General features: G+C 47.3%; 4 protein-coding genes, 4 long non-coding RNA genes, 2 other non-coding genes and 2 pseudogenes across 15 annotated transcripts; 5 read left to right on the top strand and 7 right to left on the bottom strand.

The window, feature by feature from the left end:
• Window positions 1-19211: 19211 nt before the first annotated feature.
• On the bottom strand, window positions 19212-19284 carry TRNAV-AAC. The gene has a single exon. It is a non-coding gene; the product is annotated as a tRNA-Val (tRNA).
• Window positions 19285-54946: 35662 nt separating this feature from the next.
• LOC115643861 lies at window positions 54947-155714 on the bottom strand (annotated as a pseudogene).
• Window positions 77192-79994, top strand: LOC115643867. Its single transcript, XR_003998388.1, has 3 exons — window positions 77192-77334; window positions 79183-79272; window positions 79954-79994. It is a non-coding gene; the product is annotated as an uncharacterized LOC115643867 (long non-coding RNA).
• LOC115643860 lies at window positions 80054-97248 on the top strand (annotated as a pseudogene).
• A 266-nt stretch (window positions 155715-155980) lies between the features above and the next one.
• Window positions 155981-201230, top strand: LOC115643863 (zinc finger protein 436-like). 6 transcript variants are annotated; one of them, XR_003998386.1, is made up of 6 exons: window positions 160395-160678; window positions 163622-163701; window positions 166110-166236; window positions 177010-177123; window positions 196330-196461; window positions 199261-201230. XR_003998386.1 is itself a non-coding variant. In XM_030547861.1 (5 exons), the coding sequence occupies exons 2-5, from the start codon at window positions 163636-163638 to the stop codon at window positions 182041-182043; spliced, it is 444 nt and encodes a 147-aa protein (XP_030403721.1). In that variant the 5' UTR covers window positions 155981-156161; window positions 163622-163635; the 3' UTR covers window positions 182044-182068. The 6 variants fall into 6 exon arrangements, 5 of the variants coding, with proteins under 5 accessions (XP_030403721.1, XP_030403722.1, XP_030403720.1 ...); XM_030547861.1 differs by lacking the exons at window positions 160395-160678; window positions 196330-196461; window positions 199261-201230 and adding exons at window positions 155981-156161; window positions 181907-182068; XM_030547862.1 differs by lacking the exon at window positions 199261-201230 and having other exon boundaries at window positions 196330-196559.
• Window positions 182225-206642, bottom strand: LOC115643871. The gene is made up of 3 exons (XR_003998392.1): window positions 205060-206642; window positions 186244-186387; window positions 182225-182259 (listed from the first exon to the last, which is right to left on the bottom strand). It is a non-coding gene; the product is annotated as an uncharacterized LOC115643871 (long non-coding RNA).
• Window positions 206643-216880: 10238 nt separating this feature from the next.
• Window positions 216881-243437, bottom strand: LOC115643858 (zinc finger protein 250-like). Its single transcript, XM_030547855.1, has 7 exons — window positions 243390-243437; window positions 236285-236364; window positions 220685-220801; window positions 219914-220315; window positions 219326-219661; window positions 218942-219241; window positions 216881-217464 (listed from the first exon to the last, which is right to left on the bottom strand). Exons 1-7 carry the CDS (start codon window positions 243434-243436, stop codon window positions 216881-216883), a joined length of 1866 nt encoding a protein of 621 aa, XP_030403715.1. The 5' UTR covers window position 243437.
• Window positions 243438-243576: 139 nt separating this feature from the next.
• On the top strand, window positions 243577-253514 carry LOC115643865 (zinc finger protein 75D-like). The gene is made up of 3 exons (XM_030547864.1): window positions 243577-243663; window positions 248259-248385; window positions 252115-253514. Exons 1-3 carry the CDS (start codon window positions 243589-243591, stop codon window positions 252228-252230), a joined length of 318 nt encoding a protein of 105 aa, XP_030403724.1. The 5' UTR covers window positions 243577-243588; the 3' UTR covers window positions 252231-253514.
• A 3190-nt stretch (window positions 253515-256704) lies between these two features.
• LOC115643869 lies at window positions 256705-260525 on the bottom strand. The gene is made up of 3 exons (XR_003998390.1): window positions 260426-260525; window positions 259716-259956; window positions 256705-257514 (listed from the first exon to the last, which is right to left on the bottom strand). It is a non-coding gene; the product is annotated as an uncharacterized LOC115643869 (long non-coding RNA).
• A 4831-nt stretch (window positions 260526-265356) lies between these two features.
• On the bottom strand, window positions 265357-265428 carry TRNAG-UCC. The gene has a single exon. It is a non-coding gene; the product is annotated as a tRNA-Gly (tRNA).
• A 7910-nt stretch (window positions 265429-273338) lies between these two features.
• On the bottom strand, window positions 273339-283167 carry LOC115643859 (zinc finger protein 345-like). The gene is made up of 4 exons (XM_030547856.1): window positions 280679-283167; window positions 277618-277691; window positions 276621-276767; window positions 273339-274804 (listed from the first exon to the last, which is right to left on the bottom strand). Exons 2-4 carry the CDS (start codon window positions 277655-277657, stop codon window positions 273435-273437), a joined length of 1557 nt encoding a protein of 518 aa, XP_030403716.1. The 5' UTR covers window positions 277658-277691; window positions 280679-283167; the 3' UTR covers window positions 273339-273434.
• LOC115643870 lies at window positions 277675-280670 on the top strand. The gene is made up of 3 exons (XR_003998391.1): window positions 277675-277759; window positions 277791-278233; window positions 280100-280670. It is a non-coding gene; the product is annotated as an uncharacterized LOC115643870 (long non-coding RNA).
• Window positions 283168-287717: the final 4550 nt, after the last annotated feature.

Below are 287717 nucleotides of genomic sequence, written 5' to 3'. Positions count from 1 at the left end.
GAGGTGGATATTACCGCAACTGAGGTAGAGGCCAAACTTGAACAGCTTAATGGGACAAAATCAGAGGGCCCGGACAATCTCTATCCAAGGATATTAAAGGAACTGGCGGGTGAAATTGCGAGCCCGTTAGCGAGAATTTTTAAGCAACCGATAAACTCGGGGGTTGTGCCGTATGACTGGAGAATTGCTAATGTAGTTCCTATTTTTAAGAAAGGGAATAAAAGTGATCCAGGTAATTATAAGCCTGTTAGCTTGACATCTGTAGTATGTAAGGTCTTGGAAAAAATTTTAAGGGAGAAAGTAGTTAAGGACATAGAGGTCGATGGTAATTGGGACGAATTGCAACATGGATTTACTAAAGGTAGATTGCGCCAAACCAATCTGATCTCCTTCTTTGAGAAGGTGACGGATTACTTAGATAAAGGAAATGCGATAGATCTAATTTACCTTGATTTCAGTAAGGCGTTTGACACGGTTCCACATGGGGAACTGTTAGTTAAATTGGAAAAGATGGGGATGAATATGAAAGTTGTAAGGTGGATAAGGAACTGGTTAAAGGGGAGACTCCAGCGGGTCGTATTGAAGGGTGAACTGTCAGGCTGGAAGGAGGTCACTAGTGGAGTCCCTCAAGGATCGGTTTTGGGACCGATCTTATTTAACCTTTTAATTACTGACCTTGGCACAAAGAACAGGAATGTGCTAATAAAGTTTGCGGATGACACAAAGCTGGGGGGTATTGCTAACAAGGAGAAGGACAGGGATATTATTCAGGAAGATCTGGACCACCTTGTAAACTGGAGTAATAGTAATAGGATGAAATACAATAGTGAAAAGTGCAAGGTCATGCACTTAGGGATTAATAATAAGAATTTTAGATATAAGTTGGGGACGCATCAATTGGAAGAGACAGAGGAGGAGAAGGACCTTGGGGTATTGGTTGATAGCAGGATGACTATGAGCCGCCAATGTGATAGGCTGTTTAAAAAGCAAATGCGATTTTAGGATGCATTAGGCGAGGTATTTTCAGCAAGGATAAGGAGGTGTTAGTACCGTTAGATAAGGCGCTGGTGAGACCCCATCTCGAATATTGTGTGCAGTTCTGGTGTCCCATGTTTAAGAAGGACGGGCTACTAGGATGATCCGAGGAATGGAAAACCTGCCTTATGAAAGGAGACTCAAAGAGCTTGGCTTGTTTAGCCTGGCCAAAAGAAGGCTGCGGGGGGATATGCTTGCTCTATATAAATATATTAGGGGGGTTAACGTTAGGGAGGGAGAGGAATTATTTAAGTTTAGTACTAATGTAGGCACAAGGACGAATGGGTACAAACTGGATATTAGGAAGTTTAGACTTGAAATTAGACGAAGGTTTCTAACCATTAGGAGAGTGAAGTTCTGGAACAGCCTTCCGAGGGAAGTAGTGGGGGCAAAAGACTTATCTGGCTTTAAGACTAAGCTTGATAAGTATATGGAGGGGATGTTATGATAGGATAGTTTAATTTGGGCAATTGATCTTGGATTATCACCAGATAAGTCTGCTCAATGGTCTGCGGGGAGATGTTGGATGGGATGGGAACTGAGATACTGCAGAGAATTCCTTCTTGGGTGCTGGCTGGTGAGTCTTGCCCACATGCTCAGGGTTTAGCTGATTGCCTTATTTGGGGTCAGGAAGGAGTTTTCCTCCAGGGCGGATTGGCGGGGCCCTGCAGGTTTTTCGCCTTCCTCTGCAGCATGGGGCATGGGTCACTTGCTGGTGGATTCTCTACAGCTTGAGGTCTTCAAATCAGTTTTGAGGATTTCAATAACTCAGTCCTGGGTTAGGGGTTGTTATAAAAGTGGATGGGTAGGGTTCTGTGGCCTGCCTTGTGCAGGAGGTCAGACTAGATGATCATATTGGTCCCTTCTGACCTATGAGTCTATGATGCTATAAGTCCCTGAGTCAGGACATGGTGGAGTAGGGCGGTCCCCAGGTCCCTCTACCCCCCACTACACCCACCACTGGATGAAGTCACCACCTGAAGACAAGCTGTCTTGACCCAGGGGACAGATTTCTTCCCCCCCACATCCCCCTGCCTTCTTCCTTACACGGCCACACACCCTGCAACAGCTGGTCCAAGTCCTGCCCCTTCCGCCCCCCCCCAACACACACCTCTACCTAAGGCTCTGGGAGGGAGTTTGAGTGCATGAGGTGCAGGCTCTAGGCTGCAGCAGGGGGTTGGGGTGCAGGGGAGGCAGGGGGCAGGCTGTGGGTGTGACTTTGGGTTCAGGAGGAGGACGAGAGAGATTTCCAGATCTCTAATCTGCCCAGACAGCTGTATTACTGCATCCTGGATAGAGTCACTTGCCTGTGGACAAGATGAGGATCAGACCGAGGAAAACCCAGTTCCTGACTCCATAGCCCTCCTGCTGGGGTGTTGCTCCTATAGGGTCAGTGGCAAAGGGAATTGTCAAAAGTGACTCCTTTGGTTCTGCTTTTTTCTAGACTTTATTACAGGATCGGGGGAGGGAGAAGGGAGATTAAAAATGTCTCTGTGGGCTTAGTCTTGCAGGAGGGGGCAGGTCTACATTGTAATAAACAGATTGAGCATTTTCCCGGCATGACAGAATCTAGGATGTCTGTCTGCAGGGAAAGGGCCTGGGGGAATCATGATGTGAAATGAACTGAAGCCTGTTCTGAAACCTCCACCACTGCCTTTCTCAGTCAAACAGGCTGCAGAATGACGTTCATGTTCCGCTCCAGCTCATCCCATACTTCCATGGTATGGGGAAGAGAAATGGCTGCAGTGGAGCCAGCTCAGGTAGGGATTGGGGGGGGAGGAGCGGTTGGTAAGTTCCTGCTGGAGGAGGAGGATAGCAAATACACCAGAAATGGGAAGGCTTGCAAAGTCTGGTTTTGAGATTGGAGCAGGGAAGGAGATGCACAGGGTGGGGCAAACCTGCTGGGAGTTGTTTAATAAGTGGCTTAGATTCTAGGAACAGACCCATGAGGTTCGGTGGTGGAAATGCCCTAATTTGTTGAACTGAAAATGGGGTTAGGAAAACTGACCAGACTGACAGTGCTGGAGCCCGACCTGAGTCATCAGCGACTGCTGTGAGATATGAAGGGGGTACTCCCAAGTCAGGCTTAGGGAAGCTGCCCAACACTTCATATCCAGCTCCTCACAATGCGGAAGGTGTTGGGCTTCCTACCGTGGAGCTCTCCCTGGACCTTGCTAGGGGCTTCATCTCTTGTATCAGTCAGTGGCTAGTAGGTGTGTGATGGATCTGCTGGGAGAGACAAGGGGCTCTCTCTTTGTCCCTTCAGCCTGATGTTTCCTGGATGCTCTGAGCTGGGTAGGGTGGGACTCTGTTGACTGTGAGGCACCCAGCACTTCCATTTGGCTCCTCTCCCCCACGAACAATGGGGCTGTGAGTGGGGCAGCAAGAACTGGGTGTTGGACTCTTGCTCTTTCGGAGACTGGTGATCTTTGAGGAGGTGACTGTGTAGAACAGCGGGCTCTGCTGGACCCTGATAAGGACACCTCTACAGACAAGCCATGCAGAAGAACTATGAGAGTGTGACCTCGCTGGGTAAGGATTCATGTGCCCTCGGATATTAGAAGGATGTAACAATGCTGGTTCTGGCGGGAACCAATGGAGAGTGCCAGTTCAGGACAAATTGCTTCAAGCAGGGCAATTACAGCCTTTATTCAGAGCTTTACTTTGTAGCAAAGTCCCTCCAGAGGTAAGAAGCAGGATCGAAGACAAGATGGAGATGTAGTCTCTTCCAGGTGTAAGAACCTCTTTGTTCTTACTGTGGAAAATTACAGCAAAATGGAGTCTGGAGTCACATGGGCAAGTCCCTGCATGCCTTGCAGAGTCACAAGGTGTTTCTGCCTTCTCTCAATGGGTCAGTTGTATAGCTGATGGTACTTAATGGGCCATCAAGCAGGCTAGGCAGAGCTAACACCAACTTGTCTGGGATGTCACCCAGAAGCACAACATAAGTGTGAGATACAGACAGTATAGAGCCAATATTCATAACTTTAAATACAAAAATGATATGTGCATACAGATATCATAACCATAACCAGAAAATCATAACCTGGTCTTAGTTACCTCATTTGTTCCCCTTTATATAAGATTTGGTGCCACTACGGGACCTTGGTTGCAACAATGATATATATGGTCCCAATTCTTGTCAATAATGTCAAAAGGGGGGAAATGAAGAGATAAGGTTCATGCCAGTCTCACAATGCCACTTCTGCTCTGCCCTGTTTCTGCATCACACCATCATGCCACTGACGCATACAATACCACTCTACCCTCTCCCCCTACAGAACACTTTGGGAACAGAGCACAGGAGAGGTATTGCACAGTGTCAAATATCTCCTGTTTGCTGAAGAAAACTGGGGGTTAGGTTCAGCATAACCAAAAGAAGGTTCTTACCTCTGGCCTTCCCTTAAACCTTGAGCCTTCTTCACTCAAACCAGAATGTGCTTGGGGTGTAACAAGCAGGCTGCTTGGTCCGGAGTTACCTATCACACAGACATTCAGGGTTTCCTTGAATGTTGGCTGGGGGCATCCAAACAGGGGAGCTCCAGCAGCAGAACATTGAATCTCACCCAGGATTACAGATGACACAACTCCTCACTGCCCTGGATTTCACCCCAGCATGTGAAAATGGCCTAGGTTGGTGGTGAAACTTCCTGAGACATGGAGAGTTTTGCTGCCCCATCACCCTGTGTAATAGCCACAAGCTCTCCTCTCTTCTGGGTCTTTGGATCTATTCCTTAAGTCACATGCCCCCGATTCTTCTTTTTCACATTCTGCTTTTCCAGACTAAATAGAGTCTGTTGCTCCTGAATTATAGCTTCTAATTTCCCAGTGTTCTCCACACCCAGGGATTTTCCTGCTCCCTCCCATTACACTGGACTCACTAGATTCCCTAGTACATAAATTCAACCACAGTAGGTCAGATCAAAGGTCCAGCTAGCCCACTTTCCTGTCTTCTGATAGTGGCCAAAGTCAGATGTCCTAGGGGGAATGAACAGAACAGGCAATCCACCACCTGTCATCCACTCCCAGGTTCTGGCAATCAGTAGCTAGGGACATCATTCCTGCCCATCCTGACTAATGGCTATTCATGGACCTGTCCTCCATGAATTTATCTTGGTTTTTTTTGAACCCTGTTATAGTCTTGGCCTTCAACTTCCTCTGGCAGAGAGTTCAACAGATTGACTGTCCGTTGCATGAATACTTCCTTTGGGTTGTTTTAAGTCTGCAGCCTTTTTCTTTCATTGGGTGACTCCCAGTTCTTATATTAGGAAGAGTAGAAAATAACACTTATTATTTACTTTCTCCACAGCAATTTTGATTTTACAGACTTCTGTCATATCATATTGAGTGCTGCTAGTCAGCCATTCATGAATTACACACAGAACACACTGTTATTTGCATCTTGCACTATCCAGCATGCTACTGAACAACACAAGCACATATTAAATTTTTTATTTCATCAGTGGAAAATGACGTGCACCAGCCTTGTTATCTCAGATGGAATTTCCCCACAGACTTTAATCCAAACACACTGGTGTGACATTCCCCTTCGGTGTTATCTGGACTGGTGATCTGCTATGCCTCCCCAGTCCTGGGCTTTGAGTGCCAGCCTTACTCTGATGTACTGTGAAAACCCTCACTCCTGGGATGTTCACACACAGCCTTTGGCATGTCAGCTTTTCCCAGCTACTGGCACACGAATGACACTAGCCAATATCTCTGATCCCAGACACAACCCTAGGAACCACCAGTGCCCAGTAATGCTCACTGGACAATGCAAGATTATAGAAGTTATAGAAATTTGTCAGTTTAACAAAGAAATTCATGTGTACCAGGCTTGTTGTCCCAAGGGGAGCCTCTAACACTCTTCAAACCAAACACACTGCTTCGGGTAGAACAAACAAAGAGATTTATTAGCTATAAAGAGAGATTAGGTGATTATAAATCAAAGCATAACGAGTCAGATGTGATCAAATGAAATAAAAGCAAAATGCATTCTAATCTCATTTTAACATTTTCAATGTCCTTACAAACTTTGATCCTTCTCATCACAGGTTGGCTGGTTACTTTTCAGTCAGGCTCTCCCCTTTGATCAGCGCTTCAGTCATATGATGGTTGGTAATGTCTGTAGAGAGAAATGGCAGATGTCTCTCCCTTTTATCATGTCCTTTCTTCCCTTGTGGCTTTGCTCCCCACTCCACTCTGCTTCAGAGTCAGGTGAGCATTTCTGAGTCTCTCCCAGCAAGGTTGAGCAATTCTCCTAGTGTGGCCTCATGCAGGAGAGTCTTTGCATTGTAGCTCCCCTGCTGGACAATGGCTGTTGCTGGGTTGACACCCCGCCCGGGCATTGGTTACTTTCCTTGCTGTTGCCTCTGGGGAGCTAATATCAGGCTGATTGGTTGGCAGGGAGTGAATTATTCCTTAACTATTAGCTTATAAGGAGGGCTGCATTTTTTAAATTGCTTTAATTATCTGGGCACTAAAAGTTCCCAGAAGCAGGTAAAGCCAGACCTTACACCAGAGTCTCATTTTTTTGTGGATGAAAATTGTGGGGGTGAAGCAGCTCCTCACGCTCAGGTTCCGGGACATCCTTTTCTGCAAAGAATTCAATTATTTATGTACAGTTTAATTTGTGAAACATGCACCCATTTCTGTTTTTTTTTTAAATGCAGCATACCAATGGGCGAAGGTGATCCACCATGGCGTAAGGGCGCATCCATTTTGATTCTACTGAGTGACCTCTTTTCCCCCATTTTAAGATTCTCTTTTTAAATATTTTGTAATAGTGTGGCAGCCAAGGCCATGTTATTAGCTACCAAATATTCATTTGTTTTTTAACAAAAGGCTGTCATTCATCAGGGAAAAGCAGGGCTGGGGCTGTGAGGGCCTTCTGTTTTAGCAGGGTTAAAGCAGAGTCCTGCTCTTTTCCCCATTCCCTTTTTGTCATCTTTTTATCAGTTTCCACAATGGGTGAATTATTTCAGCATATTTATAGATGTGTGGTCTAAGAAATTTGAATCCTCCTAGCAGTATTCTTAAAGAGTGGGCGTTGGTAGGGGCCAGCATTTCTACTAGTGCCCTTACCTTCCTCTGATCTACCTGTCTCCCATCTTATCCTTTGATTTGACTTCTTTGTGCTACAATTTTTAGACAGTTCATAGAATCATAGACTATTAGGGTTAGAAGGGACCTCAGGAGGTCATCTAGTCCAACCCCCTGCTCCAAGCAGGACCATCCCCAGATTTTTACCCCAGTTCCCTTAATGGCCCCCTCAGGGATTGAACTCACAACCCTGGGTTTAGTAGGCCAATGCTCAAACTCCTGAGCTATCCCTCCCCCCATCTTCCTTTATCAATTAGGTAATTTGCATTAACACAGACACTTTTTGGCTTGCTTTTGGATTTAAAGCCATTAGCAGCTTAGAGACTCTGTCTTAAAAGGGACACAGTCAACTTCCACCAGAGTTTTGATTATTTTTCACTTTTAACTCCTGCTTCTAAAACACACAGTGATCTGAAAAAGAAAACACAACCTATTGTGGGTCCCTCTGGAGCCCTTATAGGATTTTAATTAAGTAGTATGGTATTTTTTTTTGCATTTCTTTTACCCCTTCTACAATATACACTGCACATATTCTGGGGAAAATGCACATTCCTTCCATAGTTTCACTTGTATAACAGTAGCCATATTAATTTTTACCTAAGGTGTAACTGTTTCTTTTCTGCTCACAGTGTTTGTATGTACTCTTATCAAAGCGACAGTTTGATTACACAGAGCTACCATAAGGCTCAGTGTGGGGGCCCTTTTTTTTTTTTTTACTACAGCTCTTATTTGCTATTTTGTTACCAAAAAACAAATCCAGATTTTTTTCCCAATCTGCTGATTTTGACTGTCCTGCTGCAGCCATGACTTTGGTCTTTTGAAGATATTGAACTTATAAAGCATCAAGGTACCTTAAGGGTTAAACGCTAAATATCAAATCAAACACCACTTGTTACTGTGTCTGGCAAAAAGTGTTTCTCCGTTTTGCAACTTTGAATGAAAGATTCAAATGGATTTTAGTGATATTATTTAAAACCAAAACCAATTCATCTTAAACCTGCAAAACAAGAGTTTTACAAACTGGGAGTGTTGCTTTAGGTCCTAAATACTCAACATATTTACACAATATATTTGTGTACATGCTTTTTTTCCTTAACATTGCTTACATTGCTTTAATTTTTGCACAGCTGTACATAGATTACATTTGTATACATTTGGGGGCAGTTAAATTCCAATTGAAACCCCTTGTATTCTTTTAGCGAATTTGACTAAATTGTTCATAGTCAAATTATTTCAATCAGATTTTCTCTTTGCCTGGCTTATTTACAGACATTCCTTTGGAAAAGGGCCCATTTTCCTTGCAGAATGGCTGCAAAGAAATTAAGAGTTCTCTTTCTATAACACTTCTCATTTTTAACATTTTTACAACTTTCAACTGCTTAATTCCCTCCAACCTCTGCAGAGGGAACTTCTCAGTCTCTTTTATATCACTTGCTTATCTCCCCAAATGACACCTTCATCAACTCAGAGTTCACCATTCCAAGTATTGTTCCAAGAATCTGAATTCCCCATGGCCTATACTTACTTTTTTTGCTTTTACCACTCTGCTTCCCAATTTTTTTATTTTTTGCTTACCTGCGTGTCAGGGCCTGACCCTGCTTTCCTTACTGAACCATCCCATTTCATGGACACAGGCTTTGTTCCATTAGCAATTTAGCAAGGTGGATGGGCTCCTCAACCAGCCCCCACTCCTCCTGGTCTCTTTCCTTAATCATTTCTTTTAAAATTGTGAAATCATCACAATATCATTCACAAAAAATATTACACTGCCCAAACTTCTATATCTATTTAAAAGGAGTACTCTCTTGAACAATGTATCAACTTTGAATTGCTTCCTTTTAAACATTTCTTACGCAGGTGCTACCACTATTTGCCCACACTCCTGTATCCTTCAGAGTTTGATCTCACATAGAAAATACTGCCTGAACATAAATTCATTAAAAAAAATATTTTTATAACTTTTCCATGCCCATGCTAGGACTTACAAAACACAAAAGTCTCTACCCACTAAAAAGAACTCTGCCTGACAGAGCAGGAGGGGGAAACGCTAAGCCCTCTACCCTTTGGGCTCTATCCTGCTACGACCGAGGGTATATTCACTTATGCAAATTTTCCCCGACAGCCGGGTAGGAGTGAGGACTCTAACCCTCCCCCTTATGGCCCGGCACTTTTATGACCAGGGGTCAGGTGTGGAAGGTTTGTAGAAATTTTGATGGTGCTCAGAACCTGCCTCCCACCTGCCTAAGGCTTTGGGATGGAGTTTGTGTGGGAGAAGGAGGTCTAGGGTGCAGGCCCTGGGCTAGGCAGGGGATTGGGGTGCAGGACAGGTGAGAGATTGGGCCCTGGAAGGGAGTTTGAGTGGGGGAGGGTGTCAGGGATGCAGACTCTGGGACAGAGTTTGGTTGCTGCCTCTGGGCTGGGACTGGGGGTGCAGGCTCTGGGAGGGAGTTTGGGTGCAGGAGAGGATGTATGGGGAAGGGGTTGGTTTGAAGGCTCGGGGTTGGAGTTTAGATGCTGGGTTCAGGCTCCAGGCTAGAGCAGGGTGTGTGTGTGCAGGAGGGGGTGAGTGGTGCAAGCTCTTGGACAGAGTTTGGGGTCTAGCTTTGCATTGGGGTAGGGGTGTAGGCTCTGGAAGGGAGTTTCGAGGTGTGAGGGAGTGCAGAGGGAGGGAGTGCAGGCTCTGAGAAGAAGTTTGTGGGTAGAGGGGAGGTACTGACTCCTGGGAGGGTGCAATTTCCCAGGGGCTTCTAGGCCAGGCAGGCCGGGAGTCTTCATGTGCTGCTACCCCCAGGCACTACCCCTGCAGCTTTCCATTGGTTGCAGGAGTGCTTGGGTCAGGACACAGACCCACCCTGCCCAGAGGCTGCAGGGAGGGACCACAGCCACTTGGAGTGAGCAAGGAGGAAGCCACTGAGCTCCGCTGCACTGCCAGTGGTGAGTGGGGGCCCCGGGCTGTTTTAAATGGTCCAAAGGATGCATAGGAGGGACCTTGGGGAGAAGGCAGGGCTGAGGCAGAGACCCAGTCCCAAACTTTGCTGGAGCCGGGCACCAGGCCAGGAATATTCCTGGTGCACAGGCTCCATGGGCCCATAGGGCTCACCTCCCTTGCCAAGGGTGGATATACCTAGACAGTTTGTATATATTCTATCCGTATCGTTTTCCCCCACAGACGGGTTGGAGCTAGGACTCTAATCCTCCCCCTATTGCCTGGATCTTCTATGACTGGGAGAGTGCACACTTGAGTGATTGATCACTTTATAGGTATGATATACCTTTCAGCAATATTTAGCAGTGTGTTCAACAGTCCATGTCTTCACCCTTTCACAATTCTCCACCAAAAATGTTATGCTTATAAGAAACACACAGGATCTTTTTCAGGGGAAACGGCAATATGTTGTGTTTATTGAAGATACAACAATTAGTATATGCATTCAGTCACACCACACACAAACACATGGTCCCACCAGTTGATGTTATACTTACCAGTCCAGAGTCCAGATCAATCTAGTGACAAGCAAGATTGATCATCAAAGAATCCTGTGGCACCTTATAGACTAACAGACGTTTTGGAGCATGAGCTTTCGTGGGTGAATACCCACTTCCTCAGATGCATCTGAGGAAGTGGGTATTCACCCACGAAAGCTCATGCTCCAAAACGTCTGTTAGTCTATAAGGTGCCACAGGATTCTTTGCTGCTTTTACAGATCCAGACTAACACGGCTACCCTCTGAAGATTGATCATGGGTATGGAGGAGCCGGGTTCTGTTGGTCATGACACAATACTCTGGGCAAGCCTTGGCAGGACAAACCCAAAGTTTCATGACAAGGCACCCTGTTTTATGTACTGATTTTCCTTCACTGAGACCAATGGGTTTTGCACCGTCGTATTGTAATCAATTGTTTTTGATGAGAGTTTATTTTCTTAAATCGTCCTTTTCATCCGTTATCTTCTTCTTTCATCAAGGCGCTCAGGGAGTTCTCCCATCCTGGTTTTAATCACAGCTGTCTTGTCCCCACTGTCTCATCTTTAGAGTCATCAATCTGTCCCCTCTGACATTTCAATAGGAGTGTGTTGCAGACTTCTGGCACCCTTACATTTGTCTCCAGTTCCTCCCTCATATTTCTGGTTCAGCGATAGCCTTCACACTTACCTCTTAACACACACATTCCTCATTCACACACAAATCAGAATTAATTTACATAGAACATTTTATACAGGAACATCAAATTGCAATGCAAAAGAAAACAATCATGACATTCTTTTACTTATTTTAAAATGCTAAGCCTACAACAAATTGATGAACCTCAAAGGTCTGTTACTTCATTGAAATCAGTCCAGACAAAGATCCTGGCTGATGTATCTCTAACCGATGGCCCATTAGGCCATTCCGTTCTGTTGTTCAGAAAGGATGGCTGGCAGGATGTGATCAGATCATACACCAATACATTTAATACATGCTACATATTTATTCTTTATCCTTCATTCTAAATGATATAACATACAAACATAAAATCCTACTACAACATTTGGGGGAAGAGTTTGAGGGAGTTCAGTTCCTGTTTTTTATTTGACCTCTCTCCAGCACTTGTTTTGGTTGGCCTTCCCCCTTCCATCTCTGTCTCAGGTTTCTTTCTCTATCACTGCAGGTGATGCAATGGCATGTGAGAAAGAAGAGCAGAATTCTCAGCAGGAAAATGTTGAACAAGTGGATAAAGACAGAGCACTATCACAAAGATTGAAAATGAATGTGTCCAGGAGTCATGAACAGGGAAAATCTTGTGAGATTCAGCACAGACCAGAAAGAGAGCAAGGAAACCAGCCAGGAGAGAAAGTGGGTAAACTAATTTTATGACAGGGAACTCAGAAGTAGCTCAAGGAAATCACAACACAGAAAGAAATCCTCAAGGGAAAGAGAAACAATACATGCATTGAGTATGGGAAATACTTACATCACGACTCTGCCCTTACTAAGCATCAGAGAATACACACAGGTAAGAAACCCTATGAATGCAATGAGTGCGGGAAAAGCTTCACTACCAGCTCAGCCCTTTCTGAACATCAGAGAATCCACACGGGGGAGAGACCCTATGAATGCAGCAAGTGTGGGAAAATCTTCACTACCAGATCAGCCCTTTCTGAACATCAGAAAATCCACACTGGTGTGAGACCTATGAATGCAGTGAGTGTGGGAAAACTTTCAATTGCAGCTCAACTCTTATTAGGCACCATAGAATCACAGAATATCAGAGTTGGAATGGACCTCAGGAGGTCATCTAGTCCAATCCCCTGCTCAAAGCATGACCAATCCCCAGATAGATTTTTGCCCCAATCCCTAAATGGCCCCCTCAAGGATTAAACTCACAACCCTGCGTTGAGCAGGCCAATGCTCAAACCACTGAGCTATCCCTCCCCCCAATCCACATGAGAGAGGCCCTATGAATGCAGTGAGTGTGGGAAAACCTTCAATCACAGCTCGCACCTTATTAGGCATCAAAGAATTCACATGGGAGCAAGGTCCTATGAATTCAAATCGATCCCAACCACAGTATGATCATTTGGAGCTTAAATTCCAGGTTCCATCTATTCGTAAAGCCTCTTCTGGCAAGGTGGCTGTTTTTGCCCACAGTATTTGGATGCTAGGGTTGTAAATAAGATAACTGACTATTGAGACAGTGCTGAGTGAAGTATGTTTGAATGGATCAGAAGAGAATAATCAGATGTAACCTGCTCTGGAATTTCATTGACACCTTCATTGTCATGTATTTTATCTCTCTGTGATGGAGGTTTCTATCTTTCCTGAAGGCTGTTTGGTCATCCAATCAGAGATTAGTTCAGTTTGATAGAATGTAGCTCAGATTTACTGGAGAATTTAAGACAAATGACCATTTCCTAAAGTCATCACATCTCACTTCAGCTTTGCTTTTTCCCCACCCCTCCATGATGACATTGAGAAAGTACAAGTGCAGTTCTGTCAACAGGAGAGAACTCTCCAATTTACTGGACAGGCTAACAAACAAATAGCAGTGATTCAAAATCTCCACTTGGAAATGGTGAACAACAACAGATCCCCAGCTAACTGAAGGAGGTGCGTATGAGCACAGTGTAGTTCAATTATTTAAGGCAATATTGTCTTAAATGATCTGGGGAGAGAATTCCATGGTAAGTGATTTTGAAGTAGGCAAAATGCCTGTGTATTTGGTTCCCACATCTTCTGTAACCCAGGCCCCACAGAAGATCTCTCCTAGTTAATCATATATTATGGGAGATGCTGCCCTTCATGACGCAAGATATTGAGGAAATAGAAGTGCAGTTTTTGTTGAATTTATCCTTTGTGGGTGCTAAAAAGGTGTATAAAATGAAATCAGTTTGGGAAATCTAATAGCTGCAGAAAAATAAGTATTTTTGACTAGAATCTCCAGCTCTGGTAACAAACAGAGATTCTGATCCAGGTATGCATCTAGTCCCTTGCCTAGAGCTGTTCCACCAAATTAAAGAAAAGCTGGGCATGTTTTGGGAAGCCATTCCTCACTAACACTGCTGGTTTTTTAAAGGATTCTACTTCCGAGTACTATAAACTTACCCTAACCAAGGCCAAGGATTTGGAAAGAACTTGAAAGAGTACATACTCAGTTCTTGGTTTCCACCCCACCAATGACCCAAGGAAAATTGTTTGCAGAACTCCACTTCCTAGGGCATTGTCACTGAATACAGTTCCAGAGGATACCAGGGTTAGACTGAGAACAATTATCCTTCACTGTTGGGATTCAAAGAGAGAGCGCTTCATAGGACATTCCTTCCCTATGGATCCCAAACCGGCTGTCTGATTGGGTAACAAGGACTTTCAGGCTGTAGAAATGATGGTAACCAACGAGGCAACAACTCTATCAAGCTCCAATTACACACGCATGTTAAGTCCTCATTCTATGGTTTTCTGTCTGACTCTGTGGCTACACCATAAAACTAATGTTGGCAGAGCAGCACGAGTGTAGCTGTGTTGCTGTAGCACTGCTATTACAGATGCTCTAAGCCAATGGCAGAGATCTCTCCTGTCTCACTTTATTATTCCAGCCCCAGCAAGCGGCGGTGGCTATGTTGTCAGGAGAAGCTCTGCTGCTCATGTAGTGCTAGCTACACGGGATTAGGGCTGTGTACCTGCATTGCTCAGCGATGTGGGTGTTTCACACCCCTGAGTAATATTGTTATACCGACAAATGTTGTTAGTGTAGACCGGACAGTTTTCTCTTGTGTTCTATGCATTTACATCACTTGTCCTCTCTCTCCTCCTACTTTGAAAGATTAAAAAGTGTGACAAAAGAGGTATTTTTCTTCATGATGCAAACACGCCCACATAGGAGTCCCCTTCCACCAACACACATGGCAGAAGATCCTGAGATATATGAACTCACAGAAGTTGTTGGGACTTACTTTGGGACAAACCACAATTTGAGCCAAGGTTCAGTTGTTGGCAATGGGGATTAAAAGAAAACTAACCTATATGACAAGAATTTGTGATCTTTGAATATGTTATTGGTACCAATGAAAATGAAATTATAGGTGAAGTTATTGGTTAAAGAGTAAGAGACTAATTGTGTGAGAATCTGAATTATTTTGGAAAACTGAAAGTTGTCTTCTTTTTTGTTTTGTTAGTCATACAGGAAATGATGGCTAATCTTGAAAAGTTAATTTAATTTACCCCCTGTAGCGTAAGGAGTTCTGGTCGAAAACCTCACTCCAAAGGTTGGAGTGGGGGAATGTGTTTGAGAAAGAGTGTATAAGAGAATACTGGCCCAGTATAGATTTTAATATTTTGTGTTTTCAAATAGAAATTATTTTGGTTAGTTTCAAAGTCAATCTCTATTAAAATGAAAGCTACTCGAGGAGATAAATTGTATAAGTTTTTACCCACTTAGACTGTAAGGTCACTGTCTTCCCCATTTCTCTAATTTGCAAAGGAAAGGCATGACATCTGCCATAGGATGTGTCCAGCATGTAGGACAAATCCTTGTCAATTCATTCCCTACTTCCACATATTGAATTGCTTCAAAACAGCAAATCAAGGAAGTCTCCCAAGTTCCAGACTCTCAACCATGGAAAGAGCTGCCCCTGCTCTCCAGGAGTCTGTGTGTTCCACACAGCAACGTACAAACCTCCTCCAAACTGAAGGGGTTCAGACAGTGATGGTAACGCAAATCTTCAGACTATTAATCCAAGTCCCTTCCTTTCTTTAACCCAGGACATGCCAGTCAACTGTTAGCCATGGAGTTATCTTCATCTTAAAATACCTCTCAGTACTTTTAACAGAGGAAATTAAACCCTCTCCCCCAAATGGCTCTCTTGTAAGGAGTTGTACCAAACCTGTCCCTGGAGACTGTCTGGTTTTATACTCTTGGAGCTTTTTCTCTTCAAACCCCTTATTTCAATCTCTGGGCCAACCTCTGCATTTCAGAGTTTAGAATTTACTCTCATCACCCTCGTATAGCACTTTTAATGTGAATTGGGCAAAGCAAGTGTGGGAACCCACATGGCTAATGAAAACCAATGCTCTGGGTGAGCCTGAACTCATGCCTAGAACTGTATTTCCCCCTGCACGAGCCACTATAGGTGTTTCTTAGACAGACTTGGGCTGTAGGTGGTTATGTGTGTCTGTGGTTCACCACTTTGGCTGCTATATGACAAGCTGATGGTTCAAACCCACCAGAAAATAGTGGCATTTTGTTTTTAAACAGTTAGAATCCAGTACATTTTAACAGGCAGAAAATCTCCTCTATTCTGGTCTAGCCCCATTTGACTCCTTCTGCTGGTCTTCTTTCTTCTCCCTCAGTGTCTTTCCTTCCCCACTGGGGACATGCAGAGATGAACCCCAGTCAGTCTGTGTCACAGAGAGTTTGTATCTCCTAAGGAATGTGGGTGAAGGATTCCAGCTGAATTAACTCCACTCACCTGGGTAAGAAACATTTATTTCTTTCAAGCAGATAGTGGGAAATCGGATGTTAATTCAGACCCAGGAAGCAAGGCAGAGGCTTCATGACCTTGATCTCCATGAAGGGAGAGAGGATCCCCAGGAAGGAAGAGAGCTTCCTTTATACTCAAGCTGGAGTCTCCTGGAAGTTGGAAAAGACCCTTGATCACTGAGAATCTCATGTGATCATGTTGTTCTAGAGCAGGTCTCCACAACTCGTAAAGCAGCAAGGGCCATATTATTCCAAAAAAAAAAGCTGAGGGCTGAACCCCTCTGGCCCTGCTGACCCCCACCCCCAGCACCGCTAAGCCCCCCAAATACAACACCCCCCCAGCGCCGTTCTCCCCAGCACCGCCCACCCTGCAGAAATAAACCCTCCTTCTCCAGCGCTCTGCCCAACTGAAACAGTGATATTGAACCTTGATAATATGTTATAGCGGTCCCCTAAGATAGTATAATTAAAGTAAAAGAAAAATGTCTTTTTGCTAGAAGTAGAATAAGATCTTCCCCCAACTTTGCAATCAGTTGCCCTGTTGAATGAATGAGGTAGGCATGGAAGGCAGCACCTCCAGACAGCTGCAATCCTTGGAGAGGGGATGAGAAATAGACCAGATCAGTAGAACATGTCAGCCACTGACTCCTCGCTCACTTCCCCACCCTGCCCCCCACCGCTCGCCTCCTCAGCCCCCTCTCCCTTGCTGTCGGCTCACTTGCCTCCTCGCCCCAGCCACTGCCTGCCTGCTCACCTCCTCAACCCGCCTCCTCGCCCCCCACCTGCTTCTTCAGCCCCCCTCCCTCACCTGCCACTTGCCTACTCATCTCGCCATGGGATGCACAGTAAGCCCACATACTCACTGCCCACGGGCTGCACAGTGAGCCCATGCAGGCCGCATATTGTGCAGGCCTGCTCTAGAGGCTCCAGAGTCCTTAGTGTGGGAAGAGTGTCACTGCACAGTCTGAAATGGAAGGGAGGACTCTGGAAGGGAAGGGAGGAACAGAAAATGGAGGGGAATGAAACAGAGCAAACCACTCTTCTCTCTCCCCTCCCCAAGCCAGCAAGAAATGTTATCAGTGGAGAAACTCCCCACCATGAATGGCAGAGAACATAGAGACATTTGCCTCAAACTGAGCAGTAGGGTGACTAGACAGCAAGTGTGAAAAATCAGGGACTTTCACCAGCTGTATTGGTGGTATAGTGGTGAGTATAGCTGCCTTCCAAGCACTTTACCTGGGTTTGATCCCCAGCCAATGCAGTGATGTGATGTTTCCTTCACCAGGAATCAGTTTAGTTTCAGTTACTTTGTATCAGTTTAGAAAGGGAATGAAAGACTTAATATTCTAAATCCCAGCAGGTTATTAAACACACAGGGGAGGAAAAAGGGGTAAGACAATTAAATGAGCAGTTGGAGTCATCCTGGTATTAGAATGTTCCCTCTCCCTTTTAGACTCAGAACCTTTAAGGTCGGAAGAGACTAGTGTGATCATTTTGTCTAACCTGCTGCACCTTGCAGGCCAAAAGACCCCACCCACCACTCCTGTAATAGACGCGGAAGGAGAGTCAGCTCTGTGCACATTGAGGCCCTCTGCTCCCCTCCCACAATGGGTGTGCAGAGATGTGCCAGTTGCACTAAGGTGGCTCCCTGCCCACTCTACCTCCATCCCTCTGTGCCGCTCCCAGAAGTGGCTGGCATGTCCCAGCATCCGTTGGGGCTGGGGAAGTGTCTCCATGCACTACCCCTGCCCCAAGTACCAACTCCGAAGCTCCCATTGGCCAGGCAGGCAGCAGCCCACAGAGACCCCCCTGGCCCTGCCCACCTAGAAGCTGTTGCTGGAGGGTTGTGTGTACTGGTCACTTTGGGAGCTGCACTGCTCGGGGTAAGCACCATCCATTCCTGCATCCCAAACCCCCCCCAGCGCAGAACCCGCATTCCGCACCCAAATTTCCTCCCAGAGCTTTGCCTGTCTTCCTTTCACCCAGAACCATCCTTCTCCTGGGTTGCAAGTAGCCATCCCTGGGAAGCCAAGAGGCAGGCACAGGATTCTACCTCCCCGCAACCAATCGCGCCTCCCCAGGCTTTGCAGAACTAAGGGTGGCGCTCTACTAACCCCACTTAGCCGCACTGAGGTGCTTAGCTTCTGCCCTGCCTTCCTCAGCTCGACTTTCCTCTTTCGCTCCATTCCTGCCTCACTTCCTCCTTTGGCAAATCACGCAAAGGATGCCAGCAGGAAGAGCCGGCCTCCACAGGCCAACCTCCCAGGGCAGAGGAGACCAAGCCACAAGTCTCCAAAAGGTGACTGGCCCAGATCCTCTAGCTTTCCCTTGCTGATGCCAAGCCTTTTTCTCAGCTCATTTCACCAAACTCTGTCCTGCAGGGGTTGGGGTTATCACAAGTGTTACTCGAAATTGGGCCAGCTGGTAAGCATATAGAGGACTAATGACTCACCAGAGTTTGGCAGAAAGCAGCACATTTATTATACTGACAGCCAAGCTCAAAATAAGAAGGAGGGGAGTGTCACACTCACATTCGCATACTCACACTCCCAGGACTGGCACGGCACTTGAGATGTCAGGATTCTGCAAGGTGAGTGTCCCACAGTGCAGTGATGGACGGTGTGATGAAGGTAAGTCTTCCTGAGGCACAATAAAATGTAACACAGTGAACCACTGGCCAGGCGGTCCAGGCGAAGGGCATTCACTGGAGGTACAAGCTTGTGAGTGCACTCCTGAGCACATGGCCCCTTCCCCTTTTAAGGACCTGCACCTCATGGCCTGCTACTAGAGACGATTTGGCTGCATCAGGTTGGTCACACTCCACCTTGGGCAGTATCCATGCGGTGTCCATGCTCTGGGTGTGTGAGTGCTGCCTAATTAGAGTCCCAGACAGCTTGTCTACCTGGGAGCTCTTCTTCTCTTCAACCAGCCCATTAATCCCACAAGCATTCCAGGAGGGAGGGGGAGAGGGAAAGGGAAAGCCACTTCACAGGCATTCAGAGAGGGAGAGGAGACAAAAGAGGGAGCAGGGGAAGTGCAATAGACTTTTTGAACATAGAAATCACTGCTGCTGCTACAACAGCAGTGACAGGCCAGTAGGAGCTGGGAAAAGGAAGCCATCATGTTTCTGCCTGGTTTCAAACCAGGAGTCTTTTGTGTGTTAACCAAACCTGCTAACCACTACACTACAGAAACTCTGCTGTAGTGTTCTGCCTCTCCCTTCATAAGAACATAAGAATGGCCATATTGGGTCAGACCAAAGGTCCATCCAACCCCACATCCTATCTACCAACAGTGGCCAATGCCAGGTGCCCCAGAGGGACTGAACCTAACTGGTAATGCTCAAGTGATCTCTCTCCTGCCATCCATCTCCACCCTCTTGCAAACAGAGGCTAGGGACACCATTCCTTACCCATCCTGGCCAATAGCCATTAATGGACTTCATCTCCATGAATTTATCTGCAAAAAGAACGAGGAGTACTTCTGGCACCTTAGAGACTAACAAATTTATTTGAGCATAAGATTTTATGGGCTAAAATCCACTTCATTGGATGCATGCAGTGGAAAATACAGTAGAAAGATACATATATACATAGAGAACAGGAAAAAATGAGTGCTGCCATATACACTATAACGAGAGTGATCAGTTAAGGTGAGCTATTATCAGCAGGAGAAAAAAACCTTTTGTAGTGATAATCAGGATGGCCCATTTCCAACAGTTGACAAGAAGAGTCAGTAACAATAGGGGGACTAATAATCATGGGGAAATAGTTTTACTTTGTGTAATGACCCATCCACTCCCAGTCTTTACTCTAGCCTAATTTCATGGTGTCCAGTTTGCAAATTAATTCCAATTCAGCAGTCTCTCATGGGAGTCTGATGTTCAAGGTTTTTTTGTTGTAATATTGCGACTTTTAAGTCTGTAAATGAGTGACCGGGGATATTGAAGTGTTCTCCGACTGGTTTTTGAATGTTATAATTCTTGATGTCTGATTTGTGTCCATTTATTCTTTTATTTAGAGACAGTCCTGTTTGGCCAATGTACATGGCAGAGAGGCATTGCTGGCACATAATGGTATATATCACATTGGTAGATGTGCAGGTGAATGAGCCTCTGATAGTGTGGCTGATGTGATGAGGTCCTATGATGGTGTCCCCTGAATAGACATGTGGACAGAGTTGGCAACGGGCTTTGTTGCAAGGATAGGTTCCTTGGTTAGTGTTTTTGTTGTGTGGTTGCTGAGAAGTATTTGCTTCAGGTTGGGGGTTTGTCTGTAAGTGAGGACTGGCCTGTTTCCCAAGATCTGTGAAAGTGAGGAATCATCCTTCAGAATAGGTTGTAGATCCTTGATGTGCTGGAGAGGTTTTAGATGGGGGCTGAAGGTGATGGCTAGTGGCATTCTGTTCCTTTCTTTGTTGGGCCTGTCCTGTAGTAGGTGACTTCTGGGTACTCTTCTGGCTCTGTCAATCTGTTTCTTCACTTCAGCAGGTGGGTATTGTAGTTGTAAGAATGCTTTATAGAGATCTTGTAGGTGTTTGTCTCTGTCTGAGGGGTTGGAGCAAATGCGGTTGTATCTTAGAGCTTGGCTGTAGACAAAAGATCGTGTGGTGTGGTCTGGGTGAAAGCTGGAGGCATGTAGGTACGTCCTGCAGTCAGTAGGTTTCCAGTATAGGATGATGTTTATGTGACCATAGCTTATTAGCACTGTAGTGTCCAGGAAGTGGATCTCTTGTGTGGACTGGTCCAGGCTGAGGTTGATGGTGGGATGGAAATTGTTGAAATCATGGTGGAATTCCTCAAGGGCTTCTTTTCCATGGGTCCAGATGATGAAGATGTCATCAGTGTAGTGCAAGTTGAGTAGGGGCAACAGAGGACGAGAGCTGAGGAAATGTTGTTCTAAGTCAGCCATAAAAATGTTGGCATACTGTGGGGCCATGAGAGTACCCATAGCAGTGCTGCTGACTTGAAGGTATACAGTGTCCCCAAACGTGAAACAGTTATGGGTGAGGACAAAGTCACAAAGTTCAGCCTCCAGGTTTGCCCTGACATTATTGGGGATACTGTTCCTGAAGGCTTATAGTCCATCTTTATGTGGAATGTTGGTGTAGAGGGCTTCTACCTCCATAGTGGCCAGGGTGGTGTTTTCTGGAAGATCACCAGTGGATTGTAGTTTCCTCAGGAAGTCAGTGGTGTCTCGAAGATAGCTAGGAGTGCTGGTAGCACAGTGCCTGAGGAGGGAATCTACATAGCCAGAAAATCCTGTCATCAGGGTGCCAATGCCTGAGATGATGGGGCATCCAGGATTTCCAGGTTTATGGATCTTGGGTAGCAGATAGAATAACTCTGGTTGGGGTTCTAGACTGTGTTATTGCCCAGGGATGGAGAAACTCGGCCAGCAGCAGGGGATGCAGAACACCGCCCTAGTGCGGGGGTGACAGCGCCTCTGCAATCCTGACATCCCAGACCTTTACACACCTTCCTGGAGCCTCCCAACCACCCTGGGCTGTTGGGACTGTGACCCAATCCTACTGATGAGAAACAGGCCTGCGGGGGAGAAGCTACTGGCTCAGGGTCACACCAAGTGTCAGAAGTATGGATGGGACCCAGTAGTCCTTCTTTCCAGGCTCCTTCAACAGCCACTGCTGCACACTCCCTCCCACAGCTGGCAATTACAAGGAGGCCCTCATGTCCACTCCCCATGGCTTTGAGAGGGAGTGTGCTCCACTGGAGTTACTGTACCAGGGGATTGGGAGTCAGGACTCTTGAGTTCCATTGCTGGGTTTCCTGTTGGTTCCACTGCTGGTTGTTTTCCTTTTCCTGGGGGACTTTGGGTAAGTTGCTCCCCCCTCTAGGACTCTATCCCCAGCTGTCAAATGGGGATTTCATACTTTCCCACTACTGGAAAGTCCTGGAATAATCCCCCAGCAAAAGCTGCTCTGACAGTGCTAAGCAGCATCTGACCATTCAAGGTTGGAGCGCGCTGCCCAGGAAGAGTGTTTGGCTCCGTGGTTTCACTTCAGCTCAGTCTAGAGAGAGGGGCCCAGCCATGGAGTTTGGCTCAAGAAGACCACGTTTCCAATTTGTTAAGGGTGTTTTTAATTCCAATCCTGTGCTCCAAAGTGCTTGGTGTCAGTTGCAAATTTCAGAAGCATGCTCTCCACTCCATTTTCCAAATCATTCATGAAAATATTGAATAGCACTGGACCCCAGACTGATCCCTGCCAGGCCCACTCATTACACCCTCTCCATTGGACAATCAAACATGGAGAAGGGCTCCTGGAGTCTGGGCTTTCAACCAGCTCTGCACCCACATTACACTGATTGTAGCTAGACCGCATTTCCCTCATTTGCTTGTGAGAATGTCCTACGGGACTGTGTCAAAAGCCTTAGTAACGCAAAGATAGATCCCATCTACTGTTTACTCACCTGCCCTAGGCCCGGAAACCTGTCAAAGAAGGAAAGAGGGATTGGTTTGGAATGGTTTTTTCTTGACAAATTCATGCTCACTCCTCCTAAGAACCAAATTATCCTGTAGGTGCTGGTGACAAACTGAGTGTTTAAGAAGTATTGCAGTATGTCTTCAACTATGGAAGTGAGGCTAGCTAGTCTGTAAGTCCCAGAGTTCTATTTGTTCCCCTTTCAAAGATAAGTCCTGTCTTGTTCATGGATGGGAAGATGTTCTTTTTCAGGGATCTCAGACGAGAACTGGATCACAGCACCAGGTTTGTTAAGGCCACAAAAATGGAGGTAGGAACCTCTTCTCTCCTGCTGACAAACAACCTCAGGTACCTAAAAGACAGGGACTCACATCCCTGAGTGGGCTCTAAAAAAAGGCAGTGGTTAAAGAGTTTGGCCCCGACCATTTCTTGTTTCTGCAGACCAGATATTTTAGCAAAATTTAGAATTCCTTGGTGCTAAAAATGTGAAACTCCCCTTTCTCCTTCACAGAGTGCTTTAACGCGCCTTATCTCACTCAGGCTCATGACTGTCCAGAGTTCGAGAACTGTCCTTGTTCCCATTGGACAGATGGGGAGGAGCCTGAGGTACAGAGAAGGAAAGTGACCTTCCCAAGGGCCTACACAGCAAAGCGGGGGCAGAGCCAGAAAGAGAAGCCACCAGTCCTGACTCTTGTTCTAATGGACAACCCCCACCCCCACAGAGGCAGGGATAGAGCCCAGGAATCAAGATGGTGGGGAAATTTCACTGAAACCATTTCTGTCCGAAAATCCCGTTCAGACTAAATCAGTTTGTTTCTCAAAATCAGAACAAGTCAGATGAAAGTTCTTTGCAAAAATATTTTGTTGCAAAGCAAAAGCATCTCCTTTTTGTCACAGTGTGTTAAATTATCTCGTCGCACACAGAGGAGACACTTTGATCTCAAAAATTAGATAAGATGCTTCAGTTTGAGATAAGTAGTTGCTGCTCTTAACAATTTCAAAATAAAAAAAATACAAATCAAATAGACTATTTCAGCTATTCTATTATGTCATAATCTGCTCTGAGTAAACTTGATAGGACACCTCATATTATGCACTACTCCAAGTGACACTCTCCAGTGGATTCCCATCCTCCATGCACTATAAGGAAGGTAAAAGCTGATCATTATTATCCTACTTGAAAGAGAATTGACTTGTCTTAGGTCACACAACCAGTCAGTGGCAGAGTTGGGAATAAGACCCAAGAGCCCTAATTTTCAAACTAACCATCAGATCTTCAATTTCATACATTGAATGACCTGAGTAAAGGGCTCTCAGATCAGCTCCAGACCAACAACAGTGCACAGTAATTATTCAGCAAGTATTTTAGCAGAACTTCAATGTTAGAGAGAATCATGAACTGCTCAGAGACAATTAATGCAGAGAAGCAGCAAAATTCATCAAACATATAACTGGTTATGACTTATTTACTTGGTCTTAAAAAAGAACAAGAAGACTTGAGACATCTCCCTGCCAATAACCCCCTGCTCAGCCAATCACGGTTGAGACTGAGGACAGGAGGTTGAGGGTTCTCACCTGAGACCCCGAAGGATGACCCAAGTCACTGGTGGGGATCACTGCCCGAGCACTATTTCAGCCCCACATTTTTGAGTGGACCTCTCATAGAGGAAGTTGCAGAGCACTCCCCTGTAACACACACACACACCCCACTACCTATCTCCTGGTATTAGGAGGGGAACAGGAGAAAGGACAAAAGAAGCAAGAGAAGAAGAGAAAGGAGAGAGGGAGGGATGGAGGAAAAGGTGAAACAAAAAGGACAAACCCTAATGTACCCAATGATTCTAAGGGACAAAATCCCAGGTGCAGAGTAAAATTCTGCCTCCTTAAGTTCGTGCTTTCCATGCCTAGAATTCAACTGTCACCAGATGGATCTGACGGAACAAGTTTCAAACCTCGAGGAGACTCTTACCTTCTAAACACGGACATTTGTTTTCTAGTAAAATCACTAAAAGGGAAGGAGAAAACTCGAAAGAGGTTCCTCCTGGTGCTCACGTAGGTGAACCCGAATTCTCTCTCAGTCCTCAAAGAGAGATCTGGAGAAGGAGACTTGCTGAAGCAAAGCTACAGGGGTCTCTGAGGTTTCTCTGGGCCCTCACCCCTGTCCTGCCTGGCTGATGTCAGCATCTCTATGTGAGGTCACCACCTCCCCACCACATTTGACCAATAGTCTGAGGTGCTGCAAAAGGCCTTTGTGATGTCACTGCCACATACCTCCTTTGCTGTGCTAATGTCCTGCCCCTGGCCAGGCACTTTGGAGGTTTCAGCTACTCCCTGTGGATCACCCCACTCAAGGAGCGTTCCTTCTAGGAAACAAGCTGGGTAGACAGTAAAACATCAGACGCCGTTCCCAATGCTACACTCAGTTTTTCAGAAATTAGTCGACTTTATAGCCAGAAGAGACCATTAGAGCATCTAATCTGACCCCTGCATATCATAGTAGCTCCTTTTGGGGCAAACACATTCTAGAAAGGCAGCTAGTCTTCATGAAATGATATCAGGAGATGGAGAATCCACCACTTTCCTTGGTAGCTTGTTCCTGTGGTGAATCATCCTCACTGTTGAATATTTGTAGTATGAATTTGTCACTTTTCACCTTCCAGTCTCTGGGTCTTGTTATGCCTTTCTCAGCTAGATTCAAAAGTCCTTTAATACCCAATATTTTCTCTCCTTTAAGGCACTTCAACACTTCAATAAAGTCACCTTTCAATCTTCTTTTGAGAAGCTAAAGAGGTTGAGCTCTTTCAATAGCTCACTAGAAGGCATTTTTCTCCAGCTCTCAGTACATTTGGTGGCTCTTTGCTGCCCCAGCTCCAATTTCACAACATTTTTTTCAAATGAGGACACCAAAACTGGAGGCAGTATTCCAATATCAGTCTCACTGATGCCATATCACCTCCTGTGATGTTATTGACATAATCTGTAACTGTATAGATCACCGTTGGATGTACTCCAGAGACTTGATTTGAACCCTCAGTTTATTCCATCACTGCTACAAGCCTGAACCAAGAACTTTGACATTACTGTATGTGAAGGGTTAGAATCCATGTGCATTTTATATAACAACCTGGTCTATGGATTGTGTTAGCTCTTTTCCAGAACCAAAGTTCAGAGTATGGTCAAGGGACCAGAGGCCTAGCCAATTGTGATCAGCTAAGAGAAAGGTGGGATAAACAGAAAGCCTTGCTTGCTAAGATAGGCCTGGTCAGCAAATTGCCAGGTGTTGGAGCTAAGAACTAAATCATTGTGTCTTATTCAGAGATGCAGACTGAACAAACAATCCCTGTTCCTATTGTGTTAGTCTCTTCTATAGGGAGATGTTCTTCCAACAGATCCAACCTTGAGTTTATGAGAAGTTGTCACATGTCAGTATAAGATATTGCATTCTTTCACCTCCCTTCCCAGGGACCAATGCCTGCCTTAAGACATAAAAAAGACAATCTTTATTGTCATATACTTCCACTTTTTCTTTCCTTTAACCCCTAGGAATATACCTGTTGAACAATCAAAGGAGTTGCTCCATTCCTATGGACCCCAAATCAGAATTCAATATATATTTTTATACTAATAACTTTTCATCAAAGTATTAATTAAATGTTAACTTGCTAACTTGAGACTATGGGTGGAGACATAATGTAACCTGTTAACCATTGGCTAACATGCTTATCTCGTCTTGCTGCAAAACCTATCCCAGTGTGTGGTACTGCCCATCCCATCACTTTCCCCCGCCCATGGAAACTCTATATATTCTATTGTAATTGATTGACAGTATCTCTGAGCCTAATAAGCAAGGTGACACTCTGCCACCGCTGTGTGTAATAAACTCCTATGCTTCACCTCTACACGGTGTTGATTTATGTCCTTCACTGGTGAAGCTAGTAGTTTATAAACCATAATAACTTTACAAGTCGCTGTGTCTGTCTTCAGTATAAGTTACCATCAGTTTATCATAAAAGTCAATAAAAGTTTATAAGTTGTTATATAAGGTTATAGGTAGGTTAAGGTTAGTAAAATATAGTTAATCAATGTATTAGTATTACATATAGAACTGTATTTGTTGGGGGTGGTTACAGTACACGTAACATTGCTGGGCAATCAGTAATAGTAACGTTGCACGTGCTTGTGACTATTTTCAATATTATTTACCTTTTATATGTGCACTTACAGGAATAGGCAGTTAATGCATAATATTACTTGGACTTGTGCTTCTTTCCAGTATAACTTGCCATTTGTATTAATCCTCACTCAGTCCTGGTCTTTCATTCCGTTTTTCTTCTTCTGTCTGTGTTGCCTTTGTAGTCATAAGTCATTAAAACTCTTTCTGGAGGAATAATTAGTAGTTTAGTTTCTCTTTTGCAGACACTACTCAACCTCATTGCATCTGTGTTGGGTGATGGGAAGCTGCGATCACCCAGAGCCCCACTAGGGCCCTGATGTGAGCTGCCCTAGGGCTCTGATGTGTGCTTCCTCCTGCTTTAATCTCCACAGCCACATTCTAGACATGGGCATGGTGACTTCCCTGGGGATCTTGAGAGCTTTAGCCAGCATCTTGGTGGCTCTTTTCTTGCTCACAGCCACTGTCTTGTTCTCATGCCTTGTCTTGGGGGCCCAACTGCTGGTTGAATGTGAAGGAGCCAAAGTGCTGGTGACTTTATCCTGCATCAAGTGGCCTTTGCTCATCAGACTCCTGAACCCCAACTGGATGTGGTTCTTGTTCTTCTGCACAACATAGTTCCTGGAAAAGGGGGATCTGCAAATGTACATTCATATAATCCCTTTGTTTAATTGATGAAAACATAAACTAGACACTTAGAGGACTGGAACTGATTTAAGCTGATGGACAGCTTTGCTAGGTTTTAATGCATTTGGAAGGCGAAATTTTGAGTGTTTACATTCCTTTCAAGCATCCCCGTATAGTGGAGCTCCTGAACATAATGGAGAATGGAAATGAAAATGTTTTCCTTTTTTTAAAAAAAAAGAAAGAAGGTTATAAGATGGGTTTGAACTAAGGTCATTTGATTGGCAGTCAAGTACTTTACCACTGAGCTATACCACCACAACAATAACAGCATGGAATCGTGATGCCCAGGACTTTGAAGGACAGACCTTGCTTCATCAAGCTCCTTTGCCATTCTCAAACCACAGGTGGTTTTAAAAATGGGCTTTGATTAACCTTCTTAAATGTAGTAAACACCACAGCTTGCACACCCACTGATATAGCTTCTCCCACTGACATAGCTGCCACCTCCTGGGGAAGTGTATTAACTACACTGACAAGAAAACTCTCTCCTCTCAGCATAAAGCAGTGGTTCTCAAACTGTGAGTCAGGACCCCAAAGTGGGTCATGACCCTGTTTTAATGGGGCCTCTAGGGCTGGTGTTAGACTTGTTGGGGCCTGAGGCTGAAGCCAAAAGTCTGAGCCCTGCCACCCAGGGCTGGATCCCTCAAACTTTGGTTTTGCCCTTCCCACACTGGGGCAGGGCTCAGGCTTCAGCCTTGGCTTACCTCTCCACCCAGTGTGGAGGGGCTTTGTGTTTGGTCCTCTTTCCTGGGGTTATGTACTAAGTTTTTTTGGCAGAAGGGGGTTTCAGTGAAAGGAAGTTTGAGAAACCCTCGCATACAGCATCTCCATTACTGAGCTGCAGCAGCATAGACCCAATGTTTGAAATGTTGACTTGTCCTTAGCCTCTGAATACATCTCGCCTTGGCTCCTTGTGGCACCTTCAGTGACCAGATACTGAAAGTACAGCCATGGAGACACCACACACCAGCCTTGCCTAGCTGGCAAGAAGCAAACCTCCACAGAAAGATGCTTATGGTTTTCTAGCCCAGCTCCCTAACCCCTCAGCCATAATCACTTAACACAGGGGCTTTTCTATACTCTGGTTCTGTTCTCACTGAAGGGTCATTTCCAATTGTTTGTTCAGACCAGGTTCCCCAACACCCTCACTGCTGTGCAACTCTGTACGTTTGGCAAGAATTCCTGCCCATTTCCCTACTGGCTGGAGCATGATTAGAGTGTGTTTGTGGTTAATGATGTTGCTGTAGATAGTTCGTTTCCTGCCTTGGCAATTCAGACAGTCCCTTTCCCCAACATATCTCCAGCACATCAATAATTACAATAACAGGGGCAGGTTTTCTCTGGGCACAGAGATTTTTCGGAGAGTTCTTGGCTTTCCTCATCCTGGAGTAAACTCAGCTTTTTATTCCATGGTTCATGTTTTATGGAATAACAACAGCATCTTGAAGAAAGAGGAAAGTGAATATCTCACTGTCAGAGCTGAAGGTGGCCACATCCGCTCTGTCTGACCATTGCCATTGCAGGAGAGAAGGTTTCAATGGAATTGAATGTCCTGGCTCAGACTAGAGACACAGAAAGATATTGCTGCTCATTGAACACCAAAGGAAATTGTGTCTCTGTGTGAAACTGAGGGACATGAAATGCCCACAGGGTGATGCAATGCCCTAAGCTAAGGGAGGATGGTGAAGGAATTGGGCTGAGGAATGACTTTGAAGTGGACTCATCTGGGATTGAAATGACGTTTATTTCAGTCAGGTAGTGAGAAATGTGACATTAATTCAGCTACGGGGCTGAGGCTTTCTTAGCTCTTTGTATAACTTGAACTTGATTTCCCAGAAGGGAGAAAGGGAAAGTCTGGGGCTGCCTTTAGTCCTTGGTTGGAGCGGTGTATAAAAAGGCTCCAGAGACGTTCCTGGAAATGGGCGACAGGGGATAGATCACTTGATGGTTACCTGTTCTGTCCATTCCCTCTGGGGCACCTGGCATTGGTCACTGTGGGAGAATAGGATTCTGGGCTGGCTGGACCATTGGTCTGATCCAGTATGGCCTTTCTTATCACCAATAGAGGGCAGTCCCCACCAGCAATATTTATATTTGGTGCACTGAAAAGGCTAACTTTCCAAAGCTGGCCAAAATTATTAGTGAAAGCGTTTTGGAGAAAAACACTAAACAGAACAATGTGAATGAAAATTGGGAGCCATTGTTTGAAGAGCTTGTTAGATGGGGCATAAGCCACATTGCACAATTAGCTTAGCTTGCAATAGCCTTCTACTCAACTTGCGGACATTTCTCCATCTGCAAATGTGGTAACTGTTTTAAAATCTAGATCCCATCAATTACAACATGTCAGGGAAGATTCTAGGCATCAACGATCTGATCATTGGGTTGATGGCGGTAAACAAGACATTTCCATAAGGCTCCCTCTTCCCAAGGGCCACCCTCATCCTCTCTCCCCTTCCTGTTCCCGCATCCTCTGCAAACTTTCGAAGACAGATGCCTCATGATGGCCTTTGCTCGTGGGGATGTTGCCTCTTGGTTAGGGTTTTTGTCCTTGGGGGGGGGGGAGGACACTGCAGGTGGTGGAGGAGCCCAGGACCACTCCGAGGGCAACACTTCCTACCACCCCACTTGTCATAGGTCTCACCCCCACTCTGAACTTTAGAGTACAGATGTGGGGACCTGCATGAACACTTCTAAGCTTAATTACCAGCTTAGATCTGGTATCGCTGCCACCATCCAGAATTCTCAGTGTCTGGATCACTCTCTTTCCCCCTAAAACCTTCCCCTCTCTGAGTAGCCTTGAGAGACTCCTTCACCAATTCCCTGGTGAGTCCAGATCCAATCCCTTGGATCTTAACACAAGGAGAATTTAACCATGCCCCCTTCTTTCCCACACCAATTCTTGGTGAGTCCGGATCCAATCCCCTTGGATCTTAAAACAAGGAAAAATCAACCAGGTTCTTAAAAGGAATGCTTTTAATTAAAGAAAAGAAAGGTAAAAGAAAGGAAAAAAACAACCTCTGGGAGACAGCATATCAGCTAATCTCACAGACAATAACTTGAAAACACAGGATGTTCTCCTGGGCAAAAATCTTAATACACACAAGAATACCCAAATTTGATAATTCCCTTAATTTGCACCAAGACAAGTACAAAAGAAAATAAACATAAACCTATTTATTCCTTTCTAAAACTTACTACTCTGGTAAGAGGCTGGTTCCTTGATCATTGTCACTCCAGCTGAAACTGAAAACTGACTAAACAAAGGAAACTTCCCTCCTTCTTTTTGAAACATCTTGTTTCCCCATTGGTTCCTCTGGTCAGGTGTCAGCTAGGCTAGGTGAACTTCTTAATCCTTTACAGGTAAAAGAGGCATTAACCTTTAGCTATCTGTTTATGACACCGCTATTGTCCAAAGTTCACTGTTTATCACAGGAAGCTCTGAAGGGTGTCAACTCACTGCTTGGCACCTCTTCGCAGCCAGGCGTGGCATGGCAGCTCTATCCTTCTTGGAGTAGCAGCTGCTTCTGTTACACTGACAGATCCAGGTTGGTGACTTAGCAGTGGGTGGGATCAAACCGGGGACCTCTGGAGCTTAGTGCATGGGCCTCTACACCATAAAGTAAAAGACACCTGGCTGTTAGCTAAGGCTGTAAGGAAAACTTGTTTTAGTTCTCCCTCTAAGTGATTTTGGTGTGACTAGCTGGACACACCACCATACCCTGGAGGTGTGTGGGTTACATACTTTCCCTAGCTGAGGAAGCACATCCTGAGCTTCAGAGACTTCCCAGTTGTAATCTTGGACAACCCCTGTAACGATGCCACCTCTGGCAGGACGCTGCTGAGAGCATCAATTCAGGACAAATTGTTTGGGGCAGGGCAGTCACAGCCCGAGGCTGGGTACTATTACAGCATGCGAAACCAGCCATGCAGAGAGGAGTTTGGTTTTACCCCACTGGATAATCAGAAGTCATACAAGCAATTTCCTCAGCTATTCCTGTTCCCTTGTATCACCACCAGCACCACTCTTTATGGGGATGAATGGTTATGAAAACCAATATCCCAGTAAAAGAAAAAAAGTTTTCTCACAGGACCCAGCCCCAGACCCAAGTCAGACGTTACCCATAAATCACGCTGCTGCAAATTCTTTAGCATTGTTGTGGTAAAATCGATCTACGTGTTGTGTTTTCAGTCAGATCAGCCTGAGGCTTTTTATTGGTTACATGCACGCAGGGGAGAACTGTTATGGAAACAGCCTCTCCAAAGCTGCTTACAGACAGCCTTATAAAGCTTAAAACCACAATTGTAATATGCAAGTTACATACATCATTTCCTTATTGTTTTGTTAAAAAAATATTGCATAGTTAATGCTGATTGGAGCAGGAGTAAATTTCTTGTGTGCGGTTACATGTCGACAGTCAGGGATATTATAAAATTGTTTTTCAGTCAGGGACTGTTAGGTACTTTCCACTGTTTCCTCTGTGCCTCCCCTGCATCCTCCCCACCCCCGCTTGGCTTGTCTGGTCGGCCCTGGCAGCTTGACATGAGGCCTGGGCCTAAAGACCTTGGATAACACTGGATTTTGCCTTGCATCTAAAATCTAAAGGTTTATTCATAAGAAGAAAGAAATATAGATGAGAGTTAAAATTGTTAAAGGAATCAATTACATCCAGTAATGGAAAAGTTCTTGATTCAGGCTTGCAGCAGTGATGCAGGAGTGCTGGCAGCCTTTTTGGTGCCCTAGGCGGCGGAAGGTCCCCCCCCCCAAAATACCGCCAACAATCACAATACCGGTCACCACCCCCCAAATGTCAGCATCCTAGGCAATCGCCTAGGTCACCTAATGAGTTGCGTTGGCCCTGCAGTGATTGAATAAACTACAGGTTCAAATCAAGTCTATGGAGTACATCCACAGCTGGGATGGGTTATTTAGTCCTTTGTATAGAGCTTCACTGTGTAGCAAAGTCCTTCTAGAGGTATGAAGCAGGACTGAAGACAGGATGGAGATGAGGCATCAGCCTTTTATAGTCTCTTGCCATGTGGTCTTTGCTTTCTTTGTCCCAAGGACACTCTATACAGCACATAGCATAGAAAAACCTTAGAGTTCTGTCCCTAGGCAGGTCCCTGCATACCTTGCTAAGTCATAAGGCATATATGCTGCCTCTCAATGGGTCGGTTGTATAGCTGATGGTCCTTAATGGGCCATCAAGCAGGCAAGGCAGAACTGACACCAACTTGTTTGGCTGGGGTGTTCCCCAGAAGCATAGCACAAGTTTGAAATACAGACAGCATAGAGCCAATATTCATAATGTCAACTAAAAAAATGACACACATCTAGAGATAACATCATTATAATCAGCCAATCAGAACCTCTCTATAAACCCCTTACATGACAACCTTTCTACAATATTGGTTGCAAATATATAACAGTGGTCACAACAGTGATCTATACAGTTACAGATTATGTCAATAATGTCACAGGAGGTGACACGGCATCAGTGAGACTGATACTGGAATACTGCCTCCAGTTTTGGTGTCCTCATTTGAAAAAAATGTTGTGAAATTGGAGCTGGGGCAGCAAAGAGCCACCAAATGTTCTTAGGGCTGGAGAAAAATGCCTTCTAGTGAGCTATTGAAATAGCTCAACTTGTTTAGCTTCTCAAAAGAAGACTAAAAGTGGACTTCACTGAAGTGTTGAAGTGCCTTAATGGAGAGAAAAGATTGGGCATTAAAGAGCTCTTGAATCTAGCAGAGAAAGGCATAACAAGACCCAATGGCTGGAAGGTGAAAAGAGACAAAGTCATATTACAACAAGGGAACAAATATTCAACCGTGAGGATGTTTCACCACAGGAACAAGCTACCAAGGAAAGTGGTGGATTCTCCATCTCCTGATGTCATTTAATGAAGACTAGATGCCTTTCTGGAATATGTTTGCCCCAAAAGTAGCTATTGTATCATACAGGAGGCCTGTGATATGCAGGGGTCAGGTTTGATGCTCTAATAGTCTCTTCTGGCTATAAAGTCGACTACTTTCTGAAAAACTGAGTGTAGCATTGGGAGCAGCGTCTGATGTTTTGCTGTCTAGCCGGCTTGCTTTCTAGAAGGAACGCTCCTTGAGTGGGGTGATCCACAGGGAGTAGCTCAAACCTCCAAAGTGCCTGGCCAGGGGCAGGACATTAGCACTGCAAGGGAGAGGTGTGGCAGTGACATCACAAAGGCCTTTTGCAGCACCCCAGACTATTGGTCAAAGGCAGTGGGGAAGTGCTGACATCAGCCAGGCAGGACAGGGGCAAGGGGCCAGGGAAACCTCAGAGACTCCTGTGGCTTTGCTTCAAGCAAGTCACCTTCTCCATGTCTCTCTTTGAGGACTGAGAGAGTTTTCTCCTTCTCTTTTAGTGATTTTACTAGAAAACAGCCGCCCCTGTTTAGAAGGTAAGAGCCTCCTCGAGGTTTGAAACCTGTTCAGTCTGATCCATCTGATGACAGTTGAATTCTAGGCATGGAAAACATGAACTTAAGGAGGTAGAATTTTATTCTGCACCTGGGACTTTGTCCCTTAGAATCACTGGGGACACTGGGGCTTGTCCTTTTTGTGTTACCTTTTCCTCCATCCATCCATCCCTCCTTTCTCTTTGTCTCTTACTTCTTTTGTCCTTTCTCCTGTTCCCCTGTCAACACCGGGAGGGGTGTGTGTCTGTCTGTCTGTCTGTCTGTCTGTGTGTTGCAGGGGAGTGCTCTGGAGCTCCCACTGTGGGAGGTCCACCCAAATATGTGGGGCTGAAATACTGCTCAGGCACTGATCCCCATCAGTGACCTGAGCCATCCTTTGGGCTCTCTGGTGAGAACCCTCAGCCTCCCTTCCTCAGTCTCTACCCTGATTGGCTGAGCAGGGGGTTATTGACAGGGAGGAGACTCAGGTCCTTTTTGTTCTCTTTTAAGACCAAGTAAATAAGATATAACCAGTATATATGTTTGATTAATTTTGCTGCTTCTCTGCATTAATTGTCTGAGCAGTTCATGATTCTCTCTAACATTGCAGTTCTCCTGAAATATTTGCTTCATAATTACTGTGCACGGTTGGTCTGGAGCTCATCTGAGAGCACTTTATTCAGGTCCTTCAATGTATGAAATTCAAGATCCGATAGTTAGTTTGAAAATCAGGGCTCTTGGGTCCTATTCCCAACTCTGCCACTGACTGGCTGTGTGACCTAAGATAAGTCAATTCTCCTTCCTCAGCCTTAGCTTCTCCCTCTTTCAAGTAGGGATAATAATGATCCACTCCTACCTACCTCACGGTGGGTGAAGGATAGGGCTCCATTGGAGAGTGTCACTAGGAGTAGTGCATAATATGTGTCCTATCATATTTACTCAGAGCAGATTATGACATAATAGAATAGCTGAAATAGTCTATTTGATTTGTATTTTTTTAATTTTGACATTGTTAAGAGCAGCAACTACTTAGCTCAGACTGAAGCATCTTATCTAATTTTTGAGATATAAGTGTCTCCTCTCTGGGTGCGACGAGACAATTTAATACACTATGACAAACAGGAGACACTTTTGTTTTGAAACAAAATATTTTTGCAAAGAACTTTCATCCCATTTGTTCTGATTTCAAGAAACAAACTAGTTTAGTCTAAATGGGATTTTCAGACGGAAACGGTTTCAATAAAATTTCCCCACCATCTCGATTCCTGGGCCCTCTCCCTGCCTCTGAGGGGCTTTTGTCTGTCAGAACAGGATTCAGGACTGGTGTCTTCTCGTTTTGACTCTGCCACTCCTTGCTGTGTAGGCCCGTGGGTAGGTCACTTCCCTTCTCTGTAGCTCAGGCTCCTCCCCATCTATCCAATGGGAACAGGGATAATTCTCGAACTCTGGGCAGTTGTGAGCCTAAGTGAGATAAGGGGCGTTAAAGCACTCTGTGGGTATGTCTACACTACGGGATTATTCAAATTTTACATAAACTGGTTTTGTAAAACAGATTGTATAAAGTCAAGTGCACGTGGCCACACTAAGCACATTAATTCGGCGGTGTGCATCCATGGTCCAAGGCTAGCTTCAATTTCTGGAGTGTTGCACTGTGGGTAGCTATCCCGTAGCTATCCCATAGTTCCCACAGTATCCCCTGCCCCTTGGAATTCTAGATTGAGATTCCAGTGCCTGATGGGGCAAAAATCATTGTCGCGGGTCGTTCTGGGTACAGCCTCACCCCTCCTTCTGTGAAAGCAGCAGACAACCGTTTCGTGCCTTTTTTCTTGGGTGAACTGTGCAAACGCCATAGCACAGCAAGCATGGACCCTGCTCAGATCAGTACCGCAATCGTGGCCATTGTAAACACCTCACGCATTCTCGTGCAGTCTATGCTGAACTAAGACCTGCAAAGCCAGACGAGGAGGAGGCGGCTATGGCAGAGCGGCAATAAGAATGAGGAGGACATGGACACAGAATTCTCTCAAACCATGGGCCCCTGCGCTTTGGAGATCCTGCTGGTAATGGGACAGGTTCTAGCCATTGAACGCCAATTTTGGGCACGGGAAACAAGCACAGACTGGTGGGACTGCATAGTTTTGCATGTGTGGGACGATTCCCAGTGGCTGCGAAACTTTTGCATGCGTAAGGGCACTTTCATGGAACTTTGTGACTTGCTTTCCCCTGCCCTGAAACACCAGAATATCAAGATGAGAGCAGCCCTCACAGTGCAGAAGCGAGTGGTAATAGCCCTCTGGAAGTTTGCAATGCCAGACAGCTACCGGTCAGTCGAGAATCAATTTGGAGTGGGAAAATCTACTGTGGGGGCTGCTGTGATGCAAGTAGCCAAAGCAATCATTAAGCTGCTGCTACGAAATGTTGTGACTCTGGGAAATGTGCAGGTCATAGTGGCTGGCTTTGCTGCAATGGGATTCCCTAACTGTGTGGGGGAGATAGATGGAACCCATATCCTTATCTTGGCACCGGAGCACCAGGCACCCAGTATGTAAACCGCAAGGGGTACTTTTCAATGGTGCTGCAAGCACTGGTGGATCACAAGGGACGTTTCACCAACATCCACATGGGATGGCCAGGAAGGGTTCATAACGCTCGTGTCTTCAGAAGCACTACTCTGTTTAAAAGGCTGCAGCAAGGGAATTACTTCCCAGACAAGAAAATAACAGTTGGGGATGTTGAAAGGCCTATAGTTATCCTGGGTGACCCAGCCTACCCCTTGATGCCATGGCTCATGAAGCCATACACAGGCAGCCTGGACAGTAGTCAGGAGCTGTTCAAGTGCAGAATGGTGGTAGAATGTGCATTTGGCCATTTAAAGGCGTGCTGGTGCACATTACTGACTTGCTCAGACCTCAGCCAAACCAATGTCCCATTTGTTATTGCTGCTTGCTGTGTGCTCCACAATCTCTGTGAGAGTAAGGAGGAGACCTTTCTGGCGGGGTGGGAGGCTGAGGCAAATCACCTGGCCGCTGATTATGCGCAGCCAGACACCAGGGCGATTAGAAGAGCACACCAGGAAGCGGTGCGCATCAGAGAAGCTTTGAAAATGAGTTTCATCATGGGCCAGGGTACGGTGTGACTGCTGTGTTTGTTTTCCCTTCATGACCCCCCCGCCCGACTTGATTGACTCATTACCTGTAAGCAACCCACCATTCCCCTTCGATTACAGCTTGCTTAAGGAGACAAAGTCACTATAATTTAAAAATCATGTATTCTTTATTAAAAAGTCATTATAAAAAGAGAAAGAGAACTGACAAGGTATCCCGGGTGTGGTTTGGGAGAAGGGTAGGAGGGAAGGAAAAGACCACTAAAAATATTTCAATGTAATGACAGCCTTTTGGTTGGACTGTCCACGGGGGTGGAGTGGGTGGGTGCACGAAGCCTTTTCCTACACATTCTTACACGTCTGGATGAGGAGGACATGGAACATGGTGAGTGGTGAGGGTGGTTACACAGGGGCTGCAGTGGCACTGTGTGACCCTGCTGCTCTTCCTGAAGCTCCACCGGAAGTCAGAGGATATCAGTTTGATCATGCAGCAGCCCCAGCATTGCATCCCACCACTGATCTTCCTGCCTACACCTCTGATCTTTCTGCCGCCACCTCTCATCTCGAGCGTCCCTCATGTTCACTGGCATCTTTCCTGTAATTTGATACCACGTCCTTCCACTCATTCAGATGAGCTCTTTCATTGCGGGTTACTGTCATGATTTCCGAGAATATTTCGTCTCGCGTCTTCTTTTTCCTCCACCTTATCTGAGATAGCCTTCAGGATGCAGTAGGGAGGCTTGAAAATTTTGCAGCTGCATGAGAGAGGGAAAAAAGGGAGAGAAGTATTTTAAAAGATACATTTTACAGAACAATGGTTATACTCTTTCACAGAGAACAAGACTATTCACCTTACATAGCACATGTGATTTCACTACGAAGTCGCATTTTGCATCTTAATATTGAGTTCCTGTGGCTCTGGTGTTACAGATCTCACAGATGCAGGTCCGGGCATCAGAATTCAGCTTGCATGCGGCCATGGTAAGCCATTGTCTTTCAGCTTCTTCAGCCTTCATATACACAGTGCCCTCCTTTCCCAAATACCAAGCAAATCCCGTTCAGTGATGCTTCTTTCCTGTTAACATGCAGCAGCAGAAGCCAGCCCCCCCCCCAATTCTGTGGGATGATCGCTTTACCCCTTCCCCCACCGCATGGCTGGTATCATGGAACATCACTGCTAATCACCCCCTCCCGCCCCCCACCGCGTGGCTGGTAGCAGGGAAGATCTCTGATAGCCAAACATGAAAAAGCTCAGTGGTATTCCCCTCCTCCCCTCCGCCCGCTTGGCTACATGCAAGGAAGGATTTCTTTTAAGCAACACAGGCAAACATCCCATTAGGAATGGCCATCTCTGTCCCCTTACTTAAATTCCTGAATTTCAACCAGGTTACCATGAACGATATCACTCTCCTGAGGATAACACAGTGAGATAAAGAACAGATGTTTCTTGAATGCCAGCAATTACCGGGACCATACGCAGCTATGCTTTGTCATGCAATGATACCCAATTACTTTCTACATGCATGGCATGGTAAAGTGTCCTACCATGGTGGACAGAATAAGGCTGCCTTGCCCAGAAACCTTCTGCAAAGGCTTTCAGAGTACCTCCAGGAGTGCTTCATGGAGATGTCCCTGGAAGATTTCCACTCCATCCCCAGACATGTTAACAAACTTTTCCAATAACTGTACTGGTCGCAAATGCATCCCAAGTCCTCAGGGCAAATAAATCATTAAAAAATGCTTGCTTTTAAACCATGTTTTATATTTACAAAGGTACACTCACCAGAGGTTGCTTCCATGGCTTCGCTGTCTGGGCTACTGGCTTGGGAGGGCTGGGAGGGTAATTCCGTCTGGGTGAGAAAAAGCTCCTGGCTGTTGGGGCTAACGGAGTGCTGTGTGCTCTCTGCAAGCTTGTCCTCCTCTTCCTCCTCGTCATCGTCCCCATTCACAGAATCCTCAGCCATGGCTGAAATTACAACCCCCACCTCGGAATCCACGGACAGGGGTGGGGTACTGGTGGCGCACCTCCCCCCCCGGGATTGCATGCAGCTCAGTGTAGAAGCGGCATGTTTTTGGCCTGGCCCCAGACCTTCCATTTACTTCTTTGGTTTTCTGGTAGGCTTGCCTGAGTTCCTTAACTTTCACTCTGCACTGCACTGAGTCCCTGGTGTGGCCTTTCTCCATCATAGCCTTGGAAATTTTTTCAAATATTTTTTCATTTCGTCTTTTGGAATGGAGTACTGTTAGCACAGAATCCTCTCCCCATACAGCGATCAGATCCAGTACTTCCCTTGCGGTCCATGCTGGAGCTCTTTTTTGAATCTCAGGAGACTGCATTGTTACCTGTTGTGATGTTATGAGTGTAATATAATATCTCAATGAAAGATGACAGGGCCAGAAAGAGTTAATTAACTGACCTGACCCATGGGTGAACCTTAAGGACTGGTTAGGAAGATATGTAAATGAATAGAGCTTTGAAATGCAAGTCTGCATTGTTAGAGGTAGAAGGGGAGGTGTTTGCTCAGGTCTTGTGATGTAAGCAAACAAGTCTTGTCTATTGCTATAGTTTTAATTCAAAGATCAAAAAAGAATATTAACATTTATGCTGATACTTGAGTGAAATAGTATTATTGTCTATGTGTCTCTTTGAAGGTTATGGTAACCTGTATTTGAACTGTTTGATGGATAAATTACCCTGTACTAATTGCCAGGATGTTTGGAAGGAGAGTTAAGCCTATTGTTTTCTCAGGCCGAAAGGCTGCTGGAAATGTATAAGAACCCTCAGACACGATCCTTCTTCATCTCATATCTGCTTTGGGTTTCAAGAGGGGGAAACCTTAAGCCACAAGGATTGAGATCCCCAGTCATTGACTGGAGCCACCCTGAATCTGGAAATTGGACTGCAACCTATGGACTATTTCTAAAAGGACTTTTGGCAACTACAAGCTCACCTCTACTATGTATCTGAACCTCAAGAATTGAATTCAAGTCTGTATGTATATTGATCTTTTAACCAACACTCTCTCTCTTTTCTTTTTTAATAAATTTTAGCTTATTTAATAAGAATTGGCTATAGCGTGTATTTTGGGTAAGATCTAAGTTATAATTGGACCTGGGTATGTGGCTGATCCTTTGGGATTGGAAGAACCTTTTCTTTTATATGATGAAGTAAGATTTTCAGGAATCATCATCATATCTGACAGGTGTGTCTGGATGGAAGCCTGAGGCTGGGCACTTTAAGGGAACTGCGTGGTTCAAACTTCTAACCAGTGAGGTACTACAGAAGCTGTTTTGTGCTGGCTTGGTAAATCTAAGTACTGGAATAACCACCAGCGTTTGAGATTTGTCTGCCCTGTTTTGTTTGCAGTTCACCCTGATTGAGTAACATCAGCTGGCTCCCACGGACAGCACCGTCACACCTGTGCTGATGAGCTCTGTGTGGTTACCTGTGCTGATCAGAGCTCCACGCTGGCCAAACAGGAAATGAAATTCAAAAGTTTGAGGGGCTTTTCCTGTATACCTGGCCAGTGCATACGAATTCAGATTGCTGTCCAGAGCGGTCACAGTGGTGCACTGTGGGATACCGCCCCGAGGCCAATACCTTCGATTTGCGGCCACACTAACCCTAATCTGATATGGTAATACCGATTTTAGTGCTACTCCTCTTGTAGGGGAGGAGTACAGAAACTGGTTTAAAGAGCCCTTTATAGCTATATAAAGGGCCTCGTGTGGACGGGTACAGTGTTAAATCAGTTTAACGCTGCTAAAATCGGTTTAAACGTGTAGTGTAGACCAGGCCTGTAAAGGTGAAAGGGGAGTTTCACGGTGTTTAGCACCAAGGAATTCTAAAGTTTGCTAAAATGTCTAGTCTGTGGAAACAAGAAATGGTTGGGGCCAAACTTTTTAACCACTGCCTTTTTTAAAGCCCATTCCGGGATGTGCGTCCCTGCCTTTAGGTACCTAGGGTTGTTTGCCAGCAGGAGAGAAGAGGTTTCTGCCTCCATTTTTGTGGCCTTAACAAACCTAGTGTTGTGCCCCAGGTCTCATCTGAGATCCCTGAAACAAGATAGGATCTATCTTTAAAAGGAGAACAAAAAGAACCCTGGGACTTACAGACTAGCTAGCCTCACTTCCATAGCTGGAGAGATACTGCAATACATTCTTAAACAATCAGTTTCTCAGCAGCACCTACAGGATAATTTGGTTCTTATGACGAGTGAGCATGGATTTGTCAAGAACAAATCATTCCAAACCAATTGTCATAGATTCATAGACTTTAAGGTCAGAAGGGACCATTATGATCATCTAGTCTGACCTCCTGCACAATGCAAGCCACAGAATCTCACCCATTCACTCCTGTAACAAATCCCTAACATATGTCTGAATTATTTAAGTCTTCAAATTGTGGTTTGAAGACCACAAGCTGCAGAGAATCCTCCACCAAGTGTCCCATGCCCCATAGGAAGGCGAAAAACCTCCACGGCCTCTGCCAATCTGCCCTGGAGGAAAATTCATTTCCAACCCCAAATATGGTGATCAACTAAACCCTGAGCATGTGGGCAAGACTCACCAGCCTGGGCAAGACTCACTAATCCTCTTTCCTTCTTTGGCAGGTTTCTGGGACTAGTGGAGGTGAGTAAACAGTAGATGGGATCTATCTTGGTGTTTCTAAGGCTTTTGACACAGCCCCATAGGACAGTCTCACAAGCAAACAAAGGAAATGCGGTCTAGCTGCAATCAGTGTCATGTGGGTGCAGATCTGGTTGAAAGCCCAGAATCCAAAAGCCCTTCTCCATGTTTGGCTGTCCAACGGAGAGGGTGTACTTAGTGGGTCCGGCAGGGATCAATCCAGGGGCTGGTACTATTCAATAGTTTCATGAATGATTTGGAAAATGGAGTGGAGAGCATGCTTCTAAAATTTACAAATGAGACCAAGCACTTTGGAGCACAGGATTGGACTTCAAAACACCCATAACAAATTGGAGACTTGGTCTTCTTGAGCCAAACTCCATGGCTGGGCCCCTTTCTCTAGACTGGGCTGAAGTGAAACCCCAGAGCCAAACACTCCTCCTCCTGGGCAGTGCGCTCCGACCTTGAATGGTCAGATGCTGCTTAGCACTGTCAGAGCAGCTTTTGCTGGGGCATTCTCCCAGCACTTTCCAGTAGCGGGAAAGTATTAAATCTCCATTTGACTGCTGGGGACAGAGCCCTAGAGGAGGGAGCAACTTACCCAAAGTCCCTCAGGAAAAGGAAAACAACCAGCAGTAGAACCAATAGGAAACCTAGCAATGGAACTCAGGAGTCCTGATTCCCAATTCCCTAGTACAATCACTCCAGCGGAGCACACTCCCTCTCAAAGACAGGGGGAGTGGACATGAAGGCCTCCTTGTAATTGCCAGCTGTGGGAGGGAGTGTGCAATAGTGGTTAGTGAAGGGGCCTAGAAAGAAGGACTGCTGGGTCCCATCTATACTTCTGACACTTGGTGTGACCCTGAGCCAGTAGTTTCCCCTCCCCAGGCCTGTTTCTCATCAGTAGGGTTGGGGTCACAGTCCCAACAGCCCAGGGTGGTTGGGAGGCTCCAGGAAGGTGTGTAAAGGTCTGGGATGTCAGGATCGCAGAGACGCTGTCACCCACGCACTAGGGCGGTGTTCTGCACCCCCTGCTGCTGGCCAAGTTTCTCCATCCCTTGGCAATAAGACAATCTAGAACCCCAGCCAGGGTTATTCTATCTGCTACCCAAGATCCATAAACCTGGAAATCCTGGATGCCCCATTATGACAGGCAATGGCACCCTGACAGCAGGATTGTCTGGCTATGTAGACTCCCTCCTCAGGCAGGCACCAGCACTTCTAGCTATTTTCGAGACACCATTGACTTCCTGAGGAAACTACAATCCATTGGTGATCCTGCAGAAAACACCATCCTGGCCACTATGGCGGCAGAAGCCCTCTGCACCAACATTCCACACAAAGATGGACTACAAGACATCAGGAACAGTATCCCTGATAATGTCAGGGCAAACCTGGAGGCTGAACTTTGTGACTTTGTCCTCACCCATAACTATTTCACATTTGGGGACAATGTGTACCTTCAAGTCAACGGCACTGCTATGGGTACTCACATGGCCCCACAGTATGCCAACATTTGTATGGCTGACTTAGAACGTTTCCTCAGCTCTCATCCCCTAATGTCCCTACTCGACTTGCACTACACTGATGACATCTTCATCATCTGGACCCATGGAAAAGAAGCCCTTGAGGAATTCCACCATGTTCAACAGTTTCCATCCCACCATCAACCTCAGCCCGGACCAGTCCACACAAGAGATCCATTTCCTGGACACTACAGTGCTAATAAGCAATGGTCACATAAATACCCCCTATACTGGAAACCTATTGACTGTTATACTTACCTACATGCCTCAAGCTTTCACCCAGACCACACCACTCGATCCATTGTCTACAGCCAAACTCTAAGATACAACTGCATTTGCTCCAACCCCTCAGACAGAAATACCTACAAGATCTCTATCAAGAATACCCACCTGCTGAAGTGAAGAAACAGACTGACAGAGCCAGAAGAGTACCCAGAAGTCACCTACTACAGGACAGGCCCAACAAAGAAAGGAACAGAATGCCACTAGCCATCACCTTCAGCCCCCAACTAAAACCTCTCCAGCGCATCATCTACAACCTATCCTGAAGGATGACCCATCACTCTCACAGATCTTGGGAGACAGGCCAGTACTCACTTACAGACAGCCCCCCAACTTGAAGCAAATACTTACCTGCAACCACACAACAAAAACACTAACCAAGGAACCTATCCTTGCAACAAAGCCTGTTGCTAGCTCTTTCCACATATCTATTCCACATAGGACCTAATCACATCCGTCACACTATCATTCACCTGAACATCTACCAATGTGATATATGCTATCATGTGCCAGCAATGCCCTTCTGCCATGTACATTGGCCAAACAGGACAGTCTCTACATAAAAGAATAAATGGACACAAATCAGACATCAAGAATTATAACATTCAAAAACCAGTAGGAGAATACTTCAGTCTCCCTGGTCACTCATTTACAGACCTAAAAGCCACAATATAAAAACAAAAAACCTTCAAAAACAGACTCCCATGAGAGACTGCTGAATTGGAATTAATTTGCAAACTGGACGCCATGAAATTAGGCTAGAGTAAAGACTGGGAGTGGATGGGTCATTACACAAAGTAAAACTATTTCCCCATGATTATTTGTCCCCCTACTGTTACTCAAACTTCTTGTCAACTGTTGGAAATGGGCCATCCTGATTATCACTACAAAAGGGTTTTTTCTGCTGCTAACAGCTCACCTTAACTGATCACTCTCGTTATAGTGTATATGGCAACATCCATTTTTTCATGTTCTCTGTGTGTATATATATCTTCCTGCAGTATTTTCCACTGCATGCATCCAATGAAGTGGGTTTTAGCCCAAAAAAGCTTATGCTCAAATAAATTTGTTAGTCTCTAAGGTGCCAGAAGTACTCCTCGTTCTTTTTGCAGATAAATTCATGGAGATGAAGTCCATTAATGGCTATTAGCCAGGATGGGTAAGGAATGGTGTCCCTAGCCTCTGTTTGTCAGAGGGTGGAGATGGATGGCAGGAGAGAGATCACTTGATCATTATCTGTTAGGTTCAGTCCCTCTGGGCACCTGGAATTGGCTACTGTTGGTAGATAGGATGTGGGGTTGGAAGCACCTTTGGTCTGCTCCACTATGGCCCTTCTTATCTTCTTATGAAGGGAGGGGAAGAGCACTGTGACAGAGTTTCTGTAGTGTAGTGGTTATCAGGTTTGCCTAACCTGCAAATGATCCCTGGTTTGTAAACCAGGCAGAAATATGATGGGTTACTTTTCCCAGCTCCTACTGGCCTGTCCCTGCTGTTGTAGGAATAGCAGTGATTTCTATGCTCAACAGGTCTGTTATACTTCCCCTGCTCCCACTTTTGTCTCCTCTCTCTCTCTGAATGCCTGTGAAGTGGCTTTCCCCCTCCTGCTTCCTCCTGGAATGCTTGTGGGTTGAATGCACTGGTTGAAGACAAGGTGTCTGGGACTCTAATTAGGCAGCACTCACACACCTAGAGCATGGACACTGCCCAAGGTGGAGTGTGACCAACCAGATGCAGCAAAGTCATCTCTAGTCACAGGCCATGAGGTGCAGGTCCTTAAAAGGGGAAGAGGCCATGTGCTCAGGAGTGCACTCACAAGCTTGTACCTCCAGTGAATGCCCTTCGTCCGGACCGCCTGGCCAGTGGTTCACTGTGTTGCATTTCATTGTGCCTCAGGAAGACTTATCTTCATCACACCGTCCATTGCAGCGCTGTGGGACACTTACCTTGCAGAATTCTGACATCTCCAGTGATGCACCAGTCCTGGGAGTGTGTGTGTGTGACATCCCCTCCCCCTTTCTTTTGAGCTTAGCTGTCAGTATAATAAATGTGTTGCTTTCTGCGAAACTCTGGTGGGTCATTAGTCCTCCCTACGCTTACTAGCTGGCCCAATTTTGGGTAACACCTGTGATAACCCTAACCACTGCATGACAGAGGGTGATGAAATGAGCTGAGAAAAAGCCTTGGCATCAGCAGGGGAAAGCTAGAGGATCTGGGCCAGTCACCTTTTGGAGACTTGTGGCTTGGTCTCCTCTGCCCTGGGAGGTTGGCCTGTGGAGGTCGGCTCTTCCTACTGGCCTCCTTTCCGTGACTTGCCAAAGGAGGAAGTGAGGCCGGAATGGGACAAAAGAGGAAAGTCGAGCTGAGGCAGGCAGGGCAGAAACTAAGCACCTCAGTGCGGCTAAGTGGGGTTAGTAGAGTGCCATCCTTAGTTCTGCAAAGCCTGGGGAGGTGCGGTTGGCTGCGGGGAGGTAGAATCCTGTGCCTGCCTCTTGGCTTCCCAGGGATGGCTACTTGCAGCCCAGGAGCGGAAGGGCAGGGTTCTGGATGAAAGGAAGACAAGCAAAGCTATGGGAGGAAATTTCGGTGCAGGCTCTATGCTGGGGGAGGGGGTTGGACTGCAGGAGGGGTGGCAATTACCCTGGGCACTGCAGCTTCCAAAGTGACCAGTACACACAGCCCTGCGGCAGCAGCTCCTAGGTGGGCAGGGATAGGGGGTCTCTGTGCACAGCTGCCTGCTGGCACTGACACCCAAGCTCCCATTGGCTACAGTTCCTGGCCAATGGGAGTTGCAGAGTTGGTACTCGGGGCAGGGGCAGCACATGGAGACACTCCCGCTGCCCCAGGGGATGCTGGGACATGCCAGCCACTTCTGAGAGCGACATGGAGGGATGGAGGCAGAGTGGGCAGGGAGCCACCTTAGTGCTGCTGGCACATCTCTGCACACCCATTGGGGGAGGAGATAGAGGGCCTCCATGTGCTGCCTGGGGTAGGGGCAGAGCACAGAGCTGCCTCCCCTCCCGGGTCTATTACAGGAGTGGGTGGGTGGGGTCTTTTGGACTGCAAGGTGTAGCAAGTTGGACTAGATGATGATACTGGTCCCTTCCGACCTTAAAGGCTCTGAGTCAAAAAGGGAGAGGGAAGTAAATGGAAAAATTAAAAAATAAACCAAACATTGTTAACACCAGGATGACTTCACCTGCTCACGGTATAGTCCTGCCCCTTTCTTCCTTAAGTGTGTGTTTAATAACCTGCAGGACATTGATTCTTTTATTCCATTCATAAACTGATATAATGTGACTGAAATTAAATCGATTCCTAGCAGAGAAAATATCACACCACCACATTGACTAGGAATTGAACCCAGATCAACTGCTTGGAAGGCAACTATGCACACCACAATACCACCAACACATCTGGCAAGAGTACCACTTATGCTTGCCCAATGAGGCAAGACCAGAACTGAGGCGTTTTCCTGCCTGTTAAAATGTACTTGAGTCTCATCACTGAAAAAACACCTCCCGCTTCATCTGGGTTTGAACCACCAGCCTTTCAATTAGGCCACCAAAGTTGTTAACCACAGACACAGGTAACTACCTACTTCCCAAGCTTGTCTATGAAGAACCTACAGTGGTACAACTGGCTAGTGAGGGAGCTGCACTGCTGGGGTTATGAATTCAGGCCCAACCCAGAGCATCAGTTTTCATTAGCCATTGAGCTTCCCCCACTTACTTTGTCTAATTCACATAGAAAGTGTCATATGAGGGTGATGAGAGTAAATTCTAAACTCTGAAATGTGGGGGTTGGCCCAGAGATTGGCATAAGGGGTGTGAAGAGAAAAAGCTCTAAGGGTATAAAACCAGACAGTCTCCAGGGGCAGGTACGGTACAATGCCTCAACAGGGAGCCATTTGGGGGAGGGGGTTTCACTTCCTCTGTTAAATGTCCTGAGAGGTATTTTAAGGTAAAGATAACGCCATGGCTAACAGGTGACTAGCATGACCTGGGTTAAAGAAAGAAAGGGACTTAGGTTAATAGTCTGAATATTTGTGTTACCGTCGCTGTCTGACCCCCTCCTTCAGTTCAGAGCAGATTTGTACTTTGCTGTGTGGAACAGAGACTCCTGGAGAGCAGGGGCAGCTGTTTCCACGGCAGAGAGCCTGGCACTTAGGAGACTTTCTTGACTTGCTGTTTTGAAGGAATTCAGTAAAATAATGGTGGAGTTATGATGTCCGGTCCAAAATTTCAGCCCCCTCGGTGCAAAAATGCTATTTTAGAATCTAAAAAAGGAGGCTTCCAGCACTAGGACACCTGACCAGAGAGCTCAGTGCGGGTGGAACAGCTGATGACTCTGAGGGTCCTGCGCTAAATCCACTTTCGGGGGAAGCATTTTGATGTATTTGATGGACAATGAGCACCAGCTACCAAGGGAGAAGCCCTGAGAGCTGCTGCAACTCCAGCTGCTGCTGGGGGTACGGGGCGAGCCCTAGGCGGTCAGCTGCTCCTCCGGCCACCCCAGGAGTGCTGCTGGGGGCCAACTAGCTGCAGCTGCTCCCATTGCCCTCAGAACAACTGGTTGCATTGGCCGCTGCTTGGGTGGCCCTGGAGTCATCTACAGTGGCCACTATAGAAGTCATGGAGGTTGCAGGAAGTCACAGAATAAATCACTGCCACAACCTTCGTGACAGACACGGATCCCTTACAATGAGGCAAAGCCCTCCCTGCTGTGACTGCACTTTCTGGAAGGAAAAAGAACAGAAAGTGAAGAGAGAAGGAAAAAAAGAGACTCCTTGTCACCTCTCTCCCCTGCTCCCTTCCCTTTATATTCTATAATCCCATCTCACTGGGTTCCCTGTGCTGGTGCCATGGGGGTAACATTAGAGTTCTAAGGATTTGGAGAGAGGGGAAGGGGGCTCTTCACTTCTCAACAATTCACACAAATTTGTCTTTGGGATGAAATTTCTCCTGTGGGGCCTCTCAGTCAGAGCTGTACCCCACCCCCTTTAGTGGGGGAGGGAGTAAGAAGAGTTTGGCTTAATTGTGATCTTCTCTTTCCCTAACTGTATTGCAATTTTGCATTTATTTTTATTGTGCCTCCATTTTGTTCATGTCATTTTAATTGTAACAGCAAAGGAACCTGCAAGAGCAAAAACTGACCCCACACTTAATTTTCCCATCATGCGGGAACAGATAAACATTGCACACAGCTGGAATCATAACACTGAAGGCAAGGGGATGGGAGATGCAGGTTTCCAAGTGTTCTGTCTTTCTCAGATGACACATTCCAGCCCCTTGTACATCTCCATCCTGTATGACCTGCTGGACTTTGACACATATATTGTTTCATTCTATTGATAATGTGATTGTAACATGTGACTGAAATTAAATCAATTCCAGACAATGAACCAACAAAAGCCAAAAGCCATTATTACATTGGCTAGGAATTGAACTCAGGTTAATTGCTTAGAAGGGAGCTAAGCTCACCCCTATACCACCAATGCCCCTGTCAGAAACAGATAAGAAAAGTTAATAGCACAGAAGTACTTTATATCTCTTTGACTGTAAAGGGTTAAGAAGTTCAGTAAGCCTGGCTGTCACCTGACCAGAGGACCAATCAGAGGACAGGATACTTTCAAATCTTGAGGGAGGGAGTGTGCGCTGTTAGTTTTGGTTGTTGTTCACTCTGGGGGCTCAGAGGGATCAGATGTGCAACCAGTTTTCTCTCCAATCTCCCTGATACAGTTTCTTATAGATCCAGAATAGCGAGTACGAGGTAGATAAAGCGAGTTAGGCTTATGTTTGTTTTCTTTATTTGCAAATGTGTATTTGGTTGGAAGGAGTTCCAATGTGCATTTGGCTGAAGAGTTCAAATTGGTATTTTGCTGAAAAGATTTTAATTTGTACCTGTATACTTAGGCTGGGAGAGTATTCCCAGTGTCTATAGCTGAAAGACCCTGTACCTATTACATTTTAAATTTACAAAGACTACTGTTACTGTTTTTTCTTTCTTTAATTAAAAGCTTTTCTTGTTTAAGAACCTAATTGTTGTTTTATTCTGGTGAGACCCCAGGGGACTGGGTCTGGATTCACCAGGGAATTGGTGGGGAGAAAGGAGGGAAGGGGGAGAGAGAGGCTAAATTCTCTCTGTGTTAGGATTACTGCCTCTCTCAGGGAGAATCTGGGAGGGGAAGAGAGAAGGAGGGGGGAAGGTGCATTGTCCTTTCTGTTTTGTGATTCAAGGAGTTTGAATCACACAGTGATCTTCCAGGGTAACCCAGGGAGGGGAAGCCTGGGAGAGGCAACGGTGAGGGAAAGGGTTTACTTTCCTTGTGTTAAGATCCAGAGGGTCTGGGTCTTGGGGATCCCCAGGCAAGGTTTTGTGGGGACCAGAGTGTACGAGGCACTGGAATTCCTGGTTGGTGGCAGAGCTACAGGTTCTAAGCTGGTAATTGAGCTTAGAGGAATTCATGCTGGTACCCCATCTCTTAGACACTAAGGTTCAGAGTGGGGAATTGTACCATGACAACCCCACACCCAATCCAGCCCTAGGAGAGGGGAACTGAAGCTCAATTTCAATCATAGAAAAATCTTGCCTGAAAAGGAAGGGCACAGCTTGTTTTAAAGATAAGATTTGTGTTTGTTCCTGGTACATACAGAGGGGCTGGACAGTGCTGTGTCCAGCCCCCAAACTCTGGGAGGATAAGGAACAAATTCAGGCTGCCAGTGACCTGCAGGAGGGAGATAATTTTTTGACTGTGATGGATGCTTTGTCCTAAAGGCCTTTGTCTGCCTCCTTCTCGTGACTGTTTGGCACAGGAATGCAGTCCTGCTCCTGGGTGTCTCCTGTGGAAATAATGTTTCTGTGCAAAACACCAAAGCTTGTAACAGAGGAGAGAAAGGAAATAGCCACACAATGGGACCGGGACATAAGGAATGAAACGCCAAATACTTCTTCCATGTGCATCGACTCTGAACCTTGTTGTTTGTAGTGTTGTTGCATCCATGTTGGTCCCAGGACATGAGAGACAAGGGGGAGGGGGGTCACATAATATCTTTTAAAGACCAAGGAAGGGAGTGTTAGGGCTTGTCTACATCAGAAAGTTGCAGCGCTGGTGAGGGAGTTACAGCGCTGCAACTTAGGAGGTGTACACATCTGCAGGGCACCACCAGCGCTGCAACTCCCTGTTTGCAGCGCTGGCCGTACTCCCGTTTTGTCTCGGGTGTAGAGGATCCAGCGCTGGTGATCCAGCGCTGGTAATCAAGTATAGACACTTACCAGCGCTTTTCTTGACCTCCGTGGAATAAGCAGGTATCCCAGCATACCTGAGGAAGCCTCTGGTAATCAAGCTGGTCTCTTTCCCCGCCTTGCTCTCACGTTCCCCGAACCCCGAGCAAGCAGGTCTCCTTCCCTGAGGTTTGCTGGGTGGTTCCGGGAACGCGAGAGCAAACCGCGGCGAAGCTGGTCTCCTTCCCCGGTTTGCTATCGCGTTTCCCGAACAAGCAGGTCTCCTTCCCTACGGTTTGCAGGGTGGTTCGGGGAAAGCGAGAGCCAACCGCGGCGAAGCTGGTCTCCTTTCCCGGTTTGCTCTCTCGTTCCCCGAACAAGCAGGTCTCCTTCCCTGCGGTTTGCAGGGTGGTTCGGGGAACGCGAGAGCAAACCGCGGCGAAGCTGGTCTCCTTTCCCGGTTTGCTCTCTCGTTCCCCGAACCCCCGATCAAGCAGGTCTCCTTCCCTGCGGTTTGCAGGGTGGTTCGGGGAACGTGAGAGCAAACCGGGAAAGGAGACCAGCTTCGCCGCGGTTGGCTCTCGCGTTCCCCGAACAAGCAGGTCTCCTTCCCTGCGGTTTGCAGGGTGGTTCGGGGAACGCGAGAGCCAACCGCGGCGAAGCTGGTCTCCTTCCCCGGTTTGCTCTCGCGTTCCCCGAACCCCCCTTGAAGCCGCCCAACAGCGCTGCAGTGAGGCCACATCTAACACCACTTGCAGCGCTGGTTGCTGTAAGTGTGGCCACTCTGCAGCGTTGGCCCTATACAGCTGTACTAATACAGCTGTAACAACCAGCGCTGCAAAATTTTAGATGTAGACATGGCCTTATTTACTCCTTCTCAGAATAACACAAGTAGGAGGGTCACCAAATGAAATGAATAGGCTCCAGGTTTGAAATGAACAAAATGAAGTATTTCTTCACACAATGCACAGTTAACCTGTGGAACTCTTTGCAGACGGTGTTGTGAAGGCCAAGACTAGAAGAAGGTTCAAAACTGGACTAGGTAAATTCATGGAGGATAGGTCCACCAATGGCTATTATCTTGCATGGGCAGGGATGGTGTCCCTATCCTCTCTGTGCCAGAAGCTGGGAATGGGTGACAGGGGATGGATCACTAGATTACTTGTTCTGTTCATTCTCTTTGGAGCACCTGGCATTGGGCACTTTCGGAAGACAGGATAGTGGGATAGATGGATCCTTGCTGTCACCTAGTACAGCCGTTCTTATGTTCTAACTTCTGTTTGTGGAAGAGACAAACTTTGGGGCTACACAGAGCTGAAGAAGAGTTCTGGGTTAGCTCCAAAGCTTGTCTCTTTTATCAACAGAGGATGGTCTTCTACAAGCTCTTACCCTCCCCAGTCTTGTCTCTTTTGGACTCTGAAAAGTGTTTTCTCTCAACTCCCTTTGGAGAGAAGTTAAACCGTAACACTGAAGCACTTATTATTGTGATACTAGGATGAAAGGATTATTTAATATTATAAATAAATGAAACTAAACCTGAGCTTCCTGTTTTGAAACTGCTTTTCCCAACTCAGTTCCAAATTCTCTTCTAGAAAGGCCTCCAAGATGCCTGCCCATGCCAGCAGAAGTGGCAAGGAGAAATCTGATGAGGTTCATCAAGGACAAGTGCAGAGTCCTGCACTTAGGATGGAAAAATCCCACGCACTGCTACAGACTAGGGACCAAATGGCTAGGCAGCAGTTCTGCAGAAAAGGACCTCGGAGTTACAGTGGACGAGAAGCTGGATATGAGTCAAGAGTGTGCCCTTGTTGCCAAGAAGGCTAACGGCATTTTGGGTTGTATAAGTAGTGGCAAGGCCAGCAGATCAAGGGATGCGATCGTTCCTCTTGATTCGGCATTGGTGAGGCCTCAGCTGGAGTAGTGTGTCCAGTTTTGGGCCTCACACTACGAGGATGTGGAAAAATTGGAAACAGTCCAGCAGAGGGCAACAAAAATGATTAGGGGGCTGGAGCATATGACCCTAACCCTTACCCAGTCAGTCCTCAGCCTACAGCAGTGCATAGGATTCTTCCATCCTAAGTGTAGGACTCTGCACTTCTCTGTCGAACCCCTCCATATTTCTTTTGGCTCAATCCACCAATTTGTCTAGGTCACTTTGGACTCAATCTCTACCCTCCAGCACTTGGACTCTTTACATGCTTTCACAGATCAAAGAACACGTGTTCCATGATTTCATAGGGCAGAGTTTTAGGGCTATTTTGAGTCAGGGAATTATGCTATAGGGTGTTTTCCCCATGGGGATTTCACAGGTGGGTCAACACAGATGTACAGTGTGACCCTTCTCAGGGTGCTGAGGGCTATGAGTTTCCTTGCTGTCATCTGCCACTAAGAAGAGGGACTTTTGCATTTGGAAGCTGGATGTTAGCGACCAAACTCATCCAGCCTGTAAGGCACTCAAGCAACTTTCTCTGAGCCACAGCGGCCCTGCCAGTTGTCAACAGAGGCACTCTAACCCCTGAGTTCCTTCAGTGTGACCTTCTGGGGTCCAGCCCCGATCACCAGATACTCAGAGAAATCCCAGATCCTCCCTTCCTGAAATACTGGTATATCCCAGGTTACCAGTTTTACTGTAGACCATTGCTCCTGTATCACACACTGCACTTGAGGAGTTATCAAAGAAATGGACATTTAAACAGAATAAAACACAACCTACACTTTTTAGTGGTTAACTTTCTTATCTAAGCAGATTCTCACCTCACACTTCAGTATACTGCAGAGGTCGCTAGTCCCTAGGAGCTGGGGCCCTGCCTTTCACGAAGCACCACTGGCCACTAGGGATCTCCTTGCTGAATGAACTCAGAGTGTTTTTCTCCACTCTCTTATAAACTGAATCAGTCTTCTGTCTTTATGCACAGAAAGGACGATCTACTCACTGTCATATTGTCCTTTCACTTCCACAGGATTTCAATGTCGCTAGTTTGTCTTTGATAGTTTTCCACTGGCTTTTCTGGGTTGGTGCAAAGGTTGACAATTGAGCAATACATTGCATAACTCGCTAAGAAAAGACATGAGACAATTCCTTCCCACATGAATGGGACATCCCCACCAAGACCAATGATTGGGGTGACTCACTTTCATTACGACACCATATGGACATATTTTACCATGTACTTACATTACTCCTTCAATATGACTCATACACATCTCTCACAATGATTAGGAGCATCAATAATTTACAAGCTATTTTCAGCAGAGATCTCACTGATATGCTTCCTGAATAAATATAATAAAATCAGTATTAGGTGTGGCAAGTCTGAAAGATCTGAGACAGGAGTTGCTTATGAATAAGTGAGCCCTTTGCCAACTGGCACCAATGAGCTTTTGTCACAGATGCACTGAGCTACACAGTCACACGCTGCGATAATAGCAAGGCCTAGCTATTCGGTCATTGGTCATCATGTCTTCCTTTATTGGGATGGAAACAAAGAAGTGAGTGACTTCTCTTTCAACTCCAATTCTTTCCAAATCCTTGGTCTTGGTTAGGGTAAATTTATAGTTCTCTGCAGTAGAATCTTTTACAAAACCGCTCAACAATATCAGCAGTGTTAAAAAAGAATGGCTTCCCAAAACATGTCCAGCTTTTCTTTAATTTGGTGGCACAGGTCCAGACAAAGGACTGGATATAGGGCTACATTAGAATCCATTACTTACCAGAGCTGGAGATTCTATTAGAAGATAGCAAGCTTTCTGCAACTATTAGACTGACAACATCGATTTCATTTTATACACATTTTTAGCACCTACACAGGATAAATTCAACTAAACCCTTACTTCTATTTCCTCAACATCTGTGTCATGAAGGGCAGCATCTCCCAAAATATAGGGTAAGTTATGAGAAATCTTCTGTAAGGCCTGGCTTACAAATGCTTTAGGAAAAAAATACATGTGCATTTTACCTACTTCAAAATCACCTAATGTGGAATTCTCTCCCCAGATCATCTAAGACAATATTGTCTTCAACAATTGAACTACACATGATCATATGCACTTCCTCCAGTTAGCTGGGGTTCTGCTGCTGTTCCCTTTTTCTGAGTGGAGATTTAAAATCACTGCTGTTTCTTTGTTAGCATGTGCAGTATATTGGAGAGTTCGCTCCTGTTGACAGAACTGCACTTGAACTTTCTCCATGTCATCATGGAGGGATGGGGGAAAAGCAAAACTGAAGTGAAAAATGATGAGTTTAGTAAATCGTCATTTGTCTTAAATTCTCCAATAAATCTGAGCTACATCCTATCAAACTGAACTAATATCCAACTGGGTGACAAAACAGCCTTCAGGATAGATAGAATACATGACAACGAAAGTGTCAAGTCAAATTCTGGAGCAGGTTACATCTGATTATTCAGAATCGGGACAAGAGATTCTCCCATCACATTCTCCTCTGATTCATTCAAACCTGCTTCACTCAGCACTGTCTCAGTAGTCAGTTATGTTATTGACAACATTTTTACTATCCTAGCATCCAAATAATTCGGCCAGGGGGAGGGGGGTGGGACAGACACCTTGCCAGAAGTGGCTTTACCAACAGATGGAACCTGCAATTTTAACTCCGAATGATCACACTGTGTTTGGGATCCATTTGAATTCCCCTTCCAGGTCTTTGACACTTATCTCCAGTCACAATGACTCTGATTTAGGATTAAAGAAGTGAAAGCATCATCTCCAAGCACAGGCAGCTGAGAACTGTTCCTCACAGGACACTGAGAAGTGGATGGGCAGAATGTGATGAAGATAAACTCTGCATGGCTTAGAAAAAAGGTATCAGTTCTGTAGTGATGGGGAAGGAGGGAATCTCTGAGTCACCCCATCCCCTTCCAGTGTCACAGAGGCTGAAATGACCCCTTTTTCCCCTGTCCCTGCTAATCTTCATTTAAATATAATTTGAAAAGTTCCAAATATAACTGCTCTTCAGCACAACCCAGAGCAACATGAGCTCAACTGGAAATGATACAATCTGTATCATTGTTGACTTTAACAATAACTTTGCAATAGAAGGAATGCTATAAATGTGATGCTCCCTCATTCCGGATAGGAAGGGCACACTTGAAATAGTCATGGGACAATGGAGTTGATAGAAAGGACACATAGAACAACTTCAAAACAGGGTAAATGGCAAGAGGCAAAAATCGGTCACTCATCTGGACAAGATGAGGGATAACGGTGCAGCAAACTGTTCAAACAGCTTTAAAAGTTAGTATGTGGGAATCAGGAAAAATATTCAAGAAAAAAGTATGGACAAGCCCTAGAGATTTTTGTAGTGTTGATCTCCCTTGCAAAGTCTCTGATGGTTAACATAGGCTGAGTGCCAACAGAAGGTATTCCCACACTCACTGCATTCATACGTCCTCTCCTGTGTGGATTCTCTGATGCCTAATAAGGCTTGAGCTGCTATTGAAGGTTTTCCCACACTCACGGCATTCATACGGCCTCTCTCCTGTGTGGATTCTCTGATGCTTAATAAGGGTTGATCTCTGATTGAAGCTTTTCCCACACTCACTGCATTCATAGGGCCTCTCCCCTGTGTGGATTCTCTGATGTTTAGAAAGGTCTGAGCTGGTAGTGAAGCATTTCCCACACTCAAGGCATTTATAGGGCCTCTCCCCTGTGTGGATTCTCTGATGTTGAGAAAGGGCTGAGCTGGTAGTGAAGCGTTTCCCACACTCAAGGCATTTATAGGGCCTCTCACCTGTGTGGATTCTCTGATGTTGAAAAAGGCACAAGCTGCGACCGAACGTTTTCCCACACTCATTGCATTCATAGGGCTTTTCCCCTGTGTGGATTCTCTGATGTTCAGAAAGGGCTGAGCTGACCATGAAACTTTTCCCACACTCATGGCATTCATAAGGCCTCTCCCCTGTGTGGATTCTCAGATGTTCGGAAAGGGCTGAGCTGGTAGTGAAGCTTTTCCCACACTCATGGCATTCATACGGCCTCTCCCCTGTGTGGATTGTCTGATGATTCCTAAGGTGTGAACTGTAACCGAAGGTTTTCCCACACTCACAGCATTCATAGGGTCTCTCCCCTGTGTGGATTCTCTGATGGAGAAAAAGGCCTGATCTTTGAGTAAAGTTTTTCCCACACTCACTGCATTCATAGGCCTTCTCCCCTGTGTGGATTCTCTGATGTTCAGAAAGGGCTGAGCTGTGATTGAAGCTTTTCCCACACTCACTGCATTCATAGGGCCTCTCCCCTGTGTGGATTGTCTGATGCCTAGTAAGGTGTGATCTCTGAGTGAAGCTTTTCCCACACTCACTGCATTCATAGGGTCTCTCCCCTATGTGGATTTTCTGATGATTAGTAAGGTGTGAGCTGCGATTGAAGGTTTTCCCACACTCACTGCATTTATAGGGTCGCTCCCCTGTGTGGATTCTCTGATGATTAATGAGGTGTGATCTGCGAGTGAAGTTTTTCCCACACTCACTGCATTTGTAGGGCCTCTCTCCTGTGTGGAGTTGCTGATGCTTTATAAGGGCCGAGTAGTCACATATGTTTTTTCCACACTCAGTGCATGTATTTTTTCTCTTTCCCATGAGGATTTCCTGCGGGATTGTGGTTTCCTTGAGGTCTTTCTGAGTTCCTCGACATGAAATACATTTACCCACCTTCTCCCCTGACTGGTTTCCCTGCTCTCTTCCTTGTCTGTGCTGAATCTCACGTGATTGTCCCCGCTCGTGACTCCTGGACACATTCCTTTCCAATCTTTGTGATAATGCTCTGTGTTTATCCACTTGCTCAATATTTTCCTGCTGAGAATTCTGCTTCTCTTTCTCACATGCCATTGCATCACCTGCTGTGATAGAGACAGAAACCTCAAACAGGGATGGAAAGAGAAGACCAAACCATAAAAAGTTCAGGGTAGAGGTGAAATAAAAATCAGGAACTGACTCTTCCCCCAAATGTAGTAGCAGGATTTTATGTTTTATCTGATTTAGAATGAAGGATAAAGAATAAGAATGTAGCATGTATTAAATGTATTAGTGCAGGGGACAGCAACCTTTCAGAAGTGCTGTGCTGAATCTTCATTTATGCACTCTAATTTAAGGTTTCACGTGCCAGTAATACATTTTAACATTTTTTAGTAGGTCTCTTTCTATAAGTCTATAATTTAGAACTAAACTATTGTTGTATGTAAAGTAAATAAAGTTTTTAAAATGTTTTAAAAGCTTCATTTAAAATTAAATTAAACTGCGGAGCCCTCCAGGCCAGTGGCCAAGACCTCGGCAGTGATTGGGCCACTGAATATCAGCTCTCGTGCTGCCTTCGGCACACGTGAGATAGGTTGCCTACCCCTGTATCAGTGTATGATCTGATCATATCCTGCCAACTACCCTTTTTGAGTAACAGAAAGGAATGGCCTAATCGGCCAACAGGCAGAGATACATCAGCCAGAATCTGTGTCTGGACTGATTTCAAAGAAGTAACAGATCTTCGAGGGTAACCAATTTGTTGTAGATTTAACATTTTAAAATAAGTAAAAGAATGCCATGATTGTTTTCTTTTGCATTGCAATTTGATGTTCCTGCTCAAAATGTTCTATGTAAATTAATTCTGATTTGTGTGTGAATGAGGAATGTGTGTTTTAAGAGATAAGTGTGAAGGCCATCACTGAACCAGATATACAAGGGAGGAACTGGAGACTGATGCAAAGGCTCCAGAAGGCTGCAACACACCCCTATTGAAATGTCAGAGGAGGGAAAATAGACGACTTTAAAGATGAGATAGGCACCTATCAGTGGGGACAAGACAGCTGTGAACAAAACCAGCCTGGGAGAACTCCCTGAGGAACTTGATGAAAGAACAAGATAAAGGATGAGAAGGACAATTTAAGAAAATAAGCACTCGTCAAACAACGATTACAATACAACTGTGCAAAACTCATTGGTCTCAGTTAAGGAATATCAGTATATAAACAAGGTGCCTTGCCATGAAACTCTGGGTTCGACCTGCCAAGAGCTGCCCGAAGCATCATGTCATGAGCAATAGAACCCGGCTCCTCCCTACCCGTGATCAACCTAGCCGGCCGCTAGATTGATCCGGACTCTGGAGTGGCAACTATAAACATACACTGGTGGGATCATGTGTTTGTGTGTGGTGTGACTGAATGGAAATACTAATTGCTGTACCTTCAATAAATGCAGCATATTGACTTTTCCCCTGAAGATCCCGTGTGCTTCTTATAAGCATAACATTTTTTATGGAAAACTGCAAAAGGGTGAAGACATGGACTGTGGTTGTGGAACATACTGCTAAATATTGCTATGTATAATGTGATCAATCACTCAGGTGTGCACAACCACAGTCGTAGAAGATCCACACAACAGGGGGAGGATTAGAGTCCTAGCTCCGACCCGTCTGTGAGGGAAAACTATACAGATAAAATATATACAAACTGTCTAGATATATATGCCCCAGGCATGGATGGCGAGTCCTATGGGCCCATGGTGCCTGGGCACCAGGAATATTCCTGGCCCAGGGCCTGGCTTCAGCAATGTTTGGGGCTGGGTATCTCTCTCAGCCCCCTTTTCTGCACCTGGGTCCCCTCAATGCATCCTCTGGGCCATTTAAAACAGCCCGGGGCCCCCACTCACCACTGGCAGTGCAGCAGAGTTGAGTGGCTTCCTCCCTGTTCACTCCATGTGTCTGCCGGCTCCTCCCTGAATCCCCTGGGCAGTGGGGGGAGGTTGTGTCCTGACACAAGTGCACCTGCAGCCAATGGGAACCTGTGGGGGCGGTGCCTGGGGGTAGCAACACATGGAGATTCCTGGCCTGCCCTGCTTAGGAACCCCGCTGCACCCCCCAAGAGGTTGTACCCCACCCTTTGACCCTCAAACATCCTCCCAGAGGCTGCACCCCTCCCTCCATCCTCCTCCTACCCCCAGCCTGCACCCAAACTCAGTCCCAGCGTATGCACCCCTTATCCCCTCCTGCACCCCCAGCCCCTGTCCCAGCCTGAAGCCTGCACAAAGAACCCAAACTCCATCACAGAGCCTGCACCCCCACCCCCACCCCCACCCCCTTCCCACACATGTCCTCCTGCCCCTAAACTCCCCCCCAGAGCACCTCACCCCCTCCTACATTCCCATCCCTTGCCCAAGCCTACACCTAAACTCTATTCCAGAAACTCCACCCCCTCCCTATGCACTCCATCCTGTCCACAAACTCCTTCCCAGAGCCTGCACCCCTCACCCCCTTCTGCACCCCAACCCCTGCCCCAGCCTGGAGCCTGCACCCAATATCCAAACTCCAACCCAGTGCCTGCATACCAATCCCCTTCCCACACCCACCCTCTCCCTGCACCCAAACACCCTCCTAGATCCTGCACCCCTCACCCCCTCCTGCACCCTCAGAGCCTGCCCCCAGCACCCAAACTCCATCCCAGAGCCTGCACCCAGTATCCAAACTCCAACCCAGGGCCTGCACACCAATCTCCTTCCCACACACCCCTTTCTCCCTGCACCCAAACACCCTCCTAGATCCTGCACCCCTCACCCCTTCCTGCACCTCCAGAGCCTGCACCCAGCACCCAAACTCCACCCCAGAGCCTGTAGCCTAGACCCCCTCCTCCACCCAAACTCCCTCCCAGAGCCATTGACAGGTGGGGGGTGGAGTCTGGGGGACAGATTCTGCGCACCATCAAAATGTCTACAAACCTGCCACACCTGACCCCCAGTCCTAGAAGTGCTGGGCCGTAAGGGGGAGGGTTAGAGTCCTCACTCCTACCTGTCTGTCAAGAGAAAATTGCATAGGTGAATATACCCTCACTCGTAGCAGGATCGAGCCCAAAGGATAGGGGGTTTAGCGTTTCCCTCTCCTGCTCTGTCAGGCAGAGTCATTTTTAGTGGGTAGAGACTCTTCTGTTTTATAAGTCACAGCATAAGCATGGGCATAGAAAAGTTATAAAGGTAAAATAAATAAAACAATATGTTTAGGCAGTATTTGCTATGTGAGACCCAACTCTGAAGGATATAGAAGTGTGGGCAAACAGTAGTAGCACCTGTGTAAGAAATGGTTTAAAGGACGCAATCCAAAGACAATACTTCATTCAAGAGATTACTCCTTTTAAACAGACTGTGTTCTGTACAGTGGGGCGGCTGCCTCAGTCCACGATAGAAAGGCCTGGAATGGCCAGAAAGGCTGCGCAGACCAGCAGCCAATCAGGAAAGGCCTGTGGAGAGCCAATCAGGGCCAAGGAAGAGGCAGTCAATAAGGACCAGGCTGGGCCCTATATAAAGACTGCCTAATGAAGGAGAAGGGAGTCTCTCCCTGACTAGCAAGGGAGAAGGACTGGCTCCTGAGGTAAGGAGGTAGCACCTTGGACAGAGCAGTGCTGGGCCGGCTTGGAGGAGCAGATGTGGTCAGGCCAGGCTGCAGTCCCTGACTAGAAGGGCCAAGAAGGTGCAAGGGGCCAAAGGGAAAATGGCTCAGGGAAAATAGTTGGAGAAGGAGGGCAGAGAAGCTGCCGCTAGAGGGTCCCTGGGTTGGGACCCAGATTAGCAGGTGGGCCTGGGTCCCCCCCTTCCACTGCACCTGGCTGCAGAGAAGTGTGGCAGAGACAGACTGCAGCATGCCTGAGTGGAGGGGCTAGAATTTGGGGTTGTGGTTTGCCATCAAGGCAGGTGCAAGCCGAAGGACTGTTATCTCCTCCCTGCCCTGGAAGGGGGTGAGACTAGAGAAGTGGGCACTACTGGAGGGCAGTGTCCTGAAGTAGATGCCGCTGAGCAGGTAGCAACACGGGTCCGAATCCAGCAGAGCAGACAACGGGCGAGACACCAAGCACAGAGAGCACTTCATGGCTGGCGAGAGCTAATTCCCAGAATGACCAGCAGGTGGCGACGTGGTGGTGAGTCTCGAGGCTGCTACACTCTGTTAAACTGAACTCTAAAGGCTATAGGAGTTTCGGTAGTGTCGTATTTTTTGTCAATGATATTGTGATGATTTCACAATTTTAAAGGAAATGATTGAAGAAAGGGATCAGAAGGGGTGGGGAATGGTTGAGGAGCCCACACTCCTTGCTAAATTGGTAGTGGAACAAAGCCTGTGTCCATGAAAAGGGACGGTTCAGTGAGGAAAGCAGGGTTGGGCCCTGACAAGCAGGTAGGCAACAAATAAAAAAATTGGAAAGCAGGTTGGAAGCCCGGGGGGGGTATGGTGGCAAAAGGAAAAAAAAAAAAGTATAGGCCATGGGGAATTCAGATCCTTGGAACCATGCTTGGAATGGTGAAATCAGAGTTGATGAAGCTGTCATTTGGGGAAATAAGCAAACCCCAACCCCCTGCTCCTTGTCTCCTCACTACCCCCTCCTTCAACCCCTGCCCCCCAGGAAACCACCCCCTATCTAAGTCTCCCTGTTCCTTGTCCCTGGACTGGACCCTACCCCCTGGGGCAACAGCTGTGGCTAGGAGAACCAGGGCCTTTAATCAACCAGGGGCTCCCAGCTGAAAAGGTGATTGGGAGCCACTGGGAGCTCAGGGGCAAATTAAAGGACCTGGGGCTCCGGTCACCGGGAACCCTGAGCTTTGTGGGTCTGGAGCAGGAATTTAAAGGGCCCAGAGCTCCTGCCACAGAGGGGATCCCTGAGCCCTTTAAATCCTGGCCCCAGCCCTGCCGCCAGAGCCATGGCCGGGATTCAAATGGCTCTGGGCTGCCCGCAGCTGCTAGCAGCCCAGAGCCCTTTAAATCCCCACGTAAGCCGGTGCGGTCCAGCACAGCATACTGGCTCTTGCTGGTACGCCGGACCGGACAGGCTTACTTTTACCTCTGGAGATAAGCAAGTGATTTCAAAGATAGTGAGAAGTTCCCTCTGCAGAGGCTGGAGGGAGTTAAGCAGTTGAATGTTGTAAAAAGTTAAAAAAAGAAAAGTTATAGAAAGAGAACTCTTGGTTTCTTTGCAGCCATTCTGAAGGGAAACTGGGCCCTTTTCCAAAGGAAGGTCAGTAAATAAGCCAGGCAAAGAGACAATCTGACTAAATTGTTCATAGTCAAATGACTTCAAATTTGCTAAAAGAACACAAGGGGTTTCTATTGGAACATAACTTCCCACAAATGTAGTCTATGTACAGCTGTGTAAAAATTAATAGCAGTGTAAGAAAGGTTAAGGGAAAAAAGTGTGTATAAATATATTGTGTAAATATGTGGAGTGTTTAGAACCTAAAGCAACACCTGCGTTCGTAAAATTCTTGTTTTGCAGGATTAAGATGAATTGGTTCTGTTTTTAAATAATACTGCTAAAATCCATTTGAATCTTTCATTCAAAGTTGCAAAATGGAGAAACACTTTTTGCCAGACACAGGTAACTAGTGTTGGGTTTTTTGGTATTTAGCGTTTAACCCTTAAGGTACCTTAATGCTTTAAGATCAATATCTTTATAAAAGACCAAAGTCATGGCTGCAGCAGGGCAGTTAAAACCAGGAGAATGAGGGGAAAAACCTGGATTTAAAAAAAAAAAAAGATAGATATATACACATATAGACACACACACAGAGCATCCCACACTGAGCCTTAGGGTGGCTCTGTGTAATCAAATTGTCGCTTTGATAAGAATATATAAAAACTTTGAGTATAAAAGAAAGTTACATCTTAATTTTTACCTAATATGGCTAATGTTATACAAATTAAACTATGGAAGGAATGTGCATTTTCCCCAGAATATGTGCAGTGTATATTATAGAAGGGGTAAAAGAAATGCAAACACATACCATACCACTTAATTAAAATCCTATTAGGGCTCCAGAGGAAGCCGCAATAGATTGTGTTTTTCTTTTTCAGATCGCTGTGTGTTTTAGAAGCAGGAGTGAAAAGTGAAATCAAAACGCTGATGGAAGTTGACTGTGTGCCTTTTAAGACAGAGTCTCTAAGCAGCTAATGGCTTTAAATCCAAAAGCCAGCCAAAAAGTGTCTGTGTTAATGCAAATTACCTGATAAAGAAAGAAAAGAACTGCCCAAAAACTGCAGCAGAAAGAAGTCAAATCAAAGGACAAGATGGGAGACAGGTAGATCAGAGGAAGGTAATGGCACTCGTAGAAATGCCGGCCCCTACTGATGCCCACTCTTTAAGAATACTGCTAGAAGGAGTCAATTTTCTTAAGACTACATCTATAAATATGCTAAAATAACTCACCCATTGTGGAAACTGATTTAAAAAGACAAAATGGGAATGGGGAAAGAGCAGGACTCTGCTTTAACCCTGCTTAAGCAGAAGGCCCTCACAGCCCCAGCCCTGTGTTTCCCTGATGAACCACAGCCTTTTATTAAAAAAACAAATGAATGTTTGGCAGCTAATAACATGGCCTTGGCTGCCACACTATTACAAATTTTTTAAAAAGGGAACCTTAAAATGGGAGAAAGGGGTCACTCACTAGAATCAAAATGGATACGGCCCTTACGCCATGGTGGATCGCCTTAGCCCATTGGCATGCTGCATTTAAAAAATAAAAACAGAAATGGGTATGTGTATCACAAATTGAACTGCTTATTTAAGCAATGTTTGAATTATTTGCAGAAAAGGACATCCCAGAACCTGAGCATGAGGTGCTGCTTCACCATCAGTTTTAATCCTCTCAGTGTTAGAGGCTGAAATGACACTTTTTTCCCTGCCCCGGCTCCTCTTCATTTACATATTACTGTTCTTCAGCACAACCCAGAGCAACATGAGAACAACTGGCAATGATACAATCTGAATCATTGATAACCCTGACAATAACTTTGCAATAGGAAGAATGCTATAAATGTGATGCTCCCTGGCTCCTGATAGGAAAAGGGCACACTCAAATTACTTATGGGACAATGGAGTTGATAGAAAGGACAAATGGGTCCACCTTAAAACAGGGCAAACTGCAAAAATCGGCCATTAGCTGGGAAAGCTGAGGGATATCAGTGCAGTAAACAGTTCAAACAGCTTTAAAGTTACTATGTGGGAATCAGGAAAATTACTAAAGAAAAAAGTATGGATAAGCCCTAGATCAGGGGTCGGCAATCTTTCAGAAGGGGTGTGCCGAGTCTTCATTTATTCACTCTAATTTAAGGTTTCGTGTGCCGGTCATACATTTTAATGTTTTTTAGAAGGTCCCTCTCTACAAGTCTATATATTATATAACTAAACAAGGTTTTCAAAATGTTTAAGAAGCTTCATTTAAAATTAAATTAAAATGTTGATCTTACACCACCAACCCACTCAGCCCGCTGCTGGTCTGGGGTTCTGTTCACCTAGGCCGGCAGTGGGCTAGTGGGGCCTGCAGCCGGGACCCCAGCTGGGAAGGGTCTGGGAGCCAGAACCCCAGACCGGCAGCGGGCTGTGTGGGGCTGGTGGCTAGGACCCCAGACCGGCAGTGGGCTGAGCGGCTCAGTTCACTGCCGCTCAGGGGTTCCATCCTCCGGCTCCTGCCAGCCGGGATCCCAGCTGCCGGACCCGCTCAGCCCAGTGCCAGTCTGGGGTCCCGGCCCTGCCCACATACAGAGAGTACCTACCTTCTCCCTGGTTCTGGCCCATTCTCTTCCTCTCTCTGCACTGAGCTGAGTTGGAGTGGACCGAGCACAGGGCTGGGGGTGAAGGGTCTGGCCAGGAGCTAAAATGAAGGAAGGGGCTCAGGGTTGGGGCAGGAGGTTTGGGTGTGGAGGCACTTACCTGGTCAGCTCACATGTGGTGTGAGGGGTGCAGGCGGGAATGTGATTGAGAGTGCAGGGGCTCCCGTTTGGTGCTCAGGGTGGGGGTGGGGATGTGCAGGGTGCATGGGATGTTGGGGGGTGGGGGGGCTGGGGATGTGGGAGGTGCAAGAGTCAGGGCAGAGGGCTGAGGGCATGTGAAGGGGGTGCAGATGTCAGGGTAGGGGGGCTGGGTATGTGTGGGGGTGCCAGTCAGGGCTGGGGTCATGGGGGAGGGTGTCAAGGAGTCAGAGGGCTGGGTGGTACAGGGCTCAGGGTAGGGGCCTGTGTCTGTGTGTGTGTGTGGGGGGAATCAGGGCAGAGGGCTGGGTGACTGCACCCCTCCAGAACCCCCAACCGCCTCCCCCGCTCCTTGTCCTGACTACCCCCTCCTGGGACCCCACCCCCTATCTAAGCCTCCCTGCCCCTTATCTCCTGACTGCCCCCCCAGAACCCTACCTCCTACCTATCCCCTGACTTCCCCAACCCTTATCCACACCCAGACAGACCCCCTGGACTCCCGTGCCTATCTAATAGCTCCCCGCCCCCTGAAAGGATCCCCAGAACTCTGGACCCATACAACACCCCCCACCCGCTCCCAGCCTGCCCCAACCCCTCTCCACAGCCCTACCTCCTGGCAGTCCCCTCAGAACTCCCAACTCATCCAACCCCCCCAGCTCCTTGTCCCCTGACCACCCGCTCCAGAGACCCCCACCCCCACCCTAATTGCTCCCCCAGGACCCTCTTTGCTCCCTGTCCCCTGACTGCCCTGACCCATATCCATCCCCCAAACAGACCCCGGGACTCATATGCCCCATCCAACACCCCTGCTCCCTGACTGCCCCCTCCAGAGATCCCCGCCCCTAACCACCCCCTAGTATACCACCATCTCATCCTGCTCCCTGTCCCTTGACTGCCCCCACCCCTCAGCCACCCCCAGCCCCGGAGCCGGCCCTCTTACTATGAGGCTCCTCACTCATCCGGATCCCTGCTGCCACCGCCGCCCCGCGCGCAGTCCTGTTCCGTTCTGCCCCGCCCCTCAGAGCGCTGTGCGCGCGGCAGCAGGGCTCCAGATGAGCGGGGAGCGTCTTTACCTCCCCACGGAGCCAAACGCTGCCCCGCGGGAGCGCGCAGCCCCAACCCCCTAGAGTGCTGCATGGGCATCGGCAGGGCTCTGGGGGAAGGCGGGGGAGCGGCCAGCGGCTTGCTGTGCTAGGCCAGCGCTCCGGTGTGGGACCGTGGACCCTGCAGCTTGCCGCGTCAGCAGGATTGTTAATGGCACGCGGAGTCCCAGCAGGCAGCCACGTGCCATTAAAAATTGGCTTGCGTGCCATCTTTGGCACGCGTGCCATAGGTTGCCGACCCCTGCTCTAATTTAAGGTTTCACATGCCGGTAATACATTTTAATGTTTTTTAGAAGATCTCAGTCTATATATTATATAACTAAACTAGTGTTTTATTGTAAAATAAACAAAGTTTTCAAAATGTTTAAGAAGCTTCATTTAAAATGAAATTAAAATGGTGATATTATGCTGCCGGCCCGCTCAGCCCACTGCTGGTCTGGGGTTCTGTTACCTAGGCTGGCAGCGGGCTGAGCGAGGCCTGCGGCCGGGACCCCGGCTGGCAAGGGTCCGGCAGCAAGAACCCCAGACCAGCAGCAGGCCATGCGGGGCCAACAGCTGGGACCCACAGGGCTGGGGGAAGAGGGCTGGAGTCAGGGCTGGGAGCTGGGTATGGGGGGGGTGGAAGTGTCAGGGCAGAAGGGAGCCTGGGTATGTGTGGGGGTGCCAGAGTCCGGGCTAGACGTGTTGGGGGGTGGGGGGAAATGGAGTCAAGCAGAGGGCTGGGTGTGTATGAGGGAGGTACAGGGCTCAGGGCAGGGGTCTGGGGTGTGTGCGGGCAGAGGGCAGTGTGTTTGTGGGGCGTCAGGACTCAGGGGAGAGGACTGAGTGACTGTCCCCCTAAGAACTCCCAAACCCCCTGCTCCTTGTCTCCTGACTACCCCCTCCTTCAACCCCTGCCCCCCAGGATACCACCCCCTATCTAAGTCTCCCTGTTCCTTGTCCCTGGACTGGACCCTACCTATCCCCTGACTCTTATCCACACCCTCATCCCCAGTCAGACCCCCAGAACTCCCAACTCATCCAACCGCCCCCCAATCCCTGCCTGCCCCAACCCCTCTCCACACCTCTGCCTCCTGACAGGACCCCCAGAACTCCCAATTCATCCAACCCCCCCAACTCCTTGTCCCCTGACCACCCCCTCCAGAGACCCCCCCCCATTCTAACTGTCCCCCCAGGACCCTCCTTGCTCCCAGTCCCCTGACTGCCCTGACCCCTATCCACCCCCACCCCCTGACAGACCATGGGACTCCCATGCCCCATCCAACCCCCTCTGCTCTCTGAGTGCCCCCTCCAGAGACCCCAGCCCATAACCACCCCCCATCCAACCCACCCTGTCCTCTGACTGCCCCCACCCCTTATCCAACGCCCCCAGCCCTGGACCACTTACCATAAGGCTCCACACAGAGCTAGACATGCTGCTCTGCGGGAGCATACAGCCCCGTCCCTCAGCGCTGCGCGCAGTGGCAGCAGAGCTCCAGTTGAGTGGGAAGCGCGTCTGCCTCCCCATGGAGCCAAATGTTGCCCCATGGGAGCATGCAGGGTGGCACAGCTCCAGGGGAGAAGGGAGAGTTTCTGCCTCCCCGCAGAGCCAAACGCTGCCTGCAGAAGCGTGCAGCCCCAACCCACAGAGTGCTGTGTGCGGCGGCAGGGTTCCAGGGGAGGGGAGAAGGCAGAGGAGGGCCTGGAGCTCTGGACCGGAAGCACGGACCCCGCGGCTTGCCGTGACGGGAGAGTGGGGGCATATGCCACCAAGTGTGCACGGCTATGCTTCTGCTCCATGCCCCTGCAGTGGATAGCGGGGGGCAGCGGAGGACAGCGGGCCGGGCAGGCTCCAGCATGCCATTAAAAATTGGCTTGCATGCCATCTTTGGCACGCGTGCCATTGGTTGCCGACCCCTGCCCTAGATATTTTTATGGTTTTGATCTCCCTTGCAGATTCTCTGCTGGCTAACATGGGCTGAGTGCCAAGAGAAGGTTTTCCCACACTCACTGCACTGATAGGGCCTCTTTCCTGTGTGGATTCTGTGATGTTCAGAAAGGGCTGAGCTTTTAGTGAAACATTTTCCACACTCAATGCATTTGTAGGATCTCATCCCTGTGCAGATTCTCTGATGCTTTGTAATGGCTGAATAGTCACGTAAGTTTTCCCCACACTCAGTGAATATATATTTTTTTCTCTTTCCCCTGAGGATTTCCTGCTGTGTTGTGGTTTCCTTGATGTCCTTCTGAGTTCTCTGACAGGAACCATATTTACCCATTTTCTCCCCTGGATGGTTTCCCTGCTCTCTTTCTGATTTGTGCTGAATCTCACAGGTTTGTCCCTGATCATGACTCCTGATTATATTGATTTTTGATTTTTGTGATAATTCTCTGTGTTTATCCACTTGCTCAACATTTTCCTGCTGAGAATTCTGCTCCTCTTTCTCATGTACCATTGCATCACCTACTGTGACAGACAGAAACCTCAAACAGGGATGGAAAAGGGAAGGCCGAACCAAAACAAGTGCTGGAGAGAGGTCAAATAAAAATCAGGAACTAAACTCCTGCAAACTCTTTCCCCAAATTTGGTGGTAGGATTTTGTTTTTATTTTATACAATTTAGAACAAAGGATAAAGAATAATGGAGCATGTATTAAATGTATTGGTGTATGATCTGATCACATCCTGTCAGCCCCCTTTTTGAACAACAGAAAGGAATGGCCTAATGGGTAGAGATATATTAGCCAGAATCTGTGTCTAGACTGATTACAAGGCAGTAACAGACCTTTGAGGATCACCAGTTTGTTGCAGGTTTAGCATTTTAAAACAACTAAAAGAATGCCATGATTGTTTTCTTTTGCATTGCAATTTGATATTCCCGTTCAAAATGTTGTGTGTAAATTAATTCTGTTTTGTGTGTGAATGAGAAATGTAGGTAGCAACATTGTATGCAAATGAGATCTTACAGTATGATATTACTGAAAAAGTTACAATTCTGGAGAACACCCACAGACCAGTTCCTCACAGACAGCAAGGCAAATAGCTGGTCAAATAGCCATTCTCCGGCAGGGGAAACGTGTGAAGACAACATTTACACTCCATCACAGGGACCACTTGAAGCTTGTATTTTCAACAGACAGCCTGTCACCCTGACTCAGCTGAGACTGAAGCTGTCTGAATTAGAAAAAGGTGGGGAAAATGCTTGTCTCTCTCTCTCTCTCTCTCTCCCCCCCGTCCTCTTTTTTCCTCTGCTCATGATAACTCCTGAAGAGCTGAGCTTAGGCAGCAGGGGCGGGTTAGGGTGAGTCCTGGCTGAAAGGAAAATCAGTCTGTCTCAGCATATGGTGAGAAACATTTGCTTTCAAGCCGTTTCAGCTCGTTAACTTAGACACTAGTTTTTAATCTTGTATTTCTTCTGTAACCATTTCTGACTTTTATGCCTCACCACCTTAGTCACTTGAAATCTTTTTCCCAGTAGTTAACAATCTTGGTTTATTGTTTATCTAACCAGTGTGGTTAGATTAAGTGCGCTGGAAACTCTATTTGGGATAACAAAGCTGGTGCATGTCATTTTCCACTGATGAAATGACAGACTTCATATAAGCATGTGTTGTTCAGTAGTGTGCTGGACACTGCAAGATGTGTATTTCTGGGGGAAGTCTGGGACTGGAGAATTTTCTGGGGTTCTCCTGTTGTGCACTGTAATTTGTGAGTCACTGACTAGTAGCACTCAATACTGTGTAGCTGGGAGCAAGTTACATGCTGGAGACTGTGTGGTACCTGCCCAGGAGTGGCTGCTCTCACAGTAAAGTAGGGTAAAAGTCATCCCAGCTTGGTAACTGAGTCACACAGCTGTTCTACACTCCAGATTGCACTGAGGTTAATGTCACAGATATTCAATTTCCAAGAGGCTCCTAAAACACAGAGAAAGTAAATCCCAGAAATCGAAGACTCCAGACACAGGGCAAGAATCCCTGGCACTGCTTCTTGCTGACAGAGAGGTTCAGAGACAGTGAGAGTCCTGGGCAAGCTGAGAACAGTAAGCATGGGCTGGTGGGGTTCAGTGGAGAAAGGGAACAGGAAGGGCAGGGATATCACTAAAGGTAGGATCTCAGCAGTACTAGATATCAGGATAGCACATAGTACAGCCCATTGGAGAACATAATCCCAACTATAAATATAAAATGATGAGGTCTAAATTAGCTGTTTCCACTGAAGAGAGGGATCTTAAAGTAATTGTGCTTAGTTCTCTGAAAACATCCACTCAAGGTGCAGAGGCAATCAAAAAAACCTAGAATGTTAGGAATCATTAAGGAAGAGATAAGACAGAAAAGATATTGCCTTCATGTAAATCCATGGTACAGCCACATCTGGAATACTGCATGGAGATGTGGTCACTCCATCTCAAAAAAGATAAACTGGAATTGGAAAAGGTTCCGAAAAGGGCAAAAAGTGATTAGGGGTATGGAACAGCTTCTGTATGAGGAGAGAATAATAAGTCTGGGACTTTTCAGCTTGGAAAAGAGATAAGGGGGGTATGAGAGAGGTCTATAAAATCATGACTGGTGTGGAGAAAGTAAATAAGGAAGTGTTATTTACTCCTCCTCATAACACAAGGACTAGAAAACATCAAATGAAATTAACAGGCAGCAGGTATAATACAAACAAAAGGAATTATTTCTTCACACAACCTATGTGACTCTTTAACAAAGGATGTTGTGAAGACCAAGACTATAACAGGGTTAAAAAAATATGATAAATTCATGGAGGACAGTTCCATCAATGGCTATTAGCTAGGATGGGCAGGGATGGTGTCCCTAACCTCTGTTTGCCATAAGATGAGAATGAGTGACAGCAGATTAATCACTTGATGATTACCTGTTCATTCCCCCTGGGACACCTGGCATTAGCCACTGTCAGAAGAGGGCACTGGGCTACATGAACCTTTGGTCAGACCCAGTATTCCCATTCTTACGTTCTAGGGAATCTAGTGAGTCCAGTGTAATGGGAGGGAGCAGGAAAATCCCTGGGTGTGGAGAACACTGGGAAATTAGAAGCTATAATTCAGGAGCAACAGGCTCTAGTCTGGAAAAGCAGGAGCAATAGGCTCTAGTCTGGAAAAGCAGAATGTGAAAAATAAGAATCAGGTCATGTGACTTAAGCAATAGAGATGGAAGAGAAGAGAGATTCTGGCTATTACACAGGGTGATAGGAGAGCAAGGCTCTAAATGTCTCAGGAGGTGTCACTACAAACTAAGCCATTTTCACATGCTGGGGTGCAATCCAGAGCAGTGAGGAGTTGTGTCATCTGTAATCCTGGGTGAGATTCAATGCTCTGCTGCTGGCGCTCCCCTGTTTGGATACCCCCAGCCAGCATTCAAAGGATTCACTGAGTGTCTGTGTGCTAAGTAACCCTGAACCGGAAGCCCTGACTCCTGCAGCCTGCTTGTTACACCCAAAGTATATTCTGGTTTGGGTTAAGAAGGTCTGGGGTGGGAAGCTTCTGTTGGTTATGCCAGACCTAACCCCCCGTTTTACTTGAGCAAATAAGAGATATTTAATACTGTGAATACTGCTCCTCTGCTCTGATCCCAAAATGTTCTTCAGCAGGGGAGGGTCTCTGGTAGTGTGTGTGTCACTGGCATATTGGGGTGATGCTGAAACAGGACAGAGGAGAGGTGGCATTGTGGGGCTGGTGGGAACCTTCTCCTCTTTTCCCTTTCCAAGAACCGAGGGGACAGTAAACCTTACCCAGCGAGGACACATTCTCATAGTTCTCCTGCATGACGTCTCTGTAGAGGCTGTCTGAGAGGGGTCCACGAGAGTCCTCTCTTCCCTGGTGAAATACACAGCCACGTCCTCGAAGGTCACCAGCCCCTGTAAGAGTAAGAGCTTAACATTCAGTACCTGCTGCACCACTCACAGCCCCGCTGTTTGTGTGGGAGAGGAGCCAAAAAGAAGCTCTGGGTGGCTCGCAGTCAACAGAATCTCACCCTACCCCACTCAAAGCATTCAGAAAACACCAGGGTGAGGAGATGAAGAGAGCCCCTTGTCTCTCCCAGCAGATCCATCACACACCTACTAGCCACAGACTGATACAGGAGGTGGAGCCACTAGCAGAGTTCAGGAAGAGCTCCCTGGTAGGAAGCCCAACACCCTCCTCATTGTTAGGAGCTGGATATGAAGGGAGGGGAATCTCCCCTAAACCTGACTAGTGGGTGCCCCCTTCATATCTCACAGCAGCCGCTGGTTAGTCAGGTCAGGCCAGGCTCCAGCACTACGAATCTGGTCAGTTTTCCTAGCCCCATGTAGGTGGGTTATTTTCTGTTAAAAAAGTAGGGCATTTCCACCACCGAACCTCATGGGTATGTTCCCAGAATTTAGGCCACTTATTAAACAATTCCCAGCAGGTTTGCCCCTTCTGCTAGGCTAAGCCCACAATCACATTTTTAACCTCCCTCCTCCCATCTCATAACTAGGTCTCTGAACACAAGGCTAGAAAAGAGCAGAACCAAAAGAGTCACTTTCGACGATTCCCTCTAACACTGACCCAAGGCAGCCACACCCCAGCAGGAGGGATATGGAGTCAGAAACTAGGTTTTCCTCTGTCTGAACCTCATCTTGTCCACAGGAAAGTGACTCTACCCAGGGTGCAGAAATACGTCTGTCTGGGCAGGTTAGAGATCTTGAAATCTCTTTCAAAATTCTTCTCTCCCATTGCCCCTTTCAATCTCTTTCTATCTCCTTTTCCCTGTCCCCTCTCCCTGCCCATCTGATAGGAAAGTCCCATTCCTGGGTCGTTTGCTCCTCCATGACTGGATTTGCTCCTGCAATTGCTAATGGGAGGAGAAATGATCGGGGGGGGGGAGCTATTTGTATAAAGTAATTTTAATTCCAGACCCCAGCATTTTCACTTGGTTTCTTCCAGTGACTTGGAGTCTCCGGCTCAGAAGTTAGTATTAACAGGGCCCAGGGCTGCCCTAGGGGGCTAGTACCAGCTGGAGAAAGTCATCCCCTGGTCCAGGCAGAGAAGAAGCTCAAATTAACATCACTTCCCAGGACAGAATTCCCACTGGGGGAGCAGCAGCTGCTAAGCCTGGTCTCCCAGATCACAATGGAGGCTGCAGCATCTGACCCAGGAAGCTGAACCCCAATATCCTGGGCAGAGAGGGACCGGGCATCTGAGCAGCTTCCCTCCTTTAGCTCTCTCGGGAGAGCAGCTAATGAGAGTCCCTCCTCACAGGGAGAACTGCTAATCTCATTTGCCCCCTATCCATTCAGACTCACTCCTTGTCTTTCCATGCAGTGATTCTGGATTATCATGGTCTCAATGAAACCATATTTGAGAAAGACGGAGTCCAGAAAGCTGTGGAAGAGACCATTGTGTGGCAGAGCTAACCCCCGTACCACCTCCCTCATCCACCAGAACTAGGACAAGGAGTTGGGGGGGGGGGGAGCAGGATGGGACACCATGAATTTTCCCAGTGGAACCGGAAGTTCCTGCAGTTTTCAAGAGGAGAGAAAAGCAAAATCTATGATTTCACCTGACAGTGTTTGATAAGTAGACAGAAAGTTATCATGGTGACTGGGCCTGGCCAGGGAACGTCGGGCAGTGCTTTGAGCCAGGATTCTGGCATAAGCTAATCAGAGAGAAGGAGAGTGGTCAGGAGCAGTCCCCAGAGCCCACAAGCAGGGTCCCCAGACACCCCCCCAGCCAGGGGCCCACCAGATATTCCCTGGCGGAGAGCCCCCAGAGTCCCTGGCCAGGGACCCCAGATAACCCGTAAAGCCCCACCGGCCAGGGAATCCCCACCAGACCATGATTGCCAGGTTGGGAATACCAAAGGAATCCCCCCACCAAGAACCCCCAGGAGCCAGGGACCTCCACCCCAATAGGAGACCCCACTGGAAACAGCCCCTCGCAACCCAGCAGGGATTTCCCCACTTCCTGCTTGGACCCTCACCTGACCTCCAGTAGGATCTGCCATGCCATTCACCTGGAGCCCCTCCCCCAGTGGGATCCCCTGATGCTTTTACAGTGGGACCACTCACTCTGCTTGCCTGGCATACCTTGACCGAGTTTCGGGGATCCCAATAGGAGCCAGTGGGGGAAGCCCAGACATAGCCCTTGGCACAGCACTAAGCACCCTGCCCCACCTCCCCAAGAGACATGCACCCCCGCAGTTCTGCAGCTACCAGGCCCCCAGCAATACCCACCTCCAGGACCCATAGCCTCAGGGCTGGGCACATCAGAACCATCCCCCAAAACCCCAAACCTCCAGAACCCACCAACCTGACTAGGGTACCCCCTACCCAGCAACCCAGAGGCCTCCCCCTACCACAATGCCCCTTCAGCTACAACTCCAATCTCCCCACATGGGGAGATGCGCGCGCGCGCACACATACACACACACAAAGCAACAATGTTACCTCACAGTGTCTGATAAGTGGATGGAAAGTTACCACCACCCCCTGTTGGTCAGTCCCACAGGCAGAGGGAGCCCTAGGGGGTGCGTCTTTAAACAGGAGAATGGAAAGCATGGAGGGCTAAAATAGGGAAGAGATTTCCATGCCCTGTCACTAGCAAATAATGGCCACCATGGATCCACCCCAGAGGTGACTACATTTTAGCACTGTGGGAAGAAATCCCTCACAGAGACCATTTGTCATGGGGTTTGGGATACTTCTGGACTCACATTGCTCTCAGAGTGACCCCCTCAACCCATGCCAGCTGGAGAAAATAAAAGGGTCCAGCCAACTTCTGTTACCAGCTGGGAACCACTGATCCCCAAATAGGAGGAGGCCTCTGGATTTGATGGGTATTAAATATGTGTCTGGTCTCTTCCTTCGGCAAAGATCTGAACAGACATAAAGGAGGAAGAAATGATTCTCAAAGCAGAGGGGAAAGATGATCACTGGGCAATTTAACCCTCTGCAACAACCAGGATGGAGAATGACTCAGGGCAACAGGTTTCCTCCAAGGAAGGAGAAGTTGCTGGGATTTAGAGACGTGGGGAACAGTCCCAAACCCAAGAGGATTTTTAATTGCCGTTTGATGATGACACAGAAAGATGAAAAACCTGAGATTTGAGATCAATGCTCAGAAATGAAAGAGAAAGGGTGGAAATCTGAGGGATTTTGGATCCATTTTTATAAATTAGTGAGAGAAAAGTGGAAAAATCAGAGAGATTTTATATCAGTTGTTGATATGAGGTAAAATCAGAGTGTATTTCACATCAGTATTTGATAAATGTACACAGAAAATGGGCAACATTTGGAAAAATTTTGTATCTATATTCAAAAATGTGAGAAGAGTTTTGTTTTGTTTTGTTTTGTTTTAGTATTTTATAGTTAGAGACAAGGAAAAACTCAGGGCATATTCCCTTAGAAATAGACAAGTAGAGAGAAAGTGGGGCAAATGTTAGGGTATTTCATAACAATCTGAGATTTGCAGAAAATACATGTCACAAGCTAAGCAACTGATAACATGAGAGAAAAACACAAAGATCTGAGGGAGTTTTCTATTGCTGTTAAGTAACTAGAAGGAAAAGGGGGATTGTTGGACTGGATTTTATATTACTATCCAATACATATACAGAAAGTGATGAGTCCCCCCTCTGCCAACATTCACATGGGCAGCAGGGAGCCCCTTGAGGAGCTGATTTAAGAGGGAGGGGGAGCTGGAAGGTCCCTGGGTGAGGGAAGGGGGCAGCAGTGGGGGATGGGCAGGTGACTGGAAACTGCTGGCTGGGGGCAACAAGGGGGATTAGGAACCCAGGGTCTGAGAAGTCCCCATGGGGGACACGTGTTCAGCCCTTCCTGCCCTGGCAGAGAACAGGCATCTCCTCCCATCCCCACTCCAGGGCAGCCACGTTCTGGGGAATGACCTAGGGAATCATTTCTCACCTAAAGAAGGACAAATCGCTTCATATAAAATAGGTGGGAAAATCCCCCACATCGGAGAGATTTTAAATGGACATTTCAGAAGTAGAGAGAGAATGGGGGGAATTCAGGAGAGACGAGAGAGCTGATCACTGGAGGGGAAAGGGGTGAATCTCCCCGGATTTTATAGCCCCGTGTGAGACACTGAGCAAGAAACGGGGCAGAACTAGAGAGAATTTGTATCGGGGCGAGAGACAAGTGGCACAAACAGAGACAGGATCCAATTAACTTCCCCCCTTCCCCCGCCCGCCACCCCCCCAGGAATTTCCTAGCTACACAGAGACAGTTTAACCCCTCCCCCCAAGCTCCAGCTTCTCCACCCCGCCGCGCCCGACACTCCACAGGGACCCCCGCCGGGCCCCAGGCTGTGCCCCCCCCCATCCCAGGGGGGCGGGGCGGATCCTGCTGCAGATCCACTGGGGCTGAGGCAGCTTCGAGGCTTCTCCCAGGTTCCCCGGGGCAGAGTCACTTCCCCGCCCGGCCCCAGCGCCCCCCCCGGGGTCTCTCATTCACCGGGGGCTCCTGGCCGGGGCTGGGGCGGGCAGAGCACGGGGCTGCCCAGGGGGCGGGGCCCAGCTGGAGAAAGCCCCTCCCTCCCTGGGGCCGGGCACGGAGGGGTTAATCCCGGCCCTCCCCCGCACAGACCCGAGAAGTAGCAGCTGCTCTGCCGGGCCCGGTTCACACGGAGGCGACAGCGTCTGGTCTGAAGCATGCGCATTAACAGCGGCTGAAACCCACCCTCACCAGGACTGAGACAGTGGAAACAGCCCCCGAGGCAGGCTGGGAGATGTAGTTCCTGACTCTCTCTGGAGCGGAAGTGACGTTCGGCAAGGGGAAAGGACCAGCAGGGGCCGGAGAAAGGTTTGTGCCCTTGGAGCTCTGGGCATGCGCAGATCGCGGCGGGAGAGAGACCTTAATTAACCCTCCTGTGCCCGGGCCGGCCCCTGCTCCCGCTGGAGCCGCCTTAGGGCCGCCCCGGGCTCTGCCAACCCCGCTGCGGAGCTGCAGCCTCCAGGTACCGGAGCGAGCCCTGGAGCCGGGCGGTGACTCTGCCCCAGTGTCCGTGGGGGGGGACGGACCCGGCATGTCGCGGCGCCGGAATCTGCTCCCTGGGGGGGCGGGGCAGCGCCCGCGGGGGGTTCGGAGCTGCTGTCCCCGCAGCAGCCCAGCGCCCCCCGGGCCCGGCCAGGCTCTGCCCTGGGGCCCCGCGGCGGGTCCCGGCGGCCCCGGCCCTATGCCGCTCTGAGCTGCTCTTGCCTATGAGTACCTTCCCCGAAGCTCCCGTTGGCCGCGGTTCCCCCTTCCCGGAGCTTCAGGGGAGGTAAGCACAGGCAACAGCAGCTCACGGAGCTCTCTGGGCCCCCTCTCCCAAGGGCCGCAGTGTCTGGAGTCCCTGTTCAGGGACTCTGGGGGTTGGGTGCCAGGGAATATCTGGTGGGACCCTGGCTGCGGGGTCTGGGTACTGGGAGGGTCTGGGGGGCCTTTGGATGGGGGCTCTGGGGGCTGCTACTAACCATGCTCCTTCTCTCTGATCAGCTTGTGCCAGAATCCTGGCTCCAAGCACTGCCTAGCATTCCCTAGCCACATGCCCTGTCACTGTGATAACTTTCTACCCACTTACATCCACAAACATCTTGAAAACTCCAGGGCCTTTCAGTTTCATTGGGAAAATTTGTGCCCTGAGTCCTTCTCCTAGATCTGGGGGTGAGGGAGGTGGGAAGGGATTTAGCACTGCTACACAATGGTCTCTTCCACAGCATTCTGGACTAATTCTTTCTGAAATCTGGTTTTATTGAGACCATTGTTAATCCAGAGTCACTGTATGGAAAGACAAGGAGTGACTTCAGATGGACAGTGGGCCAAATGAGATCAGCAATTCTCCCTGTGGGGAGGGGCTCTCATTAGCTGCTCTCCCGAGAGAGCTAAAGGAGGGAAGCTGTTCAAATGCTCAGTCTCTCTCTGCTCAGGATATTGGGGTTCAACTCCTGGGTCAGACGCTGCAGCCTCCATTGTGGTCTGGGAGACCAGGCTTAGCAGCTGCTGCTCCCCCAGCAGAGATTCTGTCCTGGGAAGTGATGTTAATTTGAGCTTCTTCTCTGCCTGGACCAGGGGATGACTTTCTCCAGCTGGTACTAGCCCCCTAGGGCATCGCTGGGCCCTATTAATACTAAATTCTGAGCTATGGACTCCAGGTAGCTGAAACACCTCAGACAAAGTGCTGGGGACTGGCAAGAAAGTGACTCTGCATTAACAGCGCCCCCCCCCCCCAATTTCTCCTCCCATTAATAATTGCCAGGAGAAAGTCCATCCGTGGAGTGCTAAGCCCCCAGGAATGGGACTTTCCCAGCCAGAGGGGCAGAGAGACAGGAGAGGGGAAGGAGAGACTGAAAGGGGCAGTGGGAGAAATGAGTCTGGGGAGAGATTTTCAGCTCTCTAGTCCACCCAGACACATGTATTGCTGCATCCCTGGGCAGAATCACTTTCCAATGAACAAGAGAAGGATCAGACAGAGGAAAAGCCAGTTCCTGAGTCCATATTCACCCTGCTAGGGTGTGGCTGCCATGGGGTCAGTGTCCTAGGGAATCCCCCACAGTGACTCCTTTTGGTTCTGCTCTTTTCTAGCCTTGTGTTCAGAGACTTTGTTACGGGGTGAGAGGAGGGAGAAGGAAGGTTAAAAATGTGTCTGTGGGCTTAGCCTGGCAGAAGGGAGCAGGTCTACACTGTAATAAAGAGATCAAGCATTTTCCCAGCATGGCAGAATCTAGGATGTGTCTCTGCTGGGAAAGAGCCTGGGGAAATTCTGCTGTGAAATTAACTAAAGCCTGTTCTGAAACTCCCACAAAGTGCCCATTTCACCCTACAGGGCTGGAGAATGACGTCCATGTTTTGCTCCAGCTCGTCCAATCCTCCCATGACACAGGGAAGAGAAATGGCTGCAGTGGATCCAGCTCAGGTAGGGATTATTTTTTGTAGGGGGGTTGGTGGGTTCCTGTTGGAGGAGAGGGACAGCAAATACACCAGAGATGGGAAGGTTTGTGCAGTCTGGTTTGCAGGAAATTCACAGGGTGGAGAAAGGGAGGACGACAGGGTGTGACAAACCTGCTGGGAGTTGTTTAATAAGGGGCCTAGATTCTAGGAACAGACCCTTGAGGTTCGGCAGAGGAAATGCTCTAGTTTGTGGAGCAGAAAATAACCGAGCTACATGGGGCTGGGAAAACTAACCAGATTTATAATGCTGGAGCCCAACCCGACTAACCAGCAGCTGCTGTGAGATATGAAGGGGGCACCCACTAGTCAGGTTTAGGGGAGATTCTGTTCCCTTCATCTCCAGCTCCTCACAATGAGGAGGGTGTTGGGCTTCCTACCAGGGAGCTCTCCCTGGACCCTGCTAGGGCCTCCCTCTCCTGTATCAGTCTGTGGCTAGTAGGTGTGTGATGGATCTGCTGGGAGAGTGGAGGGCTCTCTCTTCGTCCCTTCAGTCTGGTGTTTCCTGGATGCTCTCAGCAGGGTGAGGTTGGGACTCTGTTGAGTGGGATACACCCAGAGCTTCCCTTTGATTGGTTCCTCTCCCCCACAAATAGTGGGGCTGTGACTGGGGCAGCAGGTACCGAGTGTTGGACTCTTGCTCTTTCAGGGGCCGGTGACCTTCGAGGACGTGGCTGTGTATTTCACCAGGGAAGAGTGGGCTCTGCTGGACCCCACTCAGAGAGCCCTCTACAGAGCCATCATGCAGGAGAACTATGAGAATGTGACCTCACTGGGTAAGAGTTACTGTCCCCTCGGTTCTTGGAAGGGGAGAAAAAGATATCATATTTATGCCAGCTCCACAATGCCATCTCTACTCTGCCCTGTTTCAGCATCACCCCAATATGTCAGTGACACACACTCCCAGAGACCCTCCCCTGCTGCAGAACACTTTGGAGACAGAGCACAGGAGTCATATTTTACAGTGTCAAATATCTCCTGTTTGCTCAAGTAAAACTGAGGGTTAGGTGCAGCATAACCAACAGAAGCTTCCTACCCCTTCCCTTCTCTCAAACAGTGACCCTACTCCACCCAGACCACAATTATGCTTGAGGTGTAATGAGCAGGCTGCTGTAGTCAGAGCTGCTGGTCCAGGATTACTTATCACAGAGACACTCTGTGTGTCCTTGAATGCTGGCTGGGGGTATCCAGAAAAGGAAGCTCAGTGCGGATTTAGCATTAGTGGGGCCCTGTGCTCAACTTCATTTTTAGGGTCCCTCCTTGGGACCCAGCCAAGAAAAATAACATTCTTTCTTACCCCCCCCCCGGCCATTTTTCATTCTTTTTTTCTCCATCCTCCCGCTATAAGTAGTAGGAAGTAAATGAAAATAAAATTAGGTTCCTTGGTTGTTTCTGTAGTCTAATTTATTTTTCCACAGAGCACTTGAAAATCACTGAGGGTCTCGATGCACCACTTAATGATCTTTCCAAATATTGTTTGTAACGTTAGCTAACTATTGTAAAGTGCTTTGGATAAGAGCCCTTTATAAAAAAAACTGTAAAAAACATTGTGATGCGGGGTCAGGCCAGGATTTATGGTGTAGGAGGGGGATCAGGGCTGGGGGTGCAGAATCTGGGAGGCAGTTAGGTTGCAGGAGCAGGCTGGAGGTTGGGATGCAGGATCTGGCCAGGTTTTAGGATGCAGGAGAGGGCTCAGGGTTTGGGCAGATGGTTGGGGGGGTGGAGCGCTTATCTGGGGCAGCTCCCATTTGGTGCGAGGGGTGCAGGTGGGAATGTTGAGGGGGGGTACAGGAGGTCCTATTTGGTGCAAGGGGTGAGGGTGTGGGGGAGTCAGGGCCCTGCCTCCCCACTTCCTGCGATTCACCATGAGTCTCAGCCAGCCAGTAAAACAGAAGGTTTATTAGATGACAGGAACATGGTCTAAAACAGAATTTGTAGGTACAGAGAACAGGACCTCATAGTCAGGTCCATCTTGGGGGACAGGGAGCCAGACCCAGTTCTGGCCTCCCTCCATTTACCAGCCAGCTCCAAACTGAAACTCCCTCCAGCCCTCTTGCCTTTCTCTCTTTTCTGGGCCAGAAGACCACCTGATCTCTTTGTTCTCCAACACCTTTAGTTAGCACCTTGTGGAGGAAGGGCCCAGGCCATCAGTTGCGAGGAGACAGGGTGTCGGCCATTCTCTGTACAGACCTCTGTCCCTCCAAGGCTCTGCAACAATCACATGCTGTTATCCCACCACCTAGACACTTAAGAAATGCATAGGGGAAACTGAGGCACCCACACAGTATTCAGAGAAACCATTAAGAACATTCCCACTTCTCACATCTCTTCCCCTCTTCGAGACCGAACTGAGCAGGGTCACTTTAGCCGGTGACCTGGGGAAGTTGGAACCCACCAACGTTCCCATGGATGCCCCAGCATCTCTCTCATTCCTTGATGGGAGTTACACCAGGCCCTTCCAGTTTCACGCACACATCAGGGATGCTTGATGGCACTTGTAGGCCGCAGGTGGGAAGGTTTATGCGGCCTGTGCCCTTTTGTCACCCCACAACCCCTGGGGTTCAAACTGGGATCGGGTCTTCTCCCACCGCTCCAGTCTGGGGGGCTGTGATTCGGGCTTTCCTGGTTAAGTGCCCCCATATTGACATTGGCCACCCTCTGACCAGGTGACAGCTTGGCATCAGCCCCTTTCATCTGATGCAGCCACATCAAGGCAGAACGGTCAGTATACACAGCGAAGCGCTGCCCAAATAGATATGGCTGCAGCTTTTTAAGGGCCTGCTCCATGGCCAGGCATTTCTTCTCTATGGCCGGACAGTTCTGCTCCCAGGGCAGCAGTTTCTTGCTCAGGTACCCGATGGGGTGTCTCTCCCCCTTAGCATGGGCCTGCATCAGCACCGCGCCCAGCCCTGCATCTGTGGCATCGGTGAACACTGTAAAGGGCTTGACAACGTCCGGGTTTACCAGATTTACCAGGCCCTGGATTAGAGCCTCCTTCAGCACACAGAGAGCCCTCTGGCACTGCTTGGTCCAGACCACCACATCTGTCTTCCACTTCTTACATAGCTCAGTGATGCAGGCAGAGGAGCTAGAGTGGGGTACAAATGCCAGGTGCTCCAGAGGGAGTGAAAAGAACATAATCATCAAGTGATCCATCCCCTGTCGTCCATTCCATAGCTTGACTGTGCACTGTGTGAAGAAATACTTCCTTTTGTTTGTTTTAAGCCTGCTGCCTATTAATTTCACTGGGTGATTCCTACTCCTTGTGTTATGAGAAGGAGTAAATAACACTTCCTTATTTACTTTCTCCATGCCAGTCATGATTTTATAGACCTCTCTCATACCCCCTTCGTCTCTTTTCCAAACTGAAAAGTCCCAGTCTTTTTAATCTCTCCTCATGCGGAAGCTGTTCCATACCCCAATAATTTTTTTGCCTTTTTCTGGACTGTTTCCAATTCCAGTATATCTTTTTTTGAGATGGGGTGATGACATCAGCACGCAGTATTCCAGATGTGGGTGTACCATGGATTTATATTGAGGCAGTATGATATTTTCTGTCTTATTATCTATCTCTTTCTTAATGATTCCCAACATTCTGTTTGCTTTTTGCCTGCCACTGCACATTGAGTGGACGTTTTCAGAGAACTGTCCACAGTAACTCCAAGATCCCTTTCTTGAGTGGAAACAATTAATTTAGAACCCATCATTTTATACGTGTAGTTGGGATTATGTTTTCCAGTGGGCTGCACTATGTGCTATACTGACAAACCCATGCTGCTGAGATCCTGCATTCTGTAATATCCCTGCCCTTCCTGTTCCCTTTCTCCACTGAACCCCACCAGCCCATGCTTCCTGTTCCCAGCTTCCCCAGGAATCTTTGTCTCTGGACCTGTCTGTCAGCAAGAAGCAGTGCCAGGGAGACTTACCCTCTGGAGTCTTCGATTTCTGGGACATAAATTTACTTTCTCTGTGTTTTAGGAACCTCTTTGAAATTGAATATCTGTGACATTAACCACAGTACAATCTGGACTGTTGAACAGCTGTGTCCCTGCAATTTCCCAGACTGGGGTGCATAGGCGGACACGGCACATTTCATTAAGAGTGTGCACCCAGGGAATTCTATTTTTTTTTTAAAGGCAAACATTTATTGAATACTCAGTCATAAGTGTCATTATTTTTATTCATAAAACAAACTAAAGAAACTAAAACTGAACAAAACTTTTATTTTTTTTAAATTAACAATTAACTTTACTTAAAAAATGAGACACAAAATACCAAATTTTTGCTTTAGTGATAACCGGATGTATACAAAGATACAGTCAATTTTCATGATCTTTGTCTTTAACCAGATAATGAGCTAACCCAAATTGACCAAAACAGATTAAGGTCTCTTCATCTTCCTGTCCTAGAGAATGAAACATCACTCACTAGGTGTTATGGATTTAAATTCCTCAATCACATCATTGTAATTAACTGACGAAGCCAATTCTTGTTCGATGTACAAAATCATGAGCGAGTCGAGGTGCTGTGGGAACATTGTACTACTTTGTTTGCTTTTTACATGTGCTAGTTTCAAAAAGGCTCTTTCACATGAACAGCTTGTAACAGGTAAGACTGCAAAGCATTGAATAGATTTCTAAAAGGCCTGGAACATGGAAGACCAATCCAATTCCTTTAGCCAATCAAGCCACTCTCTGGTGGTGTTTGTAGTGCTACCTTTAAGAACAGATCCGTCATAACCCCGAAGCAATCCGACTTCAACTTCCAACTCATCCAAGGACACTTTAAATTTGTTGGCAGTTATTCTCATATCGTCCCTGCCGGTGTCTAAGCTCAGCAGTTTTCCCATTGCAGTCACAATTTTACAAGTGTCCTGTTCAAATTGCTGGTCAATGCCGGTAATCATAGAATCTAGGAGTGGGTAAAATGAAGTTATTCTCTCTCGCTCCTCTTTTGTATCAAAGTGATGCTGGGGCTCAAATATGTCATCAATACGAGTGGACGTTTTTCTCTTCTTAACTGGAGGAATCGATATATCATTCTCTATGCACATTATCACACTGTCATTGAAAATAGATTGAAAATATTCTGGGCCACTTCTTATCACAGCCAAAGAGTTACACAAGATTTTCACCCCTATCATTGCAGTAAGTAAGTTGAGATCTGGAGCTTGAAGAGCCTTACTCACTTTTACCACCATCTGGAGAATAGGGTGCATCATGTGAAGGGCAAAGATGAATTTAGTTCATGGATAAGGCCCCTGGCTTTTATTTTAGTGTCAGCAAGGCGAGTTGTTTCAATAATCTCTTGTAAAGCTTGTAAAATGATGGAGTAGTTTTGTTTTACAGCAGCCACTGCCTCTGCTCTGCATGCCCATCTTGTGTTTGGCAGGGACTTCAAAGTCTTCAACTGGGATCCTACTTCTTGTGAAATCTTCTCCATTACTTCATGTTGTACAGGACTCCCCTCCATAAAGGCATAAGGAGTCTGAATAACGCAAAAAAAATCAAAGACAGTTCTATTTTGTTTACTTGAAGGGTATGCATCTACTAGGACGAGGTTCAAGCAATGCACATAGCAGTGTACCTAGACTATTTCACTGTTTCTTTCTTTACATTTCATTTGAACTCCCACAGTACATCCAGAATAGTAGATGCGCCATTGAAACAGACAGACATTACTGAAGACCAGTCAATTTTAAGAATGCCACAGACGTCATTTAACCGGTCAAAAATAGACTGAGCATCAACTGTTAATAGTCTCTGAACAGGCATAAAATGTTCAACTGGACTATGTTTTTCATTGTCAAAATACCACACCACAATGGACATCTGTTCATGGTGTTCATAGTCTAGTGTCATCGGCAATTATTGAGATCAATTCTCCACTTAGTGAAGACACAATCTTTTGTTGCACAACATTGTCATTTTGTGTCATAAATCATTTTGGATGCAATTACTCAGAGAGGTGACATTTCGAGGAGATTGTTGCACATGCTTTGCCATTACGGGATCGTATTTTTGGAGCATATTGACAAGATTTAGAAATAAACCTTTCTCAAAACTGTCAGTTTTTCATTGTGACTCCTGAATGGTCTCCCACCTTTCGCCAATCACAGAACAATGTCAATCAGTCGCTCCATTACACTTTGGTTATGGCACCGTTCGTCTTGTTTAGACAGATAAGCCTGCTTGCCCTCATCCAACAATACATCAGTAGGTGTCCCTTCATTAAAACTTGACCATGAAGAACAGCTCAATGCATGAGATTTTCGCAGTTGCTGGTTTTTAAAACATTCGTTAGCTGTGTGCCAGTTTCTGAATCCCTTATCAATACGTGCTAGATCAGCATGACCTTTGTTTGCTGCATCATTAGAGGAGAAGAAATGGCAGTAAAAGCAAAATGCTGCGTCCTTTGATGGGCTATATTCTAACCACCTATACTTTTCATACCAATCAGACTGAAAACTTCTTTGTTTATTCCCTATTTTACTTCTAGGAAACATGCTCAATGTAAGCTGATTAGAACACCAGTCTCGATTATCTAGAGGTCCTTATCTATTTTTTAGAATATCACAGACCGGGTCATCAGAGGGAATGTTTGATGGCTTTGAATAGGAGCTATACTAACCTGAACTAAGAGACAAAGTCTGTTTGTGTTGGTCATTACTCAGTTTATTGAACGCACTGGAACTGGTGGCGGCATTATCTTCATGTAAGTTCTTAACCGAGGAGTGTGAGGTGTTTGCACTACTATCAGCACATTCATTGTAATTCAGTTTGTCTGCTTCTTTTCTTATCTTAACAAGAAACCGATCCATATTCTAAAATTAAAAGGGAGTATAATACGATTGAATTGAAACGTAAAGCCACAGGCTTGTTATGATATTTCAGTAGAGTACATGCAACAAAGATGACAAACACTATAGACACTGTGCTGGGCACGCCTGATGCAGCCATTTGTATAGGTCAAAGAATTTTCTAGAATAGTAGTCAGAGGGGTAGGGGAGGACCAATGATAATGCAGCACCGCAGTAGTGGGGACACATGCTGCGATCAAACATTGGCTTTATATAGAGTGTATCATGCGATTAAATTAAAACATAAAGCCACTTTTTTTTTGAGACATTAGGGCAGGGGCGGGCAAACTTTTTGGCCCGAGGGCCACATCAGGGTTGCAAAATTATATAGAGGGCTGGATAGGGAAGGCCCTGCCCCCCATCCACCCCCCTAGCCCCCTGACAGACCCCCAGGACTCCCACGCCCATCCAACATGCCTTCTCCCTGACCGCCCACTCCAGAGACCCTTGCCCCTAACCATCACCTCGGAACCCCACCCCTTATCCAACCAGGGGCAGCAAGTTTGTATGATTTTTGGTGGTGCCCAAGCAGAGCTGTCCCATCCATAGGACGGACCGGGGCAACCACCCTGGACTCTGCAGTTTGGGGGGCCTTGTGCTTTAGGGGGACACGGGATCCAGGGCAGCCTGGGGGTTTAACAAGGGGGCTGGCACCAGTGAGCAACTTGGCCTCTTCCCACCAAACCCCCACCCCTGAGCAATGCTGGGATCTGGTGGAGTGGAGCAGAGGGGCTGGGGCCAGGTCACTTGCTGCTGCCAGTGCCTGGCTCCCCACTATCCCCCCAGGCTGCCCTGGACCCCTTGTCCCCCTGAAGAATGGAATAGAGCTACGCACCACCATGTTGCGTGATGGACACTTGACAAAGTTATTAGACTTAGCGATGGACATTGGGGGAGGTAGGGGGCATTATGTCATTCAGTCATTCAACCTGTAAAATAGCACACTATTTTCCACACTGAAAAAAAAAGTAACCTAGTTAATAATAATAAAATCAACTCATATAATTAATAAAAAATGCATGTATACTGTATATGAGTTTATTATATGAGAAATGAAAATGAGCTTGCTTTGGAATTTTACAAGGCACTTATATCACTTAAACACATTTGGTACCCTGAGTAATGATAACACTTGCAAATCACATAAATAGGGATCTCATGGTCCCCTGCCTTCACCCCATTGCAAAGGCGCAGGTGTTATTGCTGTCTGCCCTAGGGCTGCAGAAAACCCTATGGGCAAAACATATGGAAAGAAGAGGATCAATTTATACAGAGGGCTGAAGGAGGACTCCCATAGTGCATTAATTAACACTCAATAAATACATCAAAATTAAATACATTACGGAGATAAGAACCTGTAATGACAATTTTACTTCATGAGACGCTCCAGAGAAAGAAGATCTAGAGGGAGTAATGGGAGGGAGAATCCCAGGGAGACCAAAGGGGCTGGTAGAGGGAGCAGACAGAGAAGAAGGGTAGAGGCAGAGTGGCTGCAGGGTTAGCCAAGCCTTCTGCATCTCCCCTGTGGGTGGAGACACTGATCTCTTTCACTGTAAGATGGAACAATAGAATGGAATGCCCAGAAGAATGAATGACTTGAGGACAATTTCCTGAGCGACCTATACCCTTGCAGAGTTTTTCTAGCTCTGACATTTACATTTTTACACAGGGTGGTTTGGCTCACAGAAATAAAAATCTGCACATCTTCCATGTGTTTTTGGACCAATGGAAAAAACCAGATACAATTCAAATGACTTTTAAAATTCCCTATGAAACTGAGTTAACAAAACAAATGAGCTTATGAACAACCAAAAAATATACTTTTCAAGTGAAAAACTATAACTGGATATCTTTGCAAAGAAATTGTAAATTTTCTTACAGGAAAACCACTAACTGTCTGGAAAGGAAGAGTAGATTAAATTACTTGCCTCAGTGAAATTAAATATCCAGAGAATTGCTGTGCCTGTGATGATGATGACCGGGTTTTACTCACCTATGGCTCCCCCTCCCCATGCTGTGGAGGCACAGCCAGGGAGGTCTGTATCTGCAAGCATTTGGCTCAGCGTGGAGCCAGACACACTGCCCCAGAGCTCTGCCCTGCATTAGGGTGTGCCTTGGCACACCCTGTGCACATGCCTATGCTGGGGTACATTTTACACTGCTTTACTGTGAGAGCACCCACTCCTGGGCAGGTAACACACAGTCTCCAGCATGTACCTCGCTCCCAGCAACATGGTACTGTGCTGCTAGTTAGCCACTTACAAATTACAGTACCCCACGAGAGAACCGCAGAAAATTCTCTGGTCCCAGACTTTTCCCCCAGAAATGTGCATCTTGCCCTGTCCAGAACGTTACTGAACAACGCAATTTCATGTGAAGTCTGTCCTTTCATCAGTGGAACATGACAGGCACCAGCCTTTTTATCCCAAATGGAGTTTCCAACACACTTTAATCCAAACACACTGATTTGATAAAACAATAAAACAACATTGTTAACTGCTGGGGAAAAAAAGATTTTCACTAACTATGGGTAATGAGGCATAAAAGTCAGAATTGTTTACAAAATAAATGCTAGATAAAACACAAACTAACGTCTAAGCTAACAAGCTAAAATGGATTCAAAGCAAATGTTTCTCTCACATATGCTGAGATGGGCTGGCTTTCCTTTCAGCCAGGACTCCCCCTAACCTGCCCCTGCTGCCCAAGGTCAGTTCTTCAGCAATTGTCATGAGCAGAGGGAAAGGGGAGAGAAAGAGGCTCAAGCATTTTCCTCACCTCTTTTTATAATTCAGTCCTTTATACTAGAAACAACTTCAGTTCTCAACTGAATCATGGTGCCAGGCTGACTGTTGTAGATAGGAACTTCAAGTGGTCCCTGTGATGAAATGTAAATGTGTTCATCACACCTTCCCCCTGCTGGAAAATGGCTATTTGACCAGCTGTTTGCCTTGCTGTTTGCTGAGGAACTTAGAGTTAGGGTTGCAACTTTTTCAGTAATATCATACAGTAAAATCTGATAACTTTACCTACAGTGTTGCTACACATTTTAACAGGAGGATAATATTCAGTAGATTGTCTTTTCAAATGATACCTCACAAGCCATACTGTGATAAATGAAGAAGAGGGAAGGGAGCTCCCTTTTATTAAACGCCCAGCCAGCCAGTTAGCTGTAAAATCCCTGTTGGTGTCTGTTCTCTGCCTGTTTTACCTGTAAAGGGTTAACAAGCCCATAGGTTAAAAAAAAAAAAAGAGTGGACACCTGACCAAAGGAGCCAATGGAAAGGCTAGAACTTTTTGAAATGGGAAGGTAACTTTCACTTTGTCATTCTCCGGAGAAGGCGACACAGAGTAGCAATGCTGTGTATGGCTTGAAGCAGGTATGAAAATTCATCTTGCATACTTAGAAGAAATGATTTGGATAGGGAATGTTTAGACAGACACCATCAGGTTTATTTTTTATGTTGACTTTTGGATCTCCTCTGTGCTATCCCAGATGCTTTTGTTTGCTTGTAAGCTTTCAGCTGAACTCCCAAGAAGGCTATTTTGGGTGCTTACAAAAATTAATTGTTTCTTTTAAGATCTAGCAAAAAGCCTAATTTCCAGATGTATTGTTTTCCTTTTCGATTTTAATCAAATTTACCTCTTTTAAGAACAAGATTGGATTTTTGGTGTCTTAAGAGGTTTGTGTGTGTTGTTTGATTAGCTGGTAGCCAGAGCTGATTTCCTTTGTTTTCTTTCTCAGCTCTTTCCCAGAGGGGAGATGGAAGGGCTTGAGGGCGCCCCAGAGGGAGGAATTCCCAAGTACTCCTTCCTGGGTTCAAGATTTTTTTTTTTTTCATTTGGGTGCTTGCAGCATTTACCAAGCCAAGGTCAGAGGAAAGCTGTAACCTTGGGAGTTTAATACAAGCCTAGAGTGGCACGTATTATTTTTTAGAATACTTGCAGGCCCCACTTTCTGCATGCGGAGTGACAGAGTGGGGATTCAGCCCTGACACATACTGTGTACAAAACTGATCATAATTTTGTAGAAGAGTGAACATAGGGGTACAAACTGACACAGCGTCTGTCTATGTGTGTTCCTAGCAGATATGTGGGTATTTCAGTCCATTAGAATCAGAGTGTTCAGCATGTTCAAAGACATGGGGAGCTGGTCCTGGGAATTCACTGGTTTAAGTGTGACATTGTCTGGAATTGTGAGACCCTTTATATTATTATTATTATTATGTTATTATTAATACCAATATGATAAAATTGCAATGAATTGTGCTAGATGTGCCATGTAAGGTGTCAATGAAAATATCGTGATTTTCCAAGTATGATAATTTTGTTTCTATCTTTGTATCACCTTTGTATTTTGAGTTATAGATATGTAGGGTATATCCCAGACTTGTGCAGTCTTTCTGGGTGACAACCCCAGATATATTGGTATCACTGCTGCCTAGCCTGTTTGATGGCCCATCTAGGGTCATCAGCTGTACTATGAGCACATGGAAAGGACCAAGGGGATACACCTATTAAGTCCACAAGACATGCAGGGGTATGCCTGTATAAGGAGAACGCCAAGGCTTTTCCATGCTATGTGCTGTGAAACTTGTATTTGGGACACAGGAAGTACAAGCCACATGGTAAAAAGGAGTATAAAGGACACCTGCGTCATCTGGATTTTGTCTTCAATCCCTCTTCCTACCTCTGGAAGAACTTCTTTACAAACTGAAGCCTTGAACAAAGAACTGAATGATGTGGGTGTGTTCCAGATGGACTTTCAAGCCAGCAACTCACCAATACTGCTAAGAACCAGATACATACATTTCTGAATGTATCTGACTGCTTTCCCATTTAACAACTTCTTTCTTTCTTTCTTTTATAATAAACTTTTAATTTAGATGCTAAAGCATTGGCTGGAAGGTTGGAATTTTGGGCAATATCCAAATCTATACTGACTTGGTGATGTGGCTGACCTTTGGGGTCAGAAGAACATTTTGTCTATGCACGCAGTGTTTTTAAGTAATCTCTCACTGTACTGGACCTAGGTGCTGATTGGGAGTCAGAGAACTGGAATGCAATAAAGGGGACTGTGTGATTTCTTTTTTCAGCTTCTCAATAACCAGTGTGGGGGACCAGGAGCAGTTTGTGACTGGTCATTGAGTTTAACTTCACTGTTAACCACTAGCTTTTGGAGCATCTGCTCTCCCTTTTTCAGCCTACCCTGACCTTGGCATTTTCAGTGAGGACTGCACCAGGCACACCAGGTCAGACTAAGTACTGAAGATAAATTACTAGAATGTTTTTTATGACCAAGTCTTAAGAAATCCACCGAACTCCTTTGTTTTCTTTCATCTGAGCAGGGTTTCCAGTTTCCAAACCTGATGTGATATCCCAGCTGGAACAAGGAGAAGAGCCATGGGTCCCAGACCTCCAGGGTTCAGAGGAAAGAGAGATCCTGAGAGTTCCCTGCATAGGTGAGGAAACATTAAACCAACTCAGAATCTGTAAGTGCCTGAAGGAAACATCTGGGATCCACTAGAAATCCCTTGGAAGATCTCTCAGTTCATTATTGTCGCTACCAGAGGTCATATCCTCAGGGTAACTATAGCTCATGGCTTCCTGTAGATTCTAATAGACACCAGGCAGTAGCTTCCTCCCTTTCCCATGTGAATTTGGATGGGATGTGAAGGCCGAATTGATCCCCTCCTCTTTCCTGTTTGAGAGAAGAGTTTGGGGGAGTTCAGTTCCTAATTTTTATTTGATGTCTCCTCAGCACTTGTTTTGGTTTGCTGTTCTCATTTCCATCCCTGTTTAAGGTTTCTGTTTCTATCACAGCAGGTGATGCAATGGTATGTGAGAAAGAGGAGCAGAATTCTCAGCAGGAAAATGTTGAGCAAGTGGATAAACACAGAGAATTATCACAAAGATTGGAAAGGAATGTGTGCAGGAGTTATGAGCAGGAAAAATCTTGTGAGATTCAGCACAGACCAGAAAGAAAGCCAGGAAACCAGCTAGGGGAGAAAGGGAACAAATCTATTTCCTGTCGAGGAACTCAGAAGGATTTCAAAGAAAGCACAACAGAGCAGGAAATCCTCAGGAGAAAAAGAAAAAATACATGCACTGAGTGTGGAAAAAACGTATGTGACTACTCAGCCCTTATAAAGCATCAGAGAATTCACACGAAGGAGAGGCCCTATGAATGTAGTGAGTGTGGGAAAACCTTCAATCGCAGCTCGCACCTTATTAATCATCATAGAATCCACACAGGGGAGAGGCCTTATGAATGCAGTGAATGTGGGAAAACCTTCAATCACAGCTAGCACTTTATTAGTCATCAAAAAATCCACACAGGGGAGAGGCCTTATGAATGCAGTGTGTGTGGGAAAACTTTCAATCGCAGTTCGCACCTTAATAGTCACCAGAGAATCCATACAAAGGAAAGGCCCTATGAATGTAGTGAGTGTGGGAAAAACTTCACTAACAACTCAAACCTTAGTAGGCATCAGAGAATACACACAGGGGAAAAGGCCTATGAATGCTGTGAGTGTGGGAAAAGCTTCACTTGCAGATCAGGCCTTTTTGAGCATCACAGAATCCACACTGGGGAGAGGGCCTATGAATGCAGTGAATGTGGGAAAAATTTCACTCACAGATCAGCCCTTTCTAAACATCAGAGAATCCATAGAGGGGAGAGGCCCTATGAATGCAGTGACTGTGGGAAAAGCTTCCATTATAGCTCGCACCTTATTGGGCATCAGAGAATACACACAGGGGAGAGGCCCTATGAATGCAGTGATTGTGGGAAAAACTTCATTCACAGATCTCACCTTATTATGCATCAAAGAATCCACACAGGGGAGAGGCCCTATCAATGCAATGATTGCGGGAAAAGCTTCACTAGCAGCTCAGACCTTTCTAAACATCAGAGAATCCACACAGGGGAGAGGCCCTATCAATGCAGTGAGTGTGGGAAGACCTTCACTAACAGCTCAGCTCTTTCTAACCATCAGAGAATCCACACAGGGCAGAGGCCCTATGAATGCCGTGAATGTGGGAAAACCTTCACTAACAGCTCAGCCCTTTCTAACCATCACAGAATCCACACAGGGGAGAGGCCCTATGAATGCTGTGAGTGTGGGAAAACCTTCAATCAAAGCTCACACCTTATTCGGCATCAAAGAATCCACAGAGGGGAGAGGCCCTACGAATGCAGTGATTGTGGGAAAACCTCTTGGCACTCAACCCATGTTAGCCATCAGAGAATCTGCAAGGGAGGTGAAGATGATGATAACCTTTAGGGCTATGAGTATTTTGTTTTTGTAATACTTTGGCTGATTACCATATAGTAACTTTTAAAGCTGTTTGAACAGTTTGCAGCACCGTTATCCCTCAGCTTGTCCAGATGAGGGGCCCATTTTGGCCTTTTTTCAGTTTGCCCTGTTTTGAGGTGGACCCATTTGTCCTTTCTATCAGCTCCATTGTCCCATAAGTAATTTGAGTGTGCCCTTCCTATCAGGAGACAGTGAGCATCATGTTTATACCATTCCTCCTCTTGCAACATTATTGTTAGAGTCACCAGTGATACAGATTGTGTCACTGCCAGTTTTTCTCACGTTGCTCTAGGTTGTGCTGAAGAGCAGATATATTGGGACCTTTTCGAGTTATATTATTTAAATGAAGAGGAGCAGGGGCAGGAAAAAGTGTCATTTCAGCCTGTGTGTCACTGGAAGGAGATGGAGTGACTCAGAGATTCCTTCTTGCCCCATAACAGCAGAACTGTTACCTTTTTTCTGAGCTATGCAGAGTTTATCTTCATCACATTCTATCCATCCACTTCTCAAAGTGTTATGTGATGAAGTGTTCTTAGTTGCTTAAAGATGATACTTTGACTTCTTTAGTCCTATACTAGAGTCGCTGTGACTGGAGATGAAAGTGTCAAGGGCCTGGAAGGGAAATTCAAATGGATCCCAAATACAATGTGATCATTTTGAATTTAAATCCCATCTATTGGCATAGCCACTTCTAACAAGGTGGTTGTTTTGTCCTCCATTATGGTGATGCTAGGATACTAAAAATTGTGTAAATAACATAATTGACTATTGAGACAGTGCTGAGTAAAGCAGGTTTGAATGGATCAGAGGAGAATGTGTTGGGAGAATCTCTTGTCCTGATTCTGAATAATCAGATGTAACCTGCTCTGGACTTTCACTTGACACTTTCATTGTCATGTTTTCTATCCCTCTGAGATGTGGATTTCTATCTTTCCTAGAGGCTCCTTGGTCACCCAGTTGGATATTAGATCAGTTTGATAGGATGTAGCTCAGATTTTTTTGGAGACTTTAAGATTAATGACCATTTGCTAAAGTCATCATTTTTCACTTCAGTTTTGATTTTCCCCATCCCTCCATGATGACATGGAGAAAGTTCAGATGCAGTTCTGTCAAGAGGAAAGACCTCTCCAATTTACTGGACATGCTAACAAAGAAACAGTGGTGATTTAAAATCTCCACTCAGAAATGGTGAATAACAGCAGAAACCCAACTAAGTGGAGGAAGTGCATATGATCAGAGTGCAGTTCAGTTGTTTAAGTCAGTATTGTCTCAGATGAGCTGGGGAAAATATTCCATGGTAAGCTGTTTTGAACTAGGCAAAATGTCAATGTATTTGGTTCCCAAAGCATTTGTAATCCAGGCCCCATAAAGGTCTCTACTAGCTAGTCCTATGGTATGGGAGATGCTGCCTTTCATGGCACAGATGTTGAGGAAATAGAAGTGTGGGTTTTGTTTAATTTATCCTCTGTAGTTGCTTAAAATGTGTATATCATTAAATCAGTGTTGGAAATCTAATAGCTGCAGAAAAATAGCTCTTTTTGACTAGTAACTCCAGCTCTGGTAACTAACAGAGATTCTGATCCAGGCCTGTATCCAGTCCCGTGACTGGAACTGTGCCACCAAATTAAAGCAAAGCTGGGCATGTTTTGTTAAGCCACTGCTAAGATTTTGAGTGGTTTTGTAAAGGATTCTACTTCAGACAACTGTAAATGTAGCTTAACCAAGGCCAAAGATTTGAAAACAACTGGGCTTTAAAGAATACACACCCAATTCTTGCTTTCCATTCAAGTAAAGCAAGCTGTGGTGACCAATGACCCAAGGAAAATTGTTTGTACTACTCCACTTCCTAGTTCAGTGTCACTGATTACATTTCCAAAAGATACCAGGGTTTGATTGAGAACAATCATCCTTCACCATTTGGATCCAAAGAGAGAGTGCTTCATAGGACATTCCTTCCCTGTGGATCTGCAACTGGCTGCCTGATTGGGTAACAAGGACTTTCAGTCTATAGAAATGATGGTAACTAATGAGATAATGAATGTGTCAGGCTACAGTTTTAGACTTCAGGATACACATATGTTCTGTGGCTACACAATAAAGCTGATGTTGGCACAGCTGCATCAATGCTATTACAGACGTTGTAAGCCAATGAAAGTGATCTCTCCTGTTGACTTTATTAGTATCCTCCACAAGCTGCAGTGGTTATATTGGCAGGAGTAGCTCTCCTGCTGATGTAGCGCTATCTACACAGGGTTAGGGCTTTGTAACTATGTAGCTCAGCGGTGTAGATTTTTCACACCCCTGAGCAATATAGTTATACTGATAAATGTCTTTACTGTAGACCAGACAGTTTTCTCTTGTGTTTTATGCATTTACAGCACTTCTGCTCTATCTCCTCCTTCTTTGAAAGATTAAAAAGTATGAAAAGAGAGGTATTTTTCCTCATGATGCAAACATGCCCACATTGGAGATCACTTCCACAAACAGACATGGCAGATGAACCAGAGATATATGAACTCACGGAAGTGGTTGGGGCCTACATTAAAACAAACCATAATTTGAGCCAAGCTTCAGTTGTTGGCAATGGGGATATATATTACAGGAATTTGTAATATTTGAAGATGTTCTTGTTACCAATGAAAATGAAGTTATAGTTGAAGTTACTGGTTAAAGAGTAAGAGACTAATTGTGTGATAATCTGACTTATTTTGGAAAACTGAAAGCTGACTTGTTTATTGTTTTGTTAGTTATACAGGAAATGAAATGGTTAATCTTGAAAAGTTAATTTGATTTAATTTACCGCCTGTAGTGTAAGAAGTTCTGGTAGAAAACCTTACTCCAAAGGTTGGGGGCAGAGAATGTGTGTGAGAAAGAGCATAAAGAGAATATTGATCCAGGATATATTTTAATTTTTTGTGTTTCAAATATAATTTTGTTTGCTTAGCTCAAAGTCAATTTCTATTAAAAGGAAAACTTCTTGAGGAGACAAGTTGTAAAACGTTTTGCCCACTTAGCCTGTAAAAGTCACTGACTTCCCCACTTCTCTAATTTGCAAAGGAAAGGCCTGACCTCTGTCCTAGGATGTGTCCAGCATATAGGAAAGCTGCAGTCGTCAACCATCAATATCAAAGAAAAGGCTGAAGTCCATTGCCTTTCATATCAAAAAGCCATCTAAAGGCTGGTCTATACTGAAAAGCTATATTAACATAGCCACAATTCACAGGAGTGTGAAAAATCCACTTCACTGAGTTAATATGATTTGAGCCCCCGGTATAGACAGTGTTAGGTTGTCAGAAGAATATTTCCAGTGTTTGAAGTGTAGATGTAGCCTTAGACAGATTGATCCCCTATGGGAATCAAGTCATGACATCAATTCCAATTTTGACCCATCTCCCTGTATGTGAGAAAGCTGCTAGTATGGAGGGCTGAGCCAGTTGTCCAGTCACCTGGTTCCTCAACTGTAGCTACAGTTCTTAGTGCCCATCAATCCAAAGACTGAGAGAAATGTTGAGTTCCAACCAATGCCATTTTAGTATCTTATTGTTCCTCTCTGTTTTCTGTGCTGGCCTGTCTGTTATATCAGGGTGTGAGTGTATAGCTCAGTGCATGTTTGACAAAAGCTCATTAGTGCCTTTGTCTGATGCACATCAGATGCTCCTGGAGGGTGGTAGCAAAGCCAGACTCAACATCTTGTTATTTTTACTCAGGGCTTGGCTACACTTGGAGTTGTGCAGTGCTGGGAGTTACAGCTGTGTTCGTACAGCTGTGTAGGGACAGCGCTGCAGTGTGGCCACACTGACAGCTACCAGCGGTGCAGTGTGGCCACATTTGCAGCATTTGCAGCGCTGTTGGGAGTGGTGCATTGTGGGCAGCTATCCCACAGAGCACCTCATCCCATTGTGGCGCCGTGGGTTGTGGGAAGGGGACAGAAGGGTGCGGGTCATTCCGCTTCCTGTCCCAACGCCCCATGGTGCAACGCTACACATCCCATCAGTGTTTTTCCGTCCACATTTGGCGCCATCGTGAGTCTCCCAATGGTTTGTGTGCAGCGCAATTTCTGTGGGAAATGGAGCCCGAGCTGCTGAGGACTTTGCTGATGAGTGTCGCCAGCACATCACGTTTGGCAGTTGAGCTATTCCGTCAGCTCCAAAGTGACAGTGAGGAGTCTGACGACGATATTGAGTCACCTTACGCATGTGACACTAAATTGCTTTTGGCAGTGACGGACATGCTCAGCACCATTGAATGCCACTTTTGGGCTCGGGAAACAAGCACTGAGTGGTGGGATCACATCGTCATGGAAGTCTGGGATGACGAGCAGTGGCTGCAGAACTTTCAGATGAGAAAAGCCACTTTCATGGGACTGTATGAAGAGCTCGCCCCCACCCTGCGGCTCAGGGACATGAGATTGAGAGCTGCCCTGCCAGTGGAGAAGCGAGTGGTTACTGCAGTCTGGAAGCTGGCAACTCCAGACAGCTACCGATCGGTCGGGAACCAGTTTGGAGTGGGAAAGTCAACCATTGGAATCGTGTTGATGCAAGTTTGCAGGGCCATTAATCGCATCCTGCTAAGAAGAACTATGACTCTGGGGAATGTGCAGGACATTCTGGATGGGTTTGCACAAATGGGTTTCCCTAACTGTGGAGGGGCGATAGATGGGACGCATATTCCTATTCTGGCACCACCCCACATAGCATCCGAGTACATTAATCGGAAGGGGTATTTCTCTATGGTTCTCCAGGCGTTTGTGGATCACCGTGGGCGTTTCATTGACATTTACACAGGCTGGCCTGGAAAGGTGCATGATGCACGCATCTTTCGGAACAGTGGCCTGTTCAGGAAGCTGCAGGCCAGGACTTTTTTCCCAGACCAGAAGATCACGGTAGGGGATGTTGAAATGCCCATTATGATCCTTGGAGACCTCCCGCTTACCCGTTAATGCCTTGGCTCATGAAACCTTAAACAGGGAAGCTTGACAGGAGCAAGGACCGGTTCAACTACAGGCTGAGCCGGTGCCGAATGACTGTGGAGTGTGCTTTTGGCCGTTTAAAAGGGTGCTGGCATTCTCTTTATGGGAAGCTAGACTTGGGGGAAAGCAGCATCCCTGCGGTTATATCAGCGTCCTGTATCCTCCATAATATTTGTGAAGGGAAGGATGAAACATTCAGTCAGGAATGGACCTCCGAGGTTCAATGCCTGGAGGCTGAATTTGCACAGCCAGAGAGCAGGGCTACTAGAGAGGCTCAGCACAGGGCTACAAGGATTAGGGATGCCTTGAGAGAGGAATTTAAGGCTGAAAGCCAACAGTAATGTTGGATGCCTTGTACGGGAGTGAAGTGCAATGGTTACAGTGATTTGCAGTGCCTGTTTTTTCCTTGGGGTACGGTATCTTTCACTTTCTGCAACAATAAAAACTGTTTTGAAAGCCAAGAAATCATTTATTGAAAAGAAAGTAAGTAAAAGGGCAGCGGGGTAGCGTGGTGAAGTGTACAGTCAGAGGTTTGAATATGTCCTGCCTGGAGTGCTATGCAATGACTGCTGAGCTTCAGGATGAAAATGCTGAATGGTGATGGGGGTTGAGTGCAGAGGGTAAGGGTCATAGTTCTCAGGGCTGGTGGGTGAACATAGAGGTTTTGGGGGCAGCTGGTGGTGGTAAGAACCTGGATGCTGGAGAAGGGTGTTTTGAACTGACATTGGGGCACAGGGGAGAGAGCTTTGTGACGGGGGGGTGTGGGCAGCACGGTATTGCTCTGCCTCCATGGCTACGAGTGACTGGATATAGTCCATTTGGCACACCAGGAGGCTTATCAGCTGCTTTGTGCTTTTCTTCTTAGCCAATTCCTTTCTCCTTGTCATGGTATAATTCCCCACTCTGAACTTTAGCATCCAAAAGATGGGGTACCAGCATGAATTCCTCTAAGCTCAATTACCAGCTTAGAACCTGTAGCGCTGCCACCAACCAGGAATTCCAGTGCCTGGTACACTCTGGTCCCCCAAAAACCTTGCCCGGGGACTCCCACGACCCAGTCCCTCTGGATCTTAACACAAGCGAAGTAAACCCTTTCCCTCACCGTTGCCTCTCCCAGGCTTCCCCTCCCTGGGTTACCCTGGAAGATCACTCTGATTCAAACTCCTTGAATCTTAAAACAGAGAGGAAAATCCACCTTCCCCCCTCCTTCTCTCTCCCCCTCCCAGACTCTCCCTGAGAGAGAAAGGTTAATTTCTCTCTGTGTTAGGATTACTTTCTCTCCCCCTTCCATTCTTTCTCCCCACCAATTCCCTGGTGGATCCAGACCCAGTCCCCTAGGGTCTCACCAGAATAAAAAAAACAATCAGGTTCTTAAACAAGAAAATCTTTTAATTAAAGAAGGAAAAACAATAAAAATTATCTTTGTAAATTTAAGATGGAATATTTTACATGGTCTTTCAGCTAGATGTAGAGAATACCCTCCCAGCCTAAGTATACAAATGCAGATTAAAATCCTTTCAGCCAAATACACATTTGAACTCTTCCCAACCAAATACACATTTGAACTCCTCCCAGCCAAATACACATTTGCAAATAAAGAAAACAAACATAAGCCTAACTTACCTTATCTACCTAGTACTCACTATTCTGAACTTATAAGAGCCTGTATCGGAGAGATTGGAGAAAAGCCTGGTTGCATGTCTGGTCCCTCTGAGCCCCCAGAGTGAACAACAACCAAACCCTAACAGCACACACACAGACTTCCCTCCCTCAAGATCTGAAAGTATCCTGTCCCCTGATTGGTTCTCTGGTCAGGTGACAGCCAGGCTCACTGAACTTAAGCCTTTACAGGCAAAGGAGATATAAAGTACTTCTGTTCTATTAACTCCTACTATCTGTTTATGACACTCCTGCTTTCTCTTTCCCTCCAGTGCTGCATTTTCTCTCTCCAATCCTGCAGCTTCTTACTCTCTGTGGCAGACTGATTCATAACTGCTTTCACCATATCTTCTTTGTTTTTTCGTGGCTTTTTCGTCAGGTTTTGTAGCTTCTCATCAGTCTTTGATAAGGCCAGTCCATTTCTAGCAGTAGTCAAGGACACTGTTATTAGAAAAAAGACAAAAATTGAAACATTTAACAGAAAGGCAGCATTGTGTATAATCACAGTGAAGGAATTCACAGTCTCACTTTAGCATAATTTCCACATACCAAACACAGCACAGAGAGCCCACAGCAGCGAAGACATGGTGAGTAAGGGGTAATGAGTGCAGGAGTTAATTAATCCTGGAAGCCATCTCACTGCCGCAGCTCACCTGGGAAGGGGAATTGATTGGTTCAGGGCTGCACTGGGGTTTCTGTGCATTGGGGAAAGCAGAGAGCTGCGGGGGGACCTGCACTGAACACTATCCCAACATTTTCCACAGGAATTAATTCTGGAAGATATCTCACTGCTGCAGGTTACCTGAGAAGCAAGGGAGGGTCTTCTACAGCAATGCAGATTCCGCCCTGGCCCCTATGCAGCTTGCCTGTGTGCAGCAATGGTTCCCCCACCCCTCGCAGCACAGTGGCGCGAACGCATTAGCCTGACTGGGACAAGGACCACAGTGGCTCTCCCTATAAACTTGCGCAAGCGCATTGCCCACGCTCTGGCTGAAACTTGAAGAGATTACCGAGGCCGATTACTGCAACGTGATAGACCATGTCAATGGGCTATTCCACATCTAGGCATGCATGCATGCAGCCATAACCCTCCCTTCTCTTCCTAAACATTTCCATCCTGAAAATAAAAGCTGCTTACCGTGAACCCACTCTTCTGCTTCTTCTTCACCAACAAGTTCCAGCTGCTGTGACTGGCTAGCTTCCTCCTGGCTTGAGAAGAGCTCCTGGCTGCATGCCTGCTGGGACTCCGGGGTGTCTCCTCCCACCCCAGTACCCTCACTCTCGGTTTCCTCCCCCTCCTCCACCTCCCTCTCCTCTCCCTGCTCTGAACTTTCCATCGTGGTCCTCAGATTGGCAGTGGGGGCAGCGCCGGAGCGGCGGTTTCCCTTGCGGGCTTTGCAATAGGCACTCTGCAGCTCCTTCACTTTAACCCTGCACTGCACCGCGTCCCGGTCATGGCCCCTTTCCATCATGGCCTTTGATATCTGCCCATAGGTATCATAATTCCTATGGCTGGAGTGCAGCTGTGACTGCACAGCTTCCTCCCTCCAAACACTGATGAGGTCCATCAACTCACCATTGCTCCATGCTGGGGCTCGTTTGGTGCATGGAGGCATGGTCACTGATTGATTGCACTCCACACCTGGCTGAGCAAACAGGAAGAGGATTTTTAAAATTCCTGGGGCATTTAAAGGGCAGGTCACCTGAGGCCAGGGCAGTAGAGTGCGAACTGATGAGCAGAGTGGCTGAACAGATATTCTGGGATACCTCCTAATACCCTGGAGGCCAATAACAGCGCTTTTGGTGGCCACACTTGACGAGCAGCGCTGCATCACCAGCGCTGCAATCATTATACCCCAAGCAGACCAGGTGTACAGCCAGCGCTGCAGCCGGGGAGTTGCAGCGCTGGATGTACCTTGCAGGTGTGGACGGTTACTAAGTTGCAGCACTGTAAACCCACCACCAGCGCTGCAACTCTCCAGTGTAGCCAAGCCCTGTGTTCTTATAGAAATTTTCTCCCATGCAAGCCTATGGAGGATGCTTTGTCACACAGCTGTAACCTTTGATGAGATAATCAATTAGCATGTAGCACCTCCATGATGCCTGGGGGAGTTACCTTGTGTATCTTTGTTCTTCAGCCATTTGGCCATCTTGTCTGGTGATAACAGCAGGGGTTCTGGCTTGCGCTTCGGGGTCATCCAGTCACCTTCGCCTTGCACATTCCTTGTCCCAATGATGCGAGAAGCTGTAATGCTCAGGCTGGCACTGATACCTGTTTCATCTCCTATTTTCCCATGCATACGTTCACACAAACACTCTTATTCTCTATTTCTTCTGCCTTTACATCTACTTCCTACTTTCCCCTTTAATCACCATCCTCTCTTTAAATCCATCTTCTAACACTTCCACTAAATCAATTAGCATAAAGATAGGAAAACAAATAATAACATAATAAAACATTCAAGAAAGGCATAGCCCTTCAAAGCCATAATAATTATCTAGTAAGGCTTTTATCTTTCCCCTTTTTGATTTAACTATTTTGATTCTGGCTAACACTAATGACAAGTGGTTCTTCATGAAAGGCTGGACTGTGGCTCCTAGGGACTGCCAATCACTGCAATAGAGTGAAGTGTGAGGTGAGAATCTACTTAGGAAAGGTAGCTATTAAAAAGTGTAGGTTGCATTTTGTGATTTTGTTTTGTTGGTAACGGTTGATTTCCGTCAGTCACATTTTGTTTCTGTTTAAATCTCTCTCCCTTGTTAAATAAATTTCCATTTGTTTAATAACTGTACTCAAGTGTTGTGTGTTATACAGTAGCAGTGGTCAATAGTAAAATTGGTAACCTGGGATATACCATTGCTTTGGGAAGAGAGGATCTGGGATTTCTGAGTATCTAAGGATCAGGGCTGGACCCCAGAGGGGAACACGCTGAAGGAACTCAGGTGTTAGGGGGCCTCTGTTGTCAACTGGCTGGGCTGCTGTGGCTCAGAGGAGGGTGCTTGAGTGCCTGATAGGCTGGGTGAGTTTGGTTGCGAACATCCAGCTGCCAAATGCAAAAGTCCCTCTTACTAGTGGCAGGTGGCAACAAGGAGACTCACAACCCTCAGCACCCTGAGAAGGGTCACTATGTGCATCTATGTTGATCCACCTGTCAGATCCACACAGGGAAAGCTCCCTATAGCATAGTTCTCTGAATAAAATTGCCCTAAAACTCTACCCTATGAAATAATGGAACATGTGCTCTCTGTGTTTGAAAGCATGTGAAGAATCCAAGCGCTGGAGGGTAGGGATTGGGTGCAGCGTGACCTAGACAAATTAGAGGATTGGGCCAGAAGAAGTCTGAGGTTGAACAAGGACAAGTGCAGAGTCCTGCACTGAGAAGGGACGAATCTCATGCACTGCTATAGGTTGCGGATCCACTGGCTAAGTGGCAGTTCTGCAGAAAAGGACCTGGGGGTTACAGTGGATGAGAAGCTGGAGATGAGCTCGCAGTGTGCCCTTGTTGCCAGGAAGGTTAATGGCATATTGGGCTGCATTAGTAGGAGTGTTGCCTGCAGATGGAGGGAAGTGATTATTCCCCTCTATTTGGCACTGGTGAGGCCACATCTGGAGTATTGCGTCCAGTTTTGAGCCCCCCCACTACAGAAAGGATGTGGACAAATTAGAGAGTCCAGCACAGGGCAACAAAAATGATCCATGGTCTGGGCACATGCCTTAAGTGAAGAGGCTGAGGGAACTGGACTTAATCTGCAGAAGAGAAGAGTGGGCAAGGGGATCTGATAGCAACCTTCAATTACCTGAAAGGGAATTCCAAAGGTGATGGAGCTCGGCTGTTCTCAGTGGTGTCAGATGACAGAACAAGGAGCAATGGTCTCAAATTGTAGTGGGGAAGATCTAGGTTGGATATTAGGAAAAACTCTTTCACTAGGAGGGTGGTGAAGCACTGGAATGGGTTACCTAAGTTGGTGGTGGAATCTCCATCCTTAGCATTTTTTAAGACCCAGCTTGACAAAGCCCTGGCTGGGATGATTTAGTTGGGGTTGGTCTTGCTTTGAGCAGGGGGTTGGACTAGATGACCTCCTGAGGTCCCTTCCAACCCTGATATTCTATGATTCTAAGCAACTGCAAGTGGTCACAAAATGTTTCTTTGTGTTCACATCTGTACGGACACATCTGGGAATGGGCAACGGGATGGAACACTTGATGATTATCTGTTCTGTTCATTCCCTCTGAAGCACCTGGCATTGACCACTGTTGCAAGACAGGATACTGGGCTAGATGGACCATTGGTCTGACCCAGTCTGGCTGTTCTCATGTTTTATGTACAGGAATGAGGCTCTTACAAAGCAGAAATGGGGGGAGAGGCTCAAAATTTAAATCAGTTTTAGAGAGAAATGTGTTCAAACACAATGAAACTCGATGTACGGAAGAAATAACAAGTGATCCCATCTCCTTCCCCCAAGCCTCAGGTGGGGATTAACTGCAACAGCTGCAGCTTCTGTTCTGAGGGGAGCGGTATAAGCTGTCTGCCTGGGGATGCAGCCCCCCAGCTGGTTCTCCTGGGGCAGATGAGGAGTTGCTGGGCAGGGATGCTGCACCCGCTGGGGTCTGAAATATGAACAGGGATCTAAGGACTCTACAGCGGCCTCCAATGGGGTTTGAGGATGTTGAGGCAGTGGTATCTCAGCATCACGGTCATCAAGCTGCTTGGGGATGGAGAGGAGGTGGTTGACTCTGCTCGATTTTTAATGCATCCCCTTAATTACTCGCCCATGACAATCTGGCAGCCCCCTGCTTTGTCATTGCACTGTTGCTGTGTTCTCTGTGGAAAGGGTCTCTGGGAACTGGTATTTGCAACTGCATTAAAGATTCATCGAAGAGAAGGAAATGTTACTGTCTTAGAAAGAGAAGTCTCTGTGTGTGTAAGATGGGTGGGAAGGTTTCCAGAAATCAGTTTGCTCCAGTGTCTTTTTTCTGGGATTTCCTTTAGATAAAGCTGAAGCAGGGAGCAAACCATCTGCTCTTTCTGACACGTAAACTCAGGAGCTTCAGCTTATGAGATTGACATGCTCCCAACTACACTAAGAAGGCTGTGTAAGGCTTTTGGCTAAGTGCATGAAGGAACCTCCTACAGCAGTGACTGGGGCAGGGATAGAGCCAGGGTTGGGCTGGAAGAAGCAGGGAGATCTGGTGCCCAGACACCTTTCATGGCACCAAACAAATCAACTCCTTCTGCCACTGAACAATCCACCTGGGACTAAGAGCAGCACTGGGGGGCTTTCTTCTTGCCACTTATGCTAGCATGACCAGGCATCCTGGAGGCCTTTTTAGGAGAGAATTGAGAACTGAGTTGGCAAAACCAATTTGAAAACAGGAAGCTCAGATTTAGACTAATTTATTTATAATATTAAATAGTCCTTCAATTCCAGTGTCACAATCAATACAATTGCTTCAGCCTGATAGTTTCCCAAAGGGAAAACCTAAATTCTCTCCAAGGGGAGTGGAGAGAAAACACTTTTCAGAGTCCAGCAGAGACAAGATGGGTGAGGGTAAGAGCTTGCAGAGGAGCAACCTCTGTTGGTGAAAGAAACAAGCTTTGGAGTTAACCCAGACCTCTTCTTCAGCTCTGTGTAGCCCAAAAGGTCGGCTCTTCAATAAAAAGCAATTAGAAGGTAAGAACAGTCATACTGAGTCAGACCAGTTCATCTAGTCCATAATCCTGTTTTTTGACAGGCCAATGCCAGGCGCCACAGAGGGAATGAACAGAACAGGTAATCCTCAAGTGATCCATCCCCTGTCACCCATTCCCAGCTTCTGGCAAAGCTAGGGACACCATCCTGCCCCATCCTGGCTAATAGCCACTGATGAACCTATCCTCCATGAACTTATCTAGTCCCTTTTTGAGCCCGGTTATATTCTTGGCCTTTACAACATCCTCTGCAAGGTTAACTGCGTTGTGTGTAAAAATACTTCCTTTCATTCTTTTCAAACCTGCAGCCTATTCATTTTATTTGGTGACCTTCCTATTTCTTGTGCTCTGAGAAGGAGTAAATAATACTTCCTTCCTTGGTCCTTTGAAAGATATTATGTGACCCCCTTCCCCCATCTCTCATGTCCTGGAACCAACATTGATACAGTAACACCACAAATAGCAAAGGTCAAAGTCAATGCACATGGAAGAAGCATCTTGTGTTTCATTCCTTATGTCCTGGTCCCATCCTGTGGTATTTTGCACAGAAACATTATTTCCTCAGGAGAGACACAGAAGTGAGGGCTGCATTCCTGTACTAAACAGTCAGTAGAAGGAGGTAAACAAAGGCCTTTCGGACGAGGCATCCATCACTGTCAAAAGATCATCTCCCTCCTGCAGGTCACTGGCAGTCTGAATTTATTCCTTATCCTCTCAGAGTCTGGGCGCTGGACAGAGCACTACACAGCCCCTCTGTATGTAGCAGAAACAAACACAAACCCTGTCTTTAAAACAAGCTGTCCCCTTCCTTCTCAGGGAAGATTTTGCTACAATTGAAGTTGAGCTTCAGTTCCCTGCTCCGTGGGATGGGGTGGGTGTGAGGCCAACAGATCTCCCACTGAGATCTATTTTCTCCTTTGTCCCCTTTCATTCACTTGGGATGGTAACTCTGCTCCCAGCTGTCAGGTAGCCTCCAACCCAGCCACCCTGGTTACTAAGTCCATGGTCATAGGTCACCAACTTTTCTAGTACCCATAGCATGCAGGAAAGTTCACCCTGCCAGATGTATTGGTGGTATAGTGGAGCACATCACTGCTTTTCCAGCAGTGGATCTGGGCTTGATTCCCAGCCAATTCAAGATTGGCTTTTCTCTTTTATTGTTTGCTTGTCTGGAAGTGGTTTCATTTCAGTCACATTGTGTTGTAATCAGAGCCGGCGCTTCCATTTAGGTTACCTAGGCAGTTGCCTAGGGCACCACGATTTGGGGGGGGCTGCATTTTGCCGCCCTTGGCGGCAGGGGGTCCTTCTGTGCTCCAGGTCTTTGGCAGCAATTCTGCAGCGGGTCCTTCACTCACTCCGGGACCGCCGCCAAAATGCCCTGAAGACCGGGAGAGCTGAAGGACCGCCCCCCCCCCCGCCGCAGAATTGCTGCCAATGACCGGGAGTGTGGAAGGACCCCTGCCTAGGATGCCATAAACCTTGGTGCCGCTCCTGGTTGTAATCACATTATCAATAGAATGAGACAATAAATGTCTCAAAGCCCAACAGGTCATAGAGGATGGAGGCACACAGGGGCTGGAATATACAGGGAGCTGCAGTGCACATCATTGTGTCATCTGAGAAAAACAGAACCCTTGGAAACCTGCATCTCCCATTCCCTGGCCTTCCGTGTTACGTTTCCAGCTGCATGTGATGTTTGTGTGATGTTCCTGCATGATGAGGAAATAAAGTTTTGGGTCAGATTCCTTTGCTGAACAAAAGGGAGGCAAAATAAAAATAAACCCAAAATTGCCATACAGTTAGGGAAAGAGAAGGTCATGGTTAAGCCAAACACTTCAAAATAAAAATAATACTACGGGGGGGAGGGAGGGAAGGAAGATCAGGTATATGGAGAGTGCCTTGATATTTGACCTCAGATTGCTAGAATCAAAATCCAGACTTGGCATTGTAGAAAACCTGCTACTACTTGTCTCTGGACACCTGTGATGATCAAGATTGAGTTGAGGACATCTGTTCTGCCTCAATCATTAATTGTCTCTCTCTCTTTCCCCCGCCCCAATTTCTCTCCTCCAATGTCTATTCATTTCTCCTCTTGCTCCCTCTTCCCCTGCCCTTTCCCAGGAACTCACACTCTACAGCTTATAGGAAAAGCCAAGTTTCCATGTTCTGTACATGATCCTGTGTCAGCGGATGTGTGACCCTGGTCAAAACCAGTCACCAGAACACAATGGCCTTTTATGGAAATTTCACTGCCTACTCCCCAAAATACCCCCTCCCCAATAAAGGGAATGGGGTACAGCTCTGACTGAGAGACTTTTAGCCCTAAGGATTAATCTGCTTATTTGTATAAATATATCTTTTCTTATAAATTTGAGTATTTGATGTAATAGGCTCATAGAGTTATATTAAAAATAAGTTTGGCTGTAATGCAAGAAACCTACAGGCCAAAATCCTGTATGTGAAGTTAAGGCAAAGGTAGCACCTTTGGAACCCTTATCCAGAAAAGTAAAAATAGAAAAAACACCCACACAGATGTCTAGAGACCTTTTGCCTAAGCCAATAAAGCATGAAGATGGCAAAGGGTATTTTTCAAAGCTGTACCCACAGACTTAACCAGTACACCACAAGTACGTACATACCTGTCATCCATACTAGCCTATGGGGTACGTGTACCCTAACATTTCCGTGGTGGAAGGATGAAATTTGGGCAAAAGAGGAAGGATTTCTGACCAATGCCCTATAAAAAGGCGATGCATCTCGCCATTAGGCAGGCAATCTACCCACCTATCTGCTCCTGTCTACTCTTCATTTGCCTCCACCTTCAACAACGTATTGATGCTACCCATCTACGCTGGCTATTAACTATTAATAGGCCACACTTTATTTCTTTTCAAACTTTAAGTTTTAAGGGAAGTAGGCTAAGCTTGGTTTCCCTATGCTTTATTTCAGTTTAAGGTTTATTGAGTTAAGTTAAAGAGTAAACAGCTTTAACAGCTCTGCATTTAGCTTCCTCTGCTAAAGGTGTGAAAACGGAGCTGCCACAGGCGCGGTCCCTTCTCTTCCAACACCAGGCTATTAAAACAGAGTGTGAGTATTAACCAAAGTTTGCAGCACATAATATTGTATTATCATATGTATCTCTTGAATAACTGTAATATAATTATAATTCTGTTTCTAACTGTTTTACCATTTGCGTACTATTTCATTGATTTTAATAAAAGGTCTTTATGACTATATCTGTCTCAGTGTGAACATCCTGTCATTCCCCCAAAGGTCCTTTTATAAACTCTGTGAAGCCTGATTCAGGACAAATTTTATCTTCTCATCAAACAAATTGGCGAGCCAAAACCCATACTAATTAATATCCATAATATTATTATTAATCTTGTTAATTAGTTAAAATTAATTAAATAAAATTAAATTAAGTGGATAAATTAAATCAACCTTACTATCACACCCCAAATCAGGCTACACTAATCGGAAGTCATACAAGCAATTCCCTCAGATATTCCAGTTCCCTTGTATCGCCACCAGCACCACCCTTTTTAGGGATGAATAGTTGTGAAAACCAAAACCCCAGTAAAAGCAAAAAGGTTCTCTCAGAGGACCAAGCCCCTGATCCAGGTCAATAAACCAGTCAGATCTTACCCAACAGTCACGCTGTTGCAAATCCTTTAGCATCTAAAATCTAAAGGTTTATTCATAAAAAGATAGAAATATAGATGAGAGTTAAAATTGTTAAACAAATCAATTACATCCAGTAATGGCAAAGTTCTTGGTTCAGACTTGTAGCAGTGATGGAATAAACTGCAGGTTCAAATCAAGTCTACGGAGTACATCCACAGCTGGGATGGGTCATTCAGTCCTTTGTACAGAGCTTCAGTTTGTAGCAAAATCCCTCCAGAGGTATGAAGCAGGACTGAAGACAAGATGGAGATGAGGCATCAGCCTTTTATAGTCTCTTGCCATGTGGTCTTTGCTTTCTTTGTCCCAAGGACACTCTATCCAACACGTGGCATAGAAAAACCTTAGAGTTTTGTCCATAGGCAGGTCCCTGCATACCTTGCTGAGTCACAAGGCGTATCTGCCTTCTCTCAATGGGTCAATTGAATAGTTGATGGTCCTTAATGGGCCATCAAGCAGGCTAGGCAGAGCTGACACTAATTTGTGTGGCTGGGATGTTCCCCAGAAGCATAGCACAAGTTTGAAATACGGACAGCATAGAGCCAATATTCATAACGTCAACTACAAGAATGATACATATGTAGAGATAGCATCATTATAATCAGCGAATCATAACCTCTCCATAGACCCTTTACACGACAACCTTTATACAATATTGGCTGCAAATATAGAACAGTGGTCGCAACGGTGATCTATACAGTTACAGATTATGTCAGTAACGTCACAGGAGGTGACACAGCATCAGTGAGACTTATACTGGAATACTGCCTCCAATTTTTGTGTCCTCATTTGAAAAAGATGTTGTGAAATTGGAGCTGAGGCAGCAAAGAGCCACCAAATGTTCTGAGGGCTGGAAAAAAATGCCTTCTAGTGAGCTATTGAAAGAGCTCAACCTGTTTAGCTTCTCAAAAGAAGATTGAAAAGTGACATCATTGAAATGTTGAAGTGCCTTAATGGAGAGAAAATATTGGCTATTAAAAGGCTCTTTAATGTAGCAGAGAAAGGCACAAAAAAACCCAATGGCTGGAACGGGAAAAGAGACAAATTCATATTACAATTAAGGCACAAATATTCAACAGTGAGGATCATTCACCAGAAGAACAAGCTACCAAGGAAAGTGGTGGATTCTCCGTCTCCTGATGTCATTTAATGAAGACTAGATGCCTTTCTGGAATGTGTTTACCCCAAAGGTAGCTATTGTGTCATACAGGAGGCCTGTGATATGCAGGGGGTCAGATTAGATGCTCTAATGGTCTCTTCTGGCCATAAAGTCGACTCATTCCTGAAAAACCGAATGTAGCATTGGGAGCAGCGTCTGATGTTTTACTATCTAACTGGCTTGCTTCCTAGAACAAATGCTCCTTGAGTGGGGTGATCCACAGGGAGTAGCTCAAACATCCAAAGTGCCTGGCCAGGAGCAGAACATTAGCACAGCAAGGGAGAGGTGTGGCAATGACATTAGAAAGGCCTTTTGCAGGAACTCAGACTATTGCTCAAAGGTGGTGGGGAGGTGGTGACCTCAAAGAGAGATGCTGACATCAGCCAGACAGGACAGGGGCGAGGGGCCAGGGAAACCTCAGAGACCCCTGTAGCTTTGCTTCAGCAAGTCTCCTTCTCAAGGTCTCTCTTTGAGGGCTAAGAGAGTATTGGGGTTCATGTACCTGAGCATCAGGAGGAACCTCTTTTGAGTTTTCTCCTTCCCTTTCAGTGATTTGACTAGAAAACAAACATACCTGTTTAGAAGGTAAGAGTCTCCTTGAGGTTTGAAACTTGTTCAGTCTGATCCATCTGGTAACAGGTGAATTCTAGGCATGGAAAACACGAGCTTAAAGAGGCCGAATTTTATTCTGCACCTGGGATTTTGTCCCATAGAGTCACTGGGGACATTAGGGTTTGTCCTCTTTGTTTCACCTTTTCCTCCATCTCTCCCTCCTTTCTCTTCCTCTCTTGCTTCTTTTGTCCTTTCTCCTGTTCCCCTCCCAACAACAGGAGTGTGTGTGTGTGTGTGTGTGTGTGTGTGTGTGTGTGTGTGTGTGTGTGTGTGTTCTGGGGGAGGTCCACCCAAAAATGTGGGGCTGAAATAGTGCTTGGGCAGTGATCCCCACCTGTGATCTGGGCCATACTTTGGGCTCTCTGGTGAGAATCCTCAGCCTCCCGTCCTCAGTCTCTACCTTTATTGGCTGAGCAGGGAATTATTGACAGGGAGGAGGCTCAAGTCCCTGTTGTTCTCTTTTAAGACCAAGTAAATAAGTCAGAACCAGTTGTATGTTTGATGGATTTTGCTGCTTCTCTGCATTAATTGTCTCTGAGCAGTTCATGATTTTCTCTAACATTCCAGTTCTCCTCAAATACTGGCTGAATAATTACTGTGCATTGTTGTTGGTCTGGAGCTCATCGGAGAGCACTTTATTCAAGGCATTCAATGTATAAAATTGAAGATCTGATGGTTAGTTTGAAAATCAGGGCTCTTGGGTCCTATTCCCAACTCTGCCACTGACTGGCTGTGTGACCTAAGACAAGTCAATTCTCCTTTCTCAGCCTTAGCTTCTCCCTCTTTCAAGTAGGGATAATAGTGATCTGCTCCTACCTCAACACACTCACTCTTCCCCAACACACACTGTCTCACCCCACACACAAACAGTCTCCACACTGCAGTTGAAAAGCAGCTGACAATCTAGTAGGATGCCCATGGAACAATGGGATAGAGAAACCTGCATCACTGAAAGTACAGCCATAAAGACTCCACACACCAGCCTTGCGTAGCAGGCAAGAATCAAACCTCCACAGAAAGACCCCTATGGTATCATAGCCCAGCTCCCTAAGGCTTCAGCCTCAACCACTTAACACAGGGGCCTTTCTGCACTCTGGTTCTGTTCTCACTGAAGGGTCATTTCCAATTGTTTGCTCAGACCAGTTTCCCCAGCACACTCACTGCTGTGCAGCTCTGTACGTGTGGCCATGGCTGAACAGCAAGAATTCCTGCCTATTTCCCCAGTGGCTGGAGCATGATTAGAGTGTGTTTCTGGTTGATGATGTTGCTGTAGATAGTTTGTTTCCTGCCTTGGCAATTCAGACAATTCCTTTTCCCAACATATCTCCAGCACATCAGTTTCTGGCTGGGTCTCCTAGGCAGTGGAAAACATCCCTTGTTTGGCCCTGCCAAGGGGATCGTAGAGAGCTGAGACATCCCTCGGCTTGGATCAAAGGGGGATGTTGGATGGAATTTATCACACAACCCTCCCTGCTCCCCAGAGCCCCACGGGGAGAATCTAGAGAAGGGGGAGTCATTCCTCACCTGCGCTCCAGAAGAGCTGCTAGGACTCCTTCCTGCCAGCTACTTACCCCTGGATTCATCCTCAGCTCCTGGGATTTTTCTGCTCCAAAGGCTCCAGAGTCCTGGGGTGGGGAGGGCGTCACTGCACAGTCTGAAACACAAGGGAGGTTTCTGGAATTGAAGGAAGGAGCAGAAAATGGAGAGGAAAGAAACAGAGCGAAAACGCCTCATCTCTCTACCCTCCCCCTCCCAGCAAGAAATGTTACCAAGGACCAGTGTTAGGGGACATGGTGCCCTGGGCAAAACTTGTACTTTGGCACTTCCCCATTGCCCATGGACGATCCCCCTCTCCCTTTACCACTAGCTCCTGCACTCCCAACCCTTGCACCTCCTTCACCCCTAACTCCTGCCCCCTCCTGTGCCCTAACTCCTACACTGTGTCCTCTTTGCTCTTAACTCCCGCACTCCCCTCCTGTGCCACCAGCCACTGCCCCTCTCCTGCACTCCTTTCACCCCGAACCCCTCACCCCTTCTGTGCCACCAGCCATTGCCCTTTCCTGCATCCCCGTCACCCCAACCCCTGAGCCCCATCCTGCACCCACGTCGGGACACTGACCTCTGTGCATGGAGTAGCTGGCATTGCTACCCGCTTCTCCCTGGAATGCTGCTCCTCCGGGCACCCCTAGGGGCTGCGATCGCTTGGGGGCAAGAAGCGACATCATCAGAGCTCCCTGCATCGAGGTCACTTTCCTCAGCTGGGCTGCATAAGGGGAGGGCAGAGAGTAGCAGCTCCTGATGCTCCCCTCACAGCACAGCCTAGGTGAGGAAAGTGACCAGGATGCATGGAGCACATAGTGTTGCTCCTCGCTCCCCTTCAACCCTCTATGGGGCCATGGAGGAGCATTGGGGCAGGGGAGAGCAGTGAGCACCTTTGCACTGCCACACTCAGCCCTGGGTGGCTGCCGGGGGGCCCCACCCCTAAGGCCAGCCAGGCTCCCCAGCCCGAACTCCAGAGAACACAGAGAGACTGGCCACCCACTGAGCAGTGGTAACCTGGGTGGCTCGTAATGCAGGCTCGGGGGCTCAGCCTCCTCAAACCTTGTGTCGCCAAGGGGACAGTGGGGCACATGACTAGGGGCCCTGGCCAAATTAGGCCCTCCTGGAAAAGTCTCCCCCATGTCAGCCCCAGGGCTGGAGGAGCTCCCACTCCCTGCTACGGCCAGGCGGCTGCAGCAGGGGCACCGAGCTTCTCTGGTCTCGGGGCCACAGTGGGGCCAGGGTAAAGGAGTGATAGGGCGGGGCCAGTGCCACCAAATTAAAGAAATAAAAGGGCATAGTTGGGGGATTCCTTCAGAGCCATTCCATGCCTTTGGGTCCCAATCTGGCTGCCTTGTTGGACCAGAAGCACTTCCCTGCTGGGCAAAGGGTGGTAGCTAATGAGGGAATGTATCAGATTCCAAGTTCAGGCTGCAGGAAACGTGAATGCTGAGCCCAGAGTCTGTGGTTTGGTCTCTTAATTTTGCTATTAAGTTTTATGAATTTGTATCATTTCTCCACCTCCTGCTTCTCTGGAAGATTAGAAAGTGTGAAAATGGAGCTCAAGTGGGTTTTCTCATGATGCAGCCTTCCCACGTAGTGTGAGACCCCTTCCACCCACACTCCTGGGAGAAGACCCAGGGAGAAATGAACTCACAGAAATGGAAGGCGCCTAGGTTATTGCAGAATGTGACTTCACACAGAGCTTACTGAGTGGAAATGGGAATTAATGGAAAACTGCCCTATCGGTTTATATTTAGTAATCATTGAATATGTTGTTATCAGCGACAATGAAATTAAACATGAAGTTAATTAGTGTAATGTGAGAGGCTGATTATGTGATAACTGTCAGTGTTGCAATATAATTCAGGTTTGCTTCTAGTTCTCTCCCTGCCCCCTCCTACTGTACAGGAAATGGAGGCTAATTCTGAAATTAAAACCTCACTCCAAAGGAATTAGAGTGAGGGAATAGGTTAGAGAAATAGCATGTACGAGAATAGAGACCCAGTGGAGACTGTAATAATTTCTATTTAAAATTTAATTTATTTTGATAAATTTTAAATCTTCTGTTAGGAGGAAAATTACTCGAGACAAGATATGTAACCTTTTACCCAGTTAGAGGGTAACAGCCACAGAGTTCCCCAGGTCTCTTGTTTGCAAAGCAAAGATGTCACACCAGGCAGGAGATGTCAAAATCTGAAATGGTGATGGATGTGTGATGGGAGCTTTTTTGGGTTGATGGGGGGATTGGGGGGGGGTTGGTTGTTTAATGTAATTTTTGTTTTGTTTTTGCAACCAGTTATTTTTATAGGTGGTGAGTCCCCTTTTCCTTATGAGCACAGCTGTTTAACCCTCAGGCCTAGCTCTGGAAATCTCCTTAGAACATGTTTGATATCTTTGGGGTTCACACATCCACACTACATGCACTTCACAGCAACAGATATTTTGAGAATCCTGCTGGGTTAAGTGGGCCTTTTCCAAAATGACATTGGCCCAAAGTCTGCCTCAATTCAGTTGGATTGGGACACATCTGTATCACAGGAGTAGCTCACACCTGATTTGCCCAGAGACCTAGAAGGAGATGTGGTAAGATAGGATAAGTAGGAATCGACAACAATGAAGTTAAAGGTAAGGCTGAAATACCCTCAGCGTTCAGGTCAACAAGCCTGTTCTGTTCATTCCCTCTGACACATCTGACACTGGTCACTCTCAGGCAGCCAGGGCCGGCTTTAGGCCTATTCCACCAATTCTCCCGAATCTGGTCCCATGCCTAAGAGGTCCCTGTGCCCAGTGAGAATCCCTTCCCTGGCTAGAGGTGCCTTTTTAATTTTTACTCACCTGGCAGCGCTCGGGGTCTTCAGTGGCACTTCAGCAGTGGGTCCTTCACTTGCTCTGGGTCTTCGGCGGCACTTCGGCGGTGGGTCCTTCAGTGCCGCTGAAGACCTGGAGTGAGTGAAGGACCCGCCGCCGAAGTGCGGCCAAAGACTTGGAGCACCACCTGGTGAGTACGAGCCCCACGTGTTTTTTTTTTAAGTCATCCCTGCAGGGGCCCCATCAAAACTGTTTGAATTGAGGCCTGCACCTCCTAAAGCCGGCCCTGCAGGCAGCACACTGGCTAGATGGATGACTGTGGGTTTCCTCATCTGAAAGCTCTGCAGCCACTGCTTGTCATCCCAGTTGTGCATGACAATGTGATCCCACCACTCAGTGCTTGTTTCCCGAGCCCAAAAGCGGCAATCTGCTGTGGTCAGCACCTCCGTGAATGCCACAAGCAATCTTGTGTCATAGCTACTACATGTGGTGAGAGCAATGTTGAACTCCTCTGCTTTTGTAGTTTAAGGAATAACTCCTGTGCCACTCGTGACATGTAGCATATTGGTCAACAGTCTGGGATCCATTCCTGCAGCATGAAGAGGCAGAAAGCACAGTACACAAGCCATTGACAGGTGCCAAATGCAGATGGAAGCACAGGGATTGTTGGGATGTGAAGCAATGAATCATGGGGCATTGGGACAGGACCCAAGATGCTCCGCAACCCCCTCTGCCTTCCCACCACTATTAGTGGCATAAGAAGAAATGCTCAGTGGGCTACTGAGTGCACTGCTCTGAATACCGCTGCAAGTGCCACAAGTATGAACACGCTATTGAGCAGGCAGCTGACAATGTGAACACACAATAGCGGTTTCCCTTCAGCACTCTCTGAGCAACACTAACTCCCAGCGCAGTAACTCTGCCAGTGTAAACATAGCCTCCGAGAGACTAACTGCCAGGATCCTAGGACCGAGTCCTTCTGGGGAATGAAGCACAATAGCGACAGGTTGTGCAGCCTGCACTAGTCTCCCTATACCTGCAAAGCCTGCTAGCCCAACGTGCTGGAGCATCTATGCCACTACCTGGTTCCTAAACTGCAGCTACAGTTCCCACTCCAGGTGAATCCAAAGCCCGAGAGGTGCAGAGATCCAACCCTTCTAATCTTAGAAACATTTTGTTCCTTTTTCTGTTTTCTGTCTCTGTTTCTTTTTATGAACTTGGAGACCTCCCAGCCTTTCTATTACATTGGGGTGTAACAGTGTGACTCAGTGGGTGTCAGTGTGTGAACACCTCTGAAATCTATACAGGAAAGATGCTAGGAAGAATAGTTCCTCAAATTTTAATAGCCTTAAAACTCTGCCCTATGAAATGACTGAATGCATGTGCCTGACCTCTCCTGCACCCCCAGCCCCAGCCAGGAGCCTTCACCCAAACTTCTTCCTAGAGCCTGCACCTCCTCCCTCTGCACCCTCTCCTGTCCCAAAACTCCCTCCCAGAGCCTGCACCCAAACTCCATCCGAAAGCCTTTACTCTTCACCCCCTCCTGCACCCCCACCCCATGTCCCAGCCTGGATCCTGCACCCAGCCCCCAAACTGCATCCCAGAGCCTGCACTCCTCCTCCATACCCCCTCCCATTCCCAAATACCCTCACAGAGCCTGCACCCAAACTCCATCCGAGAGCCTGCACCCCCACTCCTTCCCACACACCCCTCCTGCCACCAAATTCCCTCCTAAAGCCTGCACCTCCATTCCCTCCTTGTCATAAACAGATAAGTAAGAGTTAATAGAACAGAAGTACTTTATATCTCTTTTGCCTGTAAAGGGTTAACAAGATCTGTGAGCCTGGCTGTCTCCTGACCAGAGGACCAATCAGGGGACAGGATACTTTCAAATCTTGAAGGAGGGAACTTTGTCTGTGTGCTGTTAGATTTTGGTTGTTGTTCACTCTGGGGGCTCAGAAGGACCAGACGTGCAACCAGGTTTCTCTCCAATCTCTCCAATACAGGCTCTTATAAGTTCAAAATAGTGAGTACTAGGTAGATAAGGCGAGTTAGGCTTATGTTTGTTTTCTTTATTTGCAAAATGTGTATTTGGCTGGAAGGAGTTCAAATGTGTATTTTGCTGAAAGGATTTTAATTTGTACTTGTATACTTAGGCTGGGAGGGTATTCCCAGTGTCTATAGCTGAAAGACTCTGTAACATATTCCATCTTAAATTTGGAAAGATAATTTTTACTGTTTTTCTCTCTTTAATTAAAAGCTTTTCTTGTTTAAAAGCCTGATTGTTTTTTATTCTGGTGAGACCCCAGGGGACTGGGTCTGGATCCACCAGGGAATTGGTGGGGAGAAAGGAGGGAAGGGGGAGAGAAAGGTTAATTTCTCTGTGTGTTAGGATTACTTTTTCTCTCAGGGAGAGTCTGGGAGGGGAAGAGAGAAGGAGGGGGGAAGGTGGATTTTCCTCTCTGTTTTAAGATTCAAGGAGTTTGAATCAGAGTGATCTTCCAGGATAACCCAGGGAGGGGAAGCCTGGGAGAGGCAACGGTGAGGGAAAGGGTTTACTTCGCTTGTGTTAAGATCCAGAGGGACTGGGTCTTGGGGGTCCCTGAGCAAGGTTTTGGGGGGACCAGAGTGTACCAGGCACTGGAATTCCTGGCTGGTGGCAGCGCTACAGGTTCTAAGCTGGTATTGAGCTTAGAGGAATTCATGCTGGTACCACATCTTTTGGACGCTAAGGTTCAAAGTGGGAAATTATATCATGACACTCCTAGAGCCTGCATCCCCACCCTCTGTCCCATCCCAGCCCGCACCCATCACCCAAACTCCATCTCAAAGTCAGCACCCCAGACCCCCTCCCCCACCCAAACTCCCTCTCAGAGCCCACTCTCACCCCTTCTGCACCCAAACTCCCTCCCAGTGCTTGCACCCCAATCCCCTGCACCCCAGACCTCCTTCCCCCACCCAATATCCCTCCCAGGGCCTTAGGCAGGTGGGGATGGAGTTTGAGGGGGTGGGCTCTGTGCATTCTGGGCACTACCAAAATTTCTACAAACCTGCTGCCCCTGTTGTCCACTCCAGTCCTTGGTTCTCTCCAGCTGCTACCTCGCTAGAGACTTTTTTCTATCCCATCTCTCCTTCTCTTCTCTGTGCTCTCTCTTTCCCTGCTCCTGTTTGTTATGGGACCTGGCCCCATAGTACTGTGTTGTGCAATAAATATCATGTTTAACTTTCCAAATCAGCTGGGACCTGGAGAATATTTCCAGGTGGTTCTCCCCTAGGTAGATTGCAGTGATCTCTGGTGTGTCCTCACAGGGAACCAGTTCACAAAAAAGAGCCAGGCGCTGATCCCAGTGCATCCTCCATCTGCCAGCAAGGACGGAGGGGCTGCTCCGCTCCTGGGGAAGATGGAAGCTGCTTCCCTCAGGCTCTGGGGCCACCTGCAAAGCCTTCTTCCTGAACATCCTCAGGAGCCTGGCCATCCTGGAACCGATCAGGGAGCAGGCATGAGTCGGGGGTCAAGGCAGCCTCTCATTAACCAGTCTTTTTGGTCCTCCCCATCCCTGCCCCAGCCAGAGCAGCTTCTCCTCCCGCCACAGGGGTGCAGGGAGTGCAAGCTACATACACTGGCAGGAGTTCATTGCATGATCTGCTCCCCCGCAACGTTCCCCCTCATCATCCCTGGGGCTGCAAGAACCTGGGAGTCTCATCCTTTTTGAGCACTGGGCTCAGTCACAAAGACCATCGGTCACTTTGGACAAACAGCTCCTTCCTGCCAGCCCAGGCCACACTCACACTCTCCACCTCCACCCTCCCCCCCCCCCCGGCCCAGGCTAGAGAAGGAACAGAACCCAGGAGTCCGGACTTCTCCTGGGAAACCATTCCCTACTTCAAAGTCCCTAGGCAGACCAATTGGCACCGATGAGCTTTTGTCACACATGCACTGAGCTATACACTCACACCCTGATAGAACAGAAAGGCCAGCACAAAAAACAGAGAGACAAACAATAAGATACTAAAATGACAATGGTTGGAACTCTCCATTTCTCTCAGTCTTTGGATTGATGGGCACTAAGAGCTGTAGCTACAGTTGAGGAACCAGGTGATCAGACAGCTGGCCCAGCCCTCCATATTAGTAACTTCCTCACATATTGGGAGATGGGTCAAAATTGGAATTGATGTCATGACTCGCTTCCCAGAGGGGATCAATCTGTCTAAGGCTATGTCTACACTTCAAACACTGGAAATATTCTTCTGACAACCTAACACTGTCTACAGTGGGGCTCAGGTCACATTAACTACTTCTTTCAGTGGAGAGGACGTTTCACACTCCTGAGAGATGTGGCCATGCCAACACAGCTTTTCAGCACAGACCAGCCTTTAGATGGCTTATTGACTTGAAAGGTAATGGATTTCAGCCTTTTGCTTTATATTGATGGTTGACGACTGCAGCTTTCCTACCTGCTGGACACATCCTGTGACAGATGTCAGGCCTTTCCTTTGCAAATTTGAGAAATGGGGAAGACAGTGACCCTTACAGTCTAAGTGGGTAAAAACTTACACAATTTATCTCCTCGAGTAGTTTTCTTTTTAATAGAAATTGAGTTTGAAACTAAGCAAAATAAGTTCTATATGAAACCACAAAATATTCAAATCTATACTGGGCCAATATTCTCTTATACACGTTCCCCTACCCCAACCTTTGGAGTGAGGTTTTCTACCAGAACGCCTTACACTACAGGGGGTAAATTAAATCAAATTAACTTTTCAAGATTAGCCATCATTTCCTGACTAACAAAAAACAAGACAACCTTCAGTTTTCCAAAATAATTCAGATTATCACACAATTAGTCTCTTATTCTTTAACCAATAACTTCACCTATAATTTCATTTTCATTGGTAACAAGAACATATTCAAAGATCACAAATTCTTATCATACATGTTAGTTTTCTTTTAATGCTCATTGCCAACAACTGAACCCTGGCTCCAGTTGTGGTTTGTCCCAACCACTTCTGTGAGTTCATATATCTCTGGTTCTTCTGCAATATGTGTTGGTAGAAGGGTCTTCTATGTGGGCGTTTGCATCATGGAGAAAAGTACCTCTCGTCACACTTTAAATCTTTCAACGTAGGAGGGAGAGAAGCAGGGCCTCCCGGGGGGGCAGGTGGGGCAATTTGCCCCAGGCTCTGCAGGGGCCCCCACGAGAATGGCTGAGGCTCCCTCCCTGGCCCTGACCTGACCCCCGCCTCCTCCCCTCTCCCGGAGCCTCGGCGCATCCAGCAGCGCCCCCAGACAGCTGCAGCATGGCTCCGGCGGGGCCTGAGCTCCACCCCGCTCAGGGGACAGGGCTGTGAGCTCCAGCAGGGCCTGAGTTCCCTCCGCTGAGCGTGGAGCTCGCAGCCCCACCCTCTTACCATGTGGCTCTAAGTGAGGAGGAGCTCAGGCCCCGCTGGAGCCACGCTGCAGCTGTCCGGGGATGCTCCAGGATGGGCTGAGGCTCCGGCTGAGGGGGGAGCCGAGGGTAAGGGGCCAGGGCCAGGGGGGTTGGCTAAGGGGCAGGGAGTCATCAATGCACAGGGAGGGGGCAGAGTTTGGGGGGGTGGTCAAGGGACAGGGAATGGGGAGGTTGAATCGTGAGCATTCCAGGGGTCTGTCAGGACTCAGCCGGGGGGTGGATAGGGGTCAGGGAAGTCAGGGGACAGGGAGCAGGGGTGGGGTTTCAGGATGGTGGGGGGTGCGGTCTCTGGGGGACGGTGAGGGAACAAGGAGCAGGATGTGTCGGGGATTCTGAGGGGGAGCAGGCAGTCGGGGGGCAGGAAGTGGGTGGGGATCAGAGGAGGGCAGGACCAGGCTGTTTGGGAGGAACAGCCTTCCCTACCCTAAAGCTCATTCAGCAGTTTGAAGCTTGCAGAAGAGCCAAGCTGTTAGTTTTTCTGTTAGGGCTACCATCGCTTTCACTTTCTTAAATGCCAAATTATAGTCTATATTTAATTTCAGTGCCATAGGGATATTCATGTCAGGGGAAGGTAGCTTCATTGAAAATTAGCCACTGGGGGAGGGATCACATGAGAAGGGCAATATCCTACACCACCTAGCTCCTTCCCAACCCTACCAAGGGAGACTCCCCTCCCTTACATTTCCTGAGGCTCCAGAGGGGTTAATTCAGTGGTTCTCAAACTTTTATACTGGTGACCCCTTTCACATAGCAAACCTTTGAGTGCGATGCTGCCTCTTATAAATTTAAAAACACTTTTTTATATATTTAACACTATTATAAATGCTGGAGGCAAAGCAGGGTTTGAAGTGGAGGCTGACAGCTCGCAACCTCTAGTAATAACCTCATGACCCCCTGAGATGTCCTAACCTCCGTTTGAGAACCCCTGAGTTAAATTAATTTTAGCACCCTGTGTCCATTCACATGCATGTGCTATTTTGAACATTTCAGTTTTCATAACATAGGCTCATTCCAGATTCTGGAACAAGCTCAAATGCTCAGTTCATGAACTATGTACATAAGCTGTACTAAAGACAAACCCACAGACATTGTCCATGATTTTTTTCTGCTTTTTAAAAAACCCTAGTTTTCAATCCAGAAAAAGTTTTGATGGAAAATATTTGTCCAAACCTTTGAATGAGTTTTAGTGCCTTTTAGCACTGGCTGATGCTGAGAAAAGACGCTTACTCACCTTTGTAACTGTTGTTCTTCGAGATGTGTTGCTCATATCCATTCCAGTAGGTGTGCGCACGTTGCATGCACATTCGTCGGAGACTTTTACTCTAGCAACACTCGGTGGGCCGGCAGGGCGCCCTCTGGAGTGGCGCCGCCATGTTGCCTGTTATATACCCCTGCCGGCCCGCCGCTCCTCAGTTCTTTCTTGCCGGCTACTCCGACAGTGGGGAAGGAGGGCGGGTGTGGAATGGATATGAGCAACACATCTCGAAGAACAACAGTTACAAAGGTAAGTAACCGTCTTTTCTTCTTCGAGTGATTGCTCGTATCCATTCCAGTAGGTTATTCCCAAGCCTTACCTAGGCGGTGGAGTCGGAGTGAGACGTTGCGGAATGTAAGATCACTGAGTCAAAGGCGGCATCGTCTCTCGATTGCACAACGAGCGCATAATGAGATGTGAACGTATGCACTGACGACCAGGTAGCTGTGCGGCATATCTCCTGGATGGGAATGTGTGCTAGGAAGGCGGTCGACGAGGCTTGAGCCCGAGTAGAGTGGGTGGTGAGACGGCCAATCGGGACGTGGGCCAAGTCATAGCACGTCCAGATGAAGGACATTACCCATGATGAGAGCCTCTGAGCAGATAAAGGCATACCTTTCATATGCTTTGCCACTGCTATAAATAACTCGGGCAAACGTCTGAAGGGTTTTGTCCTCTGGATGTAAAAGGCAAGGGCTCGGCGGACATCCAGGGTGTGAAGCTGTTGGTCCCTGCGTGATGCATGCGGCTTCGGGAAGAAGACAGGTAGAAAAATATCTTGATTAATATGGAAGGCAGAGACCACCTTGGGAAGAAAATCCTAGTGCAGGCGTAGCTGTACCTTATCTATGTGGAAGATCATATATGGAGGGTCTGCCATTAAAGCACAGAGCTCCAAAACCCGTCTGGCCAATGTGATAGCTACCAGGAAGGCCATCTTCCAGGACAGATACAGCAGCGAGCAAGTGGCTAAGGGCTCAAAGGGTGGGGCCGTGAGCCGAGTCAGGACAAGGTTGAGATCCCAGGTAGGGGAAGGAGGCTTAACGGGCGGGTAGAGGCACTGCAAGCCCTTAAGGAACCTCGAAACTATCGAGTGACAAAAGGTGGAACTGTTCAACTCCCCCGGATGGAAGGTGGAGATTGTGGCCAAATGCACCCTTATTGAAGAGAGTGCCAAGCCTTGTTCCTTGAGGTACCACAAGTAGTCCAGGACAATAGGGACCGAAATGGCCTCAGGAACTAGGGAATGCTGTGTACACCAAAGAGAAAACTGCTTCCACTTGGCGAGGTATGTCGCCCTCGTGGAGGGTTTTCTCCTTCCCAAAAGGACCCGTTGAACCTGGGCAAAGCAGTGGAGCTCGGATTGGTTCAACCAGACAGCAGCCACGCTGTCAGGTGCAGGGACTGCAGGTCCGGGTGGTGAAGCCTGCCAAAGTCCTGCGTTATAAGATCTGGGCAGAGTGGCAGTGGTATCGGAGTCGTTAGGGATAGGTCGAGCAGCATGGAATACCAGTGCTGCCTCGGCCATGCCGGAGAGATTAGGATCAGCCTGTCCCTGTCCCTGCAGAACTTGAGCAAGACTCTGTGGACTAGGAGAAAGGGTGGAAAGGCATAGAGAAGACGTCCTTTCCAGGGGATCAGGAATGCGTCCGACAGAGAGCCCAGGGAGTGGCCCTGAAGGGAGCAGAACACCTGGCATTTCCTGTTCTCCCTGGAGGCAAATAGGTCTATCTGGGGAAAGCCCCACTTCAGGAATACAGAAAGAAGGATGTCCAGACGGATGGACCATTCGTGGGACAGGAAGGACCTGCTCAGGTGATCTGCGAGAGAGTTCTGGACTCCCGGAAGGAAGGAGGCTACGAGGTCTATCGAGTGGGCTATACAGAAGTCCCACAGTCGCATCGCCTCTTGGCAAAGGGGGGAAGATCGTGTGCCTCCTTGTTTGTTTATGTAATACATGGCCATTGTGTTGTCCATGAAAATCGCAACACAACGGCCCTGTAGATGGTGTTGGAAGGTCTGGCACGCCAATCGGACCGCTCTTAGTTCGCAGACATTGATATGCAGACTCAGTTCTTGCAAGGACCAAAGGCCCTGGGTGTGAAGGGGCCCTAGGTGTGCACCCCAGCCCAGGGATGAAGCGTCCGTTGTTAGAGACACCGAAGGCTGCGGTGGGTGGAACGGGCGACCAGCACACACCAGGGAGGGTGTCAGCCACCAGTTGAGGGAGTTCAGCACTTTTGGTGGGATTGTGACTATCATGTCCAGGGCATCCCTGCACAGACGATAAACTGAGGCAAGCCAAGTCTGGAGAGGGCGCATGCGGAGTCTTGCGTGCTTCGTCACGAAAGTGCACGCAGCCATGTGGCCGAGTAGAGTGAGGGTGGTACGGACAGAGGTTGTTGAGAAGGCTTGTAGCCCCTGGATGAGGGAGACTATAGCCTGGAACCTCTGTGGAGGTAGACTGGCTGTTGCAAGATTCGAGTCCAGCATAGCCCCGATGAATTCTATTCTCTGCGTAGGAAGCAGAATGGATTTGTCTAGGTTGAGGATCAGACCTAGATGGGAGAATAGGTCCTTGATGACGTTTACGTGTGCGGTAACCTGAGCCTCAGAGGTCCCTCGAATAAGCCAATCGTCGAGATATGGGAAAACATGGATTTGACGGCGACGGAGGTAGGCGGCGACTACCGCCATACAATTTGTGAACACTCGAGGGGCCGAGGAGTGGCCGAAGGGAAAGACCGCAAATTGGTAGTGTTGATGATTTATCACGAAGCGAAGGAACCTTCTGTGTGGGGGGTAAATCGCGATATGAAAATATGCATCCCTCATGTCGAGAGCAGCGTACCAATCTCTGGGATCCAGGGAGGGTATAATGTTTCCCAGGGATACCATGCAGAACTTGAACTTCATGATGAACTTGTTCAGAGCTCACAGGTCCAGGATGGGCCGGAGGGCCCCTTTCGCCTTGGGAATTAGGAAGTATCTGGAATAGAACCCTCTTCCCCTTAGGTCCTCTGGAACCTCCTCTATAGCTCCCAACGCAAGGAGCCTCAAAACTTCCTGCAGAAGGAATTGCTCATGAGAGGGGTCCCTGAAGAGGGACGGGGAGGGAGGGTGGGAAGGAGGGGACGAAATAAACTGAAGACGGTAGCCACACTCCACCGTGCTGAGAACCCAGCGGTCTGATGTTAGCTGGGACCATGCAGGGAAGAATGCGGCAAGGCGGTTGGCGAACTGAAAAGGATCCTGGGAGGTAATTGGTACAGTGCTCTCGGGCGCACCCTCAAAAGTTTGGCTTCGGTCCCGTCGGTGGTTTGGTGGGGCCGGAGTTATTACCCCCTTGTGGGCCAGACTAGCGTCTCCGGGAAGTACAGCCTCTCCTTCTGGAGAAGTCCTGTCTTGGCCAAGATGGGGAATAGGGGCGCTGGGGTTGTGGGCAGAAAGATCACCTCTGAGTCTGCTGCGTATGCATTCCCAGCGAACGCATGATCACGCGGTTGTCCTTCAAACTCTGGAGGCGAGGATCCGTCTTTTGGGAAAAAAGGCCCTGACTGTCAAATGGTAGGTCCTGTATGGTGTACTGCAGCTCGGTATGGTATACGGCAGACCCGACACTTGCAGCCACGATATGCGCTGCATAGCAATCCCGGAGGTGACAGTTCGAGCTGCCGAATCAGCGCATCTAATGAGACCTGGAGGGAGGTCCTTGCAACTTTTTTCCCTTCCTCCAGGAGAGCTGAGAACTCCTGGTGGGAATCCTGCGGGACTAGCTCTACAAATTTCCCTATTGCCTCCCAGGTGTTATAATTGTATCTACTCATGAGGCTGCTGATTCGCCAGCCTGAGCTGGAGGCCTCCCGCGGAGTAGATCGTCCTTCCCAACAAGTCCATGCGCCTGGCCTCCCTTGACTTAGGCGCAGGGGCTTATTGGCCATGGCGCTCTCGTTCGTTGACGGACTGGACTACTAACGAACAAAGAGGAGGGTGTACGTATAGGTATTTGTACCCCTTGGATGGAACCATATATTTGCGTTCGACCCCCTTGGCTGTAGGTGAAATGGATGCCGGGGTTTGCCAGATTGTATCTGCCCGAGCCTGTATGGTGCAAATAAAGGGGAGGGCCACTCTTGTCGGAGCCTCCGCCGATAGTATGGTGATCACTCGGTCTTCCACTTCAGGAACTTCCTCCACAGGTAGGTTTATGTTAAGAGCGACATGGTGGAGGAGGTCCTGCTGCGACCGAAGGTAGATTGGAGGCGGTCCAGATGTGGCCGTCCCCGCTACTGCCTCATCTGGTGAAGAAGAGGAAGAGACCCCGGGGACCAATGGATCTTGAAGTGATTCCTGGTCCTGTGGAACGTCCTGGGGTGGTTCTTGCAAGTCCGAGACGTGCACTGGGAGATGTTCTGTACCCGCTGGAGGAGGTCTGCTCACCGTGGCCTCTGGCGCCCTATGTTCGGAAGGGCCAGAGCGCGGGGGTGGATGTGGGTCCCTCAATCCACAGGCAAGCCGGCACTTGTAAGACCTTCTTCGCCTGGTACCATGGGACTTCGTCGCTCTCGGTCCTGGTCCAGGTCCCGCACCTTGGCTCTGATGGTAGGCCCAAAGTGTCCAAAAGGACCACTGATGAGGGTGCTGCTGATTGTCCGATTCGCCATAGGATACCGACCCGGCATGGGAGGAGATTGACGGCTGATGAGATGGCCATGGCGGGGTGGAGACTGTGAGGTGATGGTCCCTGCGTCCACTGGAACTGTCCCTATGCGGTGTCGGGGAGCGGTGCCGAGAGCCTCGATGGTGCCGAGATTGCAACCGGGACCTGTGACCAGCGCGGTGCCGGGAGGTCGACCAGTGCCGGGAATCTTCGTGCCGAGATCGGCTGCGGGAAGCATGGTGCCGTGAGTGATGACGAGATCTGGAACGGTGCCAGTAGTACCTGGACGGCGACCGGGACCTCGAGCGGTACCGCGAGTACGACCAGTACCATGACGGGGAACGGTACCGGGACTGCGAGCGGCCGCGGGACCAAGATCGATGGTGGGACCGTGAGCATCTACGGGACCTGGACCAGGACCGAGAGCGACGAAGTCCCATGGTACCGGACGAAGAAGGTCTTACAAGTGCCAGCTTGCCTGTGGATTGAGGGACCCGCACCGGCAGTGCCAGGGGTCGAGGCAGCTCAGGTTCCTTTAAGGAGATCAGGTCCCATGCCACGGAGAACGTCTCCAGAGTGGAGGGCACGACAAGCTCAACCACGGCCCGCGTCGGGGAGCTGGTAGGCACTGGACTCAACGGCTCTTCCGAGGCCGGAATCAATGATGCGGTGGAAGTCGGTGCCACAGCAGACGGCAGTGCCGGGCGGTCCGGCCTGGCTAAGTGCTCTGACTGCGGTGCGGATATAGCAGACGCAGGAGGCTTGCGCTTCTTGCTCAAAGGTGAGAGTGAGCGGTGCCGGGCAGAAGCTGGTGCCAGAGAAGGTCGGTGACTTGGAGTCTTTGCTGAAGAGGTATGCTCCGGTGCCGACGAAGCAGTTGTTCTCGGTGCCGGTGCCGAGGAGTGGGGAGTCAGCACTGCCTCCATCAATAACTGCTTGAGGCGAACATCCCGAGCTTTTTTAGTTCGGGGCTTAAAAGCCTTACAGATACAGCACTTATCTGTCAAATGAGCCTCGCCCAAGCACTTAAGGCAGGCGTTGTGCGGGTCACCAGTGGGCATTGGCCTACGACAGACCGTGCACGGTTTGAAGCCCAGTGAGCCAGGCATGAGCCTGGTACCGGTGTCGGGGAAGGAGCTAACCCCCAATCCCGTTAAACTATCTACAATACAGCAAACAAAACTACTAAATAACAATAACTAACTACAGTTGAAAGATCGAACTATATACAATATAAGAGTAGACGAGTGAATCGCTAGGGAGGTGGAGAACAGCAAGCTGCGCTCCACAGTTCCAACGACCAACACGGGTGGTAAGAAGGAACTGAGGAGCGGCGGGCCGGCAGGGGTATATAACCGGCGCCATGGCGGCGCCACTCCAGGGGGTTACCGAGTGTTGCTAGGGTAAAAGTCTCAGACGAATGTGCACGCAGCGTGCGCACACCTACTGGAATGGATATGAGCAAGCACTCGAAGAAGAACCAGTGATACATTGTAAAGAAGTTTTCTCAAAACTGGGTTTGTGCCAAGATGCAGAAGGTTTATTTTTTCCAGGGCCGCCCATTGGGGGGGAGCAAGTGGGGCAATTTGTGCCAGGCCCCACAGGGGCCCCACGGGAATATAATATTGCAATTTTTTTAAGGAAGGGGCCCCCGAAATTGCTTTGCCCCAGACCCCCTGAATCCTCTGGGCGGCCTTGGAGAGGAGAAGTGATGTAAATGCATAAAACACAAGAGAGAACTGTCTGGTCTACACTAAAGACATTTATCAGTATAACAATATTACTCAGGGGTGTGAAAAATCCACACAGCTGAGCAACATAGTTACACAGCCCTAACCCCCTGTGTAGATAGCGTTACATCAGTAGGAAAAATTCTCCTGCCAACATAGCCACCATCGCTTGTGGGGGCTGGACTAATAAACTCAGACAGGAGAGATCTCTCTCATTGGCTGAAAGCATCTGTAATAGCAGTGCTACAGCAACGCAGCTACATTGGTGCAGCTGTGCCAACATCAGCTTTATTGTGTAGCCACAGTGTCAGACACAAAACCATAGAATCAGGACTCAACATGCTTGTATCCGGAAGTTTGAAATTGGAGCCTGATACATTTGTTGCCTCATTGGTTACAATCATTTCTACAGCCTGAAAGTCCTTGATACCCAATCAGGCAGCCAGTTTGAGATCCACGGGGAAGGAATGTCCTATGAAGCACTCTCTCTTTGCATCCAAACAGTGAAGGATGATTATTCTCAATCTAACCCTGGCATCCTCTGGAAGTGTAAGCAGTGACACTGCACTAGGAAGTAGAGTTGTACAAACAATTTTCCTTGGGTCACCATAGCTTCCTTTACTGAGGTAGAAGCCAAGAACTGGGTGTGGAATCTTTCAACCTCAGCTCTTTCCATATCCTTGGTCTTGGATAGGGTAAATTTACACTTCTCTGAAGTACAATCCTTTACAAAACCACATAAAAGCTCATCAATGTTAATGTGGAATGGCTTCCTGAAACATGCTCGGCTTTTCTTTAATTCGGTGGCACAGGTCCAGGGAAGGGACTGGATAAAGGCCTGGATCAGAATCTTCGTTAGTTACCAGAACTGGAGATTCTATTCAAAAATGGCTATTTTTCTGAAGATATTACATTTTCAACACTGGTTTCATTTTATACACATCTTTAGCACCTACAAAAGATAAATTCGACAAAAACTCTGCTTCTATTTCCTCATCATCTGTGTCATGAAGGGCTGCATTTCCCATACCACAGGATTAGCTAGGAGAGATCTTCTGTAAGGCCTGGGTTACAAATGCTTTGGGAACCAAATACATCGCATTTTGCCTAGTTCAAAATCACTTACCATGGAATTCTCTCCTCAGATCATCTGAGATAATATTGCCTTAAACAACTGAAATACACTGTGATCATATACACTTCCTTCAGTTAGCTGGAGTTCTGCTGTTGTTCACCATTTCTGAGTGGAGATTTGAAATCACTGCTGTGTCTTTGTTAGCATGTCCAGTAAATTGGAGAGTTCTCTCCTGTTGACAGAACTGCACTTGAACTTTCTCCATGTCATCATAGAGGGATGAAGAAAAAGCAAAGCTGAAATCATAAATGAGGACTTTAGCAAAGGGTCATTGTCTTAAATTCTCCAACAAATCTGAGCTACATCTTATTAAACTGAACTAATATCCAATCAGGTGACCAAATAGCCTTCAGGAAAGATAGAAACCCACATCACAGAGAGAGAATACATTACAAAGAAAGTGTCAAGTGAAATTCCAAAGCTGGTTACATCTGATTGTTCAGAATCGGGACAAGAGATTCTCCCATTACATTCTCCTGTGATCCATTCAAACCTGCTTCACTCATCTCTGTCTCAATAGTCAGTTATGTTATTTACAACATTTTTAGTATCCTAGCATTCCCATAATGGGGGACAAAACAGCCACCTCGCCAAAAGTGGCTTTACAATAGATGGAATCTGGGATTTAAACTCCAATAACACTGTATTTGGGATCCATTTGAATTCCCCTCCCAGGACTTTGACACTTTCATCTCTAGTCAAAGCGACTCTGATATAGGATTAAAAAAGTCAAAACATCATCTCCAAGAACAGACAATGGAGAATGCTTCATCACATGGCAGTTTGAGAAGTGGATGGATAGAATGTGATGAAGATAAACTCTATATGACTAAAACAAAAGGTAAAAGTTTTGCAATGATGGGGAAGGAGGGAATCTCCGTGTCACCATGTATCCTTTTGCTGTCACAGAGGCTGAAATGACACTTTTTTCCCACTTCTCTTCATTTACATATAAAATTTGAAAAGTTTCCAATATATCTGCTCTTCAGCACAACCCAGAGCAACGTGAGAACAAACAGCAATGATACAATTTGTATCATTGGTGACTCTAACAATAACTTTGCAATAGGAGGAATGGTATAAATGTGATACTCCTGGTTCTTCATAGGAAGGGCACACTCATATTACTTGTGGGACAATAGAAAGGACAAATTGGTCCATCTCAAAAGAGGGTGAACTGCAAAAGGCAAAAATGGGCCACTCTTCTGGACAAGCTGAGGCAGCAACGCGTGAAGTTCCCGTTGCGGGTGTGTCACTTAACCTTCATTAAAACCAATTAATTCACCTGTGTGTGCGGGCATCGTCCTTGCAGAGCATCCAGGCACGCAACATCTGACAAACTGTGAGTCCTGAGTCTAACTTTGACAATTTGGAGGTTCCATCGAGGTGGCAACCGTCTTCACTGGGGCTGTGTGATTCCTGACCATTTTTTGTAGGACGACCGTGGCAGCCGGCACCTGAGCATTTGGCCCAAGTGGTCCTCCACCAGAATGGAAAGGCACACAACCACAGTGAAGTCTACGCCATCGAACCTGTTGGTTCCCACTCTGTTCTGGTAGGGATCCCGGGATCTGACATCAGGAATCTGGTCAGGTAATTATTTCTGTGTTTTGTCCGAACTGAGGACTGTTCTGTCTGTGTGTCTATCCGTCCTCCTGTGGAGTGTTTGAGTCTCCGTCCGGGGATCGGCCGACCAAGGGTTTCCTGTCCCCGCAGTCTGAGTGAGTAGAATCTGCACAATCACAGCCACACCGCACTTTAGGTAAAACCCCTGATGTGAAAGCAAGGGCGATTGAGGCAGTAGCCTGTGGGCTCCTTTCGTGTGTTGCTCCCGGCATTACTCTGATGAACCCGAATTTCCTTCTTATGCGATTGGTGTGTGAAGTCCTCCTGTATGGGTAACCAGACATCTAAGTCGGGACAGTTCCCTAAACGAATGCCGGCTCATTTATACATTTTAGGATGGGTCCAGACTCCCGTAAAAAGGATCCGGACTCCTGTAAATTTCTGGAAAAATGGTCTAGGCTAACTCAGGGGGATCCCAAAACTCAGTGGCCACTGTTAAAATCTTGGAACAAAGACCGAGTGCACGTCTTAAAGGACAAGTTTGACCAACCTAAAACTAAATTGGCTAAAGGAGACGTTATTGTTTCATGCAGTGGTGGGAAGAGGCAAATAGTAAGTGGACAAAATTAAAACTCGCCTCTCTCAAATATTCAAATAATCAGTTAAAAGCTTTATTAAAAGCCTCCTCTTCCACCACCAGACCGAGCGCTTCCCTTTACTCTGTTCTCCAAACCCTGGATCGATCCCAACCCCTTTCATACTTCCATCTCATCGTAAAAAATATAAAAAACCCCTTGTTCTGTTCCCTTTTGTTGTCTGCCTCAAAAACTGATTCTTTAGTGTTCCACTACCAATTCAGCAAGGAAGGTGGGCTCCTCAGCTAGCCCCCACCCTCCCTGGTCCCAGCTATGTAAAGAACATTTCTTTCAAAATTGTGAAATGACCACAATATCACTCACAAATGGTTCATTGGAAAAAGCAGAATTGGGCCCAGACAAGCAGGCAAGCAACATATAAAGAAAATTAAAAGCAGGTTGGAAGCCGAGGAGGGGGGCAAGTGCAGCAATTTGCCCCAGGCCCCAGGCTCTGCAGGGGCCACCACTAGAATGGCTGAGGCTCTCTCCCCACCCCAGCCTGACCCCACCTCTGCCCCTCTCCCAGAGCCTCATTGCAGCCAGGACAGTCCCTGAACAGTGCTGCAGCGTTGCTCAGCCGGGGCCTCTGAGCTCCGCCTTGCTCAGAGTTGCGTAGTAAGAGGGCAGAGCTACGAGCTCCAGCGGGGCCTGAGTTCCCTCCACTCAGCGAGGAGCTCACAGCCCCGCCCCCTGACCACCTGGCTCTGAGCGGGGTGGAGCTCAGGGGCCCTGACGGAGCCACGCTGCAACTGTTGAGGATGGGCTGAGGCTCCAGGTGAGGGGGAAGCTGGGGGTAAGGGGCCAGGACTGGGGGAGTTGGCTAAGGGGCAGGAAGTCCTGGGGATAGTCAGAGGATAGGGAGAGGGCAGAGGTTGGGGGGGACAGTCAGGGGACAGGGAATGGGGGAGTTGGATTGTAGGCATTCTGGGGGGTCTGTCAGGACTCAGCAGGGGGGTGGATAGGGGTCAGGGCAGTCAGGGAACAGGGAGCAGGGGTGGGATCCCAGGATGTTGGTTGTGGGGGTCTCTGGGGAACGGTGAGGGGACAAGGAGCAGGATGGGTTGGGGATTCTGAGGGGGGCAGTCAGGGGGCAGGAAGTGGGTGGGAGTCAGATAGATGGCAGGGCCAGGCTGTTTGGGAGGCACAGCCTTCCCTACCCTAAAGCTCATTCAGCAGTTTGATGCTTGCAGAAGAGCCAAGCTGTTAGCTTTTCCATTAGGGCTACCATCCCTTTCACTTCTCAAATGCCAAATTATAGTCTATATTTAATTTCACTGCCATAGGGAGATTCATGTCAGGGGAGGGTAGCTTAATTGAAAGTTAGCCACTGGGGGAGGGATCACATGAGAAGAGCAACATCCTTCCCAACCCCACCAAGGAAGACCCCTCCTCCCCTGCATTCTCTGAGGCTCCAGGGGGGTTAATTCAGTGGTTCTCAGACTTTTATACTGGTGACCCCTTTCACATAGCAAACCTTTGAGTGCGATGCCTCCTCTTATAAATTAAAAACACTTTTTAATATGTTTAACACTATTATAAATGCTGGAAGCAAAGCAGGGTTTGAGGTGGAGGCTGACAGTTACGACCCCCAGTAATAACCTCGTGACCCCTTGAGGGGTCCTGACTCCCAGTTTGAGAACCCCTGGGTTAATTTAATTTTAGCACCCTGTGTCCATTCACATGCATGTGCTATTTTGAGCATTTCAGTTTTCACAACATAGGCTCATCCCAGATTCTGGAACAAGCTCAAATGCTCAGTTTGTGGAATATGTACATAAGCTATACTAAAGACAAACCCACAGCAACCATCTCCAGTTTGTGAGGGACCCCCTGGAGCCAGTCTTTAGGAAACAGATAACTGCATGGAGGTAAAGTCTATTAACGGCTATCAGCCATGATGGGTAAGGAATGGTGTCCTTAGCCTGTTTGTCAAAGGGTGGAGATGGATGGCAGGAGAGAGATCACTTGATCATTGCCTGTTAGGTTTACTCCCTCTGGGGCACTTGGCATTGGCCATTGTCAGTAGACAGGATACTGGGCTGGATGGACCTTTGGTTTGACCCAGTATGGCTGTTCTTATGTTCTAACCTAAATGAACCCAAAGATATAGAGACAGATATGAGTCAAGGAAGCCAGCAGAGTATCAGAAACCTGGAAAAATCTGATTGGATGGGCTCAGGCATTTGGTCACAAGCTGAGGTGGTTCAGAAGTTTGGGATTTTTTTTAAGCAGAATTTTTTTTATTGTTTCTTTAAACTATCAAACACAGCAAGCAGCAAATATATGGTCACATACTTCTGAAACCCAAACCATACTCAGGTTTTGGCAGACTAATTTCAGCTTTTCAATTAAAAAAACCATAACACATTTTGAAGGAAAGCAGACATTGTCCGTGATTTTTTTCTGCTTTTTAAAAACCCCTAGTTTTCGATCCAGAAAAAGTTTTGACGGAAAATATTTGTCCAACTCTTTTAAATAGCTTTAGTGCCTTTTAGCACTAGCTGATGCTGAGAACCAGTGATACCTTGTCAAGAAGTTTTCTCAAAACTGGGTTTGTGCCGAGATGCAGAAGGTTTATTTTTCCCAGGGACATTGCTGATGAACAAAGAGATATATGTGGAACCCAGTAAAATGCTGGTCATGGAGTAAGCTTGACCAAAGGAGGGATTGTGAAAGTAGAATGAATTATATTGTAAAAATAAGAATGGATTAAAGAAATGTTGTATGTACCTTTAAGCAGAAATAAGAAATGTTGAAATACAGGTGCCAGGAAAAGAAACAGTAGGCATAAACAATGGTGCTAATGGCGAAACATTAACAGAAAGTGGGTAATAGTTAATAAGGAAATAAAATATGCATGTCTAGCCCAGGTAAATTTATCAGATTCTGCTTCCTTTGTTATTTTGTTAAGTTCTCGCCCTTTTATCTGTATAAATAAGATATTTCATGGATGGTGCATGGTGCTCACATTATCTGGGTGTTATCAGCAGAGCACTGTGCTAATAAAATAGAGTGGTCTGACAAACTATGAGTCCTGAGTCAAACTTTGACAATTCCCTCTTGCGAGTAGAGAAAGACCACCCTGTCCCCAGCCCCAGCCATGTCTCATGACTCTCCCAAATTGCACCCACTAATTCTCTTCCCATTTGGGGTATAGCTTGGGGCAACAAATTACCACTAAGATGAACCCAGCTGAATGCTGACTGTTCCGGTGCCACAGGGGCCTCTGGTGGGTGAAAGGCAAAACTGTAGCACTTCTCAGGCAGAATTCCGTCTTCAAGCCAAAAAGAGAAATTCTGCATGGGACATGAATTCTGTGCATATGCAGTGGTGCAGAATTCCCACATGAGTAACTCACACCCTGCACAAACATAATCTGCTCACTCCCATCTCTTCTCCCTGTGTGTCAAGTCCCAGAGCTGCTGCTGTCATTAATACACACTGACTTTCACTCCCATTAGTGCTGGGAAGACCCAATCCAGTTACAGGACTGAAACCTTATTTTCCTATCACATGGGAGAAGATCAGCTGAGGGTGAGGTGAGATGGGGAGGGGTACAAAGGAAAAAGAGTTGTTGTAGCCATGTGGGTCCCAGGATAGCAAATAGGTATTTTTAATTGGTTCTAAAAAAAATTACCTCACTCACCTCGTCTTGCCAAGAGATCTGAAAGTGGCAGAAGGAGACAAAGAGGAAGACAGAGCTCAGGACTCTAAACCAAACATTTCAAACCCCTGGAAGAAACTACATTTCCCTTCTGCCCTGTTTGTATCCTATATGAGGGACCACCACATTCCTCTCACAGCAGCAAGAGGAGACTGCAGCCAGCCCCAGATGGTTCTTCCCCAGCCTGAGATGTGTGTTGTGACAAAGTTTGTGTGTGGTGGGTGCATGAGCTGGGTACAGCTAGACCCATCTACAGACTGGAAAGCCAGGGCAACTCCAGCACAGCATGGGGGCTGTGGGCAGGGGTAGCAGTTCTGGAGCTGGGCCTCTGCCCCCATAGGTCCCATGGCAAATGGCTTTGGCAGCATCAAGTGGGTCCATCACTGCAGGGGAAGGTTGGGATAGTGTCTGAGATCGGGGTGAGGGTGGGCGGTGGGGTGTCGATGCCTAAGAATGGGGGGTGGAATTCACCTCCCTACCCTTCTGCAGAGCCCAGTAACTAGGGATTTATCCAGCTTAATGAATTTCACTCTGGGTGACTTTGAGCCAGCTACTGAAAGATCCTCGTGCTCTAGGTTCCACACTGGCCACAGGAGTTTACTTGCACTCCCTCCCCAGACTGCCAGGGGCAGCCAGGGACAATTAGTGGGTTATGGGAATTAGAAGATGAAAATTCATTAAGAACGATGACATTTATGTGTTTATTGTGAAATCTCCAGACACCCACCAATCCCCATCTTTCTTCCAATGAGCTATAAATATCTAAGGGACTCAGCTATTGATTCTCCAGTGAGTTCCTGCCCTTCCCCGTTTTCTATAGCAGCACTTTTATGAACAGGCCAGGGAAACATGTCAATACTTTGAACAAAATTCCAGGAGCTGCTGAGCATGGATAAGTTAAAATGAAACCAAGGTTCTGTCTCTTCCCCAGTGCAAAATAACAGACACTCCCCAGAAATCTAAAATGGCCACTTCATAACTGATAGAATCTTATTCATCTATTTACTTCTGGGAATAACCAATAAAAGAAACACCCCAGTGAAGTTGATACCTTGAGAGAAAGATCTCATGTGTCTTTACAAGTTGGTACAATCTAATCTGGGACTTTATACACTAAAATGCCTTATTCGTTGCCCTACGGCGATTGCCTGGTGTCACTACAAGGCAGAATTTAGGTTGGTGCCTTAGCTGTGAATTTCCATCCCCTAGCATATTGTGATTGCTGTTAAGTGGGTTTGGCAAAATTCATTTTGTCTATTTCTTTCTTTTAATTTTAATAGATGATATCGAGATTTATTTTTAAGCTCTTTTTCAATGTTTACAATTTCAATGTTCAGAGCTGTGGGAAGTTATGGGGGTCGTCAGACATCAATTATTTAATTACAGTAAATGTTGAGATTCCAAAAGCCAAATCATATAACTGTTCAAACAAATTGTCAGTCACATGCAAAATATACAGTATGAATATCCTTAAATCAAACTCAGCTTTCTCCAGAAGTATTTCTGTATAGTACCTATATAAATATTTTTCATCTCTGTATGCATACAGTGAAATCAACATTTACAGCAATTAATAACAATCCAATCCTTTCAAGTGTAATTTTAAGTAATGAAGTACTTGAATTCTTTCACTTCCTGGACTGTAATGTTTCATTTCAGGATAATTACACCCTCCCTGTGATGTATTTCACTCTCAGTACCGTAACCCCATTGTGATGCAGCTCCTGTCTGGGAGCTCTGCTGAGGCCAGTGGCATTATGATCAGAAGCAGAGACACATGGGGAGGGGGAGGATGAGGTAACATGGAAGCTATCGTTCCTTGAAATCTAAATAGCTCCAGTGTGAGAGACAGTGATTAACGCAGGTGCCTTAGGGGCTGCAGCTCCAATCCCCTGCCTGGACGAGGGGGATGAAGAACTGCAGTAGAAGTGGGTTATGCTGGGAGAGGGCACAGCTGATGTGGAACTGGGAGTTGAGTTGACTGAGATGCCAGAACTCATCGGGGGTTGGGACAAGAAAACAGGACTGGGTAGAAGCACTTCTGTGTATTTTCTCCCTGTTTACCATCCTGCCATGTATTTAATTTAGAAACTTTTCATTCACTTATAAACACATTGGAGCTAAGCTGTGTAGATCGTGCCAGAGAAACATGATCTATTTCTGTGAGAAGGTCACTAATTTTTGGACAAAGAAAATGCAGTAGCTCTAATCTATCTGGATGTCAGTAAGGCATTTGATACAGTTCCACGCGGCAAAATTCGCGCTAAATTGGAGACGATGGGGATTAATATGAGACCTGAAAGGTCAAAAAAGAATTAGGTACAGGGGAGACAACAAGGAGTGGTACTAAATGGTGAGTTGTCATGCTGGAGGGAGGTTAGTAGTGGAGTTCCTTAGAGGTCAGTCTTGGGACCAATCTTATTCTACCTTTTTTTTAAGTGACTTTGACACAAAAAGTGGGAGCGTGACTCAAAGCTGGGAGGGATTGCCAATATGGAGGAGGACAGAAATATCATACAAGAAGATCTGCATGACCTTGAAAGTGGAGTAATAGAAATGGGATGAAAATTAATAGTCCAGAATTATGCACTTAGGAACTAATGACAAGAATGTTTGCAACAAGCTGGGGACTTATCAGTTGGAAGTGACAGAGGAGGAGAAAGACCTAGGTATATTGGTTGATCACAGGATAATTATGAGCTGCCGAAAAGCTGCGGCTGTGAAATAGGTTAATGCAGTCTTAGGATGCATCAGGAGATGTATTTCCAGTAGACACAGGGAAGGATTAGTACTGTAATACAAAGCACTGATGAGACCTCATCTGGAATACTGTGGGCCATTCCAGTCTCCCATGTTTAAGAAGGATGAATTCGAAGTGGAACAGGTGCAGAGAAGGGCTACTACGATGATCCAACGAATGGAAAATCTGCTTTAGGAGAGGAGACTCAAGGAGCTTGGCTTGTTTAGCCTAACCAAAAGAAGGCTGAGGGGAGATATGATTGCTCTCTATACCTACATCAGAAGGGTAAATATCAGGGAAGGAGAGCAGTTTTATTCAGGTTAAGCTCCTATGTTGGCACTAGAACAAATGGCTATTGGCCATCGATAATTTTTGGCTTGAAATTAGGTGAAGGTTTCTAACCATCAAAGTGACAGAGTGACGTTTTGGAACAGCCTCCCAAGGGAAGCAATGGGAGCAAAAAACCAAACTGGCTTCAAGACCGAGCTTGATACCTTTCTGGAGGGATTGGTATGATGGGGCTGACTTCAATGGCATGTAGTCGATCTGCACCTACTGCCAGCAAATATCTGGAGACTGTGTTAATTGGCCAAGAGGGACTGTTCTCATGGTAAAACAGTGGAAAAGGCACCCCAGGTTGGAGAACTGAGGGGACACAGCTATTTAACAGTCCAGATTGTACTCTGGGTAACGTCACAGACACTCATTATGACAGAACCTCTTACAACACAGAGAAGGTAAATCCATGTCCCAGAAGTCAAAGACTCCAGATAGATGGCAAGTCTTCCTGGCACTGCTTTTTGCTGACAGACAGGTCCAGAGACAGTGAGAGAGTCCTGGGGAAGCTGGGAACCATAATCATGGGCTGGTGGGGTTCAGTGGAGAAAGGGAACAGGAAGGGCAGGGATATTACTGAATGCAGGATCTCAGCAGTGCTAGATGTCAGGATAGCATATAGTGCAGCTCATTGGAAAACATAATCCCAACTATATATACAAAATGATGGGGTCTAAATTTCCACTCAAGAGACAGATCTTGGAGTCACTGTGGATAGTTCTCTGAAAACATCTACTCAATGTGCAGCGGCAGTGAAAAAAGCGAACAGAATATTGGGAATCATTAAGAAAGGGATAGATACGACAGAATATATCATATTTGCAAGAACAGCAAATAAATCAGATGGTTCACCCACATCTAGGATACTGAGTGCAGATGTTGTCACCCCATCTCAAAAAAAGATATATTGGAATTGGAAAAGGTTTAGAAAAGGGCAACAAAAATGATTAGGGGTATGGAACAGTTATGACAGACCTAAGCCCCAGTTTCACTTGAGCAAACTGGAGCTATTTGACACTGTGCAATATGGCTCCTGTGCTCTGTTCCCAAAATGTTCTGCAGCAGGAGAGGGTCTCTGGTAGTGTGTGTGTTACTGGCATATTGGGGTGATGCTGAAACAGGGCAGAGTAAGGATAGCATTGGGGGATGGCATGAACCATCTCTATTCATTTCACCTTCCAAGAACTGAGTGGACCGGAACCCTTACCCAGTGAGGTCACATTCTCATAGTTCTCCTGCATGACATCCCTGTAGAGGGCTTTCTGAGTGGGGTCTAGCAGAGCCCACTCTTCCTTGATGAAATACACAGACACCTCCTCGAAGGTCACCAGCCCCTGAAAGAGGAAGAGTCCAACACTTGGTACCCGATGCCCCATTCACAACCCCACTATTCATGGGGGAGAGGAGCCAATCAAATGGAAGCTCTGGGTGGATCCCACTCAACAGAGTCCCACCCTCACCCTGCTCAGAGTATCCAGGACACACCAGGGTGAAAGGACGAAGAGAGAGCCCCTTATCTCTCCCAGCAGATCCATCACACACCTACTAGCCACTGAATGATATAGGAGATAGAGCCCCTAGTAGGGTCCAGGGAGAGCTCCCTGTAGAAAGCCCAACACCCTCCTCCTTATGAGGTGCTGGATATGAAGGGAGGGGAATCTTCCCTAAACCTGACTAATGGGTGCCCTCTTCATATCTCACAGCAGTCGCTGGTTAGTCGGGTTGGGCTCCAGCACTATAGGTCTGGTCAGTTTTCCCAGCCCCATGTAGCTGGGTTATTTTCTCTCCACAAACTAGAGCATTTCTACTACCAAACCTCCTGGGTCTGGTCCTAGAATCTAGGCCACTTATAAATAACTCCCAGCAGGTTTAGCACACCCCTGTGCTCCTCCCTTTCTCTACCCTGTGAATTTCCTGCCCCGCTACAATCTCCAAACCAGACTGTGCAAACCTTCTCATCTCCGCTGTATTTGCTGTCCCTCTCCTCCAGCAGGAACCCTCCAAAAACTCCCTAATAATCTCTACCTGAGTTGGCTCCACTGCAGCCATTTCTGTCCCCTGTTCCATGGGAGGACTGGATGAGCTGGAGCAAAACATGGATGTCATTCTGCAGCCTGTCAGAGGGAGAAGGGCAGTTGTGGGGGTTTCAGAACCGGTTTTAGTTTATTTCACATCAGAACTCCCCCAGGCCCTTTCCCTGCAAACAGACATCCTAGATTCTGCCATGGTGAGAAAATTCCTGATCTCTTTCTTACAATGCAGACCTGGCCCCCTCCTGCCAGGCTAAGCCCACAAACATTTTTAACCTCCCTTCTCCCTCCCTTCACCCCATAACAAAGTCTCTGAACACAAGGCTAGAAAAGAGCAGAACCAAAGGAGTCACTGTGGAAGATTCCCTTGGATACTGACCCCATGGCAGCCACACCCCAGCAGGGGGAATATGGACTCAGGAACTGGCTTTTCCTCTATCTGATCCTTGTTTTGTTCACTGGAAAGTGATTATGCCCAGGGATGCAGCAATACATGTGTCTGGGTAGACTAGAGAACTGGAAATCTCTCCCCCCACTCATTTTTCCCACTGCCCCTTTCAGTCTCCCCTTCCCCTGTCCTGTCTCTCTGCCCCTCTGGCTGGGAAAGTCCCATTCCTGGGGGGCTTTGCTCTCCCATGGATGGATTTTCTCCTTGGCAATTGCTAATGGGAGGAGAAATGAGGAGGGGCTGTTTGTGCAGAGTCACTTTCACATCAGTCACCAGCACTTTCCCTAAGGTCTTTCAGTTACCTGGAGACTCTGGCTCAGAATTTAGTATTAACAGGACCCAGGGCTGCCCTATGGAGCTAGTACCAGCTAGAGAAAGTCATCACCTGGGCCAGGCAGAAAAGCAGCTTTAATTAAGGTCCCTTCCCAGCACAGAACCCCCCTGGGGGAACAGCAGCTGCTAAGCCTCATCTCCCAAATCACAATGGAGGCTGCAGTGTCTGACCCAGGAAGCTGAACCCCAATATCCTGAGCAGAGAGGGACAGAGCGTTTGAGCAGCTTCCTTTCCTCCTTTAGCTCTCTGGGGAGAGCAGCTAATGAGAGCCCCTTCTCACAGGGAGAATTGCTGATCTCATTTGCCCACTGTCCATCTGGAGTCACTCCTTGTCTCTCTATGCAGTGACTCTGGATTAACAATGGTCTCGATGAAACCAGATTTCAGAAATAATGAATCCAGAATGCTGTGGAAGAGACCATTGTGTGGCAGTGCTGACCCCCTTCTCACCTCCGTCACCCCCCAGATCTAGGACAAGGACTGGGGGAATGAATTTTCCCAGTGGAACCAGACGTTCCTGCAGTTTTCAGGAGAGGAGAAAAGCAAAATCTGTGATTTCACCTCACAGTGTTCGATAAGTGGATAGAAAGTTATCACAGTGACTGGGCATTTGGCTGGGGAATGCCGGGCAGTGCTTGGAGCCAGGATTCTTACACAACTAGAAAGAAGGAACATGGTTAATAGCAGCCTCCAGAGCCTCCATCCAGGGGGGGCCCCCAGACACCCCTAGTACCCACAGCCCAGACCCCACAGCCAGGGTGCCAACAGATATTCCCAGTGCCCAGCCCCCAGAGTCCTTGGCCAGGGACCCCAGATATCTCTCTGAGTCCCACCGGCCAGGGAACCCCCACCAGACTGTCACTTTCAGGTTGGTAATCCCAAAGGGTTTCCCCCACTAAGAGTCCCCAGTAGCAAGGCACCACCTCAATGGGACCGCCGCATTGGGAAGTCAGTCCCTCACAGCCTGCCTGTCTAGGATTCCCCCATTGCCTGCCTAGGACCCCCCACCTGTCCTCCACCAGGATCTGCCATGCTTTTTGCCTGGCACCCTTTCCTCCCCCCAGAGGGTCCCACTGATTCTTTACAGCAGCACCCCTCACACTGCTTGCCTCACATCCCCTGACCTAACATCGGGGATTTCCCCCACCCCCCTGCCAAGCACTGTGCACTGGGCATGGCAGCGATCCCAGGAGCCAGCGGGGGAAGCTCAGACAGAGCCCCTGGCACAGCACCAGGCTCCCTCTAACCCCCTGTCCCACCTTCCCAAGAGACATTCACCCCCACTGTTCTGCAGCCAACAGGCCCCCAGCAATACCCACCTTCAGGGCCCCAAACCTCAGCACTGGGCACATCAAAACCACCCCCCAAAACCTCAAACCCCCAGAACCCACTAACCTAACTTGGGTACCCTCTGTCCAGAGGCCTCCCCTTACCACAATGCCCCTTCAGCTCCAGCTGCAATCTCACCACACAGACACTCCCCGTGACAGTTTGTGTCATGGGGTTTGGGATACTTCTGGACCCACAGTGCACTCAGAGAGACCTCCTCATCCTGTGCCAGCTGGAGAAAAGAAAAAGGTCCAGCCAACTCTTCTGTTACCAGCTGGGAACCACTGATCCCCCATACAGGGGGAGACCTCTGGATTTGATGGGTATTAAATATGGCTGCTCTCTTTCATCGGCAAACATTTTAACAGACATAAAGGGGGACAGGGCCAGCTTTAGGCCGATTCAGCCAATTCCCCGGAATCGGGCCCCGCGCCTAAAAGGGCCCTGCGCCTTAAGCGCCTTTAAAATTTTTTTTTACTTACCCCGGCTGCGGTCTGCTCTGGGGTCTTCCATGGCCCTGCTCCCCTGACCAAAGCTCCGGCGGGAGCGCGGCTGCCCCACAGCCCGGCTCTCCCAGCTGGAACCTGGGCCGGAGTGAGGCAAGCCGCCCTGCGGTCCCTGCTGGAGCCCCGACCGGAGCGGGACAAGCCACCCCGTGGTCCTGGCCGGAGCCCCTGCCGGAGCGGGGCAAGCCCCGCAACCCCGGCTGGAGACCTGGCCAGAGCTGGGCAAGCCGCCCGAGGCCCCGGCTGGAGCGCAAGACCTAGCCTGCAGCCCTGCTCTCCCAGCTGGAGCTCTGGGCCCTTTAAATAGCCCCCAAAGCCCTGGGATAGTGGGGGCTCCAGGGGCTATTTAAAGGGCCGGGGCTCCAGCCGCCTCTGCCACCCTGTCCTTTAAATAGCCACCGAAGGCCTCCCACCTCCATGTATTCTCCAGGGCTCCCACGGCTATTTAAAAGGTCTGGGGGGGGTGTAGAAGCAGGGGAGCCCCACGCCCTTTAAATAACCCCCAGAGCCCTGGGATAATGGGAGCCTTGGGGGCTATTTAAAGGGTGGGGGCTCCAGCTGACTCTGCTGCACCCCCTGCCCTGCCCACACCAGCCCTGCCCTCCCTGCCTGCAGCCAGTTCTGCACCTCGTGGCCACAGCCAGCTCCTGTCAAACCCCCTTCCCTGTCTCCAGCCAACCCCTGCCACACACCTCTGTGGCCATGCTCAAAGCCAGCCAGCCCCACACACAGCCCTGCCTGCACCAGCCCTGCACACCCTGCCCGCCCTGCCCACACCCAGCCCCACACTCCCTGCCCTGTCTCCAGCCAACCCCAGCTGCAGCCCCCTGCCTGAAGCCAGCCAGTGTCACACTCCTCTGTCTCCAGCCCTCTCAACCCCTGCTGCATCCCCCTGCGGCCCTGCCTGAAGCAAGCCCACCTCACACCCCCCTGTCTCCAGCCAGCCCTGCACCCCTTGCCCTGCCTGCAGCTAGACCCTACCTCCAGTCAGCCCCTGCCCTGCCTCCAACCAGCCTCATGTCCACTGCTGCCCTGCAATTCCCAGGGCAGTAACCCTGCACACCAGCTTTAATGAGGGGGGCAGGGAGCAGCTGGGACCCACACATGTGCACACTCGCAGGGAGTGGCAGGAACCCACACATGTGAAATGGCGGTCATTAATAAGTAATCAACAGCATATATGATGCAATGTACATAATATATAATTGTATTATTTATATAGTTAGGGAAAGTAAATAATACATGGAAGAAATAAAAGGCTTTTTTTTTTTTACACTTTTTTTTTTTTTTTTTAGTCATCCCTGCCAGGGCCCCACTGAAAATGTTCGAACTGGGCCTCGCACTTCCTAAAGCTGGCCCTGAAGGGGGAAACAAATGATTCTCCAAGGAGAGGGGAAAGATGATCACTGGACAATTTAACCCCCTGCAACAACCAGGATGGAGAACAACTCAGGGCAACAGGTTCCCTCAAAGTAAGGAGAAGTTGCTGGGATTTAGAAACATGGGGAACAGCCCCAAACCCGAGAGGCTTTTTAATTGACATTTTAAAATGACATAGAAAGAGGGAAAACCTGAGATATGAGATCAATGTTCAGAAATGAAAGAGAAAGGGTGGAAATCTGAGGGATTTTGGATCCATTTTTGCAAATTAGAGAGAGAAAAGTGGAAAATCAGAGGGATTTTATATCAGTTATTGATCGATAAAATCTGAGTGTGTTTCACATAAATATTAGATAAATGAATACAGAGGAAATGGGAAACATTTGCAAACATTTTCTATCCATGTTCAAGAAGCTGAGAAAAGGTGTAAATCTGAGATTTTCTTAGTATTTTATAATTAGACAGACCAGGAAAAATCTCAGGGCATATTCAGTTAGAAATAGACAACTAGAGAAAAAGTGGGAGGATATTTCATAACAATCTTTGAGATTTGCAGAGAATACATGTCACTAACTACGCAACTGATAACATGAGAGAAATATACCGAGATCAGAGGGGATTTTCTATTGGTATTAACTAGTGGAAAAGGGGGACTGTTTGACTGGATTTTATATGACTGTCCAATACATAAACACAAATTGATGGGCCCCCCCCCCCCCCGCTGCCACCATTCACGTGGGTAGCAGAGAACCCTTTGAGGAGCTGATTAAAGAGGACAAGGGATGGGGAGCTGGAAGGGGACAGCAGTGGGGGATGGGCAGGCGACTGGTAACTGGGGGCAACTGTGCTGACATTTTGGGGCAGCAAGTGGGATTGGGAAACCAGGATCTGAGCAGTCCCCACGGGGGACAAGTGCGCCTCCCTTCCCCACCCTGGCAGAGAACGGGCATCTCATCCCATCCCCATTCTAGGGCAGCCATGTTTTGGGGAATGACTCAGGGCAACAATTTCCCATCTTAACAAGGACAAATCGCTGTAGATAGAATGGGTGGGAAAATCCCTCACATCGGAGAGATTTTAAATTGACATTTGAGAATTACGGAGAGAACAGGGGGAAATCAGGAGAGACAAGACGAGTGATCACTTGACGGGAAAGGAGCAGTAGCAGATTTATCATGGTGCCACTGGCACCAGGCCCACACTCCAGGGGGCACCCCGGCCAGGCCCACTCTTCCCCACTCCCTGTTTTCTCCTGTGGGGGACAGAAGCTTGGTGCTGCTGGCACTGAAGCTCCCACTGCAGTAGAACCAGCAAAGAATCCCGTGTCACCTTATAGACTAACAGACATTTTGGAGCATGAGCTTTCGTGGGTGAATACCCACTTCGTCAGATGCATGTCTCATGCATCTGAGGAAGTGGGTATTCACCCACGAAAGCTCATGCTCCAAAACGTCTGTTAGTCTATAAGGTGACACGGGATTCTTTGCTGCTTTTACAGATCCAGACTAACACGGCTACCCCTCTGATACCTGCTGCAGTAGGGCAGCCAAGCTCCCCATCCCCTGCCTCTTCTCACAGCTTGCTGCGTTTCTGTCTTCCCCCTCCCTGCCACTGACCAGCTGTTTGCCAGCAGGAGGGAGGGGGAAGAGCGGAGCCACAGCATGCTCACTGCTTGGGAGAGGAAGCAGAGAAGGGGCGAGAGTGGGGCCTTGGGGAAGGGCAGAGGCCAAGGGATGTGCTGGCTGTGGCTCCTCGCAGCCCCCATTGGCCTGGAGCAGCAAACCCGGCCAGTGGGAGCCACGATTAGCCAACCTGCAGACATGGTAAGTGAACAAACTGTCCCACCAAGGGGCTTACTCTAGCAGGCCGAAGGTTGCAGATCCCTGGGACAGGGGAAGCAGAGGCCCAGCCTCAGCATGTGGATCCCCTTGGCAGCAGCTGGGGCTCCCCTGTTAAACAAGCCCAGCAAACTCTCACCCTGACAAGCCCCACCTCCCCTGCATCTGTACCACCCCAATGAACCCCCCAGACACCCCCCCCACTGAGCCACAACCACCTACACTTAGACCCCCACCCAAATGAACCCCTGCACCCAAACTCCCCCCCCCACCCACTGAGCTCCAACCACTCTCACTTGGTCCCCCCTGAAGACTCCCATTGCCCCTGCATCTGGCACCTCCCTGTGCATCAAGATCCCCCACTGAGCTGCCTGCACACAGACTGCCCCCCACAGAACCTTCTTACCCCCCCCCCCACCCACAGAACCCTCTTACCCCCATCTGGATACCCCCACACGAAGTCCCTCTGCACTTGGATCCTGCTGCTGGGCTGAGCCTCCCTGCTCACATCTGGTGTGCCTGGTGCAAAAGGGGCAGGGCCGCAGGGTGTTTCTGTGGCAGGAATGGCCCTTGTTCTGTGTCAGGGTCAGGTTCAGCCTTACCACCAGGTCCCTGTCCCAGGGGGCCGGGGGAGGCTGCAGGTATTCTCCCACCTCCCTGCAGCCAGTGGCCTGTGCTCCCCACTGCCATGGTGGAGCTTCCATATTTATTTATTGTAAAACAAAAACAAAAAACCACAGAATTTTAAAATATTATGCACAGAATTTGATGCTGGATTCTCTCAGGAATATTCACTGTACAGCTGTGATGGTGGGACTGTGAAGGGGGTTCTGGACAGTAGGGGATCTGTGAGTGGGGGTGCTGGGCAGGGGGTATGGCGTGCAGGGTGCTGGGCAGTTGTGTTGAGAGGTCAGCGGGAGGGGTCTCCAGGCAGGGGGTGCTGGGCATAGAGATCTGTGGGGGAAGTCTCTGGTTGAGGGGGTGCTGGTATAAGGGCAGGGCATTGGGGCAGTGTGGAAGAGGCAGGCTGGCAGCACAGGGCTAGGAGAGGGCAGGGTGCCTCTAGCAGTTTTGGGTTTATAAACAGCACCCTTGTGCTGGGCTGAGTGGGGTCACTCATTGCACTGTGCCTCATTGCCCCCAACCAGCCCCTCGCTCTGCAGACCCCCCATCACATGCCCTATTTCCCCAACGGAGGCACAAAAAATGTTTGGCGCCGGGGCCACAAAAAGTTAATCTGGCCTGGGATGGGGAGAAATCTCCCCTGATTTCATAGCCTCATGTGAGACACTGAGCGAGAAAAGGGGCAGAACTAGAGAGAAGTTGTATCAGGGGGCGAGAGGCATGTGGCACAAACAGAGACAGGATCCAATTAACTCCCCCCCTGGGAATTTTCTGGCTGCACAGAAACAGTTCAACCCCTCCCCCTGCATCCCACTGACCTTCCCCCCTCACAACTCCACCTTCTCCCCTCTCTGCCCGAAACACCCCTCCCTGCACAGGGACCTCCCGCCGGGCCCCAGGCTCTGCCCCCCCATCCCAGCGAGGCCGAGGCAGATCCTGCTGCAGCTCCACTGGGCATGAGGCAGCTCCAAGGCTTCTCCCAGGTTCCCTGGGGCAGAGTCACTTTCCCACCAGGTGTAGTGCATTAAACTGCTCCTTGTAGGAATGTGCTACTGGTAGCAGTTACTGATATGTAATGGATTGTAAGAAATTGCTATTGTAGTAAACTGCTACCTCATGTAGCAAATGCCTACAGGTAGCAGTTTCTTGCACTGTAATCTATGTGAAATTGCTACATGTAGAAATGTGCTAACTGTAGCAGTTATTTATACGTATAGATTGTAAGAAACAGCTTTTGGAAAAAGATGCTTCTTCTCTTACAGTTCATGTTTTCTACTTCCCTTATAGTTCGTGTTTTCTAGACCTTAATTTTTTTTTCTTCTCTGGACTCTCTCCAGTTTGTCCACATCTTTCTGAAATATGGCGCCCAGAACTGGACACAATACTTAAGCTGATGCCTGATCAGTGCAGAATAGAGCAGATATCCCAGGGTGATGTTCTGTTTTTTTGCATAGATCCTTTTCCAGATTACTCATAATCAGCTTGTGGTCCAGATCCCTTTCCACAGTACTCCTTCCTAGGAAGTCATTTCCCATTTTGTATGTGTGCAGCTTGTTATCATTCACATACTTGATAATTGTACTCTGTATGCCATTATCTCAATCATTGATTAAGATTTGGAAAAGAAATTATCCAGAACTGATCCCTGGAGAACCCCACTCATTATGCCCTTTCAGCCTGTGAATCACTGATAACTACTGTTGGAATTGTTTTCCAACTAGTTTTGCACCCATCTTATTTTAGCTCCATCTATGCTGCATTTCCATAGTTTGTTTATGACAAGGTCTTGGGAGACAGTATCAAAAGCCTTACTAAGGGCAAGATAGACCAGTCCTACAGATAGCATTTTCACACGCACACAGGAATTCGCTTCATCACATATATTGCAGTGTTACAGGTAGCACATCCCCACAGGTTGCAGTCTCTTACACGTGTCTGTCAGAAACTGCAACCTGTAGGGATGTGCTGCCTGTAACACTGCTATCTATATATGTGATGAAGCATATGTCTACAGATAGCAGTTTCTGACAGATACATGTGTAAAAAACTGCAACCTGTAGGGATGTGATACCTGTAACACTGCGATGTATGTGATGAAGTGAATTCCTACAGATAGCAGTTTCTCATACCATAGGGATGTGAGATTGCAGTCTGTAGCAATTTGCAACCTGTAGCAGAGAGATAGTGAATTCTTACCACTAGCAGTTCCTGAGAGCTGTGAAGGGCCGTACATGTGGATGCTCAGGTAAACAGTGTCTCGTGACCAGCTAGCGGCTTTCCCTTACAAGCCGCAATGCATATTTTGAAAACCCATGGCCTAGCACAATAATCAAACCTGCCCTGCTATTTTTATTAGGAGCAAAAGAAACTAATGCTGAATATTGCAGCTGACAAAATGTGATGTGAACAAGTATCACACAGATCTCTCTCTTGTTAGAAGAGCTTTCTGCTAAACTCTGCATGTGCCCAGCCCAATCACACTCCCTACCTTCATCTGGCTTCTCTCACTCAGCACCACACAAAATACACACAAGATGACATTTGGAAAGATGAGAGTTTCAGCTGATTAACCTGCCAGATAACAGCTGCTGCTGCTGGAAATATAGTGGGGGAATATACCAGAGAGATTACACTGAGCAGGCCTTTTGAGAATTTACCAGGAAAATCCAGAAATTTTATAATTCAGGATTCTGAAGAAAAGTACAGGGAAATGAGAGCCAGGATTTCCACTGACTTGCTGTGTAATCTTTGGCAAGTTACATCACCTTGTGTGCCTCCAGTTTGTCCTCTCAACTTTCTCCTGCCCTGTTAACTCAAGAGTAAATAGGCCAGCTACAATTCTGATTTCAGCAGCAGATCTTTTCACCCCTCTGGATCTATCATCAGGTGTTAGATAGAAGTTGGTGTGCTTCCCAACTCTCTTGTGTGGTGTAGTGTACAAAAGAGAGAGAGAAATTATTATTGCAAGCAAACATTCCATTCCTATATATAAATGGAAGTGTGTCAACAAATTCTTTAAAAACAACTGTGTGGTAAGCAATACCTTTGAGAAACCATTCACCATCTTCATCATCCTCCGTAATCATGTCATCAAAATCACCTGGATGACTGCTTGAAACTGTTGACACTACACATTCCTCCTTTTCCGTCTGTGTGACCTCTACTTGACTGTTGTGAGGCTTGTTAGATACATTCCCTCCCATTTCTTCGACCTCTGAGGTTTTCACAGTGTCATCCACAGCAGTTTCCTCTTCCATATTTCTCTGTGATATGTTTTCCTCACCTAATTTTGGAGGCTTTTTAAATACTTTTTGTTGGAAGATACTGTACAACTTTGTGAAACCTTTCCTTAACTTGTTTTCTAATTTAACTCTTTTGCCCTCTACAGAAGCAGTTTGTATGGTCCCACCTAGGTAGGTTGTAGCTGTCCCTCCTTTCTTGTTTTCCTTCTCGTATTCAGTAACATGACAGTGTCACCAACCTTGAATGTTATTTCCCCATGTTTACGAGTCTTAGTTTTGGCATATTGTCTTTGTTGCTTTTCTTGTGCTTTTGAAATATTATTAATAGCCAGTTTAGTTTCAGCATCACATCTAGCTTCAATTTTCATGATGTTCTCTTTGTAGTATTATTCATCAAGTTCCTCAGAATCTGTTGGCTTTGGAAACAAATGGAGAAGGAGTTGTGTTTGTAAAAAGAACCATCGCAGAATAACATATGCACCTGAAAGCTGAAGGACACTTACCATGTAGTTGTCTGACATTTGATCTGGGAATCTTGCCTCAAAGCCATACAGTAGTCGATAGGGTGACAATTTGGTTGTTATGTTTGGTTTTGTTCTCAAAGAAAATACAATGTCACCAAGAAACTCATCACTAGTCATTAGTCATCACCATACTAGACATTAGTTGCCCTGTCATCAACCAACTTGAGCAATTCTCCATAAAAAATGGGGATGGATTATTTATGGGGGAAAGGGAATGGACTGTCTTTACTGAGAGAAATTGTATGCAATCAAAAAGGCAAAAAGAGGCCATCCTAGTGCAGTGGGATAATTCCTTTTACTTTAAATAAAAGACAAGTGAGTTTCAATACACTAAACGTTTGAAGCAATTTGTAGCTTCTCTCATAGTGCATTCTCCTTTCTATTAATACTGTAATTTTCCCTGCCCTATAATTACCTTTTGATGGTTTTGTTTGTGTTTTCAGCTAGTCTGTTGCTTTGTGGATGGTATGGGTTGGTGAAGCTATGCTGTAGTCCCAATTTTTTGCATATCTCTAGGTTAAGCTGAAAGGAAAAACCATATGCCATAAACTTTTCTTTGGACAGGTTTGGTGTGTAACCCTAACCCTAACCCTCTCCCCTGATACCTTACATGGCATGCTTTATATGTAAGATCACACTTATATGAAAATGAGGAACATGGAGCACACTCCCCCACAGTATATAACATCACACATTCATTTTCTGATATAGCTGTAAAACTACTCTTAAAGGTTTCCTAAATAAATCACTGTTTAAAAATGTATAGTGTGTACCTTCTAGAAATGAAACTTATATCTAACTCTGAGTTGTGAAGAATATGTATTAAGGCTACAACAACCAACAAGAATGCACTTTTATCTAGAAAACCATGATTAAATCGAGTCTTCCTGACTAATGATTTAAATCAATTTGATTTAAATCAACTCCACCATGGTTTAGGGCCAGTGTCACAGCCTTATGTACATGTTTATTACTCAAGAGATCTTAAGTGACACTTAGTCACCATCCTCAAAACACCCATCAGACAAACACTTGATACCACACACATTTCTGGAGAAGAGAGAACCAACCCCACATTCCTATATTTTCAGGACTGTTTAAAAAACATTTTGCGAGTGGAATTTCATGGCTATTGCATGAAAACCTTAATGAAAGACTGAACATTTAAAAATCAATCTTTAGTAGTCTCTTTCCACTGCATAGTAGGTCATACAGTCTATTAATAAAAAAAAAACATTGAATGCACACAAAACACTGAGAGTAGTGAAAAGCATTGTAAATAGTATGTGAAATGCTTAATTTCCTTTGGAAAGCAAGCTCACTGGCAGAAAATCTACCATTGTGCTTTATACAGACTTCCACTTCTGCCACTGCGTCACACACATAAGGAGCAAAGAGGTATCACCACAAAAATTACACTCAGAACTGTGGTACTCACATGTCACCTCATTGCGCTCTCATTTAATTTTTGGGACATTTTCTTTAGCCTTTGTCTTCACTGTTAAAACTTAACCGGTCTTGTATTGTTTTCATTAGTGTTATTTGCAGTGAGAAAAAGGTCTATGCCTGCATAATGGGAACACAAGATATGTTATACACACCTGGATTATTCTTCAGTGGTTGATAATGTCAGATCCTTCTCGTTCTCAGTATGCTAAGCTGAGCTAAAGTGTCTGTCTTCCCATCACTCCGATTGCTGGAACAATCACTTCGCACTGTTCAGTCTTTGTACCTCAGGTGTTTCCGGTTGTTCTTGTAGGTTGTCATTGTCCACCTTTTCTTCCTTCCCCCCAATTTCTGGAAGGCTCTTGTGCTGTGACCTGGGTCAAACAGCACCCATTGTGCAGAGGTATCTGATTGTGGTCAAGTAGTCCCCATTGTATAACACTATCATTCAGAAGTTCCTATTGCACACAGTTCCTGGGGTAATCTTTATGTCTTTGTGCATTCCGTCAATAAGCCACTAACATTGTCTGGCCTCATCCAACAGAGCACATTTGAAATACAGAGATATGGTCAATATTTCTAGCCTCAGATATAAATGTTACATGCATACAGGTTGGACAAACGCAGTCAATAGGTCTTAAGTTTTGCAATGATACTCCACATTAGCCATCTTGCATAAAGTATATTAGCTATGTCATATCCAGATCATAAGCATTTTTTCATAAAGAATGTAGAATATAATGTCACACTCCACTTGTATGTTTGCTGCTCTGCAAATAGTAAAGGAGTATGCACCTTTGGGTGCAAACGCTTATGACAATAGTGCAGAGTCACACAAGTTCCATGATTCTGTGTGCGATGGCAGACAGTGAGGTGGGCCAGACATGTTTGTGGGTTTAGAAAAAAAAAGTAAACATTATGTATTCGTTTATGTATGGGATACATAATATATTAGTGGATAGTTAACAATGCATTATAAGAAGTTGGATCCCTTGGCCACCACTTCCCCTGTCTGACCTGTTTGGTCTTTAAGATGCTCCCTTAAAGGTGCTTGTTGTTTTTCTGGATACAGACTAACACGGCTACCCGGTGATACTTGGCAAAGTAACTGTAGTGACTCTATGCTGACATAACTTGAGTTAACCCACACTTAGAGTGTAGATATGGCCTTAGGTATATTAAATGTTTGAGAGAAGTAACAGGAAAGTATGAGGGTAGACTAAGATTCATTCAGGTGTTTAGGCTCAAGGCATTAGAACTGGCCTTACTGCACCCTACAGCGGGGCTGACGGGGGGGGGGGGGGGAAAGCGGGGCAATTTTCCCCAGGCCCCGCAGGGGCCCTCATGAGAGTTTTTTGGGGCCCTTGGAGTGGGGTTTTTCAATCACTCTGGAGGCCCTGGAAAACTCTCACAGGGCCCGGACCCCTGGAGCTTCTTCCGCTCCGGGTCTTCGGCGGCAATTCGGCGGCAGGGAGTCCTTCCACTGTGGGACCTGCCACTGAAGTGCCACGAAGACCCACGGGGCGGGGGGGTGTCCTTCAACTCCAGGTCCTGCTGCCGCAGACCCCAGGCCCCCTAAATCCTCTGGGCAGCCCTGCCCTACAGGCTCAGGAACAAAGAGGCACATTAAAAAAAAAGATATTTATTTATTAAAATTTCTTGACTCGAGGGTGTATAACTCATGATTTTAGAATTCTTGTGGTTGTAATGGTATCTTGGGGTTGTAGATGTGTGTTCATTATATTTTGAAAGGCAAAACTATGAATGGGTTGAACAAAGAATTAGATCAGTCCCTCAGGATAAGTACATTGGCTGTTAGCCAAGATAATCAGGGATGCAGGCCCATGCTCTGCATGTCCCTAAACTGTCCTTTGACTGCCAGATGCTGGGAGTGGACAATGGGATGGTTCACTGAGTCATTGCCTGGTCTGACCATTCCCTTAGAAGTACCTGGCATTGGCCTTGTCACAAGACAGGATACTAGATTAGGTGGACTATTGGTCTGACCCATGATGGCAGTTCTAATTTTCTGCAAAAATTACAATAGATATTTTTTCCAGAGAGAAAGACATTACAGGAGATAGTATCCTGCCTTTATTGAATATTTGAGAATCAAGCTGTACACAACGGCATGCAGAAAAACACTAAGGGCTAGACTGAGGCAAAATAACAGTTGCAAAAATGCAATTGCCATTGGTGGATTGACTCAAAACAAAGTTTTGACACTAGGCCAGAAATTCAGTGAGCTCTCAAATGAAAAGAAAAAATTATATTTAAAAATTCAGGGAATTCCGGGAATCCCAGCAGCAGATAAGACAACTTGGGAAACTCCTCGGAGACTCTATGCATTGAGATACAGTGATAAGGGATTCTTTGTTTCTAAGGGGATCTATGTAAAACGTTTCACTGAATTAAATCTCAGGGATTATCTACACTGGCAAGTTAAAGCACTTTAACTTGCTGGCTCAGGGCTGTGAAAAATCACACCCCCTCCTCCTGAGCACAGCAAGTTTGAGCGCTTTAAAGCGCTAGCGTGGACAGGCTCAGCTCCCAGTGCTCGGAGCTAATCCCCTCCTTGAGGGGGATTACCAGGAGCACTGGCACTCACAGCAGTGCTCTGAACTTTGTAGTGTAGACAGAGCCTCAGTAGGTTAGATCAGACAGAGAGGAGCTGGACTGACTAGGCATTGGGATGCCTGTGCCTTTAAGAACCCAGCCCTGGGAAGCCCACGCTGAGAGGTGCTGTCCCTGGGAGGGGAAATATAAAAGCCCTTTTGCCCCCCACCATTTTTGCAGACACGGGTCTGTCAGTGCCACTGGGGTAACTGTTACCCGCTCTGTCCCTGCTTGTGCCGGGTTCTGCCCTCTGACAGCACCTCCCTCCTGGGCTTAACTCCGCCTCCCCCCCCCAGCCCTGATTTTGCCCTTTAGCCCCTCTCCTAATGCCGCCTCCAGCTGCCTGACCCCCCCCAGGCCCGTAAATTTTCACCCCCTGCTCCGACCCCTGCTCCAATTCACCCCCTTTGCCCCGTCTAACCCCTGCCAAAAGCAGCCTGCAGAGTCTCACGGCTCATAAGGGCAGCGCCGTCAGCAGATGCAGCACATCGCCACTGAGAGCAACTTATCACCCTACACCGGCCCCAGCGCCCCCCCGGGTCTCTCACTTTTCGGGGGCTCCGGGCCGGGGCGGGGGCGGCCAGAGCCCGGGGCTGCCCAGGGGGCGGGACCCAGCTGGAGAAAGCCCCCCGGCACAGCCCTGGGGAGCAGCAGCTGCTCGGCCCTTGCCCGGCTCACAGGTGGTAGCAGTAACAGCTTTGTTCTCCCGCCCCCACTAGGGCTCGCAAGGAGCATGCGCAATTTCAGCTGCTGAACCCCTCCCTTCCTCGGGCTGGAGAGGGTGGACGCGCCCCGGGGCAGGCTGGGAGATGTAGTTCAGGTGGCCTTTCCCCTCTCTGGGCAGGCGCAGATCGGGGACTGGGCAGAGTGTGACCAGCTGATGGGTGAGCGCTGCGCTGCTGCTGCTGCTGATCTATTGTGAGCTGGGAGCCCGGGTGGAGCCGGAGGGTCTGTGCCGGGGAGACCTTTATTAACCCCCCCCCCGTGCCCGGCCCGGCCCTTGTTCCCGCTGGAGCCACCCTAGGGCCGCCCCGGGCTCTGCCGGCGCCGCTGCGGAGCTGCAGCCTCCAGGTACCGGAGCGAGCCCCGGGGCTGGGCGGTGACTCTGCCCCAGTGTCTGTGGGGGGGACCCGGCATGTTGCAGCGCCGGGATCTGCTCCCTGGGGGGCAGCGCCCGGTGGGAGGTCGGAGCTGCTGTCCCTGCAGGAGCCCAGCACCCGCTGGGCCCGGCCAGGCTCTGCCCTGGGGCCCCGCGGAGGGGTCCCAGGGAGAGGGGCCCGGCATCACTGGGGTCCCTGTGTGGTGCCGGGCGGGGGTGAGACTGGGCTGTTGGGGGAGACCTGAGAAGGGAGCGATGGAAAATGTCTGTGCAGCCCGGACATGGCCAGGAGGAGAAGAGCAGGTGACCCCCAAGAAGCGAGGAGAGAAGGGGGGAGCTGAGATCCCCTCGGCTTTACTGCTGCCCCCTCCTGTGGGGACCCCCCATCCTCTCCAGTCCTGCCCCCTTTCTCCCTAGAGAGCAATGAGCCACATCGAGGGTGACCCCCCCCTTTCAAATCCCTGAGAAGTTCCCTGTTCCCCTCCCCTGATTGTGCCCCATTTTCTCTCTGCCAATGGCAAATTCAAATCTCAGGTTTGGGGTGTTTCCCCCCATTTTTACCTGGAGTGATTTGTCCTTGTTTATGTGGGAAATGGTTCCCCTGAGTGATTTCTGAACTGGGCAGAGGCAGGGGGAGCCCTGAGACAGGGACACCTCTGGGCTGGGCTGGGGGGGCCACTCTCTGCTGGCAACAGGGCGTGGGAAGGCCCAGGAAGGGGAGGGAGGAGCAAGTGTCCCCCATGGAGTTGGCCCAGCCCCAAGTTTCTCAGTCCAGCTACTTCACCTCCTCCACCCTGCCCAACGCAGCAACCTCCCCCCCTCCCGTTTGCTAGTCACATTCCCAGACCCCACTGTCAGCCCCTCCCCACATCCAGTGACCTTTTGACTCCAGCCCCTCTCCTTTCTCCTGTGAAAAGACATCACCCAGGGCTCTGCTGGCCATGTGAATATGTGACAAGAAGAATCCGTCCCATTCTGTTGTTGATTGAATATCACTGTATAATCCCCTCACATTCCCCTCCTTTCTCTTGAACTGTTGAATGGTGACATAAAATCTTCCTAGAGGTTGATGCTTCTCTCTTACATTAGCAAATATTTAGTTTGTGCCCCATTTTCTCCTCAATTCTGAAATACTGATATCGAATTCTTGAAAATCTTCCTGCTTTTCTCTCCAGGTGTGTGACTGAGATCAGGGCTCTTATACTGAGCGTGGTACAGGTCTTGCCTGAGATCAGGTCCCCCAGTGGGCCGGGCACTGCAAAAACCCTGACCGAGTTTGGAGCACTGGTTGTGCCAGGAACTGCACAGACCCCTACAGAGCCCAGGGACCTTAGTGTGCCGGGTGCTACAGTTACCCTGACTGAGCTCTGGGCCCCTGTTGTGCCAGGTCCTGCATCAGCACCAAGTGAAATCAGGCTCCCACTTGCCAGGTGCTGCAGAGACAGCAAACAAAATCAGGGATCTTGTTGTTCCTGGACCTGCAGAGACCCCAGCTGAGATCTGGGCCCTGTTCTGCCAGGTGCTGCAGAGACCCCAACAGAGGTCAGACCCCACTGTTGTGACAGGTGCTGTGGAGACGCCAACTGAGATCTGCTCCCATGTTGTGCTAGGCACTGCAGAGACCCCACAGACATCAGGTCTCCCATTGTGCTGGGTAAAACTGAGACCTGGACTGAGATCACTGCCCCCCTTTATGCCGGGCAGCACACAACTGCAGCCCAGATTGCATCCTCCATTGTTCAGGATACTTGAGAAACCTCAGCTGAGATCTGTGTCCCCGTTGGGCCTGGCACTGCACTAATCCTGACCCAGATCACACCCCACCACTGTACTGGGCACTGCACAGACCCTGACAGATCCTGCCCCCACATTTTGCCAGATGCTGCAGAGACCCCAGACAAAATCAGGGATCCTGTAATGCCTGGAGTTGCAGAGCTCCTGACTAAGATCAGGCCCCCTGTTGTGCAGGGCTCTGCACAGACACTGACCAAGATCAGGGTCTCCATTATGACAGGTGCTGAACAGACACCAAAGGTATCCCTACCTTGCCATTAAAAACCCCTAGCTGGCCCATGCCAGGTGACTCAGGCTCACAGGGCTCAGGCAAAGGGGCTGTTTAATTGCAGTGTAGATGTCGGCTCGGGCTGGAGCCAGGCTGTAGGACCCCGTGAGGTGGGAGGGTGCCAGACCTTGGGCTGCAGCCCCAGCCAGAACATCGACATCACAATTAAACAGCTCTGCAGCCTGAGCTGTGTGAGCCCAAGTCAGCGGGCACGGGCCAGCTGCTGGTGTCTGACTGCAGTGTAGACATGCCCACAGTGACAGAGAGGCCTTGCCACAAAAAGCTCAAAGGCTAAATAGGCCAATGGTGGGAGCCGACTCTCCATTTTAGAGATAGGGAAACTGAAGCTCAGAGAGCTGAAGTAATTTGCTGAAGTTTGCATGGAGAATTTGGGGCAAAACTGAGAACCGAACCCAGATTGTTTGAATTCTTGCCTCTCCCCTTAACCCCAAGCCCAGTGTGTGTGTGTACAGCATTGTTTTGGTCTGTGTTTGCCTTAGAATCATAGAATCTCAAGGTTGGAAGGGACCTCAGGAGGGCATCTAGTCCAACCCCCTGCTCAAAGCAGGACCAGTTCCCAACTAAATCATCCCAGCCAGGGCTTTGTCAAGCCTGACCTTAAAAACCTCTAAGGAAGGAGAGTCCACCACCTCCGTAGGTAACCCATTCCAGTGTTTCACCAGCCTCCTAGTGAAAAAGTTTTTCCAAATATCCAACCTAAACTTCTCCCACTGCAACTTGAGATCATTACTCCTTATTCTGTCATCAGGTACCACTGAGAACAGTCTAGATCCATCCTCTTTGGAACCCCCTTTCAGGTAGTTGAAAGCAGCTATCAAATCCCCCCTCATTCTTCTCTTCTGCAGACTAAACAATCCCAGTTCCCTCAGCCTCTCCTCATAAGTCATGTGCTCCAGCCCCCTAATCATTTTTGTTGCCCTCCGCTGGACTCTTTCCAATTTTTCCACATCCTCCTTGTAGTGTGAGGCCCAAAGTTGGACACACTACTCCAGATGAGGCCTCAGGAAGCATTGGCTTCCAAGGGAGGTTGTGGAATTTCCTTCATTGGAGGTTTTTTAAGACTAGGTTAGAGGTACGCCAATCTGGGAATGTCCACGGATACTTGGTCCTGCCTCAGCACAGGAGGCTGGAGTAGATGACCTCTCAAGATCCATTCCAGGCCTACATTGAAATAATTCTCTTTTGTGCTGTGTCATGTTCTACGCTGAGCTGTTTTGCTTGGTGCCATTTGGAACCATGCTGTGTTGTGTAGTTTTATGGTGCATTGTTTTGCCTCAGCTTGTTTGGTGCCTGTGCTGTGTTAGTTTGAGCTGAGCTCTTTTCCATTGTGTACTTTTGTCCTAGAGTGTGTTAGTTTGCATTGTTTTGCTTTTTTTCCCTTTTGTATTGTCATTTTTTGCTGTGGAGTGTGGGTTTTTTTTCCCCTGAATTGCCTGATATTATGTTGTGGTGGGTTTTATTCTGTATGTTGTGTTTTATACGTATATATTGCGTAGCATCACAGAAATGTAGAGCTGGACAGGATCTCAAGATGTCATCAAGTCCAGTTTTCTCTGCTGAGGCAAGACCAAGTATATGTAGATTATCTCAGACAGAGCTTTGTCCTACTTGTTCTTAAAAACTTCCAGGGAAAGAGACTCCACAGCTCCCCTTGTAAGACTATTCCAGAGCTGAATTACCTTAGCTGTGGTGACACTCACACAGATTTTAGTGGTAAGCAGCTCTGGAGAGAGAGGAGACCCCAGTGAGTGGGCAGCTGGGTAAAGAGACTAAAGTTGGGAGGAGAAACATTGACGTGTCCAAGGTCACCCAGGCTGTCTGTGACAGAGCTAGAAATAGGTTCTAGTGCCACCGTACTGCTGTTTCTGAAAGTCTCTACCACACTGCTGTTTTAAGCACTGGTGCAAACCCTTAGTGTAGACAGAATTTGCAATAGTGCACTCTGATTGATACCGGTGCACCATGTCCCAGTTTGAAGGTTTGAGATGGCGGGGGTGGGGGGAAGTGACCTCACAGAGGCCTGGGGCTGGCTGAACAGTGCAGCTGGTAAGGGAGGGGCAGCAGTGAGTGCTAGAGGTATGAGCCAGGAGCACAGCCCCACAGGACTGGACACTGACTTCTCCTGACCCAGGGGACACACCCCCAGCGAGGTGGCTTGTGCATGGATGCACACGTTGTCTTGCCAGGGCAGCTCATCTGCAGTCCCTGCACACCTCTTCCTGCAGCCTAACACAGTGTGCTCTGGGGACCTTTCCAAGCTGCGGGTGTCGGGGCTCTGAAGTTAACAGGGTCTGTTCCTGGCTCTGTCACGGACCTGTTTAGTGACCTTGGGGAAGTCACAACCCCTCTCTCTGTAACACTGTCTTCAGTGACTCGAGAGCATGAGCACCAGCCTCAGGCAGACTGGTAAGAAGCAGGGCGCAAACCCTAAATTGGTTGTGAGGTCTGTATGGAGATTTCACCAACCAAGAATCCAGTGTAAATGCTTCAGGCACTGTAACAGCATTAACATGGAATCACAGACAGTCCTCTTGGGTGATCCCATATATCTTTCTGAGCCCCCCCTCCTCCCCCACGCATGCTATAAAAACTCCACTGCCCATGTGGGCCGCAATACTTGTTTTCTGCATATAAAATCCAGGGCCGGCATTAGGGGTAGCAAGCAGGGCAACTGCCTGCGGCCCCATGCCACAGGGGCCCCACAAAGCTACATTGCTTAGGCTTTGGCTTCAGCCCTGGTGATGGGACTCAGGGCCCTGGACTTCAGCCCCTTGCGCTGGGACTTCAGCTTTCTGCCCTGGGCCTCCATGAGTCTAATGCCGGCCTTGCTTGGAAGCCCCCTGAAAGCTGCTCACGAGCCCCCTGGGGGCCCCAGACCCCTGGTTGAGAACCACTGCCTTATAGCACGAATCACAGCAATGTTCAAGTTACTGCCAGTCCCAAAGGACCAGTCACTTCCTTAGGTCAATTGAATCTTACACCTTCCAACAAAGACAACATTTGTAGCCAGTCCTGTCATAACCTGTATTAAGATTTATTTAAAAGGAAATGAGAGTTGTTTACAAAGTTAAAGCAGGTAATCCTATAGATGCAGACGAGTTGCAGTCTTAAATTTCAAAGGTAATAGAAGCTTCTATAATAAGCAAGCTGTACCTATTCTTTAGGACTAACTTTGGCTAAGCAGCTGGGGATCTCTTACTTATGCCTTGAAACTTTGCTCCCAGAGTCCAGGCAGCATACAGATAATCAGTTCCTTCTGTATGGGGTTTTTCATCCCCTTCCTACCATGTGCTCTGAGCTGGAAACTCAGCTAATGGGAGGTTAATAGCACAACAACAATCTTGTGTCGTCTTTAACATCCCATAATAGTCTATCTGGTGTTGATGAACCTTTCCTGCTAGGCAGGGTGTAATGCATTCTGTTGCCAGTCAGCACTTCGCATAGGTAAAGTCTCCCTCCTGTCTGGTGATTTACAGAGGCTCACAACTAGTCAGATGTTAACCCAGGCAGCAACTCACAAGCATTCAATAAATTCTAAACACATCCTTATGCTCACAGTCTGTATGAGGAGAATCTACTCATTTGGACTCACTGGGGAACCACAGAAAGAAATAAGATGTGCTGAGGCAAGAAGGCCCAGTCTCAGAGCCCCTAGAGTCATTCTTCCCAAAAGCTAAAACGAGGCCCAGCTGATGAAAGGGGCACTCCCAGGAGAGACTGTATAAAGGCTGGAGCATCAAATAACTTAATTAACCTGAGACAGCTGCCTTGGTGACAGTGATAGGGAGAATCCCCCAAAGTGACTCCTTGGATTCTGCTCATTTCTGGCATTTGGTTCATAGAATCACAGAACTGGAAGAGACCTTGAGAGGGAGCTAGTCCAGTCCCTGCATTCAAGGCAGGACAAAGTATTATCTAGACCAGGAGTGGCCAACCTGAGCCTGAGAAGGAGCCAGAATTTACCAATGTACATAGCCAAAGAATCACAGTAATAGCTCAGCAGCCCCCCATCAGCTCGCACCCCCTGCTCCCAGGGGCTCCCACCCATGGGAAACCACAGTAATTAGCACCTTCCTCTCCCTCCTCGCACCTCCCGATCAGCTGTTCATGCTATGCAAGACACTCGTGGAGGGGCGGAGCAATGGAGCGAGGGCACTGCAGGCTCAGGAAAGGGGGTGGGAAGGGGTGCAGTGGGGGCAGGGCCTATAGCTGAGTAGTGAGCATACCCAGCACATTGGAAAGTTGGTGCCTGTAGCTCCAACCCCGGAGTTGGTACATATTCAAGGAGCCGCATATTAAATTCTAAATAGCCACATGTTGGCCACCCCTGATCTAGACCATCCCTGAGAGCTGTTTGTCCAGCCTGCTCTTAAAAATCCCCAATGATGGAGATTCCACAACCTCCCTAGGCAATTTATTCCAGTGCTTAAATACTCTGGCTGTTAGGGAGTTTTTCCTAACGTCCAACCTAAACCTTCCTTGCTTCAATTTAAGCCCATTGCTTCTTATCGTATCCTCAGAGGTTAAGAAGAACAATGTTTCTCTTTCCTCCTTGAAATGAACTTTTATGTACTTGAAAGCTGATCATATCTTCTCCAGACTAAACAAACACAATTTTTTCCATCTTCCCTCATAGGTCATGTTCTCTAGACCTTTAATCATTTTTGTTGCTCTTTGGACGTTCTCCAATTTTTCCACATCTTTCCTGAAATGTGGGGCCCAGAACTGGACACACTACTCCAGTTGAGGCCTAATCAGTGCAGAGTAGAGTGGAAGAATTACTTCTCATGTCTTGCTTATAATACTCTTGCTAATACATCTCAGAATTATACTTGGGTTTTTTGCAACAGTGTAACACTGTTGACTCATATTTAGCTTGTGATCCACTGTGACTCCCAGATCCATTTCTGCAGTGCTTCTTGCTAGGCAATCATTTCCTGTCTTGTATGTGTACAACTGATTGTTCCTTCCTAAGTGGAGTACTTTGGATTTGTCCTTATTGAATTTCATCCTGTATACTTCAGACCAGTTCTCCAGTTTGTCCAGATGATTTTGAATTTTAATTCTATCCTCCAAAGCACTTGCAACCCATCCCAGCTTGGTATCGTCCACAAACTTTATAAGTGTAACAGAGAGACTCTGCTATTGGGAGGGTTTAATCATGTCTCAGAGGGTTACACCCTGGTGGCAGGGGGCTAGTCCTGTACTGGAATAAGGTCACTCTGTGCTTCACAGTGTGGCAGAATCTAGAATGTCCATTAGCAGGGAAAAATGCTGGGAGGAATCGACACGTGGAAAGGACAGAAACCCTGTCTGAATTCTCTCACATTGCCCTTCTCGCCCTGGCAGGGTACAGATTGTCCATGTTTTGCACCAAATCATCCCCTCCTTCCAGAAGGAAGGAAATGGCTGCAGTGGAGCTGGCTCAGGTAAGGGATTATCAGGGAGCTGGTGGTGGGTTCTGCTTGGAGGGAGAAGAGAAGTAAATGTATGGGAGGGTGGGAGCTGCTAGAGGTGGTGGGAGGCAGGAACTATCTAGGGTGTGGAATGGGAGGGGAAAGGATGTGACAAACCTGCTGAGACTTGTGTACTCTAGGGTTTGATGAGTTGCCACCCTGGGGTGCAGTCTGGGGGGCTTCTGGGAACTGCTGTGCCCTCTAACCCTCAAGCTGGGCTGGCCCTTCTCTCACTGCTTTGCTGGAGATTCAGCCAGCCTCTCCATGCCCTGTTATCACCCAACACGACAGCAGGTGGCGCCATACATCCAACTAAGCTACCTGAGTGCTTTACATAAGCCACAGATAGACACAACAGCCAGTTTCGCAGCAATAAGTGATAGCAAACAGATCAAAGCAGATTACTTAGCAAATATCCAAAAACTCAGACTAAGCCTAACATACTATTGGATAGAATTTGAATTAGCAATTTCTCAGCCTGACTGATGATACAAGCAGTCCCCCCAAGTTTCCATACAGAAGCTGGAAATCCCTTTACCCTGAGACCAGCACTTCTCCCACTTCAGTCTTTGTTCCTCAGGTGTTTCCAGGAGTTCTCTTGTGTGGGGAATGAGGCCAAGAGATGATGTCACACCCCACCTTATGTAGCTTTTCCGTATGGCGGGACCCCTTTGTTCCAAACTCAGTTCCAAGTCCAGTTTGTGGAAAAATACAGGTATCAAAATGGATTTTAGTGTCATGTGGTCTGGTCACATGCCCTAGCATGGCCTGTTGAGTCATAGTAGCCATGACTCCTAGGCTGACTGAAACATTCACAGGAAGGCTAAACTCTTCCACGGTCCATTGTCTTTGTTGATGAGCCACCAACACTGTCTGGCTTCTTTGTTGTACGTGAAAGGCTCGTTGTGAGTGTTACCCAGAGTAAACACATTTGAAAGACAGACACATAGTCAATATCTATAACTTCAGATAAGAACATGATACATGCACATAAATAGGACAATCATGTTCAGCAAATCATAACTTTTCCAATGACACTGAACATGGCACATCTTGCACAAAATGTGTCATAATTATGTCCCAATCATTTTATAATCATACCACTATGCTGAATGTGGGGGGTAGTGTCAGGCTCTAATGTGAAGGCACAGGAGTTGAGAATGGAACTTCCCCTCTTTGTGGAACAGGAAATAACCCTCCAACCAGGGCTGGGAAAACTTCCCAGACTCCCAGTGCTGAAACCTGAACCTACTGACACTTCATTAGTTACACCAACCCCCAATCTTTGTGGCAACTGAAAACTTTATCAGTGATTATTTTATATTTTCTTCTAGGTCATTGATAAGAATGTTAAATAGCACAGGGCCCAAGATCCAATCCTTAATTGAACCAGCAAGAAATAAATCCACTGGACTATGGTTCCCCATTTACAATGATAGTTTTTAATCTATTTAATGTATGCTGTGTTTATTTTGTATCTTTCTAGTTTTTTAGTCAAAATATTGTGCTGAACCAAGTCATATGCCTCACAGAAGTCTTGGTATCGATGTCAGACTGACACTCTTGTAATTAGCTGGATCATCTCTTTTACACTTTTTAAATATTAGCACAGCATTAGCTTTATTCCAGTCTAAATAAAGTTATAAATAAAATCAACATTAACGGTTCACCACGCTCCTCCACCAGGTCTTTTAAGGCTCTTGGATACAAGTTATCTGGACCTGCTGATTTAAACATGTCTAACTTTAATATTACTATTTAAGGTCCTTGTGAGCTACTGTTGGAATGGAAAGAGTGACATTGTCAACATCTTATGATATGAGTACAGCATCTGTTTTTCTCCAAATCCAGGAGAGAAATATTTATTGAACACTTTTACCTCTTCTGCATTATTTTTGATAATTCTGCCATTTCCGTCTAGTAATTTACCACTACCATTGTTAGGATTAATTTTGTACTTAATATACTTTTTAAAACTTCCTTCTTATTGTCATTGATTGGTCATTTCTGCAGTTCTGACCTTCTCACTTATATTCTTTACTATTGACTTCCCCTTTCTTCCATATATTTTATTTGGAGAGTGTTGGGATTCCTACCAGGGAGCCACTATCAGGGTCCAAAGACAGCCCCATCTCCTATATCTAGCCGTGGCTAGTAGATGCGTGATAAATGTGAAGACCCTGCCTCCATCTGTCAGCTGGGAGACACAAAGGTTCTCTCTTTCTACCCTCTGATGCCTCCTGGCTGCTCTAAGCAAGGTGGGGTGTGACTCTGTTAACATGTGCTTCCCGGAGCTTCCATTTACCGGTGCCGCTGTTCTGTGAATAGCAGGGTTGTGGGTGGGGCAGCCGGTACTGAGTGTTGGACTCTTGCTCTTTCAGGAGTTGGTGACCTTCGAGGAGGTGACTGTGCATTTCACCACGGGGGAATGGACACTGCTGGATCCCACTCAGAGAGCCCTCTACAGGGATGTCATGCAGGAGAACTATGAGAATGTGACCTGGCTTGGTAAGGAGTCCTGTCCCCTGGATTAATGAAAGCTGTGGGCAGGGCCGGCTTTGGGAAGTGTGGGGCCCAATTCAAACAGTTTCGATGGGGCACCGGCAGGGATGACTAAAACAAAAAAGCACTTAAACCCCTTTTCTTTCTTCCATGTATTATTTACTTTCCATGACTATATAAATAACAACAAAATTATATATTACATACATTGCATCATATATTAATTAGCTGATTTGCTAATTAGCTGATTAGCTTTGATATTAGGAAAATAATTTGTTTTAATAGTGGTACAACTGATTTTCTTCACTAATGTTTATTTTATTAAAATTTATAAAATATTTCATTATTAATATAAAATTGCCCCCTCCTCCCCCCCAGCGCTGCCCAACCCCGTGGAAACAAACCCTCCTTCCCCAGTTCTGCCTCATCGAAACAAGGTTATGAGGGGAAGGGGAGAAACAGCACACATAGGGTGACCAGATCACAGCAGTAAAATAGGACTTGCCCTCTCCCCACTCGGCCCCACCATCACACCCCTCTTCACTCTGTAGCCCCCCGTTGGCTTGCTGCGTCCCTCTTAGTTAGTCCCCCACCCACCACTTGCCTCCTTTCACCTTCTCCCTCCCCTGCCAGAGACCCCGATGCCCGCCCCTAGAACACTTGCTGGCTCACTGCTCGCCTCTTTGCCCACCCGCTCGCCCCAACTCGCCACTCGCCCCCTCACCCCCCTCCACCCAATTATAAAGCCTCATTCAAAGACCCAGGGGTTACTGTATTACTGCACACAGCAGTCAGTCAATGCAGTTGTAGATAAATCTCTGCATTATGCATTTTTGTATAACTTTTATATGACTTTGTATTGAACCTTGGTAATATGTTGCAGCAGGCCTCAACTGTAATGTGATTAAGGTAAAAGAAAAATGTCTTTTTGCTAGGAGTAGAATAAGATCTTCCCCCCACTTTGTAATCAGTTGCCCTGTTGAATGAATGAGGTGTGAATTAGGAGGATATGGAAGGCAGCACCCCCAGACAGCTGCAACCCTTGGAGAGGGTCTGGGAGCCAGACCAAGGAGAGCTTTGCCCAGGCTAAGTGGGATGGAGTTTGGGATGGAGTTTGGGTGCTGGGTTCAGTCTCCGGGCTGGGGCATGGGGTGGGGTGCAAGAAGGGTGGAGGGGTGCAGGCTCTGGGAGGGAGTGAAGAGGGGTGGATGCAGGCTCTGGGACAGAGTTTGGGGGCTGGAGAGGGGGTGGTGGGTGCTGGGGGGAGGAGGGGAGGAGACTGCCATCACATGTGGCTTCCTTCCTCCTGTGCTGCCCCTCACCATAGCCTTGGTGGGGATGGGGCTGCCCCTTGCCCAGTGTTTGCAGGAGTGGTGGCTGGGGGGAAACCGATCAAACTCTGGTTTTACTCTTTTGTTGATGGGTCACTTTAACCCCTTACAAACCCTTTCCCGCCTCTCTCACCCCCCTTTTCTATTGGGCTTGTTTGATCTTTTCGGTGGAGCCAGATGAAAACCACAAACCCCAGTGAGAGCAACTGGCTGGAAGACTAGACTGAACCCACCACCCAGCCTAGTCCATCCAAGGACTGAGGACAAATATCCCCCCACCCCCAGGCCACCTGCTTCCACTCCTGGCCTCTCCCAGCGCTGCCAGCGATTCTGTATGGCTGCATCAGGCGGGATTTCAACTGGACCCCCATTAAATTCACCCGTTTTGCAACCACTCTGCACCAAGAGGACCTTCCTTCCCTGCACTAGAGTTGCTGGATGGCTAGAAAGCCAAGCTGGTCATTTGATTGATCTGGAATATTATCATGCCCCCCCTCAAAAAAACCTTAATATCCACACAGCTTAGGGGAGGGACTATTCCCTCCCCTAAAGCCGGTCTTTTTTGTTGTAGCTGGGCAAACGAAGGAGCCATAGTTTAATTGACATATTCAGCCCCTACAGCGGTCTCGCAGCAGGAAAAGCAGAGTTGATGGGAAGGGAACTGGTTTGGATAGGAGCCCCATCCCCCTCCTTTGCAAAATAATTTGGAGAGAGGAATCAGATCACTCCGTGCCTCAGTTTCCTCCCTGTGGGGGGGTGGGGGGAAGATAAAAGTCTCAGCCTGCCGTGTTGCAGACCTTTTGCATTCTCCCCTCTTGATGTATTTGATTGCCTCCTCCAAACCTCCCTCTCTCTCACCTGGAGTTCACAGCACTAAGTACCGGCTGGGGGCTTTTTTCCTGGGTTATATTACATGATCCCGACTTCAGTTTTGAAACAGACACAGACAAGCACAAACTCACCCTCAAACAGCAACACCACCGAAAACCACAAAACCAACCCAATATTACAAACCTGCGGGGAATCACAGGGTCAAACACTCACCGCTGGGAGCCCCAGCAGCTGCTCAGGTGAGTGAGGTCCACTGCAGAGATTCCTGCCTCCCACCAGACCAGAAGCTCCCTCGGCGTCTCCTCCAGGTAAGTGTTGGGGGGAGGGGAGTGGAAGGAAGGCTGCAAAGCACATGTGCCTTCTCCCCCATCTCCCCCCTTCCCCCTCCTGACCTGCAACAGCCCCGTCTGCCTCTGCCTCAGCCCTCTGCTGGCCAGCATCTCTCATTGCCTAGCAGCAACAGCTGCTGCTTCTGGGAGAGACGCTACCCGATCAGTGCGGGGCCCAATTCGGGGGAATCGGGCAAATCGGCCTAAAGCCGGCCCTGGCTGTGGGGTCTCTAAAGGACCTGAGTAGTAATAACTTTGTACCTTCATTCATCATACAAGTTTTAACAAGTTTCCTTGCCCCCTCCTTTTTGCCTTATCTGCCACCCACTAGTATAATTTTTGGACATGTGCCTTTTTGGTGTCATCAGTCATTTTAAAATTGCATTTAATGTATCCTGATTGGCTACATAAGTAACTACATTAATAGCTGTAGCTTTATGCTTTTCCTCATTTTAAGAGGAAAATATGCGCCTTGTAGAATTCTAAATGGAGTAAATAGGTGTGTGACTGATGCATGGTTTGTGTGACAGTCAAATGAGCTCCTCTTTTGATAGAAGAGCGCATAATGTTGCCATTTACAACCCCACAAGTGAAAGGAGAACAGAGCTGTGCAAGGGGAGGAGAAGGGGGGGAGGAGATAATTCTGGGGTGCCAGGACATGGGGAGGATGTGTGCAGGGTTAGAGCTAAGAAGCAGCAGGGAGGGATGAGGTTGTGAGAGACGAGGAGGGAACACAAGAAGCTCCCAACATGCCGGGAGGTGGTGATAGCTGAGAGGCTGGGTTGGGGGGCAGCCAAAAAAATTTTTTGCTTGGGGCAGCAAAAAACCTAGAGCTGGCCCTGCCCTGGCAGGTGTGAGGCCCAGCTAGTGCCCAGCAGGAGAGAGAAGCTAGGGTCCCCTGCCTGGTAGGGACAGAGTTCTCCGGGGCTGCGGGCCCCAGTGTTCTCTGTCCTCGCGGCTTCTTCTCGGCGTCTCTCTGGATTCATATATTATGTAATATTAAATATGATGTTTTTCATATTATTTAATGTACAAATACAAAATAAGCATTGAAAAATTGTTGGCGCCCGCCACACTCTTCTGAAAACCTGAATGTGCTGCTGGCCACAAAAAGGTTGGGGACCACTGTCATAGATCATAAAATCAGGTCGGGATCAACAGGAGTGAGAGTTTGGAGAGAGTCTTGCACCCCTCTCCTCCAGCTTCCCATGTGCAGCAGCCACAAACTGTCTTCCCTCCAGGCTCCTTGGATCTTTGAGCCTGTCCCTCCTGAGGTTGAGTGGCCCAGTTCTTGTTTCTTACAGTCTCCTTTTCTGGAAAAATTAGTGGCTGTTGCTCCTGAATTTTAGTGTTTAATTCTCCAGCCTTCTCCACACCCTGTCAGGTATCAGGCCTCTAGCCAGCCCCTCTCTATGGGTAGGGACCCACATGCCTTTCCTTTTTGACCAAGGTGTGAGGATTGCAGCTTGTCCTTCACTGTGTTCACTGGACTAACGTCCAGTTCTTGTGCTTTGCTTTCTCTCCAAGGGCTGTGAGCAGTGTGTGTGTGTGATAGAGGTGGGAATTTTGGTGATACCTGTCTGATGCCAATACACACCTCAGTTTCCCTCTGTGATTATAAAGAGTAGGAGACATGAGGTGTTTTGTTGTGTATCTGTCATGGGGTGATATGAATGAATCATTAAGGACAGGCTGGGACCAACCTACATCAATGGAATATCTGACAGAGACAAGGGAATAATTGTCACCTGTCCATGGGAGGATCTCTGCTTGGCTGAGTGAAGCATACATGGACTCATGTTTTTGGGAGCAGGAAGAACTGTGTTCGCAGATGCAGGGAGCTCTACCAAAGACAAATGGACAGGCACAGTGAAAGGAAACCAAACTGTTTTTTACAGTAGCATGGCTCAAGAACATTGGCCAGTATGGACCATATTGTGTTTTTTGGTTCTCTGTCCTAATCTAAAGACTTTCTAATGCCGTGTTTCAGTTAACTACTAAACCCTGCTATATTTTAACAGTCTGCCCAGTATCACAGCAAAAACTTGCTGAGGTTCATTGAAGCATAAATGAGGAACAGTCTCTGAACAGGAGTGTCGTTCAGCTGGGCCTGCTGGCAGAGCTCACAGGTTGAAATAGGAGTGTTGAAGCCAGAGGCTCAGTCTCAGGTGTTGAAGCTGCATGGCCTGTCCTTGTGGAAGAGTGGGAGCCCTTGGGGCTCTAGCGCACTCAAGGGGCAACGCTCAAGGACTGTTTAAAAGCCAGGGCATTGCACAGATGCTATGGATCCATGACAGTGTGCCAGAGATTAAGCCTCTTGGGGAAAAGATATAAAACAAGGAAAGGGTCTAAATGTGTATTTACCATCATCCTCTCATCAGTCCTCATGGGAATCCCTGATCAAAGTGAATACAAAGTGTATTAAAACCTTCCTCTAAAGCTTCCCTTTTGGTTATCAGGTCATGTCAGTTTTGTTACAGGGCTTTCTCTTCGCTCTCCCACTTCCCTGGTTCTTGTCACGCAGACCATAAGCAGCAAAAGACCAGAAGTCCAAAGGGCAGATAGTGCAATGTTTATTGGGGTTATTTCCAAGCAAGCATATTCCAAAGCCCTTCACGCCAGTCGGGCTTATCTCTATACACCCAGAGAGTCTGTTCCCCAGTGTTTTATTCCCAGCTCTGAGGCTGCAGAGCATTTACCCTGTGTCCTCTTCACAGCTCTGATGCTGCAGAGCCTTGCCTGTGTCCCTGTTCCTGTTCCCCGCATTAATAAACCTGATTCGAATGTCCCTTCCCCCTCTTGTTTGACCCCAGTTTATATGGTCATATTCTCAGCTACACCTTAACCAATCATTTTACTGAAATTTAACTAACCAATCCTAAAATTGTGACATAATTCTCTAGCCAATTATATCCCACTACCCTAATTAACTTACACCTAGCAAAATTAATTATACAGCGGGCAGAAACAATTAGAGAACCAGACAGATTAACGATAGAAAAGTGGTGGCCATAAACCATTGATAAGTGTCTGTCTTCTCTATTTAGATTGTAAATTGTTCAGGGCATGGGCCATCTACTATTCTCATAGACTCATAGGTCAGAAGGGACCAATATGATCATCTAGTCTGACCTCCTGCACAAGGCAGGCCACAGAACCCTACCCATCCACTTTTATAACAACTCCTAACCCAGGACTGAGTTATTGAAATCCTCAAAATTGGTTTGAAGACCTAAAGCTGCAGAGAATCCACCAGCAAGCGACCTGTGCCCCATGCTGCAGGGGAAGGCGAAAAACCTCCAGGGCCCCTGCCAATCCGCCCTGGAGGAAAATTCCTTCCCGACCCCAAATATGGCAATCAGCTAAACCCTGAGCATGTGGGCAAGACTCACCAGCCAGCACCCAAGAAGGAATTCTCTGCAGTAACTCAGTTCCCATCCCATCCAACATCTCCCCGCAGACCATTGAGCAGACTTATCTGGTGATAATCCAAGATCAATTGCCCAAATTAAACTATCCTATCATAACATCCCCTCCATATACATATCAAGCTTAGTCTTAAAGCCAGAAAAGTCTTTTTCCCCCACTACTTCCCTCGGAAGGCTGTTCCAGAACTTCACTCCCCTAATGGTTAGAAACCTTCGTCTAATTTCAAGTCTAAACTTCCTTATATCCAGTTTGTATCCATTCGTCCTCGTGCCTACATTAGTACTAAACTTAAATAATTCCTCTCCCTCCCTAACGTTAACCTCCCTGATATATTTATATAGAGCAAGCATATCTCCCCGCAGCCTTCTTTTGGCCAGGCTAAACAAGCCAAGCTCTTTGAGTCTCCTTTCATAAGGCAGGTTTTCCATTCCTCGGATCATCCTAGTAGCCCGTCTCTGGACCTGTTCCAGTTTGAATTCATCCTTCTTGAACATGGGACACCAGAACTGCACACAATATTCCAGATGGGGTCTCACCAGCGCCTTATATAATGGTACTAACACCTCCTTATCCTTGCTGGAAATACCTCGCCTGATGCATCCTAAAATTGCATTTGCTTTTTTAACAGCTGTATCACATTGGCGGCTCATAGTCATCCTGCTATCAACCAATACCCCAAGGTCCTTCTCCTCCTCTGTCTCTTCCAACTGATGCGTCCGCAACGTATATCTAAAATTCTTATTATTAATCCCTAAGTGCATGACCTTGCACTTTTCACTATTGTATTTCATCCTATTACTATTACTCCAGTTTACAAGGTGGTCCAGATCTTCCTGAATAGTATCCCTGTCCTTCTCCGTGTTAGCAATACCTCCCAGCTTCGTGTCATCTGCAGACTTTATTAGCACATTTCCGCTCTTTGTGCCAAGGTCAGTAATAAAAAGGTTAAATAAGATCGGTCCCAAAACCGATCCTTGAGGGACTCCACTAGTGACCTCCTTCCAGCCTGACAGTTCACCCTTCAATACGACCCCCTGGAGTCTCCCCTTTAACCAGTTCCTTATCCACCTTACAACTTTCATATTCATCCCCATCTTTTCCAATTTAACTAACAGTTCCCCATGTGGAACCGTGTCAAACGCCTTACTGAAATCGAGGTAAATTAGATCTACCGCATTTCCTTTATCTAAGTAATCCGTCACCTTCTCAAAGAAGGAGATCAGATTGGTTTGGCACAATCTACCTTTACAAATCCATGTTGCAATTCGTCCCAATTACCATTGACCTCTATGTCCTTAACTACTTTCTCCCTTAAAATTTTTTCCAAGACCTTACATACTACAGACCTCAAGCTAACGGGCCTATAATTACCCGGATCACTTTTACTCCCTTTCTTAAAAATAGGAACTACGTTAGCAATCCTCCAGTCGTACGGCACAACCCCTGAGTTTATCGATTGCTTAAAAATTCTCGCTAACGGGCTCGCAATTTCACGCACCAGTTCCTTTAATATCCTCGGATGGAGATTGTCCGGGCCCTCCGATTTTGTCCCATTAAGCTGTTCAAGTTTGGCCTCTACCTCAGTTGCGGTAATATCCACCTCCATATCCACATTTCCGTTTATCATTCCTCCATCATCGCTAAACTCCTCACTAGTCTTATTAAAAACTGAGGCAAAGTACTTATTTAGATATTGGGCCATGCCTAGGTTGTCCTTAACCTCCATTCCATCCTCAGTGTATAGCGGCCCTACTTCTTCTTTCTTAGTTTTCTTCTTATTTATGTGGCTGTAGAACCTTTTACTATTGGTTTTGATTCCCTTTGCAAGGTCCAGTTCAATGCGGCTTTTAGCCTTCCTCACTTTATCCCTACATGTTCTGACCTCACCAAGGTAGCTTCCCTTGCTAATCCTGCCTTTCTTCCACTCCCTGTAATCTTTCTGCTTTTTTCTAATCCCCTCTCTGAGTTGCTTGCTCATCCAGCTTGGCCTACAACTCCTGCCCATGTTTTTTTTTCCCCTTTCTTGGGATGCAGGCTTCTGACAATTTCCACAGCTGCGATTTAAAGTAATTCCAGGCCTCCTCCGCATTTAAATCCACAAGTTCCTCCGTCCAATCTACTTCTCTAACTAATTTCCTTAACTCTTTAAAGTTAGCTCTCGAGAAGTCGAAAACCCTAATCCCAGATCTACATTTGTTTATCCTTCCATCTAGTTTGAACTGAATCAGCTCATGATCACTCGAACCAAGGTTATCCCCTACCACCATTTCTTCTACGAGGTCCTCACTGCTCACCAAAACCAAATCTAAAATGGCATCCCCTCTCGTAGGTACTTCAACTACTTGATGAAGAAATCCATCCGCTATCGCATCCAGAAAAATCTGACCCCTATTATTTTTGCAAGTTCTCATCCTCCAGTCTATATCCGGGAAGTTGAAGTCTCCCATAATCACACATTTCCCCTTTGTGTTTACTTCATTAAAGACATTCAAGAGGTCTCTATCCATATCCAAATCAGATCCTGGCGGTCTATAGCACACCCCAAGCACTATCTCAGGGGAGGCTCTAGTAGCTTTCTTTCCTAGTGTGATTTTTGCCCAGACAGACTCTGTCTTATCCATTCCATCACTTCTTATTTCTTTACAGTTAACCTCATCATTGATATACAATGCTACTCTACCACCTTTGCCTTTACTTCTGTCTTTCCTAAATAGCACAGAGCCTTCAATACCGGTACTCCAGTCATGACTACTCTTCCACCATGTTTCTGTTATCCCTATAATATCCGGTTTCACTTCCTGCATCAGTAGCTCTAGTTCCTCCATTTTGTTACCTAGGCTCCTCACATTAGTGTACAGACATCTTAATTTTTGCCATTTGGCTTCACTGACATTCGTTACCCGGTTAGGCACAGACATTCTACTACCAGCAGCACCTATTAAACTGGTATCTACACTACCCTTCCTCCTTAAGTCAATTCTTCTGTCCATGGCTGGCTGTATCCCCTCTTACTTTGTTTTCTTCCCTCTCAAGGTTAAATTCTGGCATGGAGATCACCTGGACATCTCCCAGCCATCTCCCCCAAATTCTTAGTTTAAAGCTCTCTTAATCAGTTGGGTGAGCCTCCATCCTAGAATTCTATTTCCCTCCTTACTTAGGTGAACTCCATCCTGAGTGAACAGTTGTCTGTCCGTAAACGCTTCCCAATGACCGTACATCCCAAAGCCCTCCTTATAACACCAATGCCTGAGCCATCTGTTGATCGCCATAATCTTGTCACTCCTTTGTCGCCCTGCTCTAGGAACCGGCAGAATCCCACTGAAGATCACCTGAGCCTCGATTTCTTTGAGCATCTTCCCCAGTCTGGCATAGTTCTCCTTGATACAGTCCAGCGAGTAACTAGCCGTATCATTCGTTCCCACATGAAGGACAATCAACGGATTCTTTCCCGCTCCCGCTAGGATCCTATTCAGCCTCAGGTCCACATCCTGTATCTTAGCTCTTGGCAGACAGCACACCCTTCTGTTCTCCCGATCAGGTCTAGTTACAGGCCTGTCTATTCTTCTCAGTAAAGAGTCTCCAATCACGTAGACTTGCCTTTTCCTGGCAACAGTGTGATTCTCCGGTCTATCCCCCACACCAGCTGGCCGCAATTCCTCTCGATTTGTATTTGCCCTTACAATCCTTCTAGGGCTCATACTTGGTGTCGCCTCCATTGACTCCTCCTCTCCTTCTGCAGGACTAGCTGCTCATCTCTTTTTCCTTGCCCTCTCTCCTTCAGCAGCCTGCTGTGCTCCATCTTCATTTTCCAACTCTGCAAACCTGTTCCTGAGTTCTATTTCTCCATCGCTGGCCCATCTTTTCCTCTGCCTGGTTCTCCTAGTCACATGCTTCCACCGTCCACTTTCCTCACCCAGCTGCTCCTCCTCAGAGTTCTTTGGTCCTGCTTCTATCCGCTCGTCTGAGCTTATCCCCTGTGCCTCATCATGTCTGTGATCCATCATCTGCTCAAACCCCCTTCTAAACTCAGCCAGAGTTTCCACCTGCATCTCCAGTCCTCTTATCTTTTCCTCCAGCAGCTCTATCAGGCGGCACTTCATGCAGATGAAACTCCTTTCAGTTGCCCCCTCCAGGACCATGTACATGCCACAGCTACCGCATCTGGTCATCCTCAGTGTGTCTGTACCTGCTGCCTCTGCCTCCATCATACCCTTCCAACTCTGTGCCTGGCAATCCACGCCTCACACCGCACCGCAGGCCACCAACAAGCGCTGGGCTGCTGACAGACTCCTGCCTCTTCCCTTGTCTGGCTTCCTGGTTTCTCTGCCTTGGTCTCCCCTGTAACCTCCCCCTGGAAACTCCCACTGAAACTCCCCTGTTAGCAGCTCTGTTCACTGGCGTCTGTGCCGCTGCCTGAGTGCCTGGCTCCTTATATAGGACCCCTAATGAGGTAAACTCTGCCCCCAGCTCAGGGCTCAGCCTCGCTCCCAGCACACAGCCCCTAGCAGCCTGCACACAAACTCCACAATACAATCCACAAACTACAAAAACCTGCTCCTCCAACAGAACTCCCACTGAAACTGCCTTCTTAGCAGCTCTGTTTGCTGGCTCCTGTGCCGCTACAGCTGTCTGTCTTTGTACTTCTCCTGGCACAATGGGGAACCACTGTTAGTTGGTCCTTAGGCAATAAGGTAATGAATATGATTCATAATAATAACTCTCCTGCACTTTGAGCCAAGGAAGCTGGCCTTGAGATGTTACTGCTTAAAAATGAGCTAGTCTTAAAATCATGGAATATTCTTTGTGACAAGTATCCCACAAATTTCACTGACCTCTCTTGTTTTCTTTGCTTTGAGCAGTGTTACCAGTTTCCAAACCTGATGTGATCTCACAACTGGAACGAGGGGAAGAGCCGTGGGTCCCAGACCTCTATGGCTCAGAGAAAAAAGTGCTCCCGAGAGCTACCTGCACAGGTGAGGAATTGGTTAAACCAAGTCAAAAACTGTCCATGAATATAGAAAACATTTGGAGTGCCCTATAAAGACCTTGTGAGCTCTCCAAGTTCAGGATTGTTCCCTGCAGATGTGGAATCATTATGGCAGATGTCACTCATGGCTTCCCACCTATCCTGACTGACAACTGGCAGCAGATCCCTCCCCGATCTCACTTTCCCCTGGTGTCCTGGTGAGATGCGGACCATCCCTCTCTCCTCTGGGGCAGGGTTTGGGGAAAATGAGCTCCTGATAGGTTTGATCTCTCCCACACATATTTTGGTTTGTTCATCCCATTGTCCATTCCCGTCTCTGAGATTTCCTTTCCTTTCGGTGCAGGGAGTGATGTATTTCTGGATTCAGTCTCTCACTCACCATCCTAACACCTGATGGGAGACAATGAGGAGACTCCCCAGCAGGAAGCTGCTGAGCAAGTAGAACCACATGGGACATTGTCAGGAAGACCCAAAGGGAATGTTTCCAGGAGTTGTGCACTCCCAGAAAAAGTAAAAGCCTGTGGGATTCAGCAGAGGCCGGAGGAAAACTTCAGTAGCCACTCAGACCTTATCACACTCGACTGTGGGAAAAGCTTCAATGGGAGCTCAGACCTTTTCACATATCAGAGAATCCACAGAGGAGGGAGACCCTACATGTGCTCTGAGTGTGGGAAATGCTTCCATTGGAGCTCACACCTTATCTCACATCAGACAATCCACACGGGTGAGAAAGCTTATGGATGCACGGAGTGTGGGAAATGCTTCAGTTGGAGATATGCCCTTATCGCACATCGGAGAATCCACACAGGAGAGACGCCCTACACATGCTCTGAGTGTGGGAAAAGCTTTAATCGGCACTCACAGCTTATCACACATTGTAGAATCCACACAGGAGAGAAACCCTACCCGTGCTCTGAGTGCGGGAAATGCTTCAGTCGGACATCAGCCCTTATCACACATCATAGAATCCACACAGGAGAAACGCCCTACACATGCTCTGAATGTGGGAAAAGCTTCAATCAGAGTTCAAACCTTATCTAACATCGTAGAATCCGTGCAGGAGAGACGCCATACATGTGCTCTGAGGGCGGGAAAAGCTTCATACAGAGCTCTAGCCTGAGCAGACATCAGAGAATCCACACAGGAGAGAGCCCCTACACGTGCTCTGAGTGCAGGAAAACCTTCATTGAGCGCTCAGACCTTGTCAGACAATTTTAAAATTCACAGTGGAGAGAGATCGTACACATGTTCTGCATGTGGGAAAAGCTTCAATCAGAGGTCATTCCCTGTTAGACACCAGAAAATCCAAATGGGAGAGAACTGTAAGAAATGCCTTGATTAGAGCTGCCCAAAGATTTGTTTTTAAAAAAATCACATTTGCTACTTCCAATATAGTGATCTTTGCGCCATCTTCACCGTGGTCTCTCAGCTCCCCCAGATAAGTTTCCTGCTTCTGCCTTTTGCAGCTCACTCTTCTCTGTGATCTTTTCTATCAACTCCTTTCCTTTTGAGTCAAAGCAGTGTGTGTCCTTCCAGCCAGGAATGTTCATCAGCTCCAGGTGGGAGAGAGGTTTGATCCCAGCAAGCTACACTGAGGCAAAAACTACCTGTGCCTTACGTTCACTATGACTGTACATGGTGTTGGCTGCTCAAGTTAGTGATCTTGGTGTAAAAAGACAATTACAGTTGTAGAGCAGATGCAGCCCAGGTGCAGTGGTTGGCCTTAGCTTTCTCCTTGACCTGACCTAAACTCCATCACTTTTCCTAATCTAAACAAACCCTGAGCATCACGGTTATACTGTTCCCCGATTTCAAAGCAGTTCTTAGTCATGAAGTTTCCCCTTCGGGAAGAAATTGTTTCATTCCTAGTTGCTTTGATGTTACTTCAGGTTGTGCTGAAGAGGAGATATTTTTATTAACATTTTCCTCACTTAAAATATATTGAACTATAACAAAGCTATGGTGATCTATGGCCCATGTGAACTATTTTTAGAACATTGGTCCCTAAGTGGCATTAATTACACTTCTAAAAGATGCCATGAGTAAATTGGGAACAACTGTCTTTTACCATTTGGATCCAAAGTCAGATGAAGCACAGAGAGAAACAGCTGATTCCTTCAAAGCCATTCCATGCCTTTGGGTCCCAATCTGGCTGCCTTGTTCGACAAGAAGCACTTCCCTGCTGGGCAAATGACGGTAGCCAATGAGAGAATGTATCAAATTCCAAGTTCAGACTGCAGGATACATGAATGCTCAGTCCTGACTCTGTGGTTTGGTTTTCCTGTTGAGTCTTGTGCATTTGTATCATTTCTCTGCCTCCTCCTACTTTGAAAGATTAGAAAGTGTGAAAATAGAGCACAGGTAGTTTTTCTCATGATACAGTCTTCCCATGTAGTGTGAGACCCCTTCCTCTACACTTCTGGGAGAAGACTCAGGGATAAATGAACTCACAGAAATGGAAGGATCCTAGAATGTAGAATGTGACTTCACACAAAGCTCACTGGGTGGAAATGGGAATTAAGAGAAAACTGCCCTATCGGTTTATATTTTGTAATCTTTGACTAAATTGTTAGCAGCGACAATGAAATTAAACATGAAGTTAACTAGTGTAATGTAAGAGGCTGATTCTGTGATAACTTTCACTGTTACAATATGATTCAGGTTTTCTTCTAGTTCTCTCCCTGCCCCCTCCTACTCTATCGGAAATGGTGGCTAATCCTGAAATTAAAAACTCACTCCAAAGGAGTTAGAGTGGGCGAATATGTGAGAGAAATAGCATGTAAGAGAATAGAGACCCAGTATAGACTGTAATTATTTTATGACTATTTCAAATGGAATCTATTTTGATAAATTTTAAAATAAATCATCTGTGAAGAATAAAATTACTCGAGACAAAATGTGTAGCCTTTTATCCAGTTAGAGGGTAACAGCCACAGAGTTCCCCAGGTCTCTTGTTTGCAAAGCAAAGATGTCACACCAGGCAGGAGATGTCAAAATCTACAGTGGTGATGGATGTGTGATGGGAGCTTTTCTGGGTTGGTTTTTTCATTTTTTTCATTTTATTTATATTTTGTTTTGTTTCTGCAACCAGTTATTTTGATAGGTGCTGAGTCTCCTTTTCCTTTTGAACACAGTTGTTTAACCCTCAGGCCTGGCTCTGGAAACCTCCTCCTTGTGTTTCTTTCATGCTTAATATGTTTGGGGTTCACACATCCACACTGCATGCGGTTCACAGAAACCTGCTGGGTTAAGCGGGCCTTTTCGAAACAGCCATTGGCCCAAAGTCTGCCTCAATTCAGCTGGATTGGGACAAGCCTGTATCAAAGGAGTGGTTCACACCTGATTTGCCCAGAGGCCTTTGGAGAGGTGAGGTAGATAAGATAAGTAGGAATTGACAACACTAAAGTTAAAGGTAAGGGTGAAAGACCCTCACCTTGCAAGTCAACAAGCCTGTTTTGTTCATTCCCTCTGATGCATCTGGCACTGGTCACTCTCAGGCAGCACACTGGGCTAGATGGGCCATTGGTCTGACCCAGTATGACCAGGTTTGCATTCTTATGTAAGCCATCTACAGCCTTGACTACATTGGCAAGTTTCTGCACAGTAAAGCAGCTTTCTGTGGTGTAACGTGTGAGGTGTGCACACTGCCAAGCCACTTAGTGCACAGAAACTGCGCAGTTGCAGCACTGTAAAAAAACCACCCCGTCGAGATGTGTACAGTTTTCTGCCCTGGGGCTGCAGCACCACGGTGCCAGTGCAGACACCGTGGTCGATTACAGCGCTGCAACTGGCCTCTGGGAGGTGTCCCACAATCCCTGTTCTTGCCTCTCTGGTCTTTGGTTTGAACTCTACTGCACTGCCCTCAGGTGACCAACCGTGAATTCCGCCCCTTAAATTGCTTGGGAATTTTGAAAATCCTTCTACAGGGACTGATTATGGTTACAGACCCATTCTGAAATTACAGCAGAATATTTTAAAGCTTTGTCTCAGGCCTGCACAACATACAGCCTGCGGGCCGAAGGCTCACTGTGCGGCCCACGGCTGGGATTCATAGGGCTCTGGGCTGCCCGCAGCGGCAGGGAGCTCAGAGCTCTTTAAATCTCAGCCGCAGCCGGGATTCAAAAGGTTCTGCGCTGCCCGCAGTGGTGGGGAGCCCAGAACCCTTTAAATCCCAGCTGCCAGGGCTGGCTTTGAATCCTGGCTGTGGCTCCAGCAGATGGGCTGGGGCTGGGATTTCAAGGACTGGGACTCCCCTCAGCAGCAGGAGCTCTGGGCCGTTTAAATCCCTGCCCCAGTCCTGCAAAGCTCTGGGTTCCCCCAGCTGCTGGAGCCCCGGGCCCTTTAATTTGACACTAAGGGCTCCCAACTACCTCTTCAGCTGGGAGCCCCTGGTTGATTTAAAATCAAGTATCACCTTCCCACCCCTAGCCTTCCTTTTTGGCCCACAGCTGTTTTGGTGGGGCAGTACTGGGGAAGGAGGGTTTGTTTCTGCAGGGCTGGATGGTGCTGGGGCAGGGTGTTTCCGCTGGGCCAGGAGGTCCGGGGGTGGGGGGGCGGTGTTTCCGTGGGGTTGGGGGGGTTTCGGCCCTCAGCAGTTTTCTTTGGAGTAATGTGGCCCTTGCCGCTTTATGAGTTGTGCAGGCCTGCTTTATCTCATAGTAAAGTAACACAATTCAAACCTGTCAGCACAGAGGAGAAAGCACTCCGTCATTTCACATTTATTGCTTCTTATCTCACTGACAAGCTTCCTTTTCTTGGGGCTGCTCCAGGTGTTTTCCGTCTTTTCCCTTCGAGGAGGTGTTATGGGACTGCAGCAGCTCCCCAGATGGACAGCTTTGTGCTTTCACTTACATCCTCCACTTCTTTGGATAGAGCTGTGTCTGCCCCCAGTTTAATTCATAGATGAGACCTCAGGTACCAGCAGATAGTTACAAAGGCTAAATTCCCATCTTCATTGGGAGGTTATCCTGGGCTGTCGAGGCTGCAGGATTTAGCCCATGATTGGTCAAGGTGCTACAGCAGCTGCACTCTTACATTCTGAGTCCTGCAGCTTAATACCAAACTGCTCTGCCATAGTCTGCAAGGTGGCCTGACTTTCTTAAAATCTGGCAGAAGAGAGACTCTGGAGTAGAGAAGGAAAATGTCCTCAGCAGTCACAGCCAGCAGGAGCAGGAAAGGTTGGGTTTCTTTTTAAACCTCTCTCCCTGCTCAAGCCTTTAATCATTCCTGTGGCTGTTCTCTGGACTCTCTGCAATTTATCAGGGAAAACAACCAAACAAATTGATGAGTTTGCCTTGATGGCCTGTTTTGCTTAGCAATAACACAGCAAGGCCTATTGAAGAAAAAATATACTAGCTGAAACAGTCAGGCACTTGCCTGGTTGCTGACTGTAAGACCTTGCTAGATAAGAGCGTGCTTGCAGAATCTGGGAAAAATGCTTGAAGAAGCTTTTTGAAGCAACTTGTTCCTTTTTGTACTAATTATGAAGCTTATCAAGACATAACAGTCCTTTGTTTTGTACGCTGGGAAAGTATAACTGGGATGACGCGACCTAAGTGATGATGCGACGGAGTGGCTAATAAAAAGCAATTTGAATTTGCAGAAGCTGGGCTGGTTGTGTGTGGAGAACAGGCTGGTTCTTTGTTACATCGGTCAGACTAGCCTGGTTTGGTTGGTTTTGTCAGGGTTATCTCTATCCCAGACTTTTCAGGTTCATTGTCTGACCACAAAATACAGACAACCCAGCAAAGTCCAAATACCAAGTTCTTTATTGATGTACGCACACAAGCAACAATCTATTGCCTTCCAAGGTTGAATACAAATCAGATCATTCTATTCACCCAGGAGTTCCACTTTAAGGGCTTTTTGTTTTCTAGTTCCAATCAAAGCCTTTGCAACAGCATCATTGTTAACTCACCACTTGGTCACTTCACATTCACACATTCAAAAAGTGGGAAGGTCTAAGTCTTTCCTCCCACACCAATGAAAAAATCAGTGACAGAAAATGCTGTAAAGTGCCTCTGCTGTCGTGTGCAACAGCCTGGGGAAATACACGAGGGAAAGTGCTTTTCTCTGTCCTCCTGACACTGGGTAACATTTCTGTGTGTCCTTGAGATCCTGCCACAGGGACAAGGCTTGAAGATGCAAATGACATGTTAAGGCTTCATTGATTTGTGCATTCCTTTACTCCTTCATTTGTGAGAAGGGTGCATGAGCTCGAAATAATCCAGCTCTCACTTTCACACCATGGGAAATTTCCAGGCTCACAATAATAATTAAAAAAAAACCCTAATTTTCTAACCTGAGCAAATTGAATCGAGTCATTGCGAGGTGATAAATACAGAGCCCCAGGATGACTTTCTGTCATCACATGTTTTTAGAGTAGATCACATTTACGGGGTGGGTCTCCTGCTAGGAAGTGTCTGTCCAGTGGCAGCACCCAGTGCACATTCCCCACTTACAAACTCCTCTTCAATATATCAGCCACTGAACCTAGCGAGGGGGGAGGGTCCCATTGGTCGGGCTCCAGCCTGAGCAAGCCCCTGGACCCCGAGTCTGGGAAGCCTGAGTCAGCTGTGGGTTTTAATTGTATTGCAGACATACACTTGGTGCAAAATCCCAGCTTTCTCCTCAGGGAATCAAGCCCTCATCCCCCACGTGACAGACAGGGAGAGTCACCACTATACTCGTGAGGTTGGAACTGACAACTGCCCCTTCACAAGGACCCAGGAAAACTGCTTGGGCAGCTCTTTGGCCAGCTGTGGCTGGCAGGAGACCCAGCGAGACAGGAGTTGCTCTGGGTTCTGTGCAGGGGAGATTAACTGGTAGAAGTGGGGAGTTTGTCTCTGATTTACAGGGCGCTTTGCCAGAGTGGAGCCTGTAGGTCACATGCTGGGGGGCTGTGACGGGCACACAGGCTCAGTGCTCCGGAACAGCTGAGTCAAACCCAGGCAGGAGCCTCGTCAGTTGACACCCAGGGGACGCTCTCACTAGGGGAAACCTCTTTGGCTTCAGCACCTCCTGGGACAGATCTTGGACCTTTCAGCATCCCTGTTCCACACCAGGAGCTTCCTGCAGTGAGTCCACCTGAATCAGACACCTCGGAAAGCCTTACACCCGCCCCCCAGGGGAATCATGCAGCCCCAACTTCTGCAGTCACCATCATGGGCAATGGGTGGAGTCCCACTATGGGGAGGCTGGCGCCCAGCTCCACCCCTTCTGCCCCACCACGGCCAGAGCCCTGAAAACCCTTACCCCCTCCTGTAGTCCGAGGCCCCACCCCACATTGTGGAAGCCCCAAGACCAGCTGCTCCCTCTCTGCCCAAGCCCCCCTCCATGGCTAGAGCCCTGAGTGCCAGTCCCCACTTACGACCCAAGCTCTCAAACATCCCCCACACAGCCTGAGACTCCCTACCTCTCCATCACAGGAGCCCCCAAAACCCCTACCCTACCCCCAAAGCCAAAGGATCCCCATCCAGACGGAGCCTGAGCCCTGCTTCCACAACCTGCTCAGAGAAGCCCCAGCCTGGCCAGAGCCCCAGCAGCCACATCTCCCCTCCGCAGATCCCAAGTCACCCGCAAAAATTCAAAAGTTCGTCCCTACATCTCTCTTCTGGAAGAAGAACCTGAGCTCTTGCTATGGGCCATGCAGGTTCCAGGGAGATTACTAACATACCCAGGAAGCTGAAAAGCACATACTGTCTCCTCAGCCACCCCCACAACCTGCATGTGGCATAATAAAAAGCAAAAATTTCCCCTGCCAAACCCACAACCGGGATCCCGCAGCGGTGGCTGCACTATGGAAGGCACAGTGACGCGGCCAGCGTTGTAAAACAGAAGGTTTATTAGTGGTCTGGAATCCAGCCTTGGAAAGTTCTGTGTTAGCACAGGAAGCAGGAAGATTCAGCAACGTCCATCTTGGGGAGACCCTGAACTCAGAGCCTGGGCTCTCCCCTCAAGTCCCAAAACCAGCAGACTCCTTGCTTCCAACAGCCCAACTCAGCCAGGCCCTTTGCCCCTCTTCTGTCCTTTGTTCTGTTTCCCTGGCAACCTGGTCACCTGGCCTCCACCTCGTTCTCTGTTCTCCAACTCGTCCCAGCCAGCTGGCCTCTTGCAGCAGGTGCACCCCGGCCATCAGTTGCTAGGAGACAGAATTTTTGGCCATTGTCTGGGCCCAGGCAGCGAGACAGCAGCCACACCTGCCCCTTACGGGTCTCTGCCAAGATTAAACACCCTCGTCCCACCACCGAGATCAGTGGTCCCAAAACACTTCAGGGTCATGTCTCCCCTTACCCCTGTTCATGCCCCCGAGTCGTGGCTGGGAGTGGGACCGCAGCTATGGGGGAAGGGACACAGATGGGGTAAACGGACTGAGGTAGGGGCCAGAGATGGGAGTGGGGGTGAGACCAGGAGCGGAGCCTCCAGAAGGGGGCTGGGAGTGGAGCCCCAGGGCTGGTGCCAGCAGCCAGGGCCAGCAGCTGAGGCTGGGGCCAAGAGCAGAGCTGGGTGGATCCCCCTCCCCACCTCCCATGGGGGCTGGCCCAGGCCCATTTGCATCCCCCTGACTGTTACTCCATTCCGGCGGCAGGGTGCACCTCACATTTTGGACCTAGATAATCGTGCGACAAATAGGGGACACTGAGACATACACAATATACAAAACATTCAGAAAATTCCCACTTCATCACAAAGGTGTCAGTGGGGTCTGAGCTGGGCAGTAGCACAGGGAAAGTGGGGAGGTTTCCCTTTGGAAAAATTAAACTGCAAAACATCCCCCTGTGTTCCCGCAAAAGCCTCTCATTTATCCCTTAATCCCCTCCCCATGAAAATCTCCACCCCTTCCCTGGCCCATAGAGACACACTGACTCCAATGCAGATTTTTAAGTTTTCTTACTTTCCCGTGGCCTTCCACAAACATTGTTCCCATCAGAATTATCAAAGGCTTTTACAATGAGAATGAGAAAATGAACTAAATCAAACCCAAAGAAACTGCTATCGACCTCCCCACTACACACAGTTTGGGTCTGAATGTTTCTACTGAAATGTTGAGGCAATAAAACTCTAACTGCTATTGTCCAGAAAGAAACCTTAACCTCCCTTGCAGTACCTGGGACATCTATGTCTGACCCATCAAGGTTTCAGCTCCTTTGGTGAGATTTCCAGCTGCCCAATCCTGCTGCTGTTTCAGGGGAGCAATTCCTGACTCCTGTCAACAGTTATCTCAGCCCCATTCTGTGCATCACAGGTTTCCCTAGGAAAGGGCAGTGAATGGTTTTAGGGTCCAGTGATCCTCATTCAAATCAAGCTAGAATCTGAGACTCCTTCCCCTTTCCCAGGCTGTGGGAAGGGAGGCATTTCAAAGAGCTCTCGGAGCTATGGCACGTGGCTAAGGAAAGAGAAAAAGCCTCATATCCCCCTCTGCTGGGTGCTGGGTTTCCTCCTGAAGCCTCTGCCCCCCACCTAGTGCCCTATGGCTCATCCCTGACCCTTGCTGCTGCTCCTTGCTACAGACTGTGAAAGGAGCGGAGGCAGTGCAGGAGCCTTCTAAGGACGCAGATCTGAGGCTTTGGGAGAGACACATTGTCTGAGACATCAGAGCACTGTAAACCATGCAGCCACCCCCTCAATCAGGGACCTGTTCCAGCCCTGAGTCTGGGCTACCACAATCCCTCCCACAGAGCAGGGGTGCCTACAGATTGCAACCTGAAAATAGGCATGTGAGACTAACTCCTGCTTTCCCTGACAGGGCCTCCCCTAGACCAAGTGGCATCCCAGGCAAGAAGTGTCTTCGGTGCCCCCCCTCGTCCCCTGCTCCATATGTTAGACCATTGAATCCCTTTTTTTTTATTGCATTTCTACCTCATTTCATGATTTTGATGCACAATTTGGATGCATGATTTTCTCTATCATATAAGATAACTTTTCATGCTAGGATGTGTAAATCTTGTATTTATTCATGCCATATATAAACAAATAAAAAATTCATTTCCTTTAAGAACATAGAAACTTTTAATTTTGACAGTAACTGAAATGTACTAACATCTAGAAATGGAACTGTCACCAGCACATGGGAGGGGGGGCAGTATTAAATAGAGTTACAGTAGGAGACAGCTTTAGGATATTAACTCCAGGTCTCTAGTTCAAAGGTCGCTTCTCTCATCTTTCCCCCATGAACTGAAGTGCAGCATTCAAGAGATTCAAAGACTAGTTGATAAAGTTTCCAAGTGCCAAAATAGCAAGCAATGTCCCTCTTGCATTGGGCAGTGTTGATTGGAGAGATGGTTTAGTGAGAATAAACTTCAAGGTGAGAAGCAGCAGCCCAAAAAGGCCCCTGCAGGTGCTGAAGTAGCTCACATGGGTAAGTGCTTGAATGATGATCTAATGGTCCCTGGTTCAATCCCAGGCTTCAGCAGGCTCCTTCCTTCTACAGCAGTGAGCTCTTTCCTGGAACCACAACATTGCCTTTATCCCATGCAAGTCCCTCATTTCAGGTTTAGCTGCAGGAAAAGGCAGCATTGGCTTCTGCAGCTAGTTGGCCCACCTGACCTTTCTTCCTTCTCTTGCTCTTTCTCAGCAAGGGGAAGAAAAAGAAGCTCTCCTTCAAGCTGGAGTCACAAGGGTGATGTGAGGATGACTTCCTGAGCCCCAGCTCCAGTCCTCTGCTTTTCCAGCTGACCCATCGAAGAGCTGCCACCATGTGCTCTAGGTTCACCCCTTGGTGTGCGCCAGGGTGAGCACCACCAAAGTGTATGGAATTTGAGGGCAGGGCAGGGAGCGCAGTGTGATGGAGTTTCTGTAGCATAGCAGATATCACGTTTGCCTGACATGCAAAAGGGCCTCAGCCCAAAACCGGGCAGAAACATGGCAGCTTTCTTTTCCCGGCTCCCCTTGCTGTCCAGCAAGGCGCTCCTCCTTCTGCCACTGGCCTGTCCCTGGAGTAACTCCAACCCCCGCACGATAGAGGGTGCTGACAGCAGTGGTTAAAGTACCTTGGCATCAATCCGGAGAACCTAGAGGAATTAGGCCAGTCAACTTTTGAATGCTTGTGCCTTGGCCTCCTCTGCCCTTGGACGTTGGCCTACGGAGGCCGGCTCCTTTGCATGACTTGCCAAAGGAGGAAGTGAGGCAGAAATGGGGCAAAAGAGGAAAGTCAAACTGAGGAAGGCAGGGCAGAAGCTAAATGCCTCAGTGCAGCTAAGTGGGGTTAGCAGTAGCCACCATTCATTCTGCAAAGCCTGGGGACGTGCGGTTGGCTGCTAGGAGGTAGAATCCTGTGCCTGCCTCTTGGCATCCCAGGGATGGCTACTTGCAGTTCAGGAGAAGTGGAGTTTTGGGTGGAAGGAAAAGAAGCAATGGTGAGTCCTAGTGGGGCTGCTTTCTGGCAAGATGGTTTTCCATTTTAGGCTTGGAAGGAGCCTGTGAGCGGAGTTGTTCCAGTGAGAACTGCTGCTTTTGTCTTGCAGACCTGAGGGCGCCAGTAACAGCTTGCAAGGGGGCAGGTGCTGGCTTGAGTGAATGGGGTATAGGAAAGTCCAGCTTGCCCCTCTGGGGCCAAGTCCACTGCTTGTCTTCTGCGTTGTAACATCCAGATTTAAATCTTTCTAGCATGTGCTGTGGCTCGTGCATTAAGCCTTCCTGGTTGTTGCCAAAGTAGCTCAACTGGGAGTGCATTAGATTGAAGATCTGAAAGTTTCTGGTTTGATGCCAGGCTTTAGCACCCCTTCACCCTGGGTGTGTCATGCTGGGCTTCTTCTGGGTGTACAGCTGTGCCTTGAACTCACAAATTTTCCCTAATTTCAGAGGCAACACTTACAGAGGGCGTGTGTGGAGTCATGTGCCCCACCTGGGTTAGCTATGGCCTGCTACATCATGTGGTGCTGCCAGGCTCCTTCCCTGCACAGCAGCTGCTGGAGGGGTGAGTGGAGAGGGGCTGCCTTTGCTGCTTCCTCTCCCTGCACTGTTCACACCTGGGAAGGGCGTCAACCGTAAGGGAGTGGGGCTGAACCTTGACATTGTGCCCCCTCCCTTTAGGAGAGACCAGTCGTCTGTGCCTGGTTTCCAGCTCCTCAGTCAGAGGACAAAGTGGTTTTCTGCACCAGATTTGCCAGCTCTTATGTTCTTTCTCATGAAGGGGAGGAAAAAAGAATGGGTTTTTCAAAGCCTGTCCTACCATTGACCGAGGTCTGACTTTCTAGGTTTCTGCTACAGTTGGGGATTTAGAGTTAGTGGGGCCCTGTGCACAAAAATCCCCTTTCATCCCAGCCCTGGTATGTCTCCAGTAGCTGCTGTCCCCTGGTAGCAACAAAGGAATTTTCCATCCATCCAGGAGACCCCAGACTTGGACCAAAGGTAATGTCAGGCTTCTCCTCTCTCCCTTCTTGGAATCAAGTTCATGGTTTTACTGAGAGTTAAAGCAGCCTGAACCCTCAGAATCTGGCTCAATGTCACAAGTTCCCACTGTCTCCATGGAAGATAATTTATTAAATCCCAGATGAATGGAGTTAAATCAGTTCTCATCCTGAGTCCTTTGCTCTTAATCCTGAGGATATTGTTCCACCATGGGACCATTTCCTGCTTCTCTTTCACACTGAAGCACAATTTTCTTTGTACAGACACAGGAACAGCAAGATCTTTCTCTGTCCTTTGTGCAAAGCAGGAAGCCAAATTCCATGGAAACAATGGACAAGCAGGGGGCCTTGGGCACATCCAGCTCTGGCCATGAGATGTTCCCTATCCTCTTTCTTGATGCTCCTGTTGTTATTTCATGGAATTTCTGGGATGGGGGAAAAGCCACATTCACTCCAGATGGAGGGGAAAAGAACCCTGAAAATTTCAGGGCCCAACCCCTGCTACCAGGATCCCTGAGGTGCTGGGAATCTGCATGGGAAAGGAACTGTGTGAATTGTCAAGGTGGGGAATGAATAACAATCTACAATAAGAGCCACCTCATTAACCACGGACACAGACTAATCCTGCTGCAGCTAGAAGGGAAACTGGGAGCGATTCTTTGCTGTGCAGCCATGGAAACAGTGACCCAATTGCATCACAGTGAATGTGCTGGGGAAAGCTGGACTTTACAGGCAGGTGGAAATAGCAGATCCTAGAAACACCTAGTGCTCCCCACAGCACTTCTGCCACTAGGGTGAGGTGTTGAGCAACTAACAACATCCCCCACCACCATGACCTTCCAGCAGAGGATTGCAGCACCCCCTACTCCATGCAGGGGAGAAGGCTGAGTGTATCTCTGCACCCTGAGTCCAAGGCACGCACTCTCTTTGTCTCACACATAGAATCTGGCCCTGCTGCAAAGTGACCCCCTAAGAACCAGCAACCTCCAGGACAGCAGGTTTGGCCCTCAGAGCAGGGAATGTGTTGCCCACGCTGCTTTTAGGCCACTGGATGCTCTGGAAACAGGAGGGCTCTGAGTGTAATCCATAGCACACCCAGCCCATCTGGGGATGTAGCTCAGTAGTAGAGTGCATGCTTTGCATATATGAGGCCCTGGGTTCAATTCCCCAGGTTTCTTCTTCACTCACCTGCTTTGCTCATGCCCAGTAGTCTCCCTGCATGAGTTTTAATCCTGCTGAGTGAGGGACAAGTGTCAATTGCATGGGAAGTCTGGGACCATTTCTGCTCCTAAGTTACCTTGGTACATTTAAGATTCCCACCCGCTGTGCTGCTTGGGACAATGGTAGATGGGAAGGGTGAATCCTCCAGCACTGGAGGGAAAGGTCCCATCTGCACAGACTGAGAGACAAGAAAACAGAGGAGCAGTCAATGCTCAGAGAGGAGAGAGGTCAGTGATTTACATCCACCAGGAGACACTGTCTTTTTGAGTATAAGAGGGGCAGCTGTGTTAGTCTGGATCTGTAAAAAGCGACAGAGTCCTGTGGCACCTTATAGACTAAGAGACGTATTGGTGCATAAGCTTTCATGGGTGAATACCCACTTCGTCAGATGAATGAAGTGGGAATTCTGTGACTGGCTAGCCAGCTACAAAAGCAGTTTCTCCTCCCTGGGTGTTCACACCTCAATTGCTAGAAGAGGGTCTCATCCTCTCTGATTAAATTAACGTAGTTATCTCTAGATTGATTCTTGACTGCATATTTATACCTGCCCCAGCAAATTTCCACTACATTTATCTGACAACAAGGGTATTCACCCATGAAAGCTTGTGCTTCTATATGCCTGTTAGTCTATAACGTGCCACAGGACTGATAACTGCCTGCTTCCCATTTTTCTCTAAAAGCACCTGCAGTGGTGCAACTGGTTAGTGCAAAAAGGCATACTACTTGTACTATGAGTTCAAGCCTTGGTTTCTATTATCCATGTAGCTTTGCCCAATGCACAGAGAAAGTAAGTTGTGAAAGTGGGTGTATAGCTTGGAAGCATCTACTCTGTGCTGCCATTAGCTCTAATATGTTATTCACTAGTAGGAAGAATTGATTTATTTGCTGCTGAGAAAGCTGTCAGGACAGGTCTGTGGGCACCAGATCTCCCTGCTTCTTCCAGCACACCCCTGGCTCCTTCCCTGCCCCAGTCACTGCTGTAAGAGAGTCCTATATGCACTGAGCCTAAAGCTTTTCCCAGCCTTCTTAGTGCAGTTAGCAGCACATCAGTCTCATAATCTGAATGTTTCTGAGTTCAAGCCTCAGAAAAGACAATGGTTTTTGCTCCTTGCTTCAGATTTTCTAAAGGAATTCAGAGAAAAGAAAGTATAGGAGAGTGGTTTCTAAACACCCTCCCACCCATCTAAAACACACACACACACAGACTGTTCTAAGGCATTAACTTTTCCTTCTCCATGGTGTTTGTATTCTCCATAGAGCAAAATAAAACAAAAACATGCAAGTCTAAGCCTAATACATTATGAAACTCAATACAGATAAAATCTCACCTCAGAGATCATCCAATAAGCTTATTTTGCACACCAGACTTATTTTTTGTCTGGGCCCAATCTTTTCACCTGGTATAGTCCTTGTTCCAGCTTAGGTGGTAGCTAGGGGATTTCTCATGACTGCAGCCATCTTTGTTCTGTTCCACCCCCTTATACAGCTTTGCTACAAGGCAGGAATCTTTTGTTTCTCTCCTGGGGAAAAACCCCAGATTTAAGATGGATTCCTGTACCAGGTGACATGGTCACATGTCCTGTGAGACCCCCCCCCAAGCCTTCATTCTTCCTGGCCTGACTCACAGATGGTGCAGGACAGAGCCATCTGCAGTTTATTGTCCTGGTTAATGGGAGCCTTCAAGATTCCAAACCACTATTAATGGCCCACACTTTGCACAATTACAACAGGACCTCGGAGTTATATTTCACATTTCTAGTTTCAGCTCCAAGAATGATTGTACAAATACAATGAACACACACCGTAAATTATAAGCTTTGTAATGATACCTTACAAGAGACCTTTTTCATGAAGCATATTCCAGTTACATTATATTTACACTCATTAGCATATTTTCATAAAATCCTATGGAGTGCAACATCACAGCAGGGAAAGGGTTTTACTGCAGCACCTGGGAGCAGTCGAGTTCCATGTTCAGGCTGCAGTATGAGTTCCTCCAGGTTTCTCGTAAGCACGCAGGGCCCTTAGCAGGTGCTCTCGGTTCAGAAATGGCCCAGATACGATAAAGTGATGGGGATTGCATTTTTCTTTTTTATTTTTGTATTTCCAATGGCATTTCTGTTTGTGATTTAGTTTTTCTTTGTAGAACTGTGTTTTCTCCTGGATTTGATATTTAACTAAAAAAAGAATAAGCTCTCTGGGCGCCAGATGGAGGATCAGGCTGTGGCTAAGAGAGTGAGCATAGCAGGTTTTCTGTATTGTTTCCTGCTCTCATGTTCTTGATTAGTTTCTCTTCTGCATGAAATTTGCCTTTTTTAAATGTGAGCTTGGCTAGCTCAGTTGGTAGATCATCAGATGTTTAATCTGAGAGTTCAAGTCCCTGGTCAGGCAAAAAGCCAATTCCCCCTGCAATATTCCCTAAGAACTTCAGAAGAAATCTCTTGAAGACTCTCCTGGACTTCAGTTCCTCCTCTTCAGGGTTTAACCTTTCCTTGCCTGGGACTGAGGGTGCTATTTCCTCACAATCTGGAGGAAGAAAGGTCTCTGGGCCTGCAGCAAAACACTGTGTGCTGACTTCTTGAGCAAATGCAGGGCTGGCGCTACCATTTAGGCAGCCTAGGCAATCGCCTATGGCACCAGGATTATTTGGGGGTGGCATTTTGCCGGGGGGGCGGCAGGCGGCTCCGGTTGACCTGCCGCAGGCATGCTTGTGGAGGGTCCACTGGTCTGTGGCTCCGGTGGAGCTGCCGCAGTCATGCCTGCAGACAGTCAGCTACTCACGTGGCTCCGGTGGACCGCCCACAGGCATGCCTGCGGCAGCTCCACCAGAGCCATGGACCAATGGACCCTCCGCAGGAATGACTCCGGCAGCTCCATCAGGGCCGCAGGATCAGCACAGGGGGCAGCAAAATGGCTGTGTGCCTATGGCGCGAGAAACTCTAGCACCGGTCCTGCTGGCCAGAGATGCATGTTCCCACTGGGTCCTCCCTGCCAGAAAAATTCTCCCCAGAGTTCTCCCTGTCAGAAGTCAACAGAAATCAATGGGTCCCATGGTGTAAGGGCCAGCATTCAGGGCTTTGAATCCTGCAATTGAAATTCAAGTCTCAGTGGGACCTTGGGGTCCTTTCATTGCCAGCTAACTGTCCTGGGATTTCCAAAGCTTCGTCTTGCTCTCTCCAATGACATGGTAGCCTGTCTTTTGCCTGCTACCTGTTGTGACTTGAGCACAAGAGGGGATGTTTGATACAGACGCGAGGTCCCCCCACTTAGGTTCAGTCTGAACAGAGGTCAATGTACCACTGCATGAGACAGGACAATTTTATTTTGCTTTGCATAATCGTGTTTTCTCCTGGATCTGATATTTAACTAAAAAAAGAAGAATTTCTCTGGGCACCAGATGGAGAAGCAAGATGGGCCTAGGGCTGCTAAGAGAGCAAGAGTAGAAAATTTTCTGAATTGTTTTCTGCCCTCTTTTTCCTGACTAGTTTCTCTTCTGCACCAAACTTGTCCTTCTTTATATGAGTCTGGCTAGCTCAGTTGGTAGAACATCAGACTTTTAATCTGGTTCAAGTCCTTGGTCAGGTGAAGAGGGAACTTTTCCCACATGTGGTGGTCTCCCAAAAACTAAAGGCAGCATGTCATCAGGGGTTATTTGACATCACTTTTTCCCTCAGGACTTTGCCTTTTCTAGGAAGGGCCATGCACTGCCTGGGACTGAAGGGGCAACTTCCTCACATGCCCACTAGCCTCTCAGTCTGGAGTAAGAAAGGCCTCTGGGAGCTGCAGCAAACTGCTGCATGACAACTGGGTGAGCAAATGCAGGGCTGCCCCCACAGGATCATCATCATCAGAGGTCTGGGGGTTCCCTATTGGTCCCATGGTGTAAAGGTCAGCACTCCTAGTACCTTTCCCAGACTTGAAGAAGAGCTATGTAGCTTGAAAGCTTGTCTCTCTCCTCACCTTGGTCCCCACCTTGTCTCACTATTAGGGTATGGCTACTCTTGCAGCTGTAGAGTACTTTAAGTTAATTCACCCGCCAGAGAGTGCACTAGGGAAAGCATGCTAGTCTGCCCACCCTGAGAGTGGAAAGCACACTGGCGTGGCCACATCTGTAGCACTTTCAGCTGCATTGAGAGTGGTACGTTATAGGCCACTATCCCAGCATTCATGAGGCTGCAACGTCCTTTTCAAAAGGGGTGAGGTGGGGTGGAGTGTGACAGGGAGTGTGGGGGGAGAGTGGGTTTTTGGGGTGCTGAGAGTGTGTCAGCACGCTGTCTTGTAAATTCAGACCCCCCCCTTCCTCCTCCACCTTTCTCTCACTCACTCAGAGGCAAACAGTAGTAGTTGGTTTTTTTTTCTCGGACCAGCTAAGCAGCCCATCTCAGAACTGGAGCTTTGAATGGGCATGTCCGTATCCCGAGTTCACAACAAAGACAAAAGAGACCACTTCAGTTAAGAGGATTATGGGACACTTCCGGAGGTCAATCAGTGTGTAGTAATGTTACTCCTCATTTACACTGGAGCTGCAGTGATTCACCCAATACACAAAAGCTGTTAATCCTCCCGGGAGGTGGAGTACCAAGACCGCTCTAGTCAGAGAGTCAGAGTGCTCACCCTCCCTTGCCAGTGTGGACAGGGAGTAAAGTAGAGCGCTCTGGGAGGCTTTATTGTGCTATAATGTGCAAGTGTAGTCAAGCCCACAGGGAGATGGTCAGCCAGGCAGGTAGAGGCTGTCTCCCCAAATAGAGGAAATTATCTCCAAGCACTTAGCATTGTACAACCCAGGAAAAGACTTTGAATCCTGCAATCTCAGTTGAAGTCTCATGGGATCTGAAGACAATTTCTGTGCCACCTAACTCTGTTGGGTCTTCCAAGACTCTATCTTGCTTTCTCAAATGCCATGAAAGCCTGTCTTTTACCCGCTAGCTGTTGCGACTTAAGCACAAGAGGGGACGTTTGGTCCAGAAGGCTGGCCGTGCCTGGAGTTCTGTAGGTAGGGATGAGAGCTGCATTTCCTCTGAGTCCTGAAGCTAGGTTGCAGCCTGGCCTAGGAGGCAGCCCTATTGGTTGACCTACTGGCCCAAAGTCACTTGGGCGGTGTTGGTGTTCCCCAGGAATGCTGAAGGGCCTAAGAGAGGGAGGCTCAATACTCCCCCATATCAGTCAGGCTGGAAGAGGAGGGCTGCAAGAGTGGGCAGGTGGATGAGCTGGGCCTTCTAGCATTCAGCTGGAGACATGTTGGGGAACACGAACTGGGAGAAGCTGTTGCTGGCCTGTGAAGAATGGCTCAGCCAGGGGCATAAGTGGACCCTGCAATTACCTACAAAGTTGTGATGCTCAAGACCTATCTTTTGGCTGTGGGGAATTTCCTCAGCCATGTATTTCCCCCTGCTCCACGAGTGCTGCTGAGACCGAACATGATGGCCTTCCATTTCTTGTAGGGTAATAGGATGTCCTTACCTAGTGAGGAGACATGTGGCTTTTCTGCCGTATTAGAAGGGTTGGTCCAGGTGGGCTTTGAAGCCTTTTACAGCTCTACTTTTTTGTTTTTCAATTTTCAGTAGGTGGCTCCCAAGCAAGAGTTGGCCCACCTGACCTTTCTTTCTTCTCTTGCTCTTTCTCAGCAAGGGGAAGAAAAATAAGCTCCCCTTCAAGCTGGGGTCACAAGGGTGACATAAAGACCACTTCCTGAGTGCCGGCTCCAGTCCTTTGCTGTGCCAACTGACCTATCGAAGGGCTGCCACCACTTTCTCCAGGTTCGCACATTGATGTGTTCAGTATGGAGAGGGGTAACTAATGGTGTTCCCCGAGGGTTAGTCCTAGGACCAATCCTATTCAACTTTCTCATAAATGATCTGCAGAAAGGGGTAAACAGTGAGGTGACAAAGTTTGCAGACGATACTAAACTGCTCAAGATAGTTAAGACCAACGCAGAGTGTGAAAGAACTTCAAAGAGATCTCACAAAACTAAGTGATTAGGCAACAAGATGGCAAATGAAATTTAATGTGGATAAATGTAAAGTAATGCACATTGGGAAAAATAACCCACAATACATACAATATGATGGGGGCAAATTTAGCTACAGCTAATCAGGAAAGAGATCGTGGAGTCATCGTGGATAGTTCTGTGAAGACGAACATGCAGTGTTCAGTGGCAGTCAAAAAAGCAAACAGGATGTTAGGAATCATTAAAAAAAGGATAGAGAATAAGACAGAGAATATCTTATTGCCCTTATATAAATCCATGGAACATCCACTTCTTGAATACTGCATACAGATGTGGTCTTCTCATTTCAAAAAAGATATACTGGCATTAGAAAAGGTTCAGAGAAGGGCAACTAAAATGATGAGGGCTTTGGAACAGGTCCCAGATGAGGAGAGATTAAAGAGGCTAGGACTTTTCATCTTGGAAAAGAGGAGACTAAGGGGGGATATGATAAAGGCATATAAAATCATGAGTGGTGTGGAGAAAGTGAATGAGAAATTATTTACTTGTTCCCATAAGAACTAGGGGCCATCAAATGAAATTAATGCGCACCAGGTTTTAAACAAATAAAAGGAAGTTCTTCTTTGCACAGTGCACAGTCAACATGTCGAACTCCTTGCCTGAGGATGCTGTGAAGGCTAAGACTATAATAGGGTTTAAAAGAGAACTAGATAAATTTATAAGTTTCAGAGTGGTAGCTGTGTTAGTCTGTATCACCAAAAAGAATGAGGAGTACTTGAGGCACCTTAGATAAATTAATGGAGGTTAAGTCCATGAATGGCTATTAGCCAGGATGGGTAAGGAATGGTATCCCTAGCCTCTGTTTGCCAGAGGGTGGAGATGGATGGTAGGAGAGAGATTACTTGATCATTACCTGTTAGATTCACTCCCTGTGGGGCACCTGGCATTGGCCATTGTTGGCAGATAGGATATTGGGCTGGATGGACCTTTGGTCTGACCCAGTATGGCCATTGTTATGTTCTTATGAAGGGAGGGGCAGAGCACTGTGACAGAGTTTCTGTTGCGTAGTGGTTATCATGTTTGCCTAATATGAAAAAGGTCCCTGGCCTGAAACCAGGCTGAAACATGCTGACTCCTGGCTGTCCAGCAAGGCGCTTCTACTGCAGCCACTGGCCTGTCCCAACTGCAACCATTGCATGGCTGAGGGTGGTGAAATGAACTGAGAAAAAGCCTTTGCATCAGCAGGGGAAAGCTAGAGGATCTTAGTCAGTTACTTTTTGGAGCCTTGTGGCTTGGTCTCCTCTGCCCTGGGAGGTTGGCCTACGGAGGCCAGCTCTTCCTGCTGGCTTCCTTTGCATGACTTGCCAAAGGAGAAAGTGAGGCAGGAATGGGGCAAAAGAGAAAAGTCGAGCTGACGAAGGCAAGACAGAAGCTAAGCGTCTCAGTGCGGCTAAGTGTGGTTAGTAGAGCATCACTATTTGTTCTGTAAAGCCTGAGGAGGTGCAGTTGGCTGCTAGGAAGTAGAATCCTGTGCCTGCCTCTTGGCTTCCCAGGGATGGCTACTTGCAGCCCAGGAGAAGAAGAATGGTTCTGGGTGAAAGGAAGACAAGCAAAGCTCTGGGAGGAAATCTGGGTGTGGGGTGCAGGCTCTGCACTGGGGGGGAGGGGTTGGGGTGCAGGAGGGGTAATGATTACCCCAGGCAGTGCAGCTCCCAAAGTGACCAGTACACACAACCCTCCAGCAGCAGCTACTAGGTGGGCAGATCCAGGGGGTCTCTGTGCACAGCTGCCTGTAGGTGTTGCTCCCAGAGCTCCCATTGGATGCACTTCCTGGCCAAGGGGAGCTGCGGAGTTGGTACTCGGGGCAGGGGCAGCGCATGGAGACAGTCCCTCTGCCCCAGGGGATGCTGGGACATGCCAGCCACTTCTGGGAGTGGGACAGAGGTAGAGTGGGCAGGGAGCCACCTTAGTGCTGCTGGCACATCTCTGCACACCCACTGGGGTAGGGATAGAGCATTGAGCTGCCTCCCCTCGGTCTATTACAGGAGTGGGGTCTTTTGGCCTGCATGGTGCAGCAGGTCGGACTAGATGACCACACTGGTCCCTTCTGACCTTAAAGGTTCTGAGTCTAAAAGGGAGAGGGAAGGATTTTTTTTTTTTAATATAAACCAAACATTGGAATACCTGGATGACTCCAACTACTCATCTTATGGTCTTGCCCCTTTCTTCCTCCCTTGTGTGTTTAATGACCTGCTGGGATTTGGAACACTGATTATCTCATTCTGTTAATAAACTGATACAAAGTGACTGAAACTAAACCAACTCCCAGTGGAGGAAACATCACATTGGCTAGGAATCAAACCTAGATCAGCTGCTTAGAAAGCAGCTATGCTCACCACTATACCACCGGTGAAAGACCCTGATTTTTCACATTTGGTGTCTGGTTACCCCACTGCTCAGTTTGAGGCAAATGTCTCTGTGTTCTCTGCCGTTCATGGTGAGGAGTTTCTCCATTGATAACATTTCTTGCTGGGTTGGGGAGGGGAGAGAGAAGAGCGGTTTGCTCTGTTTCATTCCTCTCCATTTTCTGTTCCTCCTTCCCTTCCAGGGTCCTCCCTTCCATTTCAAATGGTGCAGTGACACCCTCCCCGCACCCAGGACTCTGGAGCCACATGATCCCATGACAGCTTCAATGACCAAAGGTCTTTTCCAACTTCCAGGAGATCCCAGCTTGAGTCTAAAGGAAGCTCTCTTCCTTCCTGGGGATCCTCTCTTCCTTTCTGGAGATCAAGGTCATGAATCCTCTGCCTTGCCTCTTGGATCTGAATTAATGTCCGATTTCCCACTATCTGCTTGAAAGAAACAAATGTTTCTAACCCAGTTGAGTGGAGTTAATTCAGCTGGAATCCTTCACCCACATTCCTTAGGAGATACAAACTCTCTGTGACACAGACTGACTGGGGTTCATCTCTGCATGTCCCCAATGGAGAAGGAAATACACTGAGGGGAAAGGAAGAAGACTGGCAGAACGAGTCAAATGGGGCTAGACTAGAATAGAGGAGATTTTCTGCCTGTTAAAATGTACTGGATTCTAATTGCTTAAAACAAAACAAAACAAAACCCCACCAGCTTCTGTTGGGTTTGATCCACCAGCTTTTTACAGAGCAGCCAAAGTGGTAAACCACAGACACACATAACCACCTACAGCCCAAGTTTGTCTAAGCAACACCTATAGTGGCTCGTGAAGGGGGAAATGCAGCTGTGGGTGTGACTCCAAGCCTCACCCAGAGCACTGATTTTCATTAGCTATGTGGGTTCCCACACTGGCTTTGCCCAATTCACATGGAAAGTGCCATACAAGGGTGATGAGATTAAATTCTAAACTCTGAAATGCAGAGGTTGGCCTAGAGATTGGAATAAGGGGTTTGAAGAGAAAAAACTCTAAGAGTATAAAACCAGACAGTTTCACTTCCTCTGTTAAATGTCCTGAGAGCTATTTTAATGTGAAGATAACGCCATGGCTAACAGTTGATTGGCACTTCCTGGGTTAAAGAAAGGAAGGGACTTGGGTTAATAGTCTGAAGATTTGCATTACCGTCACTGCTTGACCCCCCTTCAGTTCGGAGCAGGTTTGTACGTTGCTGGGTGGAACACACAGACTCCTGGAGAGCAGGGGCAACTGTTTCCATGGCAGAGAGCCTGGCACTTAGGAGACTTTCTTGACTTGCTGTTTTGAAGCAATTCGATAAAATAACGATGGATCTACAATGTCTGGTCCAAAATTTCAGCTCCCTGATGCAAAAACTCTATTTTAGGGTCTAAACAGGAGGGTTTCAGCACTAGGACACCTGACCAGAGAGCTCGGGGGTGTAACAGCTGCTGACTCTGAGGGTCCTGGGCTAAATCTACCTGCAGGTGGAAGTGTTTTGATTTATTTGATGGCTAATGAACACCAGCTACCACGGGGAGAAGCCCTGAGAGCTGCTGCCACACAGAGGGGAACCCCAAGTGGCCAGCTGCTGCTCCGGCCACCCTAGGAGTTCTGCTGGGGGCCACTGAGCTGCGGCTGCTCCTGCTGCCCTCGGAACCACAGAAGGGAGATGATTTTTTGACAGTGACAGACGCCTCATCCTAAATGCCTTTGTCTGCCCCCTTCTAGCGACTGTTTGGTACAGGAATGCAGCCCCCACTCCTGAGTCTCTCCTGGGGAAATAATGTTTCTGTGCAAAACACCAAAGCTTTTAACAGAAAGAAAGAAAAGGAAATGGCCACACGATGGGACAAGGACATAAGGAATGAAACACAAGATGCTTCTCTCATGTGCATTGACTTTGAACCTTGTTGGTTGCGGTGTTGTTGTATCCGTTAGTCCCAGGAAATGAGAGACAAGCGGGAGGGGACCACATAATATCTTTTAAAGGACCAAGTTCTTGTGTTATCCTTCTCATAACACAAGAACTGGGAGGGGTCACCAAATAAAATGAATAAGATGCAGGCTTGAAACGAACAAACTTCCCTCAATCTGCTGGCAATGCTTCTACTAATGCAGCCCAATCTGCTGTTAGTCTTCCTGGCAACAAGGGCACACTGTTGACTCACATCCAGCTTCTCCTCCACTGTAATCCCCAGGTCCTTTTCTGAAGAGCTGCTGCTTAGCCAGTTGGTCCCCAGGCTGTAGCAGTGCATGGGATTCTTCCCTTCCTAAGTGCAGGACTTTGCACTTCTCCTTGTTGAACCTCCTCAGATTTCTTTTGGCCCAATCCTCCAATTTGTCTAGGTCACTCTGAATCCAAACCCTGGCCTTCAGTGCTTGAATTCTTTACATGCTTTCACAGAGCGAAGAGCACATGTTCCATGATTTCATAGGGCAGGGTTTTATGGTTTCATAGAGAGCTTTCCTTGTGTGGATTTGATAGGTGAATCAACACAGACACACATTGTGACCCTTCTCAGGGTTTTGAGGACTGAGTCTCCTCGTTGGCACCTGCCACTAGGAAGAGGGAGTTTTGCATTTGGCAGCTGGATGTTAGTGATCAAACTCACCCAGCCTGCTGGAACTCAAGGACCCTCCTCTGAGCTACAGCAGACAACCTAACCTGAGTTCCTTCAATGTGTCCCCCTCTGGGGTCCAGACCTGATCACCAGATACTCAGAGAAATCCCAGATTCTCTCTTCCTGAAGAAATGATATATCCCAGGTTACTAGTTTTACTGTGGACCACTGCTACTGTACCTCACACAGCACTTGAGTATTGAGTTATTGAGCAAGCAAAAATTTATTTAACAACGGATAGAAATTTAAACAATGTGAGTGATGGAAACCAACTGTTACCAACTAAACAAAAGCAGAAAATGCAACTTACACTTTTTAATAGTTACCTTTCCTATTTAAGTAGATTCTCACCTCACACTTCAGGCAATTCCACTGATTGCTAGTCCCTAGGAGCCATGGCCCTGCCTTTCATGAAGAACCACTGGCCATTAGGAATCTCCTTGGTTAATGGATCTAGAGTGTTTTTCTCCACCTTGTTATGAACTGAATGAGTCTTTTGTCTTTATTCACAGAAAGGATGATCTCCTCATTCTCATATTGTCCTTGTCACTTCCACAGGGTTTCCATGTCTACAGTTCATCCTTGATGGTTTTCCATTGGCTTTTCTGGGTTGGTGCAAAGGTTGACAATGGAGCAAAACATCACATAACTGCCTAGCAAGGGACAGGTGCCAATTCCCCCCCACCAAGACCTATGATTGGGGTGACTCGCTTTCACAACAATACCATATGGGCATAATTTTCCATGTACTTACATTTCTCCTTAAATATGACTCGTACACACCCCTCGCAGTGATTAAGAGTAAGAATAATTTACAAGCTTTCAGTGGAGATCTCACTGCTATGCCTCCTGAATAAATATCATAAAATCAGTGTATTAGGTGTGGCGAGTTTGTCAGGTCTGAGACAGGAGTTGTTTGTGAATAACAATGACTCCTTTGCCAAGTGGCACCAATGAGCTTTTGTCCCATATGCACTGAGTCATAGTCACGCCCTGATATAACAGAAAGACCAGCACAAAAAACAGAGAGAGGAACAATAAGATAATAAAATGACAATGGTTGGAACTCAAGATTTCTCTCAGTCTTTGGATTGATGGGTACTAAGAGCTGTAGCTACAGTTGAGGAACCAGGCGATAGGACATTGGCTCAGCCCTCCATACTAGTAGCTTTCTCACATACAGGAAGATGGGTCAAAATTGGAATTGATGTCATCACTCGCTTCCCAGAGGGGATCAATCCACGTAAGGCTATGTCTACACTTCAAACACTAGAAATATTCTTCTGACAACCTAACACTGTCTACAGTGGGACTCAGGTCACATTTACTACTTCTCTCAGTGGAGAGGACTTTTCACACACCTGAGAGATGTGGCTCTGCTAGCATAGCTTTTCATTGTAGACTAGCCTTTAGATGGCTTATTGGCCAGAAAGGCAATGGATTTCAGCCTTTTGCTTTATATTGATGGTTGATGAGTGCAGCCTTCCTACATGCTGGATACATCCTATGACAGATGTCAGGCCTTTCCTTTGCAAATTAGAGAAGTGGGGAAGACAGTGACCCTTACAGTCTAAGTGGGTAAAAACTTATCTCCTGGAGTAGCTTTCCTTTTAATTGAAATTGACTTTGAAACTAACCAAAAAAAAAAGTTCTATTTGAAATACAAAAAATTAAAATCTATACTGAGCCAATATTCTCTTATACACTCTTTCTCACACACAGTCTCCCACCCCAACTTTTGGAGTGAGGTTTTTGACCAGAACTCCTTACACTACAGCGGATAAATTAAATCATATAAACTTTTCAAAATTAGCCATCATTTCCTGTACGACTAACAAAACAAAAAACAGGACAACTTTCAGTTTTCTAAAATAATTCAGATTATCACAGTCTTACTCTTTAACCATTTACTTTGCCTATAATTTCATTTTCCTTGGTACCAATAACATATTCAATGATCACAAATTCTTGTCATATAGGTTAGTTTTCTTTTAATCCCCATTGCTAACAACTGAACCTTGGCTCAAATTGTGGTTTGTTTCAAAGTAGGTCCCAGCCACTTCTGTGAGTTCATATATCTCAGGATCTTCTGCCATTTGTGTGGGTGGAAGGGGTCTCCTATGTGGGTGTGTTGCATCATGGAGAAAAAATACCTCTCTTGTCACACTTTTTAATCTTTCAAAGTAGGAGGAGAGAGAGGACAAGTGACATAAATGCATAGAACACAAGAGAAAACTGTCTGCTCTACACTAACAACATTTGTTGGTATAATAATATTACTCGGGGTGTGAAAAACCCACACTGTTGAGCAATGTAGTTACACAGCCCTAACCCCCTGTGTAGCTAGTGCTACATGAGCAGCAGAGCTTCTCCTGCCAACATAGCCACCGCCGCTTGCCGAGGCTGGAGTAATAAAGTCAGATTGGAGAGATCTCTCTCATTGGCTTAGAGCACTGTAATAGCAGTGCTACAGCAACACAGCTACACTGGTGCAGCTATGCCATCATCAGCTTTATTGTGTAGCCACAGCATTAGACAAAAAACCAGGGAATCAGGACTCAACATGCGTGTATCCAGAAGTCTGAAACTGGAGCTTGATAGAGTTGTTGCCTCATTGGTTATCATTTCTACAGCCTGAAAGTCCTTGATACCCAATCAGGCAGCCAGTTTGGGATCCATGGGGAAGGAATGTCCTATGAAGCACTTTCTGTTTGGATCCAAACAGTGAAGGATGATTTTTCTTAATCTAACCCTGGCATCCTCTGGAAGTGTAATCAGTGACACTAAACTAGGAAGTGGAGTTCTACAAACAATTTTCCTTGGGTCACTGGTCACCGTAGCTTCCTTTACTGGGGTGGAAACCAAGAACTGGGTGTGGACTCTTTCAACTTCAGCTCTTTCCAAATCTTGGTCTTGGATACGGTTAAATTTACACTTCTCTGAAGTACAATCCTTTACAAAACCACATAAAAGCTCAGCAGTGTTAATGAGGAATGGCTTCCCGAAATATGCCCAGCTTTTCTTTAATTTGGTGGCACAGGTCCAGGGAAGGGACTGGATACAGGCCTGGATCAGAATCTTCGTTAGATACCAGAGCTGGAGATTCTATTAAAAAATGGCTATTTTTCTGAAGATATTACATTTTCAACACTGGTTTCATTTTATACACATCTTTAGCACCTACAAAAGATAAATTCAACAAAAACTCCACTTCTATTTCCTCAACATCTATGTCATGAAGGGCTGCATTTCCCATACTATAGGATTAGCTAGGAGAGATCTTCTGTAGGGCCTGGGTTACAAATGCTTTGGGAACCAAACACATGGGCATTTTTCCTACTTCAAAATCACTTACCCTGGAATTCTCTTCCCTGATCATCTTCCTAGGGAACCCACTCCAGCGCTTCACTGCCCTCCTAGTGAGACTTTTGGACAGGACCAGGTGGAAGATCCAAGGTACAAGAACGCCAGGAAGGAGGTGGCTGAAATAGATGACATACCCATAGAAGGAAAGGCCCGGGGGCCAGGACCTTATTTTGTGATCAAGAGGAATTTCCTGTAACAGGTGGCGCAAATGCAGGAGTGGAGGTACACCAGCTCCTAGTCCCCCGGAAACACCAGAAGGCAATATTAAGCCTCGCTCACAGTCACCTTTTTGGAGGACATTTGGGAGTGCATAAAACCCAGGCGAGAATCTTACGCAGGTTCTTCAGGCCGGAGGTACATGAAGACGTCCGGCAGTACTGTGTCTCTTGCCCCAAATGTCAACCGCACAGCCCTTGTCCACATATAAGAGCTCCTCTGGTACCCTTGCCGATCATTGAAGGTCCGTCTGAGCGGATCACCATGGATCTTGTGAGGCCGCTAGAGAAAACGACCCGAGGCCACCAATATGTGCCTGTCATCCTAGACTATGCAACCAGGTACCCAGAAGCTGTCCTCTTATGAAACACAGCTTCCAAGAGCATTGCCAAAGAATTAGTGGCAATCTTTTCCTGGGTAGGGCTACCAAAAGAAATCCTCACAGACCACGGAACACCATTCATGTCCAAGTTGTTCCCTGCTCCATGTCCAGACCCTGTGGATCTCGGTTTACCATCCACAACCGGTGGTCTAGTGGAAAGATTTAACCAAACCCTCAAGGCCCTGATAAGAAAGGTGGTAAGCAAGGATGGGAAAGATTGAGACAACCTACTACCGTACCTCATGCTCACCATCTGTGAGGTCTCCCAAGCTTCCACCGGCTTCTCCCCCTTTGAGCTGTTGTATGGATGCAACCCCGAAGGCATCCTGGACATAGCCAAGGAAATTTGGGAGGAGGAACCCAGTGAGGGGAAGAACATAATAGAACATGTACTACGGATGAGGGACTGGATGGCCCAGGTCACTCCCATAGTAAGGAAGCACCTAGAGAAGGCCCAAGAGGCCCAGAGAACATACTATGACCGTCAAGCCAAGCTTCATCAGTTTCAACCCAATGACTGAGTAATGGTACTGGTACCCAGGGCTGAAAGTAAGGTGTTGGCCCAGTGGGAAGGGCCCTATGAAATAGTTGAACCCATAGAGAAAGTAAATTACAAGGTGTGACAACCAGGACATCGAAAAGTAGAGCAGATATAACATGTCAACCTTCTGAAACCATGGCATGCACAGTGATTCGAGAAGAGCTGCATCCAGGGAACAAAAAACATGAACAGGTGAGGGTGTCTCCTGATCTAACGACAGTCCAGAAGAAAGAGGTAACTGAGATGATTGCCAAATATCAAGATGTATTCTCAACAAAGCCGGGTCACACAACCGGGACATATCACCACATCATTACAAACCCTGGGGCCAGCGTAACTATGAGGCCCTACCCTGTGGCAGCAGCCAAAAGGGAGGAAATAAAAGTGGAAGTCAGGAAAATGCTGGAGATGGAGGATCATCGAAGAATCCCACAGTCAGTGGTCCAGCCCAATAGTGTTGGTGCCCAAACCTGATGGTACCACAAGGTTCTGCAATGACTTCCATCGACTAAATGAGATAGCCCAGTTTGATGCCTACCCTATACCCTGCATAGATGAACTAGTGGACCGTCTGGGGAACGCCGGGTACTTGACAAGCTTAGACTTGACAAAGGGGTACAGGCAGATTTCCCTAGCTGAAGATGCAAAGGAAAAGACAGCGTTTTCTACACCAGAGGGTCTCTTCCAATATGATCTTTCCTTTTGGACTACATGGGGCTCCAGCTACCTTTCACCGCCTCATGGACAAGTTATTACGCCCCCATACCAGTTATGCTGCGGCCTACTTGGATGACGTGGTGATTCATACCCCAGGCTGGGAGACCCACTTGGAAAAAGTGGGGGCGGTCCCTGATACCTTCCAGAGAGCTGGCCTTACGGCAAACCCTGTTAAGTGCGCTGTAGGATTCACGGAGGCCAAATATCTTAGCTACGTGGCAGGAAAAGGTCTGGTAAAACCCCAACTGAATAAGTTAGAGGCCATTCAAAATTGGCCTCGGCCGAGTCATAAGAAGCAGGTCTGAGGATTCGTAGGGATGGTGGGGTATTACCGGCATTTCATCTCCCATTTTGCTACAACGGCACGTCCCCTAATGGACTTAGTGAAGGCCCGTGGTCCTGATCCAGTCAGATGGTCTGATGCAGCAAAGAGGGCATTCATGGACCTACGGACTGCCTTCTGCACTAACCCCATATTGATAGCCCCAGGTTTCACCAAGGACTTCATCCTACGGACACATGCATCCGAGACAGGGTTAGGGGCCATCCTATCACAGATGGTTGGACAGGAGGAACACTCAGTTCTCTACCTCAGTAGGAAACTCACTCTGAGGGAACAAAAATATGCAGTAGTAGAGAGAGACAGTGCCTCGCTGTAAAATGGGCCATGGAAACATTGCGTTATTATTTGCTGGAGTGCAGATTTATCCGTGTGATCGACCATACCCCTCTTCAATGGATGCAACGGAACAAGAAAAAGAACACAAGGGTAACCATGTGGTTCTTATCCCTCCAACCTTTCCAGTTCCACACAGAGCACAGAGCAGGGAATCGCCATGGCGATGCCAATGGCTTATCACGCATACACTGTCTAGCGTCCCAAGCTGTCCAACCCCTTGGTGTTGAGCAGGGGGGAGGGATATGTGATAGACCCAGGCCAGTTGGGTACAGCAGAATAGAAGAAGGCAGATATACTGGCCACTGGATTAACAGTTTTCTGTTCCCTGACTGACAAGAGCAGGGGCTGCTCCAGGCTAATGAGAACATCTGACTAATTAACCTGCAAAGAGTCAAGTGAGGCCAGTAAGCTAATGTGACCACCTGATTCTAATTAAGGCCCCACTGATACTATAAAAAGGGCTTACTCCAGTCAGGCAGAAGAGAGCCAGGGAGCCAGAGGAGAGGAAGTGCAGCCGAAGGGCTGGTTAATGAAGACACTCTCAAACCATTGGTAAGGGAGTCCTAAGGTAAGGGTGAAAAAGGGAGAAGCAGGAGAGCTGTGGGGAAGTGGCCCAGGGAAATGTAGCAACTGTGGCAGTGAAAGGTTGGCTGCCAACAACTGCTACCATTAGGGTCCCTGGGCCAGAACTTGGAGTAAAGGGCGGACCCGGGTTCCCCCGAACCCACCACTACAGGAACATCTCCTGGGAGGGGAAGTCAGGCCCCTGTCAGGACAGGAGGCTAAACTGTTCTGAAATAAGCCCCCAGGGACAACAGAGACTGTGGGAGAGTCTCACCAACCTCCTTGCTGGCCTATGATGAAAAGGGCTCAGTAGACTGTAATGCTGGCCCTAGAGAGAGAAGGGCTATGTGGAGGGGCACAGTGAGCCACTGAGGCTAGCATAAACTGCCTAGAAGCGCAGGACTCACAGGGGCAAGGTCAGACCTCTGCCACACTGGATAGAAAGCTGACTAGATTGTCAGGCTCAATGGCTCAATGATTAACGGCTCAATGGATTTACTAAAGGTAGATCGTGTCAAACCAATCTGATCTCCTTCTTTGAGAAGGTGACGGATTACTTAGATAAAGGAAATGCGGTAGATATAATTTACCTAGATTTCAGTAAGGCGTTCGACACGGTTCCACATGGGGAACTGTCAGTTAAATTGGAAAAGATGGGGATGAATATGAAAGTTGTAAGGTGGATAAGGAACTGGTTAAAGGGGAGACTCCAGCGGGTCGTATTGAAAGGTGAACTGTCAGGCTGGAAGGAGGTCACTAGTGGAGTCCCTCAAGGATCGGTTTTGGGACCGATCTTATTTAACCTTTTTATTACTGACCTTGGCACAAAGAGCGGGAATGTGCTAATAAAGTTTGCGGATGACACGAAGCTGGGGGGTATTGCTAACACGGAGAAGGACAGGGATACTATTCAGGAAGATCTGGACCACCTTGTAAACTGGAGTAATAGAAATAGGATGAAATACAATAGTGAAAAGTGCAAGGTCATGCACTTAGGAATTAATAATAAGAATTTTGAATATACGTTGGGAGCGCATCAGTTGGAAGCGACGGAGGAGGAGAAGGACGTTGGGGTACTGGTTGATAGCAGGATGACTATGAGTCGCCAATGTGATATGGCTGTTAAAAAAGCAAATGCGATTTTGGGATGCATCAGGCGGGGTATTTCCTGCAAGGAAAAGGAGGTGTTAGTACCGTTATATAAGGCATTGGTGAGACCTCATCTGGAATACTGTGTGCAGTTCTGGTGTCCCATGTTCAAGAAGGATGAATTCAAACTGGAACAGGTTCAGAGACGGGCTACAAGGATGATCCGAGGAATGGAAAAACTGCCTTATGAAAGGAGACTCAAAGAGCTTGGCTTGTTTAGCCTGGCCAAAAGAAGGCTGCAGGGGGATATGCTTGCTCTATATAAATATATCAGGGGGGTTAACGTTAGGGAGGGAGAGGAATTATTTAAGTTTAGTAATAATGTAGGCACGAGGACGAATGGGTATAAATTGGATATTAGGAAGTTTAGACTTGAAATTAGATGAAGGTTTCTAACCATTAGGGGAGTGAAGTTCTGGAACAGCCTTCCAAGGGAAGTAGTAGGGGCAAAAGACTTTTCTGGCTTTAAGACAAAGCTTGATAAGTATATGGAGGGGATGTTATGATAGGATCATTAATTTGGGCAATTGATCTTGGCTTACCACCAGATAGGTCTGCTCAATGGTCTGCGGGGAGATGTTGGATGGGATGGGAACTGAGTTACTGCAGAGAATTCCTTCTTGGGTGCTGGCTGGTGAGTCTTGCCCACATGCTCAGGGTTTAGCTGATTGCCATATTTGGGGTCGGGAAGGAATTTTCCTCCAGGGTGGATTGGCAGGGGCCCTGGAGGTTTTTCGCCTTCCCCTGCAGCGTGGGGCACGGGTCGCTTGCTGGTGGATTCTCTGCAGCTTGAGGTCTTCAAACCAATTTTGAGGATTTCAATAACTCGGTCCTGGGCTAGGGGTTGTTATAAAATTGGATGGGTGGGGTTCTGTGGCCTGCCTTGTGCAGGAGGTCAGACTAGATGATCATATTGGTCCCTTCTGACCTATGAGTCTATGAGTCAATGGCTAGTTGGCAGCCAGTATTAAGCGGCATGCCCCAGGGGTCAGTCCTGGGGCCAGTTTTCTTCAATATACTTATTAATATTCTGGATGATGGGATAGATTGCACCCTCAGCAAGCTTGCAGATGACACCAAGCTGGGGCAAGAGGCAGACAGGCTGGAGGCTAAGCATGGGTCCAAAGTGACCTAGACAAATTAGTGGATTGGGCCAAAAGAAATCTGATGAGGTTAAACAAAGACAAGTGAAGAATCCCATACATTGCAACAGGATGGGGACTGACTGGCTAAGCAGTACTTCTTCAGAAAAGGACCTGGGGATTATTGTGGATGAGAAGTTGGATATGAGTCAGCAGTGTGCCCTTCTTGCCATGAAGGCTAACAGCACAAGGGGCTGCATTAGTAGGAGCATTGCTAGGAGATCGATAGAAGAGATTATTCCCCTTTATTCGGCACTGGTGAAGCCATATCTGGAGTACTGCGTCCACTTTTGGGCCCCCCACTACAAAGACGTGGAGAAATTGGAGAGAGTCCAGCAGAAGGCAACAAAAATGATTAGGGGGCTGGGGCACGTGACTGATGAGGAGAGGCTGAAGAACTGGGCTTGTTTAGTCTGCAGAAGAGAAGAGTGAGGGGGGAGTTGATAGCAGCCCTCAACTACCTGAAGGGGGGTTCCAGAGAGGATGGAGCAGAGCTGTTCTCAGTGGTGCCAGATGACAGAACAATGGGCAATGGTCTCAAGTTGTAGTGGGGGAGAACTAGGCTGGATATTAGGAAACACTATTTCACTAGGAGGGCAGTGAAGCACTGGAATGGGTTCCCTAGGAAGGTGGTGGAATCTCCATCCTGAGAGGTTTTAAGGCCCAGCATTACACAGCCCATGGTTGGGATGATTTAGCTGGTGTTGGTCCTGCTTTGAGCAGGGGATTGGACAAGATACCTCCTGAGGTCTCTTCCAACCCTAATCTTCTATGATTCTCGCTGTGCTTCATGAAACTTTGGATACAAATGGTAAAAGACAGTTGTGCCAAATTTCATCATGGCATCCTTTAGGAGTGTGACCAATACCACCTAACTAGGGAGCAGGGTTCTAAAGAGAGTTTACTTGGGCCACAGGTCACCATAGCTTCCATCTCTGGGGTGAAAATCAACCACCACTACCTGTAATTTCTACCCGAGTTCTTGTCAAATCTTTGACCTTACTTGGAGTAATTTTACACTTCTCTGGTGCAGAATTCTTCACCAACCATATAACATATCAGTAGCGATAGTGAGGTACAATTCCTCCAACTGTGCTCTTTTATTTCTTTAATCTAATGGCACAGATTTAAATTAGGGACTAAATTCAGGTGCGTTTTATAATCTCTGTAAGACACCAAATGTCAGGTCTCTATTAAAAATAGGTATCTTTTTGCAGCTATATCACATTCAACATAGATTTCATTTTCTACACATTTGCAGCATCTCCCAGGGATGAGTTGAACAGAAATGTCACTTCCATTTTCCCCCCATCTCTACCTAGAAAGGGATTGCATTTCCCAATCAATAGGCAACATGCACCTGATTAGGAAGGAGATATCTTCAGGAGCGACCTCTTGCAGGGCCTGGGCCACAACTGCTGTGGGAGACCAATGCCTGGGTATTTTGCTTAGTTACCAGTCATTTACTAGGGAATCCTCTTCCCAGACCTTTAGAAAAAATATTGACCTAACCAATTGAACAAAAGACGGTTACTCACCTTTGTAACTATTGTTCTTCGAGATGTGTTGCTCATATCCATTCCAGTTAGGTATGCACGCCGAGCGTGCACACTCGTCAGAAGATTTTTACCCTAGCAACTCTGGTGGGTTGGCAGGTCACCCCCTGGAGTGGCGCCGCCATGGCGTTGGATATATGCCCCAGTCGACCTGTCCGCTCCTAAGTTCTTCCTTGCCAGCCACTCTGACAGTGAGGAAAGAGGGCAGGTTTGGAATGGATATGAGCAACACATCTCGAAGAACAACAGTTACAAAGGTGAGTAACTGTCTTTTCTTCTTCGAGTGACTGCTAATATCCATTCCAGTTAGGTAATTCCCAAGCCTTACCTAGGCGGTGGGGTCAGAGTGAGATGTCGCAGAGTGCAATATGGCAGAGCAGAAGGCTGCGTCATCCCTAGACTGCTGAACCAGGGCATAGTGGGAGGCAAAGGTGTGGACCGAGGACCAGGTCACTGCACGACAGATATCATGAATGGGCACGTGAGCAAAGAAAGCAGCTGATGATGCCTGAGCCCTGGTGGAGTGCGCAGTCACGTGGCCCAATGGGACGTGAGCCAAGTTGTAACAGGCGTGGATGCACATCGTTACCCAGGAGGAAATCCGCTTCGAGGAGACAGGAAGCCCCTTGATCTGCTCAGCCACCACGACAAAGAGTTGGGGGGGTTCTGCGGAATGACTTAGTTCGCTCTGTATAAAAAGCAAGCGCTCTACAAATGTCTAGGGAGTGTAGCTGCTGCTCCGTGCGAGATGAATGCGGTTTTGGGAAGAAGACAGGGAATAAGATCTCCCGGTTAACACGGAAGACCGATAGCACTTTGGGGAGAAAGGCCGGATGCGGTTGCAACTGGACCTTGTCCCTGTGGAACACAGTATGGGGGGGTCCACCCTGAGGGCCCGAAGTTCCAAAACCCATCTCGCGGACGTGATGGCCACCAGGAAAGCAGTTTTCCAGGAGAGGTAGAGAAGGGAGCAAGTTGCTAATGGTTCGAAAGGAGGGGACATGAGTCTAGCAAGAACCAGGTTAAGGTCCCATGTTGGGGCAGGGCGGTGTACTTGAGGGTAGAGGCGCTCTAGGCCCTTAAGGAACCTAGACACTATCGGATGAGAAAACAGTAAGTGGCCATCCTGTCCTGGGTGGAATGTAGAGATGGCCACCAAGTGGACCCTCAGAGATGATACCACCAAGCCCTGTTGTTTGAGGGACCAGAGGTAATCCAAGATGTTGGATATGGAGACCTTGGCGGGAAGGAAGTTCCGCTCCACGCACCAGCACGCAAAGCGCTTCCACTTGGCCAAATACGTAGCTCTAGTGGAAGGCTTCCTGCTACCCAGGAGTACCTGCTGCACTGGGGTGGAGCAACGCAGCTCAGAGTGAGTCAGCCATGCAGGGTCCATGCCGTGAGGTGGAGCGACTAAAGGTCTGGGTGATGGAGCTTGCCGTGGTCCTGGGTGATCAGATCCAGGTGAAGAGGCAGAGGAACAGGGTCGGCTATGGATAGGTCTAGCAACATGGTGTACCAGTATTGTCAAGGCCAAGCTGGAGCTATCACGATCAAGCGGGCTTTGTCCCTGCATGCTTTCAGTAGGACCCTGTGGACGAGTGGAAACGGTGGAAAGGCATAGAGAAGGTGCGTCGTCCACGGCACAAGGAAGGCGTCTGCCATTGAACCCGGAGAGAGGCCTTGAAAGGAGCAGAACGTCTGGCATTTCCTATTCCCGTGGGATGCAAAGAGGTCTATCCGGAGAAACCTCAACTTCCGGAAGAGTGAAAGAGCAACGTCCGGGCAAAGCGACCATTCATGGGAAAGGAAGGATCTGCTGAGGCGATCCACCAGCGTGTTCTGAACTCCTGGGAGAAAGGACACAATCAGGTGTATAGAATGGGCTACGCAAAAGTCCCATAGTTATAAGGTTTCCTGGCACAAGGATGAAGATCTCGAGCCACCCTGTTTGTTTATATAGTGCATGGCTGTTGTGTTGTCGGTGAATACCGACACACAACGGCCCTGCAAGTGTTGTCGGAACATCTGACAAGCGAGGCAGACAGCTCTCAGCTCCCAGGCGTTGATGTGGAGGTCCAGTTTGTGAGGTGACCAATGGCCTTGGGTGCGTAGGTGCCCGAGGTGAGCCCCCAATCGAGGGATGATGCGTCCATTGTGAGGGATGCCGAGGGCTGGGGCGGGTGGAACGGGAGCCCCGCACACACCATGGAGGGATCCAGCCACCACTGGAAGGAGTCTAGCACGGTCGAGGGAATGGTGATGACCATGTCCATAGGATCCCTGGCTCGACGGTATTGCGAGTTGAGCCAGGATTGGAGGGGCTGTAGGCGCAGTCTTGTGTAGTTTGTTACGAACATGCAGGCCGCCATGTGGCCCAAGAGAGTAAGGCAAGTGCGTACCGAAGTTAGCAGCACTGCTTGCAGCCTCCGGATGATGGCCGTCAGAGCTTGGAACCGTGGCAGTGGTAGGCAGGCTTTGGCAAGAGTTGAGTCCAAGGTGGCACCAATAAACTCTATCCTCTGAGTGGGGATTAGAGTCGATTTTTCCACATTGATCATTAGACCTAGATGTAGGAAAAGGTTCTTGACAATGTGGACGTGACTGAGGACTCGCGTCCCGGAGGTCCCACGGATAAGCCAGTCATCCAGATACGGAAAGATGTGTATCCGACTCCAGCAAAGGTGGGCGGTGACTACAGCCATATATTTGGTGAATACTCTTGGGGCTGTAGAGAGGCTGAACGGGAGGACTGTGAACTGAAAATGCTGCCAGTTGACCATGAACCGGAGGAACCTCCTGTGAGGTGGGAAGATGGCTATGTGGAAGTAGGCATCTTGCATGTAGAGGGCGGCATACCAGTCTCCAGGATCCAGGGATAGGATAATGATCCCCAGGGATACCATACGGAACTTCAACTTTACCATGTATCTGTTGAGTTCCCGCAGATTGAGGATTGGTCTGAGACTTCCCTTCGCCTTGGGGATCAGGAAGTAGCGGGAATAAAACCCCTTGCCCCACTCGTGCTCTGGTACCTCCTCTATGGCTCCTTTGGCGAGGAGCGTTTGCACCTCCTGTAGGAGTTGCTCGTGAGAGGGGTCCCTGAAGAGGGACGAGGGAGGGGAGTGGAAGGGGGGGGTTGAAATAAATTGTAGATGGTATCCAAGTTCCAATGTGTGTAGGACCCAACGATCTGATGTTAGCTGGGACCACACAGGGAGGAAAAAGGAAAGGCGGTTGGAAAAGGGCGGGGACAGATCCTTTAAAGAAACTGGTACAATGCCCTCGGGCACACCATCAAAAGGAAGGTTTTGGCCCGGAGGAAGGCTTGGAGGAGCTTTGGTTCTGGCCCCCTTGGTTGCCTGATTGCCTCCGGCGGCCGTTTCTGCCTCGCCATCTGGCAAAGTCTTGTCTCTGCCGGGGTTGAGGGTAAGGGCAGTGCTGTTGGGGTCAGAAGGGCTTGTGTTGAGTTACAGGCAGGTGCATTCCTAACGAGTGCATAATGACCCTGTTGTCTTTTAGGCTCTGCAGCCTAGGGTCAGTTTTGTCTGAAAACAGCCCTTGACCCTCGAATGGAAGGTCCTGAATAGTGTGCTGGAGCTCTAGGGGGAGGCCGGAGACCTGCAGCCATGAGATACGGGCCATAGTTATGCCAGAGGCTGGAGTCCTGGCGGCTGAGTCCGCGGCATCCAGGGAAGCTTGGAGGGAAGTTCTCGCAACCTTTTTCCCCTTGTCGAGGATCGCCGAGAACTTCTGCTGTGCGTCCTGTGGAAGCAGCTCCTTAAATTTGTCCGCCGCTGAACAGGTGTTGTAGCTATAGCGGCTAAGGAAGGCTTGCAGGTTGGACACAGGGAGCTGGAGGGCTCCCGCAGAGTAAACTTTACACCCTAGCAAGTCCATATGCCTCGCATCCTTTGATTTAGGGGCTGGGGCCCGCTGGCCACGGCGCTCCCTCTCGTTAACCAACTGGACAACGAGGGAGCAAGGAGGAGGATGTACATATAGATATTCATAGCCCTTTGTGGGCACCATGTATTGGCACTCTACTCCTCGTGCAGCAGGCGGAACAGAGGCCGGAGACTGCCACATTGTAGTGGCATTGGCCTGTATGGTCTTGATAAATGGGAGGGCCACTCTAGTGGGTGCATCGGATGACAATATGTCCACCAGTGGGTCTTGGACCTCTGGGACCTCCTCGGCTTGTAAGTTCATGTTCTGTGCAAAAACACCTGAGGAGGCCCTGGTGGGCCCTGAGGTCAATTGGAGGAGGGCTGGCTGACGAGGTTCCAGCTACAGCCTCATCGGGGAGGATGAAGAGGAGAGACCTGGAACGAGTGGGTCTGATGAGGGCTCCGCCTGAAGCATCGTGTCCATCTCCCTGGGGAGCTCGGAGTCCTGAGGCTGGGTCAACTCTTCCTCCATAGTAGGAGGGGGAAGGCAGGTAATCATGGCCTCCGGTGCCCTGTGTTCCGAGGCCGTCGAGGGCGGTGGACCTGGGAGAGGTCCTGGGGCCTGATGGTACGCCCAGGGCGTCCAGAATCTCCACTGCTGCAGACTATGATCTTGAGGCTGGGGCTCGCTGAACAAGGCAGCAGACATGTTGGTGTCCAGGGCGTATACACTGTTTGCCTGAGATGATAGGGACGGCTGTCGGGATGGCCAAGGAGGAGCTGAATGAGGCTTGTATGAGTCGCTCGCTCCCGTCATTGGAGATCTACTCGGTGCCGGGTTTCGGTACCAGGAATCGTATCGGTGCCGAGACCGAGTACGGGACCTGCAACCAGCACGGTGCCAGGAGGTTGACCTGGATCTTGAGCATCTGCGATGGGACCAGCTGCGAGAGTCTTGGTGCCGGAAGCGGTGCCTAGAGCTGGAGTGGTATTGAGAGTACTGACCAGGACGAGAGGTGGATCTGTGCCGCGAATATGACCGGTGCCGGGACTGCAAGTGGCGTCAAGATCGGGACTGACCACGAGACCTTGAGCGGTGCCGGGATATGGATCAGGACCGGTGCCAGCTCATCGACTCCAGTGAAGGAGGCCTCATAGCGGCAGGCTTGCCTCTGGAAGGGAGAACCCACACCGGCGGTGCCGGGGGGGTGAGGCAGGGCAGATTCAGTCATCACAATAAGGTCCCTGGCCGAGGAGAATGTCTCCGGCGAGGGGACAGTCAGCTCGACCATGGGTCTCACCAGGGAGCTCTCCTGAACCGGACTCGATGGCCCTCTCAGGACCGGAGTCGACAGTACCACGGTCGTCGGTGCCGCGGCAGGGGTAGGTGCCGGGCGATCCGGATGAGTCTGCACTGAAGGTGTGGAGGAAGTTGAAGGCCTTCGGTCAGGTCCCTGCACTGGAGAAGGCCGGTGCCGAGGCGTCTTGGCAGAGCCAGCGCGGTCCGGGGCCGGAGGAGTGCTGTCAGTGCTCGGTGCCAAGGACGGAGGGTTAAGGGCTGCCTCCATAAGGAGAGTCATTAATCGAAATTCCCTCTCCTTTTTAGTCTGCGGCTTAAAGGCCTTGCAAATGTGGCACTTGTCGGAGATGTGCGATTCCCCGAGGCACTTTAGGCAAGAGTCGTGGGGATCGCTTGTGGGCATCGGCTTTTTACAGAACGAGCACGGTTTAAACCCTGGTGAACTGGGCATGGGCCCAGGCATCGGGTGTGGGGAAGGCTAGAGCCCAAACCCCGCTAAACTATGCACAACAACTAACTAACAACTATAAACTATAAAACTAATTATACTATGGACTAAGTCAACTATACACAACAAGAGATCAGGTGAATGAAGAGAAGCTAGGGAAGTTGAGGACAGCTAAGCCGCGCTCCACTGTTCCAATGACCGACAAGGGTGGTAAGAAGGAACTGAGGAGCGGATGGGTTGGCAGGGGAATATATCCAGCGACATGGCAGCGCCACTCCAAGGGGTGACCTGCCGACCCACCGAAGTTGCTAGAGTAAAAATCTTCCGACGAGTGTGCACGCATGGCACGCACACCTAACTGGAACGGATATGAGCAATCACTCGAAGAAGAACAGGGGGGATTGGGATGGTGATGGAGAATAAGGGAATCCTGCTAATTTACCCTAAACACTTCTGCTGTTACTGCAAGTGCAATGACATTTTTCCCTATCCCTGCCCTGTTCCTGCTCTTTGTTATAGTTCAATATATTTTAAATGAGGAAAATGGTAGTAAAAATATCTGCTTTCCAACACAACATCAGAGCAACTGAGTATGAAACAATTTCTTCCCCAAGAGGGAACTTGATGACTAACAATTGGTTTGAAATGGGGGAACAGTATAACCATGATGCTCAGGGTTTGTTTAGACTAGGAAAAGTGATGGAGTGTAGGTCAGGTCAAGGGGAAAGCTAATGCCAATTACTGCACCTGGGCTGCATCTGCTCTACAACTGTAATTGTCTTTTTACACCAAGATCACTAACTTGAGCAGCCAACACCATGTACAGCCCTGGTGGATAGAAGGCACAGGTAGTTTTTGTCTCAGTGTAGCTTGTTGGGATCAAACCTCTCTCCCACCTGGAGGCGATGAACATTCCTGGCAGGAGGGAAACACACTCCTATGACTCAAAAGGAAAGGAGCTGATAGAAAAGATCACAGGACTGACCCCAAAGAAGAGTGAATTGCAAAAGGCAGAAGCAGGCAATTGATCTGGTGGAGCTCAGGCGCCACGGTGAAGATGACACAAAAATCACTTTGTGCAATTGTCAAATGTGATTAAAAAACAAAAATCTTTGGCCAGTCCTACTCAAGGGATCTATTATTATTCTCTCTGATGTGGATTTTCTGATGTCTAATAAGGCCCGAGCCATCACTGAAGCTTTTCCCACACTCATAACGTGTAGGGTTTCTCTCCTGCGTGGATTCTCTGATGTGTGATAAGGTGTGAGTGCTGATTGAAGTTTTTACCACACTTGGAGCATGTGTAGGGCTTCTCTCCTGTGTGGATTCTCTGATGTCTGATAAAGTGTGCGCGCCGACTGAAGTTGTTCCCACACTCAGCACATGTGTAGATTGTCTCACCTGTGTGGATTGTCTGATGTGTGATAAGGTCAGAGCGCTGACTGAAGCTGTTCCTGCACACAGAGCATGTGAAGGACTTCTCTCTTGTGTGGATTTTCTGATGTTTCATAAGGTGTGAGCGCCGATTGAAGTTTTTACCACACTTGGCGCATGTGTAGGGCTTCTCTCCCGTGTGGATTCTCTGATGTGTGATAAGGTTTGAGCGCCGATTGAAGTTTTTACCACAGCTGGAGCATGTGTAGGGTTTCTCTCCTGTGTGAATTCTCTCATGTGTGATAAGGTCTGAGCTCCGACTGAAGCTTTTCCCGCACTCAGAGCATGTGTAGGGCTTCTCTCCTGTGTGGATTGTCTGATGTGTGATAAGATGTGAGCGCCAACTGAAGTTTTTCCCACACTCAGAGCATGTGCAGAGTGTCTCACCTGTGTGGATTGTCTGATGTGTGATAAGGTCAGAGCGCTGACTGAAGCTGTTCCTGCACACAGAACATGTGTAGGGCATCTCTCCTGTGTGGATTCTCCAATGTCTGATAAGGTTTGAGCTCTGATTGAAGCTTTTCCCACACACAGAGCATGTGTAGGGCGTCTCTCGTGTGTGGATTCTCCGATGTCTGATAAGGTTTGAGCTCTGACTGAAGAATTTCCCACACTCAGCGCATGTGTAGAGTGTCTCATCTGTGTGGATTTTCTGATGTGTGATCAGGTCTGATCGCCGACTGAAGCTTTTCCTGCACTCAGAGCATGTGTAGGGCTTCTCTCTCGTGTGGATTCTCTGATGTCTGGTACGGTCTGAGTTCCGACTGAAGCTTTTCCCGCACTCAGAGCATCTGTAAGGCTTCTCTCCTGTGCGGATTCTCCGATGTGTGATAAGGTTTGAGCTCTGATTGAAGCTTTTCCCACACTCAGAGCATGTGTAGGGCATTTCCCCTGTGTGGATTGTCTGATGTGTGATAAGGTTTGAGCTCTGACTGAAGCTGTTCCTGCACTCATGGCATCTGTAGCGTATCTCTTCCAAGTTGATTCTCTCACTTGTGATAAGGTCTGAGAGGCTACTGAAATTTTCCTCTAGCCAATCCTGAGTCTCACAGGCTTTCGCTTTTTCTGGAAGTGCGCAACTCCTGGAAACATTCCCTTTGGATCTTCCTGAAAATGTTCCATGTGGTTCTACTTGCTCAGCATCTTCCTGATGGGGTTTCTCCTCATTCTCACTCATCATCCTATCACGTGATGGGAAACAGAGAGAATCCAGACATAGGTCACTGCCTGCACCGGAAAGAAAGGAAATCTCAGAGAGAGGAATGGAAAAAGGGGTGAACAAACCAAAATATGTGTGGGAGAGATCAAACCTATCAGGAGCTGATTTTCCCCAAACCCTTCCCTGGAGGACAAAGGAAGGGATCAGTTTTGGTCTGCATCTCACCAGAACACTCACGGGAAAGCGAGATCAGGGAAGGACCTGCTGCCAGTTGTCAGTCAGAATAGGAGGGAAGCCATGAGTGACATCTGCCATAATGATTCTACAACTGCAGGAAACAATCCTGAACTTGGAGAGCTCAGAGGGTCTTTGTAGGGCATCCCAAATGTTTCCTGCATTCCCAAACAGTTTTTGAGCTGGTTTAACCAATTCCTCACCTGTGTAGGCAGCTCTCGGGGACATTTCTTTCTCAGAGCCATGGAGGTCCGGGACCCATGGCTCCTCCCCTTGTTCCAGCTGTGAGATCACATCAGGTTTGGAAATTGGAAACCCTGCTCAAAGCAAAGAGAACAAGGGAGGTCAGTGTAATTTGTGGCATAATTGTCACAAAGAATATTCCATGGTTTTAACCCCAGCTCATTTTTAAGCAGTAACATCCCAAGGCCAGCTTCCTTGGCTCAAAAGTGGCAGAAGAGTTGTTATTATTATAATAAATCATATTCATTATCTTAGTGCCTAAGGACCAACTAACACTGGGTCCTCATTGTGCCAGGCAAAGTACAAACAGAGAATAGTAGATGGCCCATTCCCTGAAGAATTTACAATCTAAATAGAAAAGACATACACAGAACAAGGGAGGGGTAGAACCCACTGTTAGAATAGAGATATTCAGGCCTGCCTGTAAAGCCTATACTTTAAAAACTTAAGTGTGTTTTTATCACTTAGCTACTTACAGGGGTATAAAAACAAAGAATCAAAATGACAGTCTGCCTGTGTATGGGTCTTCTCTCACTAGGATAGTCTGAGGCCTTGTTCTTAGGCTAAGGCCTTTGGCTAAGCAGCAGGGGCAGTCAAAAGCTGGGAAGCAAAGGGTCACATCCTCACATCCCAAACCAGTCACACTGAAATAAGGTGCTATTGGGCTGTGTCATACGTCTCACCCCCACTCTGAACGTTAGGGTACAGATGTGGGGACCTGCATGAACACCTCTAAGCTTAACTACCAGCTTAGATCTGAGTAAGCTTAGATTGCTGCCACTATCCAGATTTCTGAGTACCTGAAAAACTCTCTTTCCCTCCAAAACCTTCCCCTCCCTGAGTAGCCTTGAGAGACTCCACCAATTCCCTGGTGAGTTCAGATCCAATTCCCTTGGATCTAAAAAAAACAGGGAAAAAAAATCAATCAGGTTCTTAAAAAGAAGGCTTTTAATTAAAGAAAAGAAAGGTAAAAGAAAGAAAGAAAAAAAAAAAACCTCTGGAAGACAGCATACCAGCTAATCTCACAGACAATAGATTTAAAACACAGGATGTTCCCCTGGGCAAAAACCTTAATACACACAAGAATACCCAATTTGATAATTCCCCTAGTTGCACAAAGACAAGTTACAAAGGAAAATAAATATAAACCTATTTATTCCTTTCTAAAACTTACTACTCTGATAAGAGGCTGGTTCCTTATCTTTTTCACTCTGGCTGAAACTGAAACAGAATCTAAACAAAGGAAAATTCCCTCCTTCCTTTTGAAACATCTTGTTCCCTTAATGGTTCCTCTAGTCAGGTGTCAGCTAGGCTAGGTGAACTTCTTAACCCTTTACAGGTAAAAGAGGCATTAACCCTTAATTATCTGTTTATGACAGGCTGTTAGGAAGACGATCCTGTCTGTATTATGCTCATTACCATCAGATAAAGAAATAAATCTTAAGATGGTTAAAGAAACCTTAGTTTGATAGCATTCTGTCTGACAAGAAATCACTTATCAATGGTTGTGAAATCCTCATTTCTGTATTTTTTTTAATCTTTTCCCCATAAGGCACACAGTTATGGATCCATAGGATCTGTGCAATGCCTTGGCTTTTAAACAGTCTTTGGGAGGTTCCCCCAAGGGCTCCCACTCTTCCACAAGGATAGACCATGTACCTACAACACCTGAGACTGAGCCTCTGGCTTCAACACTCCTATTTCAACCTATGAGCTCTGCCAGCAGGTCCAGCTGAACCACAGTTCTGTTCAGTGACTGTTCCTCAGTCAATGCACAGAGCAAATTTTTGCTGTGACACTGGGCAAACTTTTAAAACATAGCAGAGCTTATTAGTCAGCTGAGCATTGGGAAGTCCTTAGATTAGGACAGAGATGTGAAGAAGACAATATAGTCCATACTAGCCAATGCTCTTGAGCCAGGCTGCTGCAGAAAACAGTCTGGTTTCCTTTCACTGTGCCTGTCCATTTATCTTCGTTCTGGTAGAGCTTCTTGCGCCTGCAAGCCCAGTTCTTCCTGCTCTTAAAAATATAATGAGTCCATGTATGCTTTAAAATATAACGAGTCCATGTATGCTTCACTCAGCCAAGCGGAGATCCTCACATGGACAGGTGACAATTATTCCCTTGTCTCTGTAGCGTATTCCATTGATGTAGATTGGTCCCAGCCAGTCCTTAATGACCCATTCATATCATCCCATGACAGATACACAACAAAACATCTCATGTCTCCTGCTCTTTATAACCACAGCAATACCAACCACAGAGGGAAACTGAGGTGTGTATTGGCATCATAGAAATATCTCCCAAATTCCAACCTCTATCAGACACATACAGCTCACAGCCCTTGGAGAGAAAGCAAAGCACAAGAACTGGACGTTAGTCCAGTGAACACAGTGGAGGACAAACTGCAATCCTCAAACCCTGGTCAAAAAGGAGAGGCATGCGGGTCCCTTCCCATAGAGAGGGCTGGCTAGAGGCCTGATACTTGAAAGGGCATTCCTTGAGCAGAACATTGAGGCAGGTCAAAGGCTTAGCTACCCCTGAACTGTGACATTGCAAAAGCACATTTTGGAGAATTAGGAAATCTACTGACTCAGGTGTAATGGGAGAGAGAATTAAACTCCCCCAGTGTGTGGAGAAGGGTGGAGAATTAAATGCTAAAATTCAGGAGCAACAGCCTCTAATTCTTCCAGAAAAGGAGACTGTAAGAAACAATAACTGGGCCACTCAACCTCAGGAAGGAGAGGCTCAAAGATCCAAGGATCCTGGAGGGAAGACAGCTTGTGGCTGATGCGGAGAGGGGGGACAAGACTCTCACCGAACTCTCACTCCTGGCGACCCCAACCTGAGTTTATGATCTATGACCACCCTGTCTTGTGGGCAATTTTATACTCACTTGAGCAGGGGTCGGCAACCTTTCAGAAGTGGTGTGCCGAGTCTTCATTTATTCACTCTAATTTAAGGTTCCGCATGCCAGTAATACATTTTAACATTTTTAGAAGGTTTCTTTCTATAAGTCTATAATATATAACTAAACTATTGTTGTATGTGAAGTAAAGAAAGTTTTTAAAATGTTTAAAAAGCTTCAATTAAAATTAAATTAAAGTGCAGAGCCCCCCAGACCAGTGGCCAGGACCCAGGCATTGAGTGTGCCACTGAAAATCAGCTTGCGCGCCATCTTCGACACACCTGCCATAGGTTGCCTACCCCTGCACTATAGAGAAAATGTCATCGTCAGAGTATTGCTTATTAGATTGGAACATGCGTTGAGGGGCAAGGAGGTGAACATAAATAAATGGGTTATTAAGGGCAGGTCTACACTACAGTCGGGTTCGATGCTCTGAGATTGATCTACTCGTGGTCGATTTAGCGATACAATTTAGTAAACACCCGCTAAATCGACTGCAGATCGGTCTCCAGTTGACTCCTGAACTCTACCCAGATGAGAAGAGTAAAGTAAGTCAATGTGGGATTTTCTCCCGTCGACCCCACCCCCAGTGTAGACCCTGCAGTAACTTGACCTAAGGTACGCTGACTCCAGCTGCATTATTCAGGTACCTGGAGTTGCGTAGCGTAGGTCGACTGACTGTGGTAGTGTAAACATTGTGTGGCAAATTGCAGGCACTATTATGATGGGTCTCGCACTTTTCTCTTCTTTGGGGGGGGTTCAGGGTGCTATTCTTTACCCCTAAATCGGAATATTAATTGTCCCACTAGTGTCCTAGAGGAGGAGAGCGGAGAGGGAGGGACCTGGGCCCGTTCTCTACTCCAGATCCCAGCCCAGAGGCCCTGAGGATAATGGTGAACCACTTGAACTGACGTTTCCTTCCCCTGGGCTACTTTCCTCTCCTGCCCTTCAGCTTGTGGGGGGATTCCTGCCCTCCCTCTGTACAAGCCAAGTGTCCCTTACCTAGAGTCTAGGACTTCTTAGCCCACAGCAGCACTTCTCCAAACTGTCCTCAGCTTCCCTTCAAACTGTTCTCTGCTCCAACAGCAATCCTTTCTGCTCCAACTCTGTAAAACTGTTCTCTGTTCCAACTCCCATGCTGTCTGATTGAAGCATGGGTTTTTATCATGTGACTGACTTCAGGTGCTCTAATTGGCTTCAGGTGCTCTATTTAGCATCAGGTGCTCTAGTTAATCTATAGCAAAGTTTCTTCCCCTTACAGGGAATAAAGTTCCCTTCTAACCGTCTCCTGCTGCCCTCTGGCCATGCTGTATCACACATCCCTCCCCCCTCAACACCATAGGGTTGGGCTACTGGGGACGAGAGGCAGTGTTGTCGCGATAGGCCATCAGCGTTGCCATGTTGGCTTCGAGCTCTATGCTGTACCCGGAACTGGAAGGGCCACAGGGATAGGAACCATCTAGTCACTCTTGTATTCTTCTCCTTGTTTCTGTGTGTCCACTGGAGCGGGGCGTGGTCTGTCATGAGGGTAAACCGCCACCCCAGCAGACAGTAGCGGAGAGTCTCCATAGCCCATTTTACCGCCAGACATTCCTTTTCAACGACAGCATACTTTTGTTCCTTGGGGAGGAGTTTCCGGCTGAGGTACAAGATTGGGTGTTCCTCCTCCCCTACCATCTGTGAAAGGATGGCTCCTAGCCCTACCTCCGAAGCGTCTGTTTGTAGGATGAATTCCTTCTTGAAGTCTGGGGCTATGAGTACTGGATGGCAGCACAGGACTGTCCTTAAATCTGCAAATGCTTCTTCTGTCGCATCAGTTCACTTTACTATCTTGAGGCACCGAGCTTTTATCAGATCCGTCAATGGCCCTGATCTTGTGGCGAAATGAGAGATGAATCTCCGACAGTATCCTACTATCCCTAGAAATGCTCTGACTTGCTTTTTGCGGACTGGTCGAGGCCAACCTTGTATCGCCTCCACTTTATTCCACTGAGGTTTCACCAAACCTCTCCCTACTACATACCCAAAGCATCTGGCCTCAGCTAGTCCTATCACGCACTTGAGAAGGTTAGCAGTGAGGCCAGCATTCCACTGCTTCTACATTTCCTAGATGCGTTTCCCAGTCAGGGCTATGGATGACTATGTCGTCTAGATAGGCGGCGGCATACTTGGCATAGGGTCGCAGTAACTTATCCATAAGTTGTTGGAACGTTGCAGGGGCCCCATGGAGTCCGAAAGGGAGGACAGTGTATTGAAACAGGTCATTGGCTGTAGAGAAAGCAGTATTTTCCTTGGTATTCTTGGCCAGGAGAATTTGCCAATATTCTTTGGTCTGATCCAGAGTGGTTAGATATCGGGCCTTGCCTAACTGATCAACTAGCTCATCAATGCGTGGTATTAGATAGGCATCGAATTGGGATACTTCATTCAATTTCCAGAAGTTGTTGCAAAACTTCAGGGTGCCATCAGGCTTGGGGACTAGGATGATAGGGCTGGACCACTGACTGTGGGATTCTTCAATAACCCCGAGTTCCAGCATCTTCTTCACTTCTGTCCTAATTTCTTCCCTTTTAGCTTCCGGTATTTGGTATGGTCTTATCGTCACCCTTACTCCGGGGCTGGTGACAATATGACGTTGGACCAGTGTTGTACAGCCCAGTTGTGTACAGAACATGTCCTGGTTCTGGTGGATCATCTCAATGACCTCTGTTTGTTGTTCTGGGGTTAATTCTGGAGATATCTTTACCTGCCCCTGTGAGTCATCTGTATGGGTGGAGCTCCTCGAATGACCAGACACGTCTCTCACTCAGGCCAGGGTTTCAGTAAGTTGACATGGTAGATTTGCTCTGGCTTTCAGCGGTCTGGTTGTCTGACCTGATAGTCCACCTCCCCAATGGCTTCCACTATCTCATATGGTCCATGCCAGCTGGCTAGGAGTTTGCTTTCTGCTGTTGGCACTAGCACCATCACCCGTTTCCCCAGCTGAAATCTCCGTACTTTCGCCCGATGGTAGTAATATGTCCGCTGGGCCTCTTGCGCTTTTTCCAAATGTTCTCGTACTATAGGAGTTACTCAAGTTATTCACTCTCTCATCTGTGTCATGTGCTCTATGACATTCTTTCTGGGGTTGGGTTGTTCTTCCGAATCTTCCTTGGCGATATTGAACATCCCGCGCGGGTGGCGTCCGTACAGTAGTTCAAAGGGTGAGAAACCAGTGGACACCTGGGGGACTTCCCGTATAGCAAACATTAGATCCGGTAGAAGGGTATCCCAGTCTTTTCCGTCCTGTGCTACCACCTTCCAGATCATACTTTTAAGGGTACGATTAAACCGCACGACCAGTCCATCTGTTTGTGGATGGTAGACTGAGGTCCGTATGGCCTGGATGCAGAGTAGGGCACGTAAGTCCTTCATTAATTTTGACATGAAAGGGGTTCCTGGGTCGGTCAGGATCTCCTTAGGGATGCCCACTCTGGCAAAAACCTGTAATAGTTCTTTTGCTATTGCCTTGGATGTGGAGTTTCTTAAAGGAATGGCTTCTGGATATCACGTGCCGTAGTCAAGGATGACTAGTACGTTTCGGTGGCCCCGTGCCAATCTTTCCAGTGGGCCTACTATGTCCATGGCTATCCTCTCGAAAGGGACTTCAATAATAGGCAAAGGTACTAATGGGGCCTGCAAGTAAGGTTGGGGGCTATGTGACTGGCATTCAGGGCAGGAGGCACTATATCGCTGGATTTCTGCACGTATCCCTAACCAATAAAACCTTCTTAGGACTCTATCCAGTGTCTAGTTTACTCCTAGACGTCCCCCAAATAGATGAGTGTGAGCTAACTCTAGTACTCCCCTTGTGTGTTTCCATGGGACTAAGAGTTGCTCTACTTCTTCCCCTCGTATTTGCTCTATCCTGTACAAGAGATCGCGTTTGAGCATATAATATGGCCTTGGGCATTTGATTTTTTCTTCCACAGGTACGCCATTTACTTCCTCTATGTCCTCCCTCACATTCGCATATAGCGGATCATTGGCCTGTTCCTGCCCGAAATTCTAAAGTGCGGTACCGATCTGACCTAATTCTAGGGGGCCTATTTCCACTGTTACCCCTGGGTTGCTGCTCCTTGGGCTAGGAACCGCCTCTGAGTCATTCCTGGCTTGAATTATCTTCTGGCCTCCTGAATGGGTTCGCCTACCCACAAGGGAAGTTTTTTGATTCTCTGCTAGAATCCTGGTCCCTAATCTTTTATCTGACCTCCTTTCCTGACCAGACTTTTGGGGTTTCCCAGGGGATGAGAATAACTCTGGAGCAAATTCAGCAAACATTGCGGTGAAGCTATCTGTAGGTGCCTCTGTCTCAGCCTGGGGGTTGCTATCCTTCCCTGGCTCTAGTGGGGTAAGTAAGCTCTCAAACCCGGGGAAATCCCTACCAATTAAGACAGGGTAGGGGAGCTTGGGGACCACCCCAGCAGTTACCCTGGTAATACTCCCTTGGATCTCTATCTGTACCAGGACTGTGGGGTAGAAATTCAGGGTGACATGAACGCATGTTACCCCTGTTTTTGGCCCGGGTTAGTTGGTCTCGCACCACCAACTTCCCCGAGATCAGCGTGACAGCACTCCCAGAATCTATTAATGCTATGGTCTTAATACCATTCATTTTTACTGACTTTGTATATCCATGTGAGGTCATTGTGACCCCTACCAAGCCAATTAGGCCACATTGCTCCCAATAATTCCCCAGATTACACTGCATAGGTTCTTCCCTGCTGGGGCATTGGGCTGCTAGATGCCCCAATTCCCCACACTTATAACACCGCCCTCTTATTCAGGTTGTAATCCTCTGCCTGGGGCTATTTGGTCGGCCCCCCCACCTCTCTTCCCACCCCCCCAGGTCCCTTCTTGGCCTCGGGCCATTGCTCGGTGCCTTTCCTCCCCGTTACAGTTCTCCTGTAGTCCCGGATCTTAAGATGGTTAAAGAAACCTTAATTTGATAGCACTCTGTCTGGCAAGAAATCACTTATCAATGGTTGTGAAACCTTCATTTCTGTATTGCTTTATCTTTATGGCCCCCACTTTTACTTTGTTAATCAGTCTGGTTCTCTAATCGTTTCTCTCTCCTGTATAATTAATGTTGCTAGGTGTAAGTTAATTAAGGTAGTGGTTTATAACTGGTTAGAGCAGGAGTAGGCACCCTATGGCAGCACATGAGCTGATTTTCAGTGGCACTCACACTGCCCAGGTCCTGGCCACCGGTCAGGGGTGCTCTGCATTTTAATTTAATTTTAAATGAAGCTTTTTAAACATTTTAAAAACCTTATTGACTTTACATACAATAGTTTAATTATGTATTATAGACTTATAGAAAGAGACCATCTAAAAACGTTAAAATGTATTACTGGCATGTGAAACCTTAAATTAGAGTGAGTAAATGAAGACTTGGCACAGCACTTCTGAAAGGTGGCCGACACCTTCACAGAGAATTATGTCACAATATGTTAGAATTGGTTAGTTAAACTTCAGCACAATGATTGGTTAAGGTATAGCTGAGAATATTACCCTGTAAATGAGGTCAAACAGGAGAGGGAAAGGAAATTGGAATCATAGAATATCAGGGTTGGAAGGGATCTTGGAAGGTCATCTAGTCCCACCCCCTGCTCAAAGCAGGACCAATCCCCAACTAAGGGCTTGGCTACACTGGTGCTTTACAGCGCTGCAACTTTCTCGCTCAGGGGTGTGAAAAAACACCCCCCTGAGCGCAGCAAGTTACAGCGCTGTAAAGTGCCAGTGTAAACAGTGCCCCAGCACTGGGAGCATGGCTTCCAGCACTGTAAGCTAATCCCCACGGGGAGGTGGATGTAGCCTGATTTGGGGTATGTTAGTAGTCTTGATGTAATTTTAATTGATTAATAATAATAATAATAATAATAATAATAATAATTACTGGATATTAATTAGTATAGGTTTGGGTCACCAATATGTTTGATTAGAAAATAAAGTTCATCCTGAATCAGGCTTCACAGAGCTTATAAAAGAAACTTTGGGGTATATGACAGGCGCTTACACTGAGACAGATATAGTCATAATGATCTTTTTATTAAAGTCAATGAAATAATAAGCAAATGTTAAAACAGTTCAAGATTACAAAGTTACAAAATATCACAGTTCTATAAGAGATATATTTATGATAATACACTTACTCGCTGTGGTGCAGCGGCACCTTGGGCGTTTTTCACACCTCTGGCAGAGGAAGTTACTTCAAAATTGTCTGTGTTCTAATTTAACTCTATATATGCTAAATGCTTTAACTAAAATGAAATACAAGAGAGATTGAATCTCTTTTCACTTACAGTTTTGAAAAGAAATAATACTACAGATTATTAATAGTTAACAGCCGTCATAAATGGGTGACATCGATACATAGATGAGGGTATTGTGGAAGGTGGAGGCAATGAAGGTGTAGACAGGAGCAGACAGATGTGCAGAATTGCCTGTTTAATGGTAAATTGTCTTACCTTTTATAGAGCATTGGTCGGAAATTCTTCCTCTTATGCCCAAATTTCATCTTCCCCTCACGGAAATGTTAGGGTATGCCTGCCTCATAGGCTAACATTTATGTGCGTATGAATGACAGGTATGTATGCATTTGTGGTGTACTTGTTAGATTTGTGGGCAAAAATCCCTTTTTTCCACCCTTTACTATTCTTGGTTCAGTTAAAGTTCTCCAGACATCTGCGCAGGTATTTTGTCTATTATTACTTTTCTGAGTAAGGGTCCCAAAATGTGCTGAAGTTGCCTTAGCGTCATACAGGATGTTTGACCTGTAGGTTTCTTTGCATTTCAGCCAAACTTATTCTTGATTAAGCAGAGTCAGGATGAGCGCTACCCTGATATCTGGTGGTGAACTGTAGAGAGTGTGGAAAGAATTTCAAGAATTTGCATTGGCATCCATCCCTCATTTAGCATAACCCCACAGCAGCTTGGGATGGTGATTTTAACAGCTCTGGGATCCCCAATTTCTTTGTTATTGGGGCAGGAGGAAAAAAAGTTTGTCACCCTGATTGTGTGAATGGGGAGCTGTGGGACTGCTTTGTGACAGAAATGACTCAACCTCAGTTGGGTGGTACTTGCCAAACATGGGACATGGGTTCCAAAACCCCATGAATTAAGAGAGGTTGGGGAGTGGTGTGTACACCTAATGGTATGGGCACCTTTTGAGGGCCTGAAACACTAATTGCACATTCTCCTCTCTCCAATGTTAAAGAGTAGAGCTAATTTTTTATTCTATTAGGACTCTATCTAGAGACTGCTGAGTTGGGCCAATGGTGCACCAGCACCAAGGTTCCCCTGCTAAGAGCTGAAATCACTGAAAGAGCTGAATTGAGATCACAGAGCACTATGTTAACTAGTGGGGGAGCCTGAAGACCTATCATTAAGCAGTGAGCAGAGCAGAGCAATTTGCAGCGTGTTGGAGCAGCCAATGGAACAGTGAGCGGAGTGAAGCGGTTTGCAGGGACAGCTGGAGGAGTGGCACTGCCGGTTATGGTGAAGGCTACAGCAGAACTCCACGGAGAGGCAGAGCAGTTGGCCCTGGCCCATGTAAGGTGCCCCTTAACACCCTGTGTGGACTCCCACCCCCTCTTTTCCACCCAGGCTGGGGGGCGGTAAAACTCTGCAGATAAACTCTCGAATTCTGGGGTGGCACTGACCAGAGACTTTTGGGTTGTTGGGCTTTGGGGTGATTGGACCCAAAGGGGAAAAGGATATTGCCAAACGTACCTGGGGGTGGGTTTTTTTTGTTTATGTTTTGTGTTATAATCCTGTTTGGGGTGTTTCTCCAGCGGGATGCCGCATTGTTTCCTTCCTTTATTAAAAAGATTTTGCTACACTCAGACTCCGTGCTTGCGAGAGGGGAAGTATTGCCTCCTAGAGGCACCCAGGGGGGTGTGGTATGTAAGTGTCCCAGGTCACTGGGTGGGGGCTCGAGCCGGTTATGCATGGTGTTATTGAAACGGAACCCCTGGATACTGAACCCGGCCCTTGTTGCTGCCAATTCAGAGGAGCAGAAGGGTTACATTAATATAAATCTATAAGACTATTACATACTTAAATTCTTAAATACATAAGAAAGATATTTATACAGACCAACAGATTAATCCTCGGGGCTACATGGAGTACCTGCAGCGCTGGGAGAGCTCTCTCCCAGTGCTGGCTGGAGCCGCGACTACACTCGCATTTCAAAGCGCTGCCGTGGGAGTGCTCCCGTGACAGCGCTGTACAGCTGAAAGTGTAGCCATACCCTGTATCATCTCAGCTAGGGCTTTATCAAGCCTGATCTTAAAAACCTCTAAGGAAGGAGATTCCACCACCTCCCGAGGGAACTCATTCCAGTGCTTCCCCACTTGTGAAATAGTGTTTCCTAATATCCAACATAAACCTAAACCTCCCCCACTGCAACTTGAAACCATTACTCTTTGTCTGTCATCTGCTACCACTGAGAAAAGACTAGATCCATCCTCTTCGGAACCCCCCTTCAGGTAGCTGAAAGCAGCTATCAAATCCCCCCTCATTCTTCTCTTCTGCAGACTAAATAATCCCAGTTCCCTCAGCCTCTCCTCAGAAGTCATGTCCCCTAGTCATTTTTGTTGTCCTTCACTGGATGCTTTCCAATTTTTCCATATCCTTCTTATAGTGTTGGGCCCAAAACTGGACACAGTAGTCCAGATGAGACCCCACAAATGTCGAATCTTTGTTAGGGGGGGTACGGGAACAGGGATACAGGCAAGGCTCTGAGGCATCAGAGCTGGGAAGGGAGACAGGAGTAAACACTCCGCAGCATCAGAGTGGAAATGGAACACTGGGGAACAGATTGTACTGGCGTATAGAGATAAGCCTGACTGGTGTGAAGCCGTTTGGAATACATAATCTTATAGGTGTAAAAATTGTACAGGCTACATTACCACCCTGTGACATCATCAACAAAGTGCCCATTTGTGCCTGGGTAGCGGCCCTGCTATGAGAGGGAGGATACAGCAAGGACTCAGCATCGGTGGACAGGGTCTGCAATTCTCCACAGCTCTAGATCCCCAAACCTCTCCTCTCTCCCACTGACCCATGCAGACAACTTCCTGGGTGCCTTCCTCCACACTCCCCTCCCCTTCTCTCCATTACTTTCAGCCAGCACCACCTCCCGGCACCTTGGGAACTTCTTGTATTTTCTCCTCATCTCTCACTACCTCCTACCTCCCTGCTGCTTCTTAGCTCTAACCCTGCACACTCCCTCCCCATGTCCTGGCACCGCAGAATTATCTACTCCCCCCTCTTCTCTGCCCCTCCCATGGCTCTCTTATCCCTTCACCCATGGGACCCTGAATGGCAACATTACACGCTCTCCTAAAAGAGCTCATCTGACTGTCACACAAACCATGCATGAGTCATACACCTAATTACTCAATTTAGAATTCTATAGGCAGCTATTTTCCTCTTAAAATGAGGAAAAGGCATGTAAGCTACAGTTATTAATACGGTTACTAATGTAGCCAATAAGAATACATTAAATGCAATTTTAAAATGACTGATGGTACCAAAAAGGCACATGTCCAAAAATGACACTAGGCAAAAAAAGGGGGGCAAGGAAACCTGCAAAACTTGTATGACAAGTAAAGATATAAAGTTATTACTACTCAGGTTCTTTAGAGACCCAACAACTTCTAATAACCCAGGGGACAGGACTCCTTACCCAGCAAGACCACCGTCTCATAGTTCTCCTGCATGACGTCCCTGTAGAGGGCTCTCTGAGTGGGGTCCAGCAGAGCCCCCTCTCCCCTGGTAAAATACACAGCCACCTCCTCAAAGGTCACCGGCCCCTGAAAAAGAAAGAGTCCAACAATCAGGACCTGCTGCCACACTCACAGCCCCACTATTCAGAGAACAGCAGCACCAGGTAAATGGAAGCTCCGGGAGACACATGTTAACAGAGTCCCACCCCACCTTGCTTAGAGCAGCCAGGAGGCATCAGAGGGTAGAAAGAGAGAACCTTTGCATCTCCCAGCTGACAGACGGAGGCAGGGTAGTCACACTTATCACATACCTACTAGCCAGGGCTAGATCTAGGAGATGGGGCTGTCTCTGGACCCTGATGTAGGAATCCTAACACTCTCCAAATTAAATATATGGAAGAAACAGGAAGTCAATAGTAAAGAATAGAAGTTAGAAAGTCAGAATTGTAGAAAGTTTGTGCTATCAGAAATCAATGATCAACCAATGAAAATAAGAAGGAAGTTTTTAAAAAGTGAATTAAGTACAAAAATAATCCCTAACAATGGTAGTGGTAAATTACTAGATGGAAATGGCAGAATTATCAAACATAACGCAGAAGAGGTAAAAGTCATCAATAAATATTTCACTCCTGGATTTGGAGAAAAACAGATGATGTATAGGGGGGAGGGAGAGCTCAGGGGTTTGAGCATTGGCCTGCTAAACCCAGGGTTTAGTTCAATCCTTGAGGGGGCCACTTAGGGATCCGGGGCAAAATCAGTACTTGGTCCTGCTAGTGAAGGCAGAGGGCTGGACTCTATGACCTTTCAAGGTCCCTTCCAGTTCTAGGAGATAAATTAAATTAATGGAGATATCCTAAGTCATATAAGATATTGACGACAACAGTCTTTCCATCCCAACAATAACTGACGAGGATTACAGATAGACAGGTTTAAATAAGCAGGTCCAGATAATTTGTATCCAAGAGTTTTGAAAGACCTGGTGGAGGAGTGTGGAGGACTTTTTGTTAATATTGATTTTAATTAGGACTTGGAACATTGAGGAAATTCCAAATAACTGGAATAAAGCTAATGCTGTGCCAATATTTAATAAGTGTAAAAAAGATGACCCAGCTAATTACAAGAGTGTGAGTCTGACATCAGTACTGGCCAAGATAATGGAGCAGCAAATATGGATTTAATTAATAAAAAATTAAAGGAGGGTAATATAATTAGTACCAATTAACAAAGGTTCAGAGACAACAGATCCAATCAAAAACACTGGATATCCTTATTGGATGAGATCAAAAGTTTGGTTGCAGCTAATAGTATTGATGTAATATACCAAGACTTCTGTAAGGCATATGACTTGGTTTGGCACAACATTTTGTCTAGAAAACTAGAAAGATACAAAATAAACACAGCATACATTAAATAGATTAAAAACTATGATTGTAAATGGGAACCATGGTCAAGTAGAGTTCTTTCTAGCAGGTTCCCACAAGGATTGGTTCTTCACTCTGTGCTATTTAACATTCTTATCAATGGTCTGGAAGAGAATATAAAATCATCACTGATAAAGTTTTCAGTTGCCACAAACATTGGGCGTGGTGGTAAATAATGAAGTTTCAGTAGATTTAGGTTCCAGCATTGGGAGTCTGGGAAATTGTCCCAGCCCTGGTTGGAGGCTTATTTCCTGTTCCTCAAAGAGAGGAAGTTCTATTCCCAATTCCTGTGCCTTGAAATTAGGCCCTGACACTACACCCCACATTCAGCATAGTGGTATGATTATAAAATGATAAGGACATAATTATGATCGATTTAGTGCAAGATGCGTCATGTTCCGTGTCATTGGAAAAGTTATGAGTTGCTGAATATGATTGTCCTATTTATGTGCATGTATTATGTTTGTATCTGAAGTTATGGATATTGACTACGTATCTGTCTTTCAAATGTGCTTACTCTGGGTAACACTCATAACGAGCCTTTCAGGTACAACAAAGAAGCTAGACAGTGTTAATGGCTCATCAAGAAAGACAATGGACCGTGGAAGAGTTTAGCCTTCCTGTGAATGTTTCAGCCAGCGTAGGAGTCATGCTTACTATGACTCAGCAGGCCATTGTAGGGCACGTGATCATACCACATGACACTACACTCCATTTTGGTATCTTTGTATTTTTCCACAAACTGGACTTGGAACTGAGTTTGGAACAAAGGGTTCCTTCCATATGGAAAAGCTACATAAGGTGGGGTGTGACATCAGCTCTTGGCCTCATTCCGCACACAAGAAAACTCCTGGAAACACCTGAGGAACAAAGACTGAACTGGGGGAAAGTGTTGGTCCCAGGGTAAAGGGATTTCTAGCTTGTGTATGGAAACTTGGTGGACTGCTTGTATCATCAGTCAGGGTGAGAAATTGCTAATTCAGATTCTATCCAGATAGTATGTTAGGCTTAGTCTGAGTTTTTGGTTATTTGCTAAGTAATCTGCTTTGATCTGTTTGCTATCACTTTTCGCTGGGAAATTGGCTGTCGTCTATCTGTGGCTTAGGTAAATCACTCAGGTAGCTTAGTTGGATGCATGGCATCACCTGCTGTCCTGTTATAGGGCCTGGACAGGCTGGCTGAATCTCCAGCAAAGCAGTGTGAGAAGGGCCAGCCCAGTTTGAGGGTTAGAGGGCACAGCGGTTCCCAGAAGCCCCCCAGACTGCATCCCCGGGTGACAACCCATCACACCCTACCTTACACAAGTCTCAGCAGGTTTGTCACATCCTTTCCCCTCCCATTCCACACCCTAGATAGTTCCTGCTTCCCACTACCTCTAGCAGATCCCACTCTTCTATACATTTACTTCTCCTCTCCCTCCAAGCAGAACCCACCACCAGCTCCCTGATAATCCCTTACCTGAGCCAGTTCCACTGCAGCCATTTCCTTCCCCCTGGGAGGACAAGATGATTTGAGGCAAAATGTGGACAATCTGTAGCCTGCCAGGGCGAGAAGGGCAACGTGAGAGAATTCACACAGGGTTTCTGTCCTTTCCACATGTCGATTCCCCCCAGCAATTTTCCCTGGTAGTGGACATTCTAGATTCTGCCACACTGTGAAGCACAGAGTGACCTTATTCCAGTACAGGCGTAGCCCCCTGTCACCAGAGTATAACCCACTGAGACATAGTGAAACCTTCCCAGTAGCAGAGTCGCTCTGTACACTTATAAAGTTTGTGGACGATACCAAGATTGGAGGGGTTGCAAGTGCTTTGGAGGATAGAATAAAAAAGTCAAAATCATCTGGACAAACTGGAGAAATGGTCTGAAGTATATAGGATGAAATTCAATAAGGACAAATCCAAAGTACTCCACTTAGGAAGGAACAATCAGTTGCACATATATAAGACAGGAAATGACTGCCTAGGAAGGAGCACTGCAGGAACAGATCTGGGAGTCACAGTGAATCACAAGCTAAATATCAGTCAACAGTGTTACACTGTTGCAAAAAACCCAAGTATAATTCTGAGATGTATTAGCAGGAGTATTGTAAGCAAGACACGAGAAGTAATTCTTCCGCTCTACTCCGCACTGATTAGGTCTCAACTGCAGTGGTGTGTCCAGTTCTGGGCCCCACATTTCAGGAAAGATGTGGAAAAATTGGAGAAAGTCCAGAGAAGAGCAACAAAAATGATTAAAGGTCTAGAGAACATACCTATGAGGGAAGACGGAAAAAATTGTGTTTGTTTAGTCTGGAGTCCTGATCAGCTTTCAAGTACATAAAAGTTCACTTCAAGGAGGAAGGAGAAACATTGTTCTTCTTAACCTCTGAGGATAGGATAAGAAGCAATGGGCTTAAATTGCAGCAAGGAAGGTTTAGGTTGGACATTAGGAAAAGCTCCCTAACTGTCAGGGTGGTTAAGCACTGGAATAAATTGCCTAGGGAGGTTGTGGAATCTCCATCTTTGGGGATTTTTAAGAGCAGGCTGGACAAACAGCTCTCAGGAATGGTCTAGATCAGGGGTGGCCTTTATAATTTAATATGCAGCTCCTTGTATAGGTAACAACTCCGGGATTCAAGCTACAGGCACCAACTTTCCAATGTGCTGGGTGTGCTCACTACTCAGCTACAGGCCCTGCCCCCACTCCACCCCTTCCTACTCCCTTCTCTGAGTCAGCAGTGCCCTCGCTCCATTATCCCGCCCCCCCGCGACTGTCTTGCATAGCATGAACAGCTGATTGAGAGGTGTGGGGAGGGAGAGGGAGGTGCTAATTACTGTGGCTTCCCATGGGTGGGAGCTGATATGGGGCTGCTGAGGTATTACTGTGATTCTTTGGCAATGTACATTGGTAAATTCTGGCTCCTTCTCAGGCTCAGTTTGGCCACTCCTGGTCTAGATAATACTTCATCCTGACTTGAGTGCAGCGGACTGGACTAGCTCCCTCTCGAGGTCCCTTCCAGTTCTGTGATTCTGTGAACCAAAGGCCAGAGACAAGCAGAATCAAAGGAGTCACTCTGGGGATTCTCCCTGTCATTGTTCCCAAGGCAGCTCTCTCAGGTTAACTAAGTTATTTGATGCTCCAGCCTTTATACAGTCTCTCCTGGGAGTGCCCCTTTCATCGGCTAGGCCAAGTTTTAGCTTTTGGGAAGCATGACCCCTGGGGCTCTGAGACTGGGCCTTCTTGCCTCAGCACATGTTGTTTCTTTCTGTGGTTCCCCAGTGAGTCCAAATGAGTAGATACTCCTTATACAGACTGTGAGCATAAGGATGTGTTTAGTGTTTGGACTTCATTGAATGCTTGTGAGTTGCTGCCTGGGTTAACATCTGACTAGTTGCATTGTGAGCCTCTGTGGCTCTGTAAATCACCAGACAGGAAAGAGACGTTACCTATGCAAAGTGCTGATTGGCAACAGAACGCATTACACCCTGCCTGGCAGGAAGGGTCCATCAACACCAGATAGACTATTATGGGATGTTAAAGACGACACAAGACTGTTGTTGTGCTCTTGACCTCCCAGTAGCTGAGTTTGCAACTAACAGCACATGGTAGGAAGAGGATGAAAAACCCCATGCAAAAGGAACTGATTATCTGTATGCTGCCTGGACTCTGGGGGACAAAGTTTCTAGGCATAAGCAAGAGATCCCCAGCTGGTTAGTCCTAAAGAATATGTAGAGCTTGCTTATTATAGAAGCTTCCATTACCTTTTGAAATTTAAGACTCTAACTTGTTTGCATCTGCTTTAGCTTTGTAAACAACTCTCATTTCCTTTTAAATAAATCTTAATACAGGTTATGATAGGACTGACTACAAGTGTTGTCTTTGTTAGAAGATGTAAGAATCAATTAACCTAAGGAAGTGACTGGTCCTTTGGTACTGGCAGTAACCTGAACATTGCTGTGATTCATGGTGTAAGGCAGTGGCTCTCAACCAGGAGTCGGGGGCCTGCTGGGGGCCACTAGCAGGTTTCAGGGGGGCCGCCAAACAAGGCTAGCATTAGACTCGCTGAGGCCCAGGGCAGAAAACTGAAGTCCCAGCACATGGTGCTGAAATCCTGGGCTCTGAGCCCCACTACCCAAGGCTGAAGCTAAAGTCTAAGCAATGTAGCTTTGTATGGGCCCCTGTGGAATGGGGCCCCAGGCAACTGCCCTGGCTGCTACCCCCTAACGCCAGCCCTGGCTTCTGTATGCAAAATACCAGTTATTGTGATCCATGTGGGCCGTGGAGTTTTTACAGCATGTTGGGGGTGTAAGGGACCATTTGTCACAAAGGTTGGCTCAACTGTGTGGTGAGATATATGGGATGAGCCAACGGAACTGTCTGTGATTCCATGTTAATGCTGTTACAGAGCCTGAAGCGTTCACACTGGATTCTTGGGTGGTGAAATCTCCATACAGACCTCACAACCAATTTGGGGTTTGCGCCCTGCTTCATACCAGTCTACCTGAGGCTGGTGCTCATGCTCTCGAGTCACTGGAGACAGCGTTACAAAGACTTACGGGCGCAACGCCACCAGCAGCATTTTGCAGCACTGCAGAGCAGGCTTTACAGGAACACAGCATGGGCCAAATGGTCTGTGGACTCAGTCAAGCCCCAGTTCTCCTCCAGTGCACATCAGCATCCCTGCAACTTTCAAGGAGGGTCAAGGCTGCCGCTCCTTCAGTGACGATGGATCTCCAGCATAGCATCACCCCTACCCCATGACCCGCCTTGTCTCCTGAGACAGAGGTGAGTGACAGAGGGTGCACAATGGCTCCTGGGGGGGCGGTAGGGAGAGGGATAACAAAACACACCTTCTGGGGTCACTCCTCAGGAAGTGAAGGTGACAGGCATTGTGGTGGCAGTAAAGGGGGAGGGGAGGGAGTGGGAGCAGCACCCTCAAAGGCAATGCTGCCACTGGGTCACCCCATCACATCAGGTATGGGGCTGATGTAGAACTGATAAATGAAAATGATTTTAATTATCAGAGGGGTAGCCGTGTTAGTCTGGATCTGTAAAAGCAACAAAGAATCCTGTGGCACCTTATAGACTAACAGATGTTTTGGAGCATGAGCTTTCGTGGGTGAATACCCACTTCTTCAGATGCATGTGGTGGAAATTTCCAGGGGCAGGTATATATAAGTTTTTAATTATTCACTTTATTAATGTAACTTCTGTTCACCATTCACTACACTGGTCTATATTGTAACTTCTGTTCACTGTTTGCCATATTGTAATTCAAACCCCATTTTAAAACGCTCACCCCATTTTGTAAAAGCTTCCTCCAACCTTCATTTTCGCAAACCCTGCTGTACTCTTATTAGTTTAGTTTAGATGTGTGAATGAGGTATGGATGGATGATGGAATCAACCTCCAGCCCCAACCTATCCTGATGAAATAAAGTTCGAACACCAAGAGCTGAAGATGCAGACAAGAGCCCTAACAAAGTAAGAAGTGTCCACCCTAAAAAGAAAAGATACAATAGAAGAAAGATCAAAGCCAGGTCCAAGGCTGAAAGTCACGCCTGCAATTGATGAGTGATCAATCACCAAACCCAGAGGCAGTGAGACACAGAAAGACCTATAGACTCTGTATTCAAACTCAAGCCTACAAAAAGGATGGGTGAGATGAAAGACTTTGGAGGGTAACATTCTGTTGCCAACATAGAAGGACATCTGTGCATGCCCAACAGAGACCCAGCTCGTCCTTGTGCCCAGCTTTACTGGCCAGTTACCACCACAAGCTACGAACCCAAGCTGCAAAATCAAGCCATGAACTTCAGCTATCTTCAGGACTGGTAACTATGCACTAGCTGCAGAACATCTGATGGATGTGTGTGTGTGTGTGTGTGTATAGGTATTAGGTATAATGTGCGCGTATAAGGATTAAGATATTAGTTATTGGTCATAAATCAGATTATCATCATAATAAATGTGGCATCTTTGTCTTGCCCCCTGAAAAGATCCTGTGTAGTTTTGTCTGTAGAACACTGATAGGGAGTGAGTCCCGGGTGCCTGTGAAGGGCTATATAAACCCCATGCTGGCACAGAAGGGGTTATAACAATAATAATTTGAGATATACACATTTCATAGAGCTGGAAGGGACCTCGAAAGGTCATCAAGTCCTGCCCCCTGCCTTCACTAGCAGGACCAAGTACTGATTTTGCCCCAAATCCCTAAGGGGCCCCCTCAAGCAATGAACTCATAACCCTGGATTTAGTAGGCTAATACTCAAACCACTGAGCTATCCCTGCTGTTTTAGTCTGGACTGGTCCAGCCCCTTCACACCTGCCAACCATGCCAGGACTGGAGCAGGAGTTAACTGGAGAGACCAACTCTACTTACAAAACTATCCCTCTTGCATGCATATTATCTGCGCACACAGCTCAGCTTTAAGATGCTAAACAAATCTATGAATGAACTAGAAACAGTCATGCTCTCATTGCAAATATTAATACAATATTTTCTGTTACTGGAAAGGAACCCAGACATCTACACTGCAATTAAACAGACTCTTCATCTGAGCCCCGTGAGCTTGAGTCAGCTGGCATGGGCCTGCTGGGGGTTTTTAATGGCAGGGCAGAGATACCCTTGCTGTCTGTTCAGCACCATTTAACTTGGTCAGTGTCTGTGCAGGAACCCTGCACAACAGGGGGCCTGACCTCAGTCAGGGTCTCTGCAACTCCTGTCATTATAGGATCCCCGATTTTGTTTAGGGCCCCTGCAGCATCTGGCAAAATGTGGGGGCAGGATTTCTGTCAGGGTCTCTGCGGTGCCCAGTACAGTGATGGGGAGTGATCTGGGTCGGGGTCAGTGCAGTGCCAGGCCCAAAAGGGACACAGATCTCAGTCGAGGTCTCTGAGGTGCCCAGCACAATGAAGGCACAAATCTGTACCACAGTCGTGAGTTGCCTGGCAAAAGGGGAGCCGTGATTTTGGTCCAGGTCTCAGTTTTACCTGGCACAATGGGGGGCCTGATGTCAGATGGGGTCTTTGCAGCGCCCAGCACAACATGGGCGTACATCTGGCTTGGGGTCTCCACGGCACCTGTCAAAACAGTGGGGTCCGACCTCTGTTGGGGTCTCTGCAGCACCTGGCAGAACAGGGCCCAGATCTCAGCTGGGGTCGCTGCAGCTCCAGGAACAACAAGGTCCCTGCTCTCTGTAGGGGTCTGTGCAGTTCCTGGCACAACCAGTGCCCCAAACTTGGTCAGGGTTTGTGCAGTGCCCGGCACACTGGGGGGCCTGATCTCAGGGAAGGCCTGAGCCATGCTCTGTATGATATGAGCCCTGATCTCAGTCAGACACCTGTGGAGAAAAGTGGGAAGATTTTCAAGAATTTGATATCAGTATTTCAGAACTGAGGAGAAAATGGGGCACAAACTAAATATTTGCCAATGTAAGAAAGAAGCAGCAACATCTGGGGAGATTTTATGCCATCATTCAACAGTTCAAGAGAAAGGAGGGGAATTTGAGAGGATTATGCAGAGATATTCATTCAATCAACAACAGAATGAGATGGATTCTTCTTGCCTCACATTCACATGACCAGGAGGAAGCCCTGGGTGATGTCTTTTTACAGGAGAAAGGAGTGAGGCTGGAGCCAGGTCACTGGCTGTGGAGAGAGGCTGACAGTGAGGTCTGGGAATGTGACTAGCAAGCAGTGGGGGGGCTGTTGGGTTGGGCAGGGTGGGGGAGGGGAAGTAGCTGGACTGGGAAACCTGGGGCTGGGTCATTTCCATGGGGGACACTTGTTCCTCCCTCCCCTTCCTGGACCTTTCCATTCCCTGTTGCCAGCAGACAGTGTCCCCTCCGCCCCCCTGCCCAGCCCAGAGGTGTCCCTGTCTCAGGGCCCCCAGCCTCTGCCCATTAACCCTCTGCCCAGTTCAGAAATCACCCAGGGGAACCATTTCCCACCTAAACAAGGACAAATGGGGGGAAACACCCCAAACCTGAGATCTGAATTGGCCGTTGGCGAAGTGGAGAGAAAATGGGGCACAATCGGGGGAAGGGAACAGGGAATTTCTCAGGGATTTGAGGGAAGGGGGGGTCACCCTGGATGTTGCTCGTTGCTCTCTAGCGAGAAAGGCGGCAGGATGGGAGAGGATGGGGGTCCCCACGGGAGGGGCAGCGGCAAATCCGTGGAGATCTCAGCCCCCCGCTTTCTCTCCCCGCTCCCCGGGGGGTCACCTGCTCTTCTCCACACACAGCCCGCTCAGCCATGTCCGGGCTGCACAGGCATTTTCCACCCGCCCCTTCCCCAGGTCTCCCCCCAGCCCGGTCTCACCCCCCGGCAGCCCCCGCCCGGCCCCACGCAGGGACCCCAGTGGGGCCGGGCCCCTCCCCCCGGGACCCGCCGTGAGGCCCCAGGGCAGAGCCTGGCCGGGCCCGGGGGGCGCTGGGCTCCTGCAGGGACAGCAGCTCCGAGCCCCCCAGCGGGCGCTGCCCGCAGGGAGCAGATCCCGGCGCTGCGACATGCCGGGTCCCCCCCCCACGGACACTGGGGCAGAGTCACCGCCCGGCCCCGCCCCAGGGCCCGCTCCGGTACCTGGAGGCCGCAGCTAAACAAGGTCTCGCCCGCCGGGATCTGCGCATGCCCAGAGCTGCAAAGGCACCAACCCTTCCCGGCCCCGCGAAAGTCACTTCCAGTCCAGGGAGAGTCAGGAACTACATCTCCCAGCCTGCCCCGGGGCTCTTCCGTCTTCTCTTTCCCAGGTAGGGGAGGGGTTCAGCTGCTGGAGGTGCGCATGCTCCATGCCATCCACGGTGGGGGCGGGAGAACAAAGCTGGTGTTTCTGCTGCTGCTGCCTCCGTGCGAACCAGTGAGTGAGAGACCCCGCGGGGGGCGGGCGAGCGGGCGGGAAAGTGACTCTCTGCCCCGGGGAACCTGGGAGAAGCCTGGGAGCTGCTGCAGCAGGAGCTGTCCCGGCCCCGCTGGGATGGGGGGGCAGAGTCTGGGGCCCGGCAGGGGGGGTCCCATGTGGGGTGTCAAGCGTGGGGGGAGAAGCCGGAGTTGGTGGGGGGAAGGTCAGTAGGACGCGGGGGGAGGGGTTGAACTGTCTCTGTGCAGCCAGGATATTCCTGGGGGAGGGGGAGTGGCGGGAAGGGGAGTTAATTGGATCCTGTTTGTGCCACTTGCCTCTCGCCCCGGATACAAATTCTCTCTAGTTCTGCCCCTTTTCTCGCTCAGTGTCTCACATGGGGCTATAAAATCCGGGGAGATTCGGGCCCCCCCCCCCCGCCTCCAGGGAACACCTCTCTCGTCTCTCCTGAATTCCCCTGTTCTCTCTCTACTTCTGAAATGTCCATTTAAAATCTCTCCGATGTGGGGGATTTTCCCACCCATTTTATCTGAAGCGATTTGCCATTGTTTAGGTGGGAAATTGTTGCCCTGGGTCAATCCCCAGAATGTGGCTGCCCTGGGGATGGGTGGAGATGCCTGTTCTCTGCCAGGGCAGGGAGGGGCATGTGTCCCCCGTGGGGACTGTCCAGACCCCGGTTCCCAATCCCACTTGCTACCCCTTAACTACCAACATAGTTGCCCCCAGCCACCAGTTTCCAGTCACCTTCCCATCCCCCACTGCTGCCCCCTTCCCTCACCCAAGGACCTTCCTGCTCCCCCTCCCCTCCCTTGCCCTTTTAAAGCAGCTCCTCAAAGGGGCTCCCTGCTGCCCATGTGAATGGTGGCAGAGGGGGGACTCATCACTTTCTGTATATGTATTGGATAGTAATATAAAATTCAGTCCAACAGTCCCCCCTTTTCCCTCTAGTTATTTAATAGCAATAGAAAACTCCCTCAGATCTTATTGTTTTTCTCTCATGTTATCAATTGCTTAGCTTGTGACATGTATTCTCTGCAAATCTGAAAGATTGTTATGAAATACTCTAAACATTTGCCCCATTTTCTCTCTACTTCTCTATTTCTAAGTGAATATGCCCTGAGTTTTTCCTTGTCTCTAATTATAAAATACTAAAAAAAAAAATCTCAGATTTACACCTTTTCTCAGATTCTTGAATATGGATACAAAATGTTTCCAGATGTTACCTATTTCCACGTAGTTCATTTATCAAATATTGATGTGAAATACACTCAGATTTGACCTCATATCAACAACTGATATAAAATCCCTCTGATGTTTCACTTTCTCTCACTAATTTCCAAAAATGCATCCAAAATCCCTCAGATTTCCCCCCTTTCTCTTTGAGATCAATGCTGAACATTGATCTCAAATCTCAGGTTTTGCTTCTTTCTATGTCATCATCAAATGTCAATTAAAAATCCTCTCGGGTCTGGGGCTGTTCCCCTTGTCTCTAAATCCCAGCAACTTCTCCTTCATTGGAGGGAACCTGTTGCCCTGAGTCGTTCTCCATCCTGATTGTTGCAGGGGGTTAAATTGCCTAGTGATCATCTTTCCTCTCTCCTTTGAGAATCATTTCTTCCTCCTTTATTTCTGTTAAAATCTTTGCTGATGAAAGAGATCAGCCACACATTTAATACCCATCAAATCCAGAGGCCTCCCCCTATTTGGGGATCAGTGGTTCCCAGCTGGTAATAGAGTTGGCTGGACCCTTTTATTTTCTCCAGCTGGCATGGGATGAGGAGGTCCCTCTGAGTGCAGTGTGGGTCCAGAAGTATCCCAAACCCCATTACAAATGGTCTCTGAGGGGTTGCTTCCCGCAGTGTTCAGATGTTGCCACCTCTGGGGTGGATCCTTGGTGGCTATTATTTACTAGTGACAGGGCATGGAAATTTCCTACCTATTTTGGCCCTCCATGTCTTCCATTCTCCTGTTAAAGAAGCATCCCCCAGGGCTCCATCTGCCTGTGTGACTGGCCAGGCTGGGGTGGTGATAACATTTTATCCATTTATCACACACTGTGAGGTAACACTGTTGCTGGTGGGGCGGGGTGGGATTTGTGTGCATGGAGATTGCAGCTGGAGCTGAAGGGGCATTGTGGTAGGGGGAGTCCTCTGGGTGGCTGGGCAGGGAGTACTCATGTCAGATTGGTGGGTTCTGGAGGTTTCGGATTTTGGGGTGGTGGTTCTGATGTGCCCAGCCCTGAGGCTTTGGGTCCTGGAGGTGGGTATTGCTGGGGGCCTGGTGGCTGCAGAACTGCAGGGGGGGGTGTCTCTTGGGGAGGCGGAGCAGGGGAGTGGAGGGTGCCTGGTGCTGTGCCAAGGGCTCTCTCTGGACTTCCCCCACTGATTCCTTTTGGGATCCCCAGAACTAGGTCGGGGATGCCAGGCAAGCAGAGAGAGGGGTCCCACTGTAAAGCATCAGGGGGTCCCGCTGGGGGGACGAGGGGCTCCAGGTGAATGGCATGGCAGATCCTACTGGAGGTCAGGTGGGGGTCCAAACAGGAAGTGGAGGAATCCCAGGTGGGCTGTGAGGGACTGTTTCCAGTGGGGTGTCCCTGGCTTCTTGTGGTTCTTGATGGGGGGAACTCTTTGGTATTCCCAACCTGACAGTCATGGTCTGGTGGGGATTCCCTGGCCAATGGGGCTTTAATGGTTAGGGTCCCCTGGCTAGGGACTCGGGGCTGTGTCCCAGGGAATATTTGGTGGGCCCCTGCCTGGGCTATGTCAGGGGTCTTTGGCTCGGGGGGGGTGTCTGGGGACCCTGGCTGTGGGCTCTGGGGACTGCTCTTGACCACGCTCCTTCTCTCTGATCAGCTTGTCCCAGCATCCTGGCTCCAAGCACTGCCTGGCATTCCCTGGCCAGGCCCAGTCACTGTGATAACTTTCTGTCCACTTATCAAACACTGTGAAGTGGAATCACAGATTTTGCTTTTCTCCTCTCTTGAAAACTGCAGGAACTTCTGGTTCCATTGGGAAAACTCGTGCCCCCCTAGTCCTTGTCCTAGTTCTGGTGGATGAGGGAGGTGGGAAGGTGGTTAGCACTGCCACACAATGGTCTCTTCCACAGCTTTCTGGACTTATTCTTTCTGAAATCTGGTTTCACTGAGACCGTTGTTAATCCAGAGTCACTGTATGGAAAGACAAGGAGTGACTCCAGGTGCACAGTGGGGCAAATGAATTTCTCCCTCTGAGGAGGGGCTCTCATTAGCTACTCTACCCCGTGAGCTGAAGGAGGGAAGGCTGCTCAAACGCTCTGTCCCTCTCTGCTCAGGATATTGGGGTTCAGCTTCCTGAGTCAGATGCTGCAGCCTCCATTGCGATCTGGGAGGCCAGGCTTAGAAGCTGCTACTCCCCTAGCGGGGGTTTTGTGCCGGGAAGTTACCTTAATTTGAGCTGCTTCTCTGCCTGGCCCAGGGAATGACTTTCTCCAGCTGGTACTAGCCTCCCAGGGCAGCCCTGGGCCCTGTTAATACTAAATTCTGAACCAGAGACTCCATGTAACTGGAAGATACCAAGGGAAAATGCTGGGGTCCGGCATTAAAATGACTTTACGCAAATAGCCCCACACAGTTATTTCTCCTCCCATTAGCAGTTGGAGGAGCAAATGCAGCCATGGGGGAGCAAACAGCCAGGAATGGAACTTTCCTATCAGGTGGGCAGGGAGAGGGGACAGGGAAAAGGAGATAGAAGGAGAAAGAGATTGAAAGGGGCAATGGGAGAGAAGAGTCTTGAAAGACATTTCAAGATCTCTAACTTGCCCAGACAGATGTATTACTGCACCCTGGGTAGAGTCATTTTCCTGTGGACAAGATGAGGCTCAGACAGAGGAAAACCCAGTTTCTGACTCCATATCCCTCCTGCTGGAGTGTGGCTGCTGTGGGGTCAGTATCAGAGGAAATTGTCAAAAGTGACTCCTTTGGTTCTGCTCTTTTCTAGCCTTGTGTTCAAAGACTTAGTTATGGGATGTAGGGAGGGAGAAGGGAGGTTAAAAATGTCTCTGTGGGCTTAGCCTGGCAAGAGGATAAACCCGATGGGAGTTGTTTAATAGGTGTCCTAGATTCTGGGAACAGACCCATGAGGTTCGGTGGTGGAAATGCCCTAATTTTTTAACAGAAAATAGCCCACCTACATGGGGCTAGGAAAACTGACCAGATTCATAGTGCTGGAGCCTGACCCGACTGACCAGCGGCTGCTGTAAGATATGAAGGGGGCACCAAGTAGCCAGGCTTAGGGGAGAGTCCCCTCCCTTCATATTCAGCTCCTCACAATGAGGAGGGTGTTGGGCTGCCTACCAGGGAGCTCTTCCTGGACTCTGCTAGTGGCTCCACATCCTGTATCAGTCTGTGGCTAGTAGATGTGTGATGGATCTGCTGGGAGAGACAAGGGGCTCTTTCTTCATCCCCTCACCCTGGCATTTCCTGGATGCTCTGAGTGGGGTGGGGTGAGATTCTGTTGACTCCGAGCCACTTAGAGCTTCTGTTTGGCTCCTCTCCCACATGAAGAGTGGGGCTGTGAGTGGTGCAGCAGGTACTGAGTGTTGGGCTCTTGATCTTTCAGGGGTCGGTGGCCTTCGAGGTGGTGGCTGTGTATTTCACCACAGAAGTGAGGGCTCTGGTGGACCCCACTGAGAGAACCCTCTACAGAGACATCATGCAGGAGAACTATGAGAATGTGACCTCACTGGGTAAGGGTTACTGTCCTCTCAGTTCTTGGAAAGGGAAATGAAGAGTTAAAGTTCACACTAGCCTCACAATACCACCTCTCCTCTCTCCTGTTTCAGCATCACCCCAATATGCCAGTGACATACACACTACCAGAGACCCTCCCCTGCTGCAGAACACTTTGGGAACAGAGCACAAGAGCAGTATCTCACAGTGTCAAATATCTCCTGTTTGCATAAGTAAAGATGGGGGTTAGGTCCGGCATAACGAACAGAAGCTTCCCACCCCAGACCTTCTCTCAAACCCTGAGCCTTCTTTACCCAAACCAGAATTTGCTTGGAGTGTAACAAGTGGGCTGCAGGAGTCAGAGCTGCCGGTCCAGGGTTACTTATCACACAGACACTCAGTGCATCCTTGCATGCTGGCTAGGGGTATCCAAAAAGGGGAGCTCCAGCAGCAGAATGTTGAATGGCAAAGTTACAAAATGAGCTCAAACTAGCTATGGGAATAAAGGGAAACAAGAAGACTTTTTATCAATACATTAGAAGCAAGGGGAAAACCAAGGACAGGGTAGGCCCACTGCTCAGTGAGGAGGGAGAAACAGTAACAGGAAACTTGGAAATGGCAGAGATGCTTAATGACTTCTTTGTTTTGATCTTCACTGAGAAGTATGAAGGAATGTCTAACATAGTGAATGCTTATGGGAAGGGGGTAGGTTTAGAAGATAAAATAAAAAAAGAACAAGTTAAAAATCACTTAGAAAAGTTAGATGCCTGCAAGTCACTGGGGCCTGATTAAATGCATCCTAGAATACTCAAGGAGCTAATAGAGGCAGTATCTGAGCCTCTAGCTATTGTCTTTGGAAAATCATGGGAGACAGGAGAGATTCCAGAAGACTGGAAAAGGGCAAATATAGTGCCCATCTATAAAAAGGGAAATAAAAACAACCCAGGAAACTACAGACCAGTTAGTTGAACTTCTGTGCCAGGGAAGATAATGGAGCAAGTAATTAAGGAAACATCTGCAAACAATTGGAAGGTGGTAAGGTGAGAGGGAATAACCAGCATGGATTTGTAAAGAACAAATCGTGTCAAACTAATCTGATAGCTTTCTTTGATAGGATAATGAGCCTTGTGGATAAGGGAGAAGCGGTGGATGTGGTATACCTAGACTTTAGTAAGGCATTTGATACGGTCTCGCATGATATTCTTATCGATAAACTAGGCAAATACAATTTAGATGGGGCTACTATAAGATGGGTGCATAACTGGCTTTATAACCGTACTCAGAGAGTAGTTATGGTTCCCAATCCTGCTGGAAAGATATAACAAGTGGGGTTCCACAGGGGTCTGTTCTGGGACCGGCTCTGTTCGATATCTTTGTCAACGACTTAGATGTTGGCATAGAAAGTACGCTTATTAAGTTTGCAGACGATACCAAACTGGGAGGGATTGCAACTGCTTTGGAGAATAGGGTCATAATTCAAAATGATCTGGACAAATTGGAGAAATGGTCTGAGGTAAACCGGATGAAGTTTAATAAAGACAAATGCAAAGTGCTCCACTTAGGAAGGAACAATCAGTTTCACACATACAGAATGGGAAGAGACTGTCTAGGAAGGAGTATGGCAGAAAGGGATCTAGGGGTCAGAGTGGACCACAAGCTAAATATGAATTAACAGTGTGATACTGTTGCAAAAAAAGCAAATATGATTCTGGGATGCATTAACAGGAGTATTGTGAGCAAGACATGAGAAGTCATTCTTCCGCTCTACTCTGTGCTGGTTAGGCCTCAACTGGAGTATTGTGTCCAGTTCTGGGCACCGCATTTCAAGAAAGATGTGGAGAAATTGGAGAGGGTCCAGAGAAGAGCAATAAGAATGATTAAAGGTCTTGAGAACATGACCTATGAAGGAAGGCTGAAAGAATTGGGTTTCTTTAGTGTGGAAAAGAGAAGACTGAGAGGGGACGTGATAGCAGTTTTCAGGTATCTAAAAGGGTATCATCAGGAAGAGGGAGAAAACTCGTTCACCTTAGCCTCTAATGATAGAACAAGAAGCAATGGGATTAAACTGCAGCAAGGGAGATTTAGATTGGACGTTAGGAAGAAGTTCCTAATTGTCAGGGTAGTTAAACCCTGGAATAAATTGCCTAGGGAGGTTGTAGAATTTCCATCTCTGGAGATATTTAAGAGTAGGTTATAGATAAATGTCTATCAGTGATGGTCTAGACAGTATTTGTTCCTGCCATGAGGGCAGGGGACTGGACTCGATGACCTCTCAAGGTCCCTTCCAGTCCTAGAGTCTATGAATCTATTAATCTCACCCAGTATTACAGATGATACAACTCGCGGCTCTGGATTGCACCCCAGCATGTGAAAATGGCTTAGGTTGATAGTGACACTTCCTGAGACATGGAGAGTCTTGCTCCCTAATCACTGTGTGTAATAACCACAATCTCTCTTCTCTTCTGGCTCTATTCCTAAGTCACATGACCTGATTCTTATTTTTCACATTCTGCTTTTCCAGACTAATTAGAGTCTGTTGCTCCTGAATTATAGCTTCTAATTTCCCAGTGTTCTCCACACCCAGGGATTTTCCTGCTCCCTCCCATTACACTGGACTCACTAGATTCCCTAGTACAGGAGAACGGCCACACTGGTCTGACCAAAGGTCCATCTAGCCCAGTGCCCTGTCTTCTGACAGTGTCCAGTGCCAGGTGTCCCAGGGGGAATGAACAGAACAGGTAATCATCAAGTGATTAATCTGCTGTCACTCATTCCCATCTTATGGCAAACAGAGGTTAGGGACACCATCCCTGCCCATCCTAGCTAATAGCCATTGATGGACCTGTCCTCCATGAATTTATCATATATATTTTTTTGAACTCTGTTATAGTCTTGGCCTTCACAACATCCTTTGTTAAAGAGTTACACAGGTTGACTGTGCATTGTGTGAAGAAATAATTCCTTTTGTTTGTGTTATAACTGCTTCCTATTAATTTCATTTGGTGAGTCCTAGTCCTTGAGTTATAAGAAGGAGTAAATAATACTTCCTTATTTACTTTCTCCACACCAGTCATGATTTTATACACCTCTATCATACTCCCCTTCATCTCTTTTCCAAGCTGAAAAGTCCCAGACTTTTTAATCTCTCCTCATACGGAAGCTGTTCCATACCCCTAATCATTTTTTTTGCCCTTTTCTGAATCTTTTCCAATTCCAATGTATCTTTTTTGAGATGGAGTGACCACATCTGCATGCAATATTCAAGATGTGGGTGTACCATGGATTTACATAAAGGCAATATATTTTCTGTCTTATTACCTTTCTTAATGATTCCCAACATTTTGTTTTTTTGTTTTGTTTCGTTTTTTTGACTGCCTCTGCACTTTGAGTGGATGTTTTCAGAGAATTAGGCACAATTACTTCAAAATCCCTCTCTTCAGTGGAAACAGCTAAATTAGACCCCATCTCTCTATATGTGTAGATGGGATATTGTTTTTCAATGGGCTGCACTATGTGTTATCCTGACATCTAGTACTGCTGAGATCCTGCATTCAGTAATATCCCTGCCCTTCCTGATCCCTTTCTCCCCTGAACCCCACCAGCCCATGCTTGCTGTTCCCAGCTTCCCCAGGACTCTCTCATTGTCTCTGGACCTCTCTGTCAGCAAGAAGCAGTGCCAGGGATTCTTGCCCTGTGTCTTGAGTCTTCGATTTCTGGGACATGGATTTTCTTTCTCTGTGTTTTAGGAGCCTCTTTGAAATTGAGTGTCTGTGACATGAACCACAGTGCAATCTGGAGTATTGAACAGCTGTTTCCTCTCAGTTCCACAAGCTGGGATGCCTTTTACATTGCTTTACTGTGAGAGCAGCCACTCCCGGGCAGTTAACACACAGTCTCCGGCATGTAACTCAATCCCAGCCACACAGTATTGGGTGCTGCTAATCAGCGACTCACGAATTGCAGTACCCCACAGGAGAACCCCAGAAAATTCTCTGGTCCCAGACTTCCCCCAGAAATGGGCATCTTGCACTGTCCAGCACACTACTGAACAACGCAAGTTCATATGAAGACTATCATTTCATCAGTGGAAAATGACATGAACCAGCCTTGTTATTCCAAATGGAGTTTCCAACACACTTTAATCCAAACACACTCGTTAGATAAACAATAAACCGAGATTATTAAGTACTGGGAAAAAGAAGATTTCAAATGACTAAGATAGTGAGGTACAAAAGTCAGAATTGGTTACAAAAGAAATACAAGATAAAAATTAGCGTCTAAGTTAACAAGCTGAAACGGCTTGAAAGCAAATATTTCTCACCATGTGCTGAGACAGGCTGGTTTTCCTTTCAGCCAGGACTCCCCCAAACCCACCCCTGCTGTCCAAGTTCAGCTCTTCAGGAGTTATCATGAGCAGAGGGAAAGGGGAGAGAGAGAGAGACTCAAGCATTTTCCTTACCTTTTGGTAATTCAGTCCTGTATTAGAAACAGCTTCAGTCTCAACTGAGTCATGGTGACAGGCTGTCTGTTGAAGATACGAGTTTCAAGTGTCCCTGTGATGGAATGTAAATGTCTTCTTCAGACCTTCCCCCACCACAGAATGACTATTTGACCAGCTATTTGCCTTGCTGTCTCTGAGGAACTGCTCTGTGGTTTTTCTCCAGAATTGTAAATTTTCAATAGTAATATACTGTAAAATCTCATTTACATACAATGTTGCTACACATTTTAACAGGAGGATAATATTCAGTAGATTGTGTTTTCAAATGATACCTCACAAGCCATACTATGTACAAAATTGGTCATAATTTTTTAGAAGAGTGAACCTAGGGGTACAGACTGACACCATGTCTGTCTGTGTGTGTTCCCAGCACATATGTGGGTATTTCAATCCCTCAGAAGCAAAGTGTTTGGCATCTTCAGTGACCTGGGAATTCACCGTTTTACTAAGTGTGACACTGTATGGAATTGTGTGATACTTTGTATTACTATTATTTTATTAATAAAATTATTGCAATGACTTGTGCTAGATAAGCCATGTAAGGTGTCAGTGAAAATGTTATGATTTTGCAAGTATTATCATTTTGTTTCTATATTTGTATCACGTTTGTATTGTGAGTTATAGATATGTAGCGTATATATGTATTTCCAGACTTGTGCAGCGTTTCTTGATGACACCCTCAGACATATTGGTATCAGCACTGCTTAGCCTGTTTAATGGCCCATTCAGGGTCATCAGCTGTACAATGAACCCATGGAAAGAGCTAACGGGATACACCTATTGAGTCAGCAAGACGTGCAGGGGTATGCCTGTGTCACGGTGTGTGGGGGAGTCAGGGCCCTGCACTCTCACTTCCTGCGATTCACCATGCCTCTCAGCCAGCCAGTAAAAGGGAAAGTTTACCAGATGACAGGAACATAGTCCCAAACAGAGCTTGTGGGTACAACCAGGACCTCTCAGTCAGGTCCCTTGGGGGGGAGGAGGGCAAAGAGTTTAGACCCCAGCCTTAGGGTTCCCTCTGCTTCCCCAGACTGCTGAAAACTGAAAATCCCCTCCACCAGTCTCACCCAGCCTTCTTCTGGCTCCTCCTCCAGCCTTTGTCCAGTTTCCTGGGCAAAGGTGTCATCTGGCCCCAACCCCCCTCCTGGCTCAGGTATCATCCCTCAAGTGAAGTCACCCCCCTGCTACCCCATCACCAGTGCAGACAGTCCCAGTAAAACTCCCCTCCAACATTCCTAGATCAATCTGCCACACTCCCTATTGTGTCATGTCTCTCCCTCTTTTGAGACTGAACTGAGCAGGGTCACTCCTGACCAGTGACCTGGGGATGTTCAGTGCCACTCTCCGGGACAACACATCCACTATCATGTTGGCACTCCCCTTCCTATGGACCACATCCATATCATAATCTTTCAGGAGCAGGCACCACCTCAGGAGCTTGACGTCTCCTTTCATCTGGTGTAGCCAGGTCAGGAGAGAGTGGTTGGTGTGCACGGTGAAGTGTCACCCAAATAGATATGGCTCTAGTTTCTTAAGCGCCCACACCACAGCCAGGCATTCCTTCTCAATCGCCACATAGTTTTGCTCCTGGGGTAGAAACTTCTTGCTCAGGTACACAGTGGTACACATCTCTCCTTTTTCATCATCCTGCATTAACACTGCCCCCAGTCCCATGTCTGAGGCATCGGTGAACACCATAAAGGACTTGTCAGAGTCTGGGTTTGCCAGAACTGGGCCACTGACCAGAGCCTCCTTCAGTGCACAGAGAGCCATCTGGCACTCCTTGGTCTGGACCACTTTATCTGGCTTCCCCTACTTGCATAGCTCAGTGATGGGGCCAGCTATGGCTGCTGGGGTCCCAGTGCCCTCGTTATTTGCTGGGTTCCTCCCAGCCCTTTCCCTAGGAATAGGTTGGAGGGGTCCTGGGATGCCCTTGGCAGCTGTCTGACCACTCCCAGATGGGACAGATACTGGTGCCTGCCCTTCATCTGTGGGTTGCTTCCCTCAGAGACAGGGACAGGCTCCTCCTTCTCCAGCTGGGCAATCAGCTGTTCTTTGGTGAGCCTCCCAATGTGCAGCTACCTTTGCCTGCATAGCTCGACTAGGTCGCTCTTAAGGTGCTTCTTATTCATCTTTCCACTGGCCACTCACAGGCCTGTGTGCTCTCAGCTCCCCGTGGTGTCCAGGAGGAACCCCTAGTGTGCCAGACCTTTTCCAGGTCACCACCTCTCTCCCAGGGTCAAGCTGCAGATGACTCTGCCCTGAGCCTGCTCATCACGGTCCCCAGAGGGACCCCATTACTGCAGTCCTCCTCGCTGGTCACACACTCCAAGGGGTTAAGTGTAGCTCCTCTGCACCCCAAAACCGCTCCTCTCTGAATCTTCAGCACACCGGTCCCCATCAATCCCCCTTTGTTTTACTGCAGGAAGCACCATCCACGGGGTGCAGTACATCCCATCACTGCCACAGCGTATGGGGGAATCAAAGCCCCACACCTTCACTTCCTTTCATTCACTGTGACTTTCAGCCAGCCAGTAAACCAGAAGGTTTATTAGATGACAGGAACACAGTCCCAAACAGCTTGTAGGTACAACCTGGACCCCTCAGTTAGGTCCCTTGGAGGGGGTGGGGGGAGGCAGGGAATTTAGACCCCAGCCTTGGGGTTCCCTCTGCTTCCCCAGACTGCTCCAAACTCAAACCCCCCTCCAGCAGTCTCACCCAGCCTTCCCCCAGCTCCTCCTCCAGCCTTTGTCCAGTTTCCCACCCCAACCCCCTCCTGGCTCAGGTATCATCCCTCAAGTGAAGTCATCCCCTGCTATCCCATCCCTAATGCAGACAGTCCCAGTAAAACTCTCCTGTGACATTCCCAGTGACATTCCCAGGTCAGTCTGTCCTGCTCCCTACTGTGTCACAGCCTATGTACTGAGAACGCCAAGGCTTTTCCATGCCATGTGCTGTGAAGCTTGTGTTTGGGACACAGAATGTAGATGCTGCAAGGCCAAAGGAATACAAAGGGCAGCTGCATCATATCCATTTTGTCTCCGAACCCTCTGGAGCAGCTTTTTCCACAAACTGAAGCCTTGAATGAAGGACTGAATGATCCATCCAAACTGTGGATGTGTTCCAGATGGACTTTCAAACCAGCAACTCACCAATACTGCTAAGAACCTGATATATAGATTTCAGAATGTGTCTGACTGCTTTCCCATTTAACAACTCCCTTCTTTTATAATAAACCTTTAGTTTAGATGCTAAAGGACTGGTGGGGAACATGGTATTTTATGTAAGGTTCAAAGCTGTACTGACCTGGTGACGTGGCTGACCCTTTGGGGTCAGAAGAACAGTTTGTCTATGTGCACAGAGTTTTTAAATAACCTCTCACTGTACTGGACCTAGGTGCTGATTGGGAGTCAAAACTGGGATGGAATAAACAGGGCTGTGTGATTTCTTTTTTCAGCTTTTCAATAGCGAGTTTGGGGAATCAGAAGCACAGTTTGTGACTGGTTGGTGAGTTTAACTTCAGTGTTAACCACCAGTTTTAGGAGCATCTGCCCTCCATTTTTCAGCCTGCCCTGACCTTGGCATTTTCAGTGAAGACTGCCCAAGGCACGCCAGGTCACACTAAGCACTGAAGTTAAATTAATAGATTTTTTTTTTTAATGACAAAGTTATGAAATCAAATGAACTCCTTTATTTTCTTTCATTTGAGCAGGGTTTCCAGTTTCCAAACTGAATGTGATCTCCCTGCTGGAACAAGGGGAAGAGCCATAGGTCTCAGACCTCCAGGATTCAGAGGAAAGAGAGATCCTGAGAGCTCCCTGCACAGGTGAGGAAACATTAAACCAACTCAGAATCTGTAAGTGCCTGAAGGAAACATCTGGGATCCCCTACAAAGCCCTTGGGAGGTCTGTCAATTTGTTATTGTCCCTAGCAGAGGTCATATCTTCAGGGTAAATTAGCTTATGGTTTCCTGTAGATCCTAGTAGACACCAGGCTCCTTCCCTTCTTCCCTTCCTCCTGTGAATTTGGATGTGAAGGCCAAATTGATCCCTTCCTCTCTCCTATTTATTATAAGCATATTAGATCTTTTTCAGAGGAAAAGGCAATACACTGCGTTTATTGAAGATACAACTATTAGTGCACGCGCACACATGCACACCAGTCAATGTTATAATTATCAGTCCAGATCAGTCTTGTGGCCAGCTAGGTTGATCACACGTAGGAGGAGCTGGGATCTGTTGGTTGCAACGTGATTCTCTGGGGAAGTCTAGGCAGGATGAACCTTAAGTTTCATGGCAAGGCACCCTGTTTATATAGTGATTTTCCTTCATTGTGACCAATGAGTTTTGCACTGCCATGCTGTAATCAATTGTTGTTTGATGAGTGCTTGTTTTCTTAACTTGTTCTTCTCATCCTTTATCTTTTTCTTCCATCTAGTTCCTCAGGGAGTTATCCCAGGCTGGTTTTGATCAGAGCTGGCTTGTCCCCATGGATAGGTGCATGTCTCATCTTTAGAGTCATCAGCCTACTTCCTTTGACATTTCAGTAGGGGTGTGTTGCAGCCTCTTGGTGTCCTTGCATCTGTCTTTGGTTCCTCCCTCGTACATTTGGTTTAGCGATGGCCTTCACACTTCTCTCTTAATACCTACATTTCTCATTCACATACAAAACAGAATTAATTTACACACAACATTTTGAACGGGAATACCAAATTGCAGTGCAAAAGAAAACAATCACGGCATTCTTTTACTTCTTTTAAAATGCTAAACCGACAACAGATTGGTGACCCTCAAAGATCTGTTACTGCCTTGAAATCAGTCCAGACACAGTTTCTGGCTAATATATCTCTACCCATTGGCCCATTAGGCCATTCCTTTCTGTTGTTCAAAAAAGGGGGAGGGGGGGTTGGTAGAATATGATCAAATCCTAAACCAATACATTAAATACATGCTACGTTCTTATTCTTTATCCTTCATTCTAAATTATATAAAATACAAACATAAAATCCTACAACTACATTTGGGGGAAGAGTTTGTGGGAGTCCAGTTCCTGATTTTTTATTTGACCTCTCTCCAGCACTTATTTTGGCTTGGCCTTCCCCTTTCCATCTCTGTCTCAGGTTTCTGTCTCTATCACAGCAGGTGATGCAATGGTATGTGACAAAGAGGAATAGAATTCTCAGAAGGAAAATGTTTAGGAAGTGGATAAACACAGAATTATCTCAAAGATAAAAAAAGCAATGTAACCAGGAGTCATGATCAGGGACAATCTTGTGAGATTCAGCACAAATCAGAAAGAGAGCATGTAAAAGCAGCAAAGAATCCTGTGGCACCTTATAGACTAACAGACATTTTGGAGCATGAGTTTTCATGGGTGAACACTCACTTCATTGGATGCATGTCACGAAAGCTTATGCTCCAAAATGTCTGTTAGTCTATAAGGTGCCACAGGATTCTTTGCTGCTTTTACAGATCCAGACTAACACGGCTACCCCTCTGATACCAAAGACAGCATGGAAACCATCCAGGGGAGAAAGTGAGTAAATGTATTTGCTGTCAGAGAACTCTGAAGGACATCAAGCAAACAACAAAGAAGGAAATCCTCATGAGAGAGAGAAAAATACACATTCACTGAGTGTGGGGAAAACTTACGTGACTATTCAGCCATTATAAAGCATCAGAGAATCTGCACAGGGGTAAGGCCCTATAAATGCAGTGAGTGTGGGAAATGCTTCACTAAGAGCTCAGCTCTTTCTGAACATCAGCAAATCCACACAAGGGAGAGACCCTATGAATGCAGTGAGTGTGGGAAAACCTAGTCTTGGCACTCGGCCCATGTTAGCCATCAGAGAATCTGCAAGGGAGAGCAACACCATAAAAACATCTAGGGCTAGCAATACCTCTTTTTATTTAAATAATTTTCCTGATTCCCACACAGTAACTTTAACACTGTTTGAACTGTTTACAGCACCGTTATCCCTCAGCTTGCCCAGATGAGTGGCCCATTTTTTGCTATTTTCCTTGTTTTGAGGTGGACCCATTTGTCCTTTATATCAGCTCCATTGTCCCATAAGTAATTCAAGTCTGCCCTTCCTATCAGGAGCCAGGAAGCACCACATTTATAGCATTCCTCCAAATCAGAGTTGTTAGAGTCACCAATGATACAGTTTGTATCATTGCTAATTGTTCTCACGTTGCTCTGGGTTGTACTGAAGAACAGTTATATTGGGAACTTTTCAAATTATATATAAATGAAGAGAGCCGGGCCAGGGAAAGTGTCATTTCAGCCTCTGTGACACTGGAAGGATTAAAATTGTGGTGGTGAAGCAGCACCTTGTGCTCAGGTTCTGGGATATCCTTTTCTGCAAAGAATTCAAACTTTTATGTAAATAGTTTAATTTGTGAAACGTTCCCATTTCTATTTTTATTTTTTAAATGCAGTATACCAATGGGCTAAGGCAACCCACCATGGAGTAAAGGCCTGTCCATTTTGATTCTACTGAGTGAGCCCTTTCCCCCCATTTTAAGGTTCCCTTCTTAACTGTTTTGTAATAGTGTGGCTGCCATGGCCATCTTATTAGCTGCCAAGCATTCATTTGTATAACAAAAGGCTGTGATTCATCAGGGAAACGCAGGGCTGGGGTTGTGAGAGCCTTCTGTGTAGCAGGGTTAAAGCTGAGTCCTTCTCTTCTCCCCATTCCTCTTTTGTCTTTTTTTAATCAGTTTCCACACTGGGTGAGTTATTTTAGCATATTTATAGATATGGTCTAAGAAAATTAAATCCTCCTAGCAGTATTCTTAAAGAGTGGGCGTCGGTAGGGACCGACATTTCTATGAGTGCCCTTACCTTCCTCTGATCTACCTGTCTCCCATCTTGTCCTTTGATTAGACTTCTTTGTGCTGCAATTTTTGGATAGTTCTTTGCTTCCTTTATCAGTTAGGTAATTTGCATTAACAGACGCTTTTTGGCTTGCTTTTGGATTTAAAGCCATTAGCAGCTTAGAAACTCTTTCTTAAAAGGGACACAGTCAACTTCCACCAGAGTTTTGATTACGTTTCACTCCTGCTTCTTAAAAACACACAGCGATCTGAAAAAGAAAATACAACCTATTGTGGGGTCCTTCTGGAGCCCTAATAAGATTTTAATTAAGTAATATGGTATGTGTTTGCATTTCTTTTACCCTTTCTACAATATACACTGCATATATTTTGGGGAAAATGCACATTCCTTGCATAGTTTAATTTGTATAATATTAGCCATATTAATTTTTACATAAAGTGTAACATTCTTTTATGCTCAAAATTTTTATATACTCTTATCAAAGCGACACTTTGATTACATAGAGCTATCCTAAGGCTCAGTGTGGGGCACTGCATACATTTTTTATTTTTTTACAAAAAGAAAAATCCATAATCCCCTCCTCCCCCCCATTCTCCTGGTTTTAACTGCCCTGCTGCAGCCATGACTTTGGTCTTTTAAAAATATATTGAACTTATAAAGCATTAAGGTACTGTAAAGGTTAAACGCTAAATACCAGCTCAAACGCCACTTATTACCTGTGTCTGGCAAAAAATGTTTCTCCATTTTGCAACTTTGAATGAAAGATTCAAATGGATTTTAGTGGTATTATTTAAAACCAAAACCAATTCATCTTAAACCTGCAAAACAAGAATTTTACAAATGCAAGTGTTGGTTTAGGTTCTAAATACTCCACATATTTACACAATATATTTATACACACTTTTGTCCCCTTAACCTTCCTTACACTGCTTTTAATTTTTACACAGCTGTACATAGACTACATTTGTGGGCAGTTATGTTCCAATAGAAACCCCTTGTGTTCTTTTAGCAACTTTGAAATCATTTGACTATGAACAATTTAGTCAGATTGTCTCTTTGCCTGGCTTATTTACAGCCCTTCCTTTGGACAAGGGCTCAGTTTCCCTTCAGAATGGCTGCAAAGAAACCAAGAGTTCTTTCTATAACTTTTCTTTTTTTAACTTTGTAACATTCAACTGCTTAATTCCCTCCAGCCTCTGCAGAGGGAACTTCTCACTCTTTGAAATCTCTTGCTTATCTCCCTGTTGGAGAAAAACTCAGTTCTTACTTTTAGTTTGGGTGCAGCAAAATCAAATACTTTATTATTTCTCAAGCAATATTAATTGAGGGAGGGAGTGCCCTAGGACACTGGGTTGCCCCAGTCCCAGACAGGTCTCTCCACAGGTAAACAATTACAGCAAGCATTTATACCTTTGTTACAGACAATAGCAAGCAATATTACAGACAATGATGAGGAACAGATGCATTTTGTTTATGCATAGGCCATCCTGCTATCTTATTTTTCTCAGCTTCTGGGCGCCAGCCTACGTACTTAATTATCAGTGCAAGGTCGTAATAACGTCTCACACAGTTCTTTTCTGCTCGCCTCACACAATCCTCGCTTCTACAAGTCTCACATCATTAGGGTTACAGCTGGCCTAACTCTTGTTAACAGACTGACATGCATTAAGATCCCCTACAAATCCTTGTCAATTCTTTCCCTTCTTCCACACTCCCCCCTTTTGTACTTGTAGTACAACAGATATTCTCAAATCTCTATTTGCATTAAGTCATGGATTTCTGATTTTGCATCAGATGTTTCAACCTTAGGGGTTTTCATTGGATGAAATGACAATGCATGATTAGCATGGACATGAAAGGCATTACTATTATTACATCTTTAACAACAACATAATCCTAAACTAACTAACAGCAATGCAAGCAATAATATACTCAGAGCAAGCATATGATGAGGTTGTTGTACAATTCTGGTTACAAAGCATAATATATCATACTTAGTACACAAAGTAGACATTCTATAAGCTGTATGAAAGGCATTCTTTTCAGCTTGATATATATTCTGAAGTATGTGAATTTGTCCTTGTAATTCAGAGATTATTTGAACCTCTGGTAACACTTCCTGGACACTACGGTACTAACAAGTGATGGTCACATAAACACTACCTTATACTGGAAACTTATGGACCACTATACTTACCGACATGCCTCCAGCTTTCACCCAGACCACACCACATGATCCATTGTCTACAGCCAAGCTCTAAGATACAAGTGCGTTTGCTCCAACCCATGAGACAGAGACAAACACCTACAAGATCTCTATCAAGCATTCTTACAACTACAGTACCCACCTGCTGAAGTGAAAAGACAGATTGACAGAGCCAGAAGAGTACCCAGAAGTCACCTACTACAGGACAGGACCAACAAAGAAAGGAACAGAACGCCACTAGCCGTCACCTTCATCCCCCAACTAAAACCTCTCCAGCGCATCAAGGATCTAAACCAATCCTGAAAGATGATCCCTCACTCTCACAGATCTTGGGAGACAGGCCAGTACTCGCTTACAGACAGCCCCGCAACCTGAAGCAAATACTTACCAGCAACCACACAACAAAAACACTAACCCAGGAACCTATCCTTGCAACAAAGCCCATTGCCAACTCTGTCCACATATCTATTCAGGGGACACCATCAGAGGCCCTAATCACATCAGCCACGTTATCAGAGGCTCGTTCACCTGCACATCTACCAGTGTGATATATGCCATCATGTGCCAGCAACGCGCCTCTGCCATGTACATTGGCCAAGCCGGACAGTCTCTATGTAAAAGAATAAATGGACACAAATCAGATGTCAAGAATTATAACATTCAAACACAGTCAGAGAACACTTCGATCTCCCTGGTCACTCAATTACAGACCTAAAAGTCGCAATATTACAACAAAAAAACCTTGAACAACAAACTCCAATGAGAGACTGCTGAATTGGAATTAATTTGCAAACTGGACAACATGAAATTAGGCTTGAATAAAGACTGGGAGTGGATGGGTCATTACACAAAGTAAAACTATTTCCCCATGTTTATTTCCCTCCCCTACTGTTACGCACACCTTCTTGACAACTGTTGGAAATGGGCCATCCTGATTATCACTACAAAAGTTTTTTTTCTCCTGCTGATAATAGCTCACCTTAACTGATCACTCTTGTTATAGTGTGTATGGCAACACCCATTTTTTCATGTTCTCTGTGTATATATATATATCTTCCTGCTGTATTTTCCTCTGCATGTATCCGATGAAGTAGGTTTCATCCCACAAAAGCTTATACTCAAATAAATTTGTTAGTTTCTAAGGTGCCACAAGTACTCCTTGTTCTTTTTGCAGATAAATTAATGGAAGTTAAGTCCATTAATGGCTATTAGCCAGGCTAGGTAAGGAATGGTGTCCCTAGCCTCTGTTTGTCAGAGGTTGGAGAGGGATGACAGAAGAGAGAGCACTTGATCATTACCTGTTAGGGTCCCTCCCTCTGGGGCCCTATCATTGGCCACTGTTGGCAGATAGGATGCAGGGTTGGATGGACCTTTGGTCTGACCCAGTATGGCCATTCTTATGTTCTTATGAAGGGAGGGGCAGAGCACTCCAACAGAGTTTCTGTAGTGTAGTGGTTATCATGTTTATCTAACACACAAAAGGTCCCTGCTTTAAAACCAGCAGAAACATGCTGGCTTAATTTTCCCAGCTTCTACTGTCCTGTCCCTGCTAGTGTAGGAGCAGCAGTAATTTCTATGTGATGTATGACCTGTATGCTCAAAAGGTCAGTTATACTTTCCTCCCTCCTGCTTTTGTCTCCTCTCCCTCTGAATGCCTGTGAAGTGGCTTTCCTTTTCCCCCTCTCCCTCGCACCTGGAATGCTTGTGAGATGAATGGGCTGGTTGAAGAGCAGAAGAGCTCCCAGTAGACAAGGTGTCTCAGACTCTGATTAGGCAGCACTCCCACACTCAGAGCATGGACACTGCCCAAGGTGGACTGTGACCCACCAGATGCAGCGAAGTCATCTCTAGTTGCAGGCCATGAGGAGCAGCTCCTTAAAAGGAGAAGGGGCCATGTGCTCAGAAGTGCACTCACAAGCTTGTACCTCCAGTGAGTGCCCTTCACCCAGACCGCCTGGCCAGTGGTTTGCCACGTTGCATTTCATTGTGCCTCAGGAAGACTTACCTTCATCACACAGCCCATCACTGCGCTATGGGACACTTACCTTGCTGAATCCTGACATCTCCAGTCATGGGAGTGTGAGTATGTGAGTGTGAGTGTGACACATCCCCCCCACCTTCTTTCGAGCTTAGCTGTCAGTATAATAAATGTGCTGCTTTCTGCCAGACTCTGGTGGGTCATTAGTCCTCCCTATGCTTACTAGCTGGCCCAATTTTGGGTAACACCTGTGATAACCCTAACCACTGCATGACAGAGGGTGGTTAAATGAGCTGAGAAAGAGACTTGGCAGCAGCAGAGGAAAGCTAGAGGATCTGGGCCAGTCACCTTTTGGAGCCTTGTGGCTTGGTCTCCTCTGCCCTGGGAAGTTGGCCTATGGAGACCGGCTCTTCCTGCTAGCCTCCTTTGCGTGACTTGCCAAAGGAGGAGGTGAGGCAGGAATGGGGCAAAAGAGGAAAGTCGAGCTGAGGAAGGTAGGGCAGAAGCTAAGTGCCTCAGTGTGGTTAAGTGGGGTTAGTAGAGCGTCACCATTTGTTCTGCAAAGCTGGGGAGGCGCAATTGGCTGCGGAGAGATAGAATCCTGTGTCTCCCTCTTGGCTTCCCAGAGATGGCTACTTGCAGCCCAGGAGAGGAAGGATGGCTGTGGGTGAAAGGAAGACAAGCAAAGCTATGGGAGGAAATTTGGGTGCGGGCTCTGTGCTGGGAGAGGGAGTTGGGCTGCAGGAGGGCTGGCGCTTACCCTGGGCAGTGAGACTCCCAAAGTGACTGGTACGCACAACCCTGTGGCAGCAGCTCCTAGGTTGGCGGGGCGAGGGGGTCTCCGTGCACAGCTGCTTGCAGGCGCTGACCCCCGAGCTCCCATTGGCTGCAGTTCCTGGCCAATGGGAGTTGCGGTGTTGGTACTTGGGGTAGGGGCAGCACATGGAGACACTCCCCCCACCCCAAAGGATGCTGAGACATGCCAGCCACTTCTGGGAGTGGCATGGAGAAATAGAGGCAGAGTGGGCTGGGAGCCACCTTAGTGCTGCTGGCACATCTCTGCACACCCATTGGGGAAGGGTAGCAGAGGGCCTCCATGCGCGTCTGGGGTAGGGGCAGAGCACAGAGCTGCCTCCACTCCCGGGTCTATTACAGGAGTGGGTGGGTGGGATCTTTTGGCCTGCAAGGTGCAGCAGGTTGGACTAGATGATGGCACTGGTCCCTTCTCACCTTAAAAGCTCTGAGTCAAAAAGGGAGAGGGAAGCAAAGGAAAAAAAATTAAAAAATAAATTAAACATTGTAATGCCAGGATGACTCTACCTGCTCACTGTATAGTCCTGCCCCTTTCTTCCTCCCCTGTGTGTTTAATGACCTACAGGACATTGATTCTCTCATTCCATTGATAAACTGGTATAATGTGACTGAAATTAAACCAATTCCTAGCAGAGAAAACATCACATCACTGCATTGGCTGGGAACTGAACCCAGGTCAACTGCTTGGAAGGCAGCTATGCTCACCACTATACCACCAATGCATTTGGCAAAAGTACCACTTATACTTGCCCAATGAGGCTAGACCAGAACTGAGGCATTTTCCTGCCTGTTAAAACGTACTTGATTCTCATCACTAAAAAAAAACCACCTCCATTTTCACCTGGGTTTGAATCATCAGCCTTTCAATTAGGCCACCAAAGTTGTTATTCACAGACACAGGTACCTACCTACTTCCCAAGCTTGTCTATGAAGAAGCTAGAGGGGTACAACTAGCTAGTATGGGAGGTGCACTGCTGGGGTTATGAGTTCAGGCCTCACTCAGAGCATCAGTTTCCATTAGCCATGGAGCTTCCCCCACATACTTCATCTAATTCCTATGGAAAGTGCCATATGAGGGTGATGAGAGTAAATTCTAAACTCTGAAATGCAGAGGTTGGCCCAGAGATTGGGATAAGGGGTTTGAAGAGAAAAAGCTCTAAGAGTATAAAACCAGATAGTCTCCAGGGGCAGGTACGGTATAACTCCTCAACAGGGAACCATTTGGGGGAGCGGGGTTCACTTCCTCTGTTAAATGTCCTAAGAGGTATTTTAAGGTGAAGATAACGCCATGGCTAACAGGTGGCAGGCATATCCTGGGTTAAAGAAAGAAAGAGACTTGGGTTAATAGTCGGAAGATTTATGTTACCGTCACTGTCTGACCCCCCTTCAGTTCGGAGCAGATTTGTACTTTTCTGTGTGTAATGCATGACTCCAGGAGAGCAGGGGCAGCTGTTTTCATGGCAGAGAGCCTGGCACTTAGGAGACTTTCTTGACTTGCTGTTTTGAAGGAATTCAGTAAAATAACGGTGGAGCTACAATGTCCGGTCCAAAATTTCAGTCCACCCAGTGCAAAAATGCTATTTTAGGATCTAAACAGGAGGCTTCCAGCACTAGGACACCTGACCAGAGAGCTCAGTGCAGGTGGAACAGCTGCTGACTCTGAGGGTCCTAGGCTAAATCTACTTTCAGGGGGAAGGGTTTTGATGTATTTGATGGAAAGTGAGCACCAGCTACCAGGGGAGAAGCCCTGAGAGTCGCTGCCACTCCAGCTGCTGCGGGGGGTAAGGAGGGAGCCCCAGGGGGTCAGCCACTTCTCCAGCCACCCCGGGAGTGCTGCTGGGGGCCAACTAGCTGCAGCTGCTCCCATTGCCCTTGGAACAACTGGTCACATTGGCCGTTGCTTGGGCGGCCCTGGAGTGAGCCACAGTGGCCACTATAGAAGTCATGGAGGTCACACTAAGTCACAGAATCCATCACTGCCACAACCTCCGTGACAGACACTGATCCTTTACAATGAGACAAACTCCTCCCTGCTGTGACTGCAGTTCCTGGAAGGAAAGAAAAGAACAGGAAGTGAAAAGAGAAGGAAAAAAAGAGACTCCTTGTCACCTCTCTCCCCTGCTCCCTTCCCTTTATATTCTATAATCCCATCTCACTGGGTTCCCTGTGCTGGTGCCATGGGGGTAACATTAGAGTTCTAAGGATTTGGAGAGAGAGGAAGGGGGCTCTTCACTTCTCAACAATTCACACAAATTTGTCTTTGGGATGAAATTTCTCCTGTGGGGCCTCTCAGTCAGAGCTCTATCCCACTCCCTTTAGTGGGGGAAAGGGGTAATTTTTAGTATTTTTATTTTGAAGTGTTTGGCTTAACTGTGATCTTTTCTTTCCCTAACTGTATTGTAATTTTGCATTTATTTTTATTGTGCCTCCATTTTGTTCATGTCATTGTAATTGTAACAGCAAAGGAACCCGCAGGAGCAAAAACTGACCACAAACTTAACTTCCCCATCATGCGGGAACAGATAAACATTGCACACAGCTGGAATCATAACACGGAAGGCAAGGGGATGGGAGATGCAGGTTTCCAAGTGTTCTGTCTTTCTCAGATGACACATTCCAGCCCCTTGTACATCTCCATCCTGTATGACCTGCTGGACTTTGACACATATATTGTTTCATTCCATTGATAATGTGATTGTAACACAATGTGACTGAAATTAAATCACTTCCAGACAACGAACCAACAAATGACAAAAGCCATTACTACAGTGGCTAGGAATTAAACTCAGGTTAATTGCTTAGAAGGTAGCTAGGTTCACCACTATACCACCAATGCCCCACACCCAGCCCAGTCCTAGGAGAGGGGAACTGAAGCTCAATTTCAATCATAGAAAAATCTTGCCTGAATAGGGCACAGCTTGTTTTAAAGACAAGGGTTGTGTTTGTTCCTGGTACATAGAGAGGGGCTGGATAGTGCTGTATCCAGTCCCCAAAGTCTGGGAGGACAAGGAACAAATTCAGGCTGCCAGTGACCTGCAGGAGGGAGATGAATTTTTTTGACTGTGATGGATGCTTTGTCCTAAAGGCCTTTGTCAGCCCCCTCCCAGTGACTGTTTGGTACAGGAATGCAGCCCTGCTCCTGGGTGTCTCCTGTGGAAAGAATGTTTCTGTGCAAAACACCAAAGCTTGTAAACAGAAGAGGGAAAGGAAATGGCCACACAATGGGACCGGGACATAAGGAATGAAACCTCAACTACTTCTCCCATGTGCATCGACTTTGAACCTTGTTGTTTGTAGTTTTGTTGCATTCATGTTGGTCCCAGGACATGAGACACAAGGGGGAGGGGGTCAGATAATATCTTTTAAAAGACCAAGGAAGGGAGTGTTATTTACTCCTTCTCAGGATAACACAAGAAGTAGGAGGGTCACCAAATGAAATGAATAGGCTGCAGGTTTGAAATGAACAAAAGGAAGTATTTCTTCACACAATGCACAGTTAACCTGGGGAACTCTTTGCAGAGGGTGTTGTGAAGGCCAAGACTAGAAGAGGGTTCAAAACTGGACTAGGTAAGTTTATGGAGGATAGGCCCATCAATGGCTACTATCCTGCATGGGCCAGGATGATGTTCCAATCCTCTCTGTGTCAGAAGCTGGGAATGGATGACAGGGAATGGATCACTTGATTACTTGTTCTGTTCATTCTCTTTGGAGCACCTGGCATTGGACACTTTCAGAAGACAGGCTAGTGGGATCGATGGATCCTTGCTGTGACTTAATATGGCCGTTCTTATGTTCTAACTTCTATTTGTGGAAGAGACAAACTTTGGGGCTACACAGAGCTGAAGAAGAGTTCCAGGTTAGCTCCACAGCTTGTCTCTTTCACCAAGAGAGGTTGATCCTCTACAAGCTCTTACCCTTCCCGGTCTTGTCTCTTTTGGACTCTGAAAAGTGTTTTTTCTCAACTCCCTTTGGACAGAAGTTAAGTTTTCCCTCTGGAAAACCATAACATGGAAGCACTTATTATTGTGATACTAGGATGAAAAGATTATTTAATATTATAAATAAATGAAACTAAACCTGAGCTTCCTGTTTTGAAACTGCTTTTCCCAACTCAGTTCCAAATTCTCTTCTAGAAAGGCTTCCAAGATGCCTGCCCATGCCAGCAGAAGTGGCAAGGAGAAATCTGATGAGGTTCAACAATTACAAGTGCAGAGTCTTGCACTTAGGATGGAAAAATCCCATGCACTGCTACAGACTAGGGACCGAATGGCTAGGCAGCAGTTCTGCAGAAAAGGACCTCGGGGTTATAGTGGACAAGAAGCTGGATATGAGTCAGTGTGCCCTTGTTGCCAAGAAGGCTAATGGCATTTTGGGCTGCATAAGTAGGGGCAAGGCCAGCAGATCAAGGGACGTGATCGTTCCCCTCTATTCGGCATTGATGAGGCCTCAGCTGGAGTAGTGTGTCCAGTTTGGGCCCCACACTACAAGGAGGATGTGGAAAAATTGGAAAGAGTCCAGAGGAGGGCAACAAAAATGATTAGTGGGCTGGAGCACATGACCTTAACCCTTACCCAGTCAGTCCTCAGCCTGTAGCAGTGCATAGGATTCTTCCATCCCAAGTGTAGGACTCTGCACTTGTCCTTGTCAAAATCCTCCAGATTTCTTTTGGCTCAATCCAGCAATTTGTCTAGGTCACTTTGGACTCAATCTCTACCCTCCAGCGCTTGGACTCTTTACATGCTTTCACAGATCAAAGAGCACATGTTCCATGATTTCACAGGGCAGAGTTTTAGGGCTATTTTGAGTCAGAAAACTATGCCATAGAGTGCTATCCCCATGGGGATTTCACAGGTGGATCAACACAGATGTACAGTGTGACCTTTCTCAGGGTGCTGAGGGCTATGAGCTTCCTTGTTGCCATCTGCCACTAGGAAGAGGGACTTTTGCATTTGGAAGCTGGATGTTAGCGACCAAACTCATCTAGCCTGTAAGACACTCAAGCAACCTCCTCAGAGCCACAGCAGCCCTGCCAGTTGTCAATAGAGGCACCCTAACCCATGAGTTCCTTTAATGTGACCCCCCCACCCCCCCCCCGGGGTACAGCCTCGATCACCAGATACTCAGAGAAATCCCAGATCCTCCCTTCCTGAAAAACCGGTATATCCCAGGTTACCAGTTTTACTGTAGACCATTGCTCCTGTCAAGGTTCTTCCCCACTCTGAACTTTAGGGTACAGATGTGGGGACCTGCATGGACACTTCTAAACTTAATCACTAGCTTAGATCTGGCATCTCTGCCACCATCCAGAATTCCAGTGTCTGGAGCACTCCCTGTCCCCACAAAACTTTCCCCTCCCTGGATAGCCTGCAGGGACTTCACCAATTCCCTAGTGAACATAGATCCAACCCCCCTGGAATTTAAAACAAGGAGAAATTAATCATCCCCCCTCCTTTCCCCCCACCAATCCCTGGTGAGTCTAGACCCAATCCGCTTGGATCTAAAAACAAGGAAAAAATCAATCAGGTATTAAGAAAAAGGCTTTTAATTACAGAAAACAAATGTAAAAGAAAAACTCTCTGGGAGAGATTAGCATACCAGCTACTCTCACAGACAACAGATTCAAAACACAGAGGATATTCCCCTGGGCACAAATTTAGAAAAAATACCCAAATACCCAATTTTTGATAATTCCCTTAATTTGCATAAGAGAGATTACAAACAAATAAACATAAACCTATTTATTCCTTTCTAAAACTTATTACTCTGATAAGAGGCTGGTTCCTTGATCTTTTTCACTCTGGCTGAAAACTGAAAACTCTAAAACAAAGGAAAAAGTTCCCTCCTTCCATTTGAAACATCTCGTTCCTCCATTGGTTCCTCTGGTCAGGTGTTAGCTAGGCTAGGTGAACTTTTTAACCCTTTACAGGTAAAAGAGGCATTAACCCTTAACCATCTGTTTATGACAGCTCCTGTATCACACACAGCACTTGAGTACTTACAAAGAAATGGACATTGAAACAACAAAACACAACCTACACTTTTTAGTGGTTACCTTTCCTATCTCAGTAGATTCTCACCTCACACTTCAGTATACTGCAGTGGTCACTAGTCCCTAGGAGCCAGGGCCCTGCTTTTCATGAAGCACCACTGGCCACGAGGGATCTCCTTGGTGAATGGACCCAGAGTGTTTTTCTCCACCCTCTTATAAACTGAATCAGTTTTTTGTCTTTATGCACAGAAAGGACGATCTACTCATTGTCATATTGTCCTTTCACTTCCACAGGATTTCGATGTTGCTAGTTTGTCTTTGATAGATTTCCATTGGCTTTTCTGGGTTGGTGTAAAGGTTGACAATTGAGCAACACATCGCATAACTGGCTAACATGGGACATGTGACAATTCCCTCCCACATGAACGGGACATCCCCACCAAGACCAATGATTGGGGTGACTCACTTTCATTACAATACCAGATGGACATCTTTTACCACGTACTTGCATTACTCCTTCAATATGACTCATACACATCTCTCACAGTGAATAGGAGTATCAATAATTTACAAGCTATTTTCAGCTGAGGTCTCACTGCTATGCTTCCTGAATAAATAGAATAAAATCAGTATTAGGTGTGGCAAGTCTGAAAGATCTGAGACAGGAGTTGCCTGTGAATAAGTGAGCCCTTTGCCAATTGGCACTAATGAGCTTTTGTCACAGATGCACTGAGCTATACAGTCACACTCTGCGATAATAGAAAGGCCAGCACCTCTCCTAGCTATTGGGTCATTGGTCACCATATCTTCCTTTATTGGGGTGGAAACAAAGAAGTGAGTGAGTTCTCTTTCAACTCCAATTCTTTCCAAATCCTTGGTCTTGGTGCGGGTAAATTTACAGTTCTCTGCAGTAGAATCCTTTACAGAATCACTCAACAGTATCAGCAGTATTAAAAAAGAACGGCTTCCCAAAACATGCTCAGCTTTTCTTTAATCTGGTGGCACAGGTCCAGGCAGGGGACTGGATATAGGGCTAGATTAGAGTCTATTACTTACCAGAGCTGGAGATTCTATTAGAAAATAACTATTTTTCTGCAACTATTAGACTTACAACACTGATTTCATTTTATACACATTTTTAGCACCTACACAGGATAAATTCAACTAAACCCTCACTTCTATTTCCTCAACAACTGTGTCATGAAGGGCAGCATCTCCCATAATATAGGGTAAGTTAGGAGAAATCTTCTGTAGGGCCTGGGTTACAAATGCTTTAGGAACCAAATACATGTGCATTTTACCTACTTCAAAATCATCCAATGTGGAATTCTCTCCCCAGATCATCTGAGACAATACTGTCTTCAACAACGGAACTACATATGATCATATGCACTTCCTCCAGTTAGCTGGGGTTCTGCTGCTGTTCCCTTTTTCTGAGTGGAGATTTTAAATCACTACTGTTTCGTTGTTAGCATGTGCAGTATATTGGAGAGTTCGTTCCTGTTGACAGAACTGCACTTGAACTTTCCCCATGTCATCATGGAGGGATGGGGGAAAAGCAAAACTGAAGTGAAAAATGATGAGTTTAGTAAATTGTCATTTGTCTTAAATTCTCCAATAAATCTGAGCTACATGCTATCAAACAGAACTAATATACAACTGAGTGACGAAATAGCCTTCAGGAGAGATAGAATACATGACAACGAAAGTGTCAAGTCAAATTCCGGACCAGGTTACATCTGATTATTCAGAATCGGGACAAGAGATTCTCCCATCGCATTCTCCTCTGATTCATTCAAACCTGCTTCACTCAGCACTGTCTCAATAGTCAGTTATGTTATTGACAACATTTTTACTATCCTAGCATCCAAATAATTGGGCCGGGGGGGGGGGGACAGACACCTAGACAGAAGTGGCTTTGCCAACAGATGGAACCTGCAATTTTTACTCCAAATGATCACACTGTATTTGGGATCCATTTGAATTCTCCTTCCAGGTCTTTGACACTTTTATTGCCAGTCACAATGACTCTGATTTAGGATTAAAGGAGTGAAAGCATCATGTCCAACCACAGACAGCTGAGAACTGTTCCTCACAGGACACTGAGAAGTGGATGGGCAGAATGTGATGAAGATAAACTCTGCATGGCTCAGAAAAAGGGTATCAGTTCTGCAGTGATGGGGAAGGAGGAAATCTCTGAGTCACCCCATCCCCTTCCAGTGTCACAGAGGCTGAAATGACCCCTTTTCCCCTGCCCCTGCTCCTCTTCATTTAAATATAATTTGAAAAGTTCCCAGTATAACTGCTCTTCAGCACAACCCAGAGCAACATGAGATCAACTGGAAATGATACAATCTGTATTACTGTTGACTTTAACATTAACTTTGCAATAGAAGGAATGGTATAAATGTGATGCTCCCTCTTTCTGGATAGGAAGGGCATACTTGAAGTAGTCATGGGATACTGGAGTTGATAGAAAGGACAAATGAGTCCACCCTCAAAACAGGTCAAACGGCAAAAGGCAAAAATCGGTCACTCATCTGGACAAGTTGAGGGATAACGGTGCAGCAAACAGTTCAAACAGCTTTAAAAGTTAGTATGTGGGAATCAGGAAAAGTATTAAAGAAAAAAAGTATGGATAAGCTATAGAGGTTTTTGTGGTGTTGATCTCCCTTGCAGAGTCTCTGATGGCTAACATGGGCTGAGTGCCAACAGAAGGTATTCCCACACTCACTGCATTCATAGGGCCTCTCCTGTGTGGATTCTCTGATGTTCCGAAAGGGCTAAGCTAGTAGTGAAAGTTTTCCCACATGAACTGCATTGACAGGTCCTCTTGCCTGTGTGGATTCTCTGATGCCTAATAAGACTTGAGCTGGTAGGGAAGTGTTTCCCACACTCACTGCATTTATACGGCCTCTCCCCTGTGTGGATTCTCTGATGTTTAGAAAGGGTTGAGCTGCTATTGAAGCGTTTCCCACATTCACTGCATTCATAGGGCCTCTCCCCTGTGTGGATTCTCTGATGTTGAAAAAGGAACAAGATACGACCGAAGGTTTTCCCACACTCATGGCATTCGTAGGGCCTCTCCCCTGTGTGGATTCCCAGATGGTCAGAAAGGGCTGAGCTGTTAGTGAAGCTTTTCCCACACTCCTTGCATTCATAGGGCCTCTCCCCTGTGTGGATTCTCTGATGTTGAAAAAGACCTGATCTTTGAGTAAAGCTTTTCCCACACTCACTGCATTCATAGGGCCTCTCCCCTGTGTGGATTGTCTGATGGTCAGAAAGGGCTGAGCTGTGATTGAAGCTTTTCCCACACTCACTGCATTCATAGGGCCTCTCCCCTGTGTGGATTGTCTGATGCCTAATAAGGTGTGATCTCTGAGTGAAGCTTTTCCCACACTCTCTGCATTCATAAGGTCTCTTTCCTGTGTGGATTGTCTGATGTTGAAAAAGACCTGATCTTTGATTGAAGGTTTTCCCACACTCACTGCATTCATAGGGCCTCTCCCCTGTGTGGATTCTCTGATGGTGAGAAAGGGCTGAGTTGTGATTGAAGCTTTTCCCACACTCACTGCATTTATAGGGCCTCTCACCTGTGTGGATTCTCTGATGGTCAGAAAGGGCTGAGCTGTGATTGAAGCCCTTCCCACACTCACTGCATTCATAGGGTCTCTCCCCTGTGTGGATTGTCTGATGCCTAGTAAGGTGTGAGCTCTGAGTGAAGCTTTTCCCACACTCACTGCATTCATAGGGCCTCTCTCCAGTGTGCAGTTGCTGATGCTTTGTAAGGGCTGAATAGTCACATACGTTTTCTCCACACTCATTGCATGTATTTTTTCTCTTTCCCATGAGGATTTCCTGCTGGGTTGTGGTTTCCTTGAGGTCTTTCCGAGTTCCTCGACATGAAATACATTTACCCACTTTCTCCCCTGGCTGGTTTCCCTGCTCTCTTTCTGATCGGTGCTGAATCTCACATGATTGTCCCTGCTCATGACTCCTGGACACATTCTTTTCCAACCTTTGTGATAATTCTCTGTGTTTATCCACGTGCTCAACATTGTTCTGCTGAGAATTCTGCTTCTCTTTCTCACATAACATTGTTTTACCTGCTGTGATAGAGAAAGAAACCTCAAACAGGGATGGAAAGGGAAGACCAAACCATAAAAAGTTCAGGATAGAGGTCAAATAAAAATCAGGAACTGACTCTTCCCCCAAATGTAGTAGTAGGATTTTATGATTTATTTGATTTAGAATGAAGGAAGAATAAGAATGTAGCATGTATTAAATGTATTAGTGCAGGGGTCGGCAACCTTTCAGAAGTGCTGTGTCAAATCTTCATTTATTCACTCTAATTTAAGGTTTCACGTGCCAGTAATATATTTTAACATTTTTTAGAAGGTCTCTTTCTATAAGTCTATAATTTAGAACTAAACTATTGTTGTATGTAAAGTAAATAACATTTTTAAAATGTTTTAAAAGCTTCATTTAAAATTAAATTAAACTGCAGAGCCCCCCGGACCGGTGGCCAGGACCTGGGCAGTGAGAGTGCCACTGAACATCAGCTCTCGTGCCACCTTCGGCACACGTGCCATAGGTTGCCTACCCCTGTATCAGTGTATGATCTGATCATATCCTGCCAGCTCCCCTTTTTGAGTAACAGAAAGGAATGGCCTAATGGGCCAACGGGCAGAGATACATCAGCCAGAATCTGTGTCTGGACTGATTTCAAGTAAGTCAAGGGTCGCCAATTTGTTGAAGATTTAGTATTTTAAAATAAGTAATAGAATGCCATGATTGTTTTCTTTTGCATTGCAACTTGATGTTCCTGCTCAAAATGTTGAGTGTAAATTATTTCTGGTTTGTGTGTGAATGAGGGATGTGTGTTTTAAGAGATAAGTGTGAAGGCCATCATTGAACCAGACGTACAAGGGAGGAACCGGAGACTGACGCAAGGGCTCCAGAAGGCTGCAACACATCCCCAGTGAAATGTCAGAGGAAGGCAGATTTATGACTCTAAAGATGAGACAAGCATCTATCAGTGGGGACAGGACAGCTGTGAAAAAAAACAGCCTGGGAGAACTCCCTGAGAAACTTGATGAAAGAACAAGATAAAGGATGAGAAGGGCCTTGATAAAAGAACAAGATAAAGGAGACGTATTTAAGAAAACAAGCACTCGTCAAACAACAATTGATTACAATAGGACGGTGCAAAACTCACTGGTCTCAATTAAGGAAAATCAGTATATAAACAAGGTGCCTTGCCATGAAACTCTGGGTTCAACCTGCCAAGACTTGCCCGACGCATCGTGTCACAACCAACAGAACCTGGCTCCTCCCTACCCATGATCAACCAAGCTGGCCGCTAGATTGATCCGGACTCTGGAGTGGCAACTATAACATACACTGGCAGGACCATGTGTTTCTGTGTGATGTTACTGAATGAAAATACTAATTGTTGTATCTTCAATAAATGCAGCATATTGACTTTCCCCTGAAAAAGAACCCATGTGCTTCCTATAAGCATAACATTTTTGACGGAAAATTGCAAAAGGGTGAAGACATGGACTGTGGTTGTTGAACATACTGCTAAATATTGCTACGTATAATGTGATCAATCATTCAGGTGTACACAACCACAGTTGTAGAAGATCCACACAACAGGGGGAGGATTAGAGTCCTAGCTCCGACCTGTCTGTGGGGGAAAACTATACAGATAAAATATATACAAACTGTCTAGGTATATATGCCCCAGCATGGATGACAAGTCCTATGGGCCCATGGTGCCTGGGCACCAGGAATATTCCTGGCCCAGGGCCTGGCTTCAGCAATGTTTGGGGCTGGGTAACTCTCAGCCCCATTTTCTGCACCTAGGTCCCCTCAATGCATCCTCTGGGCCATTTAAAACAGCCTGGGGCACCCACTCACCACTGGCAGTGCAGCAGAGTGGAGTGGCTTCCTCCCTGTTCACTCCATGTGTCTGCCGGCTCCTCCCTGAATCCCCTGGGCAGTGGAGGGAGGTTGTGTCCTGACACAAGTGCACCTGCAGCCAATGGGAACCTGCGTGGGCGGTGCCTGGGGGTAGCAGCACATGCGGACTCCTGGCCTGCCCTGCCTAGGAACCCTGCAGCACCCCCCCAAGAGCTTGTACCCCCCCTTTGCCCCTCAATCTTCCTCCCAGAGGCTGCACCCCTCCCTCCACCAACCCCCAGCCTGCACCCAAACTCAGTCCCAACGCCTGCATCCCTTATTCGCTCCTGCACCCCCAGCCCCATCCTGGAGCCTGCACACAGAACCCAAACTCCATCAGAGAGCCTGCACCCCCACTCCCTTCCCACACATCTCCTCTTGCCCCCAAACTTCCCCCCAGAGCCGCTCACCCCCTCCTACACTCCCATCCCTTGCCCAAGCCCAGAGCCTACACCTAAACTCCATTCCAGAACCTGCACCCCCTCCCTATGCACTCCCTCCTGTCCACAAACTCCCTCCCAGAGCCTGCACCCCTCACCCCCACCGGCACTCCACCCCCTGCTCCAGCCTGGAGCCTGCACCCAATATCCAAACTCCAACCCAGTGTCTGCACACCAACCCCCTTCCCACACCCACCCTCTCCCTGCATCCAAACTCCCTCCTAGATCCTGCACCCATCACCCCCTCCTGCACCCTCAGAGCCTGCCCCCAGCACCCAAACTCCATCCCAGAGACTACCCCCAGCACCCAAACTCCATCGCAGAGCCTGCACCCTTGACCCCCTCCCCCACTCTAACTCCCTTCCAAAGCCCAACCTGTCTCCTGTCCTCCACCCCAATCCCCCGCTTGAGCCCAGGACCTCCTCCCACCACCCAAACTCCCTCCCAGAGCCATTGACAGGTGGGGGGTGGAGTCTGGGGGGCAGATTCTGAGCACCATCAAAATGTCTACAAACCTGCCACACCTGACCCCCAGTCCGAGAAGTGCTGGGCCATAAGGGGGAGGGTTAGAGTCCTCACTCCTATCTGTCTGTCGAGAGAAAATTGCATAGGTGAATATATCCTCGGCTGTAGCAGGATCAAGCCCAAAGGATAGGGGTTGGACATAGGACATAGCGACAAAGGATAGGACATAGCGTTTCCCCCTCCTGCTCCATCACGCAGACTTATTTTTAGTGGGTAGAGACTTTTCTGTTTTATAAGTACCAGCATGAGCATGGTCATGGAAAAGTTACAAAGGTAAAATAAATAAAACAATATGTTCAGGCAGAGACAGACTGCAGCATGCCTGAGGGGAGGGGCTAGACTTTGGGGTTGTGGTTGGCCATCAAAGCAGCTGCAAGCTGAAGGACTGTTATCTCCTCCTCTCCTCTCACCCCACCCTGGAAGGGGGTGAGAATGGAGTAGTGGGCACTGCCGGAGGGCAGTGTCCTGAAGCAGATGCCACTGGGCAGGGAGCAACATGGGTCTAAAACGAGCAGAGCAGACAATGGGCGAGACACTACGCACAGAGGGCACTTCATGGCTGTTGAGAGCTAATTCCCAGACTGACCAGCAGGAGGCGTCGCGGTGGTGAGTCTCGATGCTGCTACACTCTGTTAAACTAAACTCTAAAGGCTATAGGAGTTTCGGCAGTGTAGTATTTTTTGTCAATGATACTGTTATGATTTCACAATTTTACAGGAAATGATTGAAGAAAGGGATCAGGAGGGGTGGGGGCTGATTGAGGAGCCCACACTCCTAGCTAAATTGCTCATGGAACAAAACCTGTGTCCGTGAAAAGGGATAGTTCAGCAAGGAAAGCAAGGTTGGGCCCTGACAAGCAGGTAGGCCACAAAGAAAAAATCAGAAAGCAGGTTGGAAGCCCTGAGGGTATGGTGGCAAAAGGAAAAAAAAAAAAAAAAAAGCATGTATTGGCATGGGGAATTCAGATCCTTGGAACCATACTTGGAATGGTGAAATCTGAGTTGATGAAGGTGTTATTTGGGGAGATAAGCAGGGGTGAAAGTAACTTACAGGACTTACGGGTACTGTCGGAGTCCTGAGGGGGACATGGTCTCTCAAGATTTAAAGGCTCTGGGGCACCAGCTGTGGCTAGGAGAACCAGGGCCTTTAAATCAACCAGGGGTTCCCAGCTGAAAAGGTGACTGGGAGCCTCCTGGAGCTCAGGGGCAAATTAAAGGGCTCAGGGCTCCAGCCACCAGGAACCCCGAGCTTTGCGGGCCCAGAGCTCCTGCCACTGAGGGGAGCCCTGAGCCCTTTAAATCCTGACCCCAGCCCTGCTGCCAGAGCCATAGCTGAGATTCAAAGGGCTCTGGGCTGCCCGCAGCCGCTGGCAGTCCAGAGCCCTTTGAATCCCCACAGAAGCCGGTGCAGTCCAGCACAGCATACTGGCTCTCGCCGGTATGCCGGACCGGACCAGCTTACTTTCACCTCTGGAGATAAGCAAGTGATTTCAAAGAGAGTGAAAAGTTCCCTCTGCAGAGGCTGGAGGGAGTTAAGCAGTTGAATGTTGTTGAAAGTTATAAAGAAGTTATAGAAAGAGAACTCTTGGCTTCTTTGCAGCATTCTGAAGGGAAACTGAGCCCTTTTCCAAAGGAAGGTCAGTAAATAAGACAGGCAAAGAGAAAATCTGACTAAATTGTTCAGACAAATTATTTCAAATTTGCTAAAAGAACACAAGGGGTTTCTTTTGGAACGTAACTGGCCACTAATGTAGTCTATGTACAGCTGTGTAGAAATTAAAAGCAGTGTACGGAAGGTTAAGGAAAAAAGTGTGTATAAATATATTATGTAACTATGTGGAGTGTTTAGAACCTAAAGCAACACTTGGGTTTGTAAAATTCTTGTTTTGCAGGTTTAAGATGAATTGGTTCTGTTTTTAAATAATACTGCTAAAATCCATTTGAATCTTTCATTCAAAGTTGCAAAACGGACAAACACTTTTTGCCAGACACAGGTAACTAGTGTTGCGTTTTTTTGGTATTTTGCGTTTAACCCTGAAGATACTTTAATGCTTTATAAGTTCAGTATCTTTCTAAAAGACCAAAGTCATGGCTGCAGCAGGACAGTTAAAACCAGGAGAATGGGGTTTAAAACCTGGAATTTTTTGTAAAAAAAGTGTACACACAAACACACACACACACACAGACACAGAGCGCCCCACACTGAGCCTTACGGTGGCTCTGTGTAATAAAACTGTCGCTTTGATAAGAGTATATAAAAACTGAGTATAAAAGAAAGTTACACCTTTAGGTAAAAAAAAATGGCTAATGTTATACAAATTAAACTATGGAAGGAATGTGCATTTTCCCCAGAATATGTGCAGTGTATATTAAAGAAGGGGTAAAGGAAATGCAAACACATACCATACTACTCAATTAAAATCCTATTAGGGCTCCAGAGGAAGCCACAATAGGTTGTGTTTTTCTTTTTCAGATCGCTGTATGTTTTAGAAGCAGGAGTGAAAAGTGAAATCAAAATTCAGGTGGAAGTTGACTGTGTCCCTTTTAAGACAGTCTCTAAGCGGCTAATAGCTTTAAATCCAAAAGCAAGCCCAAAAGTGTCTTAATGCAAATTACCTGATAAAAGAAGAAAAGAACTACCCAAAAACTGCAGCACAAAGAAGTCAAATCAAAGGACAAGACGGGAGACAGGTAGATCAGAGCACTAGTAGAAATGCTGGCCCCTACCGACGCCCATGCTTTAGGAATACTGCTAGGAGGATTCCATTTTCTTAGACTACATCTATAAATATGCTAAAATAACTCACCCATTGTGGAAACGGCTTTTAAAAAAAAAAAGACAAAATGGGAATGGGGAAAAGAGCAGGACTCTGCTTTAACTCTGCTTCAACAGAAGGCCCTCACAGCCCCAGCCCTGTGTTTCCCTAATGAACCACAGCCTTTTGTTAAAAAACAAATGAATGTTTGGCAGCTAATAACACGGCCGTGGCTGCCACACTATTACAAAATATTTAAAAAGAGAACCTTAAAATGGGGGAAAGGGGTCACTCACTGGAATCAAAATGGATACCCCCTTATGCCATGGTGGATCACCTTAGCCCATTGGTATGCTGTATTTAAAAAAATAATAATGGAAATGGATACGTGTATCACAAATTGAACTGCTTATAAGCAAAGTTTGAATTATTTGCAGATAAGGACATTCCAGAACCTGAGCACAAGGTGCTGCTTCACCACAATTTTAATCCTTCCAGTGTCAGAGGCTGAAATGACACTTTTTCTGACCCTGCTCCTCCTCTTTTACATATAATTAGAAAAGTTCCCAATATAACTGTTCTTCAGCACAACCCAGAGCAACATGAGATCAACTGGAAATGATATAATCTGAATCACTGGTGACACTAACAATAACTTTGCAATGGAGGAATGCTATAAATGTGATGCTCCCTGGCTCCTCATATGAAGGCTACACTAGAATTACTTATGGGACAATGGAATTGATAGAAAGGGCAAATGGGTCCACCTCAAAACAGGCCAAACTGCAAAAATGGGCCACTTATCTGGGAAAGCTGAGGGAGATCGGTGCAGTAAATAGTTCAAACAGCTTTAAAGTTACTATGTGGGAATCAGGAAAGTTATTAAAGGAAAAAAGTATGGATAGCCCTAGATATTTTTATGGTGTTGATCTCCCTTGCAGATTCTCTGATGGCTAACGTGGGCTGAGTGCCAAGAGAAGGTTTTCCCACACTCACTGCACTGATAGGGCCTTTTTCCTGTGTGGATTCTGTGATGTTCAGAAAGGTCTGAGCTCTTAGCGAACATTTTCCACACTCACGACATTTATAGGGCCTCACCCCTGTGCAGATTCTCTGATGCTTTATAATGGCTGAATAGTCACGTAAGTTTTCCCCACACTCAGTGAATGTATTTTTCTCTTTCCCCTGAGGATTTCCTGCTGTGTTGTGGTTTCCTTGACATCCTTCTGAGTTCTCCAACAGGAATAACATTTACCCACTTTCTCCCCTGGATGGTTTCCCTGCTCTCTTTCTGATTTGTGCTGAATTTCACAGGATTGTCCCTGATCATGACTCCTGGTTACTTTGCCACTTGCTCAACATTTTTCTGCTGAGAATTCTGCTTCTCTTTCTCATGTACCATTGTATCATCTCTGTGACAGAGACAGAAACCTCAAACAGGGATGGAAGGGGAAGGCTAAACCAAAACAAGTGCTGGAGAGAGGTCAAATAAAAATCAGGAACTAAACTCCTGCAAACTCTTCCCCCAAATTTGGTGGTAGGATTTTCTTTTTATTTTATACAATTTAGAATGAAGGATAAAGAATAAGAATGGAGCATGTATTAAATGTATTGGTGTATGATCTGATCACATCCTGCCAGCCCCATTTTTGAATAACAGAAGGGAATAGCCTAATGGGCCAAAGGGTAGAGATATTAGCCAGAATCTGTGTCTGGATTGATTTCAAAGCAGTAACAGACCTTTGAGGGTCACTAGTTTGTTGTAAGTTTAGCATTTTAAAACAAGTAAAAGAATGTCATAATTGTTTTCTTTTGCACTGCAATTTGATATTCCCATTCAAAATGTTGCGTGTAAATTAATTCTGTTTTGTGTGTGAATGAGAAATGTAGGTAGCAACATTGTATGTAAATGAGATCTTACAGTATGATATTACTGAAAAAGTTACAAGTCTGGGGAACACCCACAGACCAGTTCCTCAGACAGCAAGGCAAATAGCTGGTCATATAGCCATTCTCCAGCAGGGGAACATGTGAAGAAGACATATACATTCCATCACAGGTACCACTTGAAGCTCATATCTTCAACAGACAGCCTGTCACCCTGACTCAGCTGAGACTGAAGCTGTTTCTAATAAAGGACTGAATAACAAAAAGGTGAGGAAAATGCTTGAGTATCTCTTTCTCTCTCTCTCCTCATGATAACTCCTGAAGAGCTGAACTTAGGCAACAGGGGTGGGTTAGGGGGAGTCCTGGCTGAAAGGAAAATCAGCCTGTCTCAGCATATGGTGAGAAACATTTGCTTTCAAGCCATTTTAGCTTAGGGTTGTATTTCTTTTGTAACCATTTCTGACTTTTATGCCTCACTACCTTTGTCACTTGAAATCTTCTTCTTCCCGGTAGTTAACAATCTTGGTTTATTGTTTATCTAACCAGTGTGGTTGGATTAAAATGTGTTGGAAACTCTATTTGGGATAACAAGGCTGGTGCATGTCATTTTCCACTGATGAAATGGCAGACTTCATATGAGCTTGCATTGTTCAGTAGTGTGCTGGACAGTGCAAGATGCACATTTCTGGGGGAAAGTCTGGGACCAGAGAATTTTCTGGGGTTCTCCTGTTGTGCAGTGGAATTTGTGAGTCACTGACTAGCAGCATTCAATACTGTGTAGCTGGGATCAAGTTACGTGCTGGAGACTGTGTTACCTGCCCAGGAGTGGCTGCTCTCACAGTAAAGCAGGGTAAAAGACCCCAGCTTGGTAACCGAGTCACACAGCTGTTCTACAGTCCAGATTGCACAGTGATTACTGTCAGACATTCAATTTCCAAGAGTCTCCTAAAACACGGAGAAAGAAAATTCATGTCATGAAAATTGTGGGGGGAGGGATAGCTCAGGGGTTTGAGCGTTGGCCTACTAAACCCAGGGTTGTGAGTTCAATCCCTGAGGGGGCCATTAAGGGAACTGGGGTAAAAATCTGGGGATTGGTCCTGCTTGGAGCAGGGGGTTGGACTAGATGACCTCCTGAGGTCCCTTCCAACTCTAATAGTCTATGATTCTATGTCCCGGAAATCGTAGACTCAAGACACAGGGCAAGAATCCCTGGCACTGCTTCTTGCTGACAGAGAGGTTCAGAGACAGTGAGAGTCCTGGGGAAGCTGAGAACAGGAAGCATGGGCTGGTGGGGTTCAGTGGAAAAAGGGCACAGGAAGAGCAAGGATATCACTGAATGCAGGATCTCAGCAGTACTAGATGTCAGGATAGCACATAGTGAAGCCCATTGGAAAACGTAATCCCAACTATAAATATAAAATGATGAGGTCTAAATTAGCTGTTTCCAGTGAAGAGAAGGATCTTGAAGTAATTGTGCCTAGTTCTCTGAAAACTTGCACTCAAAGTGCAGAGGCAGTCAAAAAAAAACAAACCCCAGAATGTCAGGAATCATTAACGAAGAGATAGATAAAACAGAAAAGATATTGCCTTCATATACATCCATGGTACATCCACATCTGGAATACTGCATGCAGATGTGGTCACTCCATCTCAAAAAAAGATACACTGGAATTGGAAAAGGTTCCAAAAAGGGCAAAAAATAATTAGGGGTATGAAACAGCTTCTGTTTGAGGAGAGAATAATAAATCTGGGACTTTTCAGCTTGGAAAAGAGATGAAGGGGGGTATGAGAGATGTCTATAAAGTTATGACTGTGTGGAGAAAGTAAATAAGGAAGTGTTATTTACTCTCTCTCACAACACAAGGACTAGAAAACATCAAATGAAATTAACAGGCAGCAGGTATAATACGAACAAAAAGAATTATTTCTTCACACAACCTGTGTGACTCTTTAACAAAGGATGTTGTGAAGGCCAAGACTATAACAGGGTTAAAAAAAAAAAAAAAAGATAAATTCATGGAGGACAGATCCATCAATGGCTATTAGCTAGGATGGGCAAGGATGGTGTCCCTAACCTCTGTTTGCCATAAAATGGGAATGAGTGACAGCAGATTAATCACTTGATGATTACCTGTTCTGTTCATTCCCCCTGGGACACCTGGCATTGGCTACTGTCAGAAGACAGGGCACTGGGCTAGATGGATCTTTGGTCAGGCCCAGTGTGGCCATTCTTCTGTACTAGGGAATCTAGTGATCCCAGTGTAATGGGAGGGAGCAGGAAAATCCGTGGGTGTGGAGAACACTGGGAAATTGGAAGCTATAATTCAGGAGCAACAGACTAATTAGTCTGGAAAATCAGAATGTGAAAAACAAGAATCAGGTCATGTGACTTAAGCAATAGAGCCAGAAGAGAAGAGATGAGATTGTGGCCATTACACATGGTGATAGGGGAGCAAGACTCTCAATGTCTCAGGAAGTGTCACTACAAACTAAGTCATTTTCACATGCTGGGGTGCAATCCAGAGCAGTGAGGAGTTGTGTCATCTGTAATCCTGGGTGAGATTCAGTGTTCGGCTGCTGGCACTCCCCTGTTTGGATACCCCCAGCCAGCATTCAAAGGATTCACTGAGTGTCTGTGTGCTAAGTAACCCTGAACCAGAAGCTCTGACTCCTGCAGCCTGCTTGCTACACCCAAAGCACATTCTGGTTTGGGTAAAGAAGGTCTGGGGTGGGAAGCTTCTGTTGGTTATGCCAGACCTAACCCCTAGTTTTACTTGAGCAAACAGGAGATATTTAACACTGTGAATACTAATCCTGTGCGCTGATCCCAAAGTGTTCTTCAGCAGGGGAGGGTTTTTGGTAGTGTGTGTGTCACTGGCATATTGGAGTGATGCTGAAACAGGTCAGAGGAGAGGTGGCATTGTGGGGCTGATGTGAACCTTCTCTTTTCCCTTTCCAAGAACTGAGGGGACAGTAATCCTTACCCAGCGAGGTCACATTCTCATAGTTCTCCTGCATGACGTCTCTGTAGAGGGGTGAAATACCAGCCACCTCCTCGAAGGTCACCGGCCCCTGTAAGAGTAAGAGCCCAACACTCAGTACCTGCTGCACCTCTCCCAGCCCCACTGTTCGTGTGGGAGAGGAGCCAAACAGAATCTCAGCCCACTCCACTCAGAGCATCCAGAAAACACCAGGGTGAGGAGATGGAGAACCCCTTGTCTCTCCCAGCAGATCCATCACACACCCACTAGCCACAGACTGACACAGGAGGTGGAGCTACCAGCAGAGTCCAGGAAGAGGTCCTTGGTAGGAAGCCCAACACCCTCTTCATTGTGAGGAGCTGGATATGAAGGGAGGGGAATCTCCCCTAAACCTGACTAGTGGGTGCCCCCTTCATATCTCACAGCAGCCGCTGGTTAGGCTCCAGCGCTATAAATCTGGTCAGTTTTCCTAGCCCCATGTAGGTGGGTTATTTTCTGTCCAAAAATTAGGGCATTTCCACCACCGAACCTCATGGGCCTGTTCCCAGAATCTAGGCCACTTATTAAACACGTCCCAGCAGGTTTGCCCTCCTGCCAGGCTAAGTTCACAGATATTTTTAACCTTTCTTCTCCCTCCCCCCATCTCATAACTAGGTCTCTGAACACAAGGCTAGAAAAGAGCAGAACCAAAGGAGTCACTTTCGACGATTCCCTCTGACACTGATCCCAAGGCAGACACACCCCAGCCGGAGGGATATGGAGTCAGGAACTAGGGTTTCCTCTGTCTGAGCCTCATCTTGTCCACAAGAAAGTGACTCTACCCAGGGTGCAGAAATACATCTGTCTGGGCAGGTTAGAGATCTTGAAATCTCTTTCAAAACTCTTCTCTCCTATTGCCCTTTTCAAACTCTTTCTATCTCCTTTTCCCCATCCCCTCTCCCTGCCCATCTGATAGGAAAGTCTCATTCCTGGTTTGTTTGCTCCCCCATGACTGGATTTGCTCCTGCAATTGCTAATGGGAGGAGAAATGATTGGGGGGGGAGGGTCTATTTGTGTAAAGTAATTTTAATGCCAGACCCCAGCATTTTCACTTGGTTTCTTCCAGTAACCTGGAGTCTCTGGCTCAGAAGCTAGTATTAACAGGGCCCAGGGCTGCCCTAGGGGGCTAGTACCAGCTGGAGAAAGTTATCTCCTGGTCCGGGCAGAGAAGAAGCTCAAATTAACATCACTTCCTAGGACAGAATCCTCGCTGGGGGAGCAGCAGCTGCTAAGCCTAGTCTCTCAGATCACAATGGAGGCTGCAGCATCTGACCCAGGAAGCTGAACTCCAATATCCTGAGCAGAGAGGGACCGAGCATTTGAGCAGCTTCCCTCCTTTAGCTCTCTGGGGAGAGCAGCTAATGAGAGCCCCTCTTCACAGGGAGAATTGCTAATCTCATTTGCCCCACTGTCCATTCAGAGTCACTCCTTGTCTTTCCATGCAGTGATTCTGGATTATAATGGTCTCAATTAAACCATATTTGAGAAAGAATGAGTCCAGAAAGCTGTGGAAGAGACCACTGTGTGGCAGTGCTAGCCCCCCTCCCACCTCCCTCACCCACCAGAACTAGGACAAGGACTGAGGGTAGGCGCCATGAATTTTCCCAGTGGAACTGGAAGCTCCTGCAGTTTTCAAGAGGGGAGAAAAGGAAAATCTATGATTTCACCTGACAGTGTTTGATAAGTGGATAGAAAGTTATCATGGTGACTGGGCCTGGCCAGGGAAGGTTGGGCAGTGCTTTGAGCCAGGATTCTGGCATAAGCTAATCAGAGAGAAGGTGCGTGGTCAGGAGCAGTCCCCAGAGCCCACAAGCAGGGTCCCCAGACACTCCCCCAGCCAAGGGCCCACCAGATATTCCCTGGCGGACAGTCCCCCAGAGTCCCTGGCCAGGGACCCCAGATACCCCTTAAACTCCACCGGTCAGGGAATCCCCACCAGACCATGACTGCCAGGTTGGGAATACCAAAAGGTTCCCCCAACCAACAACTCCCAGGAGCCAGGGACCTGCACCCCAATGGGAGACCCCACTGGAGAAACAGTCCCTCACTACCTACCAGAGGATTTCCCCACTTCCTGCTTGGACCCTCATCTGACCTCCAGCAGGATCTGCCATGCCATTCACCTGGAGCCCCTTCCCTACCCCCCGTGCGACTCCCTGATGCTTTACAGTGGGACCACTCACTCTGCTTGCCTTGCATACCTTGTCCTAGTTCCGGGGATCCCAATAGGAGCCAGTGATGGAAGCCCACACACAGCCCTCGGCACAGCACCAAGCACTCCCTGCCCCACCATCCCAAGAGACACCCACCCCTGCAGTTCTGCAGCTACCAGGCCCCCAGCAATAGCCACCTCCAGGACCAATAGCCTCAGGGCTGGGCACATCAGAACCATCCCCCAAAACCCCAAACCTCCAGAACCCACCAGCCT

Source organism: Gopherus evgoodei, unplaced genomic scaffold, assembly GCF_007399415.2.
Source record: "Gopherus evgoodei ecotype Sinaloan lineage unplaced genomic scaffold, rGopEvg1_v1.p scaffold_74_arrow_ctg1, whole genome shotgun sequence".
NCBI classification, from domain to species: domain Eukaryota; kingdom Metazoa; phylum Chordata; order Testudines; family Testudinidae; genus Gopherus; species Gopherus evgoodei.
The sequence above is the reverse complement of the archived record's forward strand: the minus strand, read 5'-3'. Positions and strand labels throughout refer to the sequence as shown.

Excerpts from the sequence above, each read along its gene's own strand:
- LOC115643863 (XM_030547859.1), top strand. The coding sequence starts at position 177,531 with ATGGGAGACAATGAGGAGACTCCCCAGCAGGAAGCTGCTGAGCAAGTA.
- LOC115643858 (XM_030547855.1), bottom strand. The coding sequence starts at position 243,436 with ATGCGCAGATCCCGGCGGGCGAGACCTTGTTTAGCTGCGGCCTCCAG. Across the intron at positions 220,316-220,684 it reads CCCGAGAGCTGCCTACACAG|GCAGTGACCTATGTCTGGAT; the intron begins GTGAGGAATTGG and ends TTTCCGGTGCAG. Across the intron at positions 217,465-218,941 it reads CTACACATGCTCCAAGTGTG|CCCTTAACCCTCCGTCCTTG; the intron begins GTAAAAACTTCA and ends TTATGGAGGCAG.
- LOC115643865 (XM_030547864.1), top strand. The coding sequence starts at position 243,589 with ATGCTCCATGCCATCCACGGTGGGGGCGGGAGAACAAAGCTGGTGTTT. Across the intron at positions 243,664-248,258 it reads TGCTGCCTCCGTGCGAACCA|GGGTCGGTGGCCTTCGAGGT; the intron begins GTGAGTGAGAGA and ends TTGATCTTTCAG. Across the intron at positions 248,386-252,114 it reads TGAGAATGTGACCTCACTGG|GAGCCTCTTTGAAATTGAGT; the intron begins GTAAGGGTTACT and ends TCTGTGTTTTAG.
- LOC115643859 (XM_030547856.1), bottom strand. The coding sequence starts at position 277,657 with ATGGCCCAGCACTTCTCGGACTGGGGGTCAGGTGTGGCAG. Across the intron at positions 276,768-277,617 it reads CTGGGGGTCAGGTGTGGCAG|GCACCGCCCACGCAGGTTCC; the intron begins GTTTGTAGACAT and ends TGCTACCCCCAG. Across the intron at positions 274,805-276,620 it reads ACTCTGCTGCACTGCCAGTG|CAGGTAAAACAATGTTATGT; the intron begins GTGAGTGGGTGC and ends TCTCTATCACAG.